Below are 274365 nucleotides of genomic sequence, written 5' to 3' on the forward strand. Positions count from 1 at the left end.
GAAAGAAAGAAAGAAAGAAAGAAAGAAAGAAAGAAAGAAAGAAAGAAGCCAGTTTCTCAACATTTCCCAGACTTCCAGCTTAGCTTCCTAGAGACTCCAGGGAATTTCCCCTTGGGTGACATTGAGACTTTTCTCTTGGTTGAATTGAGACAGCTTGCTGCCAGTGGGAGAAGTCATTCACTCTCAGTATTTTCTTCTATATTCTAATTTTTATAAATTCTCTGATTTCTTTTTTGCTATCTCTTTGGATAAATGTTTACTTGCTATTCATTATTTGTAATGGCCTTGTGTAATTAGCATTCGTCAGGAAGGAGTGAAATCTGTGAGTATAAGCTTTTTGTTTACCCCTTATCTTTTAAGGGATAATGACCAAGAAAGTGAGTTGACCCTAAAAAAAAAATGTTCCTCTAGACTATCAATATTTAGATGGGCAGATAGATATAATTCTAGTACCGTACACTTCTCTTTTTCAGAGGATATCAGAACAGCCAGTCTTGTGCATTCTTCTCCAGCTCTCTTCCAGGTAACAATCAATGTCTCCCTTGAAGATGAGAAGGCAAGATAAAAAAAAAAACCTATCAATGCTTTCTGTGAGATACGTTTAGACAACTCACATGGATGTATATAACCTACATGGGCAGAAACCACAGCTTACACATTGATGTGGGGAACTCTTAGTAGATTGGCAATTTGCAACTTATGGTCTTGGTTGCCTGGGGCATTGAGTGGTTCCTTGACTGGCCCATAGTGGCACAATTATTAGTAAATGTTAGAGACAGGACTTACAATGTAGTAGATTCTATCTAATAAATCATATTGTGTGGTACAATGGAAACAGCATTGGCTCTGGAGCTGGAGACACTGAGTTCAAACCCTATCTCTGATGTTTCCTAACTATAACTTTGGGCATAACCTCCTTAACTCCTGAAAGTTTAGTTCTCAGCTTTTCAGATTGTTATTTTTTAATGTAATATATATTGTATATACATTATTATATTATATTGTGTTATATTATATTATGTTATGTTATATTATATTTATTATATTACATGTTTCCTCTTCTCCTTTATGGTAGGAGTTGCTGGATTTTGTATGATTTTGACTGAGATTCCTTAGTAGTTGAATTCTTTCTTTTTTGAATGCTTACATAATTTTTCCTTGGACATATTGGCTATAGCATTCTAGGGACTGTTTCTTTCAGGAGATGACCATTGGATTCCTTCTATCTTCATTTTACCCTCAGCGTCTAATAGAACCAGACAGTTTTCATTTCATTTATGATTTTTCAACATACAGAATCTCATGGAATTTCATGGGTACTCATGGAATCTAATGATCCTTAAAGTCTCTTTTTTTCTTTCTTTCTTCTCTTTTCCAGGTCAGTTGTTTTGGATAGCAGATACCTTTGGTTTTCTTCTACTTATTCAATCTTCTACTTTTTCCTAATATTTCTTGTTGTCTTATAGAGTCAATGATTTCTGTTTGGTCTATTCTAATTTTCAAGAAGTCTGTTACTTGGGAAAGGTTTGCCATGGAAAATCATTTTTTTTTCCTTTGAGTCTCTGCTTGTGATTGTTACAGAGTTATTTTCTCCTTCTAGGTTGCATTTTGGGGAATCTTTATATTGACAATAATTTTCTTGGACTGGTTGATGTCTACTTTCATTTACTCTCTCCCAACTTTAATTTTTATGGGGGACTTTGTGCCATGGCTAAGCTATAACCCTTGTTGCATTTTTAGGCAAGGTAGACTACCTGATTGGTCTCGCCCTGAGTCACCTGAATTCCTGAGCTAATCTCCACATTCAGTTGTTAGGTGCTGCTGAATCTCTGAGGGTCAGAGCTCTGAATTTTCAGATGTCTGTGGTGTCTCAGGTCAGAGTTCCAGGGACCTCAGAGTCCTTAGGTGGCTGAGCTGTCCCTGTCTGAACAATGTTACACCACTGGTCACTGCTGCTCCCTGAAGGCTTCCAACTTTCTTGCAACCTTGGGGATTTCTAACCATCCTGGGGCGTTCTTGGGAGACAAGGGAGAGAAGTGGGTTCTTTTGCTGCCTCAGGACACAGAATTTGCCTGTTTCCTGTCTCTGGCCAGTCTCTGGTCAAAGTGGGAGTCCATGGACTTGTTTGTCTGCACGGTCAGCCCCCTTTCTCACTGCCCATGGGCTTCTGACATTTCGTGCAGTTTTAGGGTAGGAGAATTTATTTACTATTGGATTTTTCAGGTTTTACTTGAGCAGGTATCTGGGGACTATGCAGTCTGCCTCCAACATCTTGGCCAGAAATCTCTAGCTCTAAGAAATCACCACATTGCTTCTCTTAGAATCCTGGCTTCCTTCTAGCTCTTCTGCCTTCTATAAATAGTCTTTTAAAAAACCAGCTTTTACTGGTTGCTAGTTATCCTATGTATGTGTGTAAAGGCAGGTTAATCAAAGGATTCACACTGGTCAGTTAAATGGGTCCCTCACTTCTGACTAAGCTTGTTCTCCTGGACTTCAGGACCTCCAGGAACTCATTGTCCTGCTCAACATTAGCCAGCAGTGTGAGATAGCAAGCAGAAAAGTTAATGTGATTTTAGTGTCTAGAATACAAGAGATGAAAATCCTTCTGTATTCAGTCCTGGTTAGACCCAATGTGAATTCAAGTTGCCACATCTTAGGAAGGACATTGGTTGGGTAGGCTGGTGGGAGAACTTAAAACCATTACCTATAAAAACTGTTGGAGGGAATTTGGTCTAGAAAAGAAAAGACAGGATGAACACAATAGCTGTATTAGAAAATAGTTCATATTTGTATAGGGCTTTACTTTGGGAAGAGTTAGATTTGATTTTGCTTGGTTTCAGAAGTAGGGGAAGTTGGAGAGAGTCAAATTTCAATTTTATATAAGGTAAAACTTCCTAACAATTTGAACTGTATAAAACTAGAATGGACTGCTTCAGTTGTTAATTTGCACTTCAGTGGAAGTCTTTAGTGGATTCTAGGTGACAATTGTCAGGGATGTTGTGGAAGGTATCCCAGCTTGGGGAGCAGCTAAGTGGAATAGTGGATAGAGTGTCAGGCCTGGAGTCAGGAAAACTTATCTTTCTTAGCTCAAATCTGGCCACAGGCACTTACTAGGTGTGTGGCCCTGGGCAAGTCACTTAACCCTATTTTCCTCAGTTTCCTCATCTGTAAAATGAGCAGGAGAAGGAAATGGCAAACCACTCTTGTATCTTTGTCAATAAAACTCCAAATGGGGTAACAAAGAGTCAGACACAACTGTACAACAAAAAGAACGTCCTTACTTAGGTATAAGCAGAGCCTAGAGTCAGAAAAACTTTTGTTCAAATATGGCCTCAGACATTATCTGGGTGATCCTAGGCAAGCCACTTAACTTCTGTTTGCCTCAGTTTTCTCCTCTGCAAAATGAAGATAATCATAGCATCTACTTCCCAGGATGGTTGTGAATTGTAAAGTGCTTAGTACAATGCCTGGCACATACTAAACGTTATATAAATTTTAGCTATTAGTATTATTATAAGTTAGTTTAAGTGACTTCTGAAGTATTTCTGAGGTACTATAACTCTATAAGGAAAATATTGAAAAACATACAAAATGAGGCTAAGTGAAGAAGATAAATGATACTATGATATAATAATATAATATAGCATAATACAATACAATACAATATAATATAATATATAAACATTGACTATGACTCTATAAAAATTTACCAAAAAAACCCTTTCAAGCCTATGGATAAAAAAGAGATTGGAAAAGAGTACAGATTGCCAGTAGTTTCCAAATTTTATATAGTGACCCTCCACTTCAGAAATATTTATTGCTATGCCCACTATAATTCTATTTATCTGTAGCTAAAATATGGTAAGATTTTCATTTTCAAATTTTCATTATACAATCATAAGGCAAGTCTATTCATCATTCTTTTTTTTTCTTTTTTACAGAGCACCTACTATTTGCTAAGTGGTTTTTTATTAATTTATTTTTAGTTTTCAGCATTCACTTCCACAAGCTTTTGAGTTTTAAATTTTCTCCCCCTCCCTCCTTCCCCTCTTCCCTCCCCAAGATGGCATGCAATCTGATATAGGCTCCACATATACATTCCTATTAAACATATTTTCACATTAGCCATGTTGTAAAGAAGAATTAGAACCAATAGGAGGAACCACAAGAAAGAAGAAACAAAACAAAACAGAAGAAAAAAAGACCAAATAGTATGCTTTAATTTGCATTCAAACTCAATAGTTCTTTTTCTGGATGTGGATAGCATTTTTCATCATGAGACTTTTAGAGATGTCTTAGATCTTTGCATTGCTGAGAAGAGCTAAGTCTATCAAAGTTAGTCATCCCACAACGTGGCTGTTACTGTGTACTATGTTCTCCTGGTTCTGCTCACTTCACTCAACATCAGATCATACAAGTCATTCCAGGTTTTTCTGAAGTCTGCCTGTTCCTTATTTCATATAGCACAATAGTATTCCATTACATTCATATACCACAACTTGTTCAGCCATTCCCCAGTTGATGGGCATCCTCTCAATTTCCAGTTCTTTGCCACCACAAAAAGAGCTGCTACAAATATTTTTGTACATGTGTGTCCTTTTCACATCTTTATGATCTCTTTAGGATACAACCCTAGAAGTGCTATTGCTGGGTCAAAGGGCACCCACATTCTTATAGCCCTTTGGGCATAGTTCCAAGTTGCTCTCCAAAATGGTTGGATCAGTTCACAACTACAACAACAATGCATTAGGGTTCCAATTTTCCCACAGCTTCTCCAACATTTATCCTTTTCCTGTTTTGTCATGTTAGCCAACCTGATAGGTGTGATGTGGTACCTCAGAGTTGTTTTGATTTGCATTTCTCTAATTAATAGTGATTTAGAGCACTTTTTCATGTGACTATAGATAGCTTTAATTTCTTCATCTGAAAACTGCCCGTTCACATCCTTTGACCTATTAATTATACTTGCTTAAATAGTTTAAGACCAAATGTATCATGTTTGTTCATGGCAAATAGGTTCCTTATCCATTTATATTTAGAAATGTAGAGGTCTTTAAAATAACATGAAAATTATTTCTATAGACCACTCAAGTGATTAATAAAAAGTCTTTACTATTTTCTATTTCATTTGTAGAACAGGTATTTTTTAAATTGGAAAACATGTCAAATTTTTTTTTGTAAATTATTATCCATATCCCTATTTTTTTTATGAGTGCAGTCACTTTATATTTCTGGATCAGAGGGTGAATTTGAGGACATTGCACTGATTTATTTACATTCTTGACCTTTTCAAAAGTATCCACTAAAGCAGAAAACTGGAAAAAAAAATTTTTTTTACAAGTTTCTCTGATAAAGTCCTCATTTCTCAAATATATAGAGAATTGAGTCAAATTTATAAAAATATGACTTATTTGCCCATTTGCAAATGATCAAAGGACCAAAGAAGCAGATGAAGAAATCAAAACTATCTATGGTCATATGAAAAATGCTCTAAATCACTATTGATTGGAGAAATCCAAATTAAAACAGCTCTGAGGTACCACTTCACACCTATCAGATTGGCTAATATGACAGAAAAGGAAAATGACAAATGTTAGGAGATATTTGGAAAAATTGGGATGCTAATGCACTGTCAGTGGAATTGTGAACTGATCCAACTATTCTGGAGGACTAAGCCCAAATGGCTATAAAACTATGCATACCCTTTGATCCAGAAATAGCACTGCTGGGTCTGTATACCAAAGAGATTTTTTAAAAATGGAAAGGGAACTGTTTGTACAAAAATATTTATAGGGGTTCTTTTTGTGGTGGCAAAGAATTGAAAATTGAGGGAATGTCCATCATTTGGGGAATGGTTGAATTGTGGTATATGACTGTGATGGAATATTATTGTGTAATAAGAAATGATGAGCAGGATGTTTTCAGAAAAACCTGTGAAGACTTACATGAACTGATGCAAAATGAAATGAACTGAAACAGTAGTACATTGTACACAGTAACAGCAGTGTTACACCATGATCAACTATGACTTAGCTATTCTCAGTAATACATAGATCCAAAATGATTCCAAAGGATTTATGATGAAAAATGCTATCCACCTCCAGGGAAAGAATTGATGGAGTCTAAATGGAAATTGAAGCATAGTATTTTTGACTTTGTGTGTGTGTGTGTAGTTTTTTTTTTTTTTTTTGGTCTGTGTTTTCTTTCACAACACAATTAATATGGAAATGTGTTTTGTATGACTGCACATGTATAACCTATATCAAATTGCTTACTTTCTTAAGGAAGGAGAAAGGGAGAAGGAAGGAGAGAATTTGAAACTCAAAAAATTATGACTGGAAAAAATTATAGCTGGAGTCCTCCTGACTTCACCACCAGCCTTCTATCCACTGTGCCACCTTGATGCCCTATCAACACATATTATCAACAAATGTTAAAAACAAATATCTACCTAGTATTTGGGTTTTTTTTCCTTGCTTTTTTTTTTTTTTTGGTTAGGCAATAAGGGTTAAGTGACTTGCCCAGGGTCACATAGCTAGTAAGTGTCAAGTATCTGAGGTTGTATTTGAACTCAGGTCCTCCTGACTCTAAGGCCGGAGGTCTATCCACTGCACCACCTAGCTGCCCCTGTATTTGTATTTTAGGAAGAAATTTTTGTTATAAAATGAATTTACTTTGTCTCTATTATGAAAAGAAACAATTTCTTCTTTTAGCTCAAAAATTCCTCAAAGTTCTTTGACATGAGAAAGACAGGGTGCTTCACAATGACATGTGTTCTATTGACACATAATCACACAATTTTTCAAAAAGCTTTCCTTTAATGGACTAGATTTGTTTGTTTTATATAAGCATATTTACTTTTAAAACAACTTGAAAAACTGTCTATCATCTATCTTCTTACTAATATTTCTTTATATAAGTCATTGTCTCGGAAGCATCCAAATTGTATGAAGTGCCACATTTTTAGCCTGTGCTTCTTTTGTCCTAATATTGATTTGATTCCATCTGTGTGGGGTTCAGTAAAATTTGCCCTCATTGTAACATTTTCATGAAAAAAAAATCCATCAATTATGTTAAAAAAGTTTCTCTTGGTGTGACAGTGCCATTAATATGTTTCCAAAATATCAAGAAAACCTATCTTCCTAACATTTTCATTTCCAAATTCTCTCCCTCCTTCTATTTCTAGTATTTATAGCATTTTTTGTTGTGTTTTCAGTTCTGTCCAATTTTCCTTGGGGTTTTCTTGCTAAGATACTGGAGTGGTTTGCCATTTCCCTCTCTAGCTCATTGTACAGATGAGGAACTGAGGCAAACAGGGTTTAGTGATTTGCTCAGGGTGTGTCTGAGGCTGAATTTGAACTCAGGTCCTCCTAACTCCAGCACCAGCTTTCTAACCACTCTGCCACCTCACTGCCCTATTAACAGCATAGCATATATATGTCATCAAATGAGCATTTTAACTTTATCTGTTGATTTGTCTTCTCAAAATACAAAAAAGATTTTATGTTTTCAGGTAATTGATTTTGAAAATCCTTCAGATGTATTGGCAGTTCTGTTTATCATACTATCTATAAGTATAAATATTCAAATATGTTTTGTGTTAGATTCACTGAACTTCCTTTCAATCATATGGTATAATATTGGGCAAGTCACAACCCTCTTTTGCTTATCTGTAAAATAAATGAGAATGGGGTTGGCTAGACAACATCTGAGGTCCCTTCCATCCCCAAATCTATTATCCTGTATCAATAGTTGCAGGGAGCATCAACATTTATTCTGACTTCATACACTTAGTAATTATGCAGGTAATTTAATATTTCAGGCATGGTTTTTGAAAAAGTTTAGGTTTTTGGTATTAAAAGCATATAATCTGGCAAGATTCTTTTGTCTGATGAAAGTATGCTGCTCATACACTTTCATGAAATTATTAATTTGTTAGGTTTCACACTATCTCTAGCTAAAGCGTTTTTATAAAGTAAACAGTAGTATTTCCTCTAATTGATTATGAAGCTCAGTAATAAATATAGTACATCGTATTTTCTGGACTTTGGCATTTTACTTCGTGTTTCTGCACTTCTTAAACAAATAAACGGTTTCCAACTTATTATACTAGTTTATTGTATAGTCTTTGTACTAGTTTCAATAGTCCAAGACGATTTTCTCTATAAATCAGCTATATTTTTACCCTTTAGAAGGGGATATTATTTTACTTAAAATTAGAACAATAATAATTTAAGGCACTTAAGTTGTTTAATTGTTGAAAATTTCAAACGAACACAACTGTTCTTGAGTTACCTTGTTTTTCAAAGTGCAGATTTTCTTGGAAACCAGCTTGCTGTCTTATATTTACCAAAATAAATGACTTTGAGAAATTTAACCAGTAATGCAGCACATTTAATTTCCATAGAAAGACTGTTTAGGAAGTGGAGCCAAAAAAGTGGAGTAAAGGCAGGGACTTGCTTGAGCTCTCCCCAAACTCCTCCAAATGCCTTTTAAAGATGACTGTAAACAAATTTTAGAGCAGCAGAACCCACAAAAACACAGAGTGAAACAAATTTCCAGCCTAAGACAACCTGGAAGGTCGGTAGGAAAGGTCTGTTGCATCAGGGTGAGCACAGTCAAGCAAAGGCCACAGCAGTGCAGACCAGGCCCTAGCAAACCCAGAACAGGCCTCGGGGTGACTGAATTACTGGCAGCAGTGGCAGTTTCCAGACTTCTCAGTCCACAGATGCCAAAAACAACTTAGAAGGTCAGCAGGAAAGGTCTGTTGGACCTGGGTGAGAGAGGAGCACAGTCCAGCTCAGGCCACGCCAGCACAGCCCCAGCCCTGGCAAACCAGGCTTTGGGAGTGACTGAATCAGTAATGGCAGCAGCAGCAGCTGCTTCCGGAGCTCTCAGCCTACAGATGGTAAGGGGATAGGACAACTGGTCAGAAGGAATTTATAGGGGTCTCTTTGCTAGCACTGAGACAGGACTCTGTTGCTTTGCCCATACTTGGATCTGGGTCAAAGTCCTGCGTGGCAGTCCTAGGGTGAGGAGGAGCACTAGCATAGCAGAGCTTGTGGCAGCAGTAGAGAGGAGACCCTCCCCATGATTTCAGAGCAGAAAACAGTGCCTGTGGTCACTCACAGACCAGAGCACAGGCCAAGAGAAGAGTAAACCCCTCTCCTTAGATCATACTGATGGGGTAATGGGACCAGGACCCTGAATTTTCCTACCCATTTCAGCAGCCTAGATCACTGGGTCTTCCCCCCTTCCCCATCAAAGCCCACCTAGATACTCAATAGTCCTTTTAATAGTCCTTTCACTGTTGCTCCCCTGCCCCAGACCACTTAATTCCTTTGCCTGTGCATGTGGGCCACTCCAGGCTATTGACCATTTCTTAATTCCATCTAGACCCTTTTACTGTTGCCCCTGGCCCACCCCAAACTACTTACCACTCCTTAATCCCAACCAAATTTTCTTCAGTCTTTTTTATATGTAAGTATCAATCTCACCCCCATCAAGCTGCAAATTCACTAGGAATCTCAAATCTCTCTACTTTGACTGTAAGAAGGTTTGAGTGCTTGAATTCTTTCCAGGCAGACTTATGTTGTACCCTGACATTTTGGGGTTCCCAGCATAAATACCACCAAACCACATCAATACCACCTTGGAAGTACTGAAAACTTACAGGTCCCTAGAAATATCTCTGAAAACAACTGCACAAAGCCCCTGAAGCTTGGAAGAGTTCACCCTCCGTACTGGAAGCGGAGCCCTACCTTAACAAAGAGTTAAAAAGTCAAGTAATAAGATGGGAAAATAAGCAAACAACAGAAAAAAATTCTGACTATAGAAACTTACTTTGATGACAAGGAAGATCAAAATATATCCTCAGAAGAAGACAACAAATTCAAAGCTCCTACATCCAAAGCCTCCAAGAAAAATATGAATTGGTCTCAGGCCATGGAAGAGCTCAAAAAGGATTTTGAAAATCAAGTAAGAGAGGTAGAGGAAAAATTGAAAAGAGAAATGAGAGTAATGAAAGAAAATAATGAAAAATGACTCAAAAGCTTGGTAAAGAAAACCCCCAAAAATACTGAAGAAAGTAACACCCAGGTTGTGTGACCCAGGGCAAGTCATTTAACCCCATTGCCTAGAAAAAAAAAAGACTACACCAAATGGTAAAAGAGGTCCAAAAAGCCAATGAGGAGAAGAACTAAAAAACAGAATTGGTCAAATGGAAAAGAAGGTCCAAAAGCTCACTGAAGAAAATAATTCCTTAAAAATTAGAATGGAGCAAATGGAAGCTAATGACTTTATGAGAAATCAAGAAATCATTTTTAAAAAACCCCAAAAGAATGAAAAAATAGAAGGCAATGTGAAATATCTCATTGGAAAAAGAACTGACCTGGAAAATAGATCCAGGAGAGATAATTTAAAAATTATTGGGCTACCTGAAAGCCATGATCAAAAAAAGAGCCTAGACGTCATCTTTCTTTCTTTTTTTTTTAAATAATTAATTAATTTATTTTTACTTTTCAACAACCATTTCCATAAGATTTTGAGTTTTAAATTTTCTCCCCCTCCCCAAAACAGCATGCAATCTGATGCAGGCTTTACTTATACATTCATATTAAGCATATTTTCCATTAATCATGATGTAAAGAAAAATTAGAAATGATGGGAGGAACAACAGGAATGAACTAATAAAACAAAACAACAAAGGAAAAGGAGAGCAAATATTCTACCATCTACATTCAGACTTCATAGTTTTTTTTTTCTAGATGTGGATAGCATTTTCCATCAGGAATCTTTTGGAGTTCAGACATCATCTTTCAAGAAATCATCAAGGAAAACTACCCTGATATTCTAGAACCAAAGGGTAAAATAGAAATTGAAAGAATCCACCAATCACCTCCAGAAAGAGATCTCAAAATGAAAACTCTCAGGAATATTACAGCCAAATTCCAGAGTTCCCAGGTCAAGGGGAAAATATTTCAAGTGGCCAGAAAGAAACAATTCAAGTATCGCGGAGCCACAATCAGGATAATACAAGATTTAGCAGCTTCTACATTAAAGGATCAGAGGGCTTGGAATATGATATTCCTGAGGGCAAAGGAGCTAAGATTACAACCAAGAATCACCTACCCTTAAAACTGAGTATAATTCACAAGGGGAAAAAAATAGACATTCAATGAGATGGAGGAATTTCAAGCATTCTTGAGAAAAGACCAGAGCTTAATAGAAAATTTGAATTTCAAATACAATACTCAAGAGAAGTATGAAAAGGTAAACAGGAAAGAAGAATAATAAGGGACTTATTAAAGTTAAACTGTTTACATTCCTACATGGAAAGATGACATTTGTAACTCATAAGACCTTTCTCATTATTAGGGTAGTTAGAAGGAGTACATATAGACAGAGGGTGCAGATATGAGTTGAATATGAGGGGATATCTAAAAAATACAATTAAAGGGTGAGAAAGGAATGCATTGGGAGAAAGAGAAAGGGACAGGTAGAATGGGGGTAAATTATCTCACATAAAAGAGACAACAAAAAGTTCTTGCAGTGGAGGGGAAGAGGGGGAAGGTGAAAGGGAGTGAATGAACCTTACTCTCATTAGAACTGGCTCAAAAAGGGAATAACATACACACACCATTGGGTATAGAAATCTATCTTGCCCTACAATAAAGTAGGGGGGAAAGCTATAAGAGAAGGTGGGGTGATAGAAGGGAGGGCAGGTTGGGAGAGGAGGTAGTCAGAAGCAAAACACATTTGAAGAGGGATAGGGTGAAAGGAAAGAGAGAATAGAATAAATGGAGAGGGGAATAGGATGGAGGGAAATATAGTCAGTCTTTCACAACATGACTATTATCAAAGTGTTTTGCATCACTACACACATATAACCTATATCAAATTGCTTGCCTTCTCAGTGAGGGGGTATGGGGAGGGAGGAAGGGAGAGAATTTGAAACTCAAAGTTTTAAAAAATAATGTTAAAATTGTTTTTACAAGTAACTGAGGGGAAATAAAGTATTAAATTAAAAAAAAAGACGTGAGCTTGGAGTTCGCAAACTTCACCTTTGAGGAAGTGGTGAGATGTCATAATTTATCTGTATTATGAGCATGCCCTAGCTGTTGGTGATGGTGGCAAATCTCTCCTCCTAAGTCAAGACTCCACTGCTGACTCAAATTTGACTGAATTTGTGAATGCTGCATTAAATGTTCATGTTTCATTCACTCTCAGTTGAAGTGAATTTGCTATACCGGTCTTGCTACTTTTGACTTTGATTTGAACTTTGTTTTAATTGAAAAGAATGCATATGCATGCAGAAATTGTCCTAGAAAATATCCCAGAAATGACAATTGCTTTGCACGTTTTCTGAGTCTTGAACTTCACCTCCCCCCTGCCTCCAATTTTGTACTTCCCTACCTCACAGTTTGGAAAACTTTGGATTGTTGTTATTGTTATTATTTTGCCAAAGCTTGTAAAATTTTAGAAATGCAAATATTTCATAGTATATAATTTTGGTCCTTAATTTGTTTGTATGTAGTGTACAACATTTTTCTCGGTATTGCCCAAAGTTAAGAGATATTGTAGGGGATGTCATTCAGAAAAATGTATGAATGAAAGAAGATAATGAGAACAAGGAACAATAAATTAATGATCCAAATGTTGCACTGATATACATGAAATGTAAAAATAACCAGAGAAAGTCTTCTAACACATTGGTTATTGTTTTTGTTTGTTCTTTGTTGTTGAAGAGGACCAGTGACATCACAAGGGGCGATGTCTTAATTTGCACTTGGTTTGGATTTAAGTGAGGCAGAGCTAAGACAAAAGTCAAGACGAGTGGTGATAGTCTGGGATAAAGTAGAAGACCTTGGCATCTTTGATATCTGATCAAGCTCTAAGCACTGCTTCAGCCACCTTCATGGCCTTTGGAACAACTCATCTGCCCATTTTGCTAGAGGAAGTGTTTACATGCTTGGGGTAGACAGATATCCCCCTAAATCACCGATGGGTTTGAGGCCTGTCAGTTACCCTCAAACTGGTTTAGCCTATTTGCTGAGATGGTTTTACCAGGGTGTGGCCACTGTCCATGCTACAACTCCTTGGAGCCACAGGAGAGAGTTAGATGAAGGTGAACACCAGAGATGGATGAGCAGCCCTGAAAAGGGAGAGGTAAGCCCTCACACCAGAGGTGCCAATCTTTCCTGAATACTCCATACTCCGCAATTACACTGGTCAGACTTAAATCAATACTATATCTTTCTCAGACATTCTTATCCTATGAATAGCTTTTGGATACATGCTTTATATCCTCATTTCTACTTCTTTGAGGCAGGTGTAGCTAACAGTCAAAAAGCCTTTTCAAATCCTGACAGCTTAGATCCTAAAGAGACCCAAAGGACCAACATAAAAGTTAGCATATGAGGTCAGATGTTATAGCCCCATAGGTACTAATTCATGATTCTATAATATCCACAATATGGACGGTTTTATCAGTGGCTATGGAGACTTTATTAAGCACTACATTTAAATATAATAATTACTACTGTTAAATATTCCATTTGTAGTATATGTACGTATACAAAAAAGCCAAATAAGCTATTTAGCTTATTGAGTTTTAATTACTAAAATAGTGATGAGAAAATGAGAAAATGCAAAAGCTTCTCTCTCTGTAGATAAATGTCAGAGATAGCACCAAATTGTAGAGTACCTAGAAATATATCATTGTGCAAATAGCAGAAGGAAAAGGAGACGTTAACTTTTTTGCTTGGGCAACCAAATTTTTGAGATACTATCTTGCTTCCAAGTACCAGGTGATAATATTATAATGCATTTTTTGAGGTTTCATCTCTCTAATAATTTGCATTATGATTTTAATTAGTAACAATAAACAAATACAAACTAATACTTCAATTATGGACCAGGGGTCTTGTTTTTCTCATTTTCTCAATGAGGGTAGGGGGAAGTGAGAGGGAGAGAAGGTAGGTCTTCGTGAAAATGGAATGTAACCCCTGTCCCAAAGCCCTTGGTATGGTACTGTCTCCTTATTAGCGGAGATGAAGGTTTTACCCTGAATGTGAGGCAGAAAGGAGTTGATGAGAAGCAGAGAGTTCCAGTTCTCAGTAGTCTCCCCTTTGGGATGGGTCAAGAGAGTCCAGTCAACTTGGAAACAGACTATAAAAGATGACAACCACATTTCAGGTTTCTGAAGAAAAAGACTCTGGGAAGATGTGAGAGGAGAAGGCAGTTTCCATCATGTCTCTATTCCCAGATTTCCACTCTAGAAACTTCAGGGAGTTTTCCCTTGTGTGAAATCCAGGACACTCTTTGTTGAGCTGATTACCTTAATCCCAATGGGAGAGCTCCTTCATTTTGTTGTCTGGTATATACTCTCATGTGTATAACTTCTCTGTTTTGTTACTGATTTGGATAAATGGGTTTCTTTGCTACTTGCTATGTGTATTCATTGTATATTTGATGGAATTGATATATTCATTGATATTTGGTGGAAAAAGGGTCATACCTTGGATATAGAGTTTGGAGTTCACCCCCCCCCCCCGCAAATGACAAAGCAAACAAAAGTTAATTTGAATCCACAGCTAGTGACTGAGGTCGGATTTGAACTTAGGTCCTCCTGACTTCAGGGCTGGTGCTCTATCCACTGCGCCACCTAGCTGACCCAAGTTGTTTTTACCTTTGTCTTGCCATTGGACTTCAATGACTCTGGAAGAGAGTAAGGCCGATGACTTTGTGTAACTCTACCTCACTTTATCCAATTCAAGGACAAGTTAAGACATCACCCCATGATATCATTGGTACTCGTTGAAAACAAAGGATGAACAACAATATAGGCAAGATGGTTCTAGTACATGAGGATTTAATAAATGAGGAGCAATTTCGCTAGCTGGGGCAGCTAGATGGTGCAGTGGATAGAGCACTGGGCCTGGAGTCAGGAAGACTCGTTTGTCTTCCTGAGTTCAGATCTGGCCCAAGACACCTATTAGCTGTGTGACCCTGAGTCACTTAACCCTGTTTGTCCCAGTTTCCTCATCTGTAAAATGAGCTGGAGAAGGAAATGGCAAACCACTCCAGTATCTTTGTTAAGAAAACCCCAAATGGAGTTGCAAAGAGTTGGACGCAACTGAATAACAAGAGAGTTTACAAAGTTGATATGCAAGAAGAAGCCAAAAATATTCTTGAGAACATAAACTCTGGGCAGAAAAAGAGATCCCAATGTTTAAGTACTGAATTTTAATTGGCTGCTTAAAGAATTTTCTTCCCCATGACTTTTATCCATTGTCATCATTCGGTTCAGTAAATAAACCTTTATACACATTGAACGTGCACTCTTATATGGAAGACATCTTTTGGGGAACAAAAAGATGAGAAACAATTTAGCCTGTGCCCTACAGGTGTGTACAATTTATTAGGAGGGATATGACATGTGCACAAATAACTATAATCCTTAGATATAAGTGCCCAGGTGAGAAGAGAATGACATTAGAAATTTGATAATAATTTTTATTGCTATCTTTAGTTTTTACATAGCTTCCTATGTCCTTTCACTTCGAGGAAGCCAAACTACATAACAAAGAACTCTTTTTAAAAAGAAAAAAAAGGAAATAGAAAAAGAAGAGGAAAAAAAATCAGTAAAACCAAACAATATATTGAAAAATAAAATCTCACAATGTGCAAAGATCCACACTTGCGGACCCCTACACCTTTGCAAAGGAGTATCTCTTATTCTGGAGGTCAGTTTGTTCTTTGTAATTTTGCAGCATTTATTTTTGATTTGTGATCCCTATTACTGTAAAGGACACCACTATTCTCCCAGTCCTAAGGCATCAACCTGGACTCCTCACTGTCTCTCATGCCCCACATGCAAGGTTTGCTGATTTCACCTTTGCAACATCTTGAATTTGCTCCCTTCTTTCCTCTGACATCGCCACCACTCTAGTGCAAGCGCTCATCACCTCAAGCCTGGATTATTGCAATAGCCCACTGGTGGGTCTACCTGCCTCAAGTCCCTCCCCACTCTGATTCATTCTCCTTTCAGTCAGTAAAATGATTTTTCTAAAGCGAAGGTCCAACCATATCATCCCCTAAACTCCAGTAGCTTCCTATTGCCTCCAAGATCAAATACAAAATTTTCTGGAGTTCAAAGCTCTATATAATTTAACACTTCCCAATTACTTTTCTAGTCTTCTTACACATTACACCCCACTAGGTATTCTTCAGTGATGCTGTTCCTTGCTGTTCCCCAAATAAGATTTTCCATCACTTGGCTTCCAGACATTTTCTCTGGTTGACTCCCACGCCTGGAATGCTCCTCTCTCCTCTGCTCCTATAGGTTTCCTTTAAGTCCCAAATAAAATCCCACCTTCTACAGGAAGGCTTTCCCAACCCTTCTTAATTCTAGTGCCTACTCTCTATTGATTATTTCCTAGTTATCTTGTATATAGCTTGTTTGTTTGTATTTGTTTGCCTGTCATCATGATCCCAGGAAACCTCTTCACCAGTAAACTCACCATCCTAGGAAATTACATCAGTTTTGGTATTCACACCTTTTCAAGTACCTTCAGTATTCTCTGTTTCTCTGATTGGAGAGCAGGAGGGTGGAGTAAAGAACTCCTCTTCCCAAAGTTTCCATTTTACTTTCCATTTCCTACCAGCTTCACTCCTTGGCTTCTTGAATCCACCAGTCAAACCTTCTTTCCCACCCTTCCTCCCATCCTGCTTTTCAGTTTTCTTTCATGGATGCCTTCTCCCATTAGATTGTAAAATCCTTGAGGGTAGAGACTGTCTTTGTTATTTTTAATCCCAGCACTTAGCACAGACTTTGGCACTTGTTGGTGCTTAATAAATGTTTATTGCTTGACCATCTTTAGGGACAAGGACTGTTTTTTGCTTTTTTTGAATCCCCAGGTCCTGGAACATAGTGTTTAAAAAATGCTTATTGGCTGACCTTTCATTTTGTTCATTCATATCGACTCTTCCTGATCCCATTTGATGTTTTCTTGGCAAAGAGGCTGAAGTGGTTTGCCATTTCCTTTTCTAGTTCGTTTTATAGATGAGGAAACTGAGGCATACAGGGTTAAGTGACTTGCTCAGGGTCACACAGTTAGTAAGTATCTGAGGCCAAATTTGAACTCAAGAAGACATTTTCCTGACTCCAGGCCCAGTGCTTTATCCAGTGTGCCACCTAGCTGTCTGGTTCTTTCATTTATGTTGCTGTTAACATGTTTATTGTTTCCTTGGTTGTGCTTACTTCTCTATACATCAGTTCATATGAATCTTATCAGTCTTTTCTGTAACTATTCCATTTGTTACATTCATGTATCACTAGAGTCATTCCCCAATTGATGGCATTTGCTTTGTTTGGAGGAATTACTTCTACCTTGTGGGATAAGGGTCATGGAGGAGGTGTCACTTGAAATACACATTAAAGGAAGAGAAGGATTTCAATAGGTAGAGAGAGATGTGGGCAGTACCTACTCCATATAGGGAAACAATATAGTGAACTATAGAATCATGATCACTAGTTCATTTTGGCTGGAAGGTTGTTTATGAAAAGGGTTATATCACAGAACGAGCTTGGGAAGGTATAGAGCTAAATTATAGAAGACCTTAAGCATCAGGCTAAGGAGTTTGTATTATTTTGTAAATAATGGGGTGCCCTCAAAGGTTTTGAGAACAGGAGGGATGTCATCAGAACTACACATTAGGAATATTATTTTGGTTGTGAAGTATTGGATAAAACTGAGCAGAGGAAGACCAAAAGAAGAAAGTTAGTTGAGTTTATTTCATCTTCTAGGTGAAATTCTTGACCTCTCATTCCTCCAGATAAAATTTCATCATTATTTTTTCTTGTTCTACAAAGTAATCCTTTGGCAATTTGACTGTATGGGACTAAATAAATTAATTTAGGTAGTACTGTCATGTAAGATTTTTTTTTTTTCTCCTCAGGAGGTGGAGGTACAGAAAATAAATGCTTGTTAATTGAAAAAAAAATTTTTTTAAAGTATTTCAGTAGTTTAGGTGAAAGGTAATTAGAGTCTGAATGAGGTACTGGCAATGTTAGCTGAAAGGAGAGCAGAATTTGGAGAAGTAATGCTGAAGTATGAAAATGGTAGATTGTAGGGGCTGAGGGAGAAGGAGCAATAATAGATATGGAAACCAGGGTGACTGACATCCAACTGGTGGGGAAATTGGTGGATTAGTATGAGGTTCAGGTTTTTTGCGGAAAGATGTGAAATGATTAGAGTGTGCTATTGGCTGGACGTTTAGGTAGAGACATTGCCGGTGGTCTGAAATTTGGGACTGGAGCTTGGTTAGGTCTGGTGATGCAGATTCGGGACTCATCCAAATAGAGGTGACAAAGGAAGCCGTGGGAGTGAATGAGTTTGCCAAGGGAGAAAGAAGGCTGAAGATGCTCCTTGAGGAGGATAAGAACATCGATTTAAAGCTAGACAAGAGCGTGGGTGAGGCAGTTAACTTTCTTGAACTTCAGTCTGTCCATGTGTAAAATGATGATGATGAAGAAAATAGTAATAATATTAATACTAATAATATGACATAGTGGAGACTTGCAGTCAGGAGATCTGGGTTCAAGTTCTGGTCCTGACATTTATTAGCTGTGTGAATATGTGACTCTTTCTGTACCTCAGGTAATTCTTTAAGACCATTTATTTAAAAAAATAGATTTTTATTAATATCTCATGCTTTTATAATACCTGGCTTTCCCCCATGTCCCTATATCCCACTATCCCTAGAGAGTTATCCCTTATAACACATATTTTTTTTTAAAGGGAAAAGACAAAAACCTTGCAAAACTGATTAACACAATGAAAAAAATCTGATGTTACATCAATGTTCCACATCTATGTATCCCAACTTCTGCAAAGGAATGTGTGGTGAGGGAAGTATCCTTTTTTGTTTTTTAATCTCTTCTTTGGAGTCAGTTTTGATTAATTTGTGGTTGTTCTTTCACTTATATTATTGCAGTCATTATGTATATATTTTTTTCTGGCTCTGAAGTCTTCACTTTGCACCAGTCCATCGAAGTCTCTTCATGCTTGTCTGTATTCATCATGTATCAGCAGAGTAACATGCCATTGCATTCATATACCACAATTTGACTAGTCATTTCCCAACTAAAGGGCATCTACTTTGTTTCCAGTTTTTTGTTGCAAAGGAAAAACACTGTTATAAATATTTTGATGTGTGCATGTAGCTTTTCGTTTTTTTGTCAATGACCTTCCTTGGTGTTCATGCCTAGCAATGGAATCCCTGGGTTATCCTTAATGTAATATTTGCCACCTACCTATATGATGGGGTTGCTGTAAAGAAGGCACTTATTCGTGTAAGTAAATATGAGTTATTATAATCAGAAAAGGTGAAAGATGAGGAGCAGATGAGGCAGAAGAACCGAGAGAGACCAATGTCAATACAGAGTCAATACAATAGGAGCCAGTGGTCAACAGGTCAACTGTGTCACCTATTGAAAGAGAGGTTAAGGAGGATGAGGAATGAGAAAAGGTCATTGGGTTTGGCTGTTTGTTGGTTATTAGTGGCCTTGGAGAGAGAGGTTTCAGTAGAGTGGTGGGGAGAGAAGCCAAATTATATTCTTTCTAAAAGAAGAAAAGAAATAGTTATTTTGAGGAGACAATAGGGTAAGGAATGAAGGTGTTCTTTTGTTTTTGAGGTTTTGGGACAACTGAACATGGTTGTTAAGTAAGAAAAGGAGTCAAAACAGAAGAGTTTGAAATTGAATGAAAGAGAGAGAATTAATAAAGTATTGATAAGGGTCCAGGAGGAAATGGATGGGAGGGGAAGGGATCATGGGCACAGACTAACATTGCCAAGGAAAAGTATTACTTTATCCTATTAGGCAACTAACTAACCAGTGTACTGAATAAACAGAGAAAAAATATTTTTGTTATGCCTTGTCTTCTAAGAGTATATTGAGTTGGTTAATTTGCCCAAGATAAGCGTCCAGAAATTTGAGGAAGGGGTCAGTGCATTACTAGTAGGGAAACAGAGGTGGGTGTAATCAGCATAAAATGGTCAAATTGTGAAATCATACTGGTTAAGTGGGAGTGTAATGTAGTAATGATATGTTGCATATACCCAGCGCCTTTGGTCTAGGAACCTCAAAGTATTTTGCAAACATTAATTATGCATCACAATACCTGTGAGGGGCAGGTGATTTTTTTTTATCCCCATTTTATTGGGGCAAGGGAGGAAGGTTAGATCACGCTGTTATGACAACTGCTGCCCCATCTGGAACTGGACTCTGCAATCCAGCCCAGTTTCTCGCACACCCCTCCCCCATCCAACCCTCCCACTGGTCCTTTTCAGAGGTGAGCACATGGCTGTGACTCAATCCGGTGGCACTAAGGGATGAGGGTACAACTGGGCGGGTTGGCCCTGCTAGCCAGTGAGCTCTAAGTGGCCATCAGATCCAGTGGCACGGCCTGCAGCTCTCCTCGCACCTCCTTTCCGGATGACCTCATTGCGGCCAGCAAAGGCGGGCACTTGGGGATGCATGGAATTGTTTGGAATGGAGGTGGCGCGCAGGCCGTGGGGGACAGGCGTGGGAGCAGGCCGCGGGGCACGCTCTGCGGCTCTCTGCACGCAGGTGGCGGGGACGTCCGTCGGGGCACCCTGCTGAGCCGGAGCTCAATCTGGCCTTTTTTTTTCCTTTTTTCTTCTTTTTTCCTAAGCACACCACCTGGTAGGACACACGGGCGGGCTCAATTTTCCCACTTTGACGTTTTCGCGCCGCGCGCTTCCCGCGCTCTCGGCTCTCTCCCAGGCAGACTCAGACACACCAACACATGCAAGCACGCACACCGAGTCCTCCGCGGGAGCCCAGCGCGGGGGCGGAGCAGAACTGGCGGGAGCGAGGGAGGGAGCGAGCCAAAGGCGCGAAAAAGCCGCGCAGGCGCGCCCGGCTCCCCGAGGCGGAGCGCGCGGGGGTGAAACTGACACTTTGGGCCAGTCTCTATGGGGCCGCTCGTGGCCGCACGTCACCGCGTTGCCGGCACGTCACGCCGGCTTGACGCTCCCAGTACAAAGTGTAAGTTTCAATTTTTTTTTATCCCCCCTTTGGCCAACTCTCCCAATATTGTGGGGAGGAGTGGGAGTGAAGTTGGGGGGGGAGGGGGGGATCGGGGGAAAGCGAGTCCGGCCCCCGAGCTGCCGGGATCTACTCCCCTCCCCCGTGATCTCTCCCCTGCTTGGGTGCGCGGGGGCTGCAGCGGCGGGGCCGCGAGCTGCCCCGCTCCCCATCTCCACCTTCCCCCCACCTCCAACCCGCCTTCCCCCCCGCGGCGCGGGCGCCAGGACCCGGGCGAGCCAGGTGTGGGGCACGGAGCCGGCCTCGCGGGCTGGGGGCGCTTGTGCACGTCCACGCGGGGCCCTTGATGGGGGGGGCTTGCAGCCTGGGATGGGGGTTGGGGTGCAAGGATGCAGCTAGGTTTGGAGCCACATGCGGAAGGATGGCGGGGGGTCCTTCTGGAGCCCGGGAAGGATGGAGCTGGGGGATGGTGGAGGTCAGCTGGAGACTTGAATGTGTGGGGGGTTAGTTGGAGAGTTAGTGCCGGCCGGGGATGGGGGGGGCGGTCAGGGAGCGGAGGCTGGCCAGCAGGGCCAGCCGCGGGGGATGGGGAACCCGTGCGGCCGGTCTGGTCCCCTGGGCGGGCCCCCCTCTGCCCTGCCCCCCGCCTTGCCTCGCCTGTGTGTGGGCGCCGTGCACACAGCTTGGTGTCTCCTCGGGTCTCTTTTCCTGGTGCTGTGTGTGTGTGTGTGTGTGTGTGTGTGTGTGTGTGTGTGTGTATGTGTTGCACATGTGCAGTGGGTAAACCTTGCCTTCCCCCCCTTTCCCATCCTCATACCCCCCACCCCCCCACCCCACGCTGCTGCTCCTCTTCATTGTAGCCGCTGCTGTTGGTGGTGGGCTCCGGGGCTCCGCTGCGCTCCTGGCCTGGCTTGGGGGGGAGGGCACGGAGGGGAGGAAGACGCCTTCAGGTGAATTGACCCCCGGCTTGAGATGTGGGGTTCCAGGGAGGAGGGGGAAGACGAGAAGGGGCCAGCGTGGCCCGAGGTTCTGGGGTGCTCACCCCTTTTTTCTGCCTTTGCAGAAGGGGAAGGGTCCCTGGGATGGGACGTAGGAAGGTGGGGGGGAATCCCCAGCTGGTGGCGGGGTGGTAGGCCGCTTTCCAGCCCCCCCCATCACCCCATCAGCATCGCTGTGCCTCCTTTGGGGAGCGGGGTCCGACGGGGGAGGGTCAGGATGGCGCCTGTTGCCAGGGTGGTGCCCGGGTCTGGAGAGGAGGGCTGGGGAGGGGGGGAGGCACAGGCCGGCGAGGCCGGGCAGGCGGGCGGGCGGGCGGCTGAGCTGCAGCTGCAGCTGCTGCTTGTGTCTGTCCATGGGGCCTGGGACGCGCCACCAGCTCCCTGAGCCCCAACGGCCTGGAGCTGCTCCGGCCTGCTCCAGCCAGCTCCCTGCGGGACACCCCGGGAGGGTAGGGGGCTGGGGGCAGCCCCTCCACCAGCCTGGGTGCTGAAATAGCGCAGTAGGGTGGAGAGCTCACTGCCGAGTTCCGGTGCTGGGGGTGGGGGGTGGGGGGAGCTCTCCCTCCTTGGGCTGCAGTTCCCGAGGCCTAGTGACAGGTCAGGAAGATCTAGATCCCAGATAGACATGGAGCTTGTGGAGTGGATCCTGGACTGGGTCCTGCTTTGTGGCCTGGAGCAGTTACTTTAACCCTAGAGCTCCCTTGGAGAAACACACCTGTCAGAGTTAACAGCATGCTCAGGGCTGGGCCAGTGGAGCTGGCAACTGTGACTAGAATAGGGGCAATGTCCCCCCAATCCTCCCTTCCACCTTTCAGTGTTGTTTTTTTTTGGAGAGGGGGCTAGAGGAATTACATATCTATCTTGTGCATTTTTGTGCTGGCAGTATAAAGATGGATTGAGCCCATTCTGGATGCATATGTATGGGATATAGGTTGGCATGTATGTGCATGGGTAAGGGTTAGAGGGTTTACTTTTATCCATCATATCCTCTCCTGGGAGGGGTCTTATGTGCATCATAATCTTGTTCTGGATATCTGTAGAAATGGTTATATTTATTACACTGTGTCAGTAGTTTGGAGTGGGGTAAGCTTGAGGTATTTATTGTTAGTAGTTTAGGGGAATAAGAGTTTGTATATGCTGTTTGTATAAGACGCTAACATTTGTCTGTTACATGTCATTAGTCCCCTAAATTATTTTTAAAAGAAGTAGCCCAGTTGCTTTTGTAGATTCCTTTCAGGATTGAATACTTGTATGCATAGGGAAGGGGGAGGAGGTTCCTGATATCCCAAAGTGCATTTTGCTTTGGAGGGAGTGCATTGACTTTTCAGGGAGAAATGTATCAGTTTAGACTTAAGATACAATGTTTTGCCGACCATTATCTTTCACTAAATTGTGTCTTCTTTTGCCCTTTTATTTACTAGAAGATTATTGTTTCTTCTCTGGAGAGTGAACATCTAAAGAATTGATTTCAAGGATCTGGTAACATGGCAAAAGATGTAAGTATATTTGCTTAATGTTAAATATAAATATAATGTTAATGCTTAGCTTTTTGGTCTTAAGTAAAAAAATGATGATTAATTTTATATGGTCGTGTTAACTTATTTTAGGTTGACAATAGGTAAATTACATCAGCTTGTTTTTAAGACTTTCAAAACATGAGGAAAACATGCCTGAGTCTTAGGGATCTTGACAACTACATACAGGCATGTTTCCGCATTTGTGCTTATTGCTCTAATATACTCTTAATGATAACTTTAAGTGGTGTTTAAATGTCATTATTTTCACTTTATGACTTAAGATTTTTGGGCCCTGTTAAATCTGTTAATTGGAATTCTTTCTTTCCAGCAAGAGACAGGTAACTGTAATGACTGACAATTTGGGGGATTTATATCAAGTGTAAATATCGTTGAAAATTTTTAGAAAGACTGCTTTATTAGTTTGATACAAAACTGAGTAAATTAAACACTTTAATCAATAGAAATTAGGCTAGTAAGATAGCATTTTTAAGGTTTGATCCTCACCACAATCCTCTGAGGTACTACTGATATCCCCAATTTACAGTTATGTATGTCGGCTCTGAGAGGTTAACATGGTCACATAGGTAGTAGGAATTGGACTTGGGATTGGAAGCCAAATCTTACTGCCTCCCAAGTTCATCACCATCCTCTAGCCAAAATTCCTCTGTTTTACATAGTATAAAGTGTTATATTCTCATTTTTTTTACCTTATTTTCTCCTCCTGAGGGATGAATTTGGATAGAGAGCTGGCCTTTGAGCCAGGAAGACTTGGGTTCAAGTCCTGACACTGACATACATAGGCTGGGTGGTCCTGGGTAAGTCAGGCAACCTCTCTGGGTTTGAGACACCTTTTTATGACTGTCAGTTTCCAAGAAAATGCCAACCTGCATCAATGAAGGGAGTTTCCTTCTTCAGTAGTTCCCTTGATTAATGAGCTGGGACTTGTTCCTATCCTACTCTTTCCACCTAACTTGCCCCTGCAAGTGAAAGGCATTGTGTTTATTGAATCTTATATTCATGGAAGAAAGGATGCCAGATGTTTATCTCGATTCCATTTTTATCATGAAACATATTTTTGTACATTGTTTCTCTATCCTACTACTTGGTCTCATAAATCATTGGATCACAGATCTGGAAGTAGAAGGGACCAAATAGTCATCTAGTTCAGTCCTCATTTTATAGATGAGGAAACTGAGGCGGTAAGTGATTTGTCCAAGGTCACATAGATAGTACACTTCACTAATGTCCTCTGACTCCATAGTGGGTACTTTGCCCTCTACTTGGCACATGAATATATTTTCAGTCCTAAAAATGGCTGTTTCATTAATCACTTCATCATCATAAATATTTTTATCACACATGGTCCATGGTGTTATAGTTGGTGTCTGGGCAAAGACTTTATACAGTTAGAACACAGTCTGAAGCTGGTTATAATATAGCTTATGTGCCCCTGCATTGTGTCATTGGATAAGTTTTCTCCCCCGCAACGTAACAAATGTAAAAATATTCAAAATAGTTATACTTTGTGGCAGAGTTTTTAATTATCCCCAATATTTTGATTTATTAAAAGTACTTTAATAAAGAAATATTTGATTACCTACAGAGTACACAGAACCATGACTGAGCATTGTGGGATATTGAAAGATATACATTTCCCTGACCTTGAGAAACTTACATACAAGTTGGGATAAGACATGTGCAGGATACCAAAGAAATATCCCGTGTGATCTAGATATGTATTAACTAATTTATTCCTTTTCTTACCCTTGATAAAGTCTTTCAAGGATGCCAGTTATAAACTACACTAAACTAACAAATTCACGTTGTAAATCATTTGGAATTTTCAGAGACAAAAGGCTCTTGATCAAAGCCATCTTTACGTAAAAGCTCCTTTCCTCTTTGGTTAAAGGGAAAAAAAGTCTCATTTTCTAAAATTCTTCTCTTCTAAAGCTTCTCTTTATCCAGTTGCTGTCTCAGGTACAGATGAGGCACGTAAGTTTTGGCAGTGCCCGGCTCTCTCATATCTGAGGCACTGTGGTGTATTGGGAAGTACTGGATGTGGGTCAATGCACTGCTTACCTGTGTGACCTTAAGTCATTTTTATGTTTCTGGGCCTCAACTTCCCTCATTTGGAAAATGAATGTGTCAGACTAATTGGTCTCTTAAGTTGCTTTCAGCTCTAAATTCTATGATCCCTATGAACAAAGTAAAAATTCCCAGCAAGGAATCCTAACCTGTGTAATTCAGTTGGGAATGTGAATATCCTAGTTATGGCATCATGGCATCGGCCTTCTTTACCCGTCTCTGCATTTTTAAAGTTGCCTCAATAGAGGGAACACAGGTGGTTTTTTTTTTTTTTTGTATAGTGTGTGTTTTCCAGATATGTGTAAAGAACTATCTTCAGATGCATATCACTAAAAAAAAAAACCAACTTTTTTCAGGCTGTAGATACAGTGCAATTCAGTTCATTTAGTACAACAGCAGAATAATGAGTAGTGGCTTTTTAGGACTGTAGTCTAGAATTGCCATATTCTTCACTACTCTCTTGCTTAGATCCATTTCATCACCATTAAATGCATTAAAAAAAAAAAAACTGTGCTAGAAGAAGTTTCCCTTACTGAGCACCTGCTGTGGGTAAGGTACTAGACATGAGGCACTGCAAGGGATAGAAAGATGAATTTGATGAGGTCTTGGTTCTCAAGGAGTTCACATTCTAGTAGGGAAGATAATATATACAAATTACTATTGCCTTTTGTCGTTATTAGCACCATGAAAACACAGGAAGCCAAATGATGTTATAGAAGGCCTGGAGGAAAACTCTGCTCGGACTTAAACTTAAGCTTGGAGAGTTGCTGACCATTTGATTTGAGTTTTTAGCATTTGGTTAAATGACATTATGGAGATATTTTGTGAGGTTCCAGTGAAGTTGGTTTAAACATACTCGTGACATTATTGTACGAGAATGTGGGTTGAGGCACCATTATATATGCAGTTATCACATTTTACCTTGTACAGCTATAATCTGAGTAAGAGGTACTAAGTGCCATAAGATGTAAGGGGAATTTTTTTGTTATAAGTTATGGTTTGTTGGAAGGGAGTTGGGGATGAGGAGGAAAAGTGTTTATAGGGGGAAATTTAGATGACTTAAAAACAAAAAATACCAACAAAAATTTTTTTAAAAAGGCTTACAGTAAGGAAGAGGTAGTACCTAGTTTGTGGAATTTAAAGAAGACTTACTTAATGGGTGACATTTGAACTAGTCCTCAAGATCGGCAGACTTTTAATAGGTGGATGTGGGTGAGAAAGGACATTACAGGTGTAGGGGATAATGCACGCAAAAACATGGAAGAACCGATAAGCATGAGATATGTTTGGGGAACAGCTAATGGTCCACTTGCCTGGAGTATAGCAGAGTAATGTGAGAGGTTGGAAAGGATGAGTTGAGGCCAGAACATCAGGTCACTTGCATGCCAACCTAAGGAGTTTAGTTTTTTCAGTAGGCATCAGAGGGTGACATGGATGGATAAGTGTAGGGTAGAGATTGGAGGAAGGAAGATCAAATAAGAGGCTATTAGAACAGTCCAGGTGAGAAGAAATAATAGTGTGAATTTAAAAGAAGTGAAGGATGCAGACCATAGTGTGGATTCAATAGAATTTGCGTACTGATTAGATGTAGTCTTCCAGCTCCAGGAAGAAGTTAAAGAGAATTCTGGGTAAATGGGGACATAGTTCAGCTATTAATAGAAATGGGGAAAGAGAGAAGAACTGGGTTTGGGAGGAAGATGGCAAGTTCAGTGTTCATAGGGATGATTTTGAGGTGCTAGTGGGACATCCAAGTAGAGATGTCCAACAGGCTATTGGAAATGCACAGGTCTAGAACTCAGGATAATCGGGGATAGTGTTGGGCATTGCATGTGTAGAAGCAGTAATTGAAGTCACCTGAGATGGCATGAGATCTCCAAGGCAAAGAATATAAAGAAAATAAGAGAAGTGGCACAGGGACTGAGCTTTGAGCAGCACCTCCAGTTGGAGGTCAGGAGCATCCTAGGTGATCATAGATCTCGAGCTGAAAGGGGCTTCAGAGGCTGTTGGGTCTTCAGACCTCACACTTTACAGATAAGGAAACTGAGGCAGGCGCTGCTCAGGGTCACCGGGCTAGTAAGAGTCAGAGACAGTATAAATCTCAGGTCTCTGACTCAAACTCAGCCTGCTCTGTTTACATATCGTGCTGTTTGGTGAGGTGAAGATTTCAAATTAACTGATCAGCAGATGTTTTAAGTGCCTAGAGTGTGCCAAGGAGTAGAGCTAGGCACCATAATTCAGAGACCAAGAATAGGCATGGAATAGATGACTTGGTCTTTGCTCACAGTCATCCCATGAGTTTGTTAAATTATACATCTGTATGTAAACTATCTGCCTAAATTATACATGTGTCTTAATTTCATTTATTTATGCTGTTCCCTGTGTCATTATTAGAGGTAGTTGACTACTCTAAGGATTGAAATTACTTTTAAAAAGGTTTTTTAGATACCAAGGACCTTCTATGGCTATAGTTCACCATTTAATGTGTTCAAAGGTTCCTATAGTAGTTTGCCATGAGGAAAGATGTCTGTGGCAGCTATGAGATTTCAAAAGTGAAAGCCCTGTCCTGCCCATAGCAGATAGAGAAATGCTATTGTAACTACCGTTATAAACTGGTTAGAGTCTAATGGTCTTTATTGTGAAGGCATCTATTTCCTTACTGTTAGTGATAGATTCCAAAATGTCAGGAAGATTACGTGCTTGAGCTTTTGAAATGGTGAATGCAAAGGATCTTAAATGAAAGGTGAAGCACATGTTCCCTCAGTGCTTTATAACATTTATGTTTTTGCCAAGAAATGGTGAAAAGGTAGTGATTTGAAATGAAAGCATTAGCTCTTTTTCTTTCCTGGGCCACCTCCTGCCGGTTTGTGACGTTTCTTTCTAGGAGGTAAGGAAGTTAAGCAATTGTGATGATAGCCTATGTGAGGTGCTGTTCTGTGCTCAGTGTCACTGCCCCATAATTGTGAAAGCTGTTTCTGTGAGGACAGTTTTGTATCCTGTGTGACTAAGAAAATCCCCAAATGGCATTTATGGCAGTATTTGAGAGTTGGATAGCAGCACAGTAAATGTAACATCAAGCTGAAATTTTTGGATTATAATATGATGAGACTAAGTATGTATAAATAGAAGACTACTGAATATATTTTTTAAAATGTGTATGTATGTATATATATATTGTTGTTGTTCAGTTGTTTCAGTAATGTCTGACTCTTCCTAGCCCCATCTGGGGTTTTCTTGGCAAAGATACTGGAATGGTTTGCCATCTCCTTCTCCATCTCATTTTACAGATGAAGAAATTGAGGCAAATAAGGTTAAGTGACTTGGCCAGGGTCACACAGCTAGTAAGTGTCAAGTATTTGGTCTGAGGCCGCATTTGAACTCAGGTCCTCCTGACTTCAGGGCCGTTGCTCTATCCACTGGGTAACCTAGCTGCCCCCTGAGGCCAGATTTGAATTCAGGAAGATGAGTCTTCATGACTGAAGGCCCAGCATTCTATCCACTGTACCATTTAGCTGCCCTAAAAAAAATATATAAATATATATATATATATATATAATATAAATCTAAATATAATTATATATAATATATAAAAATGTATTTACTTACAAAGCAGTAGTGAGTTTCCTATTACTGAAGGTGATCAAGCAGAGACTGGATGTTTATTTGTTAGGAATATCGTAGACATTCCATCATTGATTGGGAGGTTGTATTAAATGACCTGTAAGGTCTCTTGCAACTCATAAAGTTCTAATTTTGGTAATAGCCTTAAAATGTTACTGATTCTTGAAATTCCCCTGTGATCCCAAATTTGCTTGGGGAAATATGTATATATGTGTTTTTTATTTAATTGAGACTTTCAAATGTAAGATGTTTCTAATGTGAAATACAGCTTTTATACTTGAATAAAATCATCAATTAAATATGAAGATAATTTTGATACTTTTGTTTAAAGGGCTGTATCTTCTCATTACCATCATAGTCATATAGAGCATGAATAGGTAAGAGTTTTTAGGTTATAGTAGTTTTAGTTTTTAGGGCTTCAAAATTATATTTTTGCTGACCATCATTTTAATTAAATTTTTGAATTTATTTGGAAAATCTGTTGAATTATCTGCCAGTATGCTTTTGATTTCTTAACTGAAAATAGTTTATGCTCTAGAAAGCTTCTGGTCAGGTCACCTCTGGAATAATAGGTTTAGTATTTAGGGCACTTTGTTTTCGGAAGAATGTTGAAACACTGAAAAGTAACCAAGATGGTGAGGAATGGAGAGGTGGGAAGCTTTAGACAAGATAGCTACCTGCAGGTATTTGAAGAGATGTTGGACTTGTCCTGCTTGGCCCTAGTATCGTAGGTATAACAGAGACACAGATTGAGGCTTGATGTAAGAAAACACTTCCTATCAGTTGAGGTTGTCTGAAAGCAGAATGGCCTGCTCTTGTCTGTAGGTAGTAGGTTCCCTCTCTCCATAGGCTTTTAAGTGAAGGTAGGATGATCCCTTGTTGGAGGTGGTAGAGGAACTTCCTGTGCAGGTATGTGTCAGACTGGATGGCTACTGACTTCCCTTCCAACACTGATTCTGAGACTCTGGATTCTTACAGCTTTGAATTTGATTGATGCCCAACACTTTGCAGGACCTCAAAACTTTTGACAGTTACATTTTGACCTTTGAAGTTTTAAACTTTCATTGTGTGTTATCCTAATTTTCCATTTGATAGTTTTGCAAATTTAATTCCCTTCCCATGGATTTAAAAAAAAAAAAGGCCAACAGAAAAAAAAAAAGCGTATGGTAGAGAAATACTGCAAGGAGTTATCACAATCTGTTGGATCCCAGACCTGATCTCTGGGCACTCCTTTTAGTTTCTAAGAACCCTACTAAGAACTCTCCTATTTGGAGAGCATTCATGGGGTCACCATCATGGTATTTATGTGGAGAGCCATCATGGGGGTCACCATCTTGGGATCACAATCATGCTATTTGGAGAGCATTCATGGGGTCACCATCATGGTATTTATGCGGAGAGTCATCGTGGGGTCGCCGACTTGGGATCACGATCATGCTATTTGGAGAGCATTCATGGGGTCACCATCATGGTATTTATGCGGAGAGTCATCATGGGGTCGCCGTCTTGGGATCACGATCATGCTATTTGGAGAGCATTCATGGGGTCACCATCATGGTATTTATGTGGAGAGCATTCATGGGGTCACCATCATGGTATTTATGCGGAGAGCCATCCTGGGGTTGCCATCTTGGGATCACGATCATGCTATTTGGAGAGCATTCATGGGATCACCATCATGGTATTTATGTGGAGAGCCATCATGGGGTCGCCATCTTGGGATCATGATCATGCTATTTGGAGAGCATTCATGGGGTCACCATCATGGTATTTATGCGGAGAGCCATCATGGGGTCACCATCTTGGGATCACGATCATGCTATTTGGAGAGCATTCATGGGGTTACCATCATGGTATTTATGCAGAGAGCCATCATGGGGGTCACTATCATGGTATTTTTGTGGAGAGCCATCAAGTACTTCCCCTAAGTACTTGAGTCTAGCTGTTGTGGTCCGGCAAGTAATGAAACTTCTTTTCTGCTTAACCAAGACATAATTTGATTATGATTTTATTTAGACTGTTAATGATAGAAGTAACAGAAGATAAAACTCAACAGAAGTTAGAGAAAAGTTTCAAAAGGCATAGAGCAATTTGTCAATAATGTTGGAAATTCTCACAGCTCTCTCCCTCCTCTCCTTTTCATTCTCCCCCTACCTTGTCCCACATAACTAGAGTTTGGGTGACTAAAAACACTGAGAATCATTCAGATAAGAGGTGAGCCTAAAAGTTTTTCTAATTTGTGCACTGAAGACAAAAATAAAAATGGATATAGTCCCTGCCCCTAAGGGGCTTGTATATTACAGACAGAGCAATTTCATGAAGGAGAGAGCATTGACAAGTGAGGGGAATAAGGAAAGACATCCCATCCAAAGTGGGACCTGAGCTGATCCTTGAAGGAAGCCAGGGATTCTAAGGGACACAGATGAAGAGAGGTAGAGACATGGAAACAGGAGGTGGCATGTTGAATTTGAGGAATAGGTAGTAGGTCAGTTTAATTAGAAAAAAGAATGTGTAAAGGAAAGTAATACAAAATAAAGCTGGATTGATAGATGGAAGCCAGATTGCAAAAGGCTTTAAATACTAGTCTCAGGAATTTATACTATGTCCAAGGAGACACTCAAGTTTTCTGAGATGGGGAATTGATATGGTCCTACCTGTGTCCTAGAAGCATTAGTTTGGCAGCTGTGTGAAGGATGGACTTGAAAGAGGAGACACTGGATACCAGTTAGGAGACCATTACAATATTGGACAAGAGGTGATGGGATTTCTGATCAGATCATGCATGGATTGGAGCCGTTGGCTAGGCAAGACTTGAAAAGGAAGTAAGGGAGAGTTAACAGGCAAGGTTACTGAAGTAACTGGTAAGTAAGTTGGCACTACTGCCTTTAAGTTCTGGAGACAGATGAGTCCTGACTATATAGTTTGGGAGTCGTCTATATAGAGATGATAAATGAACCCATGAACCCTCAAGAGCTGAAGAATACACCAAGACAGGTGGCAGAAAATGAGAACAGAAGAAGGTTCCAGTAGAACCTTGGGAGGTAACCTACATTTAATGGATGAGAGGGACCAGACACCTAGGAAAACCAGGAGAGAGCTATTACGGAAACCGGAAGAAGAGAGAAGATTAGGATGGATAGATAGTCCAAAGTACTGGGGATACAAATAAGAAAAGACAGTCCTTGTCCTCAAGGAGCTTACAGTCTAATGGGGGAAGACAGCTCACAAAAGGAAGCTGAAAAGGGGGATAGAAGTGCCAAAGGGTACCTGGCACAAGGGCATGAGGAAGATGATGATGATATTGAAACCAAACAGAGTAGCTGGTGGCAAATGAAGAGAGATGGCTGGGATTTTGAGCCTTCTGTAATTGGAGACTATGGGAGGAGTTTTTTGCTCTGCCCTTTTGCCCTGCAATTAGAGACACCAAAGCAACTGAAGGTATTGATGAGGTGGGACTAGCAAAGCTAAAGCAAGCTTTACAATGTAGTTTCCTGGTGATGGGTTTATCCTGGGCAGGCCATGATGAAGGTAGAAAATGAAAGGAGAAGGAGGTAGTTGGCCTGTCAAAATGTTGACATTTCCTATGGCCAGAGGACAGTAGTGAGCCTAGGAACAAAAATCATGGTAGCAATGAGAGAAATTGGGAGCATGTATAGGGAGAGCCAAACCTTAAGAATTTCAGTGATACCTGTAGATTCAGCTGAAATCACAGTGATTGACACAGAAAGCAGGTGAGCTGCCAGAGGAGATCTGAGCTAGATGTAAGCCAATTCCTCAGGCCCTGGGGGGATGTGGCATTATGGCAGCAGTGGACTGATCACTCCTCAAAGGGGAGGGAACTTGGAGGTTCTTGGAAATCAAAGACTGTGTCTAGAGTTTGTGTCTGGAAGTTGTCTCCTCGCTGTCCTGAGGAGGTTCTTTATAAATGGTTGGAAGTAGTGGAATTTGAGCAGCTAGGCCAAGGCATGAGAGCTACACACAGATACAGGCAGAAGTTGTAAAGCATGATCATGCAGGTCGTGAAGCGTGAACAGCTAGAAAGTGTGGGCATTCTTAGGAAGATCTGAGTTCAGTCAAATCCAGTATGCCATGCAAGGGGAATACATGGTTGTATATAATAGTCAACAGATGTTAAAAAAAAAAAGATCTTTTTAGTGTACTTCAGAGGAAATTTTGTAAACGTAAGCTCAATGTAATGTGTTAGCATCCTGGATAATTCTTTGGTGTGCTTATTCACCCATTGGTGCTGGTGGCTTTTCCTTGGAAACTGTGGAGTCCTGAGGAGAAAGCAAATTAGACTAGATCAACAAAAGAGTTGTGTCAAATCACTTTTGAACAAAGATGGCAATATCATGTGAGACTTTTCCTGGGATGTGGGGAGGTTTTTAACCTTATGAATTGGACATTTGTGCCACTATGAGAGGAGGGTCCCCTTTGCCTTATTTTTGGTAATCTTTAGACGACTGTGCAAATCTTTAATGGGGAGGGGATGGGGGAATAGATTTAAATTTTTTTCCTCATAGCTATTAAAAGACTCTCCAAAATTAGTTTTTGGTTTGTGTATGTTAAAGGGAAGAATTAAGTAAAGTTTGCAAGTCAAAAGCTCATGGTCTCAGCGCAGGAAATAAAAGAGAGAGATACTCACATCACCAAAGCTTTAGTGGTACCAGGAGATGTTGAAATCAGAGCATCTGTCACAGAAGTAAGTAAAGGAGCTGCTGAAGTGGGATTCTTAGTTGTTAGTGAGATTATCAGCAATGTGGAGGTACCGTGGTAAGGAAGTTCCTCATGAGGAATTTACCACATTGATGAAAACAGGTTTAGTTAAAAAAAGAAGAGTAGGAAAAGTATGATATTTTCAAGTTGAGAAACTGAGAATGGTCCATCCCTAAATGTTGAAAACACATCAGACTGTTAGATCCTTCCCCAAAGACTCCATTCTGTTTACCTACTAGTTTTTTCTTTGGGTGTGGCTCCTATTTCTTTCCTTTCCTCGCCTGGTATGACAGGTGTTTTTCTCCCCTTCCTAGGTGATCAGATTTCTTTCAGAGAAATTTAAGCATCTTCAGGCTTCTTACTGTCTTTCCCCCTATGTTCTTGTTATCAATTGTCAACTTCTGTTTTTCAGAATGCCCTGGTTACCCTGATCTGTTTTTGCAAAAAATGGGATTTTTCCTGTATAATCAACTTTTGATTATCAGACACAACCTAAATTTAATCCAAACTAATCTTCCTGACAAGTCTTGTCATGTAACTCCTTTGTTCAAAAAGCTTTAGTCCTATCACATTGTCTTTTGTTGAAGTGTAAGCTGCTTCCTTTGGCATTCAAAGCCCTCAATGATATGATGCCATTCCACCTTTATAGCCTTATTCCGTACTAACCTCCTTCACATATTTTCTATTCCTCTAAACCAGATGTCCAGCTGTTTCCTGATCTCCTCCTGACCTCTGTATATTTGTGTATGCCACTCCCCATGGCTGGAAGGGATTCTTTCACTTCTCAGCTTGTTGAAATCCCTTCTTTCCTGCATGGCCCAGCTCAGGTATCACTTTCTTCATTAAACCCCCTGAGTTCCCAGTTAGGTGACTGCTTTCTCCTTAGTCTCTCTGCTCTTGATCTGACCTCTCCTTAATACTTTCTCTGGAGTCAGAAGAACCTGTTAGAGCCTATCTCTGGTGATTATGGCCTGCATGACCTTGGCCAGATCACTCAGTCTCCCTGAGCCTCAGTTTTCTCATCTGTCCAGTGAAAGTTTAGACCTAGCTCTAGGTCTTAATGATCCAATGGCCCTTTCTACTGATCTCACTGTAACTTGTTTTTTTATTTCTGTGTAGTTTTTTCCCCCATCTTTCCCACTCTCCCGTGGTGTAACTTTCTTGAGAGGGGCAGGAAATGTATTAGATTTTCACCTTTATATCTTCAGTGCCTACCTAGCATGGTACATTGTATATGCTCAGTGCTTAATGCATGTTTGTTGAAATGAAGGTTGGCTTCTTTTTGTCTTTAGCATAGTACTGGCTTGCTCTTTCTCTATTTACCAGTGTATCCAGGAAGAATATAAACTCATTTTAATAAGAATTTAAGCAAAGCATAATTAGAAGGTAAATCTGGAAAAGAGTTAAAGAATTTTGAAATAAAATACAAACCCATTATTGATAATTTTTTTAAAAAAGTCCAAATTCCTTCATTTTATTTTTTAGACAAGTGTTTTAAAAATTAATCTGCCCCTCCCAGTAACCTCTCCCATTAAATTAATCATAATAACTAGTATTTATGTAGTGCCTACTACTATATACCAGGTATTGTGCTAAGCACTTTACAGATATAATTTTGATTCATCCTCACAACAATCCTGGGAGGTAGATGCTATTATTATCCCTATTTTACAACTGAGGAAACTGAGTCAAACCAGAGGTTAAATCACTTGCATAGGATCACACAGCTAATAAGTAACTCAGGCTGGATTTCATTTCAAGTCTTCCTGACTGCAGTCCGGTTCTCAGTCCATTGTGCCACCCTCTGTTTGTATTTACATAGTCCAGCAAAACAAATTCCCACATTAGCCATGTCTGAAAATGTATGTCTCTTTCTGCATTTAAGTTCATCACCCCTCGGTCAGGAGGTGAGTGTCATGTTTGTTTGTAATTCTTTTGGACTTGTGGCTTATCAGATTTAAAAGGCTTTCAAAGTTATTTTTTGCTGTCATATTGTTATATAAATTGTTCCTCTAGTTCTACTCACCTTGCTCTGCATGAGTTCATCAGGGTCTTCTCAGCTTCCTCTGAAAATGCCTATTTAATTATATCTTTTGGCATAATAATATTCCATTATACTGGTATGCCACAATTTGTTTAGCCATTATTCAATAGAGGAATTTTTTCCCCTTTTTCTTTGATCTCTTTGGGATATAAATCTAGTTGCAATAGTAGTAGTAGTAGTAGTAGTAGTAGTCATAGTAGAAGTAGTAGTAGTAGTAGTAATAGTAGATAACAACTGGGTCAAAGGGTATGCATACTTTGGTAACTTTCTGAGCACTATCCCAAATTGTTTTTGAGAATAGCTAGATCTGTTCATAACTCTTCCAACAGTGTATCAGTTTACCTGTTCTTCTATAGCCCCTCCAACATTTGTTATTTTCTTCTTTTGTCACTTTGCCAGGTACGAAGTAGAATATTCAATTAGCTTTGACTCTCATTTCTCTAATAATTAATGATTTAGGGTTTTTTTAATATGGTTGTTAATAACTTGGATTTCTTCCTTTGAAAACTACCTCTTCTTATCCTTTGACTATTTATCTTTTGGGAAATGGCTCTTAGTCTAAATATTAAAATCAGTTTCTTAGTTGGAAATGAGACTTTTATCAGAGAAAATCATTGAAAATATTTTTCTCAGTTAACTATTTCCCTTCTAATTTTTACTACATTAGATTTGTATGTGCAGAAACTCTTTAATTTTATGTAATCAGAATTGGCCATTTTGTCTTTTACAATCCTATCACTTATTTAGTCATTCATTCTTCACCTAGGTTAGAAAAATAATTTGCTTATGATTTTTTAAAAATATCAAAGTCATGTATACATTTGGAGCTTATTTTGGTATATGGTTGGAGGTGTTGATCTAAACCTAATTTCAGTCAGTCTGCTGTCCAGTTTTCCCAGCAGTTTTTGTCAGATGTGAATCCTTCTCCCAATAAATGCAGTCTTTGCATTTATCAAATACTATACTACTATTTGTGTGATTCTGTATGTTGTGTACCTTATCTGTTAAAAGGATCAACTTCTTTTTCAACCCTCTATTGACAAAAATTAATCCTATAATTGCCTATAGATCCAATTCTCATATATGAGTAATGAAAACTTGTGTCCGTCTATGTTATGTATGACTATCCTGAGGTCTCAAGGAGAAGGTTTGAAATGATAAATCTGCCTTGTTAGTGAAAAAAATTAGTGGATTTAGAGTCAGAGGACCTGGGTTTGACCCAGGTCACTCAGGTCTCAGTTTCCTTCTGTAAAATAAGATGGTTGGATTAGAAGGTTTCTGTGTTCCTTTCTGGCTCTAATAAGTCTAAAAGGGATAAGTCCAGTTTGCTATGTAAAGAGCAACCCACGTGATAAAGATATTTTAGAAAGCAGTAATCCCTACACTTAAGGGTATTAATGCCCTCTCACATCTGGGAAAAAAAAAAAACAAAACCTTTCTCCAAGTTACTCCAAGTTCTTTTCTTCCTATAGGCCCTAGCTCAGGAAAGCTTGTATTTGATTTAGACTCTGCTCTTGACACCAGTAGTTGTCCTCATTGTAGTAGTTGTAGTAGTAGATTATGAACAATCACAAATTCTCAGTAATTTGATACTTGTGAATTTGTGAACTTGTAAATCTAAATTTTTAAAAAGCAAATTTATTTACCCATGTATTAAAATAAAAGAATCATACTGCTGCTGAAGTAATTTTAAAAATTATTGAGTCCAAACACTCCATTTTATTGATGAGGAAATAGGCCCAGAGAAATGGAGGGTCCTATTCAGGGTCATAGAGCAAATAAGATCTGAGTCTGGGCATACCCCCAGCTCTCCTGACTGCAGATCCCCTGGCTGGGACAAGATAGAAATACCACTGCTTTTATAAATCATTGTTGCTGTCTTTTGTTTTTATGTTACCTTCATTCCCAACATGGCCTTCCTCCTTTCAGCCATGCCTGAAATGATGGACTTCTCCTTTCTTTCCAGCACAAAAAGTGCTGCTGCAAACATTTTGATATTTATTGTATCTTCTTCCCTCAAAACTTCTTTGGGTTATATCTCTAGTAGTGAATTCTGTCTGTAAAAGAGTACGGGTATTTAGTCACTTAATTAAAGAAATTCCAAATTGCTTTCCAATTTACACCTCTACTATTAATGCATTGGTGTACCTATTAGAGCAGGTATTTTTGACCTTGGTTTTGTAACACCTTTCTCAAGATGTGTTGTGAAATTAAAAACAAAATCTGAAAGCAAAATTGATCTTAATTTTTAAAATAGATTTTAAATAATATCTTAGGAAGGGCTGTCATGAAACCTAACCATGATTACTATAACTATAAAGGGACTTGACATTACTTGTCTGTGTACTTGCCTATTGGCAATGGTATATTATTAGGAAGAGGAGAAAGCCATATGAACTTCCTTATTCTGTGTGGCTTTGATCTCCCCATCCATTAACATGTAGTAACATCTCTGAAAATATTTCCTTCTGAGATACAGAGCTACATCTTGGTGTCTTATGTTGCTTGTAGAATCTCCTAACCTTGCTGTTGGCAGCCTGTGGTGTGCATAGAGATTTTGCTTTGGCCGCATTCAGGAGTTGTAGGTAATATTTAGTAGAGAGGTGGTAACAACTAGACTTGGATTGTAACCTGTGATTTGTAGGCTGGTGGCATGTCTCTGTTGCCGCATTTGCTGACTCTTGGTTGTGTCTCTCCTTCTGCCATCTATGAATTCTCTGAGACAGGTTAGAATTCACCTTGCAAAAGAGACCCCAGAGAAAGAGCCTTAGAATTTCTGACCTGGAAGGAATCTTGGAGATCACTTAGTTTGATAGGTGAGGAGTTAATGAGTGACAGAAGCAGGAGAGTATACATAGTTCCTAATAATCTGTTCCAGTGTCTTAAGAATACTTATTGTCAGGAAATTTTACTTTCCTCTAACCCAAGGTCGTTTGATGCGTTTGGCCTTTGTGGTAAAGCACTTAGAAGTTTATCAGAGTGATTCTCCCCATCCTGCTCTGCTGATTAGTGGAAGGGAGTGTAGTTTTCCTTACTCTGCTAGCAACATCCTGCTTCAGGTCTAACATTTAACCCAATGATTGTATGACATTCAAGCCGACATATTTGCTGTAAGGTTAATGAACGTCATGCTAGCATTGATCCAATCTAAAATCCTTCATGTTGCATATAAGCTTGTATTATAATTTTTTGGTTGTGGTGTTCTGCTAAATTGACCACACAGACAGCTTAGATTTGAGAAGAAAGCAACTTGAGGTGTTGGTGAAGTTTTCTCACTGTGTGCTTTTGACCAAGTTTAGAGAGCCTTATCACCTGGTGGTCACAGAGTGATAGATGTTTTGGCCACAAAAAACTCATAATTACCTACTAAAGTATAGAGGGATTGTGATCTGCTTTAATGGTGGTACTTACACCAGCAAAATCATGGATCCCTGAGGTGTCTTTGACTAAATTTTAGTTAAATTAAGAAAAGCCTGCACATGTTAGGAACTGTTCCCTGAATAAGAAGAATGTACCATATATTAAGAACTTTTTTAGGGGATATTGTAAAGCACAATGCAGCTGTTGTTTCTTAAATTATTTAGTGACAGAAATAATATCTGGTATTTTACCAGGTAGCAACTGCTTATGTTTGGCAGATTGATGGAATATAGATAAAGCATGGGAGGTCCCCTGTGGAGAAGGGTGAAAGCTCACAGCCCAGTATGGAAGTGTGCAAGTGTCATTGAAGTTCTGTGTTATCTTTGGGAGTCCAAAGTGAAGGATGTGTTTCCTAGAAGAATGTATTGTGATAGTCAATATAATCCCTCAAACATGGAGGGTTGGTAAGTGTTCTGAATTAGTGATTTAACATTTCTTTGTAAATCATTCCTGAATTTTAAGACAGTTTACTAGTCTGTTAGCCTGCTCTCAGAATTTTCTCCAACATTATTTGTTTTCTGCATCACCACACCAGCGCCTCCTGTGAGCACCTCATCCTTCCTTAGGATAGGAAGGTGTAAGACTATCCCTGTAGCTTTCCTTGGGGGACAAACCTGGAAAAAAAAGTAAAAGTAAAAAAAGTAAAAAAAAATAAAGTAAAACTTAACAATTTTGCCAAGTTCATAGCTTGGTTGCTGCCAGACCTTGGTGCTTTACAGTTTTGCCTGACAGCTTCAGAATACAAAAACTTACTTGATTTTTTCCCACTGTTAATATTAATAAGAACAATTTAAAGTAATGACTGTATCTAAGAGAAAGTAACTGTGATCAAAAGATGAGAAGTGGTGGTGTAAGGGCTGTTTGGTTTAGTCAAGTTAAAACATAGTCAATTCATAATGAGGAAAGAGATATTGTATTCAATACAACAATCTACACTTTCTCATGTGTTATGTACATCTGTGAAACTGTTCTGCCTTAGTTATATTCAGGGTTTGATGAAGAGGGGATATTAGGTTAATTTTTTTATTGATACACTTTTCTTTGGCTCCATCACTGATTTCTCAGGAAACAATTCCCTCCGTACTACTTCTCCAAAAAAAGTTATGCAAAATCCTGCACTAAAGTAGTTGGGCCTGGCAATATATGCTCCTTTCAGTTTTTGTAGTTGTAATTTGTTAAAATTTAATAATATGGAATCAACATTGCTATTTTTCTCTGATCTGAGTTTTACTGATTTTTAATGTTGCCTTTTTGCAGTTTGGCTTCTCCCATTACTCAACCAAGACTAATCTTTCCTAGTTGTCAGCATACTCCTAATTGCCAAATCCAGTGCTCTTTTTTCACTCCTCATCCTTCTCGATCTCTCTGCTGCACTGGACACTGGGCTTTTTCCTCCTGTTTGTATAGCACTCTTTCCTCTCGGCCCTCTTTCTGCCTATTTGAATGCACCTTATCATTCATATTTGCTATTTCAGCAGCCATAGTATGCTCCCTAACTGTGGGTATTCCCAAAGTTTCTGTCCTGGGCCCCTTATCTCTTCTATCTCTACACCCTTTCTCTTGTTGTGACCTCCACAGATCCTTCAGGTTTAACTAAATCTTTTCTCTACAGACTACTCACAGACCTATATATCCAGTACTAGTCTTTCTCCTGAGCCTCAGACCCACAATCACCAAGTGTCTTGGACGTTTCAAACTGGATGTCTTAGAGACATCTCAAATTCAGTATATTCAAAACTGAACTCAGTATCTTTCTCCCAGTCTTCTAGACGTCCCTATTTCTGTTGAAGACACCGTCATCTTTTCAGTCTTCCAGGTTCATAACCTCAGCATTTTCCTCCATCCTTACTCTACTTTGCCCCTATACATATAATCAATCAACAGATTTTTGCTGTTTTTATCTCCATCACTGACACCTGTCCCTTTTCTACTCATGTAGCCAACACCTTAGTTTTCTTAATTATTCTCCCTGTCTTCAGTTTCTTCCCATTGTGGATAAGGCACTAGATTTGGAGTCAGGAAGACCTGGGTTCGTGTCCTCCCTCAGATCCTAGGCCTCTGGTTCTAGGCAGGTCTCTGTCCCTCAGGTGCCTCAGGGAGGGTCCTGGACTCTCTGGCCTCTGAAGGCCCTTTCAACTCCAAATTGATGATCCACCTTGCACACAGATTTCATATTTTTCTTAGGCACAGATCTGACCATGTTACTTCCCCGTTTCATAAACTGCAGTGGCTCCCTATTGCCTTAGGATAAAATAAAAATTCCTCAGTTTGACATTTAAAGCCCTTTACACCAGAGTCCTAAACTATCCTCTCAGAACCGTTATGCATTATTCCCAACAATCCTGCCCAGCTGGTCTTCTCTCTGTTCCTTACCCATGGCACTCCATCTCCTGTCTCTGTCCCTTTGCTTTGGCTCTCCTTCCCTGGGATGTATTTCCTATTTACATCCACCTCGTAGGATCCCTTTCTTTTAGACACAGTTCATCTGTCACTTTTAAAAAAAAAGTTTTTTTTAATTCTGATCTTAAACCAATAAAATGAGAATTTGCATATATATAATAGAAAAAAGATTACATGGGAAACTATGAATATTATGTATTGATTGATTTTCTTTGAAATTATATAATAAATTCAACTTGTAAATTTCAACAGGCTGTCCTGCTTGTGCCTTTCTAATGGACTTACCTGATCCCCCACCTGTTGGCAGCCTCCTTTTGTGTGTGTGTGTGTGTGTGTGTGTGTGTGTGTGTATGCTTATGTGTGCACAAGTTACCTCTGTCTATAGAATGGAAGCTCCTTGAGAGCAGGGGTCATTTCATTCTTTGTATCTGAATCCCAAAGGTCTAGCACACTACCTGGCTCATACAGTAACAGATACTTAATAAATACTTGTTGGTATATTGGTCAACTAATATTAACCACTACTTGTTGCTAGATGGGGCAGTGGATAGAGTGCTGGACATGTTGTTAGGAAGACTGTATTCAGATCTGGCCTTAGACACCATCGGTGTGACCCTGGGTGAGTCACTTAACTCTGTTTGCCTCAGTTTTCTCATCTGTAAAATGAGCTGGAGAAGGAAATGGCAAACCACTTCATTATATTTGGGGAATTGCTCTCTTAATTGTGTTGATTTTTGTAGAGGTTTTAGATGTCAGGTTTTTAGCAGAAATGTGTGACGTCAGAACTCTGATCAACACCATAGCCAGTCATGATTTTAGAAGGCTGATGATGAAGTGTGCCTACTGTCCCTCTGCAGAGGTGGTGGACTACAGGTGCAGAATGATGCATACATTTTCGGACACAGCCAATGTGTGGATGTTTTGCTTGACGATATTCATCTGTCACAAGGGCAGACTTCTATTGGCAAAGGGAACTGTGAGTTAATGGGCAGTGACAAAAACAAATATACAAAAAGAAAAGAGCACCAACAAAATATTTTTTAAAATAGAGAAAAAGACTTCAGAAAGGGACACAGAACCAATTCTGTTACTACTTTATTAAATTGTACATAGACTTTTGAAACAAACTGCATGGAACAAGATTGCGGCAGTGAGAGTGCGGTGGATAGAGCACTGAATCTGGAACCAAGAAGTTCAAATCTGCATCTGATACTTCCTTGCTATGTGACCCTGAGCCGGTCATTTAAAATGTCTGCCTCAGTTTTCTCATCTGTAAAATGGTGATCATAATAGCTCCTCCCTCTCAGGGTTGTTGTGAGGATAAGATGAGATGATATTTCTAAAGCACTTTGGTAACTTAAAGGGCTATAGAAATACTATTATTGTTATTACTTCTATTTCTTAAAGTGCAGAAGTATTCTGTTATTCCTTCACCATGCTTTGTTCAGCTGTTCCCCAGTTCATGGACACCCCCTGAGTGTCTCTTTCTTGATGTGTGTTTAGAGCACCATATAAAATATTATAAAGGCAATGGAGTTTGGCAGAAAGAGCCACTCGACTTAGAATTCCGCAAACTCTTCCCGTTCCAGCCCCTCTCATTACAGATGAGGAAATTGAAGTCCATGGCGCTCCAGTGACTTGCCCGAAGTTACACAGTTTAAATAAATATCAGAAGCAGGATTTGAAACTAGGTCCTCTGACTGTACAACCAATACACTTTATCTAATTTACCATGTTGCTTATAAATGCAGGCTGTTTAAATGATCAGTGTTGAAGTTGTCTATTTAGATGTTTTTTAGGTGGCCTAGCACATTTTAACATATACTAAAATTCACAACAGGATAGTGAGAGGGAAAACAGGAGGTTTAAATCCCTTTATTTTGTCTTTATAGAAAAATTCAGATGTAAACAGATGAGTGAGTCCACGGTGTGATAAGAACTAGATAGCAGTTCCAGATACCAAGAGTATCTAGAGAACATCTTCTGGATGTGATTATATACTTAAGGAAATGATAAATGTCGTTGCTGAGTCACCTAATTTTGAGACTTGGTATGTAACAGAAGATTAACAAAAATAATATATTACCCCTCCACATTTATTTATTAAATATCTACTGTGTTCACAACACTATGCTGACTGCAAGAAGAGATTTAAAGAAAAAAAAGTCTGCTCTTTTGGAGCCTACAATCTAGCATTAAAAAAAAGGTTGACTTATATTTACTGAGATTACTCTCCTGGTACCTTCCTAAAAGGAGCAGTCAGCACTGGCTGACAACCAAAGCAAGGGGGAGGGCCTTAGCTTAAGGACTCTCAGGGCTACAGAGACTATGCTGGGAGCAGCCCCCCTTCTCCTCCTTCCCCTACCAGATAATGATACTGCTAGACCGTGAGAAGGAAAAGGGGGCGGGGCGGGGAGAGCCAAGACAAGAATTGGGATGGTTATCATTTTAGGATGCTGCACCAGGCCTAGAGATAAGATGACTGAGGGAGCCTTTCTTAATCTCAAAGGTTACTCAGATCACTGAACTTTATGTCTCCTAATGTGAGATGACTGGCAAAGTAGTACAGCCTCAAGGGTCTGTGTGCCAGCAGAGAGAGGGCCAGGATTCCGCTAAGTGACTGGAATACAGAAAGAGGCTGAACCACCAAAGATTTTGAGAGGAAAAAGCGGTTTTCTTAACAAATAAAAGAAAAAGGAAAGTGAACCAGTGTCTGAAGTACAGAATAATGTAGACTCCTGAGTCAAGAATAAGAAGAAATTTCAGGATAGTTCAAAAGATAAATCCATAAAAGAAGAAATTAGGAATGAGTATAGATTATTACTTAGACCTTTTAGTGCAGAATTTAAAACTCAATTACATGAGAAAAACAAATGAATCCATGATGGAGAATATCTCTGAAGAAAGAAGTGAAGATTAGACACATTTGGAACACAAAAATTATGAAGCAGAGAAACATCTGGTAGAAGAGAAGTAAAAGGCAACAGTGTTAAAAGAATCCGTGGATCCAGTATAAGCTAAAGTGATTGATCTTGAATTCAGGATGAGAAGAGACAACTTAATGATTATAGATTTCCCAGAATAATAATGGCAACAACATTTACATAGCATTTGCAGTAACTATCCTAAACACTTTCCAATTACTAATCTCATTTGATCCTAACAATCCTGGGAGTTACATGTTATTATTATCCCCATTTTCCAGATGAGGAAACTGTAGCAAATAAGTTAAGTGACTTGACCAGGGTCAAATAGCTAGTAAGTGTCTGAGGCTGGATTTGAACTCAGCTCTTCCTGACTCCAGGCCCAGCACTTAATCCACTGGGCCACCTAGCTGCCCCTGAGAGAACATGACAAATTCAAAAACATGGATATCATTGTGTAGAAAATAATGAGAAAATTGCCCCAAACTTCCAAGTAAAAACAAGAATCAACAGATTCGATGCTTTAACTGGGGGGGAGGGAAGGGGGCATCCACACTTCAGCCTTTGTGATACATAATGGTTAAATTTAATGATGTCAATGAAAAACATTTTCTAGAAAGCTAGCAGAAAAACTTTTACATTAAAGGAGAGGGAATTCAAACAATACAAGATTATTTTGAATCCACAAGAAATCATAAAAGGATTGTGCAAAGTAAAGGAGTTCAGACTGCAACTCAGAATGGCATACCCTGCAAACCTGAACCTAATCATTATTGAATAAAGAAGTCCATAGTTCACCAAAGCAGGCGTTTGAGATAGTTCTGTGAAGTGTGTGTGTGTGTGTGTGTGTGTGTGTGTGTGTGTGTGTGATATTATCCTGACTGGGTGAGTTATGTATTTGTTGTGGGATCTCAGGTGGGTCCCTTTATGCTTTCCTGATTGACTCTTCATCCCATTTCCTTCATCTTCTTTTCCAGACCTCTTTTCAAACCACTCACATAAAAAAATTGAGGTTATCTGTTCTGAACTCCTTTTTCCAGATTGTGCATGCCAAATCATTTCAGCATTGCTGCAGTTTCAGAGGAAGAGATGGTCCTTATCTTTTCTTAAATAACAGATTTAACTGATTTATTTTTACACCACCAAGATTTACCCCTGAATCCTCACCCTTTCCTATCTTAGAGCTTACATCAAAGAGTTTTTAAAAAGGAGAGGAAACAAATCAGCAAAAGCAGCCAATACGGTGAAACAACTTGACGTTCTATGCGATCTTCCATACCTGTGGACCTTCTCACCCTTGTAAAAGAGTGGAGGGATATGTATTTAATTCTTTCATTCTGATTGCTTGCAGTGTTTTCTTTGACCTGGAAGATCTGGATTTTGTCTTCTATTTCTGGAAATTTCCATCTTGGGATTCTTTCAGGAGGTGACCAGCTGATTCTTTCTATTTCTACTTTGCACCTGGTTCTAAGAGATTTGAGCAGTTTTCTTATTAAGATTTCTTGAAATATGATTGTCTAGACTCTTATCTTTGGTCATTGTGTTCACTGATTCTTACATTTTTTCTTTTCGACTTGTTTTCTAGGTCAGTTGTTTTTGCTATGAGAACTTGTCAGCCTTTTGACTTTGTTTTAATATTTCTTGTTGCCTCATGAAATCATTGGTTTCTGTTTGGTCCATTCAAATTTTCAGGAGTTTGTTAATTGGGCTTTTACCGCTTTCTGGTAGTATTGACTGTTTTATTGTTCTAGGGCAGAGGTGGGGAACCTGTGACCTGCTAGGTCCTCGAATGGAGCCTTTTGACTGAGTCCAAGCTTTACAGAGCAAATCCTTTTATTCAGGGGATTTGTTCTGTGAAGTTTGGATTCAGTCAAAGGGCGGCACCTGAGGACCTAGAAGACCACAAGTGGCCTCGAGGCTGCAGGTTCCCCACCCTGTTCTAGGTCATCAGGGACAGGCTGGGGACCTGCAAGTTGTCCCAAAGGAAGCCGATCCAGGGCAAAGTTTGATTGCTGCCCCCATGCTCTGAGCAAGAGTAGATTGCTGCTGGATTCAGTTCCTATCAGCTAGTTGGGAAGCTCTGTTGGTTTGGAGTGACCGAATTGTAGGCTCTCCTTTGGTCTGGGATTCCTTCTCTGGTTATTCTTCTCTAGGTTGGGCTAGATGCTGGAAGTGAGGTCCTGCTCAGTATCGGGAATGAGCCACGTTGCTGCTGCTGCGGTTGCTGCTGTTAGCTTCTGAGCTTTCCCCTTTATCCATACACAGGCCCTAGTAGTAAACTTCACCCCTTCTACTTGGGCCCTTGATCTTATCTTTTTTTTGTCTCTTGGGGGAGCTTGCCTGTTAAATTATATCTCTCCCTTATTTTCAGCTGGGTGGCCAGTGGATAGAGCACTGGGCCTCAAGTCAGGGAGTCATATCTTCTGAGTTCAAATCTGGCCTCAGACACTAACTAGCTGTGTGACCCTGGGCAAGTCACTTAACCCTGTTTGCCTCAGTTTCCTCATCTATAAAATGAGCTGGAGAAGGAAATGGCAAACCACTATGGTATCTTTGCTTAGCAAACCTCAAATGGGGTCATGACTAAAAAATGATAGAAACATCAGTTTTCAGTCTCTCCTTCCTTATCCATTGGCAGCTTTACTGCTATTGCCAGATACATCCCCCCCATGCTTTAAAAAACACCCAAAACCCCAGCCTTCCACTTGACCATATTAAGCTACCATTTTACATTTCTCCTCTTTTGCAGCTTAATTCTTTTCACATTAAATTTTCTTTATTATGAACTTAACCATCATATAAAAAAGAACAAAAAATAGGATTGTCTGTGAAACCACAATCTTGTTATGTGCAGTTTGTTTCAAAAGTGTATGTAAATTTAACAAAATAGTGTCAGAATTGGCTTGTGTCCTTTTCTGAAGTCTTTTTCTTCTATTTAAAATGTTTTATTGGTGTTCTTTTTTCGTGTGTCTGTCACTGCCCATTAACTCACCATTCCATTCCATTCCTTAGAAGCCTTCTGTTGTAACAAATCAATTTAGTCAAGCAAAATGTCCACACATTGGCCGTGTAGTCCACCACCTCTGCTGAGGGGCAGCAGGCTCGCTTCATCGTCAGCTTTCTGAAGTCATGACTGGTCATGGTGTTGGTCAGAGTTCTAATGTCTTTCAAAGTTGTTTATCTTTATTGTTATTATTGTATCAGTCGTTTTCCTGGTTTTGCTTCTTTTATTTTCTGCATTGGTACGTACAAGTCTTCTCAAGTTTTTCTAAATACTTCTTAATCATCATTTCTTGCAGGGCAGAAAAATACCAGTATATTCACATACTGTAATTCAACTATTTCCCATTTTTATGGAAATCCACTTTATTAGATCAGTGGATCATATTAGGTGATGAAGGCTTAGAGCCAATTGGACTTAGTGGCATAGTGTTCATTAAGTCCACGGACACCAATTATTGTTAGAAAGATTATCTACTTCAAAAACCAAAAGAGCAAGAACTGGAAAACATATTGGCAGATTATATTCTAGACCAGCGTCTTATATGATAATACTATAAATAAGTTCCTAACTGATATATGACCTAAAAGTGAAAGGTGTTTATTATAAACCTATTAGAGGAGAATGGAAGGATTTATTTTTCATAACTATGGTTAATGGGATAATTCTTCCCCCCCCCACTTAATAATATTTTATTTTTTCCAATTACATGCAAAGATAGTTTTCACATTCACTTTTATAAGATTTTGAGTTCCAAATTTTTTTCTCCTCCCTCCTCAAGATGGCATGCAATCTGATAAAGGCTATACATGTACAGTCCTATTAAACATATTTCCACATTAGTCGTGTTGTGATAGAAGAATCAGAACAAAAGGAAAAAACCATGAACGAGAAAAAAAAGAGAAAGAAAATAGCATGCTTTGATCTACATTCAGACTCCATAGTTCTTTCTCTGGATGTGGACAGCATTTTCTATCATGAATTAAAGGAGTAAGATGTATTTTGTCATTTTGTTTTTGGAGGCAATTGGGGCTAAGTGACTTGCCCAGGGTCACACAGCTAGTAAGTATCTGAGGTCAGATTTGAACTCAGGTCCTCGATTCCTGGGCCAGTGTTCTATCCATTATGCCCCCCAGCTGCTCCTAATGGGATAATTCTTAACTGAGTGTGGAATAGAGGTGATCCTAGAAAACAATGGATACTTTTGATTATTTTATGTTGAAAACCTTTTGCACAAGCAACCAGAATTGGAAGAAAAACCGTTCACTTTAGATAGTGAGCTTCTTGAGGTACAGGGTCTGTCTTTTGCTTCTTCTTGTGTCCTCAGCTCTTAACACAGTGCTTGGCATGTAGTAGGTGCTTATTAAATACTTATTGATTGACCAACTGTTAAAAACTTCATGTCAGAGGTCTCTCTTAAAGTATTGCTATACAAGATATAAATAGGGAATTGATAGGAACATGTAATAACAATATCCATCCTCCAAAAGATCAGTGACCAGAGGATAGGAACAGGCAATTTTCTAATGACGCGAAGGCTCTCAAGAGCCCCATGTTGAAGAGCTGACTCAGTGCTTTGCCTCTCTGACGTAGCCTAGAGGTTCTTCTTTATTTCTTGCTTTGGCAGGAGTAAGAACATTCAAATATAAATGAATGTGATTAGTGTCAAGAAAAACTCTTCTGCGTGGCTGAGCAAGGCAGAATATTTTTATTATTTTGAAAAAATTAAATCCAGCAAGAATGGTTTAAAATGAGCTGGAATGAGGTAAAAAGTTAATCGGTCTAAACAGTACTTGAAGATTACATGAGAATAGGAACCCCAAGGAGCCCAAGCCTGTTTTTGGACTACTCTGAGAAAGTAAACTATTAACAGATAATTGATTACAGCGAGTTGAGTAGGCACTTTTTGATCTTCCTTAGCACGTAGTAGGTACTTAATAAATGGTTGCTGATTTGATAGCAAGGTTTTACTGGGAGGTAGTGTTAAGCTTATAGTTCCCCTGTAAGGGACCTCAGAGGACATCTCATTTAACCTTGTTTTTCACTGAGGAAGACCAAGCCCAAAGAGGTTATGACTTGTTCACAAGGCAGTAAGAGGTAGAAGTAGGGTTCAAACCCACATCCTCTAACTCCGCATCCAGGCTTCTCTTCATTGCCCCAGTCTTCTAATGCCAAGCTCCAGATCCTCCTGTAGGTCCCTTTTTTGTGATTATAGAGCACAAGGGTCATTGTTTTGAAAATCAGGGACCAGTTATAGGTTAGAATATCAACTTCCCATTAAAGTGAGAGCAAATTCATTTTCCTGTTAGTTGTAGATCTTTTTATCTTGGTCAATGGGTAAAACATATTTGTCACTTAAATTTAAGTTTTATTTCAGCACAGAATTTAGCTGTCTTATTTAACGTTTTACTGCCCTTGTAGGCAGGGGGTTAACATTGCAATAGGAAAGACATATCAAAAGAACCTGAAAAGTTGGGGTGGAGGGGTATGGAGACAAAGGTACCCGAAGTACATCCTGGAGAGCAAGGAGATGTGGTTGGCCAGGGTACCGGCCTTATAGGGAGGTTCTGGGAGGTTGACACTACAGGGATGGAAGAAGGGTTCATTTAATGTGTCAGTTGCAAGACTGGAGTGAGGATTCAGGATGAAGGGCTGGGTCATGGTAGAAGTGGTCCTCAGGGAGGGAACCAAAGGAAGGGTGACCTGTGGAGCAGGAAGGGTGTATTCTATACCTACCTGATGCACTCATACATAAATCTATTTTATTCCTGTGTGTATGTCACAGGATTTAGGGTTGTGGTGATATTGAAGTCACATTGCTTCATGTGTCAATCAGCTGATCTGTGGTTTTAATATCACTTCTCATCCACCCCGTAGTGACTGCCCTCTGATAAGTATTATCTTCGCTATGGCAGAAAGTAAGTTTTTTGAGAGCAGAAACTTGTATTTAGATCTTCAGCATTCAGCACAGCATCTGGTTTGAGGGAAGGAAGGGCTTCAGAAATTTTCCTTCTCAGATCATAAACAATAAGTAAATTCCGTTTGCTGTCCCAAGAGATTCCACCTCACAAGCCAAATTCCATTGATTTTAATTAAAACAAGGTACTCTTACAGTTAATATCAATACCAGAAGGTAGGGAATTGTTTACAAATTCCATGCATAATATAGGGTGTCTGAGACATAGTAGGCGCTTAATAAATACTTAAATGATTAAATGATTGTCCATCAATAACTATCCATGGCCCAGAACAACTGTGCCATGGATAATAATTGCCCCGACTAATCTATCAAACCCAACATAAATCTGAATAGGACAATATGATTATAGATTTAGAGCTGAGAGGAATGTTGGAGGCCATTTAATCCAACTGCCTGCCTCATTATATAGAGGAGGAAATTGATACCCAGAGAAGAGAGAGATTTACCCAAGTCCCACAGGCAGTAAATGTCAGTTGGGATTGGAGCCTCACACCCTCCGGCTCCAGGCCCAGTGGTTTTTTCCATTCTACCCTGTTGCCTAACCTGAAGTGTCCAATTAGAAGTTTATTCCCTGGTTCTAGCTTTTGCAGATTCATAATAGGATGCCAACATTTGTGAAAGGAAGCCTGAAAAGAACTAGAAATCTCTTCAATTCCTTGAAGAGGGATTGGCTTTTTAGAAGTATTTTCCTGTCCTAAACAATTTCTAACAGGTAGAAGCTTTTCTTATGAATCTTTTTTTTTTCTAAACTTTGATCTTCCTGTTTAGTTTTCTGAATCTCCAATTGCTTGCAAATGTCTTGCAATTAAGACTGATTCTTTTGTAAGTTATTGTATTTTTCATCTGTGCCTATAATTTTTTTTACTTTTAACATAATCCTGTTAATTTTGTAACCCTAAATTCTTTTGCTTCTAAATTATGTTTTATATGTTTTGACGGTATTGATAGTTCTAAATTTCTTTTTTCCTTACCTAATTCCTTTCGATTATTTAGATAATAACAGCTAGATCTGTACATCATTTTTTAAATTTGGCAAATCATTGAATTAGGCAAAATAGGTTTTTTTTAGTCTGACTTCTGTGGCAGTTGAAACTCACAAAAGTGGAATATTCGTCTTCCAAAATATTTCCTCTTTCATTTGTATAGTAAAAGCTAAAGGCAATAGCTCCTAGGAGGAAGGAGGTAATTTAAATAACTTTTATCAGTAATTTATCTTGAATATACTTTATTTCAAGATAATACAGTAAGACACTTTCGAATTTTTAATCTCTTCTCATTTAAAAATGAATCTCATGTTTTTCTATATGCATATCCATATATTTGTATATATCTGGATAAGAGAAAAACCAAATTCTTGCTAGCGTTTATACTCATTAACAAATCTAAATGATAATTCAGTAACAAAATTCAGCATCTGGTAGACTCTTAGTGCTAACTTAATTGTTTTTAAAAAAATTTCCTTAAGTTTCTCTAGCAGATTATTTCTTGCCTGTCTCTCTCTCTCTCTCTCTCTCTCTCTCTCTCTCTCTCACAAAATGTCTTTTACAAAATTCCTAGAATAATCTTGGGTGTAAAAATAACACTCTTCAAAACTTCTGGAATTGAGAGGACAAACAAATGTAGTACAAAATAATTTTACTATTTTACATTATTAATGGGTGACAAAGGAACCACCACATTTGGACCTTGATACCATTGGCATTATATCATGTGCTTTGTAAAAAAGTACAATAGATCTACAGTCCGTGAAGCTGGGTTTGAAGTGTCACTGCCCCAGTGATTGTAGGCAATTCACTTTATTTCTCTGGGTATCAGTTTCCTCATCTATAAAATGAAGGTGTTGGATAAAAAAAAGTCAGGAAGACTGACTAATACCAAAGCATAGAGGAAATAAGTGCTGGAGGTTTCATAATGTTGAAAACCACTGATGTACTGCTTTACAAGATATCCTGGAGTAGTCCAAAAGAATAGAAAAAGAAATCATACAAGAAATATTTCAAAGAGGATATTGACTAAGAACAAAAATACCCTTTTCACCTTTTTTTTAAAAATTAATTTATTTTGAATTATCAACAATCACTTCTATAAGCTTTTGAGTTTAAAATTTTTCTCCCCCTCCCCTTTTCACCTTTGTAAAATCTTTTTGAGAATGAACTATTTACTTATTGACGATCCTTAATAAAGATGAGAAGTAAAAAAATCGAGGCTTTTACACAAAATCCTCTATAGCAGACCACTTCTTAAAAGTCATACAATTGGCTGTGTGGAGAATACTTGACTATTGTGTTTGCTGATTAACACTCCCCCACCTACCTACCCAACCCCCCCCCCCCCCCCCCCCAACCCCCCCCCCCCCCCAAAAAAACCCCCAATGAACAAAAAATAAACCTTGAATAAAACATAGCTTGTCTTACTGCTAGGAATCACTCAGATGTTAAGCTCACACAAGATTCTTTAATGCAGAGAAAACCTATTCAGCAATCCTCTCATTGGTATTCTCACTGGTGTTTGCCAAAGGTGACCTTCTAATGGAGATATTCTCTACAGTGTCCACGTGAAGGAGAGATTCTTGTAAGATAAACCCTTAAGATACTCTAGTTTGCTTTGTTATGTTTTTGGAGGTAATTGGAGTTGTGACTCACCCAGGGCCACGTAGTTAGTAAGTGTCAGAGGGTGGATTTGAACTCAGGTCCTCCTGACCTCATGGCCAGTGCTGGATCCACCAAGCCACCTCGCTGCATCCCAGTGAAGCCTAGAAAGGTAAATTTCTTTGAGCAATTAGAAGGGTTGTTATATAGTGCCAACAGATTCCCTTCAGATCTTGAGCTCTTCAAAAGGCAAAAACAGAGGACCTGGTAGGTGGAGAGGTTCTGTTCTGTAGGTTTTAAGAGAAAGAAATGCACCAGTGTAGAAGGCCGGGAGGCGGAACTTGCACAGCGAAAGGGATGGGAGGAATGGGCATCAGAGGAACCCCACTCTTACCGGAACCTGACGGACGAGGGTTAAGTGCAGCGCCAGAGTGGAGTGTGGGAATACATCCAGCTCAGTGGGGAAACAAGGGAGAACGTGGAGGGAGTCAGTAAAGGAAAGAATAGTTTCTGATGCTGAAATGAAGATTAAAAGGAGAGAAGAAGAAAGGACTAGATTTTAAGGGGGTTCTCATCAACTGGGGAAGATACCGAGCAGATCATATTGTATAAATGTAATGGAATATTATTGCATCAGGAAGAAACTACAGAAGAGGAAATTTCAGAGACTCCTGGGTGATATAAACCAGTATGAATATTTGTTTTTTGGGGAGGGAGGTTGAGCTCAGAATTTTAAAAAAAGGAACAGCCCCAGGGTGAGAATTGATACCTGACTGAGCTCCCTTGGTGTACCAGTATTTTGTCTGCATGTCTCTTGGTCTTTATCACTCCCTACCTTTCCTTACACTTATCTGTATACACATCTCTCTTCTTAAATAGAAAAGGAACTCATTGAGGTCAGGAACTGAGCTACCTCTATCTTTGCCTCTACAATGCCTTGTGTGCTTTCGCAAATGTTTGTTGAATTTGTTGAATAAATGACTTGGAAAGAGTTTTCAGAGTTCATGGAACAACTTGGATTGTAATGTAACTTAGGTCTTAACTTCAGTATGCTGAATTTTTAAAAAATAATTTTTGTTGACATTTTTTTTCTTTCCATCACCTATATTTTCCTTTATGTCCTTCCTCACCCCTCCCTCAATCATTCCTTATACAAAGAAGAGAAAAAAAATCAGTAGAACCAATCAACACATGGAAAAAGTCTGATGCTGTATGCCGCGTTTCGTGTCTGCAGACCCCTGCCTCTGCAGAAGAGGGGAGGAAGGAGGTGTTTCCTCCTATCTTTTTTGAGAGCAAAGCTTAATCATTGTAGTTTTGCACCAGTCAGTTTAGATTGTTTTGTCTTGGCTGTTCTTTGCATTTATATAGTTGTAATTCTTTTGTATATTGTTTTCCTGACTTTAGTTAAATTCAGTTTTTATTAGTTCATCTTTCCATGCTTATTTATAGTCATCGTGTTTGTAGCTCATTAGAGCATAGTAATATTCCATTATATTCACGTGCCACAATGTTTAGCCACTCCAACAGGTAGCCATCTCCAGTTGATAGGCATCTACTTGTTTCTTGTTCTATCACAAAAAAGTAATATTCTGAATTTTTAATGTTAGTATTTTCTACAACATATTTCTATAACATAATTTGGTTTATTTACCTTACTTTACCATAAGAGGGAGGAATTATAACTGGTTGAGGATCCATGGGGTTGTTCTATCTTATGAAGGAAAGAAGCATATTAAGTATTAAGTATTTACTATGTGCCAGACCTTGCGCTGTGCCTTGGGCACGTGTGGGGAGATGAACTCAGGCGGTGAGAGAAATCCTTGGGTGAAACAGCAGCTTCAGCAAAGTTTTGCAGTTCAGAAAGTCGAGGTATACTTGGGGTGGAGTGGGGTGGGGGTAGAGAATAAATGCTGGCTGGCCTGGGGCTTTCCACAAACTGGAGGCCTCTGGAGGACCTCTTCAATAGGAGAAGAGACCAGGCCTAGTGGAGGGATATTTGGGGGTGAGAAGGCCTTAACTGTGGTTGGATGTTCCAGGGTAAAGAGGCCCCAGGCATTAAGGGGAATTACAGAATGAGATTGCAGCCCAGATCTGATTTTGAATTCCAGAAAGTTAGGAACAGACCTGGGAGGGGAATGATATAGCATGCACATTACTGATAATTACTGGAGGTTTTGTAAAACTTGTAATAGGAACTTTACATTTAAAAAACATCCTTGATTTAAAGTTGTATTTGAATATATAAGCATATTTTAAAAATGATAGTAGCATGACATTAAATAAGATGATCTATTACATGCACTTGGAATCCTGTAACATTTAGTATCAGTGGTATTGAAACTTGAACTAAAATAGGGAAGGAAATGGGGGAAGACTACTTTTAAAATTTAGCTGGATGTGTTCAAAGGAACAGACTTAATAGACCATAGAATAGTGGGGGACCTGCAGCTTCAAGGCCACATGTGGGCCTCTAGGTCCTCAAGTGCAGTCCTTTGACTGGATCTAAACTTCACAGAACAAATTTCCTTAATAAAAGGATTTGTTCTGTAAAACTTGGAGTCAGTCAAAAGGCCTCACCGGAGGACCTAGAAGGCCACATGTGGCTTTGAGGCCAGGTTCCCCACCCTTGGATAACCTAGTACATTTGAAGAATTGTTGAGTGTTACTGCAGAATCGTTAGCTATTAGTTTTTGAGAATTAGAAGATTAGAAAGGATCAAATAGAAGCTTGTCTTTGAAAAGGGGTAAGGGATAGAGGATAACTCTGAGAATATTTTTCTTTTACTTTTTTTACATTTTTTGGGAGGAAGGGGCAACCATGTCCCTTATGCCCCTTCATCCTTCCTTGGAAAAAAGAAAAACAAAATCCTTCTAATAAATATTCATAGTCAAGCAAAACAAATTCTCATAATGGTTGGGTCAGAAAATGTATCTTTCATTCTGAATCTTGAGTCCCTGGGGATTTTTGATCTAGTCATTCTCAGTTTGAGAAAGGACTGACTACCATCTTACTTGCTAGTTTCATCAAGCTATAGGCAATAATATTAACTACATTATTAAAAGATATGCATGTCCTGAAAGCTTAATGTTTTCTCTCAATATCATCCTTCTAGCTGTGTCATCTAAGAGTCCTTTTCCAGGCTACCATTATTTAGTATTTGTATTAATGCCTCAGACCATGGAAATTTACTTAAAGATGTTAATTTGGGTGAGGTTGTAAGTACTTCATAGGAAAGAAATAGAACACTTGGTGTTCTATTGACTTGTGATGGTGAAAATGAAGTCTTCTTTTGAAAAGCAGAGTGAACTTCAGGGGGAGATGAATACAAAACATTACATGAGAAGAAAATGGTGTATGTATCCAAGGTATATGTAAGTGGCAAAGTGGGTAGAGTGCTAACCTCAAAGCCAAGAAGGCCTGGGTTCAAGTCCTGTCCTAGTCACATAGGCTTTTTGACTGTGAACAACCTCTTAGTGTTAGAGGAAGCTCTTTTGAGACTATAAAATTACAGAGAAGGTGCTAACTTGCTTTTGTAGCCAGTTTTCTCATCTGGGAGTTCCCTTGCTATTACAGGCCCAGTCCTTATATCCTATTTAAAAAAAAAAAAGAAAGATGAGATATGACTGGCTAAATCCAAATGGAACAATAAAAGACTCGAGAAGTGTGTAGCACAGTTGACCGCAGGCTGGATGTGAGTCAGCTATATTGTACTCTTTAAAAAAAAAAAAAGCCAAGTTGATATTAGGATGTTTTAAACAGGAAGTTGACATTAGTCTGGAATTAATTTCCTATACTTAGACTTGGTTAGGTCCTTAATAGAATATTATGTGGGTCTAGGCTTAAATATTTTAAGTAGAATTTGGAAAAAATAATAGAAGAGCAACCCCGCTCCCCCCCCCACCTTTTTTTTTAAACAAACATGGAAAACATGGACAAGGAGGATAAATTTGAGGTTTGGGATTTATATCGGAACCACATTTTAAAATGATCCTCAGGCTCAAGCTATAGGATTACCTCATCAATGATGCTGCCTTTATGTTGAGATTCTTTGGATATTTCAATAAAATATACTGCACAGGGTCTGGGAAAAACATAACTTCTCTTCAGCTCCGTTCTATGTCATAATACTGTCAGTAAGGCAATAAATAGAATTGAGAGCCTCCTATGTGCCAGGCCCTCTACTAAGTTCTGGAGATGCAAAAAGAGGCAAAAAACAGTACCTGACCTCAAGGAGTTCCAGTCTAACGGGGGAGAGAACAAGCAAACAGATATGTACAAACAAACTACATACAGGATAAATAGAAAATAATTAAGAGAGAAAAGGCACTAGAATTAAGGGGGGGGGAAGGCTTCCTGTAGAAGATGGGATCTTAGGTGAACTTGGAGGAAGCCAGTAGGCAGAGATGAGAGAATGCATTCCAGAGATAATGCCTGGAGCTGAGATATGGAATTTTTTGAGAAACAGTCAGTAGGCCTGTGTCACTGGATTGAAGAATATGTGGAGGGGAGTAAGGTGTAAGACTGGAAAGGTAGGAGGCTAGGTTATAAAGGGCTTTGAATACCAAGCAGAGGAATTTATATTTGTTCCTGGAGGTGACAGGGAGCCACTGGAATTTTTTGAGTAGCAGGGGTGATATGTTTGGACCTTGTTTTCAAAAAATCACTTTAGTGGTTTAATGGAGAACAGACTGGAGTGGGGAGAGACTTAAGGCGGGCAGACTCCCCAGCAGCTTATTGCAGTAATCAGAGTGAGGTGTTGAGGGCCCCTCTAGAGTTGTGGCAGTGTCAGAGGAGAGAATGGGGTGTATGAACGTATTTGAGAGATGTTGTAAAAGGTGAAATCATCACCTTGTCAACAGCTTGGATATGGGGGGTGAGAGATAGTGAGGAGTTGAGGATGACTTCTATGTTGCAAGTTTGAGATACTGTGAAGGTGGTGGTGTTCTCTACAGTAATGGAGGGTGGTGTCTAGCGGGGAAGATAATGAGTTCTATTTTGGAAGTACCCGAGTTTAAGATGTCTGAAAGGCAGCTAGAGATGTAGGAGGCCTGCAGAATTTTGGGCAGGACTGGTAGATTTGAGAACCGTCAGTTTAGAAATGTTAATTAAATCTGAGGGAGGTGATGAGGTCACCAAGTGAAGTGGTATTTAGAGAGAAGCAAAGCCAATCCAGTCCAGAGCCTTGTGGGACACCTATAGTTAACAGAGTGTGATCCAGATGAGGATCCAGCAAAGGTGACAGACAAGTGGTTAGATGGGTAGCAGGAAAACCAGGTGTCCCAAAAACCTAGAGAAAAGATGGTATCATGTAGGGGAAGGTGATCGATAGTTTTGACAAAGTCAGAGGCTGCAGAGAGGTTGAGGAGAATGAGAATTGAGAAAAGACCACTGGATTTGGCAACTAAGAGATCACTGGAAACTCCAGAGAGCGCAGTTTCAGCACAAAGATAAACGTCAGGAGGCAGATTGAAAGAGATTAAGAAGAGAATGAGAGGAGAGAAAGTGGAGGCGACTATTGCAGATGGCTTTCTCATGGAGTTTAGCCACAAAGGGCAGAAGAGAGACAGACGGGATGATAGTGAAAATGGATGGATCAAGTAGGGGTTCTGCAGTAGGGAAGGAGCTAATAGGGAGAGAGAGAAGATAAATGAGTGGGGAATGACAGAGGGGGCAATCTGTGGGAGGAGATGGGATGGAATGGGATCACTTGAACATGTAGAGGGGATAGATAGCCTTGGTTAGGAGTAAGACCACTTCATCATGTGAAACAGGAGTAAAAGGAAGAGAGAGCAGCAGAAGGCACTTGAGTGATGGGAGAGGAGGAAAAGGGGAGAAGAGGGATCTCTTAGTGAATGGCCTTAATGTTTTCTTTAAACTATGAGGCAAAGTTCTCAGCTGAGAGGGTGGGGGAAGGGGAAGCCATGGGAGGTTTGAGGAGGAATGAGAAGCTTTGAAAGAGGCTCTGTGGAGAGTGGTATAGTGAGTTGATGAGGGAGGTAAAGTAAGATTGTCTAGTAGCAGTGAAGACCCAGTTGTGAGATTGTGTAACAAAAATTTGTAGTGGATTCAATCGAATGGTTGCATGATTTTCCCCCTTTCATTCAGCAGCACATCTATAGGAATGAAGACTGCCAAAGGTGGGAATGATTCAAGACTGGGGGTATGGGGTGGAGATTCAAGAGATGGTGTAGAGTTCATTGAATTGGTTCACCAGGAGGTCAAGATGGAGAAAAGAGGAGAGAATAGTTAATGTAGAGAAGATGGCCTGGGAGAGTAGTGAGGGGTCAAGGGACTGAAGATCACCATGTAGAGGAAAAGTAGGGCTTGCTAAGGGAAAGCCAGTAGTTTGTGGTTGATTAAGAGGATTTCGGAATTCTTGAACATGAAAATGGTACAAGATCATGAGTGTGATATGATTATGACTGAGGTGGAGTGGAGTAGTGGGTCATGAGAAGTAAGTAGTTTGAGAAACTGAGTGGTCACTGTGTTTGACGGTCCAAGAAAGATATGTTTGGTTATAATTTATTTAGCTGGAAGAGGTTGAGAGTGATTATCTGTAAGCTTATGAAGAGTTATTATGAGAGAGCATACATCCATTCTTATCTCTTCTAAAGGACAGAATAAGAAGTATATTTAAATTATGAGAAATTTAATTTAGACATAGGAAGAACTTGGCAGGAGGTGGTAAAACACCAAAGCATACTACTGAGGCAAGTTGTGCCAATCTTTTTGGATATTTAAGGACTGTTAAAGCATGTAGTCATGCTTGGACGCATGTAGGGGTTAGATTTGTTGATCTCTGAAAAACAATTTCTGTTTTTTATTTTTATCATTCTAATTGAGGCCTAAGTAGTCCAATAACAATGATCTGCTTTCACTGACAAACTAATGAATTTTTGGCCAAGCAGCTACTTAGCACAGCCATTCTGGAAATCACTTTGAAAGTAAGTAAATAAAGTGATTCATGTCTACATCCTTTGACCCAGAGCTTATATAACCCCGGAGGTCATTGACCAAAAGAAAATGTCAATATATGCCAGAATATTTATAGCAGTACTTCTTGTGGTGACAAAGAACTGTAAAGAAAGATGCCCTTTGATTGGGGAATGGCCAAGTTGTGGTATATGAATCTAATGAAATATTACTGTGCTGGGACATGATGACAAACATGATAAATATAGAGAAGCATGGAGAGACATACATGAACTGATACAAAATGAAGTAAGCAAAGCCAGGAAAACAAAATACACAATGACTACATCAATGCAAATGGAAAGAACAACTACAAAGTAAATATAAATTTTTCACAATTATGAAGTTTGACTCTGAAGAAGTCACCTCCTTTTTACTTATCTCCTTGGCATAATTGGGGGCAAGTGTCTATGTGTGATCCATGAGTATGGGGAACATTTATATATAATGTCAGATTAAAAAAAATTATTGGTCGATCCTCCCTTATTAACCTCTGAAAGCCCAGAAAATATTGCCCTAGGAAAAACCCTGAAACAGCTGAACCAGAAGAAAGATGGGGTACAGCAGTCCAGTAGCTCAGGTAGCTTGAGGGATTAATGGGAAAGGCCCCTCTTGCCCTGGGGAAAGGGGAGCAATACAGAATGGGAGGCGTCCCAGCAAGCTAGCGGAAAGCCCCACCTCAGCTTACCAGGAGATCCTGAAACCCATGTGGTGGAGCAGGCAAACACCAACACCAGATCCCCCGAGTGCCTCAGTGAGGGCAGGAGAACCGATGGAAACCAGTGTGGAAAACCACCAGGTGCCTCGGCATTCTACAGCGACCTGGTCTCCCAGTACCTCAACAAAACTCTGAGAAGCAGCGCTCCAAGGGGCCCCAGGCGGATAAGCATCCTGCAACATCCATCTGAAAAGAGCTGAAGAAAATAAAGGGAAGACAAGGTCTGGGTGAGCAGGAATCTCCAGGGGCCACACTACCCAATCCTACCCCTAGAGTTCCAGTGTTGCTGATTCCAGCCTAACACCAGGAAAGCTGCCAGAACCCTACAGCCTCCAACTGCCAGTATCGGAAGTCCCAGCACACAAAGTCAGTGACCAGGCCTTAGGCTCCCAACACAAGAAGCTTGGGTCAGTGCCCTCTGCTCCCCAGCAGGAGAGCTCAGTCTCTTTAAAGGCCAGGAAATAAGCAATCACCATGAGCAAAAAGAAACATGCGATAGATTCTTATTATGGAAACAGTGAAGATCAAGGCAGAAATTCTGAAGAGGACACCATTGTCAACAAACCTACATCTGGAAAATCAAAAGGGATTATGAACTGGTCTGAAGCCCAAAAAGCCTTCTTAGAAGCGTTCAAGAAGGATTTTAAAAGTCAAATTAGAGAGGTAGAAGAAAAAATGGGAAAAGAAATGAGAAGTATGCAAGAGAGAGTCAATAGCTTGGAAAAGGAAAGACAAAAATTAACTGTAGAAAACAAATCCTTAAAAAATACAATTGGTCAACTGGAAAAAAAAAGTATACTGAAGAAAACAGGTCTCTAAAAAATACAGTTGGCCAACTGGAAAAAAAAAAGTATACTGAAGAAAACAAGTCTCTAAAAAATACAGTTGGCCAAGTGGAAAAAAAGTACACTAAAGAAAACAAGTCCCTAAAAAATACAATTGGCCAAATGGGGAAGGAGGTACAAAATCTAATTGAATAAAACAGTTTGTTAAAAATTAGAATTGGGCAAATGAAAGCTAATGATTGTATGAGAGAGCAAGAATCAGTCAAACAGAAACAAAAGGATGAAAAAAATAATGAAAACATAAATACCTCATTGGTAAAACAACTGACCTGGAAAATTGATCCAGGAGAGACAATTTAAAAATTATTGGTCTACCTGAAAATCATGATGAAAAAAAGAGCCTGGACAGTATCTTTCAGGAAATCATAAAGGAAAACTGCTCTGAGGTCCTAGAGCCAGAGGGTAAAATAGCCATTGAAAGAACCCACAGATCACCTCCTGAAAAAGATTGCAAATCGAAAATGTCAAGGAATATAGTAGCCAAATTCCAAAATTACCAGGTCAAAGAAAAAATGCTGCAAGCAGCCAGAAAGAAAAATTAAAATATCATGGAACCACAGTCAGGATTACACAGGACCTTGCAGCTTCTACATTAAAAGACTGTAGCAGGTGGAGTATGATATTCCATAAGGCAAAGGAGCTTGGTGTTGTAATACGAAGGATCAACTATCCAGCAAAAATGAGCATGATCCTTCAGGGGAGGAGATGGATATTCATTGAAATAGAGGACTTCCAAACCTTCCTGATAAAAAGACCAGAGCTCAACAGAAAATTTGATCTTCAAATACAAGACTCAGGAGAGACATAAAGAGGTAAAAGGGTCAGAAAGAAACAACATGTTATTAATAAGGGCAAACTGTTTACATCCCTACAAGGGAAGATGACATTTGTAACTCTTGAGAACTGTATTGTTATTACACCACGTTAAAGGAGTATACATAGAGGGGGTGGATATAAGTTGACTTTGATGTAATGATAAAAAAAATCTAATCAAGTGCTAAGTAAGTAGATCTAACTAAGAAAATGTACTGAGAGAAAAGGAAAAGAAGAGACAGACGAAGGTAAATTACATCACAGGAAAAGGCACAAAAACCTTTTATAGCAGAGGGAAAGAAGGGAGGGAGATGAGCATTGTTTGAACCTTACTCTCATCAGATTTGGCTCAAGAAGGGAACAACATGATCTGTTAGGTATAGAAATCCGGCTCATCCTTTAGGCAGTAGGAGGGAAAAGAGGAAAGAAAAGGGAGGGGGCATAGAAGGGAGGGAAGAAGTAGTAGTGGTAAAAGGGAAGAAAAGGGAAGGGGCTAACAAGGGAGGCGAGACTGAGGAAGGCATGGTCAAAAGCAAACACTAGTGAGGAGGGAAAAGGAGAAAGGAGAAAGAAAAGCATAAATGGGGGTGGGGGGGTGGGGGGGAGGATGGAGAAAAAGACACAGTAATCATAACACTGAATATGAATGGGATGAAATCGAAGCATACTATTTGCTATTTTTTTTCTAATGTGTTTTGTTTCCTCTTTCTGGTGTTTCCTTCTATTGGTTCTAATTCTTACTTACAACATCACTAATGTGAAAATATGTTTAATAGGAATGTATATGTATATATATAGCCTATATCAGATTGCACGCCATCTTGGGAAGGGAGGTGAGGAGGGAGGAGGAGAAAAATTTAAAACTCAAAAGCTTATGGAAATGATTGTTGATAAATGAAAATAAATTAATTAAAAAATGTATTGGTCTCTTCATTTCTAGAAGTAAATTACTTTTTAATAACAGATTCTTTTCCCCTCTAGATTTCTTTAGAGTTTTTATTTTCTGTCCCTCCTGCTGCCCCTACTCCCCTACTGGACAGTGAGGGAGAAGAAAAGAAGATATTGGTAAATATTCCACAATTGATCATGTCTATAATGCCATTGTCAGTGTACCAATTCACCAATTTCTCATTCTACATTTTGAACCCATCCAAGCTCTGGCAGGAGGTGGTTATGGTGTTTTCATCTTTAGTCTTGTGGACTCCTGATTTGGCATTACATTGATCAATTATAAAATCTTTCAAAGTAATTTTTCTCTATATAATTGTCATTCTCCTAGTTCTGTTCATTCTGTATCTGTTCATGATGTTTTCTCAGTTTGCTCTGAAACTGACCTTATGATGTTCTATTATATTTGAATGTCATAGTTTGTTTAGCCATTCCATGATAGGAGGACAGTCCCTTAAGCTTCCAGTTTTTAGCTACTACAAAAAGAGCTGTTACAAATATTTTTATATCTATTGGACCACTTCTGAGGTATTGATTGATCATTGTTGCTGATTTTTTTTCTTTTTTGAAAAATAACAACGGATAGTTCTTTGTGGGGAGGAAAGGAGATAAAGGAAGAAATCTAGGTCATATGAAAACAAAAGATATTAATAAATAAAATCTATTAAAAAAAGGAAAATGATCTATTTTACAGGCTTCTTAACTGGTAGAGTCACCTATGCTACCTTTTAAAGAAATATTTTTCTTTCTTCATGGATTTACTATAATTTTTTTTACTTGAATTTAACAGACAATAACAAAGAACAGGAAAAGAATTATCAGTTCAATAAACATTTATATGTGTGTGTGTGTGTGTGTGTGTGTGTGTGTGTGTATAAATATATATAAATTTTTTTGGTGATGCAGTTGGGGTTAAGTTTCTTGCCTAGGGTCATACAGCTAGTAAGTATCATGTGACTGAGACCAGATTTGAACTCAGGTCCTCCTGACTCCAGGGTGGGTGCTCTATCCACTGTACCACCTGGCTGCCCCTCAATAAATATTTATTAAGTGCCTCCTATGTGCCAGGCACTGTGCTATTTGCTTGGGATACAAATAAGTAAAAAAGAAAGACAGTCCCTGTCACTAAGGAACTTAAAATCTGATGGGAGAAGACAAGACAAAAAGCTGGAAAGGCAGGGGGACACCCTGGGGTATCCTGTGAAGGGGAAACCAAGCAGAACTATAGATGGGAATTGGAATATCTGAAATTGTTGACTTATCTCTCTTCCTTTTCCTTTTGTATTCCTTGAAAAATGAAAAGAACAGCTACACTAGGTGCCTTCACTTCCCTTCTCACTTTCTTCTTAGCCCTCTGTAGTCTGGTTTCCAACACCATTGTTCAACTGAAACTTCTCTCTTTAAAGTTGCCGGTGATCTCTTAATTGCCAAATCCACTGACCCCTTCTCAGTCCTCTTCCTTCTTGACGTTTCTGCAGCCTGTCAGATCACCCTCTTCCTTATCTTCTCTTGGATTTCAGCACAGTGTTCTCTTCTGGATCACCTCCTGACTGTCTCCTCTTTCTGTTTCCTTTGCTGTGTCCTAATCCAGGTCATGCTCACTAACCATGGGTGTCCCTTTGCCTTCCCTGCCTTCCTTCAAGTCTCAGCTAAAGTCCCTCCTGCAAAAAGCCTTCATTTCCCAAGTCGTCTTAATCTTAATCAGAGGGTCTGCCCTCTAAGACTATTCCCAACTTATACTGTCTATGACTGGTTCGTAGGTAGTTTTTTTTTTTCATGTTGTCTCTCCCAGTAGACTCTGAGCTCTGTGAGAGCTGGGACTGTTTTTTTGCCTTTCTTTGTATCCCTGGCAGTTAGCACAGTGCTTAGAACATAATAGGCAGTTAATAAATGCCTGTTGACTGACTTGAAGCATATGCTGAAGTTAAGAATGTAGTAATAAAAGTGACCTGCTTGTCCTCACTCTCTTAGGAACTTCATTTTCTTCTTCTCTGTGCATTTTTTAAACACGTTGATTTTTCATTGATACCTTTCCCTTTCTTTTCTTTTTTCATCGGTCTTAGTACCCACCACCTTCCCCACGTCCTCTGAAGCGCTCCCTTGTAACTAATAAATGTAGTGAAGCAAAACAAATAAGCCCATTGACTGTCTATTAATGTATGTGTACTTTTTGTGTCTCCAGCCCATTGTTTCTCTGCCAAGAGGTGGGAAGCATGCTTCATTCTTCTGAAGTCTTGATTGGTTACTGATTAGCGTTTTGAAGTCTTTTAGATTTGCTTTCCTTTACGTTATTGTGGTCCTCTGATGTAATCTCCTGCTTATGCTTATTTCATTTTGTGTTCACGTCGTACAATTCTTCCCACGGTTCTCATTTGTTATTTTTCACAGTGAAGTAATATTCTATGATATTCCTGTAGCCCAGTGTCTTCAGCCATTCCCTAGTTGTTGGGCAGTGACTTTATTTCCAGTAATTTGATACTACAAAAAATACTGCTATAAATATTTCTGTGTATATGGATTTTTTTCCTCTAGTTTTTACCAGTGCTGTCTCTGGGTCAAAGAATATAATCAGTTCAGTAACTTTTGCGATATGGTTAGCGCTGCTCTTTAAATGATGTCACTTACAATATAAATGTAGCAGATTGTGTAGTTTTGATTTGACAATTTGATAATCATTGGGACGTCGTAGGATTGTAGGATTTAATGTTGGAAGTGACCTTTAGCAATTATTTACTTTGTTTTTAGAGATTTACATTTATTAGTTTTACAGATGAGGAAGCTGAGTACCAGAGATGCTAAGTGACTTGCCCAATTTAGTCATATCTTAGACATTTGAACTAGTCTTGCCTAACCCAAAATAGGATCAGTGAAACCGAGGTTTTTGAAAAAGCTTTTTTTTTTTTTAAAAATTGTCGAGAATCGTTGCAGCTTCATCTAAATCTAATTCTTCCAATGACAACTTTCTATTCAGGACTTTTTGACAGATCTGTCCTATGCGGATCTGAAAGAATTAAACTAGATGAAGCGTTTTCAAAAACCTCACATTTACTGAACTTATTTTTGGTCAGGCAATACTAGTTCAAATGGTATTGTTTGACTCTTTATGCTGTTTTAGAGAAAATCTAATTTCAGAGAATTGTTTCTGTTTTTCAGATTATCTACCCTGTCGAACAAAAAAATCTAACAAACAGAGAGCAATCCTGGACAATCCTATTTTTGAAGTATTTTTAAATTCCCTTTATGGGAGAGTTTATATTTCCTTTGTGGTTATGACACTCATTATGTTATGTCATCATTTCTATGCCAGTAATACTCTCTGTAGTTTAATTTAAAGTACTTTATTTAAGATATGGTAGTTTAAAAGAAATACAAGATATTAGTGATGTTGTAAGTAAGAATTAGAAACAATAGGAGAAACCACCAAAAAGAGGAAACAAAACACAATAGAAGGAAAAAATTGCAAGTAGTGTGCTTTGATCTGTATTCAGACTCCATAGTTCTTTCTTTAGATGTGGATAGCATTTTCCATCATGAGGCCTTTGGAGATGTTCTAGATCCTTGTATTGCTGAAAAGGATTAAGTCTATCAATATTAGTCATTGCACAATGTGGCTGTTACTGTGTACAATGTTCTCCTGGTTTTACTTACTTCACTCAGCATCAGATCATACAAGTCATTCCAGGTTTTTCTGAAGTCTGCCTGTTCATCATTTCATATAGCACAATAGTATTCCATTGCATTCATATACCACAACTTGTTTAGCCATTCCCCAATTGATGGGCGTCCTCTCGATTTCCAATTCTTTGCCACTACAAAGAGAGCTTCTATAAATATTTGTGTACATGTGGGTCCTTTTCCCATTTGTATGATCTCTTTGGGATACAGCCCTAGAAGTGCTATTGCTGGGTCAAAGGGTATGCACATTTTTATAGCTCTTTGGGCATATTTCCAAATTGCTTTCCAAAATGGGTGGATCTTTTCACAACTCCACCAGCAATGCATTAGTGTTCCAATTTTCCCACATCTTCTCCAACATTTATATTTTCCTTTTTTGTCATGTTGGCCAATCTGGTAGGTGTGATGTGGTACCTCAGAGTTGTTCTGATTTGCATTTCTCTAATCAATAGTGATTTATAGCATTTTTTCATATGACTGTAGACGGCTTTAATTTCTTCATCTGAAAACTGTCTGTTCATATCCTTTGACTGTTTATCAATTGGGGAATGCATTCTCATAAATTTGACTTAATTCTCTATATATTTTAGAAATGAGGCCCTTATCAGAGACACTGGTTATAAAAATTCTTTTCCATTTTTCTACTTTCCTTCTAATCTTAGTTGCATTGGCTTTGTTTGTGCAAAAACTTTTCAATTTAATGTAATCAAAGTTATCCATTTTGCATTTCATAATGTTCTCTATCTCCTGTTTGGTCATGAGTTCTTCTGTTCTCCATAAATCTGATAGGTAAACTGTTCCTTGCTCTCCCAATTTGCTTACAGTATCAGCCTTTCTATTTAAATCATGAACCCATTTTGACTTTATTTTGGTATGTGGGTGAGATTTTGGTCTATGCCTAGTTTCTGTCATACTCTTTTCCAGTTTTCCCAGCAGTTTTTGTCAAAGAGTGAGTTCTTATCCCAGAAACTAGGGTCTTTGGGTTTATCAAATAATAGATTACTATAGTCATTGATTACTGTGTCTTGCATACTTAACCTCTGTTTAATAGGAATGCATATGTGTAGCCTATATCAGATTGTGTGCCATCTTGGAGAGGGAGGGGGAGAAAAATTTAAAACTCAAAAGCTTATGGAAGTGATTATTGATAAATCAAAATAAATTAAGTAAAAAAAAAACAAGATAGTGAAAAAACTCTATAGAATTATTTACCTTTTAGATAAATGGTCTATTTTACATGCCTTGTAGTATAATTGAAAATTGGGACAAGTTAGTTCAGTTTGTGTTTCCTTTATGTGTAATGCTTGGCCCAATACTTAAAAAAAAAAAAGTTATTCAATTCCATTATAATTGTTCCTGGCTTTTAGATGTGATATCTTCTTAGAAAATCCATCTCATTGTTACACTTTGGAAGGCTGTTGGACATTTCTCTTTGTCATTGGCAGAATCTTAAGAAAAGGTCAAAGAAGTGAAAAATAGCATATGCCAGTGAACCAGTGAAAAACTGGTGTTACTTGTGTTCACATGATTTATATTACTTATGGAGGTAATATTTTGATTCCAGGATGGTTTCTTACTGCTACCTTTAGGACTGTACATTCCCATTATATACTATAAAAGCAACTTTACATTTAAAAACCATTCTGACATAAATTGTGTTTATATACTTAGGGGAATACTACAAGATGTTATTAGTCAGCTAGGTCAAACATAATTATCTGCTGCATAATTTCTTTTAATAGATAATAAATCTAGATAGAAATTACTTGTGTATTCCCAGCTATTTTGGATTGTTTGGTTGTCTACATGATAGTGAAGACACAGGATGGAATAAAGTTTCTGATCCCACAAGACAGTAGGAGAGAAGAAGTTGAAAAAGGCTAAGAGTTTGGAGTTCAGAATGTGTAAGGCAAGACCATTTCACAATCCTTTTTTGCCAGTGCTTGCATCAAAGCATTAACTGAAGATTGCTTGTTGATGGCCACATCCTCCAAAGAAGGTGCCTCACTGCAAGACGGGAAGCACCTAAAAGCTTTTTTTCAGGAGCTCCTAAGGGCAGCAGAAGTGGACCTGGTAGTGATGGAGTAGATTCTCTGCTCTCTAGGGAGATTAGCAATGGGAGTAGATAGAAGAGTTAACAAAGATTGAAATGTTTCATTCTTAGTAAGTATTGAGAGTGGAGTAGCTTCTGGGGCCTGCAAGGATTTTGCTGTCTTTGTTTTTCTTCTGGGACTATCATCAGATTTGCATGTAAGAAATATAAATAAATTGGTCTCCCTTTAAGAAGCAAAGGGCTAAATTAACCTTCCTGGTTTATCAGTAAATAATACAACAAAACCAACAGTGATTAAAGAGGCAGAAACGAGTCCGAAGTGGTGTTAAGAGAATGGATGGTGTGAAAATGTAGCTTAAGTCTAAGAGAAAAGAAAGAAACAATAGTTGAAATGTTGTGATAGGTCTGAGGTTTCAATCTTGGGAGGAGGAATCTGGATTTTAAGAAGAAAAAGAAGTTGCCTGTGCTTCAGGATCATAATGAGAATCTAATGGTGCCAGCAGTATGAACAACATCTGTTACTGGTTACAGGAAGAAGAAATGTATGATGGTAACCAGTGAGTCCTACTGTAGAGTACAAAGGTAGCATAGGTGTTCACTGTTGCCATGACCAATCAGGAAGTATGTTATCTTCCTAGGACTCATATCTAGGATACAAGGCTAAGAGTTTGGAGTTTTTGGAATGTTTGGAGCCAGTCTATCTCACACCTAGATTTTGCATTTGCTTGTGTATCAAAGCATTAGCAGGAAGTTATTAATTGATGACCATTTTACCCAAGAAGACAGCTCTAGAGCAAGATAGGAAGCTTCTAAAATCAGACCTGATAATCAATATATACTCTTGGTGATACATGTGGAAACAAATGAGAGCTCAAAGAGGAGCATTGAAGTCTTATTATGAAATCTTAGGTAGGCAGCTGAAGAATTTGGTGGGCATAAGTGGCTCATTTTACTTGCCACTGCCAATTAAAAGTAGGAGGAAGACATGGGATGCAAAACATTACCTAAGAGATGGGATTTGGTTTTGTGGACCATAGCCTAATTAAGATACAAGAATAAACAGGCTTTTGGCAAGGGATGCAGTACACTTAATGAGGATGGGAAGAGTTTACTTGGCTAGAGATTTGCTAATCTGTTCTTGAAGGCTTTAAATTGAAAAGGGAGGTTGAGAGAGTTGCCAAAACCAACAATAAAAAAGAACAATAGTAATTTACAGGAGAAAGTAACTGTACAGTGGAAAAATAACAGTAGAATAGATCCCGGATGTTAATTAATGAGCAGTGTAAGTAGGCTATCATCATGCATTTATTAAGTATCCTATGTTCCAGGTACCATGTTAAGCACTGGAAATATGAAGAAAGTCAAAAGACAGTCCTTGCCCACAAGGAGTGTATATTCTAATGAGGGAGATAGTGTGTAAATAACTGAGTACATACAAGATGTATACAGAATAAATGAAAGGTAATTTGGGAAGGGAAAGTAATAGCAGCTGGTGGGCTGAGGAGAGTTCTCTTGCAGAAGTTTGGATTCGAACTGAGTATTGAAGGAAGCAGGGAAGCTGAGTGGTGAAGGTAAGGGGCAGAGCGTTCCTAATGTTTGGGATGATGAATGCAAAGGAATGGAGACAGGTAGAGTGTTGTGTGCAAGTAGGCACAGTTAGCTAGATTGTGGGGAAGAGTAAAGTATAAGAAGACTCAGAAGGTAGGGAAGGGTTGGAGATAAGAGTTTTAAATGCCAAACAGAAGAGTCTAGAGGTAACTGGGAGCTGCTGGAGGGTATTGAGTAAGGGGCTAATCTGTACAGGCCTTCACTTTAGGAAAAAGTCATCTTGGAAGCTGAGTGAAAAAGAGATAGTGTGGAAGAGATTTGAGGCTAGGATATCAGTCCAGATGAGAGATGATGAGTATCTGAAGGAGGGTTGTGGCTGTGCGTGTGAACAAAGAAGGGGATGGACATGAGCAACATTGTGAAGGTAGAAATGGTAAGATTTGGCAATAGATTGGTTACATGGAATGAATTTCACAGAGGAGTTGAGGATGACAACAATGTTTTGAGCTTAGATGACTGGGAAGATGGTGAAGCTTTTCATACTTAGAGAGAAGCTGGGAAGAGGGGATGGTTTTGGGAGAAAGATTGAGTTCTATTTTGGATATAATGAGTTTGAGATGGCTATGAGACATACGATTTGAGATGTCTGAAAGGCAATTGGTAATGTGTGAGTAACTTAGTAGAGAGACTTGGGCTGGGTATATAGCCTTGGGAATCATTAGCATAGAGATGATAATTGAATTCATGGGAGCTGATGAGAGGCCATCAAGTGAAAGAATATTAAGTATGGGTAATAAATAAAGTGAGTTAGAAAGACAGCAAATAGGATCTCATTGGTATTGCCAAGATAGGGTAAGGTGTAACTTGTGAGTGGTCTATGATAATGTAAGACTCCTTAATGTTCAAAAGGAACAGATTAAATAAATGGTGTGGAGTGGTGAGTGGTCTGCAGACTGGGAGGGGAAATATGGTGGAGATTTAATGGGTGATTAAAGGAAGGAGAAAAAGAGATAATGTAGTTAAAAAGATGTAAGGGGGTAAAAAAAACCCCGAGGGATATAGATTTATAAATAAATAAATAAACAAACAAACAAAAAACACTAGACTGGGAAACTGAGGGTATGGTTTCCTGTCTTGGCTCTGCCTCTAATTACCAGTTTGATCTTGGGAAAGTCCCTTAAGCTTTTGAACTTTAATTTACTCCTCTGTAAAACTGGTCAAGGAAAGTTAGACAAGAGGATTTTTAGGGTCCCGCCCAGCTTTAAATATTTGTGTAATGCTCTGGACTATATACTTTAGACAACTTGCCCAGAAATGTGAATTGGGTTAAAAGTTTCTGAATTGGTATATAGTAATTGGCAAAGCTAGCTTCATGGCAGGACATAGTTGTAATAGGTGGCATGAGCTACCTAGATATTTACTGTCTTTGTTAAAAGCAGAGCAGCTGAAAATCAGCGGGTAAGCTCTGAATTAGGATTCAGAGAATCTGGTTTCAAATTGTGTTTCAAAAATTGCATTGGACAATAGAATCAGGTTCCAAAGAGACCTTGACAAGGTAAAATAAATAACATTAAATTTAATAGAGGTGAATGTAATGTCCTGCATTTGGATGTTGAAAAATCAGTTTCACAAGTATAGTAAGATAAAGTAGCTAGACAGCAGTTTTTATGAAAAAGATCACTTTAATGAGCTGAAAGCTCAGTATGACTCAACAATGGGATATGGCAACAACAACAAAAAAAATGCCAACTCAGTCTTGGGCTGAAATGAGAGGCATTCTGCATACATACAGTGAAAGAGATAATAGTCTCACTGTACTTTGTCCTTGTCAGCCTACTTCTTTAATGCTGTTCTGGGTGCCATGTTTTAGAAAAAGCATTTCAAAAAATGGAACATGTAAAGAGAAGCAATGGACAGGATGATGAATTTTGTAGAAGAGAGTTCAAGACCTTTTAAGAACTGGTTGGGAATGTTTAATGTGGAGAAGTGAGGGTAGAGATAGAATTCATATCTTTAAGTGAAGGTCTGTTGTAGGGAAGACAGATTAGAAATGTTACAGAGGGCCGAGCAAGGAACAATGAGTACAAATAGAGATAGATGCTTAAGCTGCTTCTACAAAAAACTTCCTAGCAACTGGAATACACAAAATTGAATGAGTTAGGCCAGTAGAGGGTGGTACCACTAACTTATTTTGGTTGAAGGTGCTACTGTCTTTCTGGTCTTCTGAGAGTTCATAACATTATCTTGACTCTTTCACTCTTCCTGTACTTAGCCAATCTTACTGTTTTTACCATCGTTCACTTAAGTAATCTTCCTAATGGGGCCTGACCGTAACACCTACCCCCACCCCCTAGAAGCTAGTCTGTTACTTCCAGGATCAAATATAAAACACTTTGTTTGGCTTTTAAAGCCCTTCCCAATCTGGCCCTTTCAGTCTTTCCAGTCTTCTTAATACCAAATTCTTTACATACTCTTATGATCCAGCGTCACTGGCCTTATTATGTGGCTTCTCACACAGGACGCTCCATCTCTGCACTTTTCACTGCCTCTCACTCATGCCTGGCATACTTTCCTCACCCTTACCTCCTGGCTTCCCTGGCTTCCTTCAAGGCTCATCAGGTAAAATCCCATTTTCTACAAGAGATGTTTTTTCCCCCCCCAGTAGTTCCACTTCATTCTTCAGCCCCCTCAATACAGACTTCTAGTGCAGTCCTTTAGAAATTACTTCTCATTTATATTGTATCTTAAATGTACATAGTTACTTGAACATTGTATCCCCCTTAGAATGTATGCTTCTTGAGGATGATGATCTGTTTTTGCCTTTGTATTCTCAGTGCATGGCACATAGGAAGTATTTAAATGCTTATGGTTGATGATGATGATGGTGCTCTACCCAAGGAGGTCTGACAGTATATGCAACTTGAACTGTACATAATCTCCTGTGTCTCTAATGAAAGGAGAGAATTCCATTTTCTTATCTCTTCATCAGGGCCAAGTTGATCATTGTAATTAAACAGTTTTCACTTTCTTTTTCATTTACATTATTGTAGTCATTGTGTATGTGTATATATAATTTTAGTCAATCTGATAGGTGTAAGATGGTAAGCTCAGAGTTGTTTTCATTTGCATTGCTCTAATCAATAGTGATTCAGAACATTTTTTTCATATGACTTTTGATAGCTTTGATCTCTTCTGAAAACTGCCTGTTAATATCCTTTGACCATTTATCAATTGGGGAATGGTTCTTATTTTTTTTATAAATTTGGCTCAGTTCCCTATATATTTAGGAAATGAAGTCTTTATCTGAGAAACATGCTCTAAAATTTCCCCCCAGTTTCCTGTTTTCCTCCTGATCTTGTCTGTATTAATTTTGTTTCTGCAAAAGCTTTTGAATTTCATGTAATCAAAATTATCCATTTTGCTTTCTGTGATTCTCTCTATCTCTTGTTTGGTCATAAACTTATCCCTTATTCATAGATCTGATATACATTTTTCTAGGCTCCCCTAATTATTATATCACTCTTTGTGTTTGAATCATTGGTATGTGATGTGAGATGTTGGTCTATGACTAGTTTCTGACAACCTGCTCTCCAATTTTCCCAGCAGTTTTTGTCACATGGTGAGTTGTTGGCCCCAAAACTTGGATCTTTGGGTTTATCAAGTACTAGTGGTCATTTACTACTATATATTGTGTACCTAATCTAGTCTACTGATCCACCATTCTGTTTCTTAGCCAATGTCATATTGTTTTAATGATTACCATTCTGTAATTTAGTTTGAAATCTTGTATAGCTAACCACCTTCCTTCACCTTTTTTTTTATTGAATCCTTTGATATTCCTGACCTTTTGTTCTTCTAGATGAATTTTGTTGTTATTTTTTGTAGTTCCATAAAATATTTCTTTGGTATTTTGATTGGTATGGCACTGAGTTATTAATTAACTTAGGAGAATTGTCATTTTTATTATATTGACTCAGCCTGCCCATGAGCAATGAATATCTCTCCAATAGTTTAGATATGTCTTTATTTGTGTGAAAAATGTTTTGTAATTATTTTTGTGTAGTCCCTGGGTTTGTCTTGGCAGATAGACTCCCAAGTATTTTATATTGCCCTCAGTTATTTTAAATGAAGTTTCTCTTTCTGTCTCTTTCTGCTGGGTTTTGTTGGTAGTATATAGAAATGCTGATGATTTACGTGCGTTTATTTTATATCCTGCAATTTTGCTGAAGTTGCTAATTGTTTCAACTTTTTCTTAGTTAATTGTTTAGAGTTCTCTAAGTGTACCATCTTATCATTGGCAAAGAGTGATAGTTTTGTTTCCTTACCTCATTGCCTATTTGTATTTGTTCAGTTTCTTTTTCTTATTGTATTATCACAGCTAGCATTTCTAATGCTATATTGAAAAATAATGGTGATAATAGACATCTTTGCTTCACTCCTGATCTTATTGAAAAGGCTTCAAGTTTATCCCCATTAAAGATAGTGCTTGCTCTTGGTTTTAGATAGATACTACTTATCATTTTAAGGAAAACACCATTTATTCCTGTGCTTTCTAGTGTTTCTGACAGGAATGGATATTGTATTTTGTCAAAAACTTTTTCTGTATCAGAATAATCATGTGATTTTTTTTTTGTTTCTGTCATTAATATGGTCCATTATGCTGATAGTTTTCCTAATATTGAACCAGCCCTGAATTCCTGGTATGAATTTAGGCTGGCCATAGTATATGATCTTTGTGCATATTGCTAAAATCTCCTTCCTAGCAATTTATTTAAAACTTTTCCATCAATATTCATTAGGGAAATTAGTCTGTTATTTTCTTTTTCTGTTTTTACTATCTCTGGTGTAGGTATTAAGATCATATTTGCTTCATATTTCCAGGATTCTTTTTTTAACCTATTTTTTTCAAAGGGTTTGTGCAATATTGGAATTAAAAAAAAATTTGATAGAATTCACATGTAAATCCATTGGTCCTAGGTTTTTCCCCCCCTCAGGGAAGTAATTTATGACTTTTTCATGATCTTTTTCTAAAATAAGGTTATATAAATATTCTGTGTCATGTTCTGGGCAATTTACATTTTTATAAATATCCATTTCATTAAGATTATTAGTTTTACTGGCATAGAGTTGGGCATAATAGCTACTAATAATTGCTTTTATCTCATCATCAGTGCTTGTTAGTTGATCTTTTTTATTTTTCATACTGGTAATTTGATTTTCTTTTTTTTTTTTAATCAAATTAGTCATGTTTATTTTATTTCTCCCCCCACCCCAGCATCCAGTTTTATTTATTAGATCTGTTCTTAAAACTTTAAATTTTGCTAATCTCTTTTATTTTTGGAATTTATATTTTGGTGTTCAATTTGGGGTTTTGAATTTCTTGATTTTCTTAATTTTTAGCTGCATGTCCAGTTCATGCATCTGCATTTTTCTTTTTTAGTGATGTAAGCGTTTAGCTACCGCTTTGGCTTCATTTCACAAATTTTTGTATATTGTCTCGTTTTCCTTATTTTTAATGAAATTATTTTTTCTGTAATATATTCTTTGACTCAATCATAATTTAGGACTAGGTTATTTAGTTGCCAATTAAATTTTAATCTATGCTTCAAAGGCCATTTGTTGAATGTAATTTTTATTGCATTATAGTCAGAAAAAGATGCACTTAATCTTTCTGCTTTTCTGCATTTGTTTGTGAAAGTTTTATGCCTTAATACACAGTCAGTTTTTGTGAAAGTGCCATGCACAGCTTTGAAATAGGTATACTCAGGAGTAGCTAGGTGGCGCAGTGGATAGAGCACCGGCCATGGATTCAGGAGGACCTGAGTTCAAATCCGGCCTTAGACACATAACATTTACTAGCTGTGTGACCCTGGGCAAGTCACTTAACCCCATTGCCTAGCCAAAAAAAAAAAAAAAAAGAGAGAGAGAAGAAATAGGTATACTCCTTCTATTTCCATTCAGTATTCTCTAGAGGTCTATAATATATAACTTTTATAAAATTCTATTCATCTCCTTAGCTTCTTTTTTATTTTCTAGTTAGATTTATCTGTGTTGGAGAAGGATAAATTGTTGTCCCTCTCTTAGTTTTACTGTCTGTTTCCTGCTGTAACTTAATTTTTCCTTTAAGAATTTGAGTGCTTTGCTGTTTGGTACATGCATGTTAAATATTGATATTAATTCATTGTCTATGATATCTTTTGGCAAAATATAGTTTTTCTGTTTGTCTTTTTTAATTAGATCTATTCTTGCTTTTACTTTTTTTGAAATATTGTCACCTCTGTCCTTTTAAAATTTCAGCTGAAGCTTAATAGATTCTGCTCCAGCGCCTTATTTTAAGTGTGTGTATCTTTTCTGTTTCAAGAGTGCTTCTTGTAAATAATATGTTGTTGGATTCTGGTTTCTAATCCATACCGCTATCCTCTTCCATTTTTTGGATGAGCTCATTTCAGTCCCCTTCACAGTTATGATTGTTAACTGTGTGTTTCCCTTCATCTAATTTTCTTATACTTTTCCTTCTCTTTTTACCCTCCCTCCTTTCTAAGAGTCTCTTTTGCTTTTGACCACTGTCTCCCTTGATCTACCCTCCCTCTGACCTCTCTTTCTGACTTTTACGTGTTGAATTTCTGCCCAGCTTTTAAAGCCCAATTTAAGTACTGCCTCCTTAATGAAGCCTTCCCTAATTTTTCTTTCCTTTTACCAAAGCCTTTGTTTTGTACCCCTCTAATTTAACTTGTTTTTGTATTATTTCTCTATTATTTCAAATTCTTTTTATATCTGTTAGAATTCTTACTCTTTGTTTTTATAAGTCATATCCCCTACTGATTGCGATATTGACCATCTGGTGATGTTCATGTGTGGGGTCACCTTTTGGGTTGTTGAAAAAGAGTGTTTGCTATGACCAACAAATTATCTCTTTGTAGCCACAGGTAGAGAAACTCTATACAGTCAGTTAAATCAGGATCTGGAGTGTGGCTCAAATCATGAGGTTCTTATTGCAAAATTCAGATTTAAATTCGGTATGAGCTAAATAACATCCCTTATGAATGTGAAACAGAAGTGATGAGCAGATTTAAGGGATTGAATTTGGTAAATAGAATGCCTCAAGGACCATGGACAGAGGTTTGCAATATTATTCAGGAGATAGGAAAAAAAAAGCAAAATGGCTTTCTGATGAGGCCTATACAGATAGCTGAGGAAAGAAGGAAAGGGAAAAGGAAAGGAGACAGGAAAGATATTCTCAAGTGAATACAGAATTCCAGAGAATAGCAAGGAGAGATAAGAAAGTTTTCATAAATGATCAATACAAAGAAATAGAAGAAAACGATACAATGACAAAGACAAGAAATCTCTTCAAGAACAAATGTTTCATGAAAAAAATGGGCATGATAAAAGATAAAAATGGTAGGGACTTAACAGAATAGAAGAGATTGAGAAGAGGTGGTAGAAATACATAGAAAAACTGTATAAAAAAGATCTTAACATGACTGATAATGGGGATGGTGTAGTTACTGATCTAGAGCCAGACATCCTGGAGAATGAAGTCAGGTGGGCCTTAGGAAGTATTGCTTACAGTAAGGCTAGTGGAGATGATGGAATTCCTGCTGAGCTATTTAAAATCCTAAAAGATGATGTTGTTATAGGGCTGCAGTCAATATGCCAGCAAATTTAGAAAACTCACCAGCAGCTACTGGATTGGAAAAAAATCAGTTTACGTCTCAATCTAAAGAAGGGCAATGACAAAGAATGTTCAGGTTACTGAACATCTGCACTCATTTCACACACCAACTAGGTTATACATAAAATTCTGCAATCTAGGCCTCAGTAATATGTTAACCAAGAATTACTATAAGGAGCAGGCTGATTTTCAAAGGGGCAGAGGAACTAGAGATCAAATTGCAAACATTTGCTGGGTTATGGAGAAAGCAAGGGAGTTCCAGAAAAAAACAAAAAAAATCTACACTAAAGCCTTTGCCTGTGTGGATCACAACAAAATGCGGCAAGTCTCCAAAGAGTTGGGACTACCAGATCATCTTACTTGTCTCCTGAGGAACTGATATGCAGGCCAAGAAGCAATAGTTAGAACTGAATATGGAACAACTGATTGGTTTAAGATTGGAAAAGGAGTATGGAAGGCTGTGTATTGCCACCTTATTTAACTTATAAGCAGAGTACATTATGTGAAATGCCAGGCTGGACAAATTAAAAGCTAGAATCAGTGTTGCTAGGAGAAACAGCAACCATCTCAGATATTCAGATGATACCACTCTGATGGCAGACAGTGAAGAAGAATTCAGAAGCCTCTTGATGACAGTGAAAGAGGAGAGTGTAAAAGATGACTTCAAGGTTTTACATCAAAAAACAAAAAACTAAGATCATGGCATCTGGGCCCATCACTTCCTGGTCAAGAGGGAGAAGAAATGAAAGCAGTGTCAGATTTAATGTTCTTGGGCTCAAAGATCACTACAGATGGTGACTGCAGCCATGAAATTAAAATACACTTACTTCTTGGAAGGAAAGCTATGGCCAGCATACTGGACAGCATCTGGACAGCATACTACACAGAGACATCACCTTGCCCACAAAGGTTTGTATAGTCAAAGCCATGGGTTTTCCAGAAGCAATGTATGGCTGTGAGTTGGACTGCAAGGAAAGCTGAGAGCCACAGAATTGATGCTTTCTAATTGTGGTGCTGGAGAAGACTTTTGAGAATCGCTTGGACAACGAGGCACTCAAACCAGTCAATACTTAAACAAATTTTTTCAGACTGTTCACTGCAAGGTCAAATACTGAATCTGAATCTTAGATACTTTGGTCACATAATAAGAAGACAGTACTCATTGGAAAAGACCCTACTGTTGGGAAGGATTGAAGGCAAAAGGAGAAAGGGACTGCAGAGGATGAGATGGATAGATAGTGTCATGGAAACAGTGAACATGAGCTTGGACAAACCGAGAGATAGTGGAGGATAAAGGGCCTGGCATGCTATGGTCCACGGGGTCACAGGAAGTCAGATACAATTGAGTGACTGAACAACCAAAATCCCCTCACTAGTATATAAACTCAATGAGAACAAGTATCAGGTCTTGTCTCAATTTGTCATTTCAAATCTCTAGCAACTTGCTATGTATACAGTAGATAATAAATATTTGTTGAATTTGAACATAAATATATTGCTTATTCCTTAAACTAATTTGAAATTCACTTTAGTTGGTTAATAAAAGCCACATTCTTTTTTTTTTTTTTTTTGGTCTATGCAATGGGGTTAAGTGACTTGCCCAAGGTCTCACACAGCTGGTGTTATGTATCTGAGGTTGGATTTGAACTCAGGTCCTCCTGACTCCAGGGCTGGTACTCTAACCACTGCGCCACCTAGCTGCCCCTTAAAAGCTACATTCTTAAAAGCTATAATTTTCAGGTGGTATTATTTTGTTATTGATGACGTTCAGCAAGCTGTATCCTCCTTAGTGCCAGCATAATTCTGGGGATATAGTAGGCTTCCAATAAATATCCATTGATTTTTTTTTTTTACTTTGAGTTTTCTGATGAGTTATATGAATTTAAGAAAATTTGTGCAAAACAGTGATTCAGTGAAGTTCTTTGAAAATCAAATTACTATGTTGAATTTTAATGTTTTTATATTTGTGTTAGTTTAGTAAGATTTCATATCCATTAACTTTATAGCTTTTGTAGATAATAAATATGCACTTTATCTTCTTTTATAGGCCGGCCTAATTGAAGCAAATGGAGAGCTAAAGGTTTTTATAGACCAAAACCTCAGTCCTGGAAAAGGTAAGAAGCTCATTTTGAAAATAATTTACATTAAAAATTCATTTATTAAATAACCTTTAAACTTCTTTTAGAGTTTTATACCTATAGTAATTGAAATTAATTTAATTTTTATGTAATGATGTATTTTATGTAATGCTTATTCATAACTCTCCCTTTTATCATTGTTTTACATAATAGGAATGCAGATTCATTGACCATTTTGTGTTTATCAAGTAGTTGATCTTTATTTCTTGTGTTTTAATGATTAGTAGTGTTCAGTAAATCATCCTGTGCTGAAGAGCATTGAGCCATTTTCCCTTTACTTACCCAATGTTTAGATGGAAATGCTAGCCTTACCCCAATATCGATTTTTCACCAAGACCAAGACTAAAGCTGCGCCACCTTGGAATTGTCACTGGCCCCATCAAAATAGGATAGTGTATCACTCAGTACATTCAATATTGGAATTCCCTATTTTTCCCTGCTTAAGAGCTTAATGACTCCCTAATGTTGTAAACCAATGTAGTTTAATCATTTTTGTTTGCAGGTCCATATTGATTCTGGAATTTTGATAAATAATTTCTGAAAATTACTTTTTTAGTGAAGGTTCATATGTAATAGTGTAATATGAAGAATGCTGCACTTGGAGTCAGGGGAGATTTGAGTTAAAATTTTGACTCAAATATTTAACAATTGTGTAACTCTAGGGAAATCACTTAATTTTTGAGTCCCTTTGCTCATTTGTAAAGTGACAGTAATGATACTTGCATTATCTTATTAACAAGGTTGTTGTGAGGAAATGTTTTGTGAACTTCATAATTCCGTATAAATATAGTTTTTATATTATTAAAGAAAACTAGTTTGAAATTACCTGTTAATAGTATTTGTCTTACTGATTTCCAATTTACTGGCAAAAAGAACTAGCCAAGGCACCTCTCCAAAATCAACAGCACAATGTGCCTTTTGAATATTATCTCATTTTAATCTTACTACAACCCTGTGAAGTAGCTGCTATTATTGTAGTTGAAGAAACTGAGGTACTCACATACATCCTTACTGCTTAAAGGATGTGATGTTTCATTCATTTTTGTATCTATACTGTTGTAAGTTTTAACTCTTTCAAACTTTAATCTTTTTGAGTTTCTGGCACTGAAGATATTTATTACCTGATGACCTCCTTACTGGTGATGAGCCTCTCCCAGCTTACTTAGTTGGTCCTCAGATGAATGACATAGTTTATTGCTGAGTGTACATGGAAGACTTTAAATCTTGTTAGAACATAGTAGTGCTTATGCTGGCATTTCCTTCAAAAACTCAGTTACCTCCACGATTTGTTGAGACATCAGAGAAAGATTTTAGTGGATTTCTTTCCATTGTGACTAGCCTGTCTAAATGATCTCCCTTTAGACTGAATTCCTTGAGAGTAGGGGATTTTGTTTGCCTGTCTTTGTATCTTCAGCATTCAGCACAATGTCTGGCACATAGTAGAAGCTAGCTATAAATACTTTATTCCTACAATCTAACACTTTGTTAATTTGATGGGTGTGAAGTGAATTATCAGGTGTGTTTTAATTTGTATTTTTCTTTTTAGTGGTATGGAATATTTTTTCATGTGGTTGTTGATACAGTATGTTTCTTTTGAAAACTTTTGTATCCTTTCACTCCTTATTTATTGGGGACTGGTTCTTTGACCTTATGTTAGTTTCTGTATGACATTTTTATCACATATTTGATGTAAATATTTTCCCCCAAATTTTAAAAATCTTCTGCCTTTATTAATTTTAGAAAGATTTATTACACCTCATTTGTTAAAAACTAGAGAATTGAATTGGGGACAAAAATGGCTTATTTTTTTCCTCTGATTTTGACAGAATCATTGAGCAAAATGAGTATTTGCATATATGAAATAGAAAGGAAAAAAAGAATTGTATGTGAAACTGAATTTCTTATTATGTACAACTTGCTTTTCCTTTTAAGTATAATAAATTTACCATGTAACTTTCAAAGTGGTCCTGCTTGTCTGTGTTTCCTTCTGACCTTCCTTCTATTCTCTTAGGTGCATTTAAAGAAATACTTCTATGTCCTTCTAAAAAAAAAATGGCAACCCTGTTTTTAGCTCTCATGTTCCCAAATTAAGAGAAAAAGAAAAACCAAAACTCTTGACAAATCAAGATCTTTTCCTTGTTACTTGCCTCCCCTTTTAATTTTAACTGCATTAATTTTGTTTGTGTAAAAAACTTTAATTTTATGATTCTTTATTTTCTACATTTTGTATACCTAATCACTTCCACTGATCAATCTCTCAGTTTCTTAACCACTGCAAAGTGGTATTGATGATACAGCTTTGTACTTTGAGATCTAGTCCTGTTAGTAGCTACATATGTAGCTGCAAGACTTTTGTTCCTCTAGATAATTTCATTATTTTTTCTAGCTTTTTGAGATAAACCTTTGGCAATTTGACAATGCTCTATACCAGCAAATTAATTTAGGCACTATTATCATCTTTATTGTATTGGCCCATTTCATCCATGAGCAATTAATATTTCTCCGGAGGCAGCAAGGTGATGCTTTGGTTAGAGTGTTGGGCCTGGAGTCAGGAAGAACTGAGGTCAAATCCAACCTTAGACACTTACTGGCCGTGTGATCCTGGGAAAGTCACTTAACTCTGTTTGGCTTTGGTTTCTTCAATAATAAAATGGGGATGATAATAATAGCACCTACCTCATATGGTTGTTGTGAAGACATTATGAGATAATATTTGTAAAGCACTTAGCCTAATTCCTGGCCCATGCTAGGCACTTAATAACTACTTATAATCACTTCTCCCTTTCTAGTTATTTAGGTATGCTTTATTTCTGCAAAGAGTGATTTGTAGTTGTATTCTTATAGTTCTAGTGTGTTTGGTAGGTGGACTCTCAAACATTTTATAAATTATCTTTATTAGAAATCTCTATTTTTCCCTCCTGTATTTTGTTGGTAATATACAGAAATGCTTTTTGATTTATGTGAGTTTATTTTACATTCTGTAACTTTGCTAAAGTTACTGTTTCAGTTAATTTTTAGTTAACTCCGGGTTCTCTAGAGAGACCATCATATAATCTCCAAAAAGTAGTAAGAAGAGGAAAAGATAGATTATTTTTGCATTTAGCTGGAACCACCTGTATTTACCTGACTATTTTCTGTCTCAGTGTATGTATGAAATGTTAATTTTGTGATTATTTCCTGGATGTAGTAGAATTCTATACCGCAAGTTTCATCTGTTGCCAAATGCCAATAATATAAAATGTCTATTTTGAACGTATTTTTATATTTGAAAGATTTTCATGAGCATGTTCTCTACCCACATTTCTTAAAATTTTTTGATGAACATAATGACATAGGATGGTGTAGTGGATATATAATAAGTCCTGAAGTCAGAAAACATACATTAAATTTTCTAGTTTGTTATTCACTTTCACTTTTATCTTGAGCTAATCTCTTAATATCTCTGAGCCTTTCATATAATCTGGAAAATTCTTGTCCTAGCTGCTACATCACAAGATTGTTGTAAAGATCAGATGGGATAAGAATGTGAAAGTACTTGTCATATTTATGGTGCTATGTGGGTGTCATGTCATGGTATGGGAACTCCCTTTGTTATTACAGGAAATAAATTATCCAGCTGTAATTTGGTAACTCAGTCTTAGAGAGTTGCCTCAGCCCAAGAGAAGATAGTGTCTGAGGCTTGACTTGAACCCAGGTTTTCCTGACTCAGAGTCCAGTATTTTATCCACTTATGCCCCCACCTTTCATTATCAATAATGATAACAAACTGGCAATTTTCTTTTTTTCTTTTTCTTTCAGTATATTTTTATTTGTTTTGTTAAATACTTTTCATCATTTTTGAAAAATTTGACTTCCAGATGCTCCCCCTCCTTCTCACCATCTCCCCTCCTTGAGAAGGCAAGCAATTTGTTACAGTTTATACATGTGAAGTGATGCAGAACATATTTCTATTTTAGCCAAATTACAAAAGAAAATGCAGACCCAAAAAAGAGGAAAAAAATAAAAAAAAAATACATGCTTCTGTCTGCATTCAGAGATGAACTGGTAATTTTCAAAAGATATTTTTGTTGAAGAGTTAGGAGAAGAAGACAAGTTGAGTTAGGGGTGGGGCTGGGCAATTCTCAGGACACAATTTATCTTTAATGTTAATTGCGTATTATGCGAGAGTCTTGAAATGAACACCGTGGACCAGTGATGCTACCAACTCTGATTCTAGAGCCATATAACAGTCACTTGTGAAGGAAAATTAGCTCCCTGACTACTATAAATCCTTTGGAAGTCTAGGAGAGTCTAGTCTAATTCAGAAATGAACCATCTTTTTTTAATTTTAAAGTTTTATTTTTCTACTCCTTCATTTCTGAATATATCCCTCCTCTCTTTCCTTTCCAGTGAGCCATCGTTTGCGACAAAAGAATAAAAAAGAAAGTTATATATTGAACAGGTAGCTAGTTACTTTAAAATAAGTGTTTTTGTGTTATTGGATCATTAGCTATTATTTTTGTGACTGAAGGCCCTGCCAGAATCCAAAAATACTCTGTTTTGCAGTTTCAGCAGCGGTAAGAATATTCCTCCTTCTTAGAACTGCCAGGGTTGAGTGCTGTCATCTTAGAGCCTTCTTTTTGATCAGACCTGTAAACTCTGGTCAGTCTGCTCTGTGAACATGTTGAGTCCCCAAAATTTCATGCCTTTGCATCATTCCATTCCTCATTCCTGAAATGCCCTCCCCCAATTGGCCTGTAAAGTCAGTTCCTCCACGAAGCCTTCCTTCCTTAATGCTGATCCCGCAAGATCCCTTCGCTCTTTACACATCTTTGTTACTCTAATGGCAGTGTAGTGCACAGAGGGCAGGACTTGGAGTCAGGAAGACCTGAGATCAAGGCCATCCTCAGACATTTACTAGCTGTGTGACCCTAAGCAAGTCACTTACCCCTGTTTGCCTTAGTTTCCTCATCTGTAAAATGGGGGTCATAATGTCACTTATCTCTCAGGGTTGTTGTGAGGATCAAAGGAGATAATAATTCTAAAAGTGTTTTGCCTGGCATATAGTAAGTGCTATATAAATGTTAGTTATTACTACTACTATTATTATTATGTTATTGTATATTATATCTAAGTATTAGTGACTTATTCTAATTCTTGACCGTAAGGTTCCTGATGACAGAATGGTTGTTCAAGTCATTTCATTGGTATCTGAGTCTTCCTAACCCCATTTGGGGTTTTCTTGGCAAAGATACTGGAATAGTTTTCCATTTCCTTCTTCAGCTGTTTTATAGATGAGGAAACTGAGGAAAGCAGGGTTAAGTGACTTGCTTAGGGTCACACAGCTAGTAAGTATCTGAGGCCAGATTTAAACTCAGGAAGAGTCTTCCTGACTCCAGGCCCAGCATTCTACCTGCTATGCCATCTAGCTGCTGCCTTGATGGCAAAGACTATGTCTTATTAATTTCTTGAATTCTTCATCTTCCAGCATAGTGCTCTGCATACAATAAATGTTATTTGTTGTTGGGATGTGTGTGTGTGTGTGTGTGTGTGTGTATGCGCGCAAGTTTAATTGGTGTTTGTAGGATCTGGAACTTGGTTGTGCCTGTGTTTTTTTTTTTTATTTAATGAGATTGAACTTCTTTTGAAATGTTTTTGTTTTTTTTTTTTGCAAAATATACCCCTATATATACACTTTTTTTAGTTCTTTTGATATTCAACTGGTATGGGGTGATGTCCTAGAATATTTGCATTAGTTCTGTGTAAATTTTAGATTTTTTTTAAAAACTACAAATATCTTAATCTGTTTTGGGGGAATTCTGGTTTTTTCCTAGAGTATAAGTGTGTGTGTGTGTGTGTGTGTGTGTGTGTGTGTGTGTGCGTGTGTGTGATTGAACTCATTTATCTTGTTATCAATATTTTTTTCATTTGTTTAATGGGTGCAATGGAAATAAATATATTATTTCATTTTCTTTTATTTTTATTACAGACATTTAGAAATATTTAATTGCTTGATCTGTCTGGAATTTATTGTGGTATGTGTTCGGAAATGATCTATTTTTTCTCCCTATATTGCTCTCTGGCTTTTTTGGTGGTGTCTAAATAATTATTTTCCTAGCTACTTGCCACATTAATCAACGAATTATCATTTCACTGTATGTGTGTATATATATGTATGTGTGTGTGTAATCAATACACATATATGCTTCTGATCTCTGTTCTCTTGTAGTTTGTTTTTCTGGTTTTGCTCAGTTATGTATAATTTTGATTACCACTTTTTTATCATTATTGTTACAAAGTCTGGGAGATCAAGTCGTACCTCAAGTAAAGAGCTAACCCCTGTGCATTAATGAGGATCACAGGCAAATGGAAGCAATCTTAGGGATTATCTAGTGCTGCCCCTTCATTCTACAAAAGAGGAAATCAAGTCCTAGAGAGATGAAGTGACTTGAGGTTGAATAGCAGCATATCTGGTATTTGATCACAGGTCTTCAGACTCCCACCTTCAGGTTAAAAAATAAAGGACCATTGATAGTTTTACCTGCTTATTTTTCTTATCCCAAACCAGACAACCAAAAACCCTATTATTTTCTTCATTCTCTAAAGAAGCAATTTTCGTGACATTTGTAAACGAGTTTAAGAACTGCTTGCAGTTTTTACTGGTTTGGTACATGCCCTTGAATTTCTGTCTGTGAACATTTAGTTTCTTTCTGATTATTTAGTCCTTTATTTCTATCAGTGTAATTTTGTAATTATTGCTGTAGAATCGTGGGATTTAGGAGTAGCGGGAGCCTTCGAGACCATCAAGTCCAGCTCCTTCATTTTGCAAATAAGGAAATCAGGCCTAGAGTGACTTGTTCAAAGCTGAACAGTCAATTAGCCAAAAGTTAATATTTTTGTTGTTATACGTTTGGGAAAAAAAATTCTGGCTACAGAGACTTAGATAAGCCTTCTTATACTAGGGTCGTTCCCATGTTTGCTTGAATACCTTTGCTGTGGTTTATGACCTCCCAAAATACCTATTGCACTTTGGTATAGTTTTTATTATGATAGGAAGTCATTCCTTACATCAAGCCTAAATTTGTCTCTTTGGGACTTCCACCTATTGTTCCCAGTTTGGCCCTGTGGGCCCAAATAGAGTGTGTCTAATCTGTCCTCCAGATGACAGCCCTTCAGATACCTGAGGACATCTGTCATGTCCTCCCCCTTAAGTCTTTCCTTCTTGAGGTGAAACATCCCCAGTTTACTTAATTGGTTTTCATATGGCGTGATCTTGGGGCCCTTTCCGTCTCGGACTCTGCCTCTCTCTCTATGTTGTTTAAGGTCACATCATTTCTTGGATGTCATTTCACAGCATAGACTTGGTTAGAGCTTGAATGGATCAAGGATCCATAGAAATATTGAACCCAATGGTGTGGGCACATTTGTACCAACTCTTCTGTGGCCTGTCAAAATCATTCTCTGGGTTCTATAGTTGAGATTGGGATGAAACCCTTGAGGAGCTTCTTTTACAGCTGTTTCTGCCTATCAAGAAAGATTAGAAAATTCTTTCCTATTATTCTACCATAGTCATTGCAACTGACAATTTTCAGTCATGAAAGGGTAATTTTTTTGCCTTTTAAACATGCCTTAATTTTTACTTAAGGTTTGACGAAGCAACATGATACGATGGAAGAAGTACTGTGACCCTGGAGTCAAAGGAATTGGTTCAACTTTTGCCCCTAACTCCTGTTGTGACCCCTTTTGGGGTTTTCTTGGCAAAGATACTGGAGTAGTTTGCCATTTCCTTCTCCAGCTTTTTTTTTTTTTTTTTTTTTTTTTTTTTTTTTTTGCTTTTTGGTGAGGCAATCTGGGTTAAATGACTTGTCCAGGGTCACACAGCTAGTAAGTGTCTGTGTTCGTATTTGAACTCAGGTCCTCCTGACTCCAAGGCCGGAGCTCTATCCATTGCGCCACCTAGCTGCCCCTCCAGCTCATTTTACACATAAGAAAATGAGGGTTCAGATTTGAACTCAAAAGATTGTGCCACCTAACTGCCCACCCTAACACTTAAACCGGTCTAACCATTGGCAAGCTGCTTAAATTCCATGGGTTTCATTTTCCTTATCCAAAAAACAAGGGGATTGGACTGAGTTGGTGGTCCTTCCACCACATATGTGGAAACCTTCCAACTATGATCCTGTAATCTGACTCTGAGGATGAGGAGGAAGTTCCCAGAGCTAACTGGATGGAGACAAAATAAACCTTAAAGGTTATTAAGTATTAAGAAAATGCCCATGGTATGAACCTGACCCATTGTTTTAGAGGAAAGACACTGACAAAGCATTGCATTAGTATTTTGTTTTGTTTTTTCAATCATAAATGAGAGTTATATTTTATTGAAGACTAGGTCAGCATCTGTTGAGATGGTCATGCTGTTTTTTCTTGTTGATATTTCCCTTGAATTCCTTATATAAATCCTACGTGGTCAGCATGAAAATTATTTTAAAATGTGTTGCAGTACTGTATTTGGTACTATTTTCTTTAGTATTTTGGTGCATGTATTTATTCATGATTTCAGGCTGCAATTTTTTTTTTTGGGGCAGTTGGGGTTAAGTGACTTGCCCAGGGTCACACAGCTAGTGAGAGTCAAGTGGTTGGGCTGAGGCCGGATTTGAACTCAGGTCCTCCTGACTTCAGGGCCAGTTCTCTATCCACTGTGCCACCTAGCTGGCCGATTTTTCTTTTTTTTAACGTGGTCTTTACTAGGCTTTTAAAATCAAAACCATATCAGCTAATAAATTAACAAATGCTTATTAAATACTTAATCTATGTCCCTATTTGCTCCATAAAAAATTGGGTAGAAAGCGTCCATACAAGTACATTGAATACACCGAGGCCACTAGATAGGGGCTTCCTCTTTTTTCTCTTCATTTTACAATTCCTTGATAGCCTCAATTTCAATTTGTGGCCCTTCAACAAATATGTATCATCCAAATCAACACTTTGACCGTGTCAGAGAATGCACATCTCACTGAATCTTTAGTTCATTATTTCTCTGTAGTGAAAAAATTTGGAACTCAAAATCTTATGGAAATGAATGTTGAAAACTAAGAATAAATGAATACATTAAGAAAAAAAAGAAGCAGGGACAGAAGATGGAGATTCATGTGTGAGGAACTCCAAATAGAACAGTATGACTAGATCATAGGGTGAGTGATGGGTAGATTAGTGTAATAAGACTGAGAAAGTAGGAGAGGAGCAGGGTTGGAGAGCTTTAAAAACCAAAACAGAAGAGTTTATAATTGATCCTGGAAGTAATGGGAGTCATTGGCATTTACTGAGTAGAGGGTAAGGTTTGACAGAGTGTTTAAGAAAATGGCTTTGGCAGCCTGATGGAGGATAAATTGGCCTTGGAAAAGACTTGAGGTAGGGGGACCAATTAGTTGGGAATCTGGCTAACTTGGGGCAGCTACTAGGCCTAGAGTCAGGAAGACCTGAGTTCAAAACTGCTTAAGACACTTACTAGCTGTATGACTTGGGCAAGTCTCTTAACCCTGTTTGCCTCAGTTTCCTCATCTGTACAATGAGTTGGAGAAGGAAATGGAAAATCACTCCAGTATCTTTGCCAAGAAAACCCCAAATGGGATCACAAAGAGTTGAACAAAACTGAAGTGACTTAACAACAAAAAGTTTCAAACATTGAGTGCTAAAAGGTGGTTAAGTGAAGAAATGTGAGAATTCTTCAACATGAGGCGGCGGAACACTTGTAGGGGCTGTCTGTCAAGGGTTGACCATTTTTGCAAGGAAGAGGGGAAGAGTAGGTCATGGTGAGAGAGTAGATTAATGGAACTGAGAAGTTTGGATATTTAACTGAACATCGACATATATGTTGAAGTCCCTCTGGTATCAAGGAAGTATTGAGGGTGAACTTTCTTCCTTGTTCTCCTTTGTATATGGATATGTTTAGATTTGTTGGTTATTGTTAAATTTACAATGAAAAAAAGAAAATTAAAGAGAGTTGGCCTTTCTCCTGTCCAAGGGAAACCCTGATACATGCAGCCTAGATTTCATACCCTCCTGGCTTTTTCCTCATATTACTAGGTTATTCTTATTCCCTACTTGTCCTCCACCTTCCAATCCACTGATTCTTTCTCGTATGTCAACAAATATCCCTGTCTCCACCACCCTTGAAAAATTCTTACTAGATCCTACCATCCCAAGTAGCTATCAACTTACATCTCTTCCCTTTCTAAGCCAAACACCTTTAAACAGCTGTCTTTTCTCTACTGTACTCCGAATGCCTTCATTCCCTCTGTTCATCCTCTCTTCTCAACCTTCTAGTCTGACTTCTGCTACGCTTGATACTCCAATGTGGGGCAGTAGCTGTGTGACACTGGGCAAGTCATTTAAATTTTCTGTGCCTCAGTTTCCCTCATCATGAAAATGAAAGTAGTAATGACACCTACCTCATGGTGTTATTGGGAAGAACAAAGACCAAGCATTAAAAGAAATGACTTTGCAAAAATTAAAGCACTATATACATGTTATAATAATAATAGTGATAATTATTATTCCTTCTCATTTATCCTCTAGGATAATTCCTTTTACCAAGGGCTTTGACTATGATTGTACTTTTGCCTTAATAGTTTTCTGATTGAGCTTTCTACATTCATCAGCCAGCTGTTAGTGGTCACTTACTAATTTCCATCCACCACCTTAAGTCCTGGCGATAAAAGGATGAAACAGAAATGTTCCCTGTCCTTAAGGAGCTTCAGTTCTACCAGGGGCAAAATAGCAAGTAATTCTTTGCTTCTTTGAATTCTTATTCATTGTTTCTTTTAAAAAAAAATTATTCATTGTTTCTTAACAATGAAATAATATTCTTTTGCATTCTTGTACAGCAGTTTGTTTAATCATCACCTAGTAAAGAAAGGGGAATCTTTTGAAACCCAGAGGATGCTATAAAGATCCTGGTATAAATGGGATCTTTCTTTTCCTTCTTGGACCTTCTGGGGTATGTGTCTAGCAGTGACAACCCTTGCCCACAGATTTATTTTTTATCTCATTGTCCTTGAGAAGCTGGAGAATACAAAGGTTTTCTTCTAGCCGTTTTGCTTTCTCTTTCAGCAGGAAGACTAGCTTTCATTTTGTACACCTCTTACAAACTTTTTTATTGATACTGTTTTTTATATTGCTTTCATTTCGCAGTATGTCACTCCTCCCCACCATGGGAGCCATCCCTCATAAAAAGGAATAAAAAAAGAAAGAGAAAAAAGAAACCAGCCCACACATCAATCAATTCTGACAGTATATGCTGTTCTACCTTCATAGTCCCCCACCTCTGCAAAGGAAGGGAGGGGGGGCGTTGCTTTCTCATTCTGCTGGGCCAGGCTCCACAACAACGACAACGACGACGACAATGATGATGATGATGATTATGATTACATAGTGCTCAGTTTCCATTTTTGTTGTCTCTTCTGTTTACTTTGCTGTAGTAATTTTGCATATTTTCCTGGTTCTGCTCACTTTGACTTTGCATGTGTGTGTTTCTCTAATCCCCTTTGGGGGGCCCTGTTTTCTCTGTCTACCCCCTACATACAAATAAAATGTATGTATATATACATATATAGAAATAAGTATACATATATAATCTTTGCATGTCTTCCTGTATTCTTCATAGTCATCATTTCTCAACTATGTAGTAATGTTTCATTATGTTTATGGATCACGATTTATTTAGCTTAAATGATGATCATTTACTTTATTTCCTGTTTTTTGTAATACAAAAAGTGCTGCTAGAAATATTTTGATACAGCTGGGTACTTTCTATTTTTGATTCCTTACCTAACAGTAGCATGTTTAGAACAAAGGGCCTTGGGCATTTTAGTATCTTCTTGGCCTGTCATGGCCCAGTAGATATATAGAGAACTGGCCCCAGAGCCAAAGGATCTGAATTCAAGTCCTGCCTCTGACTGATCCATAGTAGATGTTTGACCCTGGTCAAGTTACTTATTAATCTCTTAGTGAGGTTACAACTTTCTAAATCTATAGGTTGCAGCAAAAGTGCCAATTTGCATTTGTAGGCAGTTTCCTAACCTGGAAATTCCTTAGACCAGTGAAATCACAATCCAGTACCTATACCTATTTTAACCCCATCACGCTAGGCATGTTGATCAAGCGCTGTGATCATTTCACTCCTTCCCTGTCAGACCAGTATTCTTTTCCCAGACACTCTCTCCAGTTCTAGAGCCCTAATCAATCACTTATTGCCATTACTACCGGAAAGAGTCTATCAGTCTATATCTCTGTGGCTGCACTCCCCATCACTATATTCTTTTAAACTAAATATCCCTCCATGGCCACTAGCTTCCATATGGGTAGTCACCCTCTATGAGAATGTAAGCATTTTGAGGGCAGGAACTGTTACTACTTTTCCCAAAAAATCTCTCATTTTTATCTCCATTACTTAGCACAGTCCTTGATGAATAAGAGTGCTGAACAAAATGCATTTTCTTTCATTCATAGTTCCAACTTGTTCCAACACAATAATATCCATTGGACCAATTCTCAGCTCCATTGATAATCAATTAACATTCCATACTTTTCTGTAGCCCCTCCAGTACTGTTACTTCAATTTTTGGAAGTTTGCTAATTTGCAGGGCATAAGGTATGGCTTCAGAGTTTTGATTTGCATTTTCTCTTATTAGTTGTTTGTAGCAATATTTTATGCTTGTTCTTTTGATCACTTCTTTTCTTTTGATCACTTGTTTGCTGGGGAATAGCTTTTGGTGTTAAATATTTGTGTTAGCTCCTTATATCTCTTGGAAATCAGACCCTTATCAGAAATATTTGAGACAAAAATTCCACCCCTCTCCCATTAGCTACTTTCCTTCTTATCTTAGTTTCATTGATTTTTGTTGATACAAAAGCTTTTAAAATTACCTCTAGTAGATATTATTTTTTCTTAAGTGATTGCATTTATCTTCTCCCTGTCCATAACTGAAATGTACCTGAGACTTTTGAAATTTTGAAAGTCTTGAAAATTAAAAAAAAATTTTTTTTTTATGGTGTGATCTTTAATATTCACTTCACATATTCATTTTGACCTTATTGTGGTATGTGATATAATATGTCTATCTAAACTTAATTTCTGTTAAGCCCTTTTACAGTTTTCCCAGAAGTTCCTATCAAGTAGGTAGTTCTTCCTCAAGTAATTTATATTTTGGTGGTTTATCAGGCACTGGGTTATTGAATTCAGTTGTTTCTGATCCATCCTTTCCTACTTTGTTCTACTGATGTACTTTCCTCTTTTTTAATCATGTTTATCTGTTTTTGAATTTGCATTGTCAGAATCATAAATAGCTCCTTCTTTTTGTCCTTAGCCCCTCGACAGTGTTTATTGATGGATTAGTCTCTAGGTTATTGGAATGTTTTTCCACACTTGCTGAAGCTGAGACCATATAATTAGAATCAGAAGGGACCGTTCTCTATCAAGTCTAATCCGTTTCCCCCAAAATCCACTTTCGAGCATACCTAAATGTCATCTCCCAAAGCAGAGTAGCCTTTGATCTACCAAGTACTTTTTTTCTTCCAAATATTTTTTCCAATTACATGTAAAAAGTTCTTAACATTTTTTTTTTAAATTTTGAGTTATAAATTCTCTCCCTCCCCTCTCCTCTTTTGAGAAGGCTAGCAATTTGATATAGTTTATACATGTGCAGTCAGGCAAAGCATATTTCCGTATTAGTCATGTTGTAAAAGAAAACACAGCCAAAAAAACAAACAAGAAAAATAAAGTTAAAACAGTAAGCTTCAATCTGCATTCAGACTTGATCAGTTCTTTCTGTGGAGGGGCGTAGCATTTTTCATCATTAGTCCTTTGTCTTAGATCATTGTTACTGAGGAGAGCTAAGTAATTCACATCTGATCATCTTACAATATTGCTGTCACTCTGTACAATGTTCTCCTGGTTGTGCTCACTTTACTTTGCATCAGTTCATGTAAGTTTTTCCAGGTTTTTCTGAAAGCATCCTGCTCCTCATTGCTTAGAACACAGTAAGATTCCATCACAGTCATATACCACAACTCAGCCATTCCCCAAGTGATAACATCCTCTCAATTTCCACTTTTGATATAATTCTAATTAGGAAACCTAAATCTTTCTCCTTTGCAACTTCCATCCACTGCTCTTAGTTCTACCTTCTGTGGCCAAGCAAAGCAGGTCTGATTCCCACTCAATTCCTGCCTGCTGTCTTCAGGTACTATGCTAAATGCTTTGGATACAAATAAAAAACAAAGCAGGACAGACCTGACCTCAAGGATCTTACCATTTAATTGGAGAAGGCAACAGACAGAAAGAAAATGGAAAGTAGGGGAGCAGCTAGGTGGCTCAGTGGATAGAGCACCGGCCCTGGATTCAGGGGGACCTGAGTTCAAATCCGACCTCCGACACATAGCACTTACTAGCTGTGTGACCCTGGGCAAGTCACTTAACCCCATTGCCTAGCCAAAAAAAAAAAAAAAAAAAAAAGATGGAAAGTAGGGGGAGAGGATACACCAAGGCATACATGGTGCTGGGACATCCTGTTCTGTGGAGTTGAAACCCAGCAAAGCAGTAGAGTGGAATGAGCAGGGAGTCCAATTTCTGCCCCTCCTAAAGGAAGGCTTTGGGAGGAGTTTGGTACTCTGCCCTCCAGCCTTCCAATCAGAAGGGAGAGGAGGCTAAAGGAGGTGGCATAAGTCCATTCTCAGTTCCTTATGATCAGACATCAGTCTGTTTCTCTCATTTATGTAATATCAGTGTCTCATATGTGCAGGACACAGTGATGATCTGGCATAGATTTTTAGGTAAGACATCCTCCTTTCTTTTTAGATTCTTAGGTAAGACATTGTCCCTTCTTTCATGGAGCTTTTTTTCCTAATGGGATTAAGAGTGGGGGGCTGGGTAAGACTAATTCAGATAAGTTTAATTAAAAGAATATCACATGGTAAGTACACAAGAGAGTTACAGACCAAATATGAGAACTGAGGGGGAAGTTAATGGTAAGCATTCTGAAGACCGGGACTACTTTTTAACTGTCTTATCTTTCAAACAGTGCTGTTCACATTGATATTTAATATAAATTTTTTATCGGGTTGGATTGGCTTGGTCCTGATAGCTGCCTTTTCCTTTTTTCATTCTGTAGATAAGAATTTACCTAGATTTCAGCAAAGCTCTTGAAATGCTAATTTTCACCCTAGGCAGAGAAATTAACAAGTTCACTTTCATGATTCTCTTGTGGGAAAGGAAAGTATTTGAGCCAGATGATTTATAAAGTTGGTGGATTTGGAATTGCTTCAGTGGCTGGACCCAAGAAGTTATGCATTCACGGTCAGCTTAGATGGTCTGCAGAAGGGTGTCTCAGGTTCCTGTGCTGTTGCACACTTTTATTAGTCACTTGGAAAAAGAAAGTGATGACATGTTTATTAAATAAATATACAAAGGACCCAAAGCTGGGAAAGAGAGCTAGCATACTGAATAACAATCAAGATCCATAAAGGAGACCATGGGTGGGGAGTATTGGACTTTTTGAAATAGGAAGATCTAGCTTCAGATGGGAGCTTTTGACACACCTCTTAGCCTATCTGTAAAGAAGATCTGAGGACAGCTGGGTGGTGCAGTGGATAGAGTTCAGGGATTTGGGTCAGGAAGACTCATCTTCCTGGTACAAATCTGGTCTCAGATTCTTACTAGCTGTGTGACCCTGGGCAAGTCACTTAACTCTCTTTGCCTCTGTTCCTCATCTGTAAAATGAGCTGGAGAAGGAAATGACAAAACAGTCTAGGATTTTTGCCCCCCCCCCAAAAAACCCCAAATGGGGTCATGAAGAGTCAGACACAACTGAAAACAGAGCAAAAACAACAATAATTCAATTAACCTGTATAGCAAAGGTTGTTGTATGTCTAAAATTAGGTAACATAAGTAAAGTGCTTTGTAAGACTTAAAGTATTACACAATAATGTAATTTTTGTGTAAAAACAAAACATTATAATATTTTAAATCGGCTATTTCTGATTTACCTAGTTATAAAAATAGTTCAGAAATATAATAATCTTTAAGATACCACTTATCCTTATACCTTAAGATACCACTTTTAAGGAGAAGGTTTAAGAATTAAAAAAAAAAGCTTTAATAAATAAGCCTTAAGCTCATTTTGTGTTGTTGTCTAATCATTTTTTAGTTGTGTCTGACTCTTCATAGCCCCATTTGGGATTTTCTTGGCAAAGGTACTGAGTGGTTTGCCATTTTCTTCTCCAGCTCACTTTATAGAGGAGGAAACTGAAGCAACCAGGGTTAAGTGACTTGCCCAGGATCACACAGCTAGTAAGTGTCTGAGACCAGACTTGAACTCAACCCAGCACTCTATCCACTTTGCCACCTGATGGTCCAAAGTAGTTGCCATTAGCAAAATTCAAGTACTAGTGTTAGTTATTAGACAAGGTAAAGAATGGCAGTTTTAGTTTGAAAGATACAGCTTATTAATATTGGCATTTTCTATAACCACCATATATTCAGTAACATTTGTTTCTGGCATTTGCATTCGTAGTTTAAACTATGCTTTGAAAGCATTTAGCCTCCCTTTCCCCCAATTAAATGGCAGTCATCAGTACATAAACTAATATACCGCAGCCCAATGTTGAGACTAAGAAAATCATAGCTTTTGTATAAACATTTCATTGAGGGGGAAAGACATTTCATCATTGTTAATTTCTCAACTTTTTATCTTTTCAATACATACATATATATATAAATTTGTATGTATTGTTACTAAAACTGGCTCTTCAATTAAGAGTCTTGGGGACAGCTAGGTGGCATAGTGGATAGAGCACCAGCCCTGAAGTCAGGAGGACCTGAGTTCAAATCCGGCCTCAGACCAAACACTTAACACTAGCTCTGTGACCCTGGGCAAGTCACTTAACCCCAATTGCCTTAAAAAAAAAAGTCTTTCACAGTTTGTCCTTTTGTTTGTGTTACCATTGCTGCTGCCCTATTTCAGACTCATGTTATTTTCAATTTATTGCGGTAGCCTGTTTTCCCTGCCTCCATTTTCTTTCGTCTCTAAGGCACTATTATATATTGCTGTCAGATCACTCTTCATAAAACACTGCTTTCATCATGCCACTCTCCTTTCAAAAACCTTTAGTACCTCCCCACTACTTACAGGAATGTATTTAGGTACACAAGAAGTAATATTGGATTTGGAAAAAGAGGACCTGGGTTCAAATCCTAGTTCTGCAGCTTGCTACCTGTATTACTTTGACCACATTCAAAAGGAAGGGGATTGAACAAAATTATCTCTGGCACCTCTCCCTGCTCATAATCTATGATCCTATGATACTTGACCCAGCATTCAGGGTCCTTTCTACAATCTAGCACTAATGTATTTTTACAGCTTTATCTCTCACTATTCTTCTTTGTAAACTTCCCATTCCAGGAAAAAATGAATTACTTTCTGTCCTCCAAATGTGCTTTGTGCTAACCCATCCGAATCTTTTCACATGCCATATCCTTTCTCTTGTAATGTCTTACTTATCCTTTTCTGCCCACTTAAATTCTAACCCATCCGAGACCTGGCTCAGATCCCATTTTCTGGGAAGCTTTCCCTGAGTGTCGCCCAGAAAGAAATGATTTCTTGAAAAGTGAAGAATGAAAAATAATGCTGTTGGGGACTCTGAGAGACTCACTGAAAAGTTATATTTGATGTTAAAAATACTTAAAATTTAAATAGTTACTGATCAAATTTAGTTGGTTGTATTAATGCTCAATATTAAGTTTGTGATGAAAATCAATAAAAACAAGTAATCGTTCCTTTCTTGGAGCTCCTGTTGCCATCTGTACCATTCAACTCATCATTTAGTATTCTTTGTTTTTTTAAAATGCATTATCACCGTCTCCAGTGTGAAAACTTCTCGAGGACATAAACTGTTGTAATTCATTGAGTCATTGCTTTCCATAAAAGTTGTTTGATTAGATATCATTGTATTCTGTCTGCACCCTGGTTCTACATAGGAGAGTTTGGGGGTTTTTAACACTCCTTTCTCTTTCGTTTTCCACCATTAGAAGTTTCCTTTATTATCTTACTTCTTTCCCTTCAGTTCCAATGCACTCCTAACAGATTTGGATCTGGAAACCTTTAAAAAGTACATTATAGGTACCTTTTAGGATTGTTGTTAATGAGGTCTTGAGGATTGTGTCACTGGACTGTGTCAGTGGTCCCTTAATTGCCCTCCCTGGTCAAGTCTCTCCCCACTCAGCTGACTAAGTAATTTTCCTTAAGTACAGATCTGTAAACTCTAGTGACCTCCTATTTCCTTTCAGGTAGGAGTTCTTAACCTGGAGTCCTTGGGTCCTTTAAAGGATGTCTGTGTACTTGTTAGATAAGAAAACAATTACATTTTTATTTAAAAGGTAGCATTTACTTCAGTTATGAATTTTAAAAACATTCTTTAGAGAAGAGGTTCACCGGCTTCACCGGACTGTCACAGGGATCCATGGTACCAACAAGGTTAAGCAGCCATGCTGTAGGATAGAATGCAGGCTCCTCTGTGGCTTCTGAAGCCCTCCGCAAGCTAGCCTCCATCCTTCCATTGACTGTCGGGCCAAACTGACCTCCGTTCACTGCACCAATGCCTGGTGTCTGGCCCATAGTAGGCTCTGATTAAATTCTTGTTGATGGATTGATGGACAGCAGGCCAATTAGTAGGCTTAACTTCACTAACTAAAAAGGTGGTTTTACTCTGTAGTCTTTGGGAATGCATTAAAATTGCGGGGGACATTTTTTAGCTCGTTTCAAATAAAAAATATCAAGATGGCTTCTGCAAGATGACCTGTCCTGGGAGAAGTGGAAATGCCAGGGGATGTCCCAGTGCCCATCAGGAAGAAGAGAGGATGCCAACAGGGAGGGAGCAGGGCAGCCCAGAGGAGGAAGCAGGCGGCCTCAAGCCCCGCCTAGGTGCTGCCTGGTCACATGGTCTCAGGCCCTGCCTGCCTTCCTGCTTCCCTTTAGGCTCTGTCTCTGTTTATTATAAACTCTGTCCAGGAGATTGGGATTACTTCTTTTCCGAGGGACCAGCCAGTTTTGAATCAAGGAGGTTCTGTTCTCCTAACTCTAGAAAACTTCCTTTTGAAGTCAGGCATCATGATTCATTTTGACAGGCCATCCTGGCTGGAGCTAAGTGGGCACAAGGGTGAGTCCTGGAGGGCTCCCATTCCCAAGACTCTCCAGGGTGCATGGATGTCCCTTGGTACTGCCATGGAGAGCCAAACCCCTGGCCTCCCCAAGCCGCCATTACTAACTGCCACTTGGGGAGGTTCATTTTGGAAGAAGGTTCTCGCTGTTGTTCTAGTTCAGAATTGGCCCCATCACTGGGAAAAGAAACCCAAAGCCTTTGGTTTTTTTTTTGCTTTGCTTTTGCTTTTGCTTTGCCTTCTGGCCTCCAGATTTTGGATGTGATGTTCTCTATCTTAGAGAGCTGTGGGCAGTTTTATGTGCTAGTCAAGGGACTGAGGCGATTTAGAAGCTTATATTATGGCTGCTTTTGTCTGCCCACCTTCCTGACCTAAGCAGGGACAATTCATAAACCCTGCTTTTGCTTAGCTTAACTTAAAAAATAGTTTTGTTGATGATGCCTTTTAATTTTATATCTTTTATTTCCAAATATCCCTCTTTCTAGTGAACCTTGTGTGTCTGTGTTTAAAAATTCGCCAGCAGACCTCTCTCATCGACCATGTCTTACAGTGAATGGAATATTCCACACCCTTCGTCTCCCACCTTTCCAGTGTTGAGGGAGAAGTGTATTGTGTTCTATCTCTTGGGGCCAAGCTCAGTCATTCTATTTATTTGTACAGCATTCAGTTTTGTTTTATTGTTCTTTTCATTTATATTGTATATTGTTCTCCTACTTCTGCTTTCTTTGGTCTGCATCAGTTTATATAATTCTTTGATTGTAATATAATTTCTATATAATTATTCTGAATTTGTCATTCATTTTTCCATATAGAATAATAGTACTTTATTACATTCATATACCGCAAATTAGTTATTCCAGTCAGTGAACACTCACTTTATTTTCAATTGTTTGCTACTAGAAAAGAGTACTGCTATGAATATCTTAGTAGATACAGGACCTTTCTTTTTTCCCTTAGTTTATATGCCATATATCCTCTTAATGTATATGCCTACTTCTGAGATACACAGTTAGCAATGGGATGTCTAGGTCAAAGGGTATAGAGACATTTAAGTCACTTTTTTTGCATAGCTCCAAATTATTTGGTAGTATAGTTGGATTGACTCAAAGAGATTGACCAATTGCTTATTAGTATATTGTTTACTTTAAATCTTGCAAGGCCTAAAATCTTAATCTCTTGCCACAGTCTTCCTTCTGTGTAATACAACTCATAAAAAGGCCCTGAAGACATGAACGGGAAAGCGTTTTCCTAGATATACTGCTTAACTTTAAGAAGGGTTGGTTCAGTTTAACTTAGCATGCAATTATTAAGTTCTTATAGTGCTAGGCATATCAAGACTAAACCTAAGCAGGTCCTGTTCTTGAGGAGTTTACATTCTACTGAAACAAAAATTTTTAGGGTGGAGGCCACTTTATTTCTTCACACAGGCAGCAGTGAATACAAGTTGGGCATCCGCCGTATTAATGGCTTTTCTCTAGGTTGGCTTCATTGTGCATTTTTTATCATAATGATAAAATTATTGTACTCTAAATCTTTAATGATGAGGTTGTGGTTGTAACAAAGGTAGGCCAAGTAGACCTTAAGTAAAGACTGCTTTTCAACTGCATTGCTTTACTGGGGAGACTGTGTAGTAGAAGTGAGAGAGGAACATGCTGCCATTCTGTTGCAGTGTAGCTCAGAGGAGGAGGAGGCATATAATATTTTAAGATATTACCATTAATTTGGTCCTTAGCTTTTAGATTAATCTGGATTCCTCGATTTTGAGCAAAGGTCTGAGACTTTAAGGAAGGTCTGTTACCAGTAGGTGGCACAGTTACAGTAACCTCTGAATGAGAAAACTACTTGGGTAAGGCATTTGAGCATTGCCTCCGTTTATAATCCATTTATTTTGTGACAAAAAATAATTAGTGCAGCCTTGGGATTAAAGGTGTTTTGTGAAGAATTTCTTTTTGAGATTTCTAGGTAAATCATCCCCTTTTAGTGATGCAACATGCATGTATTTCACTCTGGAGCTAATTTGTGTTTGGGAGTTATGCTTTCCTTTCATGGCTTTTTTTTTTTGGGTGGAGAGTAATATTTGTAGAACTGCAAAGGGATAAAGTTGTTATGTTTGGAGTGGAAAGGTTTGGAATAGGATTCAATATTTCCTTTGAATAAAATGAAATTCTTTACTCAATGCCAACATATTTTCAGAGAAAATTACTTTTTTGGTTTTAAAAACTTCATCCTGCGTTAATACCTCACACAAGCATCACTTGCAAATGTAGTTGTCTAACATAGCTGTGCAGTTCCCTGCCAGATGACCACTTTAGCCACAGAAGGTAAGGCTTGCTTGAGGAAAGAATATTGAAGGTTCTCTTCCTGTTGATCCTAAATCTTTTTTGCTAAAGCTATATAATCCAGGGTACCAGTCATGCATTAAGAATTGAGGTTCTTTCTTTGTAGGACAGTGAAATAATCACAAGATAGGTTTATGATGGAACATGTAAGCCAGACTTTGCTTTTATGTTTTCCCTTAGAAACAAGGAATTATAGACATAAGACATTTTTAGGTTTTAAAAGAAAACGGTGTAGCATTAACATCTCATGGAAAATTTTGCTTAAGTGGTTATGCTTAGGAAAAAAATGAGTATTTTAATGAGCCTGATGATCAGCATGAGTACATATAATATTTATAGATTTTGTCAAAATTATTATTTTTAGAAACAAAATTTTAAAAAATCTTTTTAAAAAAGAAAAGTTTTTTTTAAAACTTCAGTCCTTTATGTTCATTTGCAGTTGTTTATGTTTTTGTTCTCAAGTCAATCAGCAAGCATTTGTAAAGCATAAGAATGTTCTATGCACTGGGAATATAAAGCCAAAAATGAAACAATCTCACATTTCAAGATGTTTACATTATATTGAAGAAGACAACATGAACTTTTACATGCTTGCAGAATTGAATATATGTACATATATAATACATATGTAAAACAAAATAAATGCAAGGTAGTTAAATACAAAGTCATTAGGGAGGGAACTTCCAATTTCAGAGGTTATAGAATATCAGAGATGAAAAAGAACTTCAGAGACTATTTGAGTCCAATCTAATCTAAGTCCAAACAATACCTAAAAAGAAATTCCTCCCACAACATATCCAACAAGTAGATACCCAGTCTTTATTTGAATACGTCCAGTTAGGGAGAGCCCACTCTCTCCGAAGCAGTTGCCCATTCACCTTTTGGATGACTCTCATCGTTATTTGCATTTTTGGAACTACCACTCATTGCTTTTCATTCTCCTTCTTTCAGTCATCAACAGGCATTTGTTAAGTCCTACTACGTGCCTGACAAGTGGAACAAGTTTAATCCCTCTTTTATGGGATGATCTTTCAGATCCTTGAAGACAATTACCATTTACTTAAGGCTTTTCTTCTTTAGGCCAAAGCATCCTCAGTTCTTTCCTTATATGGCATGGTCTTGAAGTTCTTCACCGTGTGTTGATGTTTTTTTTCTACGTGTTCTTAGCTTAGTATTATCTTCCTAAAATGTGGTATCCAGAAACAGAAATGATATTCCATTTCTGTGCTTTCCACGACATAATACAGTGGGACCATCATCTTCCTAGGCCTCTCTTAATGTAGTCTGGCATGGCAATAGTCTTCTTGCCTCTTCTATTACACTGCTAACTCGTATTAGCTTTCAGTCTTTTGAAATCTTTATCATCTTTTTTGGGCGAACTGTTGTCTTGTCAATACCTCCCCCATCTTAGACCTGTGAACTGGATTTTTTTTGAATTTAAGGGAAACGCTTTTATTTAAGCCTATCAGATTTCATCTTAGTGGCTTCGTTGAGCCTTCTTGAACCCTAATGCTTTCATCCACTGTGTTAGCTAACCTTCCTAGCTATGTGTCATTAAAAAATTTGATTAGCATGACATTTATACTTTTGCTCAAGTCATTGATAAACATGTTTGATGGCACTGTACCTGCAAGCCATTCCAGGAAAGATTTCCTTCCAAATGAACATTGAGCCATTGATGACTATTTTTTAATGTCTGGTCATCTAATTTGGATAAGAGGGCTCAGAAGAAAGCCTGTAGGAATGCCCTACAGTTAGGGGGCTATTCTGAGATGAGCCTGTTTGATACTAGAACAAAATAAAGACACTCAGTTTAATATTCTACAGTTTAAAAAATGAAAAAAGGAAATTCATTAGGGATACAGAGAGTTGATTCAACTGATTCTTTTCTGCTTGAGTTGCCTGTGGTATTCAGCCCCGCAAACATCAGGCTTCCCTCCTCTGGAGTTCATTGTGGCTGTTTTGTACTAAAGTAAGCAGAAAGTGATGTCAATGACCAGCTTGAGCCAATCAAGTATCTAAGATGCTTCCAATACCTTTATGACAAGGAAAAAACTAGCCTAATTTACATGGAGGGAAGGGTTGCTGGGATATTTCTCTTACCATAGAAACCGAAATCATTTGCTCCAGTGAAAGAGATTGATAAAGAGTTTTTAGGCAGGTATAAATGTAGTGGACAAAGAGAATATCTGGGGGCAGTGCCTGTCTACCTGTGACAACAGTGTGAAGAGAGGTCAAGAACAATAACTAACAAAACACTGTTGGATTTAACAATTAAGAGATTATTTCTAATCCTGGAAAGAACAGTTTCTTGTGAGTGGTGGGTTTAGAAGTCAAGTTTCCAAGGGATCGAAAAGTGAGAGGAAGGTGAAAAGGTGAAGAAAATGAAGGCTTTTCTTAGGAGTTTTCTAGGAAAGAGAGGAAAGAGGAGGTGAGTAATTAGAAATAATAACAGCTTTAAGCGAAGGTTTTTAAAGATTGGAGAGATCTGGACATATTTGGAAGCAAGAGGAAGAATGAAAATTTTTTTTTTCCCTTTTCTCTTTGTTTCACTCTGTTCCTCCCTTCTTGTGTGTATGTAATAATACATGTTTGTATACTGGAGATAGGAAGAGATGGAATCAGGGATGCAAGTAGAGAAGTTGACCTTTAAAAGAAAGGCCACCTCTTCCACTGAGACTGAGAACAAAGGAGAGAATGGGGCTTATGTAGAGTGATTTTTGAGATAGAAAATAAAAGAGAAGAGGGAACTTGGGGTGAGGGTTATCTTTCATTTTCTTGGTAAAATAGATGGGGAGATCTTACAGTGAAAGCAAAAGTGTCATCTCGGAAGCCTGAGAAAAGAGGTTTGGAATAGCTATTTGAGGAATGCCATAGACTGTCCATAAGGAAAGAAAAATGGGATTGCCATAGCATTGAGGGCCCAGAAGAGACTGTAAGTGGACCCAGTCAGCACAATTGCATGACTTTTGTTAATGGCATTCAACTGTTTATATAAATCTTCCCAGCTTTCTCTGAAAGCATCCCTTCCATCATTCTTAGGATACAAAAATATTCCATTATATTTATATACCATAATTTGTTCAGCCATTGATGGGTGGACCCCTTTAGTTTCTAATTCTCTGATCTGATGAAAAATGCTGTTAGGAATATTTTTATACATGTGGGCCCTTTTCTTCTCTGATCTTTTTGAAGTATAGGCCTAGTAATGGTATTCCTGGGTCAAAAGGATGTGTGTGTGTGTGTGTGTGTGTGTGTGTGTGTGTGTCTGTGTGTGTGTGTGTCTGTGTGTGAGTGTGTATAATGTTAGTGACTTTGGGCATAGTTCCAAATTGCTTTCCAGAATAGTTACACCAATTCACAACCCTAGTAAGTGCCCCAGTGTTCTTTCCTTTTTGTCAATCTGGTAGGTGTGAGATACAACCTCAGAGACGTTTTAATTTGCATTTCTCTAATTACTGGGGGTTTGGGCATTTTAAAATGATTTGTTGATTGCTTGAGTTTCTTAATTTGAAAGAGGCCTATTCACCTCCCTTAGCCATTTGTCTGTTGGGGAGTGGCTAGCATTCTTGCTTATTTCAATTTATTTCTTGTATATTTTAGATAGCAGGTTTTTATCAGAGATTCTTGCTCCAAAGATTTATCAGTTAACTGTTTCTCTGCTTATTTTAACTAAATTGCTTTTGTTTGTGTGAAAACTTTTCAATTTTATGTAATCAAAAAAAGCCATTTTATCTTATGATCCTTTCTATCTCTTATCTGATCATGAACTCTTACCCTATCTATAGTTGGAAAAAGTATTTTCTTCCTTGCTTTTCTAATTTATGATATGAGTTTTTATATCTGAGCTACAAATATATCCATTTGTAGCTTATTGTTGTGTAGGATGTATGAGATGTTGGTTGAAATCTTATTTTTGCAAGATGGCTTTCCAATTTTCCTAAAAGTTTTTGGCAAATAGTGAGCCTTTACCATGATAGCTGAGTTTATTGAACATTATATGATTATGTTTATTCTTTAACGTTCCATTGATTGACTTCTATTTTTTAACCAGAGTGAAATAGTTTTGACTATTACTTCTTTACTATGTAGTTTGAGATTTGATATTTTAGGCCCTTTTCCTTCCCACTTTTTCATTTTTTACCCTAGAGATTCTTGACCTCTTCTTCCTCGAGATGAATTTTGCTATTATTATTAAAAACTCTCTGAAGTAATTCTTTGGTAGCTTGACTGATGTAAAACTTGATAAGCATTTCTGTAAAGAGAGTATTTGATTAACTTTTCCTTTAAACATTTAGATGCCATGTCATTTGATGAATCTATATTAAATATTTATATTGATTATAATGCCTCTAAGTATACAGCAGTTTCCCTATTTTTTATTTTTTTAACTTAAAAAATTATTTTTATTTTGTTAGGTATTTCACACTTACATGTAAAAAAGTTTAACACTCATTTTTTAAAAATTTTGAGTTTTAAATTCTTTCTCTCCTTCCCTCCTCTATGAAAAGGAAAACAATTTGATATGGATTATACATGTAAATTCATGCAAAACACTTGCATACTAGCAGTGTTACAAAAGAAAACAATAAAAATAAAGTGAAAAAAGTATACTTCATTCTGCATTGATAATTCATCAGTTCTGTCTCTGGAAATAGCATCTTTCATCATGTGTCCTTTGGAAATGTCTTGGATCATTGTTTTGATCAGAGTAGCTAAGTGTTTAACAGTTGAACATCCTTACAATGTTGCTGTTACTACATACAATATTGATATAACTGTTCTCCTGGTTCTGTTTGTTTAACTTTGCATTAGTTCATAAGCCTTCCCCGGTTTTTCTGAAACCACCCTGCTCATCCTTTCTTATAGCGCAATAGTATTCCATCAAATCTTATACTACAATGTTCAACCATTCCCCTAATCAATGGGTATCCCCACAATTTTCAATTCTTTGCCACCACAAAAAGAACTGCTATAAATATTTTTGTATAAATAAGTCCTTTTCCCTTTCTTCTAGTGTCTTTGGGATAGAGACCTAGTAATGACATTGTTGAGTCAAAGAGTATGCACAGTTTTATAGCTTTTTGAGCATAGTTCTAAATTGTTCCCTAGAATGGTTGGACTAGTTCACAATTGCATGAGCAGTGAATTAGTGTTTTAATTTTTCTACCTCTCCTCCAGCATTTGTCATTTTCCTTTTCTATCATGTTAGCCAATCTGATAGCTTTGAGGTAGTGTCTCAGAGTTGTTTTAATTTGTATTTCTCTAATCAGTAGTGATTTAGAGCATTTTTTAAAGTGGCTGTTGATGGCTATGATTTCTTCTTCTGAAAATTGTTCATATCCTTTGATCATTTATCAACTGGGGAATAGCTCTTATTTTTATAAATTTGGCTCAGTTCCTTATATATTTGAGAAATGAGGCCTCTGTCAGAGAACTTGCTTTAAATTCTTTTCCTCCAGTTTCCTCGTTTCCTTCTAATTTTGACTACATTAATTGTGTTTGTGCAAAAACTTTTTAATTTCATGTGATCAGAATTATCTTAAATTTTACTTTCCATAGTTCTCTCTTGTTTAGTCATAAACTTATCCCATATTGTAGATCTGACAGATGCTTCCTTAATTTACTTATGATATAACCCTTTATGTCTAAATCATTTATCTCATTTATCCATTTTGACCGTATCTTGATATGTGTTGTAAGAGGTGGGTTTGTTAGGTCTGTGCCTAGTTTCTGCTAAACTGCTTTCCAATTTTCCCAGCTGTTTTTGTCAATTGGTGAGTCCTTACCCCCAAAACTTGCCTCTTTGGGTTTATCAAACACTAGATTACTATGGTCATTTACGTACTGTGTATTGTGTGTACCTAACCTGTTTTTCTGATCCACCACTCTATTTCTTAGCTAATATCAGATTGTTTGATGATTACCACTTTGTAATATAGTTTGAAATCTGAAACTGCTAGGCCATCTATTTCCTTAATCTTTTTTTTTCATTGATCCCCTTTATATTCTTGACCTTTTGTTCTTCCAGATAAATTTTGTTACTATTTTTTCTAGCTTTATAAAATAATTGTTTGGTAGTTTTGTTTGATATAACATGGAATAAGTAAATAAGTAGAATTGTCATTTTTTATTATATTGGCCTGGCCTACCCATAAGCAATGAATATTTCTCCAGTTGTTTAGATCTGTCTTTACTTGTGTGAAAAGAGTTTTGTAATTATATTTATGTGATCCCTGGATTTGTCTTGACAGATAGACTCCTAAGTATTTTATATTGTCTATAATTATTTTAAATGGAGTTTCTCTTTCTATCTCTTCCTGCTGGGTTTTGTTGGTATTATATAGAAATGCTGATGATTTATGTAGTTTTATTTTATATCCTACAACTTTGCTGAAGTTGTTAATTATTTCAACTAGGTTTTTAGTTGATTTTCTAGAGTTTTTTAAGTATACCATCATATCATCTGCAAAGAGTTATAGTTTTACTTCCTCATTGCCAATTTTTATTCTTTCAATTTTTTTACTTGTCCTATTGATACAGCTAACAATTCTAGTACAATATTGATAATAGTGATATTAGTCATCCTTGCTTCCCTGATCTTATTGGGAAGGTTTCAAGTGTATGTCCTTGTTACAGAAAATCTTGCTCTTGGTTTTAGATAAATACTACTGATCATTTTAAGGATGACTCCATTGATTTCTGTTTTTTAGTGTTTTTGAGAGTACTGGATGTTGTAGTTTGTCAAAGGATTTTTTTGCATCTGTTGAGATAATTTGTTGATTTTTGTTGTTTTCCTTATTGATGTGGTCAGTTATAGTGATAGTTTTCCTAATATTGAACCAGCTGTACATTCCTGGTATAAATACAGCCTAGTCATAGTGAATGATCTTTGTGACATGTTACTGTAATCTCCTTGCTAGAATTTTATTTACATTTTTTATTTAAATTTTTTGCATCTATATTCATTTGGAAAATTGGTATATATAGTTTTTTTTTCTGTTTTTGCTCTTCTTGGTTTAGATATCAGCACCATATTTGTGTCACAAGAGGAATTTCGTAGGATTTCTTTACCTATTTTTTTTTTCAAATAGTTTATATAGTATGGAGATTAATTGTTCCTTAAAAATTTGGTAGAATTTACTTAAAAATCCATCTGGTCCTAGGGAATTTTTATTAGGTAGCTAATTGATGGCTTATTCAATTTCTTTTTCTAAGCATTATTTAAGTATTTTGTTTTCTCTTCTGTTAGTCCAGGCAATTTGTATTTTTGTAAATATCCATTTCACTTAGATTATCAAAACTGGTATATCATTGAACAAAATAAGTCTTGATAATTGGTTGATTTCATCTCTATTAGTGGGACATTCACCCTCATTTCTGATACTATTAATTTGGTTTTTTTTTGAATCAAATTAACTAATGGTTTATCTATTTTATTGTTTCTTTTCCATAAAACTAACTACTAGTTTTATTTATTAGTTTAATGGTTTTCTTGTATTCAGTTTTATAATCTCTCCTTTGATTATCAGGATTTCCATTTTGATGTTTAATTGGGAATTTTAAATTTGTTCTTTTTCTAGTTTTTAAAATTCATGGACAATTCATTGATCTACTCTTTCTTTCTTTTATTGTTGTAAGCATTTAGAGATATAAAATTTCCCCCACGTAGTGCTTTGATTGCATCCCAGAAATTTTGGAATGTCTCATCGTTGTCATTCTCTTTAATGAAATAATTGTTTCTGTGATTTGTTCTTTGACCCATTCATTCTTTGGGATTAGATTATTTAGTTTCCAATTAACTTTTAATCTATGCTTCCACAGTCCATTATTAAGTATAATTTTTATTGTGTTATGGTCAGAAAAGGATGTATTTAATATTTCTGCTTTTCTGAATTTGGTTGTAATGTTTTTGTGCCCTCATACATGGTTAATTTTTGTGAAGGTGTCATGTATAGCTGAGAAAAATGAATACTCCTTTTTGTTTCCATTCAGTTTTCCCTAGAAGTCTAACTTATCTAGCTTTTCTAAGGTTCTATTCATCTTCTTGACTTTTTTCTTATTTGTTTTATGCTTAGAATTATCTAACTCTGAGAGGGAAAAGTTGAAGTCTCCAATTAGTATGGTTTTACTCTCTATTTTTGCCTGTGATTCATTTAACTTTTCCTTTAAGAATTTCAGTGTTACGCTATATGGTGTATTTATGTTTAGTACTAATATTGCTTCAGTATCTATGGTTTCCTTTTAGCAAGACAAAGTTTCCCTGCTTATCCCTTTTAACTAAATCTATTTTTACCTTTCCTTTGTCTGAGATGATGATTGCTACTCGTGTCTTTGTAACTTTAGCTGAAGCATAATAGATTCAGCTCCAGCTCCTTATTTTAACTCTTGTGAATGTCTCTGTTTCAAGTGTGTTTCTTGTAAACAGTACATTGTTGGATTCTGATTTATTATCCATTCTGCTTTCTACTTCCTCATTTTATAGGTGAGTTCATCCTATTCACATTCACAATTATGATTACTAACTGTGCTTTTCCCTCCATCCTATTTTCTTCTATTTAACCTTTATTTTTATCCTATCCCTGCTCTAAAATCCACTGCTTTCTTTTATCACACTCCTTTCTCCCCTTATCTCCATCTTCTCCTATTTCCCTCCTCAGTAAGATAGATGTTTATTACTAATTGAGTATGTATATATATTTTCCTTTGAGCTAGTTTAGATAGGAATGAGATTCAAGCATTGATTCCCCTCCATTTCCCTATTTATTATAAAAGCTTTTCCTTGTGAAATAATTTTTTTTATGTGAAATAATTTCCCCTGTTCTTCTTTTCCCTTCTCTCTTCTCCTAGGGGATCCCTCTTTCTCACCTAACATTTTTTTTCATCCCCCCAACATAATCAACTCACTCCTGCACCCTCTTTCTGTGTAGAATCTGACTACTCTGATAATGATAAAGTTCTTAGAAGATACATGTATCATCTTCCCATATAGAAAGGTAAACAGGGGCAGCTAGGTGGCGCAGTAGGTAGAGCACTGGCCCTGGAGTCAAGAGGACCTGAGTTCCAATCCAGCCTCAGACACTTGACACTTACTAGCTGTGTGACCTTGGGCAAGTCACTTAATCCCATTGCCTACAAAAAAAGAAAAAAATAGAAAGGTAAACAGTTTTACCTTATTAAGGCTCTTGTGATATCTCTTTCATATTTACCTCTTTATGCTTCTCTTGAGTCTTTTATTTGAAAGTCAGACTTCCCATTTAGCTCTGATCTTTTCCTCAAGAATAATTGAAAGTCTTTTATTTCATTAAATATCCATTTTTACCCATTTTTCCCCTTTGAAGGATTGCATTTAGTTTTGCTAGGCAGATTATTCTTGGTTTTAATACCAGTTCTTTTGCCTTCTAGAATATCATAGTTGATTCAAGCCCATCACTCCTTTAATGTGGCAGCTGCTAAATCTTGTGTGATTTTAACTGTGGTCTCATGGTATTTGAATGGTTTTCTTTCTGGCTGCTTGAAGTATTTTTTCTTTGACCTGGGAGCTTTGGAATTTGGCTATAATATTCCTGGGAGTATTCATTTTGGGATCACTTTCAGGTGGTGATTGGTGGATTCTTTCAATATGTATTTTACCCTCTGATTTGAGGCTATCTGGGCAGTTTTGGGGGGGTGAGGGAACAATTTCTTGAAATATACAGTTGAGGCTCTTTCTTTGATATGACTTCCAGGTAATCTAGTAATTCTCAAATTATCTCTCCTCGATCTGTGTTCCAGGTCAGTTATTTTTCCAGTGAGACAGTTCACTTTTTCTTCTATTTTTTTCATTCTTTTGATTTTTTTTTATTGTTTCATGATACTTTATGGAGTAATTAGCTTCTACTTGACCAATTCAAATTTTTAAAGAATTATTTTCTTCAGGAACCTTTTCTACCTCTTTTTCCATTTGACCAATTCTGCTTTTTAAGGAGTTATTTTTCATGAGTGAATTTTAGTACCCCTTTTTCCATTTGGTTAATTCTGTTTTTAAAGTGTTATTTTCTTCAGCATTTTTTTGTGCTTTTTTTTTATCGTTGTTGTCTGGCCATTTTGTCATTTGTGTCTGACCCTCTGTGACTGCGTTTGGAGTTTTCTTGGCAAAGATACTGGAGTTGTTTATCTTTGAGCTTTGCTTATAACTTTTTTTGACTTAATTGTCGCCTGAGTTTGTGTCTTCATCTTCTCTGTCACCATAATGGCTTTTTATGGTTAGGTTCTCTTTTTTTGTTTGCTCCTTTTCTCACCTTATTTCTTGATTTGGAACTTTATGTTAGACTTGGGCTCTGTTCCTGGTATAGGGCGTGGTAGGGCACTGTCTCAAGCTTCAGGCTTTTTTGCATTGTTTTCCAAGCTAGCTGTGGGACTTTGGAGGTTTTCTGTGTTTCCAAGGTGGTGTAATTTGAGGAGAAGTGTGGTCTGCGCTGTCCTGGTCTGAACACTGGTCCTTTCCCAAGAAAGGTCCCTGATCCCCTAGGATTATAATTATATGCTACTCCTGATCCCTTGGGGCCAAAAGTGATACCGCACCTCAGTATTCCTTCCACTCCCTCCTGACTAAAAGTGCTCTTCCCTGACCTTGAACCATGACCTGGAAGTGGACGTAGATAATGGAGTCACTAAACATTTGCCCCTCGGGGCTTCCACTTTCTCTTGAAAGTGCTTCTTCCTGCTCTTGAACTGTGACCCAGAAATAGGTATATGGAATTTTTTCTAAAGAAGTTTGGCAATGTAATTGCCAAACAGTGCCTGGTCCTATGTCTGGTGCTAGCATAGGAAGCCCCTGGGATCTCTTTCTGCCCAATTGCCAGGTCCCCTTACCATCTTTGGCTTGAAAGATCCTGAAGCTGCTGCTGCTTCTTTGGCCATCACGGAGTTCCACCACTGGGGTTTTATCCAGTGGGCTCAGGGCCAGCCTCCACCCTTATGTCACAGATCTCTCTTTCCAACCTCTTATGTTGTCTTGGGCTGAGATGGATGATTTCTCACTCTGACTTTTTGTTCACTGTGCTACTCCAGAATGCTAATTGTGGTGTTGTTTTAAAGTTGTTCGGAGGGGAATGTTGGGAGATCCTGACTGAGTGCTTTTCTATTCCTCCATCTTGACTCTGCCCCCAGAAGTCCACTGTTTATCTTTTTAAATCAAATATGTTTTTATTATTGCGTCTGAGATCATCTGTTTTTGAGTTACTGAAGTATTACAGATTTTACTTCAACTCTTTATTTTTATTTTGTGGGTCCTTTTTTAAGTGTTTCTTATAAAAAGCATATTGTTGGATTTCTCTTTTCTAATTCATTCTTCTACTCTTCTTTATGATATGGGTGATTTTATGCTTTTTATGTTCACATTTCTGATGATTAATTCTGTATTTTCTTTCATTCCATCCTTGTATATTTTTCTTTTTGCCACATATCTCTTTACAAAGAAAAGGCTGTTGAGAGAAAATTGTGCTCAGCACTAATGCTGTATGTTTGATGTCATACTCTCTCTCCCCTTTCCTCCCCTTCCCTCCTCTTTGCTCCAGTAACCTTTTTTTCTTTTCCCTTCCCTCTCTCTTTGTTCATCACAAGTTCTTAACCTTGTTTTCCTTTCCTTTTGTTAATCATTCTATGCTCCATCCCCAAAGATAGAATTTGTTTTGCTTAATACTAATTCTTTCCTCTTACTTCCCCTTTTCCCCAGGCCTTGTTTGGCCTGATTCCCTGTTGTTTATTTTATTTCTGTACCAAAGTGTGTGTGTGTGTGTGTGTGTGTGTGTGTCTGTCTGTCTTTTTCAGTCCTTTGTGCTTTTCAGATGAAAGTGAGGTTCATTTGTAGCTTCCTCCCCTCACCCCTACATATTTTAATAGTCTTGTCATGAACCTTTGCTTTCAGAGTATAAACAGTGTGATTAGCTGATTAAATGGACTGAGGGGGAACTTAGAATTATGAAGAGATAAGAAGCTGAGAAGCTGACAATACTGTGATTGTATTTTTTAAATTGAAATAATAGTACAAAAGTTCTGATTTTATTTTCCCCAACTTTGGGTTGAGGTACATTTTCTGATATATTGGTTGTAATTGGCATGTACTTGGGTAAGGATGCTTAAGCTGTTTTTAAAAATAACATAGACTCTAAGTCTAAAAGCCAGCAACAAGATATTTTATTGAAAATATGGTGCTGTTTGTCACAGCAGATGCCAACAGTGATATATTGTATTTTTTCAAACTGAAGATGCTACTCTTTACCTTGTGTAACTAACCCTTTTTGCTTTTTGTTTTTGTTTTTTGTTAATGTTAATTATATTAATAAGCCTTTTGTGAATTGAATGACATATGAAAAAATTGATTCTTCTCCCAAAAAATATCTAACGGAAAATAAATCATTATGTTTCTGAACTATTCTTGCAATGAGGTAATCAGGAATGCCTGGGTTGAAATGTTTAATTTTGTTTTATTGTGTATTACTTGTATTAAGATAACATTATAATAGAAATTCATGTGAGAAGAGTCTACTGAGACCATCTGGTCCATGGATGGGGAACCTGATCTAGTCTAACCTCCTTCACTTAACATTTGGAAATTGTAATTTAAAATTTTATTCAGTTTTTATTGAAAGCTAAGCTCCAAAATAACTTTTGAAAAAGAGTCCCCAGTTGTATCATGCACATAAATGAACATTATTTAACAGATTCAGAGCAAACATTAAAAAGGCCAGTCAGGCAGTAGTAAGAAGGATGTTATAATCACATCTCTTGATACTAAAAAGGTTTTGTTTTCATTTTAGATTTAATTGTTAAGACAAAGGTAACGCTTCTTTGTGACTTTTTTTGTCTGTTTGTTTGTATCCTAGGAGTTGTTTCATTAGTAGCCGTTCATCCTTCTACAGTTAGCGCTGTTGGGAAGCAGCTCTTGCCCAAAACTTTTGGACAGTCCAATGTTAACATCACCCAGCAAGTGGTAAGGAGTTCTTTGGTGGAGGGTGGAGTGTTCCTTTGGCACATATGTCAGATTCATTACAGATAAATCAATGTGAGCATTGGTCTTCGTACTGGTGAATTTGCCGTGTACAGCAATATCTCATTGAGAGACATGACCCCTTTTATCTTTATAGGATTCAGTCTAATGATTCTCTCAAATCTAGACTGTCAAGACTTCGATTCTTTGAAAAAAAGTTGGTATTTTTATTTGTTGGCTTTCCCTCTAAGAGATCTTAGCAGCAGCGGTAATGTTTTCTGTTTCTGTGCTGCTTCATAGTTCTTAAAGTACTTTGACACCTTGTCTGCTTGAATGCCCACAGTGGCTCCACAAGGGAGTTAGGCCAAATATTGTTATTTATACTTGAGGGATGCAGATTCAGAGACAGAAAGAGGATAAGGGACTTTCCTAGAGTTTGGGGACTACAAAGGACAACTTGTCTTTATACTGTTCTGCACTTTCCTCTATTAACTTTTCCAGCATCTACTCTACTATTTCCAAACCTTTTATAAGTTCCTTTTTAAGTTTCCAAAAGGAATCTTTTGGTCTCTGATAATTTCCTGCTTTTGAATTAATGAATATTTGTTGTGCATTTATAATATATTATATGGTTTATTTTGCACATTCAAAGCACATACTAATTAATTTTTTTGAGATTAGGAGGAAAACCTTACTGTAGATCAAAGTTGATATGATATTGATATTCACAATATTGGATCAGATCAGAATTCTTTGAACAAGTGATAAATACTAAATGAGAATTTCAAGTAGAAGCAGGAAACTTTTTTCAGTCTGTGGATTATGGAAAATTATAGAAGGTATGGAGATGTAGAAATAGAGGAAGAAACAGGTCTTTTAGAGTCCAATGAAGAGTTGATACAGGCTTGAGCAGTCAGATGGAATGTGAGTAGTTTCAAGTTGTGGATGACATTGGAAAGCAATAATTCTGATCAAAGTGTCAGAGGGGAAGATTATTTTTGCCTTTTGCTAAGTGATTATAAAGGAAATGGAATTATAATATTGTCAAGGGAAAAGCAATAGCTTTTGGAAAATATCTGCTCATTTTACTAATTACTATTTTTCTTAGTAATAAGCTGTTTTTGCCAAATGACATAACTACACACTTTTGTTTCACTGATTTCTTTTTGTTTTCTATCACATTCAGCTTCTGTCCTTTTGTCTTTTCTACCACTTTTAACAGATTATAAGTAGTCTATTCCATAATTAAATGGGCCTACAATACTTTTTTCTCGAGTCTGTTTTGTAAACATCTTGTTTATGTAACCTTGTGCTGTTTTGCTTTCAATAAAATCATGATACACCTGCTCCATTTCTATATCCTTTTTCAAAAAAATCTCTATCTATAGGGACAGCTAGGTGGTGCAGTGGATAGAGCACTGACCCTGGAGTCAGGAGGACCTGATTTCAAATGTGGCCTCACACACATAACACTTACTAACTGTGTGACCCTGGGCAAGTCACTTAACCCCATTACCTAACCAAAAACAAAAACAAAAACAAAAATCTCTATCTATAGTTCTTTCCATGCTGTTTTTGGTCTAACTCTTATTCCAATAGCTTCATTAGGTGCCAATTATAGAGTTTCCATACTATTGTTTCTTTCATACTTCCTTGTCTAGAATAACTTTACAGCTTGTGTAATAGAACTCCTCTTTGTATCTCTAGCTATCTGTTTTATGCCCACCATGTCCACAGACTGCTTAGAGCTTTCAAAACATACGTATTTTGTTATTTCCATTTTATCCTGAAAATTTATGACTTTGTGCTTTTTCAGGTATAGACTGAACATTTATTTACAGTTTTCTCATATTAGCCTAAATTGCAGTTTGGATTTATCTGTAAGGTAACGAGTCAGAGTTTAATTTGTTATTTTCATTAAGGTTTTCATTCCTTCAGGAGTTCTATTAAGTTTGTCAATATAAATAAGTTGAAATATTTTCATTGATGAAAGGATCCTTTCTGTCAGATAATTTTTTTGTGTGTGTATGTGAGACAGTTGGGATTAAGTGACATGCCCAGAGTCACATAGCTAGTGAGTGTTATGTGTCTGAGACCGTATTTGAACTCAGGTCCTCCTGACTCCAGGGCCTGTGCTCTATTTACTGTGCCACCTAGCTGCCCCCTGTCAGATAATTTTAAGTTTAGCATTTTAAAGTTTCTTACAACTCATGGATTTAAAAACAAACAGGAAAAAAAACCCCAATAAATTTCACTAAGACTTTTAATGCTAAAAACCCAGAGATTTATTGATTTCCTGGTCAAAAATGAGCCAGTGAACCCTTATCTTTAACAGGAGCTAGTGAGCTAGTGTCTTTAATTTCCATTAAGAGTAATCATTCCTTGTGTTGATTTACATAGGAAGCCAGTATTTGACAATGAATTAGATCACCCTTGTGGTGTTCTCTTTGGCTCAATATTGACAAGCTTGAACTATTATACTTTCTGTACTTAGTAGAGTGCCTGGGACATAGTAGGCGCTTAATAAATGTTTGTTGAATGGGAATTTAATTGGATCTCTTGGGAACTGATAATATTAGGGAATCCATAAAATAACTACTTAAATTTTTGCTTTCTTCTCAAGTCCCACAGTCATTACTGGCTCCACAAGATGTTACTTCCTCCCCACTCGGTTATTAGTGATTCAGGAATGCACAGAGAAAACCTACTGTACTCAGAAGCCACTATTTTTGAGCTTGCTCTAAATTATTTGCTCTTCATATAACCTTAGGATGCTATGATTTCTTTTCATATATTGCCCTTAGCCATACCCTGAAATGAAATGATGGTATTATTTTCCAACTTCATAAATTCCATCATTATAACTATTCTCTTTCTCTCACATTTTGCCCTCTACTTTTTCGCCTATTACTTTCACTCTCTCCCTCTCCTCTTTTGATTTTCCTTGAAATACTCTGATTATCTAAAATACTCCAATAATTATTGTAACTAAAGAAAAGTGAAAATGTAAAGATTAAAGATAAAAGATACAATTTTAAACCACCATATACCTACATTAGGGTGTTTTAATCAAATATATAGAATACTGCAAGTCTACTTCTCCTATCTGGAACCCAGCCAAGAAGGAGTTAAGCAAACAAAATGTCTGCACAGCCCAAAGAGAGGTTACACTAAAACCAGAACCCAGATATTCTGACTCCCTCCAGCTCTTTCCACTAGATCAGAGAAATAGCCAATTAAAAGGGGGGGGGGAGTGCTTTTATGTCCAGGTTGAGAGAAATAATTACTGCCTGGTAAATGATGGACAATAGAGGAAACCTATAAAAAGTAGCCACAAATATGTGAAGATCTCCATAGTAGTCTGGGGTTGATGCAAAGGAAAATCACTCCTAATCAGTATAAAGCTTCCAACATAGCAGAATAATTGACTTTCATAAAAATCACTGAGTAACCAAGAAAAGGTTAGATTTTGTTAAAGGCAGGAAGTATGTAATATATCTTAAGAAGATTACCTTCTAGAATAGCCAAATTATTATAAAAATGTTTTGATGCTTTAAGGGATAAGCCCTTAGGTATTTGGAAAACAAGGCTTCTGAACATTTTTTGGTGCCTTGGATCACCTTGTTAATCTGGTGAAGCCTATTGTCCTCTTCTTAGAATAATGTTTTAAATGCATAAAATAAAATAAATAGAATTACAAAGGAAACCAAGTTGAAATTTAGTTGTCAAAATATTTTTAAATGTAAAATGCTTAGCACAGTACCTGGCATTAGTAAATGCATGTTCACTGCTACTTTCATTATTGTTATTATTAAAAATAATAATAATTTAAAAATGATCCTACCTCCCCCTGCCCCCTAGTCTTAAATCTATCCATGGACCCCTATTCTAGAATAAGTCATTCCCTGATGATCCTATTAGGCTAAAAGTTTACTGTTTGTTTTTCTAGGGTCTGGTGTTTTATTATCTCAAATGATAAGTTTTGAGGAGACCAAGATTGTATAAGATCAGGGATGGTATTTTGTTCCAGCTTTTGTTTTACAACATGGGTGCTTAAAATGTCCGTACAGTGAATTAATTTTGTTTAGGTTCAACACTGTATGCATATGTTTAGGGTTGTTGGCCTTTTTAAAAAACTGGGAATGCTATATAAAACAATGCAAAGTAAGGACAGTTCAGTAGAGTTGAGCTTTTGTAATAGTCAAGCTATATTTTCCCAAAAATGTCTGCCTAGAAATAAATATTAATTTTTACTTGTAAATATGCATATTTCCATTCTATATTGCAGTATAATTCAAAAGGTATATTAAGTTAATATCCAGAATTTCAAATGGAACATTATGAATTAGTGTTAAACTAAGAAGGCTAATGAAAACAAGACCCCCTTGCCCCTGAATTCAAAATGTATTGATACACTGTTTATGAGAGATAGTTGTTTTCTAAGCCCAAAAAAGATACTTTGATTCAGGTTACAAAATTTATATTTAAAGTTTAGTGTTTAGATGAAATGAATGTTGCCTGTGTGTGTGCTGAATAACTAACAAGAACTGCAAGGGTGTCATTAGGAGGGAGGGTCTTTAGATTACTTCCTTATGAAAGTGTTTGGTCATTTTGGTAATGAAATGAAATGAAAAAATAATGTGACTTTAGCATAAAATTAGACTTTAACAGCTCAGGGATAACTCCATAAACATATATTATTGAAAATTTTAAATACTCTTTAAAGGAAAGCAACTTTTTCTCCTTTCATGGACCATAACTTGATATGTGAACCATTAACATTGAATGAGGTCACCTGGACTTAAGGAAGATAATAAAAAAAGCTCCTCTGTCAGCTATTAATGGTGTCATATTAGGTAATGCATTTATCCAGTTAAGAAGGGGAACAAAAGGGGATAGCAAGCTTAAAATAACCCAAGATATTATCTATGGTGAATCTTTTCAATAATATATTCTTTCTTGGGTTTGTTTTTTTTTTTTTAGACCTTCAATAACTTTAATACGTTTTGCTCAAGTTTTTCAATACATTGACTACAGTTTATAGCTGTATGATTAAACTTAGCTGTGGATAGAATTTGAGCGTTTATTCAGAAATATTTGAGAATAATGCAGTAAAGTTGGAAGGAACATGTAATACAGTAAAGGGTAAAATTTTAACTGTACATGTTATGGGATGTGCTTTTTGTTACATCTTAATATTGAGGCACTAATTGATGTGTAACTTCGGAGTTATCAAAGGACGTAAAGTTACTTGTTCATTGAATAGTAATTTATTTGGCATTATGTTTAAGGGCACAGTGGGAAGATTATGGGGAGAGAGAGAGAGAGAGAGAGAGAGAGAGAGAGTGTGTGTGTATGAGGAAATTTTGACCTCAGTCGATACTTTTAAGCCATTGGTTTTTGTTTGCTGACTTCATTGGGGGTCTCAATATATGAAAATGGAGTGCATATTTGAACCTGACAATGTGATTATGTATTTTAGATAATAGTATAATTTAATCTTTTGTCAGCCTGGTTAATTGTCCTTCTCTCATTTCCTTGTCAACCTCAGTGTCTGCTCTTCTTTTCCTGTCTCTCAATTTAGCATTCTCCCAAGTTCCATTGCTGTCCTCTCATGACTTGAGCTATTGACCTCTGCACAGATGGATGGTGCTCAGATCTATTGTTAGCCTTGCCCTGAGTTCCCAGCTTGCATTTCTTATTGCCTGTAGGATATTTCAACCTATATCACTATAGTACCTTAAATTCTGCATGCCTAAAATTGAATGTCATTTCCCTCCAAAAACGGATTCCTTCTAAATACCTATTTCTAACAACATCACCATTTTTCTTCTAGTCACCCCACTTGAAATGTTTAGTCATCTTTGATTCTTCAGTCGCTTGCCCTTTACCTAATCATTTAACAAGTCTTGTTTGAGTGGTTCCTTCCATCCCATCTTACCTGTTGTCTTTATTTCCATTGCTACAATTCCAGTTTAGTTTATCTTGTATGGGCTGTGACTAACTAGGACTGTGCAGTGGTGAAATGAACACTGAATTTCAAGTTAGAAGGCCTGGCATTGAATCTGGGCTGACACTTTGTGCCCTTGTGACCTTGATCAAGTTACCCCTCCAGGCTTCGGTGTCCTCATCTGTAAAATGAAGGAATTGAATTAGATGATGAAAGGTCCTTTGTAGTAATAAGACCACTAAGAGGTACAGTTGGTAGATTATTGGACTTGGGGTCAGGAAGACCTCAGGTTGGATCTTGCTTCAGATACTTAGTAGCAGCAGGACCTTGGCAAAGTCACTTAATTGCTTCCTCATCTGTGAAATGTCAATTAGAGTGCCACCTCACAAAGTTGTTGTGAGGATCAAATGAAATAACATTTGTAAAGTGCTTTGCAAATCTTAAAGTACTAGATCAGTGTTAGCTGTAATCATTATTATTAAATCCTTTGGTCTTCCTACCTCGAGCTTAATCTTTAATAGTTCCTGGTAGCGTACTGACTAAAATCCTTTGTTTACTTTCAGCCTGCCTTTCAAGCCTTGCCTCTCTGTGCTTCATTTCACAAGTTTTATGCTTCTTCCAGATTTACTGAAATCCTAACAATACTTTAAGGCCTAGCTCAAACACTGTCTCTTTATCACTTGGTTTGTATTGCATTTATTTGTGTGCATACTTTATTCCAGTCTTTTAAATCAGGGGTCTTTAAGTTGTGGTCTTCTGGGCCAAATCTCACTCTTTAGACTGAAGAATGGTATTTATATTTTTTAAATACAATAGAATTTTATTTAAAAATGCAAAAAGCATTCTTTACTTTATTCTTATAAGACCAGCTGGCAAGAGTATGCTAACCTCTAGTCTAGATTATAAACTACTTGAGGCAAGGAATGTACCTTCTTTATCTTTGTTCTCAGTGCCTAGAACTAATTCCTTGAACATAACGTAACATATACATAATCAGTGTATATAAAACTATTTTGAACTGGTTTGCATCACTCCCTACCTTACAAGGACACTACAAGAAACTCTGAAGTTGATAATACATGACCATGGGGGTCCTAAGCTATCAGTTTATTCATGATTAATAGACGTTACCTAATTGATGGAGGTTGATCCATCATGTCCATGCACATATCCATGCATAGTTGTCTTTTTGTACTTTATTTCTGAGAGAATTTTCAGTTTACCTGGTTTTTTTTTTAATATTGTTAAATCTATTGAAGTATTCTAATCACTTCTCCTACCTCATCCCACCTCCACACATACTGTAATTAAGTCAGTGTATTGTAGGCACTAATTTACTAATTCTCCCCCCAGCAATTGACTGTCCCCCTTAAAAAAAAACCAAACTTTTAATTTATTATTTTATTCACCTGTGACTTGTGTGTTATTTTGGTTTTGGTTTGTTTAGACTTTTGGCTTATTGATGGTTTTTGTTTAAAGTGGTGAAGGAGTTAAGACAAAAGAAGGAAAAATAAAAAGTTGTTTTTTAGATGGGTTTGTATTATTGCTTAAGAGTCAGCCGTGAGTGCTTGATTGTTCTAGGCAGTTCCTTAGTTGATTAAATTAAGTAGCTCTAGATGATTAGTAAATTTAAAAAAATGACATCTTCATAACATGGGAGATTTCTAATTCTATTTTGAATTGTCTCTTTTAACTGTAGGTAATTGGCACACCTCAGAGATCTGCCGCGCCAAATACAATCCTTGTAGGAAGTCCACATACGCCTAACACACATTTTGTATCACAGAACCAGGCTTCAGACTCCTCACCTTGGTCGGCGGGGTGAGCAATATTCCTCTCAAATTATTCGAAGTTTAAAGAATTTCTTAGGATTTTAATCATAAATTTCTGTCTTGGCTAAATGAGCTATGTAGTCTTGCAACCAAACCAAATATATTAGGGCTTCAGTTTAGATTTATTTTTCAGAGATCTTATTACTTTAAGATATTGGAAAAATTAGGCCATGTGAAAAAATTTCAAACCATTCCCAGAATAGATATATAATCAAGAACACACTTTTACTTTAGCATCTGAGAAATCAGATTATAGGGAAAGCAGTCCAATGGCTCCAGCTTCATGAATGTTGTAGTTACACCAAAAAATTTTGGTTCAAGTTGAGGAATTGAGATGTCTTCAGTGAAACTGGGGTAACTTTGAAACTCTTCATTGTCTATACTAGAAAATGACACCTGAGGAAGTTCAGTATCAATTCAATGACTGTAAACCTTTTAGAAGGGGATAAAGATATCCTGTTATATAACACACTTCTATTTTTAACTTTAGCTATACTCTTCCTGAAATAGCTTTTCCACTTTAAGCAAAAGGTCGCTTAAATAGATTTTTAAGTAGAATTGTCTTATGATCACAGTTTCATATGTCTTCCCTACAAAAACGTGTGCATCCCTGCGGTTCAGGCTTATTTGGAGATGGAAACCCAAGTGATTATATTTTATTGCTATGCCTACTTAAAAAAATCCAAAACCTCTTTTCCTAATTTGACATAAAACACTAGAAATTTTCTTTAATGGTTGTGAATCTTATTTATTTATTTTTACAAGGTAGATCCTAATTGTGCATCTTACCTTGTAGAAAGACATCACTCTATTGATGACATTTATGGTTGTTATGCTCCTTATTTGAGTTTATGTGTTCTTTCTAGAAATTTTGTTCAAAAACGTAGAACTTTTATATTGAATAATGCCTTCAAAAAGCTTACTATGTGGTATACAGCTTTTACCGTTCAAGATTTCTCACAGTATTTTAACAATATAAAGGTATGAATGTGAGATTGGGCTTCTTGGAATTTTCTGCCTTTTAAAAAAAAAAATTCTCAAATTCCCCTGGCAGATCAAATAGTTTTCTGCCTTGAGATAATGAAGTATGATTCAAGTTGCAGCCTTCTGATATGATTCTCTTGCTTTGGTTGCACTTGTGTCTTGTAAATGTAGTGATTTCATTTTTTAGATAAGGATAGATTTTAGTTGAAGGTTGATTTAGGTAATATTATTTTACTTTGTATTTTTAAGGAAGCGCAATAGAAAAGGAGAAAAGAATGGCAAGGGATTAAGACATTTTTCAATGAAGGTTTGTGAGAAGGTACAGAGGAAAGGAACCACTTCATATAATGAAGTGGCAGATGAATTGGTCGCAGAATTCAGTGCTGCTGATAACCACATTTTACCAAATGAATCAGTAAGTATGATGTAGATGGGTTCGTATTTTCTAAGGATCCTGAAAGCTTCCCTTTGGGACTTTTGAAGAGTGTTTTCTTTCAAGGGTTGTCAAGCTAATTATAATCAAGGCTTTGGGAGAGATCAATAACATTAAGTTAATGTATTGACACTATCAGGCTTACTCTTTTGGGAATTTGGTTTTTTTCTTACCTATGGGCAGGGGGAGGGGTATAATGAACTATTTTTAGCAGTCCACTGTATAAAACAAAGTCTTTCTCACCTTCTTTTGAATTTGCTTGTCTTCTGCCTTACGTCTTTAAACACCAATTGTATGAAGCTTTCTGTTTTCTTTCTCTAATGTATAATGTCTTTAGCAGGCTTATGACCAGAAGAATATAAGACGAAGAGTCTATGATGCCTTAAATGTCTTAATGGCCATGAATATTATCTCAAAGGAGAAGAAGGAAATAAAATGGATTGGTCTACCAACCAACTCAGCTCAAGAATGTCAGAATTTAGAGGTATGAATGAGGAAAAACTACTTTTCCCCTTACTTACTAATTTTAATTGGATTTAAGCTTACTTATACATAATAGTTGAAAGGATAAAAATCTGATAGGTATTTTTATATTTTCATTGATGTTATCTAAAACACTTATTAGTCACTTCTTATCAGTTAGCTCAGCCTGCTGTGTGAAACACATTACACAGACAGCATTCCTACCGGGATGTTGTTTTGTAGAATTTTTTGTTCTGTGACTAGGCTGATGGAGGGATATCCTTGTTTCCTTTTTTACCTACCTTCCCCATCCACTTATCAATTCAGCTGTCTATCCTTCCATGCCTAATGATAACACATGTGTATAGATTATATAATTAAAGAGCTCAGTAACTGAGCCATCAGTAATTGTGATGTTTAATTGAAAATGCAAATAATTTCTGAATTATTTGGAGCAAAAACCATTTTTGAAGGAGCATAATGGTGCTTGTGCTCTAATATAATCCTCGCTAATTAGAGTCTATATGACTCAGCCTTTGAAGCTGCCTGCCTGGTTCTTCACTCTCCTCTGTTCTCTACAATTCTGGAGGAGAGAAAATCTTCCTCCTTGCCCCACCCCCAGATAGTTTTCGGTTTCTGTGAGTAATTATTGTACTTAACTAGAACCAGTGTCCTCTCTAGCTTCCAGTAGATATTGGTTATCCTTTATAGTGAGTATGCCAAGGCTTCAGCTTTGTTCTTGGGAAAATAACTGGAGAGTTTGCAGTGTTGGCTGTTTTCCTAAATGGGCCTACATTTGTTAAGGGTAATAGAATCAGGTACAATATTAAAATTACTGCTTCTGCATTAAGGCATTAAATAATGGTGGTGAAGGACAGAGAGACATGCTTTCTCATCTTTAACCCTTTTAAAGAGAGTTTCCCTTCATTGTTTACATAGCTGTGAGGCTTTGAGAGCCAACTCAACTGTATGAATCCAAATCTAAAGTAGTAATACTATGGCTGTGGGCAGGGTAGACCTAATGACATCAAGTTTATCTGAATTTTAATGAGGATAGTTTGCCTGCTATTTTAGAAATAATTGTTAACTTTACCAGGAATTTATTACTTCAACGTAACAAGAAAGTGAATCTTTTCCTATTTTCCCTCTCCATTGTACACATCTACAGAAATAGCATCTCTTAATTTGAGAGTTCTTTTTATTTAATGAATATAGGAATACCCATAGACTAAAGTCTGACACTTAGTTGCTTTGTGACCCTAGGAAATAAATTCTCTGAGCCTAAGTTTGCTCATCTCTAAAATGAAAGAGCTGGACTAGATGGGATCTAAGGTTCCTCCAGTTCTAAATCTATGCTCCTATAATATATGACATCTTAAAACAAATTAAAAATTAAATATCCTTATACATCATTAAAACAAATTATAATCATAAGTTATGTGAATGTGGACAGTATTAAAGGGAAATTGAAATTCAACTCCAAAAAAATTTGACAGGTATATTTAGAGGCTGAATGAAAGATCATAGAAACGTACATCAGAAAGTGCCTGCAGTCAAGAATTTTATTTTTTCAACGGTAGAATTGGTGTTGGTTTATTTTAAAAAATTGTTATGTTAAATTGCTTTGGAATCCCGAAATTGGTTCCATCTATAACTTCTTGGGATGATTCTTTGAGATAATTTTTGTGTGTGTCTTATTTCTAAAGGTAGAGAGGCAGAGAAGACTTGAAAGAATAAAACAAAAGCAGTCTCAACTTCAAGAACTTATTCTACAGGTAATGAAATTCTTCTCTGTGTGTGGGCAACAATTCCTGTTCCCTTTATTCATTTAATCTTTCAGAATAACAAAATACACTGTAGCTTTAAGTAATAAATAATTAAATTTTGTATAGTCAGAGAGGCAGTGTGATGTAGTACTAAAGAGGGGGAGACGTGGTTTGTGCTTAGTTCCAATTACTTTCTGTGTGACCGGGGGCAGACCGCTTAACTCCTGAGCCTCCTTTTTTAGTTTTGTAGAAAAAGGATAATAATGCTATCTCAAGTAGATTGCTGCCACTGTCATTCCCACTCTCTTGCCTTCAAGCTCCTTCCTTGCTATGTCTGCTCCATCCTTAAAAAATGATACTCTCACTTGATCTTACTGTTTCTGCTAGTCATCATCCTAGAGCTATCCTACCCTTCATGGCTAAACTCCTTGCGAAAGATGTGGAAATGTCATTGTAGATCCTTCCATTTCCCTCAACTCGAATTCAGTTGTAAACCCTCTACATTTTTCTTTCCGACACCATCATCTGACTGAAACTTCACTCTCCAAAGTTGCCAGTGATCTCTTGATTTCCAAATCTCCTGGCCTTTTCTCAATCCTTATCCTTCTTGACCTCTCTGAGGCATTTGACATTATCAGTCACTTCCTCTGGATGCTCTCCCCTCCCTTGGTTTTCATGACATCTTTCCTGGTTCTCCTCCTGTCTGTCTGATGGTTCTTTTTCAGTCTACTTTGCTGGTTCTTCATCTGTGTCACACCCACTCACCATGGGTGACCTCAAAACTCTGTCTCTGAGCCTTCAATTGATAATCTATCTCAATTGATAATCTCATATGCTCCTGTAGGTTCCTTTATTATCTCTGTGCAGATGATTCCTAAACCTATGTTAACTAGCCTTAGTCTCTTGACTTCCAGTTCTCCATCACAAACTGCCTTTTGGACATGTGGCACTAGGTGTCCTGTAGGCAGCTTGGACTCACCATATCCAAAGCAGAACCCGTTATCTTTCTGTCCTCACCCTGTCCTCTTTCAAACTTCCCTACTGTCAAGAGTACAGCTGCCCTCCTAGTCACACAGGCTGGCAACCATGGCGTCATCCTCTCTCTGCTCCTCACTTAGTATATCCATTATATTGCCAAACTCTGTCCCTCCTTAGAATCTCTCTCAAAGGCTTCCCCTTCGTTCCGTACACACACAGCTGCCACCCTAGTTCAGGTCCTCATCTCTTCTCACTGGGACTATCATAATAGCCATCTAGTTGGTCTCCTTGTCCTTAGATCTCTCTCCACTATAGTCCACGCTTATTTTTCCAGAGTATAGATCTGGCTTTATCACCCACTGCTCACTGAGCTCCAGTAGTTCCCTGTTATTTCTAGGATCATATATAAACTCCTTCATGTGGCATTCAAAGCTCTTCAGAACCTGACCTTTTCCTACCTTTCCTCTCTTGAACATGTTCCTGTCCTCCGCACACTCAGCAATCCAGTGACACTGGTCTGCCTGAAGTATCTCAAAGCCGACACTGTTTCCTGTCTCTGGGTCTTTGCACTAACTGTTCCCCTGTGCTTTGGTTTACTCTGCCCTCTCACTTCCACCACTTCATTTCCCTGGCTTCTCTCAAGACTTGGCTCAAGTCCTATCTGTTAGAGGAGGCCTTTTGGCTTCTAATTCCTTCCCCCTTGAGTACTTCTTGTATCTTCCTTGTTGATTTCATATCATTTCCCCCATTAAAATGTAAGCTGGTTGGGGGGAGGGGCTGTCTTTTTTGCTTTTCTTTGTTTCCCCAGCACTTAAAATGATGCATGGGACATTATAAGTACATAATAAATGCTCATTCACTTGACTTGACTTACCTCACAGGCTTGTTGTAGAAAAAAAAAGCCCTTAAGGAACTGTAAAGCACTGTATAACTGCAAGATACTTTTATTCATAATGTTAATTGATGTGTCAAACACTGATTATTTCAGTGCTTAATGTATTGTTTATAAGAGGAGACCCTTCAATTCATCTACATTTGGAATTTTGAATATTGAGGCACCTATTATGTATGATGTAAGGAAATAAAAATGAACAAAACACATTTCCTGACATTTAAAAGTTTATTATGTAGTTGGGAAGATTAAATAAGTATGGAAATAACTGTAATATGAATCCATATATGACAAGTGCCATAAAGAGAGGTGCAACTGGGCAGAGCCAAGATGGTGAAGTAAAAGCAAAAACTTGCTTGAGCTCTCCCTCACACCCCTCTAAGTACCTGTAAAAAATGGCTCTAAACACATTCAAGAGCAGCAGAACCCACAAAGAGACAGAATGAAACAAATTTCCAGCCGAAGACAACCTGGATGGTTGACGGGAAAGGTCTATTGCCCTGGGCTGGGAGAGGCATGCAGTCCAGTGTGAGCTGTGCCAGCACAGACCAGGCCTCAGGGGACTGAATCACTGGCAGCTGTGGCGGTTTCCAGACTTCTCAACCCACAAACGCCAAAGACAACTTAGAAGGTCAGTGGGAAAGATCTGTCAGACCTCAGTGAAAGAGGAATATGGTCCAACCCTGGCCCCGGGTAGCAGCAGCTGCTTTCAGAGCTCTCAGCCCACAGATAGTAAGGGGAGTGAACAACTGATCAGAAGGATATTACAGGGATCTCTTTGCTAGCACTGAGGGAGGATTCTATTGCTTTGCTGATACTTGGGATCTGGCAATCTTGGGACAAGGAAGAGCACTGGCATAGCACAACTTATGGCAGCAGTGGAGAGGGAACCCTCCTCCAGTTCTAGGGCAGAAAAGAGTGCTTGTGGTTACTCACTGACCAGAGCACAGGCCAGGAGGGGAGTAAACACCTTTCCTTAGATCATACCACCTTAGAAGAACTGAAAACTTATAGTTCCCTAGAAGTATCTCTGAAAACAGCTGCACAAAACCCTTGAAGCTTGGGACAGTACATCCTCCACACTGGAAGCAGAGCCCTGTCTTAATAAAGAGTTAAAAAGTCAAGTAATTGTCTGGGAACATGAGCAAATAGCAGAAAAAAACTCAGACTACAGAATCTTATTTTGGTGACAGGAAAGATCAAAACATACAACCAGAAGAAGGCAACAAAGTCAAAGCTCCTACATCCAAAACCTCCAAGAAAAATACGAATTAGTCTCAAGCCATGGAAGAGCTCAAAAAGGATTTTGAAAATCAAGTAAGAGAAGTAGAGGAAAAATTGGGCAGAGAAATGTGCGTGATGCAAGAAAATCATGAAAAACGAGTCAACAACTTGCTAAAGGAGACCCAAAAAATACTGAGGAAAATAACACCTTAAAAAATAGACTAATCCAAATGGCAAAAGACGGCCAAAAAGCCAATGAGGAGAAGAATGCCTTGAAAAGCAGAATTGGCCAAATGGAAAAGGAGGTCCAAAAGCTCACTGAAGAAAATAATTCCTTAAAAATTAGAATGGAGCAAATGGAAGCCAATGACTCTATGAGAAATCAAGAAATTATAAAACAAAACCAAAAGGATGAAAAAATAGAAGACAATGTGAAATATTTCATTGGAAAAATAACTGACCTGGAAAATAGATCCAAGAGAGATAATTTAAAAATTATTGGACTACCTGAAAGCCATGATCAAAAAAAGAACCTAGACATCATCTCTTTCAAGAAATTATCAAGAAAAACTGCACTGATATTCTAGAACCAGAGGGTAAAATAGAAATGCAAAGAATCAATGATCACCGCCTTGAAGGAGATCCCAAAAGGAAAACTGCCAGGAATATTATAGCCAAATTCCAAAGTTCCTAGGTCATGGAGAAAAGACTATAAGTAGCTAGAAAGAAACAATTCAAGTGTTGTGGAAACACAATTGGAATAACACAAGATTTAGCAACTGCTACATTAAGGGATTGGAGGGCTTGGAATATGATATTCTGGAGGTCAAAGGAGCTAGGATTAAAACCAAGAATCCCTACCCAGCAAAAATGAGTGTAATCAATGAGGGGGGAAATTGACATTCAATGACATAGAGGAATTTAATCCATTCTTGAGAAACTAGAGCTAAACAGAAATATTGACTTTCAAATAAAAGACTCAAGAGAAGCATGAAAAGGAAACAAGAAAGAGAAATCATAAAGGACTTATTAAAGTTGAACTATTTACATTTTTATAAGTAAAGATGATATTTATAACTCATGAGACCTTTCTCATGGGTAACTGGAGGAAATATATATAGACAGAAGGCACAGGGTGAGTTGAATATGAAGGGATGATATCTCAAAAATAAAATTAAAGGATGAGAGAGGAATGTACTAGGAGGAGAAAGGGGTAGGTAGAATCAGGGAGGAAGTAATCAGAAGCAAACCCTTTTGAGGAGGGACAGGGTCAAAGGAGAGAAGAGAATAAATGGGGGGGTGGGATAGGATGGAGGGAAATATAGTTAGTCTTTCACAACATGACTATTATGGAAATGTTTTACATGACTACATATGTATAACCTATATAGAAATGCTTGCCTTCTCAATGAAGGTGGATGGGGAGGGAGGAAGGGAGAGAATTTGGAACTCATAGTTTTAAAAACGAATGTTAAATATTGTTTTTACATGCAACTGGGAAATAAAATGCACAGGCAATGGGGTATAGAAAGCTGTCTTACCCTACAGGAAAATAGAAGGGGAAGGGGATAAAAGAAGGGGGAGAGTGATAGAAGATTGGAGGAAGGGGTAATCAGAATGCACGTCATCATGGGGTGGAGGGAGGGGAGAGATGGGGAGAAAATGTGGAACTCAAAATCTTGTGGAAGTGGATGTTGAAAACTAAAAATAAATAAATTGAAATGTAAGAATAAAATAAAATATATGATCCTTGATATCAAGGGGAAAAAATAAATAAATTGCTGGTTAGTGAAGGAAAAAAAAGAGAGAAAGAAGTATGACCATGCTATAGTAGTGACTATTCTGTTGGGTGGAGAATTAAGGAAAACTTTGTGGAAGAGAGATTACTTTTGATCTAAGTCTTAAAAGATCACTAAAATTTTAATAGATATAAAAGATAATAAGTGCATTTGAGTGGAGAACCTTTTGAGCACAGTTCTACAGGTGGGAAAGTGCTAGATGTGTTTGGGGAATTGTGAATAGTTTGACTGAATTATAAGGAAGTCATAGTATAAGGCATTTAGACAATATGTGAAATTAAAAGATTTGTATGGCCAGAACTGTGTATTATCCCTTGTTAATGGTAGTAGAACTTCATCTTTATATAAAATGTCAATATTTACAATACAATGACCTATATTGTTTCATTTGATCTTCGAGGCAACTTTGTAAGTTATCTACCATAGCATTTTATATATGTGGAAACCAGCTCAATAAGGTTGAATTTCTTGCCCGTAATAACATGGCTAGTAAGTATTGGAGGTGGGAGTTTGTGATGCAGGTGTCTTCTGACACAGTACTGTGCTCTTTGTAGTGTACCATGATTTAGAAAATTAACCTGTTAATTAATATGGATTGGGGAAAGATTAGAGTCATGGAAACCAGAAATAAGCTGTTGGGTTTATCTAGAGGGAAAGTAATGAATGCCTAAACTTAGGTGGTAACAGTTGGATTAGATTGCCTAGACATTTGGAGAGGTAGAAGCTATAAGCCCTGACAACTGGTTGAATATAAGAACCAAGGAGGAGTTGAAGGTGACATTATAAAGAATAGGGAAGGCATGAAATAAGCTAGTTTTGAGGAGCAAGATATGTTGTGGACATGCTGGGTTTTGGGGTGATGTTAGTATAACCAGAAGGAGGTATCTCTTAGGTCTTTGGAAATATGGAGTCAGAACCTTGAAAAAAGAAGACTGGGTTACAGAAGGAGATTTGAGTGTATCTGCCATCATGGAAGTAATGTAGAGGCTACAGTCTCCATTATTGTCCACAATGTGACATGTGTGCACTAATAAAACTTAAGTCTTATCACTGAGGGGAGATGGTACTCTCCCTGTCTTCCCCCCTTGACAAATAATTATTATTAGGAATATTGTGTTCATTTCCGAGAGTCACATTTTAGGAAGGGTTTTTGACAAATTACTATGCTTCCAAAAGAGGGTTAACAGGATGATAAAAAGACTTAAAGTCATACTCTGTAAAGATATGTTAGAAGAGCTGGGAATGTTTGTGAGAAGAGAAGACTTGAGATTGGTGAGGTTATTATTATTAACATGTGTCTTTAGGTTTTTGAAGGTTTGTTAAACAGCATCTGAGCATTGGAAGGAACCTTTGTAGATTTTTTTTTTAAGCCAGGAAAAGAGATGATGCAGGGAGGTGTGATTGATAGCTATCTTAAAGTATTTACTGGTCCTGGATCAGGGAGCAGACTAGTTTGGCTGGCCTCGGGTGACCAGAGAAGGAGCAGAGGGTGAAATGTGCAGAGAAGCAGATTTTAGCTCAGTTTATAGGTTTGGTTTCTTAATAAATGGAGGAGGTATGGCATAGTGAACAGAGTGCTGGACTTGGAGACAAGAATATCTGGGTGTAAATCCCACATTATATACTTTTTCTTCCATAAATATGGGGTTGATACTTGCATTTATATTGCAGGCTTGTTGCAAGGCTCAAATGAGATCATATCTATAAAGTGTCCTGCAAAACTTAAAACATTACATAGATACGGACAGCTGTTAGGATTAGAGCTGGGAGGTAGTGAGCTCCCTGATGTTAGAAGGAATGCCTATTCAGGCATTAGCTGGTGTACATAGACATGGAGGGTCCTTTCTAACTCTGGGACTGTTTGATTTTAAAAAGAGAAGACAAAGAAGGAATGGCTATGAGAGAAATAAGAAGGTAGTTAAGGTCCAAGATTTCAGGAAATACTCAGTAAAGAAGGAGGAGAAAGAAGAGGAAATGGTAATGGTAGTTTGAGAGATAGAGAGAAGAATGGAGAGTGACCACCTGTGCATTTTAATATTTTCCTTTGTATTTTCAGGGAAAAGGTGTCATGTTCTGTTTGAAACATTAGCGTTCTACTGTGGTAGTACTTTATCTTTGCATATAATCTCTTAGGTTTATTTTCCTGATTAGACTTTATTTTTTTTCTTAATATATGATCTAACCAATACTACCCAATCTTTTTAAATTAATGATCCATTAGGCATCTGGTTCATTCATTCCTATTAGGTAAGGTATTAAAACTGAGATCTGCACTCACTGAAAGTGTCTTTCATAGTCAGCTTAGCATCCTAATTGAAGGATAGATTATGAGGCCCTTTGAATGTTACAGTTTGTGGGTGACATGTTAATTACATCAAGACCCCCCCAAAAATTTTTAGAGCCTCTTAATATGAAATTCATACTCACCCAAAAGAGTATGGCCTAATCATTCATGTAAGAAAATGCAAGTGTTGCAAGAATGTCTGTTTTCAAACTATGGCATGCAGTTTGATAGTCGACCATTAAACTTCATGTATTATTATGGATACTGTGGGCAGACACTGCAAATGGACTGTTGTGAGTCAGGTCCAAGAGGGGGAGAGTAGGACAAGAAAATAGAAAGTTATAGGGCTTCTTTTGTGATCTGACTTCTCACTGAAATGAAGGCCCATATTTTCAGTACCAGAATTCTACTGTCGACACTGTGTGCCTGCAAGTCATGAACATTATAATCTCCAAAGAATTAAAATTATGCGTCCCTCCAAGGGTGAGGGAGAGGCTCATGGTGGTTGTGGGCCAGCTGCCAAACATAACAAATACAGAATCATCAAGCAGAACTGTAATGAAGAATAGCGTCAAAGAAATGTACGAACGAAAAAGAAGATGGACTTTTCATGCGTCAAGACTGAGGGATAACAGTTGGACAGCCTGACCAGCTCCTGTGCTTCTTCTTGTGCTTTATCCTTGTCATGTGAGGAAACAGCCAGAACCACCCCCTGCGCAATGAGTGGATACCCTGTGGTGAACTTAGGAGGGAGAAGGAATGAGCTTCACGTAGGCAGGCACGGATGGGCTACAGCATGTGTCATGGGAGGGATCACTCACATTAATTAGAAACTAAGATTATAGCCCCTTGAAGACGTTAGATTCCATTTATCTGGGATGTTTTAGATGTGAGCTTGCTTAGTGTTGTTTCTGGGCTAGACTCTTTCAAACTTTAGAATTTTAGGACCTTGCAATTAACTAATGTTTACAGTGAAAGTTTTTCTCCCCCAGTCACATGTTGGTATGGTTGGGGTGGGTGAGGGGTAAAGTAATGGAATGGGTCGTGACATTTAAAAATAGATTTAAAAAACATTTTTTTGTATGGACTCTTTTTTTTTTTTTAGTTTAAATGATATGATGAGTAATCTGCATATTAGGGCACTCCTTAAATTCATATCACTCCTTAGAGAGTATTTGATTTTCAATGGGTTTTCTTTATGAAGACTGTAAAGTTTTCTGAATGCTAAAGAGGTGACATGAATTAATCATTGTAATCAGGAGATTTCTGATGTCTTCTCTAAAAGAGGTTGAGTCAAGCCCCTCTTCCTGACTACAATGCAAGAGATTTAGGTTCTAGTCCCAGCTCTGAGGCTTGTCAGTTGTATGACCTTGGGTGAATTGACTCACTTCTCTGGCCTTCACCTTCTGCATATGTGAAATAAAAAGGTTGACTTGTATGGGCTCTAAGATACCTGCCAGCTCCGACCTAAGATGTTTTACCTCACAGTGATGTGAGCGTGAAGAGTTCTGGAGGAAGGTATTATATTTCTGGGTGAGGCCAAGATATATTTAGTATCAAAAGTGAGTGAGTAACGTGGTGAGTCTATAAGTTGGTATATTTTATTTCAGCAAATTGCCTTCAAGAATTTGGTGCAGAGAAATCGTCAAACAGAACAGCAAGCCAGCCGCCCACCACCTTCCAACTCTGTCATCCACCTCCCCTTTATCATTGTGAACACCAGCAAGAAGACAGTGATCGACTGCAGTATTTCTAACGACAAGTAGGTTGTTCATGGAAAAGAGAAGTTTTCCATCCGCCCTTTTGCTTCAGCTGTGAGTTTCAAATAAAAAATGAAGAAATCCCATAGTTGGTTTTGTTAAAGACAAAATATCTATACATCACCTCCTTCAGTTAATTTTAGTTAGGGATGGGATTAGGGACCAGACCTGTGTTATCTCTGATATGAGGAACTCATTGATGGTGCAGATAGTCAGCCCCTTCTCCATGGCTTGCCCAGGGTCACAGAGCCTGGCTGTGGCAGCAGCAGCAGGAGTTGATCTCAGGTCTTCTTGGCTTCCAAACTGTCTATATGGCTCTGCTTCTACGAATTTTTGTTAGTAAATACAACTTAATGACATCTCACTTTTTATTATTAAAGCATAAAATTTGCTTTTCTTTTTGCCTGCAGGTTACTTATTTCAAAGAAAAAAAATATAAAAATTCTATCAATTTAAAAATATGAGAGGAAGCAATAGTATGGTGAACGGTGGGCAGGCTTCTAAGTTGGAGGAGCTGTGTTCAAGTACAACTTCTTATATGTACTGGCTTAGTCATCCTGGGCAAGTCACTTAACCAACTCTGTAAAACTATTTCGGGGAGAAAACTTGCTCATCTTCATTGATTTAGGGAGTTTTCCTCACTGGGAGACCCGAGATCCCTGACCCAATATTTTTAAGTATTAAAGACATAATTCTGGTTTTGGGGGGAGGAGAGAGTATTTCATCAAACTTAAGGAAGCGGGGGTGATTATTAGCCTATCAGTTTTCAGAGAGAGCTTATATTGGAGAATGGGAGAAGTTGAGGATGTAAGTTTTAGGGCTGTGTGTTATACTTCTAGCTCCTAGGCAGCAGATTCTGTGCCTCATGGATACCAGCCTACTTCTCTCATTGCTGGCTTTGCTTCGCTTTTGAGAGCAGTCGTCCTCTCAGGCATGTGTGGTGTGTGTTCATCAACAGGATATCTTCATAATCTTCTTGATGTTTTAATAATGAAATCTTCCCTTTCAGATTTGAGTATCTATTTAATTTCGACAACACATTTGAAATCCACGATGACATAGAAGTATTAAAGCGAATGGGGATGGCTTGTGGGCTAGAATCTGGAAGCTGTTCTGCAGAAGACCTAAAAATGGCAAGAAGTTTGGTACCTAAAGCTCTGGAACCATATGTGACAGGTCAGTGAGACAGTATTTAATTGCCATGATGCTGTTCACATTTGACAGTGTGCAAAGACATACTTTGAACAGACTTTAAAGTTGATTATCCCTCTTCTGGTAAAAATGTTACACCTTTCCTTTCTGAAGGATTCCAGATACAAAACACCCAGGGATAATAAGGAATGAAAAGACTGGGCATAAAAATCAGATACTAGGGGCTGTTGAGATTTGTAAGTCATAGGGAGCTCAAATGCAATGAGCAGGTGGCAGAAATGCGATTCTCTTATTTTAGCATCATTTCAATCCCATGCACCCAGTAAAAAGCAACATGTTAGTCTGGTGACTATTTGGTTGAGTATGTTAGCATATAGTAGCTTGAAGAGAGAGGGGTTTATGATTAAAATCTCTTTCTGAGAAGTTTGACATGTTGTCCTTGAAAGTGTGGGTTGAATGTGTTATATTACAATACGGATTGGAGAATCCTGGTAGAATTGTGAAGGATGTCTCTCTCCCTACCATATCACATAATACCATTTAAAAGCCCCAAGTTTAGAAAACTCAGCAATGACATCAAGAAGATAAGTGAAAGAACCTGGTAATAAGTAAAAGAACAGATTATTTTTACAAAAGAAATTGCTCCTGGAGACCAATTAGCCAGCATCATGTCCTGGACCTTTTTCCTACCTTTCACTTTCTTGTCCCTCCCTAACTAATCCTGTGTTGATATCCCATTGGAAATTCCAGTCCTGGGGGGCTTGAAGTCTTTGAATCTGAATAGCCCTGAGTCTGGAGAAGTTGGAAAGGAAATGGTCACGGAGGATTGTGGAGTCTGGGAGAAAATGGAGGAACCAGAAATTCCATGGTGAAGAAAATTGATTAGTGTAGCACAGGAGTGGAAAAAAAGAAAAGCGGTTAGTAGGAAGGGTCACAAGGGAGTAGAAGAGAGCACACACTTCAGAGGCTTCCCAGAAGTACGCCTTCGAGAGGCATCCTGTGGGACCTTTTCTCCACTCCACATCTCCCTTGACACCTTCACAACCAGCTCGTGTGGTGAGAGGGATTTCATTTTCAGAAAGGATGATGGAAAATGGAAGAGTGGGACTGGGAAAGGTAGAGAATAAGTAGTGAGCATTCAGAGTTTCTTTGCATTGGCGTCTTAGCTGACCATTCTCAGCCAGACTTCATGAACCTGTGAAAAGAGCTGGTTTGAAAGCATGAGGGCACAGGAATATTAGACCTGTGAGGGGAGATGATTAATAACCAACACATTTTCAGCAAGAATGCCATAAAAAAAGTCAGCAGAATCATTGTAATCATTGTTCAAGAGGTAATTGAGGGGGAGAAATGAGTAAATGTTTGAAGAAAAGAGCCCTCTGAGTGAATGAGTATTTTGTAATAAGAAATTGAATCACAGTCATTTGAGGAAGGTGAAGAAAGCTCAACAAATTCTTCAAGGCCCTTCTTAAATAACAGTGAAGCAACTCCAAGAATGTCTAGAATGGTTCAAAAGAGCAATCTGAAAAGAAAGTGTACATATGAAAGAATTAAGATCAGAAAAACAAAGTGACAAGTGGAACACAAAAATGAAGCTCTGGAAGGAAAAAAATGATAGAGTAGAATTTTAAAAAGAAAAACAACCATACTGGAAACATGAGAGCTCTATAAAACAAGAATACTGAACTTGAAAATAGGTTCTGTTTGATTTAAACAAAAAAAAAAAACTTGACATGCTGAGAGGGAGAAAGCAAAAAGAGTATTAATAGATAATCTAAGTAGTAAAAAAGCATAATAGGAAAAATCAGGAGGAAAGGTAGGGGAAGTGAATTATTTTTTTGTGAGAAAAAAATCCTATGCCTTGGATAACCAGTATTATAGGTGGTAAGATAGTACAAAGACATTTCTCCTAAATAGAGAAAGGAGAGAGTGAAACAAAGGACCAAGATAATGACTGGTCAGCACTAGAGGGGAGAGGGAGATTAGAATTTTTCAGTTCCTCCCTCTGCCTTTGGGAAATATCATTGAGGTGCAAAATACAGAGGGAAAAGTAGGATTTAGGTATAGCCAGCAGAAAGGAAATGATCTGGCATCATCATGGAGCAACCCGAAGGAAGAAGGAGGAAGGAAGCAGATAAGAGACTTGCAGTGGACTTTGTGCAGGAAGCTTGGATACTTGAGAAGATAGCTACTACAAGACTGAGTGATGCATTTCAGTTCTTACTCCCACTGTCAAAGAGAAGGGCGTTGGATGTCCAGGGAGGATAGAACTGAGAGAAGGCAGAACTGAGCTTGCTAGGTTAAAAGAGAGATAATGAGGAAAACAACAAAGACAGGATGACCCCTGTATGCCTATCTATTTGCATATTCATGTCAAGTAGTTAATGGAAGATAATACAAAGTTAATAGCCATGAAGACTACACAGACAACTCTAAATGTGAAAAGTTAACTTCTTCAGTAACAAAGAAATGGATAAGAAAAAAAAATCCAAATAATTTGTTGCCTACAAGAAAGATAATTAAAATACAGTTACATGGAGAAAAACAAATACAGGGGATGGAACAAAACCTGTTCTATTTTAGGAAACTCTTAGAAAAGGAAGCCCCAATTCTGCTGTCAGATATGACAACAATAAACATTGATCAAGTCCAGATAGACAGAGAGACTGTTATGTTTAAAGGCACCATAGATGTTGGGAAATGAACAGGATTAAATGTATATGCATCAAATAGCATGGCAATTAAATTCCTAAAAAAAGATAAGTAAATAGTAAAAAGACAATGAAAGTAACAGTAATAGTTTAGTATTCCTCTAAGAGTAAGATAAATTGAACAGGAAGATAAGGAAAATATAGAAGTGAATAATTTGTTAAACTAGATTTACTTGACCTGTGATGACTTGTGAATGGATATGTTAAATATGCATATTTTTCAGTGTATACAAGGCAACTTTATAAAAGTTGATCATATACCAGGGCATAATGGAGTAATAAAGTAGACATCTTACACGACCCTGATTTAGAGAAAGATGTCACCAGTCCTTAAATGATTTGCCAAAAAGGGGAAAAATCTTGAGACAGATGTATTTATGATTGAACATTTTTGGCTATTTAAAAAGTCATTAATACCTGTGCCACCAAAAAATTCTCCAAAATAGGAACAGAATATACATTACCAAACTTTTAAAAAATAAAATTTACTGATATGTCACCTACATTATCCATGGTATCCCTAACCCCCACTCTCAGCAGAGAGCCATCTCTTATTAAGAAAAAAAGTTCAGCAAAAAGTGAAACAACATAATAAAAAAGTCTGTTATTATCAATGCTCCACACCCTTGAAGGCTTCCACCTTGCCCCAGCTTCTGCAAAGTAGCCAGGAGAGATTTCATTTCATATAACTTTGTAGGGACCAAACTTGGTCATTATAATTTTGCAGCGTTCAGTTTTAACCAGTTGTTGTTGCTGTTGTTTTTATTAACATCGTTGGATAGAGACAGAAATGGTACTGTTGCCCGAAGAGCAGAAAAAAGTAGAAGACAACTGTACATTAGTCTTAGTAAAGAACATTGATGTAAAATTTTAAATAAAATCCTTAGCAAATCATTCAGTATGTTCACGCTGGATTCATACCACGGATGCGAGGATGGTTTGACATTAGGAAAATGTAATATCATTAATCATTTAAACCATATGTAAGAAAAACTCTATCATTACTTTTGTAGATACAAGAGAAGCTTTTGACAAATACTTCACTCATTTATTTGAAAAAGACTAAAACAAATAGGCTCTTTTACATGACATAATTCTAGAAATGCTAGCTGTAGTAGCAAGAAAACAAAATCCGCTATACAAAAAAAAAATCCACTATCTTCCTGTTCAATTTATCTTACTCTTAGAGGAATACTAAACTATTACTGTTACTTTCATTGTCTTTTTACGATTTACTTATCTTTTTTTAGGAATTTAATTGCTATGCTATTTGATGCATATACATTTAATCCTGTTCATTTCCCAACATCTATGGTGCCTTTAAACATAACAGTCTCTCTCTGTCTATCTGGACTGATCAATGTTTATTGTTGTCGTATCTGACAGCAGAATTGGGGCTTCCTTTTCTAAGCATAAGCAATGAATCTATCTTCCTTTATAGAAGTCTCCTCTTATTTCTGTAGAGTATTTTACATCTCATTGAACTTAGATTGAGAACAGGAGGGGAACATCAGAAGCTAACTAGTCCAATCTTTTCATTTTACAAATGAAGAAATTGAGGCCTGAGGAGGTTTAAGTAATTTTTCCAAAGTCTCACAGGTAATAATTATTAGAAGCAAAATTGTACCTAAGTCTCCTGACACTAGAACTTCTTTCTGTATATAACACTGTTGTAGTTACGTAACTCTGATGCAAGCTTTGATAGGTTAACTCTTAAACTATTAAAATATTAATATAATTAAGATTATATTAATATTATTAATAGTATCTTCAACTATTAAAACTTAAATATTAAATAGGTTAATACTTGGTGCATTTTACATTTTTTTCAGTGAAATTTCTCATCAACATTTCTTGTTTTTGTTAGCATTGTACAAAAATGCTGATGATTACCTTGGATTTATTTTATATTTGCTACCCTTATATATCTATTAATCACTCTTATCAATCTCTCTGCTGATTCTTTAGGATTTTCTAATCATACCATCATGGTGCCCACAAACAGAAATAGTTTTGCCTCTTAGAAAAGGAAGTGGATAATGACTATGTCATTATAATAAAAATGATTATTTCCTGAATTAATTTGAGATTTATTGCTATACCAATCAGATTACCAAGGAGATATTTTCTTGGAACTAGACAAAAGTGATAAAATTCATTTAAAAAAAAAAAGTTCTAGAATCTTACGGAAAATGAGAATATGTGCAAATGAAATGGGTATTGTGTTGCCATACCTTCAATAATGTTATAAATCAGTAATAATCAAATCTATTTGGTACTGGTTTACAAAAAGAAAAATAGAACGGTGGAACAGACACGATAAGTAAGAAAAAGGGGCAAATGAAAACAGTAGGTCTTGGGTTGGATAAACCTGAGAACATCAATTATTGGGGGGAAGGACTCAATTTGATAAGAACTGTTGTGAAAACTAGACTTGAGTTTAGCAGAAATTAGATTTATCCCATTATCTTGCAACGTCTTTTACAATGAGATCAAATTGTCTATGTGACCTGAAATATAAAAGGGCATATTATTAAGAAGTAAGAAGGGAATGAAATAAGGTACCCCTCACAGCTGTGTCTAGGGAAAGAATTAAACAGGGGACAGAGGCATAAAATAGGAAGAGGATAATCCTGAGTATACAATTAAAAAGACTTTGCACAAACAAAAGAATTGCTTCTGTGGAATTAGAAGAGTAAAGTGGGCAAAATATTTGCCTTGGGTATTTATTCAAGTCTGATACTCCACATATACGGGAAATTGTACCAAGTGGCATTCCACAGTTAATGATCAAAGGATTTGAATAATTTTCAAAAGAATTACCAACCCTAAATGGCCATTTGAAAATATGTTCCAAATTATTAGTAATAATAACAAAATAAACAACTTTGATCTTTGGCTTCCACCAAGCAGATTGGCAAAGATGAGAACATTATTGGAGGGGTTTTTGGAGGTGAGGCACACTTACCTACTGTTCGTGGACTTGCAGAATGAGCCAACTATTCTCTTAATTTGTGATCATGGAAATAGAGTATCTAAACTGTCCCCACTGAGCAGTCCCACTACTCAGCACATGCCCCACGGAGATCAAAGACAAAAACAGTGCTAAAGTAAAGATCTGGTACATGTGCCAGAATGTCCCTAACATCACTGTTGGTGGTAGCAAATGGTGGTACCTATGAGCAGCGAGTACTCTTTGGTGTGTGAGTGCTGAAAGTACTAATGAATATAAATGAATATAATGAAATACTTCATCCATAAATTAATTCAAAGAAATATGGGGAGGTTTGTACAAACCTGTACAGGACAAAATAACAAAACCAGGAGGAGAGTATACACAGTGACTACGACAATGTAAATGAACAGATTACTTGAAAAAATCTGAATTCAAATCAGAAGAAGAGATAATGAAATATACTTCTTGTTTCATGGCGGAGAGGTCAGGGTCTGTCAGGATGTAATAGCGTATACATATGGAATGTTTTTGTTTCATTGTTTTTCTGTCACTTGGGGAGGTTTTAGTAGAGAGGGAAGAATGGGAAATAACTGATATGAAGGCAAGCCATCAATAAAACATTTTTTAAAAGACATGAACTGGCAAAAAAAAAAAAAAAGATGAAGAATATGAGTGGGCTAGAAAGGATTGACCTTAAAGAATTAGTTTATTGCTTGCAGTTGGGCAGAAGTTGACCAAACCATCCTAGAGAAAGCAAGATCTATTTCCAAAAAAATCAAATAACTTAACAGTGTTCTTTCTCTCTGACTTCCTGGCTTATTTACATTCCTCATGCTGCAGTTATTTTAAACCTGTTTCCTTCTGTTCTGTTCTTCGTGGATATTAGGAACAGTTGATCACTGTCATTGTATGAAAGCTATCATTAAGCTTCCACTCTTAGCCTTTTCTTCTTTTTTTGTGAATAACCTCGATTTCCTTTGCCTTTTCACATTTCTTGTTTGTTTTTTGTCTTAATTAAATGACTTATTTTCTTTCTGTTTTTCAGAAATGGCTCAGGGATCAATCAGCAGTGTATATGTCACATCATCATCAGGTTCGACTTCAAGTGGCACAAGGTTTTCTGCCAGGTGAAACTAGTTTATAGAATTAATACAGAAGAGCATATCTTTTTTAAAAACTGTATTTTATTTTTTGTTTTCAACATGGCTGAGTACTTGTAAGCACATAACTGATATACTGGTTGGAGATGAGTGGTTTGTTCATCTGTGCTACATCAACAAATTAGATTTCTGCCTCTGTAAGTTATCCTGCTGTCTAACTTGCCTATGTGAGTTTTTTCTTTACTTACATTACTTTCTTTTCCTAACAAATTTACCTCAAGTTGTGTTTTATCACATTGGACTCATTGAATTTAGAACTTTGCTTTTTGTGATAATAATTATTCACATTTATATGGGTTACCATGACCAAAAAGTCTATCACCAAGTGTTCAGACTATTGGTGATGTACCATTCTCTACTTAGCTAGGCTGGTCCTTGGAAAACAGACTACGTCTATTGCTGGGGCCATACTGGAAATGTTTTTAGCGTGATAGAATCTTCCAAACCTGATGCTTTGCTCACATAGCCTTCAAGAAATTGGGATTATCTCCATACCATGACAAAGCATCTGAGAAGAACTTGGTGGAAGACATTCTCAATGTAAATGAAAACAGAAGAAAGAAAGAAATTCCACCCTAACTGGAAATCCGTGTACAAAAAGGAGTTGGAGAAATGGGTTTGATCATGTATCTAAAGGCAGTAAGAAACATTACCTTGTATGGAATATCATGTATTACAGTATTAATAAGTATTTACAAAAAAAAAAGATTACCGTAGAAGTAATTGTGTACATCCCTCAGATAAGGGATGAAGAAATAGAATGAATGAATGAATGAATGAATGAATGAAGAATGAAGAAGTAGAAAGATTCTTTAAAGAACTCAGTAAGACCCTCCTTTAATAAGGATTATTAATAATTAAATCAACATATTCTCTGACTTCAGCACAAAGGCAGGAAAAGTGAGGATGGGGAAAAATATATGGGAAAGCATAATTTAGGAAGAAGGAATGAGAGAGGCTGAAGACATAAATTAAACTGAAGCCTCATACCTTTATATCATGAACACTTTACTTGAGAAAATAATTGGTTGATGTTAGACATGGTGAGCACCAATTAACATCACAAAAATAAAATAAAATCAATATTTTAGCAGAACAGAAGACTTGTTATTGATATTGAAGTTATCCCCGATCGAAGAGTCAAACTATTGACTCGGCACAGCTAAAGTTGGAATGAGTAAAAACCAAGAAGAAGGAATGATAATGAGAAAAAGATACGCTATTAAATTGAAATAATTGAATCCTGGCAATCAAAAATGGCTAAAATGACATCAGAAACAGAAATGAATAAATACTGAGAATAATAGTTTTACATAGGCATTTAACTAATGTCAATTTATTGCCACAGCAAAGAGAGCTACTGAGCTATACGCTAACCCCCATTTATATAAATCTTTGTGATGGTCATCTGAACATGACTCAAGGGCATCATAGATGGAGGTTTTAATAGGGAACAAATGGACTTTCATAGTTAAATTCAGTAGTGGCCTGTACCATATTATTTTACAATTAACTCAAAAATGCAGAAAATATAAGCTCCATTGTGTTTATTATTGATTACATCTTTGCTTCTCTTTCCCCCACTCCCCCCTTCACCCCCACAAAGTCTTTTAGTGCCTGGCACATAGTAGGCACTCAGTAAATTCTTCTTGATTTGATTTTGTTATAACAAAGCACTATTATATGGACCTTTTTTCAACACAGTATGTGGCATCCATACATTAAAGTCATTCCATATTCGTTGAAAGATGTAACAGAAATAAGTCTGTTCAAAAGATCCCCTGGTGATAATATCAATAGAAGCATAAAATAGGGAACTTTGTGCTCCCCAGAAGTATGTGCCACTGTGATAGATGAGATCTAGGACAGAGTACAAGCTGAACTGGGATTCTCTGTGGATGATGACTTCTACATGTTCCTTCTGGTGAATGGCATTGTGCTGATTGCTTCAAGCTCTAGAATATTCCCTCCTGGAAAAATTTTGTAATTATTCAGAAGAATTTGGGTTGACCATCCACACAGGAAAAACCTGTGGGTGAAGAATGTCCATTGTCTAGATTACAACTTGCATTTGATGGACTCCCTGTAAAGTTTGTCTGTCAATATATACATCTGTGACAGATCATACATATGGATGAGTTAAGCCCTAATTAGAATGAGGGAAGGGAAGTAGACTGGATTGTTTGTAAGTAATTGCAGAGTTCTTGTAATGGCCCCAAAGCAAACGCTCATATTTTCCATACTGCCAGCAATAATATATGGAACACAAGAGGTTCTAAAAGAGTATCACAAAGAAAAGAGACAAGAGGCACAGTGTGCTTAGGGTGTCAGATTTTTGCTACTATCTCCTCTCAGATCATCTCTATGGGGGCAGCCCAGGAGCATAAGCCCAAGAGCCCCAAGAATGGCAATAGCCCTCACCACCTCCCCACTCACCCACCTCATACATCTCCCAGACCACAGGCCCTACATCTAGCCCAGCCCCTCCAACCATCATCCAGAGAATCAACTCTTGTGGAGATGTGAACTAGTAACTACTTCTGCAGGGGCCATCGCCATTGCCTTGTCAGTGGATATAGCTACTGAAGACCCAGCAAAGAAGTTGTTACCACCAAAGTCCATGGCTCATCATAAGAAATGTTATTTTAACCATGGGAATGACATTAAAGGTGTCCCACCATCTGCTTTGCTACTGTACCCTAAGAACCACTGAACCTGTCCTCCTGATTCGCAGCTAAAACCTCCTAGAATATGGGTGTGTCATCTCTTCCTATTAAAATGTGAGCTTCTTGAGAGCAAGGACTGTCTAACTTTTCCATTTGTATTCATAGGGATTTGCACACAGGAATTGCTTGAGTTCTTTTCCATTCATTTCATTCATCTGTATCAAGTTCTTTGGAGATGATGTTCCATGATTCATAGCTATCTATCATTACTTGAAAAATATTTATGTTTAAAAGATAGATCTTTGCACCAGAAAAGAGCTTGGTGTCCCTGAAGCCAATGCAATTTCACAAATGCAGTCTAACCTATCTTTCCCCATTTGATTCTGGGTTCCAGCTCATTGTCTATCTGTGGATAGCTGTATGATAAAGAGTATCATTGATGGATCAGCTCAATGGACTACCTATTCAGCTATACATCACAGTTTAGACCAGGGGTGGGGAACCTTCAGCCTCAAGGCCACATGTGGCCCTCTAGGTCCTCAAGTGCAGCCATTGGACAGAATCCAAACTTCACAGAACAAATCAGTGAAAGGGCCACACTTGAAGACCTAGAGGGCCACATGTGGCCTCGAGGCCGGAAGTTCCCCACCCCTGGTCTAGACTGTGTGCATTCTTCCACCACCTTCTGTGAATTACAGGCTGAACTATTGTGAGTGATTGTGGATCTCATTGAGAGATTTCAATGCTTAATGTATCCAGCACAAAAACATCCACTACAGGAATATCGGGTGGACTTTTCTATAGGGAAAATCTGTGTTCTGTTTGGACTCTGTGTAGCACACATACTTCGTGACAGTGGTGAACACCTTGATTGAGTCTACACTTACTTGTTTTATGGCTTCCTTGATAATTGGAGGATCATTGAACAGAGTTATCTCTTGTTACATATGTCAAAGAGTCTGGTATGATCTTAACATCTACACAAGGTGTACCTTGTTAGAAGGAAGTCTCTAAAAACATGACACATTTAGATATGTGGACTCTTGAGAAGTAGGGAAAAAAGTAATGGCATCTGATTATCACCGTTTCTTTGAGATACTTAATTTCTATAAAACAGTTGCCTCAATAAGAAGACCAAAACAGCCCTGAGAACCACCACAGTCTGTAAATGTATTTGATTTTCTGGCTAAGTGGACAAACATGGATAACATAGATAACACTAATTTTGAGTATAAGACTGTTTACATAACACGTTGGGGGAGGATTGCTGAAGATAGTGGGAGGTGTCACATCTCAGAGCAATAGATTATAAAACAAGCAAATAGAATTTTGTATGAAAACCAATTAAGCAAATCCAACCTGATAGAGCTTAAGCTATAAAGCATGATGACACAAAATTGAGTGGATTTGTCATCCTTTATGTAATGATCTTTTCTCTTCTTGGTCACTGGAACCATCAAGACATAAGAAGTTAGAAGGAGCAGCTTGACCAGACCAAGTACACACAGAAGAAGCCTGTTTTTGTCAGTGACACACTTTTAAAGGGATTCAGGCATCAACTTTCAAGCTATCCCAAGGATTGGGAAAAAATGAAAAGAGGAGAGAAAACACCTAGACAGTATTATTAGAAAAAAAAAGGCAACAAGAAAGTATCAAGTACTAACCCATATACCTATTTTTCTTTCATCTGCATGATCTATACATAAACTGAAGGTATCCTTAAGGATCCCTTATGAAGAGAGCCCGCAGGCTTTTACAGTTTTCTTCAGCATCTACATCACTAGTCACATAATTTCTTTATTGCTGGAGTCACACAATTACCTGAAAAGTATGAAGAACTTCCTTCTCCACATTTTTTTATTATTAAAATCATTTAACTTGGTTAATTGAAATGTAGCCTGCAAAACTAAAACAAGCTATCCTTTATGTGTACAAGATGATACAATTCCTTGATTCATTTTGTACAAAGAGTAGTGGGACTAGATACAACTCCTGCATGATCTACTTGCTTCTTCTCTGACCATGGGCGAGTCACTTAACTTCTCAGCCTCAGTTTCTTCATCCATAAAGTGAAATTGAAAATAACAGCACCTAACTCACTGGGTTGTTGTGAGAGTCAAATAGGACAGAGATGTATGTCAAGTACTTTGCCAAACTTTAAAGTGCTATGTGAATGTTATCTGTTATAACTATCAGGATCAAGGAAAGCATGTCATGGAGGATGTCCTGCATAAAGTTGGAATGAAAGAAGGGTTGGGTACTCTAGCTCTTGTTCATAGACACTGTGAACATAATGCTTCCGGAATCTTACTGAGGCCTTCCCCAGTAAAAAGATTCATAGCCGATTAAAACGTTTTAGCATGAAATAGAGGGCAAGAAAAAAAAATAAATGGACAGAGGAATCCCATCTTATGATATGCAGTTGGGTGGAAGCCCACTGAGTTGTTTGAGTACATCTGTCTTAAATAGGGACTGTACATGACTTAGGTGAAGAATTGAATAAAAGCAGATAAGCAATTTTATACTTGGGATGATTATGCAGTGTTTTCAACATTCCCAAAGACAATCCTAAACATCTCCATGACCCACAAAATATTTTTTTAAACACCACCATTCTCCTGATGAATATGACTGTCAGTCATGGTCCACTATGATCACTGGTAAATCAAAATCTTATTTGACTGAAAGGACATGGGAGAAAGAGCACATGATAGTTTTACATTCCACTATACTTTCTCATATTGCCAACTCTAACTTGTGTGCAAGAAGTGGCTTCACAGCCATTATCAAGCAGATTATTAGAGACTGGCTAGCACTGTAGGAATGAGCGGTGGACAGCCCAACACTTGCAGTGGTATCTACAAAATATATAAAGATTAGAAGCTCTCCCTTGTATCAGGGAAATCCTCTATAGGAGATTTATAGAAGGATGTGGACAAGAATCTGACAGAATGACAGGTTGTAAATATATTGCAATTTGTACCATTAGAGAAGTTATCTACCACATGACACTACTGATTCGTCATTGTATCAGGCAAGCATTAGAAATGATGATAAGGTACTTTGACAGATCTGTAGCTGTTCTTTCTCATGTCATGTTTAGGACGGTGGTCTTATAGATAAAGAAGCGCATTGGAAGTCAAAAAAGCTTGCTTTGAATGCTTGACTTTGCGCTTATGATTATCATCACTACTAACTAAAATTTGCTAAGGATTTAGCATCTTCTGCAGTATGCACAAAGTGCCACATACTCGTATTTTGGGACCTGCTGAATTCCTGCCCTTGTTAAAGTTTCTGGGTTTTTTTGAATACTAATCGACAAGTGTTCACAGACATCTTTGGGTAGCTTGCCAGAATGGCTGGAGGGTACCAGAGATGTCTCAATATTGCTGGTTAGCTGCTTTGGGCATAACGACTCACAAGTTCTTGACCGTTTTGGGCCTATGGATCTTCTCGTTCTGGGATATCTTCCTGGTTTCAACCTGAACCAAGTAGATTAGAATCCCAGAAATGTTCCAGAAACAGTCCCATCTGGGGAGATCTTACTGATAGGAAGGTGTGTAGCTCTCAAGTAGACATAGAGTAGCATCTCCTATTTAGCCCATTACATACATCATGAGAAATTCTGCACCTGTGCAGGGAGCTTAGGTCCTGTGGCAGCTAAGTGTTTCAGAAGTTAGAGTGCTAGAATTGGAATCAGGAAAACTGCCTCAGCCACTTACTTGTGACCCTGAACAAGTCTCGTAATACAGGTTATTGGTGGATGTCAAATTGTCTGAAATGTTGATTTGTAGCAAGTATATATTTTTTAAACCATTACACAAATTGGCCCATCATTTGTGCTCCTTGTGGGAAGGTGTCACTTAGATGCTATCACTATTGTGATTACTATGTAGCCTTGAATAAGTCACGAATCTTTGGAGAGCTTGTTTCCTAGCCTGTCACCATATTCTTCATGGGAATACTGTGAAGACAAATATGCCACTGTTAAGTGAAAGTTCCCTGAGGGGAAAAGATTCTGTGTCAATGGCGATTGATCTATGTGTTTACACTTCTACGTCTAAACCTTAAAAACTTACACTATGAATGCGTTGCTGCCCTTCTTAAGCCCTTTAAGTTAAAAAAAAAAAAATTTCGCCTTGGGGACTACAATGACAGCTGTTATTTTTCACTCTGCAGTGATTTTACCAATGGTACAGATGGAATGTTGGCAACAAGTTCCAATGGCTCTCAGTATAGTGGCTCCCGAGTTGAAACTCCAGTATCTTATGTTGGGGAAGACGACGACGATGACGATGACTTTAATGAAAATGACGATGAAGACTGATTTCTTGGCGTGTAGACGTTTCCCTCCCTTCAAATTCAGCTTCAGGAATAAATTGTTCTAGGGAAGAGAACTTTTTTTAAAAATGTGGATTTTTATTTTTATTTTTGATCCTACCCCTAAGGAAATATGGGTAAGCTGTTGAATTTAGAGAGTGCGGCTCTGATAAGCAAGCAAGGATTGTTTTTCGTAGGATTTTTAAAATGTGGTGTGAATGTGTGTTTTGATACCAGTGTGCTAATGCAGATCCTTTATTTACTCGGTAGGATTTTGTGTTTTGTTTTCTAATATTTTTTACTTGAAGGAATGTCCATTTTGCCCCATAACAATTCTTGCTGAATTTGTTGAAGAAATTGTACTTCATCCACATCAATGAAAATAAAAGGCTATCCTTTTGTGGAAAATGGTTCACTGAATGGCCATTTATTTGAAGAGTGTTTTGAAGTGGTGCCACTAATTGATGGATAGCAAATGATACGTTTTTATTTTGCTAAATCATGCAATGTCCAAAGAACCAAACAAAAAAAAAGTTTTACTTTTTTAAACATTAAGCATCATAAATGTTATGAATTTATTTCCCTTAAATTATATTTACTGTTGTAATTCCATCAAGTTTATATAATTTTCCTCTATATGTTGGTATGTATGGATTAAAAAGGTTTAAAAAAAAAAGTTTTTGTTTGGCAAAAGTTTACTGCCATGCTGGTGCAGCTATATAAAATATCTTGAAGGTTTGGAATGATTTATTGCTTATGTAAAATTTGCCTGATTTCTTACAGGCAGACTTTGGAAACTTTTTATTATATAGTTGTTTACATACTATAAGTCTATCATTTAAAGACATGTACAGAAACAAATGTTTGTATTTGTTTCGTAAGCATCTTCCTGTAATCTATTATAAAGTTGAAATTAAATATAGAAAATGTTTTAACAGTTTTTTAACTCAAAATTTGTCAATCATTTTTAATAGTTCATTTTTTTATTAAAAAAAGCATTTCAGGCAGGCGGTGTAGTCTCTTTTTAAATTTATTCACAAAGCAAAATTAACTGCACAAATGCTGTCAGCTGCCTGTTCAAAGACAATAGTCTTTTTATTGAAACACAAATAAACTTTTCTGTAATATTTTATGGAATTTAAAGAGACTTTAATTGTTTGACTTGTTTAACTTGGCACTGTTAGTTTTTATTAATAAAACGCGCATGGGCATTTTAAACAAGCTCTGTGTTTTTCTAATTCAGGATTATTCTGTCTAGAATTTTTTTTGGTCTGGCTTTGCTTTAAAAATTGAGTGAAATTGAATTGCCAGGACCTAAAAGATATACCCTGGTGATGAACTTTGTGATGCTCTTAATTCCCAACATTGCCCTATGTTGCATTTATGAGGGGTTTTATTTCTTGACCTTCCATGCTGATTATACCTGGCTACAGTATTCACCTGCATGGAGGTGGCAGGGCCAGAAGAACCAGTGTTCTCCTGGCTAATTTATGGAAGACTGAAGGAAATAGATAATAATGTATATAACGTAAAAGATGGCTTTATTTTCCAGCAGACAGTAACTTTTACAGTGCCCTAATAATTGGGACAGGTTTTCATCTTACCCTCATGACAATAGGTAATTGAAAGTGACTTATATGAGTAACCCCATACATCTCGGTCTCTATACCCCTAATTTGCTATATATTGATTTTGAGTTAAGTAACATCATAACATTGGATTTTTTTTTTTAAGGTTTTTGACCATTAGAAAAAATGACCCTTTATTGAGGAGAAAGTGAAAATTACGGCCATTTACTTAATCTTGATATCCTTTAATAAATGAAATAGGTTAATGAAATTCAGAAGGGAAGAAAGTCTTAAAAATTACCCATGTAAATAAATGTACAGTCAACGTTTGATCATTCAAGATAAATATATCATATGTAAAAACCTTATAAACTCATTTTAAGGGAATGAACAGGGCATGATGAAACTCAAATCAATTAATCTAATCAACTAATTCCAGTACAGTGTTTGGATATAATTAGAAGTTGGAATAATTAATTCAATGAACTTTACATTTGTTTAGCCACACTATTCCATTCCCCTCTTGCTATACATGATTAAGACTTAACTGTTAGATAGAAGCATACTTCTGATACCATATGCTTTTCTTCTCTCATCAAAAGACCTCATTTTTCAAACATCTTTATATCCAGTAACATAGTGGAATCAACCATTCAAGAATGTACTTTAAATACAAAGGAAATATCAGTGACACCTTTTACTTTACATTTCAGAAATTGATTAGAAAACATAACTATTATGGCTAATGTATTAACCAGCTCTTCATTATTTATGCTACTGGAAGGGAAAAGAGGAGTGGAAAATTCAAAACATGTAATCTAAAAATTTTCATTTGACTTTGAAATATAGTCAAAGGCTTGCATAAACACTGCTTAAACAGTCTTTCATTCACAACCCAGATATCAGTCACATGGAATTCTGTGTCTCTTGAGCTTTAGCTCAATGGCAGTAATGGAGAATACAAAAGGGCACTGTGGAAATTCCCCTCCTGCACCTTTGTGAATTGTTTATCTACAACCAAAATAGTCCCTTACATTGAAGTTAGAACCTTTAGTCATTGGGTATTTGCAACTATATAAAGCCCTTAAATTTTAGGGATGATCTAACCAGTGTGTTTATAATACGGTGTTTTGTAAAGTTGGACTGAGGATTTTACCTAGATATAATATTTTTATTCCTACATCATTTTTATCGATGAGTGAATGGAGGCTCACATATTAATTAAATGGTTTATGGGTTGACAATATTAATGCTAAATATTTGGGGCGAGTTTTCATTGTCATGGAAAATTGGCAGGGCTTACCGCCGAAATAGAACATAGGGTTAAATTATTGAATATGTAGATCAGTCTGAATCACAATTTATGGTTTTTAACTTGTCACTTCATATGAGATTTGTAATTCCTTCTTAGTTGTTTGTTTCTGATTATTGTTTCTCTAGTTTTTCCCCAAGTACCTGATAATAAGTCAAGATAGTGGTGATCCTTCCTGAAAGAGTCTATGTGGTCTGTTCAGAGGAATCTTAGCTCAGAATTCCAGTTCAACTGCTTACTTCTTCTTCTGTGACCTTGGCCGAGTCTTGACTAATCTGTGCATCTACCAGACTGTGGCAGTTGTACGTATGCTGTCCCTATCATAGACTACCAGGTGCTTTGCCTGAAGAAAAGGCTTGTGGTGGAAAGAGTGGAGATCGGTGGACATAATAGCTATCTTCAAGTGTTGGAAGGGCTGTCTTCTGGGAAACGTAGTAATAAAACTTCTCTTGCTTGATCCAAGATAAGAACTCCAGGAATAAATGGGTATAAGTTACGGTGAGGTGTTTTAGCCTAATAGAAGGAAATACCTACTAACACTAAAAGCAATCCAAAAGCGAGAGACAGGGAAAGATCATTGAATTGGAGACCTCTAGAATAGTGACGTCAAAATCAAATTGAAACTAATCTGTACACAATGATCCCTGCAAGCTGCCTATTGACCTAGTTTTGAAATGTGATATTTCCATGTTTTATTGTATTTTTATTTATTTTGTTAGATATTTTCCAATTACATTTTAATCTGGTTCAGGCTGCACTTGAGTGTTGATGGCCACACTTTTAATACCTCTGCTCCGCAGGATTGGATTCTTATCCCGATTCTACTCGTAAAATGAGGAGGTTGGCTCAGTGACGTCCAAGTATTCTTTCAACTCAAAAACTATGATTCTATGAAACAGGTCATCGATAGCGCTTAAACACTGCATTTCTTACTGAGCTTTAAGTATCGGCTTGGCAACAGATGGTATAACCCTCATACAAGAGATGCTCATCACCAGACGGTTTGCATGATAAATATTTTCACTCCCAGCAGCTCACAGAGACAGCCTATAAGGGTGAGGAGAGTTACAACTAGGAATAGAGGACAGAGAACCAACATCAGTGTCATGATGGATCCTGCAGGTGTTTGGTTTTGCAAATTTGCTGTCATGGATTAAGTGCTCAGGGTCTGGGAACCATTCTTTACTAAAAGCCATATTATTCTTTAAGTTAATGTGTCTGTGTACAAAGGTGTAGATAATGAATTTTTAGTGGTTAATATTTATATTTTGTAATTCTCCTCCAAAATCATTTATCATGGAAACTTAAACAAGTACATCAAATTGAAAATTGAATATTCACATCATTTCCTTTTTTTAACCCAGAAAATAATCCAAATGAAACTTGTAGATGTCCAGTTAAAGAAAACTATGTTCTTGTTACTATAAGAATAACTTGGACATATCTCTTAATATTTCTTACCATTACTAAAAGCAAGAGTACAGAACGTCTGTTATCGTAAGCCATTATTTTATGACACATGATTAATAGCTTTTACATTAATCGGATAATCATTAACAACAGAAAAACACATGGAATTATACTAAGGAATGTGACTACTGAGATAAAGATGTCAGTCATAATGTCCTTCACTAAATGGTTTCCCAGTAAGGGTTGCTGTAATAGACGAGCAAGTCTTTACTGTAGCCACAAAGCTTTGCTAATGGAGCCATGGAAGTATGGATGTCATAGGAAATACCCGATGGTTTTCACCCAGTTGCCTCTCTGAAATTATCAAGTTGACTTCAGCATTGGTATTGAGAGAGAAAAAAAAATTGAAGTTGATTTCATATGGGATTTTGCAAATCAGTAGAAAACAAGCAACAGTTCATAATTTTCTAAATGTTGAACAGCTTTCTTGAAAGTCTTCACCTGGAGTACAAACAGTGCTTGTTTCACTTCTGGATTTTAAGTTTGAACTCCACTTTGCCTTCATATGGATCATGAGGATTGTCAAAACTTACATTCTCTGCAATGATTTTACACACTATGATAACTTCTTTGTTCTTGGGAATGTTGAGGAATTTGGCCGCTACTAGTGGGTTGCTGTAGTGGGGCTGGAAGGGAAGCATAAGATGGAAATTACTTTTAGGTTTCCTGAAATTGTTTTTGGTTTTGTTTATTTAAGCAACAAATTTAAGGAAAGTGAATGTGAAACATGATTTTAGTGGAGTTGGTATTGGAAGCAATCACTGTCTGGGAAATCATGTCATGTTCCCCTACAAAACTGAGTGCTGGAGAGAGAAGGCTGTGCTTCAGACATCTAACCCTTCTCAGGGTTATTTTAGCAGCATTTACTATTTACTATGTACTGTGGAGAAGTGCATGCGGGAACCAATTAGATATAGTCTATTTGAGATAAGTATACTTAAAGCAAGAGTAAGAAAGTGGGCAACTGGGGTTTCTAAAACTTCATTATCCCCTTTTGATTAAAAGAAAAAGAATAGATCATATCTTTCCATAACCAAGGAAAGGAATGATTTAGGATGTCATGGGATGATTGGTAGGGAAGCATTGGGTTCCCTTATAGGCAAAGATTAACATCAAATAATGCCTTTCATTTTTCTACATGTATTTTTTTTTACCTGACATCAGAGTGCACATCAGCAGTTAATAGTTCACTTCCTCAAATATTTATTAACCACCAATTATTTACCAAACACTGTGTCTAAGTACTGGGAAGAGATATCATAAGTTAAAAAGATTCCTGTGGTGAGGAGGTTCTAATCTATTCTGGATAGAATGACATATATAATAAGAAATAGTACATTATATAAGTATACCAGAGATCCCTGCCCTTGAGGAGCTTACAATTTAGTATGGAGGAAATGATATATGAAAAAAGGGTGGGAAATGGGAAAGGTTACCATACCTTGGGATATTTTATAGAGGATGTGGCATTTGAATTGGACTATAAAGAGTAAGTGGGAATTTGAGAGATAAAGAGAAGGGAAGAACATTTTAAATATGGAGGACAATTAGAAGTGGCCAGAGGCATCTGCACTGTGGGGTATTGAGGTATTAGTTTTGTCACAGAGTAATCCAGCTTGGCTAGAGCATAAAATGGTGAGGAATATGAAACAATGCTAGAAAGATAAAAAAATACTAGATTGGGGACAGAAAGAAGTTTAAATTTGATTCATTAAGGAATAGGGAGCTGCTAAATTTGTCCAAAAAATCCCATAAGATTTGTGACTAAGGAAAGTCTACCATTGTTCTGAAGTCAGGGTTAGAGACGGTGAAGGCAAGATGAAAACCTAGTGAGGTGGCTATGGCAACAGTCTGGATGTGTGACGAGGAGGGCCTTACTGGGAGAGTGGTACTGGTAATAGAAAGGACAGAGTAGATGTCAGGGATATTTCAGAAGTAGAATTAATAGGGTATGGTTACCAAATGTGAGGATGAGAATATAACCAAATAACACCAAATTTTCAGACCTGGGAAACTGGTAAGTAAGTAGTAGCCATTTCCCAAGAAGTACATTTGGGGAGGCAAAGCTCAGTTGTGGACATATTGGGTGTGCTGCAGTGGAGGGATGGAACATCTAAGCAAATATCTCATAAGCCCCTGGAGACTCAGGTCACAGGTGTTGATCGGGGCTTAAGGATATAGATTTGGAGACTGTATGCATAGATTTTTAAGGCCAAAAAATTGAGATTTCAAAGGGAGAGTACTGCAAGCATGTAGGGACTCAAGCATAAAACTCAAGGAAATCCATCTTAAGATGGCAAGGAGTCAGTGGACAAGATACTGGTTAGAGAGAGTAGAACCAAGAGTGTGTTATATGGATCTGAAGCCATAAGAGGAGAGTATGAAGAAGGAAGTGGTGTTATGATAAGTTCATTAGAGCCCAGAGAGCAATTTCAATGAATAATAGTAGGTGCAAAAGCCAGATTTGACAAGGAAATGTTTTTGTAATGAAGCCATCCAGGGTAGGCAACTTTTTCAGTAGTTGATAGGAAAGGGGATAGGGTAGATGAGAGTTGAAAATGCACCTTGCCCCCTTCTTTTCAGAGGTGGGAGTATTGGTTGTAGACCAGAATATTGTGTGTATTGTCAGACTATTGATATGTTAAATAAATTTTGCTGAATCACCTATTTTTTCTTTTTCTTTTTCTTTTTTTTGTTTGCTAGGGATGGCCTGTTGAGTGAGAGAAAGGGAGAAGATATAGTCAGAAATGAAGGTGATGTAAATACAAGATTGAAATTTTTTAAGAAGTCAGGGGAAGGCATTTTTAGCATCACATTGACCCAAACATATTTGCAGACAAATGGGGAGGACCCAGAGATTGAAGATATACAAGAGGGAGGAAATTAATGCTTGAAACAAAGTGCAGAAGAAGATAGGAAAGGGTGGGATCAAGGGCCCAGTTAAGGAATTAGTGTTAGTTTAGATATAGTGATGCCTCTTCCTCTGTGGCTGGAGAGGAGGAGAGAGTTGATACTGCTGTGAAGTTTTAAGGAGTGAAGGGTTGTTAGAGAAGCCTCGATCTTTTCAGTGAAGTAAGAGACTAAGTCATAACTATGGAGGCACAATTGAAGACTTGATAAAAGAAAAGTTTTGTAGCATTCATTGGAAAATGTCAAGAATAAGACATCGAGTTGCTATATGTCATCAATGTAATACCTTCCTTAATGAACACAGATCCTTAACAAACCTATGTAGCCTTAGTGGCCTGAAGCCAGAGACTTGCCGATGGCCTCACAGCTAGTAAATGCTAGGTGTGATTCTGATTGAAGCCTTTCTTACTCCAGGGCCAAGGCTCTATCAGCTGTGTCAGCTAAGAATCCGATGATGTCAGGGTAATAGAAAAGAATAAATTGAAAAATATACCTGTGCTTTTTTCCCGTAATAAGGGAAGTAGTGTAGACTAAAAGTACCATTGGATGGGTAGTAGTCCACTTCTAGAGGTTTGAAGTCTTTGTGGTCCTTTTCCTAAGAGTAAGAAATAAAGTTTTAATCCAATTACTTTGGATAGTGGCAAGTTGCTTATTTATCAGGTTTAGCTTATCAGATAAGTGATACTAGAAATATTGAGCCATTCCTGTAAACTATTTAATCTTTATAATCAACTTGTCCTGTGGAATTTAACTGTAATAGTGCTGAGTGTATGTACATTCCTGAATAAATTGATTGAAGAGAACTTATATTTTATCATCCTGAGGTACAGACAAGCCAAAATGTGTTCATAAGCACAGAAATTTCATGTTTTTCCACATTTAGGAGTAAGAACTAAATATGTTTTGTTGCTACATGAGAGATCAAGGTGCAACAAAATTTCCTTTTCACACCTTTTTCAGAATTCATCAGTAACTACCTGATTTATTTTTGTTTTTGCTTTTGTTAACAGGACCAACAAATTGTCCAGTATTGGATCTTCAATTTGGAGGGAAAAAAAAGATAAAAGATATTTATATGAAATATGTACTGAAATTTAGAAGCTCTGTAACTGGGCATTTTTTCGATTACTTTGTTTTCAAGTAATATACAAATTGGATAGGTATATTTAAACTGTTAACATAAAAACCCAATTTTTAGTTTAACAAGGAATATTCCAAGTTTTTTAAAAAGCTGGCAGATAAAGCTCTAATGGAAGTAAATATGAATATATTATTGACCCTCTTAATATGATGTTCTGTATACTTACTGATGTTAAGTTGCTAATGTGTGGTAATTATTGATGATGTGAATTCAACTAAACTTCATTTTCATAATCATTCAACAAAAGTTAAGCACTATCTGGCAAGAATTATACCAAGCTTAGTATCGTAACATTAATGTTATGTTAATGATAATGTTATAATTATATGATACTACACAATTATGTTGTTACATAATAACAATATTATATATTAATATTAACAGCATATTAATTCAGCAGAAGTGGAATAATACCTACTCTCAAGGGGCTTACATTCTAAACTACAGAGACAACATGAACATATAAGTATATACAAAATGAATTATGATATCGTTTTAGGAGGAAGTAAAACTACCTTGGTTCTTCATCAGAATTATCACCAAGCATTTTGCGTATTTCTCTCTGAGTGATGCTGTACTGGATACATTTGCTAAGCGAGGTAACAATAGCCAGTTTCTGCCCTCATCATTCATAGATTTTTTTTTTCTTTTATTGACCTACCTTGAAACTATATATTGTTAGGCTTTTTAAAATTGCTGTATTAAGCAAAAGGATAGTCACAGGAAATGTGAAGTTGTTATCACGAATTTCATTCTCTTAACAGCATAAAACTGTTAAGAAAACTAATTTATAGTAGTTCCTTTTTTTTTTAAATTGCTTTTTGTCTGAAAAACATGACTTAGATTGTAGAATCTCAACATTGGAAGACGCCTCAGAAGTCTTCTTGTCCAAACCTAACCTATATATCTCCTAGCAATTGGTCATACAACCTTTGCTTGAAGACCTTTAGTGATGTGGTACACAGCAGGTATCTAATAAATGCTTATTGAATTGAAATATAGAATACCTTACTTCTTGAGGCACCTTGTCCCTCCTTTTATGGGTAATGAAACAGGCCCAGAAAGGGTAAATCACTTACTCAAGGTCAAACAGGGTAGTAAGTGACAGCCTTACAATTTGAATCCAGGACCTCTAAGTCTTAATTCAGTGATCTTGCTACTACACTGTATTGCCTCTTAGTTTTAAATAGCTTTAATTATTCAGAAGTTTCTCCCTCACATCTCTTTAGAACACTCACTTGCTGCTCTCATCGTTCTGCAGTCTAGAGCCAATCAAAACAACGCTCATCCCTCTTGCACAAGACATCCTAATAAATAGTTGACAATAGCTATCTACATCCTGTCTACCCCCCCAAGCCTTGCCTTCTCTAGGTAAAGCATCCTTTATTAAGGTTGTTGTTTTATTAATCAACAAAAATCTGCTTTTTCTCCCACTTCCCCAGTCCCCAATTGAGAAAACAAAACCCCTGTTACCAACATATATAGTCAAGCAAAACAAGGTTCTGTAATTGGTTGTATCTTAATACACACACACACACGCGCCTCAATTTACACCCTTACGTCCTTCACCTCTCCATCAGGAGTTGGGTAGCATGTTTCATCATGAGTCCTCTGGAATCATGGTTGGTAATTACGCTGATCAGAGTTCCTAAGTCTTTCAAAAAAGTTTTTTGTCTTTATGATATTGTTTTCATTGTATAAATTGTTCTCCTGTTCTGCTAACTTCATTTTGTATCATTATATAGATCTTCCCAGATTTTCTCCAGAACTGTTGCTTTCATCATTTCATACAGCACAATAGTATTCTCTGACATTCATACATCATAACTTGTTCAGCTATCCCCCAATTGATACGCACCTCATCAGTTTCCAATCCTTTGCCCACACAAAAAGGGAAGCTTTAAATATTTTTGTACATTTTTAGAATTTGTTTTGCTTAGGACTAATCCCTCCCCATGTAAAGCGTCCTTAGTTATTTTAACCCATCCTCATGGCAGAGGTTCCAGTCCTCTCACTACCCTTGCCGTCCTCCAATTTGCCAACATCTTTCCTAAAATATGGTGTCCAGATGTGAACATACATTTATCCTCATGTGGTCTGTCTAGGGCTGTCAACTGTCTTGTTTTCAACACTGTTTTGATTAATGTAACCATTGGTCTCATTATTTTCATATTATTCCTCTAGTTATACTGTTCACTCATCGAGCTTGCATTTTATATTCAGTATATCATCAATCAGAAAGAATGTATTAAATATCTACTGTTTGCCAGGTATTGTGCTAGATACTGATTATTGTAGAATAGTTCTGGAATAGGAAAAAGGTCAGACTTACCAGAAATGTGCAGTCCACCCTCGGAGCAGTATTGTTGTTGCTAGGGAGAAAATTGACTATCTGGGGAAGAAAAAGACATTTCTGTTAAACACACTGAAAATAAGCTACTTATTTTTTTCTTAATTTATTATTTTTATTTCTTCATGTAAGTTTTTTTAAAAAGTTAATCTTCTTCACTATCCCTTTCCTCATTGAGCATCAAATTGTAAAAAACAGACAAAAAAGATTTTTAAAATCCCTGAGTGGATAGCTGAATAACACAGCAAAACAAATTCTCACATTAGCCATGTCCAAAAGCATTTATCTCTTGCATTTTAAGTTCATTTCCTTTCTGTTTAGAGGTGAGTAGTGTGTTTCATTTTCATCATTATGGACATGTGTTTCATATTTGCATCGATCACAGTTCTAAAGTCTTTCAAAGCTGTTTTTATCTATAGTGTTATCATTTGTAGATTCTTCTACTTCTGCTGTGTTTACTTTGTGCAGCTAGGTGGCACAGTGTATAGAGTGCTGGGTGTGGAGTCAAGAAAACCCATCTTCCTGGGCAAGTCACTTAACCCTGTTTGCCTCAGTTTCCTCATCTGTAAAATGAGCTGGAGAAGGAAATGGCAAACCACTTCAGTATGTTTACCAAGAAAACCCCAAATGGGGTCGTGACGAGTTGGACACGACTGAAACGACTGAACAACAGCCCATAAAGGTCTTTCCAGTTTGCTTTGAAATTGTCCATTTCATCATTTCTTATGGCACAATAACACTCCATTACATTCACTGTACTATGATTGTTTAGCCTTTCACCAATAGGAAGATACCCTCCTTACCCCCCTTAATTTCCAATTTTTGACTGCCGTCAGAAGAGATGCTATAAGTATTTTTGTACATATAGATCCTTCTTTTCTTTCTTTGATTTCTTCAAGGTAGAGGCCTGGTGGCGGTATAGCTGGGTCACAAGGTATACATGGTAAGGTTTTTTTACTGTGCATCCAGAAAATGAATGTGGCCATTTCTGCATTTGTATGAAAGAAATGCCTGTTTTAAAAGTCATTTTACTTATAAGGGGGAAAAACCCCTGTAAATTGGCTCCCTGAAGAGACTTTAAATACATAATATTTACATATTTGGGTGTTTTGTGTTGGAATTGTTGAGTTTCACCAACTTATTTACCTATGGTTTGTGAAGGGTAATCTTGTTTTGTTTTTAAATTCTGAACTTCACAAAGACCATAGCAATGATTAATCTAATTAACTCCACTTCTGTTGAATGATTTGTTTCCAGATAACGAATTAAGGAATAATTCCCAAACCGACCTTCAATGGTTAATGGACTATGTACTTAGCCAGGTATTGCTGGTCCTTAAAAACTATGAACATAAATCCCAACTCTCCCTTCCCTGCACACACTTCCAGAGCAGTAGCTCTGGCCAAAGCAGCCAACTCACCATCTCTTGACGACATAGATTTTCCTACACCTTTGCTTTTCCTCATTCCCCAAATTCTCCTCATTCCACCTCTCAATCCAAAATTCCACATATCAGAACTCTAATAATCCTTCAGGGCCCAGCTCAAATTCTTAGCTTTCATGAAGCCTTTCTTGATCACCCCAGGAGGAAATAACCCATCTCTTCTTTGGCCTGTATTGCCCATCCCACTTATACACATTTAATCTTCCCATCAGGAGGCCTTGTGTGTGTGTAGCAGGGAGGACTCTGGACTGGAAGTCATGAGCTTGGACAAGCCTCTTAGCTTGCAAGTTTTATCATATCCTGACATAATCAAAGAATATCAAATGTTAGTGCTGGAAGGGCCTTTAGATTATTGAGACCAATTTTCTCTTGATGGACCTGGGTGTTGTTTTTTTGCTTTTTTCTTTGTAAAAATGAGTTGGATTTGGTAATTTTCCAAGGTCTTTTCCAGCTCCAAAAATCTCAGCTTTTTTGATTCTGCAGACCTTTGCATCATTATTCATATGCATTATATTCCCAATTAGATCTTAAATTTCTGAAAGGAAAGAGAAATGTTGAACTTGGAATCAGGTGACTGGGTTCAAATCTTAGCTCTTAACACGTGTAAAATACTTAATTTCATGTAGCCTCAGTTTTCTCAGCTTTAAATGGGAGTACATAATTTATGCACCACTTTCTACCCCTCTGGATTGTTAGGAGGAAAGTGACTTAAAAACCCTAAAGCACAATTTAAATGTGCTCTCCAGCCTCAATTTCTTTATAAACTTGAGAGGGTCTGAACCAAAGATCTCTAAAATCCCTTCAACCCATAACATTTGATTGTCTATAATTGTTGTTTTTCAGTCATTTTCAGTCATGTCCAAATCGTGACCCCTTTTGGGATTTTCTTGGCAAAGATACTGGAATGGTTTGCCATTTCCTTCTTCCCTTCATTTTATAGTTGGGGAAACTGAAGCAAACAGGGTTAAGTGACTTGCCCATAATCACATAGCTATGTCTGAGGGCAGATTTGAACTCAGGAAGATGAGTCTTCCTGACTCCAGGCCCAGTGCTTTACCCACTGCTGCCTGTTATTATGTCTTATAAAACTTATTTGTCTCCCCCACAATATCCCATAAATTTGATGAGTGTATAATAGTAACGTCACATATTTATGTATGTGTTATATCTATATAAACACAAGTGAGGTAAGGACATATATACCTTTTAAACTTTCTGTGATAGTATTTTGTGGAATGATTTTATAAGGGTGTGAACATATTTTTTCTTTATGAAATCATGATTCTGAGAAGTTTTCTATTTGTAGTATCCAACACTGTTGACCACAGAGCCATGCACAAAGTATGGGCACAGGATTCCCATTGGTTGATTTTGTTTTCACTCATAGCAAAGGGATGAAAAAGCAATGTGGGAGGCAGGATCTTCCTGAACTGAATATGCTTTAACTTGAGGAGAGGTTAAGTACAAGGATTCCCATCATTCCATGAACTACCTCTGTCTAAAGGAAGAAATTATATTTGGAGTTGAGTCTTAATACTCATGATTAGCACCAGCCTTTTGGAAACCTTGATACTTACCCTATTCATTTTAATGATGAAACATGGTTTTCCTTCCTCAAATCCAAAGTTATGATCTGTCAGGCCTGAGCAGTTCTGAAGCATATCTGCTGTGAACTTGCAGGAAAACTTGGTGTGGTTTGGAGCATGAAATTCCTTCTGAATGAAGTACTGCCCAGATGAGCAGTTTATATTTTCCTCTTGTGCCTCTGGAGAGTAAGCTGTAGTGGGATGACAGTTTGGCAAACAATGAATTTCACCAGCCTTGCACTGGTAGAATGAACTGCCTTGCTTATTTGTGTGTCACCATCCTCTCAAATTACTACTCTTGTTTAGAAGTTCTTGTCTTAGCTCACTCACTGAGGCGGAAGGATTTTCAATCAGAATGACATTAAATTTCACACGATGTTAAATTGCCCTTGGGAACCTCACAACAGAAATTTCCTTTAAAAAAAAAGTTTTGTTTGATGAAGAGTTCCACATACCTGTGAGGTCACAGGTCCAGACCCAAAAGGCAAGGAAAGATCAAATCCCTTTAAAGACAAGTCAAGTCATAATGGAATATGACTTGTATCTCACTAAATCTATTCTTCTCAGCTGCCCGAAGAGCTTCCAATTCTGTTGTTCCGTTTAGCCTCAGGTCCTGAGAGGTTGGGTGAGCCCCCCATTCATGAGTAGAGGGATTTGCCCAAAGTCACAAGGTAAGTCATTGAAAGATCTGGGACATCAATACAGGCCTATGTGTAGACACAGACATAGACAGCTGTGTCTACACGTGCAAAGCAAATGAAGCATTATCTGCATAATCCAGGCCAAAAAATCCCCCCAATTATTGCCTGACATATCCTGGTTATTAGGATGATTTCAGGGAGAAAAATTAAATGCCTCAATGTTTTACATGGATATGTGAAGTCAGGATCTAGAGAGATAAGGTGGTAGGGAGGATAAAGTACCAGACTTGGACCCCAGAGACTTGGGTTTGAATTCCTCCTCAGGTAATTATGGGCTTTGTGTTAGTGAGCAAATCATTTATCTTCTCAACCTCTGTTTTCCTCATCTATAAAGTGGGGTTAATAATGCATGTGATGTAAATTTGGCTTCTTCATTATTTTCCCTCTTGGAAAGTCAAAGTCAAACAAAAAAAAAAAGTTTTTTACTTTACCTGACAAAAACGTATGAAGTGTCTGTGTAAGATCTTTCCAGGAAGTATTATCAGAAACATTGTAGAAGATTTGTAGACCTCTTTCACCATAAACATCTGGCCTTAATGTCACCCCTGAGGGGGAAAAGAAAATGCTCAACATTTCTTCTTTGTACGTTTACACCAGTATAACAGGGAGAGATAGGGAGCTGTGGCATACTTATCCTCCTGATGAGGAGACATCACATGGGTTGCTTTGTCTCAAAGTTAGGCAATGACCATCCCCGGAAGCTGGGATAAAAACCTTAGCACCTCCAGGCTTCCTCTCTTTAAATGTTTCAGCAGATTTAATTAGATTTAAAGACAGTTTGTTTGAATGTGGCTGCAACCAAATTGAAATGCATTGTTTAATTCTTAAAAGCACAATGTAAATGTGAGATGTTATGTATCATGTGACTCAGTGTCATCCCTTGGGAGCTAGGTGGCACAGGGTGCTACATTTGGAGTCAGAAAGCCCTGAGTTCAAGTACAAATTTTGATTCAGATACTTACCAGCTGTGTGACCCTGGGTGAGTCACATCTCTGTGCCTCAGTTTCCTCATCTGTAAAATGGGAGTTAAATTGTACCCACTTCTCAGGGTTCTTGTGAGGAACAAATAAGACAATATGTGAAGTGTTTTACATTATCTTAAAGCAGCATATAAATGCTAGCGGTTATTAGCATCAAGGTCATCATTTAATATCACAGTGACCCGTAGGTGTATGACGTAATTAGAGATTATGAAGATGGGCTGGTTGGAACATTATGATAGATAAATACAACTTTAAATATATGTACAGCTGTTCCGGGCCAGAGGTATGCTCATCCTTTACAAAGCAACTGTGAGAGAGGCCTTTACATATGGTAAAATCTTCACAACTGTTTATTGAATCAAGTTGGCCACACCTCATTTTTCTTTCCTGCTGCCTCTGGAGTGAAAATTTCTCCAAACCCTGGTCCCCACTTCTTATCTTAATCTACCACAGATTAGTAATGGGATTTGCAAGAGTAGGAGAGGTGGCATTTAGGGAGGAGGGAATTCCTCATAATTCACTAATCAGTCACTCCTAAGTGATACCAGTTTTTGTTGTTCAGACATTTCAGTCATGTCTAACTCTTGGTGACCCCATTTGGGGATTTCTTGGCAAAGATGCTGGAGTGTTTTGCCATTTCCTTCTCCAGCTCATTTTACAGATGAGGAAATTGAGGCCAATAGGGTTAAGTGACTTGCCCAGGGTCACACAGCTGGCAAGTATATGAGGCCAGATGAGTTGTCCTCACTCCAGGCCAAGCACTCCATCTACTGGGCTGCCCCCTAAGTGACAGACATAGTAGACTTAAATCCAGGCAGATCTGACTTAGAATCCTACTTGTGACCCTGGGATAGTTATTTACTCATTATTATTCCTAATAAATGCAAGAAGCATTTCTTTTTTTTTTTGTGCTTTCTAATTTTATTTTATTAATTTTTTTTGATTTATCAATAATCACTTCCATATGCTTTTGAGTTTAAAACTTTTCTCCCCCTTCTTCCCCACCACCCTCCCCAAGACGGCACACAATCTGATACAGGCTATATGTTTACATTCATATTAAACATATTTTCACATTAGTGATATTGTAAGTAAAAATTAAAATCAATAGGAGGAACCATCAGAAAGAGGAAACAAAACTCAACAAAAGAGAAAAAAAATAACAATTTGGCTTCCATGGTTCTTTCTTTGGGTGTGGATAGCATTTTCCATCACAAGACCTCTGGAGATGTCTTAGATCCTTGTATTGCCAGGAAGGGTTAAGTTTATCAATATTAGTCATCACACAATGTGGCTGTTATTGTGTACAACGTTCTCTTGGTTCTGCTCACTTCACTCAGCATCAGACCATACAAGTCTTTCCATGTTTTTCTGAAGTCAGCCTGTTCATCATTTCTTGTAGTGCGATAGTATTCCATCACATTCATATACCACAACTTGCTCAGCCATTCCCCAATTGAGGGGCATCCTCTCAATTTCCAATTCTTTGCCACCACAAAAAGAGCTGCTATGAATATTTTTGTACATGTAGGTCCTTCTCCCATTTGTGTGACCTCTTTGGGATATAGCCCTAGAAGTGCTATTGCTAGGTCAAAGGGTATGCACATTTTTATAGCCTTTTGGGCATAGTTCCAAATTGCTCGCCAAAATAGTTGGATCATTTCACAACTCCACCAACAATGCATTAGTGTTCCAGTTTTCCCACATCTCCAACATTTATCATTTTCTTGTTTTGTCATGTTGGCCATTCTTATAGGTGTGATGTAGTACCTCAGAGTTGTTTTGATTTGCATTTCTCTAATCAATAGTGATTTAGAGCATTTTTTCATGACTATAGATGGCTTTAATTTCTTCATCTGAGAACTGTCTGTTCATATCCTTTGACCACTTATCAATTGGGGAATGGCTTGTATTCTTATAAATTTGACTTAATTCTCTATATATTTTAGAAATGAGGCCTTATCAGAGAGATTGGTTGTAAAAATTCTTTCCCAATTTTCTACCTTCCTTCTAATCTTAGTTGCATTGGCTTTGTTTGTGCAAAAACTTTTCAATTTAATGTAATCAAAATGATCCATTTTGCATTTCATAATGTTCTCTATCTCCTGTTTGGTCATGAATTCTTCTGTTCTCCATAGATCTGACAGGTAAACTATTCCTTGCTCTCTCAGTTTGCTTATAGTATCAGCCTTTATATCTAAATCATGAACCCATTTTGACTTTATTTTGGTATATGGTGTGAGATTTTGGTCTATGCCTAGTTTCTGCCATACTCTTTTCCAGTTTTCCCAGCAGTTTTTTTTTCAAAGAGTGGGTTCTTATCCCAGAAGCTGGGGTCTTTGGGATTATCAAATAATATATTACTATAGTCATTGACTACTGTGTCTTGCATACTTAACCTATTCCATTGATCCACCACTCTATTTCTTAGCCAGTACCAAGCAGTTTTGATGATTGCTGCTTTATAATACAATTTAAGATCTGGAATGGCTAGGCCACCTCAAGAAGCATTTCTTAAGCATCTACTATGTGCCAAGTACTGTGATAGGTATAGGTGAATACAATTGCAAAAACAAAACAGTCCTGGCTGTCAGTAATAAAAATGACAAATATTTATATGGCGCTTTAATGTTTGCAAAATGTTTTGTGTATAGTATCTTATAATCCTGTGGGGTAGGTGCAATCATTATCTCTGTTTTACAGATAATGTCTGTGCCTCAGTTTCCTCATCTGCAAAATGGAGGCAGTTCTAAATCTGTCATCCTATTAATTGCCCTGAGTCACATAGTAAGTGTCTGAGGCAACAATTAAACCAAGTCTAACTGGCTTTACACCCAACACTATTTGCCATACCATGCTGCTTGCTTGCATCCCTTGCTAGCTTATATTATGTTGAAGCAAAGCAAAATGGACACAGATAAATATTAGGTGGCACCGTTGATAGAGCGCCAGGCCTGGAGTCAGGAAGAGTTCAAATCTGCCTCAGATACATATTAGCTGTATGACCCTGGGCAAGTCACTTAACCTGGCTCGCCTCAGTTCTCTCATCTGTAAAATGAACTGGAGAATGAAATGGCAAATCATTCTGGCGTCTTTGCCAAGAAAACCCCACGTGGGGTCATAAAGAGCCAGACATGACTGAAATGACTGAACAACAACAACAACAAAATACAAAACAGAGACAACATAAATACAAAGTAATTTAAAATGGTGAGAGGAAGTACCAAGCTCTAGGAAAATCAGAAATGACCCCTTTTAGGAGGTCACACTTCCAGTGCTCCCATTGGCTGTATCCTAGCTGACATCTGGTCCCTAGCCCCTTGCCCCAAGATCCTTCTCAATTCCTCTACACCCCCTAGAATCCTACTGCAGATTTTAATTATTGTCTGTGACCCTCTAAAGTTTGAGCTGCTGATAAAAACCTCTCGATGCTAGACGTTTTAACAAGAAACACCCATGGGGGTTTCAGTTCTATGTGAACATCTTATTGCTCACAACAATTAGGACCAAGTTTTTCTTGCCCTGTATCAGTCAACAAATGCTTGGTATGCTTTGACCTCCCAGATTCCTCCCTTCCCTTTGGCAATAAACCTAGGTAATGGAAGGAATATTGGCCTGGTTCCTGAGACACGGGTTTTCCCAGTTTTGTTTTTACATTGGATAATAACAATAACAACATTAGTAACTAGCATTTACGATTTAAGTGCTTTAAGATTTGCAAAGTGCCTTCTGTACATAACTTTATCTTTATTGTTCCTAACAACAGCTCTGGGAAGTAGGTATTATTGTTATCCTGATTTTCCAGGTGAAGAAATTGAAGAACAGAGTTAATTAAGTAACTTGCCCAGGGTCACAGCTAAGAATTGTCTGAGGCAGGATTTGAACTTAGATCTGCCTAGGTCCACTATACTACCCAGAAGCCCAATGGATAAATTTCTGTTTTGTTTTTTTTTAGTTTCCTCCTTTGTAAAAAAAAGTGATGGTATGTAGCCCTCTCCCACCATAAAAGGGATTGTGAAAATAAATTAAATGATAGATTTTTAAGGTGTTTTAAGTTGAGATGAAACAGGCCATTTTGATGACATGAAGTCAGAGAAATGCAAATGAAAAATAATTGAGGTTTCACCTTATAGTCATCAAAATTGGCCAAGATGGGACTAGTTAATGTTGGAGGAACTATGTTGATATGTTGTTGATAGAGCCATGGGTCAGTCCAAACATTCTGAGAAACAATTTTGTGTGTGTGTGTGTGTGTAGTGGGAGGGGAGAGAAGTGACTTAATACGTTGATCTTTTTTCAGTAGCCTTTTCTATTAATGTGTCCCCACTGTCCAGTCTCTTCTTTCTCCAATTCATCTGTCACATCACAGCCAAAACAAATCTTCTAAAGCCCAAACCCGGCAATACCTTTCCATTGCCTCTGTAATAAAATAGAAATTCCTTAGTCCCACATCTAAAGCCCTTCACAGTGTGGTTCCAGGCTGCCTTTCCAGATTTACCTCCCTTTACTTACCTTCACTTAGAACATGTTCTAATGAAACAGATTGACTTGTCCTTCCTGGGTTCAGTATCCGTCTCTCACCTCTCTGGACTCCTCTGCCCTCCTGGTGCCTGAAATAAACTCCTGCCTCACCTCTGCCTTTTAGAATCTCATTTCTTTCAAGACTCAACTGATGTGTGGCCTCCTAATGGTCATCCTTTCATTATTCTCTTAATTTTTATTATTCTTTTCCTCAAATAATCATGTGCATATTGAAATGTTGTATTCACCCCCACCCACATCCTAGTATAATTTAAAGTCTTTGATAATAACAGGAACTTTCACCCCCTTATTATCCCTAGCTCATAACACAGGACATTACACATAGTAGGTACTTAATAAATACTTGTAGCTATTAAGGTGGAGAGGAATTTCATTCTGCTTGTGGAAGGAATTCCCCTCACACCAACATGGTCACAGATTGTGTGATCAAAGGACCACAGGTCTAGAGCTGAAAGAGATCTTCAGAGGCTCTCTAATTCAACCCCCTCATTTTACAGGGAGGGAGATGAAGCAATTTACCCAAGGGCACACAAGTTGTAAGCATCAGAGGTCAGATTCTTGAAACATTAGACTGTGAAAGGGCTAATTGGTGATAAAAAAGTAGAACAAAATTTGCAAATGATTTTTCCATTGAATCAAGTTCCAGTACCCATGTGACCTTAACCTAGTTACCTCCCTTCTCTGGGCCCATCTCCTCATCTGGAAAATGAAATCATTGAAACAAGTCATGTCCAAGAACACTTTCATCTCTACATCCTATGACCCTGTGAGAACCAAGCAAAAGGCTGTGAAAAAATTGAGGAGGGAGGGGTAGGTCACTTTGGATTGGTGGGATGAGAAGGCTGTTTTGTGCATAGTCTAGATGTGTCAGTTTTGTTAATTAGGTGGCTACTCACTTGCTTTTCAAGTGAGGTTTCCTGCTGTTTAACAGCTATTTGATAACTGCCATATTCATAGCTAACATGGGGTGGATTTAGAGTTGAAAGAGACTTTGGAGTCAGGAAAGACAGCCTTAGAGAACGTCTTGTACATCCCCCTCCTTTTATAAATGAGGAGACTGAGGTCCAGAGTTGTATGAGGTGTTGTGCTATTTGTGGGAGATGAAGATGAAAGTGAGCACAATGCCTGCCATGAGTTTATAAAAAAAAAAGTGGGGTTTGGGAGGAGGGGTGTAGAATGAGAAGATGTAACAGCTACATAAGCGTGATACAAAATAGAAGGTCACAGGCGCAAAGGAGGAGCAGCAAGTAGACATGGAAAGAATATTGGATGTTGAGTTGGAGGACCTGGGTTCAAATACCGTCTCTGCTGCTTACTATTGGTTTGGCCTAGTTCTCCAACTGAGTCTCAGTTTCCTTATCTGTAAAATAAAAGCATTGGGCTAGGTAATCTCTTAGGGCACTTCTAGCAGCAGAGCTGATGAGAGCCAAGCAGAGTGTGAGGACACATCTGAGGAGAGCTCAGAGGATGCTATACCTACGACTGCAAAAGACCCCAAAAACTGTCTAGTCCAATTTTCCCTAATTTTACAGATAAAGAACTAAGACCCAGAGAGATTGGCTTGTCCGATGTCACACCATTAATGAGTAGCAGAGCCAAGAGCTGAACCTCTGACTTCAAATCCAATGCCCTTTCCACTAACTGGAGGGGTCACCTTCAGGGGTGAGGGTGTGTGTGTGGAGTGGGGTCGTGTTCAGGGAGGGTTTTTTATGCATAGTTCAGTTATCTCTATGATAAGTCTACAGATTTAATAATAATAGCATTTACATAGTGCTTTAAAGTTTGCAAAGAGCTTTACAAATATTAACTCATTTTATCTTCATGAGATAAAAGGAGGTAGGTGCTATTATTATTCTCATTTTTCAGATAACAAAACTGAGGCAAAGAAGCTAAATGACTTGCCAAAGGTCATAGCTAATAAGGGTTTGAAGCTGGATTTGAACTCGTGTCTTTCCAATTACAGGTCCAGCACTCTATCTATTGCACCACTTAGCTGCACAAATAAGATACAGTACACTATAATATAATATGATAGAATATACGATATGATATAATAGGGTGTGATATAATATAGTGAAATGTATATATAATATACAATATAATGCTACTTTTATGAGGTCAAAAATAGTTCTGTGGCATAACAGAAATAGTGTTGTACTATTTAAGTCAGGAGCCCTGAGTCCTAGCCCCACTCTGCTTTTAACTAGCTGTAACCAGTTGCCATTTCTGGAAAGGACTACCTCTGGTGCTTACTGTGCGACTTTGAGCAAGTCACTTAACCTCCCAGGTCTCAGTTTCCTCACCTGTAAAATGATGGCAAAGTCTCTTTCAACTTTGAAGTCTCTTTCAACTCTCTAAGTACAGTCGTCTGTCATTTAATTGTGCTGGACCTTAGTTTTCTCATCAGAAAAATGAGAAAATTGGTTCAAGTGGTCTCCAAAATCTGTTCCAACTCTAACAATTCTAGGATTCTCTGTCTCTGTTAACTCTGAATTTGTGGTACCAAGTGAAGCAGCTCCATGCTGGGGCGGAGGCAGCGCCAAAGGTGAGCAACTCATAAAATGTGCCTAACTACTGCCTCTCTACTGTAGTGCAACTGGATCCTGGGATGTCCTGGATCCAGGATAAGTCATTGTGAATCCCGGGTTGGTTGACTGTGCTATTAAAATAGGATGGGATTCCAGTGTCCAAAATTAGAGCTTCTATACAAAATTATTGTTTTTTAAAAAAGCATATTTTCTAGAAAATTATAATGACCAAACTTATCCCCAAGGAAGTAGTGGGGGACTATGAATGTGAAATATTGTGTACGATGTCACATACGTTGGTCTACTTTGGTAAACTGTTGTATTCTCATTTTTATTTTTTTGTTAAAAGGTTTACTTTCTGGAAGCAGAAGGTAGAAGAACTTATTGGAAAATGTAGATGGTGTAAAAACAAATACGTCAATAAAATTTATTTTTAAGAAGATCATATTTGAACCTGCCTTGGCAGCCACATTCATATTTGTGCAGATTAAAATATATGGTACTTTGAAAGAACATTTTTTAAAAAGAGTATAAGTACAACTAAAGACAAGAAAGGAGTGAAGGAGAATGGAGTATCCTAGGGAGCTTCCCTTACCACTGTGTCCAATATTTTATTGATGATTTGATGAAGGCATAAATATTATAATATGCAGGTGCTACAATGCTGATAATTTACGCAACAAATGAAAGAATCAGGATCCAAAAAAATTTTAATGAAAAATGAGTTAAATCTAACCTCATTAAATGGATTGATTGAAGAAGAAAAAAAGTACAAGTAAATCAAGAACCAAATTATGATGTGAGGTTATCCTGCTTATCATGTATATTTTTTATCATATTTGTGATTTTGTTGGCCTAAGGAACTCCCAGTGAAGAAGCTCCTTCCAATGCAAATCAGCAGCTGCTTTGCAGCCTATAATCACAGAGAATTCCTGGGCTGAGAAGTCAAATGATTGGCCCAGGACCATATAGTCCCTATATCAAAGGTAGGACTTGACCTAGGTGTCACAGAGTGCTGGGCTTGGGACCTGAGTTCAAATCCAGCCCCAGGCACTTACTATCTATGTCATCATCAGCAAGTCACTTCATCTCTGTCTGCCTCAGTTTCTTCATCTGAAAAATGGAGATAATAATAGTACCTACCTCCCAGGGTTATGAAGATAAAATGAGATGTTTGTAAAGAGCTATATATAAATGCTAGCTATTATTATTCCTGACTCTGAGGCTGGCTCTAACTGGCATCCAAATAGAAATAAATAAATTAATAATCTATACCTTTTTTTCTTTTTTTTTTGGACTGGACCTGTTTGTTGATATAAAAAACTCTTTGGCACTGTAGTTCAGCATCTGTTTTGTATCTTATACTCAAGAGATCTGCCTGGAGCACTGTGAGTTTAAGTCAAGTACCCACGGTCACTCAGTCAGTATATGTCAGAGGAGGGGCTTGAACCCAGGTCCAAGGCCAGCTCTCCATGATGCCAAGCTACCTGTCACACACACACAAACACACACACACACACACATATTCAAATTCATACATTAAAATTCCGTGTCCACATGCTTATGTGGGGCACTTTTTAATGGAAGTCATACAGAGATAAGATTTAATTCCCAGAAGTCCTCAGCAATAAACAAGGTTAATAGCTGTTATTGCCAGTTGATCTCCTCTTTTCTAACTTCCTTTTGTATTTATACTCTCTGTCTTATTCTCTTGTTGCTTTTCTGGCATTATTGTTTTCTACCCAGCTAGCTCATAAGCTCTTGGAAGATATGAGGCATACAGACTTTCTGTTTCCCTTGCTATGCCCAATCTGCTTTTTTTTTTTTCTTTCATCCAACCCTGTTTGAAATGTAAGCAAGAAGAGATGAGAGACTAGGAACTGCAGGAGTTGAACTAGTGGTGCTGGGCACATAGGTGGTATATTATAAATATGTGATTGACAAATTAATTGATATTCTGGACCTAACTGGATCTGATTGTTTTTTTCTAAGGAGGAAAACTCTAGAGCTAAACCCTGCTTTCACCATCAGCTTTGCCATAGGGGCAAACATCTGAGGAATTCAGACATCAGTGTAAATCGTATATTTTTGATATTGAGTTGAACAAGTCAAAGCATCATATTTACCTGGTGACTTTAATTGATCTTGGTAGTCTGGTGTGTATGGATCTATTGTCCACATTAAAGTGTAGATGGCAAGAGCAAACAACCCACTCATCACCACATAGAAAGCCACATAGTAGAGACTAATCCACACTGTGAAAAGAAAAAAAATAAGGTTAAAAGTAGCCAGACCTATTAATTTGGTCTCTGTTGCTTTGCTAGGCAAGCTATGGAATTAGCCAGGTAAATGTGCTAAAATCAGCACAGTTAAAAAATGTTTTAGGCTTTATAATGATCTTTCTCCATAACAACCCTAGGAGTGGTTAATTCAATAACTCCATTTTACAGGTGAGGAGATGAAGGCTAAACTGACAGACATTTAGCTAGTAGAGACAGGATATGAATCCAACTCTCTTTCCACAACAATGCATTTCCTGCCTACTCTTAAGGAGTGTCCTTGAATTTCTTGTACGTTAACTCAGTGACAACTCAAGGGGAGCATAATTTAAAGGAAGGTCAAGGTAACATCTACAAATCTGACAACGGGATTTTGCTCCCGGGCAGACTAGTTAGGTATCTACTCAGCAGCCTTTGGGGTAATCTGAAATTTTTGTACTTTTCCAGGGGAGAGGACAAGAATGGTAGGTGCATACCACTCTGGAAACTTTGGCATCCTGGAAATTTGCCCAACCTACTTTATGGATTTCATCCAACCCTGCTTAAAGTGTGAACAAGAAGGTCTGATGAGCACCCTGAAACTTCAAAAGAGGAAATAATATGTGAGGATTTGGTTTTCCTGTTTTTTAAAATATTCAGATGAGTAAGTTTGGGAGTGTTTGTTTTGTTTGTGTTTTTCATTTGGTTTGTGACTTAATCCTGTTTATTTCATTACTTGGGATGGTTGTCCCCATATCTTAAAATTTTCAAACAAATAAAAAAAATTGTGTTAAAGCAGATATTCCTTTTATTTTTCCAAATAATTAAAGCTTTGTGTGGTAGAACATGACTTTCTGTTTGTTATGATTTTCTAGATAAGGTAATAAAAGGACTCCAAGCTTTTCTTTCCTTCATAAATTGCCATGTGACTGGGCGTGGGCACCAGTCAGTGACTCAGTCTCTCCAATGGCCCAGAGCAGCATTAAAGGCCAGAAGCCAAATGAATAAAAGTGTGGGAGGAGGCAAAAGGAGTAGGACAAATGAGCAGCAAAACAAAACACCTTGTATTTAAAGCCTGTGTTTTATTCTAGTTCTACTCCCCTAACTGGCTGGTCAACTCCAGTTATGTTTAGACCTCAATTTTCTCATCTGTGATGTGAGGATCAAAATAGTGACCTGTCTCAGATTATACCATTTGTCACAGAAATGTTGACCAATGATCATAACAACACCACCATTCAGTTTGATGCAACAAACACTTATTAAAAACCTAGCCAGGCCCTATGCTGGTTAGCCACACAGAGACAAAAACAAAACTGTCCCTGCATTCTAGGAATTTATATCTAAAATATTGTAATTACTTTGTCCTTCAGATTTCTGTGGAAAGGTAGACTTTTCATATCTTCCTCAAGTAAGAATGTAATCTTCTTGAGGGCAATGGGTCATTTTTGTCTTTCTATGCTAATGTCTTGCACATAGTAGGCAATTTAATAAATGCTTGTTGATTGATTGATTTCACTCTGACCTTTGGCCTTGTGACCCAAACCCTATGTTGACTTTTTGAGCCCAGGAATGTTACTTTCAATTTATTTGTCAGACTGTTACAATTTTTTATGAAACAGATGTTGACCTATCTCCAGGGACATCTCTCTCAGTTCATTTACAACACGGGACTAGGAAAAGGAGAGAATTCTGATTAAGTGAGAGTTAATATCAATTCATAATTATGATGGATAAAGGTTAAATGATTCCTCAGATCATAAGGTCATAGATTTAGATCTGGAAAGGATGTTACAGAAAGAACATTTATTGTATAGATGACGAACTGAGGCCCAGAAAAATTAAGTCACTTGCCCAAGGTCATATAGGAAGTATGTGGCAAATTTGAACCATGTTCCTTTGCTTCCAAATCTAACTGTCTTTCCATTGTATTCTGATAGCTAGTGGTAACAAAACTAGCTTGGGTCTCCTGACTTCCAGGGCACAGGATTTTGCACCAGGGTGCTTTCTTTTGCTATGTAATGAGGTCTACGTGGTATGCTAGGCGTAACAATAACATTGTAGAGAGAAACAACTTTGAAAGACAAACCATGATTTCAGAGCACCAATGATAAAGCAATGCTCCTGGACAGGTGATGGACTGACAGGGCAGAATAAGGTATACATTTTCAGTCAAAACCAATGTAGGAATTTGTTTTGCTTGACTATCCACATTTGTTATAATGGTTTTCTTTTTTCTCCCTCCCCCACCCCAGTTGGAAGGGGTGAAGAAAAAGGGATTATGGAAAAGGTAGCAGAAAGGAGGGGCAGCTAGGTGATGCAGAAGATAGAACTCCATGTCTAGAGTCAGGAAGAACTGAGTTCAAATGTGGCCTCAGACACTTACTAGTTGTATGACCCTGGACAAGTCACTTAACCCTGTTTGTCTCAGTCCCTCATCTGTAAAACAAGCTGGCAAACAAGTGGCAAACGACTTCAGTATCTTTGCCAAGAAAACTCCATATGGGGTCAGGAAGAGTCATATATAACTGAAATGACTAAACATCAAAAAGCAGAAAAGAAGGGAGAGAAGAGAAAGAAGAAAAAAGAGAGAGAAAAATGACTAACATTTTTTTAAAAATGCACAGAAGAGACAGGAAGGAAAGCCAGACAGTCACAGACAAGCAGAACAGTTTTGGAAGTTACATGCTGTCTATAACCTATATCTGATTGCTTGCTGTCTTGGGGAGGGGGGAAGGGGTGGAAAGAGGGAAGGGGAAGGAGGGGGAAAAATTTGGAACTCAAAATTTTACAAAAATGAATGTTGAAAACTATCTTTATATATAATTGGAAAAAGATAAAATACTATTAAGAAAAAAGGTATATGCTGAATTTATTATGTATTTAAAAAGAAAAGCAAACTCTACATAAGCGATTCATAGCTTCGCATATACTCCTCCTTTACGATACATGTAGAAATGGCCATTTTATTGGATATTTGTTAAGTTTAGAAAAAAAATTTGAGATTCTCTAAAAATAATTATTTAAAGGGGAGAGGGAGAAATGTGATCAACAGGTGGGTCCCCAAACAGCTTATGGACTAGACTTGTGATGTCATTAGTATAACTAACATCTGAACAAGGAAACTCCCTTCACCAATGGAGGAGATGCAATTTATAGTTTTAATTTCCTGGAGCACTGAGAAATTAAGTAACTTTCTCAGTAACACTGCTAGTGTATGTCAGAGATGGCATTGGAACCCAGGTCTTCCTGGTTCTAGGATCTTCTGGCTATCCATTATGCCAAGCTATAGTAATTGTCTCTCTAAATTACACCAGGAGATAAGACCCTATTCTCTTCAAACTAGAGGATCTGTATCTTGTATCCAAAGAAACAGTTGTTTTCAGTTGTTTTTCAGTCATATCTGACTATCCCTGACCCCATTTGGGGTTTTTTTGACAAAGATACTGGAGTGGTTTGGCATTTCTTTCTCTAGCTCATTTTGCAGATGGGGAAACTGAGGTAAAGCATGTTAAATGATGTGCCCAGGGTCACCTAGGTAGTAAACATCTGAGGTCAGATTTGAGCTCAGGTTTTTCCTGACTCCAAACACTCTACCTAACCGCCCAAATAAACATAAGGAAATGCTTTAATCAAAAGTTTACTTGTCTGGGGATAGAAAAGTCTTTCCCCCTTCATGTAATAATGTTTTCTTTTTCACTCAAACAATGGAAAGAATGCTAGGTTTGAAGACGAGGAAATTCTAGCTCTAAGTACAATCTGTGCCACCTTAAACAAGTCACTTCACTTTTCTAGGCCTCAGTTGCCTTATCTGTAAAATGAGGGGGTTGAACTAAGTGTCCTTCTAGGCCCCCTTCTGAGTTCTGTGCCAGGTCCTGAGTTAGGCAATGGGGACACAAACAAAATTTAAATTGAGTTTTGCTTGGCTACAGATTTGCGAGTCTATCCTCAGTCTATTTCAGCCTAAGAACGTTTCCACCAGATCCATTCAGGCTGGGCCTGCATGCAGAGCAGTCGGACAGTCCCAGACCAGCAGCTGGATATGTTTAGGTTGCCAGGACATTTCAGTGGGAGTGCCTGACACCTTGAGGCCTCCATGGGTAGATGGAGGGCGGCTGATCAGTTTACCCCCCATCTTCAGGAGCCGACTGGTGGTGGCTCTGCCTCTGAGGGTGGAGACACAGCTTGGTCTTTCTGTGTAGCCAAGCAGCTGTCTCCAGGGGCTGACCTCAGATCACATCACCCGGGGAACTAATCTGCAAGTGGCTGCCAGCTCGTTTAGATGAGCTCAACCCTTCTTTAAATAACAACTCGGGTCAAGAGATAATTCTCTTTTCTCCTCTCTCCTTTCCTCCCCCCTCCATCCTCATGAGAGGATGTGGGGTGAAAGGAGGCTAATGGCTCATTGTGCAAAGGTCACCTTATGTCAGTAAGCTGAGGGAAAATGAAATGATTTTTAAATAAAGGGAGAAACAAATCCCAGATGTTTGTGGCAGAAATGTCTCTGCCTGATTCCACCTTCTAACTGGGATGTGAAGAGATTCTGAGGGGTTTTGTTTAGCATGGTGCCATTTGTATAGGAGGAAGTAAAAGCCTGCCAAATTGTTGAATTGAAATTAGGAACCTCATGCTTAAATTGTAATTATTATGTGGTCCAAATTCTGTTGCTTAAAGGCAGTAGGGGAGCAGGGGTGGAGAGCCTGGGGCCTCAAGGCCACATGTGGCCCTCTAGGTCCTCAGGTGCGGGCCTTTGACTAAATCCAAACCTCACTCAACAAATCTTCTTAATAAAAGGATTTGTTCTGTAAAACTTGGACTCAGTCAAAAGGCCACACCTGAGGACCTAGAAGGCCACATGTGGCCTCAAGGCCGCAGATTCTCAACCCCTGGAATGGATTGGAAGCTAGAAATAGTGCATTTTGGCTATGTGACCCTGGGCAAATCACTTAACTTCTCACTGGCCTGGCACCCCTGCAAAACTCTACGTTGCAGGGGCAGCTAGGTGGTACAGTGGATAGAGAACCGATCCTAGAGTCAGGAGGACCTGAGTTCAAATCCGGCCTCAGACACATAACACTTACTAGCTGTGTGACCCTGGGCAAGTCACTTAACCCTAATTGCCTTAAAAAAAAAAGGCAAAACTCTTAAGTTGCAGAGAAGCTGTTGGCTCATCCAGGAATTTACTGATACCAGTGGAATCGCTGGTCCAATTTGTATGTCTCCAAATCTTGCCATAAGGCCTTCGAGTTAGACTTGTAGTATGAAGACACATGGAGAGGTCGCATAAATGTATAACAGGACAGATATTGTTAGACCTACCTCTCACTCCGTTCCAATTTTTACCCTGTCCAAGGGCAATCCCAAGGATTTGTAAAAAAAGCTTCTAGGGAATGAGGGAGAGGGAAGAATAAAGACCGATACTGAGCTTTGTATTAAGGAGGAACAGTGGGTTTGGGAGATGATGAGTTCAGTTTTCAATGTGTTTCAATGTGTTGAGAGAGCTGGTAGTATTATGCAATAGGCAATTAGAAATGTGATGAGAGAGAGAGAGAGAGGGAGAGGTCAGGACTATTGACACAGATTTGGGATCCTTCTACAGAGGCATAATAGAATAGTTGAAATTATAAAAGTGGATGATGTCACAATGTAGGAAGAGACAAAAAGAGGACTGAGGATCCCATTGGTGGACATGGAGGAAGAAGGGAACTTTGTGAGAGGCAGAAGGATCAGCTGTGGGGGAATTAAGTCAAGAAAATAAGTAAAATGTCATAGAAGTCAATGAAGATGAGCATGTTCACAAGAGAGGGGGTAGTTAATAATATTACTGGTAGAGTTTCCTCATTCGATAGTTCCTGATACCAGTGGAATCATAGTAGAATAATAATCCCAAAAGGCTGTTAAAAGATCAAGGAGGATGGGAACTCAGAACTAGCTGGTGGATTTGTCCCTTTGGAGGTCATTTGAGAGCACAGTTTCAGCATAGTAGTGGGGGTGGTGGGGTAGAAGCCACATCCTAAGGAGCCCAGCAGTGAAAGGAGATGGGGGACCCGACTGTGTTCACAGGCAAAAAGAAAGGAGCCAACCGAGAGGGCAGATGCAGCATTATTCAAGAGAGAGACTAATTATTTTCTACCTTATCTCCTTCCGTATTGTTAAGGTATCATGGTGCAGTGGTAAGAGCACTAGACTGGGAGTCAGAGGGTCTGAGTTTGAATCATGGCTTCTACCACTTTCTGTGGGACTGTGAACAAGCTATTCAACCTCTCTGGGCCTCTGTTTCCTCACCTGTAAAAGGAAGCTTGCGCAGCTTTTGTTAGACTATTCCTTTCTCTTCCTCACCCATGCACAGAATGCCTCCATGAACCCCTCTGGTCTTTATGGAGAAAACCTGCTGCCAATTGCACATACCCCACTTAGACAAGGTCCTTCCCAACATCTGCCCTGTGTCTGGATTCCAGCAATAGTGACGAAATTCTTCCATCCGTTGACTGCAGGTCTTTTTTTCTTGTAAAGCTGCCATTTTCCCCAACCTGAGGAGTTCCCCACTCTGTGATAATTAATGCTCCAAGAGTCAGGAAAGAAAAGCCCTTTCTTTGATTTATATAGTCTCCTTTTCTGGAGGTCAAAGGAATTGTGGGTAATTTTATTCCAAAGAAAGCACCCAAAGAAGGTTATCACCCCTGCCTCAGCTATCACCATGGACAAACATTGGTGACTGGGGACTGCATTCCTGCAGGCAGTTAGAAGGCTCACCTGCTATCTCCTGTCCTTTGCCACTCTCCTCAATTCCTCCTTCAATGTGTGTGGTTATATAGTCAGTGCTGCCCACCTACTGTTTGTCATGCCCTTGGCCATCCTGATCACTTCAATGGTTTCCAGAATGACTCAAGAAAAGTCGTTTTTTTTCTTTGACTGATGGGACCATCTGTGGCCCAGGCTTTACTCACTTCTATTCATTGGCTGGATTTAGACAAAAAGTAGTTCTTTTTTTTTCCTGCAACTGCCATAAAATCAAGTCCAAAAAGACAGACGTCATTTAGGTTACACTCTCGTGTAGCACTTTGTGTGTAGGATATATGTTCCATTTTGTATTATATTGTGTGTGCACCATATTCAGTCCTACCTAGAGCAAAAGCTCTAGGAGGGCAGGGGCTGTGTCTTATTTACCTTTGTCTTCCCCCACATCTAGCACAATATTCTGCCCCTATCTCATAAGCAATTCACAAATGTTTGTTGACTTGAACATAATTGTGTAATATTATATTTGTGACCCTGTGAGATGTGGAAATCCTCCAGGGCTTTTTGCCACTTACAGCAAAAAACTTTTCCTGATTACCTAGTTATTAGTGTCTCCCTCTATGACTGTGTATTTTGTGGGATATATATGCTGTATTTACTTATCTGTGAACATGTATCCCCATGGTAGAATGTCCAGTGTTCATCTTTCATTTTGCCAGATTTTTGTATACCTGTACATGAACACATTGTCTCGCCTGATAGAATATAAGATCCTTGAGGGCAGGGACTGTCTCACTTTTGTCTTTGCCTCCCCCACTGTCTGGCATAGCACCTGACACATAGTAATCAATAAATGCATGATGATCATTTGATATCTTTTTTTCGCCTCCAGCATTATGGTGATGATGACTTGTATAACCAGGGTGAGCTGGTTTTATGCCTTTTCTATGGACCACACGTCCTTGGTCTTCTGCAGTCTATTTGTAAACAGATGACCAGGATCAACATTATATAGGTCTTCTGCCTGGTTGCAGAAGGAGATTTGATTCAATTCATTATGTTATTTAGTCATCCAGTTGTGACTGGTTGGTCACTCTTTATGACCCCATTTGAAGTTTTCCTGGGAAAGATACTGGAGTGCTTTGCCATTTCTTTCTCCAGCTCATTTTATAGATGATTAAACTGAAGCAAACAGGGTGAAGTGACTTGCCCAGGGTCACACAGCTAGTAAGTATCTGAGGCCAGATTTGAATTCAGGTCCTCCTGACTCCAGGCCCAGCACTCTATCCACTGTGCCACCCAACTGTCCCCAACATTTATTAAGCACCCATTATGAACAAGGCACCATTTTAGGTGCTGGGCTACAAAAACACAAAATAAAGAGTTCCTGCTCTCAAGAAGCTTAATTCTAGTATGAGGAGAATTGAGGCCAAAACATTAAAAACTGTGGTGTCCTCAAAAGGAGGTGTACCTGAAGTGAGTCTTGAAGGAAGCCAGGGATTATTACTATTATTATGATTATGATTATGATTATTAAGAGAGGAGTGAATGAATTGTAGGTACCTGGGAGCAGTTTGTGTGAATGCATGCTCTGTGAGATGGAGTAATGAGTCCAGGGAATGGCTAATAATCCAGTTTAGCTGGAATATAAAGTTTATGAAGGGAAGCAGATAAAATAAGGTTGGAAAAGGTAAATGGGGGCCAGATTATGGAAAGTGTTCATATTTTATCCTACAAGCAATGTGGCATGACATGACTGTGCTTTAGGAAGGTTATTTTGGCATCTCTGTGTACAGTGGGTTGGAAGGGTAGAGATTAGAAGCAGAGAGACCAATTAAGAAACTGATGCAATAGCCCAAGAGAGAGATGATGCAGGTGACAGTGGCTATATGAGTGGAGAGAAGGGGGCAGATGAAGTAATATGGTGGAGATAGAATTGAGAACATTTAACAGCCAGTCAAATATGGGAGTAGAGGATTTTTGATGGTGGGTCACACTTAACTCTGGGTGACTCTAAGGTTATGAACGTAGGATCCTGGAAGTTACAAGAGTTACAAGAAAAACAATCAGTTCTAGTTCACACATTCTGTTCTCAAGATCCCCTTGGAAGATCCAGAAGGCAATTGATAACGTATGAGTTCAGTAGAGAGATTAAGACTGGCTATATAAATTTGGAAGTCATATGCACAGAAGCAATGCCTGAATTTATGGGAGCTGAAGAGAGCTGTAAGAAAGAGAATGTAGAGAGACAAGAGGAGAGGGACCAAGACAGAGCCTTGGAGAACATCCCCACTAAGGGGGAAGGAAACGGTTGATGGTTTAGCCAAGGAGATTGAGAGAGAGCATTCAGAAGGTAAGGAAGAGAACCAGGAGAAGAAGTGTCCTGGAAGTGAATGAAAGTATCTAGGAAGAAGGCTATGGGCAAGAGCATCAAAAGCCACAGAGAGATCAAGGAGGACAAGGATTGAGAAAAGCTCATGAGATTTAGTAGTTAAGGGATCACAGGTAACTTTGTAGAGACCAGTTTCAGTTGAGTGGTGGAGTCAGAAACCAAACCGTAAAGGATGGAAAATGGGTAGGTGATGAGAAAGGGGACACTTTAAGTAGATAGGATTTTTTTTTCTCCAGGGGTTTGGAAGTGAAGGGGGAAGAGAGAAATAAGATGTCAGCTTGAGGGGATGGCAAGGCCAAGAAGTTTTTTAAGGTTAGAGTAAACCTGGACATTAGGGAGTGGGAAGGGAAGAAAGAGACAGAGAGAGAAAGGGACAGAGACAGAGATACAGAGACTGAAGAGTGAGAGAATGAAAAATGACATACACGGAGTGAGAGAGAAAGACAGAGAGAGAGACAGGGACAGAGATAGAGACAGAAACAGAGACAGAGAGAGAGAAAGAGAGAGACAGACAGACAGAGACAGAGAGAGACAGAAACAGAGACAGAGAGAGAGAGAGAGAAAGAGGTGGGGTGGGGGTGGGGAAGATGTGATCAAATGTAGTGAGACTGGCCATTGTTAGAAGACCTATCTCTTTTCAGAAATGAGTGAAGGAAGAACGGATGAGGTTTTTGAGGTATGCAATAGGATGGAATACTGGCAGATGGCTTCTATTTTCTCGGCAAAATAGGAGGCAAAGACATCTGCTGGGGGGGGGATGGAGGAAGCATTGGGGACTGGAGAGAAGAAAAAGTTTGGAACAGCTGCTGAGAGGAGTTGGATAGGAAGCAACTCAAGAATCAAAGTTTTGTTTGCTGAGTTATTTCCTCTTGAGTTATGTGCAGTAATGGCATATAAAGGTAGGTAAGTCAAACTCCCTTTGAAACAATTGGAATTTTGAAAATATAAGGAAGTTTTATATCATTTATTCTCACTATTTCCACATCTTCCTTTGATTTATCTATAGAGTGATTAATCTGGAAAGAGAGATCCTACAAATCTTCAGGGGTTATCATTTATTTTCATTTGGGAGATTTAATATTTAACAGCATGTTAAAATAAATGCTTTAAAGCTTAAAGGGAATTGAGCTGATAGAATCACAGATGAATAGGTGAGGAAGGACCCTCAGAGGGCATCTAGTCTAACTCCCTCTCTTTTGTAGATGTAGACACTGAAGCGCAGGTAAGTTAAGTGACTTGTCAAGGTCACACAGGTACTAAGTCTGTAAGCAGTATTTGAACTCTAAGCAGTGTGTCATTTTTTATTCTCTCACTCTGAGTGCACCAGCACTATTTCCACTGCAGAGTGGTGATCTTTTAATTTCCCAACGTGTCAAAACAGCCATTCACTTTCCCCAGGTATTATTTTTATGCTCTTGACCTTTGTTAGGGATCACTATATACACAGCGGAGAAGGGGAAAGCCTTGAACCCTGATAATACCAATCCCAGGGTCAAGGAATTCAGCATTTTAATGCTGATGACATTAATTAGTTGTTGTGTGGCCAAGTGTAAGCTACATAGCCTTTGTCTGTTGTCTCATATGCGTAGACATCACATGCTCATGAAATTGAACATTGCCTGTATTTGATACCAGAGAGGAGACTCTAAGGGCCCCAGAAGCCCAGTACACTGATGGGTGAAGAACAAGGGCCGTTCCCATTCTCTGACTCTATGGCTAGGTTGGTTTCCATCAATGGGAGCCTACTTCCAAAGAAGTCATCCTGAAAAGCAAATGCCAACATCCTTCTGTTTCTCCTAGCAGAAAGATCCTCCTTAAATCTTTTCTGTTCTAAATAAAGCATCTCCAGATTCTTCAATGAATATGTTATGGTTTAGAATCCCTTTACCATATTATTTCTTTAATATCTAGGCCATGTTGCCCTAAACAGGTGCCCAAGGCTGGTTACTCCAAATGAGGCCTGACTGAAACAGATTTCAGCCGGACTGCCTGTCTATCACCTCTCTTCCTTTGAATGTCAGATTGCTATTTTTACTTCAGATTATGAGGCGACCCATTCCAGCCATCCTGTGCCAGACCTATGATGGCAACTCCTCAGTTTTAATGATCCGTCTTTATTAGAGTGACCCACGAGCAACCAAATCAATGCCGGTTCCACACTGAGGAAAAAGGTGTTGGCCTCCAGCCTCAATGTCACCCCTTTCTTCTTGGCTCTCCAGGGTCTACTTATTAACTCAGCCTTTAGAATCCTAGATGTGCACACCGTGAGTGCTGATCGCTGTTCAGTGTTATCAAAATGACCTTGTTTCTTTCAGGAGTCTTCTATGAAAGGAGAGGGAGAGAAGAAATGATGACTTTGAAACGTGTGCTATCTCCTCCCTGTTTCTCTAGCCTATGCAGAGCAAGAGTTAGCCTGCCAGATAAAGGGTCTTTTTGTGTTTAGTGAACTTTATAATAATCTGGTTTCTTGGTAATGAAACTTTTGAGACCTCCTTTTCCTTTCCCTGCGGGTATCAGCCCTTTCCAACTGTAGGTGTTTGCAAACTCCCCCTGCTTTAGATCAGAAGATCAACAAATCAAAGCCCCTCATTTTGCGGTGAGGAAACTGAGGTATAGCGAAGTTAAGTGACTTGCCCAGTGTCACACAGCTTTTAGGTATGTGAGGCAGGATTTGAACTCAGGTCTTCCTTGACTCCAAGTCTAGCATTATTTCTAGGCCAGTTCACAGATCATTTCCAAATACAGGATTTCATTTTGTTGGAAAAGGCTCTAACATTTCAATGTTGGGATGAAATGTTGTGCACTTGTAAGTCATGAACAATTAACAAAAGGAGATTTGCTTTGACCTACTGTAGCCAGGATATGCAGAAAGGATGCAATGGCACTGGGCTTCTCCCCTCCATAGGGAAAATTGGTCATCCAGGCAGTATATAGTGAAGGACATGGTGACTCATCCTGACTGCACATGTATGGGACTTTTTATACCCTTAAGTTTGTCAGGGAAACATGGAAACTCTTCGTCTCTTTTTAGGGAAAACTAATCTCTGTCACAGGGCAGCTAAGTGGTGCAGTGGATAAAGGGCTGGGCCTGAAGTTAGGAAGACTCCTCTTCCTGAGTTCAAATCTAGCCTCAGACACATACTAGCTGTGTGACCCTGGGCAACTTATTTAATCCTGTTTGCCTCAATTTCCTCATCTGTAAAATGAGCTGGAGAAGGAAATGGCAAACCATTCTAGTATCTTTGCCAAGAAAACCCCAAATGGGATCATAAATAGTTGGACATCCCTGAAAAACAATTGAACAACAACAAATCTCTGTCACAGGAAGAAAGAAGGAAGGTTGGGCCTAACCTACCCAGGTGGGAAAACATTTGGAGATTTTAGTTTGATCGCACATTTAATCTTCATCACAACCTTGAAAGTTAGAAAGAGCATATTTTATTATTCCCATTTTACAGATGAGAGAATGGAGGCTCGGAAGTCAGTTAATAAATGGCAGAGCCAGGACTAGAAACTAGATTGCCTGACTCCAGTGGTCTTTCCATTATACCACACTTCCAATAATAATAATAGCTGATATCTAAACAAAACTTCAAAGTTTGCAAAATACTTGACATCTGTTCTCTCATTTGATCTAGACAAAGGCTCTGTGAGGGAGGTGCTACAGTGATTATTATTCCCATTTTACAGATGAGAAGATTGAGGCTTAGAGAGGTTTGTCCTTACTCTTGGCTAGTGTCACAGGCTTTGTTTGGATCCAGGACTCCCCTGTCTCCAAATCCTATGACCCTTTCTGCTAAACCACACCGCCTCAGCAGCCTCTTGAGGAGAAACGTAAGAAATCAAAGGAACTTTCATCTCTAATTATGGTGAAGGGTTCTGATTAAAGGTTTAGTGCTAATTAAAACAAGTGACTAAACTGAGTTGGGGGAGGGGGTGTCTTAAATGCATTTATATTATTCATGCTACTATGCCAGCCAACTCATGCATAATTAGAGCTTTGACATTATTTTATGATGAATTATATCTTCTCTTCATTTGTATTCCTAACCTAAGTTAGTTGAGAGGTTTAATGCATAGATCATTGGACTTGGAATCAAGTTCCTGAGTTCCTGAGTTCAACCTGAGTCCAAGTCATGCCACAAACACCTACCAGCTATGTGATACTGGCCAAGTCGCTTAACTCCTGTGCCTCAGTTTCCCCATCTGTAAAACAAGGGGTTTGAACTTAACCTTTAAGGGCCCTTTCAGCTCCCAAACTATGATCCTAATCCTATGATCCTAAGTCAGAAGGACTTTGCAGTATATCAGGTTTCAGGGTGAGGTTATATAATCAGGGCTTATTTTCACTCTTTCACTTTTGAAAAGGTTAGAAAGAAATGTACATTCAAGTTGTTGTTCAGTCATTTCCAGTTGTGTATGACTCTTTGTGACCCCATTTGGGGTTTTCTTTGCAAAGATACTGGAATGGTTTGCTATTTCCTTCTCTAGTTTATTTTACATACGAGGAAACTGAGGCAAACAGGTTTAAGTGACTTGCCCAGGGTCACACAGTTAGTAAGGGTCTGTGGCCAGATTTGAACTCAGGAAGATGAATTTTTCTGACTCCAGGACTGGCACTCAATCTATTGCAACACCTTGTTCACCAGATTCAAGTTAGTAAGTAGTTATTATAAAATGGTCTTCCTGCTATCTCTACCTGTTCAAATCCTTTTCTTTTAAGTCCCAGGTCAAATGTCATCATCTCTTCCACGAAACCTTCTTTGATTTCCCCAGCTTCCAGTAATCTTTGCTTTTTCCATTTTTTTCTTACTATGCTGTTTAGACCTTTTCTATACATTCATCATGCATGAATGCACAAAACATATGTGATTTCATTAATATAAGGAATTCCCTAATTAGGAACTCTTTCCACCTCAAAAAATTGCATCTCATCTGGGATTTGGTCTGAATGTCCTAGAAAGTTGCTTGAGACCCAAGAGCTGACATTGATATAACACTTAACAGTTTACAAAGCATTTTACATCCATTATTTGATGTATTGTCATACGGTGCTACTTTTAAATTCATATCATCTCCCAACCCTACCCTGGATTCTCTCTATTCTTTCTAACTCTCCAGCCCATTCCTTTCTTCTACAGACTTCCTATTTCTGAAATAATCTGTCAAGCCACGATCTCATCTCCAAACTGATATCCTCTAGAAAGAGTTTTCTATCTGCCTACCCAACACAATAAGGACAAACTGCCACACTGGTGATATTTACTAAAAAAAGGGGAGAAAAGAAATAAAAGTGCGTTTCCTTACCAGTTCTCCAGAAGACAAGAGTATTCATTATCAATAACCAGAATTTAACTTCTTTTAGTGAGAGTGTCATCTATGTCATCATCATATGTGGTCTTTCAACACTAGTGTTATTAAGAATAATTTTGTATAAATGAGGCCTTTCTTTTTTACTTTGATCTCCTTGGGGCACTTACCAAGTAGTGACGGTGGGCTAAGCAGTGTGAACAGCTTAGTGACTTTTGTCAGATAATTCCCAATTGTTTTACAGTTTGGTTGTACCAATTCACAGCTACCCTAATTCTATATTCATGTGCCCGTTCTCCTATAGACCCTCCAACACTATTTCCAATTAAAAAAAAATCATCTACAAAATTCTTTCCTTACAACATCCATGAAAATATTATTACCCCCATTTTATAGATCATAAGATAAGAGATTTATTGCTGCAAGGGATCTTGGGCTTCTAATCCAACCCTTTCATCTTACAGATGAGGAAACTGAGGCTCAGTAGTTCAGTGACTTGTCTGAGGTCACATAGTAAGCAATGGGCTCAGGATTCAGTTATGGGTCTCCTCATTCTCAGGTATTAACAACTCAAATATTGCTCTTGCCACTATCAATAAACATTTATAAAGTGCCTACTCTGTGCCAGGCACAGTGCTAAAAGCTGGAGCATAATGCTCTGCTTTTAAATTCAAGATATTTCCAGGAAGTGGTTTTATATATTTAAAAAATGTTTTTTTTTCTCAAGCCTTCTTAGCACTCTTTTTTCTTCTCACTTGCTTCTTTCTCGTAAAAGTAAAATGCAGAAATAAAAATCCAGTTAGACGTAGGTTCTGATTAGTTACGTTAATACCTCATTAATTGGATTTTCATGCATGGAAGTATTTAATCTTCTGTGTTTATTTAACGCCCCTCCTCCGAAAGAATTCAAGGCTCTGGCTAAAGAAGTTGCAAATATGCTAACATTCTTTCAATGCTGGAACAGCTAGGTAGGGAGTCCAACTGTGTTTGTCCAAATAGAATTGGAGGGACCAATTGGTAATTTCTGGATATTTAGTATCTCTTAAGTGGCCGTGGAGGGAGTGTTACCCAAAGTATGCAGAATTTTCTAGGCAACAAAATAAGTACGATCTCAAAGAGAGGGAAGTGAGAATAATTATCTGTCTAATCAGATAAGAAGGTTACAAGAGGTGATGACTCAGGAGGATTATCTTTTTTTGTTTCCGGTTCATCACATCTAATTCAACCTCCACCTATATCTGGGGATCCTGGGATTAGTATTGGTGCTGATCTTGCACATTACCCAGGACTCTGGGGAACTGTTTGCTTTTTGCATTGCTTCTCCCTTGATCATTGCACTGGACAGGACATCTCCCTTGTCCCTGTGAGGGCAGGAGGGTGCCACAGGCCAAGGGCAACAGGTCAATCCCAGAAAACCAGTTCTCAGGATCCTGGTGGACTCTTACAATTCAGCTTTAACTCATGACTTCTCATGCCTGAACCCAGAGACTGAAGAGCCCGAGGGATGGATTTTGGATCATTGGAGACCGTTGTGGCCAATTCTGCCTTCATAGCTGCCCGGGGCAGTTTCGATGCAAGTGGTAGTTCCCATTTATCCCGGGACAAGAAGTACCTTTCGAAGCTCAAACTACCTCCTCTCTCCAAATGTGAATCCCTACGGGACACTCTTAACTTAGAATTTGAAAACATTTGCTCTGAGCAGCCTATTGGCAAGCGCCTCTTTCAGCAGTTCCTAAAAAATGATGAGCGATATGTCCCTGCTGTCGAGTTATGGAGGGACATCGAGGACTACGATACGGCGGATAATGATTTTCGCCTTCAAAAAGCCCAGGCCATCCTTGCCGACTACCTGGACCCCAAGGCCAAGCTTTTCTGCAGCTTCCTGGAGGAGGGGATGGTTGAGAAGGTCAAGGAGAAACACTCAAGCATCCCCAATGGACTCTTCCGACCTCTTCTTCAGGCAACCCTGTGCTACCTGAGTGAGGCTCCCTTCCAAGAGTACCTGGAGAGCTTGTATTTCTTGAGATTCCTGCAGTGGAAGTGGCTGGAAGCCCAGCCCATCGGGGAAGACTGGTTTTTGGACTTCAGGGTCCTGGGAAAAGGGGGTTTTGGGGAGGTGTCAGGTTGCCAGATGAAAGCCACAGGCAAGATGTACGCCTGTAAAAAACTGAATAAGAAGAGGCTGAAGAAAAGAAAAGGGTATCAAGTAAGCAGCAGCAAATAGGTCCCAGCAAGTCCAAAGTAAATGCTTTTGAGATTCCCAAAGTGGGGCAGAGGTGGGAGGTGGCAAGGTTGTGGGTAAGGGGGCATGGTGGTACATTAATTAGGATGTAAAATTTGGTCACTCTCTCTTTATAGCTCTAATACAGAGTAGAGGTGGCTTGCATTGGCTTGCATTTTGGGGATAGAAAATCCTGACTTGGAGTAGTAGCCAAACTGTCCATGGCTAGTGTTCTGGTCAATCTAATGAGAAGCAACCATGATGTAGTGAATAGAAAGATGGCCTTTGAGTCAGAACAACCTGGATTCAAGTCTCACAGCTGACACATCCTGGCTGTGTGACCATAGGCAAACCATTTAACCTTAGTGCTCAAAACAACAAAGATGCCGTTCTACACTGGAAGAGGGAGTCTTCCCACCTGGGAGCTCCCTATGCACATGAAATCACAGGTCCAGACCAAAAAAATATGTTATATCATTAAAATGAGGTGCTACAGGAGCTGAGTTTTGATGTTTTATGACGCTGAAAGCTAGATCACTGAAGGAGGAGAATGGATCAAATGACCTCTTGACACCTCTTCCAGTCCAGTGATTATATGGTTTACCTCCTCCCGTTCTTGTAATTAATATCAGTTGTTTTAAAAGTAGACCGGATATTCTCAGACCCTGGTTTGTAGCCGACCCATAAGATGTATTGATATAGACGTGATCTTATATTTTTTTAAACCGCTACCACTGAAATGTAACTGTAGGAGTGCCTCATTCTTCCAGCAGCCTCAGCCTGGCTTTTGGAAATACACTCAGCACAACAGTAACTTACTTTGTGCTCTAAAAAGAGTGGCACAACTTTACTTTTGGGGCTAGGGATACAGCTGGGACCTGTAATTTCATCGGAATAGGGAAATCGTGGGTGAGGAAACTCCCTCAAACAACACAGATTCGCCCTTTTTCTGCAATTTAAAATGTATTTGCCTAGAGCATTGAAGGATTAAGTGATTTGCCCAGTCACAAAACCAGTGTACGTCAGAGGTAGGACTTGAATCCAGGTTTATCCTGGCTAGAAGGCCAGCCTTATATCCACTATACCACATCTGCCTCTTAGGGATTTCAGTGCCAAACATATATTAATTTGACCAAATATGCAGTTAGACCTCCTCATAATATTGGTAGTAGAGGCTAACACTAACCTTCACTTTATAGGAAATGCACATTGTATCCTAAATGAAATAAAAAAATGAAGTTACTCCATGTCATGGTGGGGTCCTACTGCATGGGGTCCACTGCAGCTTCACTTATGCCAGTGTTTCATTTGAGAAAATCTGTGTAAATTGCTTGAAAATGACTCGGAAACACATTTATTGGCCTTCCCACATTCCTGACCAAGTGAGGTGCTCTGTTTTCCTCCAAAGGTTGCTCAAGGCAACTAGTACTAACACTTCATTGTAACTTCATTACAAATGAAGGAAATTTGTAAGTGGGGACAGTCTGAGAATGGTTTAAAGAAAGAAACAAACAAATAGCATGCAACTCGATAGTGTAGTGGGGACAATCTATGATGGGAAGAAAGATAGAAACCAATACTATTTGGTGAGTCGTGACAGTCTGTAACTGGAAGGAAAGAAAGGAAGAAAGAAAGAAAGAAAGAAAGAAAGAAAGAAAGAAAGAAAGAAAGAAAGAAAGAAAGAAAGAAAGAAAGAAAGGAAGAAAGAGGAAGGAAGGAAGGAAGGAAAGAAGGAAGGAAGAAAAAGAAAGGAAAGAAGGAAGGGAGGGAGAGAACAAAAAGAAAGAATGAAAGAAAGGAAGGAAAGAAGAAAGAAAGGAAGGAAGGAAGAAATGAAAGAAAGGAAGGAAGCTAGGAAAGAAGAATGAGAAAGGAAGAAAGGAAGGAAAGAAGGAAGGAAGAAAGAGAAAGAATTAGCACACAACTAGATGGTGTCTTCACATTATGCTTGGTATGGCTGTATCTCTGATCAATTGATCTGAGTTGAAGAGGTTAAAGACAAAAATATTAAATCAATCCAGGGGAACATGAGTTCCAAGAAAAAGCCTGTAGAATTCTGATGATGGAATCTTAGAAAGGTAGTAAATATTCCTTTTGCCTGTTCAAGAGAGGTAGTTTGGCATAATGGAAAGAGAGCCGGCTTTGAAACCAGGAAGACTTGGATTCAAGTGTTGCCTCTTCCACATACTGTCTATGTGATGCTGGGTGACACCTGACCTCTCAGTGTGCTGAATCTAGGCAACTTGCCAAGACTATGAGTTGTAGAGTAGATGCTGACCTATATTGGTAAAGACAGTTTCTTCACATGGGAATTCCTTATGCCAATGAAATCCTAGGGCCAGTCCATCTCCTAATACTTATCATAATACTTTCTTCTTCCAGATCAATAAATTAACTAGATATGGGTAAAAATTAAGTAAAATTTACATTTTTCCCCAGTGTAGGCTTACTTACAAACCTTTCTGATGCCAGGCTTTCTTTCTCTTTCCCCCAAGAAATTATATCCTCTTTCTAGTTGCAAATCCAAGGTTAACAGAACAAATTTTTAAAGACACATTTAAATAGAAAGTAAAAAGGTTTTAAAATAAATATATTAAATGATTTGGGAGGACACTGACCAGTTGCTCTCCATCTCTGCAGAGGCCTGAACAAGAGGAAATGGGCTGACATTGCAGCAAGAGAAAGCTCGGTTAGACATAAGGAAGAACTGCTTGACTGTAAGGGGATTAAACACTGCAACAGGCCTATCAAGGGAGGTTGTGGAATTGTCATCTCTGGCTGTCTTTTACAAACAAAATGCAGCACCTTCTAACCTGGCTACTTTAGACATTAATTTGCCTGGAAGCAAGTGATTAGATGAGGTGACCCCTTTGTACCTTTGTGATTTTATGAGGAATCAGTTTTTCCATCTGTGAAATGGGGCTAGTATGTGTTGGTGAAGGTCTTTGAGATTGTTTTTTTGATAACTAAAGGCTAATTGTTTTTGATCATTGTCACTGTTTCTCCTGTTTAGATTACAGAAATATTGATATGCATGGAGAGAATCCCTTGGAGGGAGGGGTGGTACAGAATATATAAGTATTATTTTATTGAATTTGGGAATTTGTGGGGAATGCATTTTTTTCAGCCTAAAATGTGTTAACTTATTCAGAATTTTGCTTTCTAGGGCGCTATGGTAGAGAAGAGGATCCTAGCGAAGGTCCATAGCAGGTTTATAGTTTCTTTGGCCTATGCATTTGAAACCAAAACTGACCTCTGTTTGGTGATGACAATAATGAATGGAGGAGACTTAAGGTAAATTGAACCCTTGATCCAAAGTGGGAAGTAGGGTAGGGTTGGGATGGGCCAAAGTGATATAACAGTATCCTTTTGTGAGAAGTGGTCTTAGTTAGGATGGTCTTAGTAAGATGCAAATCAGACCTAGGATATAGTAGACAACTGTCTCCATGGTGTGATTTGACATAGGCAGGAAGCCATAGGAATGGGGTAGAGGGAATTCCCAACGACAGTACAGGTTGGTACCTTTTCTGTAACTTTGAGTCTTAAAGAGATGCCTAGAATAGTGAGAGATTTGTCCAGGGTCAAACATCCAGGATGTGTTGGAGGTAGATTAGTTCTTCCTGGTTTTCTAACAACAATACCACCTTTCCTCTAGCTAAAAAGGACCAACAAAAGTATCTCTTACATTGTCTTTCTGTTTTGCCTGGAATTTTGCTATAAGAAGATTCTTTTCTTAGGTTCTCAGCTAGCATCAATACCCCTAGGAAAGAGATTATACTTACATGATTTATATTTTAGCATTTTTTCCCCAGGAGAAGGATTTGAGGATATGTGAGTACTGGGTTGTTTGGGGAGGGGGGGTGGAGAAGGAGGACGATGAGTATTATAGAGGAGTAAGGACACTAAAGATAAACTTTGCTAACTTCATAATTATTCTTCAGATTGGAGCCTTGAAAGCTATTAGTAGGCTAGAGGTAACAAGTATATTGTTATTGTTGTTGTTCAGTTGTTTCAGTCATGTCCAACTCTTTGTGACCCAATTTGGGGTTTTCTTGGCAAAGATGCTGAAGTGATTTGCCATTTCCTTCTTCAGATCATTTTACATGTGAGGAAACTGAGGAAAACAGGGTGAAATGACTTTCCTAGGGTCACCCAGTTAGTAAGTGTCTGAGGCCAGAATTGAACTCAGGTCGTCTTGACTTCAGGCCTGGAACTCTATCTGCTGTGCCACCTAGCTATTGTTTTGGGAAAAGCAAGAAAGAAAGACACACACACACACACACACACACACACACACACAGAGCAATAGACAGAGACAGAGATAAAGACAGAGACAGAGACAGAGACAGAGAGAGGTGGAGAGAGACAGAGTTTAGAATAGCACAAGAATAAAAACTTGGTGATTTGTAACACAAAGTGTTGCTAATAAATGGCAATGGAAGAAGTAAAATGAATGGGGCTGAATGATTATTGTTCTAGCTTAGGGAGGGGAAAGGAACAAGCATTTATTGAGCTTACTCTGTTCTAGGCATTGTGCTAAGCAATTTACAAACATGATATCATTCTATACTCATTTTACAGTTGAGGAAGCTGAGGCAGGTGGAGGTTAAATGACTTGCTCAGGGTCACACTGGTATTAAGTGTCTGAGTTGGGATTTGAACTCGCATCTTTCTGACTCCAGGCCAAATGCTTTGTCTACTTCATCTCCTAGCTACTTTAGTGCCACTTAATTCCTATGTTGGTTTAGAAAATCACTCAATTTCTCTGGCCATGAGGTTCTTCATGTGCAAAATGAGGAATGATGGACGAGATGACCTCAAAAGTCTGTTATGACTCTACCTTCTGTGATTCTGACAAGTTCAACCAACCAATGCTCCTTAGTATTTCTGCTTAAAGGCTGGGGGGAAGCTGAAATGAGGTCTTGGGGTTATCTATAGCTTTCATTCAATTTGTCTGTGTTCTTCATTTCCCTAGGCAACTGAAAATTGGGATAAAAACTGAACAAAATGTTTCTTAGAGATATCCAACGGTGAGGTGTATTTTCCCCTAAATGTAGCAACCATCCTATGATGACAATTTTGTTTTCTATTTAAATTGTGGACATGCAGTATACTCACTAGCTATGTAACCCTGGGCATGTCACTTAGCCTATCTAGGCCTCAGTTTCTTCATCTGTAAAATGGGGGTAATAATAGCATCTACTTCACAGAGTTGTTATGAGGATCAAATGAGATAATCTCTCGCAAAGCACTTTGTGAACCTCATATAATGTCAGCTATTAATATGATTATAGATAGGCCCCAGGAAGTACCCACTTCTTCCATGGTATTCTGCTCTGCCAGGTATCACATTTACAATGTCGATGAGGAGAATCCTGGTTTTGAGGAAGCAAGAGCCGTCTTTTACATTGCCCAGATCATCTGTGGCATGGAACACCTCCACCAGAAGAGAATTGTGTATAGGGATCTCAAACCAGAGAATGTCCTGTTGGATAATGACGGTAAGTGTTACCTGCCCTGTGTAACCAACCAGTCTGTCTATTACCATTTGCTCTTCAATGTGTTATCTTCAGATTTGGGATGATCAGTCATCAAAATGATTGATCCAGGGAAGGGAGGCCTCTGTTCCAATCTGCTTACTCAATATTTTGAATTTGTGTGTCCAGCTGACCCACAGAATCTTTAGGAGGAGTGGGCTGGTGTTTTGGCACACTTAAAGAGTATCGATGTGCACCTTAAGTTTGATTTGAAGTCCAGGCTTTCATCTTGAAACAAAATGGCCACCATTAACAATTTTTCAAGGGGCATCTCATCCATCGTTTTTACCAAACTTGAGTGAAACTGGTAAGACAGGTTACAGAGGTTTGATTTAACTGTGTGAAGCCTGCAATTCATAGAATCACTTGTTTGGTCATTTCAGTCATATCCGACTCTTTGTGACCCCATTTGGGGTTTTCTTGACAGAGATATTGGAATGGTTTGCCATTTCCTTCTCCAGCTCATTCTACCAGACAGGAAAATGAAGCAAATAGAGTTAAGTGACTTACCCAAGGTCACACTGCTAGTAAGTACTTGAGGCCAGGTTTGAACTCAAGAAGCATCTTCCTGACTCTAGACCTGGTACTCTATCCTCTGTGCCACCCAGCTGCCTTATATAGAATCACTAGTGAATATTTATGATTTAAGGGTCAAATTCCTAGCAAATGTTTTTACTTTCTGCCTATGATGTGCTGTTAAATATATATTTAAATAAATTATATCAATATATAAAAATATATTTAGTATAAATAAAAATATAAATTATAAATATGATTTATAATTGTATTATAGCTGCCAGTACCTCCCCTTTACAAATACCTTACATCTATTTTATATTTATAGATGCATTTTAATTATGTATATATCCTACTTGAATGCAAACTCCTTGAAGACAGAGGACTTTTTGCCTTTTTTTCATCCCCAGCCTTTAGTACAATGCCCGACACATAAAAAGCACTTATTGATGACTAATTAGTGTATCTTTATTGATTGATTAAAACTCATGTCAGAGAGCTCTTAAAATGCAGTCCTAAACATGTACAGAATGGGCTTTTGACTTGCTTTTAACTGATTTCCCTTTGCAGTTATGACACATTTTGTTCTATACAGGTGGAAACTGTTTCATTTATTGTCTTGGTATCAGCAATCAGTATCAGGGTCAAGACGCTTAATAAACATTTATTGAATTGAATAAGTACTAATAAGCCACATAATTAAATCCATATGAAATTCAGGAATGGTGCAAATATTTGGCTTTGGGGAGAAATTATCTTTGCAAATTCTAATTGATTGTGGAGGACTGTTGGACATGGCTAAGGTTTTGCCAATGGAGAGGAGTGAAAGAGGTTGTTTCTGAGTTGTCTGTGACCTTAGCCTACTGATTGCCTTCCTGGGAGGGGTGTGTACAGAACTCTGCATTGTGACTCCAGCAAGGTGCTGGGTATGCCTGCTTCCTTTATTATGTTTGTCCTCATCTGACCACTTCTGATGTTTGCTTTTCAGGGAACGTCCGGATTTCTGATCTTGGCCTTGCTGTGGAACTGAAGGAAGGACAGACAAAGACAAAAGGTTATGCGGGCACCCCAGGTAAACACCTGTAGGGGCATAGAGTGGTGGAGAAAGACAGAGATGCTGCTCAGTCAAGTCATGCCTTAGGAGAAACCAAGAGCTTCTTAAGGAGGGGAGGATGTCACTTTGTTTGGTCAATATAGAAATGGTAGCTTTCTTAAAGAAGCAAGGCTGGACCTCCCCGAATCAGGTTGTAAGATTGTAGTTTTAGGCCTGGAATGAATGAATGAAAATGCATTTATTAAGTGCTTCTTCTGTGCCAAGCACTGGGCTAAGTACTGGGGATACCAAAAATTGGGGGACCCAGCATTTGTAAGAGAGTTCAGCAATCCAATGCAAGATCTCTGTTGCTGGGTGTGTCTTACTGCCTTGCTGCCCCATAGGTTTGGAAGGGACATTTGAGGCTAACTAGACCACCCCTTCAATTACGGATAAGGAACTGAAGTCCTGAAGGGTGGTGATTTGCTCAAGGTCACAGTGAGAATGAGTCATTTAAGAGGGGTAGGGGATGAAATGCAGCACTTCTTTGGGACGTTGGAGGAGCGGTGGACATGTGGTTGTAGGAAGGTGACTGGTGGCTCTCCTGCCAATCCTAATCTTTCCAGCACTCATCATTTCACTGATCCCACTGTTTCCTCTAATTAGAATAATAATAGACATTTATATAGCACTTGAAAGTTTGAAAAGCACTTTACATATGTAATGCCATTTGATCTTTATAACAACCCTGATAGGGTCCATGATAAATCCATATTTTACAGATGAGGAAATTGAGGCTGAGAGAGGTTAAATGACTTGTCCTGGGTCACATAGCTAGTAAATAACCTGAGGCAGGATTTATACTCATATCTTCTTGATTCCAATTCAGTGCTCTATCCATTATGTCATCCAGCATAAATAATCTGTAATTGCTTTGCTGATGCCTTATTACCTAAGAGACTCCATATCCTTCCTTATATGGTAATCAGCAAACATTTATTTGGCACCTATTATAGGCAAGGCATTGGTGATAGGCACTTGGCATACAAAGACCCAAATCAGAAAGACCCTGCCATCTGTGAGACTTTCTTCCGGTAACATTTTGAAGATGAGAGCCTGGAATCTGGCACTTGACTCCCTGGTTATATTTTCTTGAAAACATAGTGGTTTGGGCCAGTTGTTTATCCAAAGCTTTTGTATTGAGAAGGGTGCTTGAACATTGTGGCTATGTCTTTAAGTGTGCTTCCTTTAAGTGGGAAGGAAGTCAATGTAATTGAAAGCAATGAGTTGGTCTTCCTCCCTGACACCGTTCACCTTATCGTGCTGTTAGGTGGTTGTACAAAACCCTTCAATAATTACAAAATGCAGTAAAGCCCTTTAGAACCTGCCTTGTCATAGCATGATTTTGGTTATATTAAGATATATGAGACGCTAGGTGGCGTAGTAGATAGAGCACCAGACTTGGAGTCAGGAGGACCTGAGTTCAAATCCGGCCTCAGACACATAATACTTCCTAGCTGTATGACTCTTGGCAAGTCACTTAACCCCAATTGCCACACCAAAAAAAAAAAAAAAAAAAGATACATGAAAAGACAACTAGGTGGCACAGTGAATAGATAGAACACTGGGCTTGGAATCAGAAAACTCATCTTCACGAGTTCAAATACAACCTCAGACTACTAGCTGTGTGACCTAGGCAAGTCACTTAACCCTCTTGGCCTCAGTTTCCTCATCTGTAAAGTCAGTTGGAGAAGGAAATGGCAAACCATTCCAGTATCTTTGCTAAGAGAACCCCAAATGGACATGACTGGAACGACTAAACAACAACAAAAGATATATGAGATTTTGTATGATTATATGATCTCTCTTATCACCTGAGAAGATATAATCTGGAGCTTGTTCATCATTCATTGAATTCAATAATAAAAAAAAAAGGCAGTTCTGAGGATGGGATCGGAGTGAGGCTGTCATGATGGCTTGGTTTACATTTCCGTTTTACCCTGATCTCAGTTTGTTAGATAGGTCCTGACTCTTGCTTGATTCTTCACATAGCTCACCCAGACACTAGGTGCAACTCAACATTTTTTTTCTCTTCCATAACTAGATATGATCCTATAGGACTTGAGTCATGCATTTTATGAGACTCAAAACACAAATGGTTTTATGATCTCATCCACGTGGAAGTCCCCTCCAAAAATGCAACCCATTAAATTCTTTATATCATGTGTGATTGACTCTTGTTCATGCCTTCACAAAAGTTCATTAAAGGGGGCCCACCCAATATTGCTGATAGGTTCTTCCTTGCTTTTTCATAAAATCATGAAACCACTCTGGCCTCATGATCATCTTGGCTTCTTCCTTTTTTTTTTAATTATACATCTTTCTGATGACCTCTTTTATTCCAATGTTTATAGAATCATAGCTTGAGAGATGGAAGGGACTATGTAGTCCAGAGTAGTCAGAGGCTAAGTAGTTCAACTCCCCATTTTACAGACGAATAAACTGAGACCCAGGGAGGTAAAGCAACTTGCCTGAGGTCATATATATAGTAAGTGTCAAAGGTGGAATTTGAACTGAGATTTTCTGAGTCAGTGTGCTCTGTACTGTACCATTCTCTTCTTTGCAGTCCCTTATTTGGAATATGTTACAGCCACCATATGCCTCTCCATTGCCCTCTGAGTGATACTGAATTTTAATTCTTGAGACTGTAGCGTTCTATGACTTGAGTCCATACACCAATTGGAATATTGGTATCAAAAAAGCCTTGTTTTAGGGAGAAGGTTAGGGGGTTATTAAAGAACCTTTCAATTCCCCAAAGGCAACCCAGTCCACTCTCTTCCTTTTATTTAAAATATCTGAAGATAGGGATAGGAATAAGGAAAGGCACTGGACCTGTGATTTCTTTGTCATAAGGAATTCTCAACTAAAGCTCTCTGTGAATGTAGGTCAGCACCTTCTCTACAACGAATAGTGTCAGAGAATTGCCTAAATCAGTGGTGTCCAACTCAAATAAAAATTAGCACCACTAAACCATACATAAGGATCCCTGCAAGCTGCATTTGACTTAGAAAACCACATACACTTATATATTCCTTTTTTTTGGTGTTACTACATCAACACCTTATAATCATAACCTGACCTAAAACACTCAGAGGTCAAATGACTTGCCCAGGGTTGCACAGCTAATATGTGTTAGAGGTAGGACTTGAACCTAGGTCGTCCTTGGCTTGATGGCTTCCTATCCAGGTCTAAGCCTTGTGGATCCTCAATATGGGATGATAATCTATATTGTTTCAGAAAGGAAATATAAACAATTGCTTGACACCAAAATGTTACAGAGTTTAATCATATTTTAATTTAAATACAATTTAATAAAAACTGAATCAAATCCAAATGTTGAGATGGCATTTGAGCCCCTTCATTTTGACGGTGAATACAATACATTTTGCTCATCGCATTGATAGGCATGCCCACTAGAGGGCCCCCCTGTCATTGCCATGAAGAGAAGCACTAATGTTTTCATTTGCATAAATGCTGCATATTTCACAGTCAGTTAGAATGTCAGAGCTGGAAGGGGCTTCAGAGATCATCTTCTCCAATTCTGTCATTTTATAGTCGGGGAAGCCAAATGTGTGGTCCCTGGCAAGTCACTTCACTTCTCAGCCTCAGTTTCCTTATCTGTAATAAGAGAACTTACCTCCCAGCCTGTTGTGAAAATCAAATGAGAAAACATGGATAAAGACTTTTAAACCTTAAAGCACTGCATAAGTTCTAGTTTTGTTATTGTTGTTATTGTTAAGATTAGAATGGAATGGGAACAATTCTTCATGTGAAATACCAAATTAGTATACTATACATACTTCTCATGCTAATGACATATATTTAGAATTTCATTATGTTTCAGTCCAAGGTTGTTTGTCATGGAAAATCATCAGGGCTGAGGAAAATCATCTTTGCGGACTCTCAACATTTTTTATATTGGTGAAATTTGGTTCAAATGAATATCACTGACAACCTTGTAAAAGAAAAAAAAGATTTCAAAAAAGGACTACATGAAGTGGTGTGTGGAAATAAGTTGTAACCAGGGGGGCAGTCTTCCCCCTCTCTTTTTATGCTGATTAAATAACTCTTATTTCCATCCTCTTCCCTCTCCCCCACCCTTTCTTAAAGCACCAGTTATCTAGAGTGCTTCCTTTCCTTCTAGAGTATTGGCATTGTATGTAGGCTCCTTAGGGAGCAGTTGCATGGTTCCTCCAAAGCATGAGGCCCTGGACTAGGGCCTGGAATTGCTTCCATTATTGATTATCCTTTTATGGACATAAAAAGAAAATAAGCAAGGGGAAGTCATTTCTTAAGCCAAACATAGGACAAACTAACTTTCTTTTGCCTTTCTTTGTATCCCCAGTGGTTGGCACAGTGCCTGGCACATCTGCGCTTAAGAAATGTTTATTGACTGACTATTAACTATATCTTCTTCAATCACAGATTCTGAATGCATCCCAGCTGATATGCAGAGAGGAGGAAATTTCCTTTTTTCCAGTGGATTCTGGTGTGATATTTCTGTCATTTCTCCATTAGGGTTACATGTATACAGAGGCAGAGAAATGAGAATTCGCATCATATCCTGGACTGTGCTTGGTTTCATTAAAGCATCATTTCCATGATTGCAAGTCTCAGGATAAGTGCTTCCAGCTAGTACAGCTGCAATCTCTGGATTTGGCATTCAGCTGGGGCTAATGTCTTTGCAGGTTTCATGGCGCCAGAATTACTTCGGAGTGAGGAATATGATTTCTCCGTGGACTACTTTGCCTTGGGGGTTACATTATACGAGATGATTGCAGCCAGAGGACCCTTTCGAGCCAGAGGAGAAAAGGTATTAGAATCTGCTCTCCTGGCAAGGTGCACCTATGATTACACTGATGGCCATTTGGTACTGAATCTTTTTTATAATGGTGGTAATGGAGGATGAGAGTGAAGTGAGGATTTTATGTCAGGCAAAGAGATACCTCCATGTATTCTGGGATTGCAACTTTGGCTTTCAAGGACTTATTTCTTTTTTTATTTTTTATTTTTAATTGAAACTCTCTATTCTCCCCCTCCCACTTGCCCTATCATTAAAAAAAGAAAGAAAAAACCCTTGTAGCAAATATGCAAAGTCAAGCAAAACAAATTCCTGGATTGGCCACGTCCAAGAAATATGTCTCAATCTGAGTTCACTCTCTGTCAGGAAGTGGGGAGCATACTTCATCACTGGTCCTCAGGAATCATGGTTGGTCATGGCATTGACCAGAGTTCTGAAGTCTTCAAAGTTATTTGTCTTTATGATGGTGTTGTTAGTGTATCAATTATTCTATGATATTGTTATTCCTGGGCCTGGAGTCAGAAAGACTCATCTTCATCAGTTCAAATCTGGCCTCAGACACATACTAGCTGTGTGACCCTGGGCAAGTCACCTAACCCTGTTTGCCTCAGTTCTTCATCTATAAAATAAGCTGGAGAAGGAAATGGCAAACCATTCTAATATCTTAGTCTAGAAAACCCCAAATGGGGTCACAGAGAGTCAGACATGACTGAAAAACAACTTAAAAATTTTTACTGTATAAATTATTCTCCTGCCTCTGCTTACTTTATACTGTATCAATTCACATAAGTCTTCTCTGATTTTTCTGAAACTGTGTCAGGGGCTTGCTTCTTTGTGTTAGTGTTCACTCTTGATTGAGTGATATCTCTAAAGCAGGCTAATAAGTATCTGAGGCAAGATTTAAACCCATGTCTCAGAATAGTTCTTAGAGCAACAAACAACTTCCCATATTTCAGACAAAGCATCTGCAGATAACTTACACATCCTTGTATTTCTCTAAGTTTCAGTAAACTTAACCCTGAACTCCATTTACACTTCTATCAGCACCTCAATCCCACTAAATTTTCACTGGTTTGTCCAAACCTGAGACCACCTTCAGCTACTTAATTTTATTAATTACCATCCGAGACCATGGAACAGAATTTAAACTATATTTATTTCTTATGATTTCCCCTCATTCTTCAAAGAGCTCCCTAACTTCTACTTTTGGGCAACATCTATGGAGGATTTGGGACTGGATTTTGAAAGATGGGTAAATAGGTATAGAGGAATAGGAGGTAAAGCCAGATTTTCACCATAAGAGGTTTCTCCAGGTCTATCAGGTGAAGAATCAGAGAAGAAAGCCTTGAATTAATGATTGAATCCTTGTGACTTTGGGGGCTGTGATTCTAGGGCCCTTTCTCCTTTTCTTGTGACTCAGCCTCTTTGATCTTATAGCGCACAGTTCATAAACTGAAAAATAAGACTTCCTTGAACTGGAGCTACTACCAACCAGAAAGAAACTCCACAAATTTTACAACGAGGACCTAAATCTCTGGTCAGAGAAGTAACACAAGTCAAATCAACTCTTTCCCTTAGTAAAGTCAAAGAAACAAATCTTACTCCTCAGACCACCAAAGTAAAATACTGGCAGTTTATAACTACTAAGGAAATAACTAATTTTCTTCCAGGTTGCAGAACTAAAAGGACAGTTAGTTTTAGCAATCATGTAATATTTCCACTGGACAAATTTCAGGTCCTTTCTTAAGAGCGGTTTTAAAAGATTCAGAACTGGAAAACACCTCAGACACTTCCTGGTTTCTAACCCCCTCATTTGACAGATAAGGATACTGAGGCCCAAGTAGGTGAAGCCACTTACCCCAAGTCACACAGGTGATAAGTGCAGAGCAGTAATTCAAGCTTGGGTTATCTGACTCCAAATTCAGCAAGCATTCTTTCCACTACCCTGTGCTGCCTTCCCTCCATCCTTTCCTTAGAGCAGGTTTTGGTGGGATAGATGTAGGTACGATAGTTCAAGCATACTAGGCATCTAAATAGATTGGAGTAAGGCCCCCCAAATTCAACAGCTTTAGAATTTTGCTTATGGTTGGCTACTAGTAACTTGTATCTGTCTGTAGAGTTTAACCTGCTCCAGTGTTTTCTCCTCTTAGGTTGAAAATAAAGAGCTCAAACAGAGAATTATTTCTGAGTCTGTAAAGTACACAGAGAAATTCAGCAAGGCCAGCAAGGACTTCTGTGAAGCCCTTCTTGAAAAAGATCCAGGGAAGCGTGCTGGATTCAAAAATGGCAACTGTGATGAGCTCCGAGTCAATGTCCTCTTCAAGGATATCAACTGGAGGCAGCTAGAAGCTGGTACTGTAACAAGGGTTTAGTGTATCCATACTTGAAAAAAAATAGTAACAATAGTTGACTTGTGTCTAGCACTCTAAGGTATGCAAAGAGCTTTACAGATGTCTCATCTGTAAAGATCTGTCATTATTGATGTACTTAACAAGCAATTATTATTAAGACATTGTTCATAATTATTAATAATACATTAATTATTAATAATGAACAGTTATTGATAATTTATAATCATTAAGACATTATTAATCTATCATTATTCATGTATTTAACAAGCAATTTATTGTGTCTGTTATTAGCCAGGCACTGTGCTAAACACTGAAGGTACAAATACTTAAAAAATATAACATGCCCTCAAAGAGCTTCTCTGGCATGTTGGGAGAGATAATATATAGACAACATAGACAATTAATAAATAATTAAATACTGGGCATCCCAAAAGTCTTAGTGCAATTACACACACACACAACACACACACATCCCAGCTTAATAACTTTCATATAACTTTTAATAGCTTAAAAATGTATGAAGACTTAGGAATACCCTGTATAAAACATATGTAGTTGTTGTTATTGTTCTTGTTCAGTCATTTTCAGTCTTGTCCAACCCATTTGGGGTTTTCTTGGCAAAGATACTGCAGTGGTTTGCCATTTCCTTCTCCAATTCATTTTACAGATGAGGAAACTGAGGCAAAGGAGATGAAGTGACTTGCACAGTGACTTATATCTAGTAAATGTCTGAAGCTGAATTTGAGTTCAGGTCTAAGTGACTAAAGTCTCTGAGGTGTCTTCTGGTTCTAAATCTATTAAAACCCACTTTTAAGAAAGGACCTGAAATTTGTCCAATGGAGATATTAAATGATTGATAAATTTGTATAAATAATAAATAAATAAATTTGAATTCAGATCTAAAGCCTGGCATGTAGTCTAGTGTATAAGATGTGCACAAATAAGTAGGACACAAGGCAGAATATGAAAGGTACTAGTCAGTTAGGGAGCTAAGCCCTGAGGGAAAAAAATAAGCAAAAAGGACAGTCCCTGCCCTCAAGGAACTTCCATTCTAATGGAGGATAAGGGAAGATAAAATATAAAAGGAAACTGAAGAGTAGGAATGAAGGGTGAGGAAGAAGGTACCCAGCTTGACTTGGAGCATGGTAGAAAGTCTGGAGTTCACCCTGGTGAGAACTGAAGACATGGCTAGCCTGCAAGCCCTCCTTAAATATAGGTTCTGGGAGGAACCATCTAATCAGAGGGAGGGGCTAGAAGCAGGAGATACTTTCCAGGTGTGAATTCCACAGCTGGAGTCTTTCTTCACCTTCTCAGAATGAATGGCTGTCTGGAGGCATGGTAGAGAATTCCAGTGTGTAGCCTGGTGAGAAATAAAGACTTTTGAATAGTACAGACTCTAAGTGGTATAATACTTCTAAAAATTGACACCCAGATTGGATGATCAGGGAAGTCTTCAAGGAAGAGGAGGCATTTGAATTGAGGGATATGAAAGATGAATGGATTTAGAGGGTAGGGTATTTGAGGTAAATCGCCAGCATGAGCAAATATGCAAAAATGGGAAAAAGAACATCAGTCTGAGTAGACTAGAGGTTTTATATAGTGGGAGATAAGCCTGAAAAGATAAAATTTCAAACTCTGGAAGGCCTTGAATGCCAAACTGAGGAGTTTAGGGAGCCATTGAAGGTTCATGGTTAGGGGACCTATGTGATTAAAGCTGGACTCAGAAAGGATAATCTGGAAGTGGTGTGTAGCATGGCTGGTAGTGGCAAAAGATGGAATGTAGTGAGTCCAGTTAAGGATTTATCACACTTGTCAGGGCAAGAGGTGATGAGAACATGATTGTCCGTATGCATTCACTTATATTTTAGAATCTGAGGGTGTGGTTGGCAGCTTTGCCATACTCCCAATTTAATCTTGCAAACTACATAAAGAATTTTCAAATTGCATTGAGCAACTGGGACATAGGTGGTGCAGTGGATAGAGTACCAGACCTGGAATCAGGAAGACTTATTTTGAGTTCAAATCTGGCCTCAGACATACACTAGCTGTGTGACCCTGGGTAAATCACTTAACCTTCTTTGCCTCAGTTTCCTCATCTGTAAAATGAACTGGAGAAGGAAATGGCAAACCACTGCAGTGGTCTTTGCCAAGACAACCCCAAATGGGGTCATGACGAGTTGGTCACAACTGACTCAACAACAACATTAAATAACTACAATATACCATAGGTTATACCTGTAATTCTGGGCCACACAAAGAAGCATGAGATATAGTCCCTGTACTCAGAGAGTTTCTGATCTAGGTGGACATGCTTCACTTTCTCTACTAGACACTAGGCAATGTCTCTAGTCAAAACAACAACAACAACTATTGTTATTATTGGTATTATTTGGAACTCAATATAATTTTTAGTTTATTTCTCCCTTGCTTAACTGGCTATTTCTTTACTTAATCTATCTTGGCCCATCTATTGTTTCTTATTTTTTTTTCTTCCAACAGGTATGCTGATACCTCCTTTTATCCCTGACTCTAGAACTGTCTATGCAAAGAACATCCAGGATGTTGGTGCCTTTTCCACTGTTAAAGGGATTGTCTTTGACAGAACAGATACTGAGTTCTTTCAGGAATTTGCAACTGGAAATTGTCCCATACCCTGGCAGGAAGAGATGATTGAAATGGGTATTTTTGGGGACCTGAATGTGTGGCGTGCTGATGGCCAGATGCCCGATGACATGAAAGGGATAGCTGTGGAAGAGCCATCCTCATCAGCCAAGTCAGGAATGTGTCTGATCTCCTAGAGAAAAGCCCATCAAAGGCCTGAGAATCTTTTTCCATAGGAAGCATAACACTGGGAGACCAGGCCAAGAAAGGGAGAAAAGACCAGTCTACTTAGTAAAACCAAATAATAATGATTTTAAAATCTGGAAATCTCAACTGTACTCAGATAGCAGTCCATCTAATCGATGATTAAGATCTCATTACCCTGTTAAGCAAGTAGGCTTTGCCTGCTATAGGCTGCCCCTAGTATAACAGATTGCTTCCTTAGCAGTATAGCTAATCACTCAGTAGCTTTTCTATCTGGAATAAAGAAAAGGAAAGGAGTGCATGCTGAAGGGTGGCCATGTTGGACTGAAGTATAGTAACTTTCTAATCTATAAGTTTCTTTTGACCTCATACTGAGTCAGAATAGACAAGAAAGAATTACCAGCAAAGCCATTACTAGCAACTCTGGTGTCTGGGGTGAGAGACCTTGGAAACAAGGTCTTCTGAAATATCACACCATGGGGAGAAAACAGAGACCCTGAGCTGCTGCTGGGGTGGCAACTCAGGATGTGGGGAAAAGTATAAGTGATCATGCTATGATTGTAGGAGCTGTGATTTGGAGCTAGCAAAGGAGCAGAAGATATGTGAAGACCCCCATTGTTAGGGGGAGGAGAAAACACGCTATTCTAGATATACAACATCCTGGGGCAAAGCCTTTCTTGTCCCACCCTAGTTATGGGTCTGTCTCTCCAAGAGGAATGGTATAAACCTCTTAGAATGTATCTTGGATAGAAATGCAATCTGATGGTTGGGGGACAATTTTTGGTAATCATGGAAAGGTTTGGAAAGAACATCTAGATGTTTCGTTACTAGCATGTTATCAGTATCTATAGCAGAACAGACTTGCTGATTGAACTCTGAGGGGCATTTATGCTCTTTGTCTATGGATCCTTTGCAATGAGAAACTTGGTGTGCTTTTTGTAGACTGACTGGTGCTGCTGTTCATTGGGATTGTCCGGAGGAAGAGTTTTTCATCAAAATCCCCCAAATCTGCAGTTCTTATAATAAAGATTTAATAACTTAGCCCCAGTCAGAAGACTCAGAGAGCACTGGCTGGGGGCCATTTCTCCCACTAATCCCTATGCTCCATGCCTTACTTGTATTGGACATGGCTATTTGCACTTTTTGTCTCTGGTAGGATTCCAAAGTACTTTAGCATTTTATCTTTATGGTTTAAATTCCTATATCATCAGCCCCTGAAATGTGTCTACTTCTTAGTTAAGAGGGTGATTTTGATTTCCTCAGAAGTCTTATGATTTGAGGGAAATAGAAAGTTGCTTACAGCTCAAGTTCTTGACTAGTGGAAGGGGAAAGAATATGATCAGTTATATTGCCTCTCTGTTGGAAATACTCCCAAGTCAAGAAGACTAGCCACACTTTCCTTCCTGTTGTGAATCCCAGTAGGCCAGGGAAAGGCGGCATGGACTGAAGACTGACTGCTGGATGACAATAGACTTGTGAGGGAGCCTTTCACTCATGATTTTCAGAAGATCAGGGAGCTGTCTTTCTGGAAGGATTGAAATCTGGTTTTGCCTGTTACTGGTTAGAGGTTGTTTTAGATGTCTTCTGAAAAGCAATTTAGGAATATGTCATGAAAGATACTAAACTGAACAAACCCTTGATCCAGTGATACTAGACCTACACTCCAAAGAGATCAGAGAAAGAGGGGAAAAAAAAAAACCTCTTTTGTATAACAGTATTTATAGTATCTCTTCATATGATGGCAAAGAACTGGAAACTAAGGGGGTGCCCATCAATTAGCGAAGTGAAGAACAAATTATGGTATATGAATGTGCCATAAGAAATGTTGAAAGGGACTGTTTCAGAGAAACCTGGAAAGACTTGAATGAACTTATGTAGAATGAAGTGAGCAGACCTAGGAGAAAAATTTGTACAATACCAACATGATAATGACAGACAAATATGAAACACTTAAGAGCTATGATCAATGCAATGACCAACCATAATTACAGGGAACCAAAGATGTATACATGCTACCCACCTCCTGACAGAGAAGTGGTGGACTTAGACTGCACAGTGAGACACATATTATTGGACCTGGCCAATATGGCAATTTGTTTTGCTTGACTATGCATATCTGTTTCAAGGGTCTTATTTTGCTTTTTCTTTTTTTCCAAGGGGAGAGATGATGGAAGGGAGAGAAAATAAATACTTGATAACTGAAAAAATGAAATAAAAATAGATATCATGTGGCTGTACATGTACATCTCATTCAGCCACTTGTTGCCACCACAACCATCTCAAACCAGTACAGCTGACAATCCTGCTCGTACATACACCAGATCTCTCTCTCTCTCTCTCTCTCTCTCTCTCTCTCTCTCTCTCTCTCTCTCTCTCTCTCTCTCTCTCTCTTTCTCTCTCTCTCTCTCTCTCTCTTTCTCTCTCCTCTTTTCTTCTGTTTTCTCTCCTTTCCTCCCTGTTTTTCACACACACACACACACACACACACACACACACACACATACAATCATTACCCCTCTCCCACCCCATCTAAGCACAAGAAAACAAGGAGTTGGATCCATGGCATGCGACATTTGCAAGTCTGCCAACCTCTCTGATTGATTTCCTGAGGACCCTGCTACCTCTAGTTCAGGTTGTACACAATTGGAATTTGCACATTGTTGGACTTTGGTCAAAGCCATCGAAAGAAAGGCTACCTAATCCCTTAAATAGCCATCGCTTAGTGCAGCAGCTGTTTTGAAGGAAACAGCAATATTATCCTTTGAAAATTAGTGTATGTATCTTAACAGTGAGACCTTGTGCGAGTGAATATGTCATTCTAGAGCTAAAATTGTATACATAATGACTTTTATCATGAAAGGCATCTTGAAACCACTGAAATAAACAATATTGAAAATACCTTCCTTAATTCTATTCCTATTTTTGTTATTTCTATCTTTGTCTAATATGTTTTTGGTTAGCAAGTTGAAAGAGGAAGAGGAGAAGGATTTGTCTTAGCTATAAAAATTTTACGTCTATTAGAACAATAACTTCTCTCTATTTTATAGTCTCAGAGGGTGGCCTGGATTGCACTGAAAAGTCACTTTAGTTAGTCAGCAAGCATTAATTCAGACCTTACTATGTGTCAGGCATTGTGCTAAATGTGGGAGATATAAATATAAGCAAAAAGAAAGACAGACCCTGCCTTCAATGAGCTTACATTCTAACACGGAAGACAACATTTTCTAAAACAGAGTTGAAAAGCTGGAGTAAGGGTGGGGGAGGGAAGATGCTGGAGTAGAAGGTAAGCATGCTGGTGAAGTCTGAGTAATGAAGATTGGTTGGTCCAGGCCCTTCCTCAAAATGGAGGTTCTGGGAGTAACTCACCAATGGGAGAAGGCAGCTGAGGTAAGCCAAATATCTTACCTACTGTCACACAGTATGTGGTAGACACACTGGGTTTGAACCCAGGTCTTCTGGACTGAGGGCTGCTTCCTATTTCCTACATCCCACTGCTTCTTTCTTTCCTTTAGTGCGGGATAAGATGATTTCCCTTATGAGTCCTTTTTAGATGAGCTCTATATAGCCTACATATCACCAAATCTTCGATCTTAGAGTTAGAAGGGACTTTCAGAAGACATGTTATCCGATGTGTACCTGCTTAAGAATTACCTCTCTGACGTCCCTGATAAATGACCATCCAGTCATTTCCTGAAAACATCTCTAGTCTTTAGGTATCTAGATAGCTAGGAAAACCTGATTCCATCCAAGACAGGCTGTGCCATGTTTAGATGGCCCTGATTGTTAAGTAGTTCGTTTTTTCTTACATGGAATCTAAATCTGCCTTTCTCTAACTTTCATCTATTGTTTCTAGTTCTGTCTTCTAAAACCAAGCAGAACAAGTCTGATCTTGCTATATAACAGTCCTTCAACTATTTGAAGGTGGGTGTCATGCCCTGCCAAGTCTTCTCTTCTGCAGACTAAATATCCTCTTTTCTCTCAACTGATTCTCAAAATGGTGTGATTCTAAGGTCCTTTGGCATCCTGAATGCTCTCCAGCTTATCAATGGCTTTCCTAAAATGTGGTACCCAGAACTGCAAACATTGCTTCAGATGTGGTAGGACCAGGGCAGTCTAACCTCTAACAATATTTAAAGAATCAACTCATCAATAGGGATTTAAGTGCTCACTGTGTGCAGGGCAGCTAGGTGGTACAGTGATAGAGCACTGGGCTGGGAGTCAGGAAGACTCATCTTCATGAGTTCAAATCTGGCCTCAAACACTCACTAGCCTTGTACGACCTTAGGCAAGTCACTTAACCCTCTTTGCCTCAGTTTCCTCATCTGTAAAATGAGCTGGAGAAGGAAATAGCAAACCACTCTAGTACCTTTGCAACACCAAATGAGTTACAAAAAGTTGGACATGACTGAAAAATGACTGAACAACAAGATGTGTGGGACATTGCTCTAAGCACTAGGGATACAAAGAGAAAGGAAGCTGTTCCTGCTCTCAAGGAGCAAACATTCTAGTGGGCTAGAAAAAAGTTGTATACATAGGTACCTACAAGATGCATATGGAGTGCAGCATTATTATAGTGTATAAATAGGCTCTGGAGTCAGAGGACCTAGGTTCAAATCCTACCTCTGATGATTACTACCTGTGTGACCTTGGGTAAGTCATTTAATCTCCCTGAGCCTCAGTTTCCTCATTTCTGAAAAGAGGAAGTTGGGCTAGATTGCCTTTGAGAGGCTTTCCAACTCCAAATCTGTGATCCTCTGATACAGTATTCTTAGGATTCATGAAAAAAAAATAGTCAAAATTATAGTTAGGAATTAGAATTAAAAATTATATATATACATATATATATGTGTTCTTCTGTAATCTGTAAAACTTCCTGTATTACTGAATTTTTTTTTAGTAATTTTTCAGTCATGTCTGACTCTTCGTGACCCCATTTAGGGTTTTCTTGGCAAAGATAATAGTGTGGTTTGCCATTTCCTTTTCCAGTTCATTTTATAGATGAGGAAACTGAGGTCAACAGGGTTAAAGTGACTTGCTCAGGATCACACAACTAGTAAGTTTCAAGTGTCTGAGGCTGGGTTTGAACCCAGGTCCTCCTGACTCCAAGGCCAGAGCTCTATCTACTGTGCCACCTAGCTGCTCCCTCATCTTTGTATCTCCTGCACCTAGTATAGTGCCTTAGACATAGAAGCTAATTAATAAAGTCTTGCTGAATAAATGAATGAATGAATGGATAGGAAATCCCCAAGCACAGTAGAATATTGTGAAGAGAGGCCATATGGCATAATAAATGTTAAGAGTGGTGGTTTGGGGAGTTAGTAGACCTGAATTCAAGTCCCAGCTTTGACGCCACCAGATATACAATCCTAGACAAATTCCTTAGCTTCTCTTTGCCTCAGATCTTAGTTTCTAAAATGGTGACAATAATATGTATGCTGTTGACACCACTGGGTTATTGTGAAGAAAGCGATGTATAAGCCTGAATTGTTGTTGCTGCCCAAAACACTGACCCTCACAATCTCTTTTCCTAGAAATCACAGACTTCGGCATTAACAAATTTGGTTTATTGGAAAGAGTCTAGGCCAGGGGTGGGTTACCTGTGGCCTCGAGGCCACATGTGGCCTTCTAGGCCCTTGGCTGCAGCCTTTTGATTGAGCCCAAATTTTACAGAACAAATCCTTTTATTAAGGGGATTTGTTCTGTGAAGTATGGATTCAGTCAAAGGGCCACACTTGAGGACCTAGAAGACCACATGTAGCCTTGGGGCCACAGGTTCCCCACCCCTGGTCTAAGCTCTGGAGTCACTTGCCACCTCTGATGCCTGTTACTTGTGTAAAAAATGTAAATCAGAGCCTTCCTTTTGGTTTGAGCTAAGATGTCTCACTACCATCAGGAGAGCTCATTCACTGTATTTTTCTGGTATATTTTAATCTGCATAATTTCTCTAATTTCTGTTTACTATTTGCTTAGATAGACAAGTTTACTTATTATTCACTATTTGTGATAGTCTTTTGGGTAACCAGCTTTTGGTAGGAAGGAGTCAAACTGGCAAGTGTATGCTAATGAGGAAACAGCTTATTGTTCTGAATCAAAATCATGTCCCTAGATCATCAATAATTAGGGAACATATAGATATAGTTCTAGTCCAATATCCCTCTCATAGACTGGAAGACCGAGCACCCAGCCTAAGTGGCCCTTCTCTTAATCTCCTCAAGACAGGAATTATAGTCTCCCTTGGAAATGGGTGGGCAAGATTCCAGAGATATGTATCAATATCTCCCATGAGCTTCATTTAGGCAACTTAGAGGGATACACATAACCTTAGTTCAAATCCCACATCAGACACTTATTAGCTACATGGCACTGAGAAAGTCACTTAACCTTTCTCAGTCTTGTCATCTGTAAAATGAGAAAGATAAATAACACCTCTCTTTACAGAGTTGTTCTGAGGATCAAATGATAACATGTATTTTGTAAACCTTAAGGTGCTTTGTAAATTCTAGCTGTTATTATTGTTACAGATAACAATACAAAAGAGTATGAGAGTTAAAATGGCAGAAAAGAAATGAAAACCTTTGTACCCCACTTCCTTTACTGCTGATTTTGACTTTCTCCAGGTTTACTTCCACAAGAATCTGAGGGGAGGGAGATTGGGATGTCCTCAGTAAGATGTTAATTTTTCTGGTCTACTAACTGTTATTAGAAAGCTTGCAGGTTGAATGATTTTTTTCATACTTGAATGGAATTCAGATTGGATATTGTAGGTCATGCTGGCTGAGAATGTTAATGATTGAACAGTCTAAGAACACTCAAGGGCAAGAAAGCAAATTTGGGATGTGTAAGGCAATCTAGATGTCATCTGACTGAGGAGTAATGTCCCAAATTTGGAGTGAGAAGAGAATCCTTCAAAAAGACCCTGTCCTACCAGGGTGGCAAACTATTTTACTCATGTCTTTTAGAAAATGCAACTGAAAAGAAGCAAAAAACAGTCAATCTCACTTTGCTAAAAATTAGTCAGGCAGTTAGAGGTAGCTTTGTAGTATAGTGGATAGAGTGTTGGACCTGAAACCAAAATATACTCAAGTTATTGCCTCAAACTGTGGGCAAATCATTTAACTTCTGTCTGCCTCAGTTTCCTCATCTGTAAAATAGGGATAATAATGACATCTGACTCCCAGGGTTGTTGTAAGGATAAAATCAGATAATCCTTATAGAACATTTTCAAACCTTCTAGCACTATATGAATGTTAGCTATTGTTTTTAACAATAATACTCAAAATTGAAATCTTTTAAATTATTCTAGAAATGGAGAAAAATGGAATTCAATCAAGAATGTACTATACTTGTTTGAATATCTTCTTAAAATTTTTTAGGTCCCTCCTCTGCTCCAAAAGGATTGGGTGAGGGGTTCTTAATATGGGGTCCACAGACTCCTCCCAAAGAGCTTGTGAATAGATTTTAGGGTGTCTGCAAACCTGGATGGGAAAAAAATGACATCTTTATTTTCGCTAACTCTCTAGCTGAAATTTAACATTTTCTTCAGTTATTTAAAAATATTCTGAGAAGGGGTCTATATACTTCACCAGATAGCCAAGGGGGCCCATGACATAAAAAAAAAGATGGAAGAACCTCTGTTTATGAAATGGGGGGGAGACACCTGAGTCAGGAAGAACAGGAGTGCATTAGGAAGGTAAAGAAAAAGCAGGAATAAGGAACACTTCCATGTGTACTACCATTTCTTCTTTACCTGTCAAATGAACTTCTCTCATTGCTGACTCAGGGGTCTTTCCCCTTTTCTAACCTTGTGGAGCAGAATATCCCTTGTTCCATATAGGTAAGATCTCCTTTTCTGAGGATGCTTACTTAAAGGCAGGAAGGTCACTGGGATGGATGGGTGGACTGGTTCATTGAAATGAATTTAATAAAGTCCTGCTTGAAGGCAAGAACATGGGATTAATGACCTGAGAAAGCTCAATAAATGTGAATTAGGGACTAACCTTTCAAGGTTTCTTTCAGATCTTTTCTCCTGTCTTCTGAGGGAGCTGGAAGTCCTAAGACAGGAATCCTGGTCCAAGAAATGTCTGAAAGACTATAGTGTCACTGGGGATTGCAGTGCATTATGGGAAAAGCCAAACGAATTGAAAGAAGAGAAGTGATGAACACCTGGGTAGGAGACAAGGTTTGAAAAGCTTGGAAAGAGGTCTACCATTGACTTGGGAGGAGAACACATTTCACTGGTTTTTTTTGGGGGGGGGGGGGAGGGAGTTATGCTTTTTTTTGGAAGGATGGATGGTAGTCTTATAGCTAGACCTTAGTGGCCATCTAGTCCCACCCCCCTAATTTCATATTTGAGGAAACTGAGGCCCAGGGAAGTTGAAAGATTTGCCTCAAATCAAACAAATAGTAAACATCTGAAATATAATTTGAATTCAGATCCTCTTACTCAAGACTTAATGAGTTTTCCACTGGATCATAATGCCTCCAGTATTTTTTCCAGAGAGCTATAGGAAGACTTCTATGATTTCATCAAAACTCCTGGCATGGGACCTCCCTCTACCAAACTAGACCAAAATCCATCTATATTTTGACAGATAAGTCCTTAGGGCTCTGAGGTATACAGAAGTTAAATGATTGATCCAGGGCCACATATCTAGCAATTGTGAGCGGTGAGATCTATAGCCAAGACTTTCTGACTCCAAGCGCAGCATACTTTGCTGAGGGTTGGACTGCTTGGTCTCTAAGGTTCCTTCCAGATCTAAATGCGACCTTGCGATCTTATGAAGGTCACGGTGCACAGAGATAATACCTGAGACTCCAACAACATCATCCTCGGAATATGGAAGAAAAGAGGCCTGTCCAAGGCATTTTGACAATGCTAAAAACAACAGAGAAATGAGCCAAGCCTGAGTCTATAGGCTAGTACTTTAGGGCACTCAGAGCTCCCAGAATGGATCTGATGTAGCACCAAATTTGAGGAGAAAGGAAAATAATATTTTGAAACTGATGTTGCACACAACTGGGTGTGATGTACTTGTCTCTTTACCCTGGAATTTACAAATTTACAAAACTGAACTGGAAGACATAAGAAGGTCTCAGAAATCACAGATAGTGTTTAAGAGGTGGTTTGGTAGAGGATTCATGCCAGGGAACTGTGGGAGGAAAGACTGCAAAGGTAATTTATGACTAGATTGTAGAAAGACTAAAAAGCTAAGAGGTGGGACTTTAATCCTTCCGAGTAAATCAGAGCCCTGAGGGAGAAAAGAGACAGTTATATCACTCTTAGGAGTAGAAGAGGCTGATAGGCAGTGGCACAGGAAGGTAGCAGCACTCCCAATAACCCTAGCAACAGCCCCAACATGTCTCTCATTTTGAGGTTGTCTATGGGCCAAAGATAAGACCAGGGTGACCTAGAACCTCTGGGCTGGTGCTTCTTACACAGATCTGAGGTTATAGAGCTGATTGTCTTAAAAGGAAAATGAGTAAGAGAATTCACTGAGTCTTTCTTTTTTTTTTCCAGCGAGGCAATTGGGGTTAAGTGACCTGCCCAGGGTCACACAGCTAGTGCATATCATGTGTCTGAAGCCGGATTTGAACTCCGGTCCTCCTGACTCCAGGGCCGGTGCTCTATCCACTGCTCCACCTAGCTGGTCCTGAGTCTTTTTCATGTCAGAGCAATACAGTTCCAGGAGGCTGGTTTGCTTTCATTTCCCCTGGTACTGGTGTGTTCCTGGAGAAAGAGTGTGAACTGTGCTGATAGCTGCTTGAGGTCTTGAGAACAGAGCACGATGCAAACTGTAATGCCTCTGGCTTAGGCCAATAAGACTGATAACACCCTTTGAGCTCTCGTATTCTCTTGGGTGTGTTTGTATCAGAATCAGAGGCAATTGGGGATCCTTGGACCTTGATAGTAACAGGAGCACTGTTAATTTTATTTGTTCTCCACGTCCTCCTCCCACAGTTTCTATGGAATGTCTGATTCAGTTCAATACAACAAACATTTATTAAGCAATTAATAAACAAGAATTTTAGTGACTATTATGTGCTAGGAACTGTGCTGGATCCTGGGGGTTAAAATTAAAAAATGAAAGTCTCTGACCTTAAATTACTTGTATTTTATTGGGGGGGGGGTTGAGGAGACAATATATACCTATATAAATATGAATAAAATAAATACCAGGTAATTTTAGTTGGGGGTGGGGAAATAGGAAAAGGGATAGCAAGTGGCACAGATAGTCTTGGAGTCAAGAAGACCTGAGTTGAAATCTGACCTCAGACACTTACTCGCTGTGTGACCCAGAGTGCGTCACTTAACCTGCCTGCCTCAGTTTTCTCATCTGCAAAATGGAGATGATAATAGTACCTACCCCCCAGGGTTCCTGTGAGGCTAAAACAAGATAATATTTGTGAAGCACTTGACACATAGTAGATGCTAAACAAATGCTATGTGGAGGATGAGTTTTGGAGAGAGGAGAAATTTGAGGCAAGCTACCAATTAGGATGCTGTTGCAATAGTCTAGGCAAGAAGTTATGAGGTGATAAGGGCCTGAACAAAGAGAAAGGAAAAAGATTCAAGAGATGCTATGGAGGTAGAACCAACAAGCCTTGCTATAGACTGCATAGGTGGAGTGAGGCAGATCAAGCGGTAGAAAATGACTCTGAGGTTGTAAACCTGAAAGATTTTGTTGTTTATTTGTTTCAGGCATGTCCAACTCTTTGTGACCCCATTTGGGGTTTTCTTGGCAAAGATACTGAAGTGGTTTGCCGTTTCCTTCTCCAGCTTACTTGACAGATAAGGAAACTGAGGCAAACAGGGTTAAGTGACTTGCCAAGGGGCACATGGCTAGTAAGTGTCTGAGGACAGATTTGAATTCACAAAGATTAGTCTTCCTGACTTCAGGCCCAGCCTTCCATCCACTGCACCACCTAGCTGCCCTTAGGAAGGATCATACTCAGCTAGCCAGCTGAATACAAGACTCTCATGGTGGTTTTCTGTGGGTTGGCTGAACATTTGCCAAGACCTGCAAAGAGTTTCAGTTAGTGAGGAGAAGAGTACCCATCCTGGTGATAATGGCAACTCCAGCAGGGCCTCTGGTAGTACTGCCTCTACCCAATACATCTTAGGAGCAGACTTCCTAGGTGAGAGAGAGCTGGTGTTTTAAGACCCACACCCTAATTTTTGGTTAGGGTAGCTTCTATTCTTGGAGGAGTATCAGGGTAGGAGAGAACACCTTGAATTGGACAATTCCTGTGGCAGAGGGAAGCTGGTTTCTGAGGTACTACCAGTCTTTTAAAAGTTGAATTCCTGGCAATTGTAGGGTACTCTCACAGAAAACAGGATGCTACAGTTTCAACTTTAGCCATACATCACTGGAAGAAAACTCTGACCCCTAAATGCTATTTTAGCCTGGGAGGAGGTACGGTCAGTCCATAAGCATTTATTAGGGGTCTACTAGTATTAAGGACAGTATTTGAGAAGAGACTATGTGAGAAGCTTCATGAGTAGTTAGCAGTACACCCATCTCAAGATATCCTGGGAGGTTTATATCAATAAAAGATTTTCTGGAAGTCAGAGTGAATTCAGGGCTCAGAAGAGTGGATGGTTCTGATAGGCAAGAAAAACAGAACGCATGAAAGAAGTGGCCAATGATCAAGGACAAAATTCTCAGGGCTGGCAATATGTGGCATACCAACGGCTATCTTCAGAACTCATGGAGATGAGGGAATTTTGACTTTCTTTTTGCCTGGTCAGTCACAGTTGTGTCCTTCATAATATTTTCTGATCCCTTTCATATTCTCACAGATGTGCCTGTGTCAGAAGCCATCAGACCCTGACATGAGAAATGCTTTTTGCATAGGCCAAGGTCCATCCCTTGACCCCAACTTGACATCATCCATTTTGTTCACTTGCATGAGCTGATTGGTTGTGTGTCTCCTAGTGATGGGTTATTGTTGTTATTGTTGTTGTTGTTGAGTCATTTCAGTTGTGTCCAACTCTTTGTCACCCCATTTGGACTTTTCTTGGCAAAGATACTGCAATGGTTTTCCAATTCCTTCTCCAGATCATTTTGCAAATGAGGAAAGTGAGGCAAACAGGGTTAAGTGACTTTCCCAGGGTCACACAGTTAATAAGTGCCTGAGGCCAGATTTGAACTCAGAAAGATGAGTCTTCTTGATTCTAAACCCAGTGCTCTATCCCCTGTGCCACCTAGCTGTCCCACTGGTGATGAAAAAGGTGTTTAAATACCAAAGGAACCCAATACAGCAAGCATTGGGCCTGAATTTCCATCTTTTGTTTTATCCTTTCTGAAGATCAAGAGTTCTTTGAGTTGTCCCACTCCTTTAAGATGTCTGGCAGCCATAGACAATGGCTTATGTGAAACATTTTAAATATCTGCTGTATGAATATTTTTTACATAGTAAACTTAAAAACGTAGAGGCAAAGTGATTGATAATAATTATTAAAACCTCCCTTCTCCTCCAAGGTATTTTGTCTGATTAATAGCTTTTGAGGTGCTCAGCATTTTGGGGCATGACATAATGTCCTAAAATGGTTGTTTGTAGATATCACTCTTACACTCTAGGCTTTTTTCAGAATTATTCATCCTGAAAGTGATAATTACATCAGTATGGGAGAACCAATTATCCCCAGATTGACTCTTCAAGCAATTAATAATTATTTAAATGAGGCGTGATTCTCCTTGACAGTAGGTTTTTTTTTTAATTCCTCAGTTGGAAAATGAACTTGGAACAGAGCAAAGTTGGTACACTTATTGGTCAGAACTCACTGGAGATTTCTTACATGGTCATAGTTGCACTCTGTCTGTGCCCCTATGCATTATCAGGGTAGAGATGCCTCAGAAATGTCGTATTTCAGAGCTGATCTTTTAAAAATTTCCCACCTTTAAGCCATCTTGAAAAGTTGAACTGTTTTGGAGTAGGCCATCCTGTTAAGGTAAGTACATCCTTCGGCGTGTTGTTCTGAAAGTTACTTGAAGCAGGAAGGAGATTGTTGTGCTTTGCGCCCCCCCCCCAAAAAAAAATCTAATGTCCAAACTTACACCTAAAAGAATTTTTGAGTGGCTGATGTTATAGATATTTTGCTATGATCCAGGCTTTCACGCCATTTCCTGGACTGTTTTTAATGACATATTATCTGGTACCATCACCTCTACCTACACCAGTAATCTCACTTAAATTCTACCGATTTCTTATAATGAAGTAATATACAAGTATGTAGAGTCAAAGTAGGAAACTCCCTCCTATAACACAAATCACAACCTATCTGTGCTTAGATAAACTTAAGAAGGATGCTTGAGACACAGATATGTTAAAAGACTTGACTAGTAAAAGTCTGAGGTGTGACTTAAATCCAGGTCTTTTAACTCTAATTCATTATGCCATAAAGCTTCTAATGAAGTAATAACTAAAAATTGCCACTTGACTAAGCCCAAGACCTCACAAGTTTAATGATCTTTAAACAACTGTCGCTGAAAATATACATATAGATCATGGAAGGACTGTCCTGTACTGAATGAGGAACAGCAGGTTTAGATGCACAATCCTACAGCATACTTGTCTGTAGTCAAGAAGCCAGAGACTTGGAGTTCTTCTTTAGCCATATATTATTAGCCCAAAGAGAAGGTCTTTGGAATGAATACTGTTCAGGCTCTAGACATTTCATTGAATTAGAATGGTATCACTATTGTTGAGGAGTTTCAGGAGCCAAGAGTCAACAGATGAATCATTGATCATTTTTAATAAAGGGAGAGGGTTTTTTTTTTTTTTTAGGCAATTGGGGTTAAGTGACTTGCTCAGGGTCACACAGCTAGTAAGTGTCAAGTGTTTGGTCTGAGGCCGGATTTGAACTCAGGTCCTCCTGACTTCAGGGCCGGTGCTCTATCCACTGCACCACCTAGCTGCCTCCTGGTTGGTTTGGTTTTTTTTTTTTTTTGTATTCTGGAAATGAGAAATCTCAAGCATGTACTTATATTTCTAACTCAAAGGTTCTCATTAGCAACTTGGAGGGCAACAGTAATAAAAGTTTCATCTGCTAGTCCTTCTCCCTTATCCTCAAATACTGTATATTTATTTATATATGTTATAATGTGTATTTGTTGTCTCCCTTTAAAATGCAAGCTCCTGGAAATCAGGGGCTGTTGGATATCTTTGTGTTCCCAGTGCCTGGCACACAATAGGCATTTAATAAATGTTTGTTGATTGATAGCCATGCTTCAAGATTTTTCAGTTGAAAATTATGCCTTTTGAAAGTTTGAGACTCAAAGACTCCAAACAATTTTTCAACTTCCTTGCATTTCTAGCATAAATAATGGTGAGTAAGAAGGAAAATGTCTGATTATTTTAGAACAAAACTCTATCTCAAAGTCCACATCATTCCATACGTGAAATGCTGGGTCTTTCAAAACCATAACAGGACATCTAGGTGGCACAGTGGATAGAGCACTAGCCCTGGAGTCAGGAGGACCTGAGTTCAAATTTGGCCTCAGACACTTGATACTTACTAGCTGTCTGACCCTGGACAAGTCACTTAACGCTGATTGCCTTACCCCCCCCCTCCCCCAAAAAAAGTTCAAAACTATATTAGGGAAGAAATTTTTCATTAAAAAAATAATAACAAGAATTTAAGGGATTAAGGGATTAAGGGATAACACTTGATCTTCTTATCTCAAGAGGTTGTTTAATGAATGAAAAACAATAATAAAACATTTAATACATTCCAGACTCTGGGCTAAGCTGGGGATACAAATACAAAAAGCAAGACAGTCCCTGTCCTCAAAGGGTTTATATTCTAATGGAAGAAGACAATGTTGTTGTTTGTCCTATCTTCTGAAAGAGGACTATGACGTATGACGTTAGGGAGGCGATGCCATGACATACAAGCGAATTGGATTTAAGCAAGGGAGGGCTGTGCAAAGTCACCAGCCTCACTTTGCAGTGACGAGGCAAGGGTGTTTTGTTTAGTAGAGTCACAGGGTTGGTAACTGGAGTCATAAGACCATTGATTGACATATCCTTTCCAGGGATGGCAGTGCTGTTCTCAGAGCTAGAGATGGAATGAGGGAGAGAGGGTAGGTGTGGTGGCCTGGCATGAATGTGGGACTAGATTGGGTTAGAAACCTGGTTAGGAGCTGGAGTGCCAGATGAGAGATGGAGGTTGGAGTAGAAGAACGTGGTGGCATGGAAAATGCTATATAAGTCTTTAAAAGTACAATTAAAAATGTAAGCTACTATTGTTCATTGCCATCATCTGGGATCTTGGGATGCCTCAAACCTCACTGAGCCATGGGTTCTCCAATTTAAGTTTATTGCCTCACTGTCCCAACTCAGGTCCTATTACTAATGTGTTTGTATTATAAATAAACTTTGTTGACTTGTGTGTTAGTGTCTCCGATTCCCTGTGAAGAGCTTTACATGATAATGTCTGCCTCCTGCTGATCTGTCATTAAACAGTCATCACAATTCTCTTTTTGGGCATCCTGCAATAAGAGAATCAATAAAATGTGTTCTGTTTCAAGGGGAATGAGACAATGGAATCAATGAAGATATTAGGCTGAAAAGACAATAAAAACACTGTCTGGAATTCTCATGTTGAAATGAAAGGATTGCTTGAAGGAACTGAGAAAGTTTAGCCTGGAAGAGACAAGAGTTAGAGGGGACATATTCACTGTCTTCAAGTTGGTGAAGGTTTGTCATGTGAGAGAGGCATTAGATTTGTTCTGTTAGAGCCCAGGGGACAATACTAGGAGCAATGGGTAGAAGTTGTAGAGAAGTAGTTTTGGGTTCAATTTAAGGGAAAACTTCCTGTTCAGAAGTGTAATCATCTGCTTCATGGAGTAGTGGGTTTGCTATCTTGGGAGATCTCTTCAGCCATGTTGTAGAGGGGATTTCTATTCAGATACGGGTTAGACGAAGTGGTTACTGAGGTTCCTTTCAAAAGAAATTCTGTGAGGCTGAATATTTTTGACTAGATGACTTCTGAGGGATTTTCTGATTCTGAGTTCCTGTGAATGTGTGACTAATGGGACTAAAATTGGAAAAAATGGAGTAATGCACAAAAGGACTAAAATCATCCCAAAGATCATTTGCTAAAGATAGAAACTTTTATATAAATGAGCTCTAACTAAAATATTCTTATCAACTACCATAGAAGATAGGCAGGCCAAGATAATTGCTAAGATACCCAGCTCTAAGCACAAATTCCAGAAGGAAAAAGCCTTTGGTTTTCCCTTGTCTCATTCCAGATCTTATAGGTTCCCTAATGGTCCTTGAGCAAAACTTTGGGGGAGTGGGATCCTGAGCAAAGAGAATAGCCATTTAACAAATTATTACTTGAAGCCACTGCTCATTTAAAAAAATTTACATTTAAATTTTAGTAATCTTATAGTTTTTTTGTACTAGTTACATGCTCTGTATTTAACTAACAGTAATGTAAGAATTCTCACCATATAAAAACTAAGACTTGCACCTAATACCACAGGCTTTATGCAGCACGCAGTTGTCATGGGTAATTTCTCAAATGTCTGCTACTGCAGAGATGCCCCCAATGAAATGACTTTTGAAAGGCGTCAATGGACTCATGGACCCATTTATAACAATAAAATCTTCATTCTTATAAAAGATAAAAACAGATCTTTGGGGAACTTGGAAGCTTGGAATCATCCAACCAGACACAACTGGCCTCAAATTTAGGAATTTGTTGATAGTAGAAAGGGAAAGACACCTTGAAGTAAAGTCATTTACATTTTTTGATTATTTTTGTTGTTGTTTTTTGAGGCAATCAGGGTTGCAGGGGGAGAGCTGGTTCGAAGTCGGTAAGAATACCAAGGCCAGAGTCCTTTCACGCAGAGCTTTATTGTCATAAAAGCAAATGAAACCAAGCAGCTCAGGATACTGGTTGGCTGGGTGAAAGGGGAATGGGGACTTGCTTACATCAGAGCTGAAGGGGGAGTAACATACGGAAGTTTGCTATGGCATAATCTTTGCGCTATGCAAGCAAAAAAATAGACTTGGGCCTGTACTGTACTGGGTCTTTTGGGTGGTTATCTTGAAATATACTTTTAATCTCTAGAGTCTCTTTATTACCATATTCATAAGATGTAAATGAAGACTTTTGACATCACATAAGTTACCATCAGGCGTTGAAGAGTCTTATTGTGCTTGTATGGTCTTGGGAAAGTCCTTTGACCACAAGGTCGCTGGTGATAGGGTGGGCTATGGAGTGGTAAGGTTGCCTATTCAGCATATGAGGGAAGTAGTTGTCTGCTCAGCATATAGGGCTAAGAATATAGGGGAAAGGGTTGCCTAATCAGGATGTAGAGAAAGGATGAGGCTTCACTGTTCTGGGGTAAAAATAGGACTTTGCTGTTCCTACTCCAAGGGTTAAATGGTTTGCCCAGGATCACATAGCTAATGAGTATCTCAGGCTGGATTTGAACTCAGGTCCATTCTGACTCCAGAGCCAGTGCTCTATCCACTGTACCACCTAGCTGCCCCCAAGTCACTTACATTTTACCTGGTGAAAATAGAAATAAAAATGAAAATGTCTACTGATTTCAGAGGTACCTGAAAGCCTATACAAATGTGGGCTATTATTCCATTTTGATTTTAAATTGACTTGTTGTCTCCCTAATGGATATTTGCATTTTAAGCCTTATGTCTTATTGAGAAATGATACTTCATCCATTTATAGAAACATCAAGACATTCATAGCGGGCAGGAAGATTGTTTGCAGGTGGAAGGACTTGCTTTCCCTGGAGCCATACCATGCCACCTACAGGTAAAACTTGCTTGACCTTCTCTTAGCAAGACTGAGCTATTTAGCCAGGAATTAATTCCTGCCTTGATCTCTTAAGGAGGCGCTGAACTGGAAGAGGGTAATTGAAGAGCCTGAGAAACAGAAGAGAATTGAGTTATAAATAGCTCTCTTAGCCCCGTAGCTGGAGAATGGTTTTCAAGGGGTCATGACCTAAGGTTTGTGGGTGGGCTATGCATTTCTGTGCATCAAAGAAATTCTCAGAAGAATTACAGAGGCTGTGAGAATCAGCTGGAGCACTCTGATCTCAGGCTTAGCTCAGGAAAGTTGGCCAGGCCTAACAATAGCCCTGATTCATTTGCCTCCTAGGATAATGGACTCATTTTTCAAGGGATGTCTCTTGGTAGGACTCTGAGAGGTCACCTATGGCATGATCGCCAAAGAGGTAGCATGACTTTGCTTTCTTTGGAAAGGGTTGGTATCTGTGGTCTTCTTGGTCAGAGGTGCCAGACACCAATTTCACTCTACTTTACAATGTTGACTAGAACCTATCTAGGGAGGAATGCATTAGCTCAGTCAAGCCAAAGAGAAAGAGAAAATAGACTCACAAAATTAAAGTGGTACTCTATTAAAAAAAAACAACACAACACTTTCAATGTATGTAAATATAATGCCTTATTAATAAAGAAGAGCTGTTTTATTCTCTCCCTTGTGTAAACACATCAAAGCAAACCTTGACATTTACTTTCGTGTCAGAGGGAGAGTCAGGTTTATTAAAGAACAGAGTAAATTATCATAGCCTTTCCTGATAACATTTGGGGACTTGGTATCTTGCTATAGTGGAAACCCATGCTCAGAGGTTCTGCACGTCCAGCTCTGGTTTATCTGTACTGCTTTTGAGTTTGAGAGGAGATAGACATTGAGACAGAACCACACTGGTAAGGGAGACATGGAAAGACCAAATTGAGAAGAAGAGGCAGACTGTAATACTGGTTTAGTGCTCAAAACCATATTTGTATTATAGAAGAGTTTGGAAGAATCTCTTATTTTTCCATTTTTTCCCCCCAAACAGTATTTGTAATATTAAAATTAATTGTTCTTTGGATAAAATTTGATCAAATTTACTTGTAAATTCTTCTGGTCCTGCAGTTTTTTTTTCCTTTGGAAGTTCATTTATGGCTCATTCAATTTCTTCTGATATTAGATTATTTAAATAATCTATTTATTCTATTGTTAACCTTGGGATTTTGTATTTTTGTAAGTATTCATTCTATCTAAGTGATCTGTCTAGTTGCCATGTAATTGGGCAAGATACTTTCTGAAGTCTTTCAGTCATGATTTTTTTTCATTTTTGATATGAACAATTTAATTTTCCTCTCATTTTAAAATAAAATTAGCTGCCTATTTTTGTTTCCTCCTTAAAAAAAAAACAACAAACCAGCTCCCAATTTCATTCAACAATTCTTTTTTTTCTTTCAACTTGTTCTCTTTGATTTTCAGAATTTATATTTAGTTGTTTAGTTGAGGTTTTTTGATCTGTTGCTTTTTCTAGGTTTTTTTTTTTAGTTGCACGACCAATTTTTTGATCTATTCTTCTCTTTTGTTGATGAAGAGGTACAAATTAGAGATACAAATAAATAAGAGATATTAAAATTTTGTTAATTTAAAGATCTAAATTTTCTCATATGGACTGCTTTCTCTGTATCTCATAAGTTTTGGTATGTTATCTCATTGTTGTCCTTTTATCTGATTAAATTTTTTATTGATTTGTTCTTTTAGCCACCAACTCTTTCAAATTGTTATTTAGTTTCTAATTAATTTTTATTTTTTTCTTCAAATTGAATAAAATTTTATTGTATTGCAATCTGTAAGTGATATGCTTGGTATTTCTGATTTTCTGCTTTTTTGGTAAGATTTTTAATACCTCAACACAGCCAATTTTTCAAAGATGTTATGTTCCTAACCAGTAATCGCCAGAGCTTTAACATTTCTAAAGCTCTATTTCCCTAATTTATTTATTTATTGTTTATATTTTTATTATATTTGTCTAGGTCTTAAAAGTCTTAAAAAAAAAGAGGTTCCTATTTTAATATTTTTGGTCTATTTCTTCTTGTCTCTCATTTTGCTTTCCCTTTAAGTATTTAGATACTATGTCATCCAGTATCTATATGTATTGATATTAGTTCATCATCTATGCTACCTTTCAGCACAATACAGCATAGTACTTCTTTGGCTTCTCTGTCATACCCACATGTCAGTTAACTACTCCTTCCTTTCAGCTACCACCCACTTTTCAGCTTTTTTTGTGTTTTCCATTGTGTTTTCCCATTAGATAGTAAGCTCCTTGAAGGCAGGGGCTGTCTTTGTATTTGTATCTTTAGCACTTAGCACAGTACTTGGCACATAACAAGAGATTAATAAATGTCTATTGACTATTGACATTTATTTCTTTTAATCATATATTCTTGTTATTGCCTTGACTAAGATCATGATTGCAACCCTAATTTTTTGAGTTCACCTGAAGCATAATAGAGCCTGCTCTAGTCCTTCATTTTAAGTTTATGTGTATATTTATGTTTCAGTTGTGTTTTTTGTAAATACTATATTGTTAAATTCTGCTTTCTATTCCACTCTACTATGCTCTTTCTTTTCACGGGTCAGTTCATGCCATTCATAGTTATGATTACTAATTGTATATTCCTTCCATCTTGTCTTCTTCTACTTTGTCCTCTCTTTGCCCCCTCCCCCGTTTTCAGAAATAAAATGTGGTAAAAGAGAAAATTGCTTAACAGTTGTGATGCATAAATTAAATGATCTATTTCTGCTCCATTGCTCCTCTTTTCTTCTCCTTGCCTTAACTTTTTACTCATTCTTGCTTTTCTTTTACTTCTCCCTTCAAACTCCCTCTCTAACATTGGGGTTTGTTTTGATTATCACTAGTTCTTTACCTATCCTGTTCTTCCTCTTAAAACAACCTCTCCTTTAACCCACATATTTCTCTATTGAATTAAATGTATATTATATTCTCTCTCTCTCTCTCTCTCTCATTCATTTGTTTGGTCCAGATGAAAGTAAGATTTATCAGATGCCTGTTTCCCTTATTCCTTTCTCCATATATGAATACTTTTTATCTCATGTGCCTCTATTATGTGAGCTGAGTTCCCTCCTCTTCTTCCTTTCCTTCCCAGTGTAGCTCCTTTTCACTCCTATTTGTCTTCTCCTAAGACTATCAACACAGAACAAAGCCTCCTCTAGACCTTTTGTCTGTCTTATTTAATTTTTTCCAGTGACTCTTGAACACACAAGAGTTCTGAAGATACATTGGTGGCTTGTCCCTCTATTATCTTATAAATAATTCATCCCCACATAATCCCATTCCAGTTAATCAAATGTGTGAAACCATCTGTTTCTTTTGATTCTCATATTTCCATTTCAAAATGGAAACTTTGCCCTTTTCGTCAGAAATTCTTGGAAATCTTCTACTTCATCAAAGATTTAGTTTCCCCCCATAGGTTTGTATTTCATTTGTCCAATAGGTTATACTTTTATCATCTGCCTTTTGGAATATTGTATTCTAAGCTCTCCTGTTCTTTATAGTAGCAGTTGCCAAGTCCTGACTGTGGCTCCTTGACACTTGCATTCTTTTTTTTTGGATGCTTTTTTTTCTTTCTTGGGAGTTTTCATTTTGAAATTTCTTTCAGGAGGTAGATCTCTTCTACTTTCACTTTGTTGCATGATTCTAATAGGTTAGGGCAGTTTTCATTTCTGATTTATTGAAATATGGCATTGATCTTTTTATTTTGTTATGATTTTGAGACAGTTTGATGATTCTTGCTCTGTTTTTTTTAGGACAGTTGTTTTTGATATTATATTCCTTACATTGTTTTTCACTATTTATATTCTGTTTTTTAATATTTCTTATCTCATTGGCACATTCTAATTCTCAGGGTATTAACTTCTTAGGTAACTACTATCTATTTTAAATTGTTAATTCTTTTTATCATTTTTCTCTAGATAGTCCATTTTTATCTCTTATTTAATTTCTTTCAGGTATGCTGCAATTATTATTACTATTATTATTATTATTTTTTGGTTAGGCAATGGGGTTAAGTGACTTGCCCAGGGTCACACAGCTAGTAAGTGTCAAGTGTCTGAGGCCAGATTTGAACTCAGGTCCTCCTGACCCCAGGGCTGGTGCTCTGTCCACTACACCACCTAGATGCCCCATTGCTTCAATTCTTTATGAGCAGAACTAAGGCTGTGCTTCAAAATGTGGAGTTACTCTCTTCTTACAAATTTGTTCCTTGGACATCTTAGTCCAAGGTACTTCATTATGTTTATTCATATCTCCAGCCTCAGTTTTGGGGTTGGGGGTTTGTTCTTGGGTTAAACTCTATTCCCACACTACTGAATGGTGTGGGCAGGTCTTGCTTGGTCCGGAATGTGTTGGTGAAGACTAGGTCCCACCCTCTGCAGGAGCTGCCTGTCCTCGTTTCCTGCTGCGGTTCTGGGCTGCCTGAATGCGGGTTTGAGCTTGGGCTGTCTGGATATTGTTCCCTGTCTTACTCATTGCTTGGCCTGCATTCCAAGTTGTGCTGTCTGCCGCTCAGAGCAGTTCTTCTGCTGAGAATCTGGGATTAACTGGAGTGTGAGGTGGGGCTGCTCTGAACTGTACTTTCCTACTATCCCGGCTTGTCTCTATTCAGTGTTTCTACAGGATTTTGGTAGTCTTTTTGTGTAATTTTGGTTCGGAAGGAGGATTTCATAATTGATGCCCTTTGATTTTTTTTATTATTGTTCTGCTGCTTCTCCCCACCCTCCCCGATCTTTAGAGAATTGTGCAGCTCAATAAGCTTCTTAAATAAATCCAGCCAGAGGTCATAATGACGGCTAGGTGGCGCAGTGGGGAAGCTAAATGGCACTACAGTGTGCCAGGCTTGGAGTAAGGAAGACTCATCTTCCTGAGTTCAAATCTGGCCTCAGACCTAGCTGTGTGACCCTAGGCAAGTCACTTAATCCTGTTTGTTTCAGTTTCTTCTTCTGTAAAATGATCTGGAGCAGGAAATGGCAAACCACTCCAGTATCTTTGCCAAGAAAATCCCACATGAGGTCAGAAAGACTCAGACATGAATGAAAATGACTGAACAATAGTAATAACAGAGGTCATAAAAGATAGGAGATTCCAGGAGTAACCATGTGTAATTTTTACACTATAATACATATGTACAAATAATGAATTCTTTTAGGAAGAAAAAAAATCATGGACAGAATTACTAGCCAATAAAAGTCATCAAGAGAATATTCATAACTGTCAACTCATATTTTCTGTTTTGTCATCTCAATTCTTTATAAGAATGATCTGCACATATCAATCAACCAACATACATTTATTAAGCACTTTCTGAGTTGAAGCTACTGTGCCAGGCTCTGGGAATACAGAGGCGAATAATGAAAACCTCCCTATTGTTGAGGAGCTTACATTCTATTGGATTGAGATACCATGCACATGTATAAATATTTTCAAAAAATACAAAATAAGTATAAGGTAGTGAAATACAACATAGTTGGGGAGGAAGGCCCTCATAGCTGTGCCTTGAAGGAAGTAAGTGATTTTATGAAATGGGGGTTGTTGTGAAGGAGTCCATATATTCCAGGCATCAGGGGCAGTCAGTACCAGGCACTAAGACGAGAAATGGAGTGTTATGAGTGAGAGAGAAGACCTGTTTGGTTGGGTAGTGGAGCACAGAAGGAGTTACATACAATGACACTAGGAAAATAAATTAAAATCAGGTTGTAAAGGGCTTTAAAAGACAGAGGATTGTATTTTATCGTAGAGGCACCAGTGAGCCACTGGAATTGATTGAGTAAGGGAGTAACATAGTCAGATATTTGTTTAAGGAAAAGCAGTTTGACGGCTGTGTGAAAGATGGATCAGAGAGAGAAAAGAAATGAGGCAGTCAGATCTCTCCAGGTCTGAGTTGAGTACCCTTAATGAAAACGTAAGAAAGAAATTGGCAGGCTCTCACAAATGATATTCTGTAGGAGACCACATTTTTAGAACCACAAAATTGACTGAAAGATACAAAGTTTTCAATATCTTCTTGAATATTTTAGTCATTCATTATTTTTAAATAAATAACACCATAGAGCAAACATTGCCTAAAAAGACTCTCCTTCAATATTTGTGTTTTGTATTTGTGTGTGACTTTTTACAAGTCATATGATATCTCTGGGCCTCAATTTCCTTATCTGTAAATGAGAGAATTAGACACGATCCTAAGATCATGTGTCCCAAGTGTCAGAGACAGGATTTGAACCCGGTTCCAGGACTATCTATTATACAGTGCTGACACCTCTCATGCATTCTGTCAAAATAATACAAAAATTCTGGATAGATATAACAAGAGCCAACTTTGTTCAGCAATTCTCTGATTATCATCACTACTAAGTGAGTCATAAAATAAGTAGACATATACTCTTGAAAGATATTTTGGATTTTCTTGAAGGATTTTCTATGTAGAGGCCAAATGGAAAGAGATTCCTCCTAAGTGCTCTTGGTAGATAATGCTGTACTGCTTATGTCAAATCCTGTAATACTACAGAGCTTCCTCGGTAAGATATATGACCACTCAGAAGAGGTCCTATTAACAATCCACAAAAGGAAAAACCAAATGGATGAAGAATGCTTATTCTAGACTATGACATATAATTGGCTCGGCAGCCTAATGAGTTGTAATTGAGTACAGTAATTAAAGATAGATGGTGAGTTGTACACAGAACTGAATAGGAGGAAGTGAAAGTTGAATTATATTTGGTAAAAAACTATATAGCATTTTCAATGAACCTAAATTGTTCCTTGACACACAAATCTATCTTTTAAATACCTTTGTTCTTCTGGCAATGCTAAGTGGCTACAAATCTTGGAATGCCACAACCTTTGAAAAATCAAGAGTGTGTGTGATGCAAAGGGTGTTGAGGACTGATAATGGGCATAAATAAACTGCAGCATATGACTAATGATGGCTTGCATACAAGAAGAAGCATGTAAGATATAATTCAATAAATGTATGATTGGAAAAGGAGGTGAGTCAGTCTGTAACCAGAGTAAGGCATCACAGAAAGATAGCCTGACTTTTGCCTACAGTGGTCAACCCATGCATTTGCTGAAAGACCAAGAGGAAAGCGTCAAGCATGTTGGGTAGACCAGAGGTTCCCAAACTTATTTGGCTTATGACCCTCATTTAAAAAAAATTACTCAGCACCCCCCTGGAAATCTATTTTCTTTTAACCCTTTCACTTTTTTTTGGAAATTTGTGTCATTTCAAAAAATATAATTTTTTAAAATGATGCATTTTAAATTTAATGATTTATTGTAAATTTGTGAGTTTTTTCTTGCATTGAAATTTTGATGATGCAATATTGTGTCATGTAACTGTATAGTATTGTATTGTAAACAAGTCATTACATGAACATATTCCTGCTGATGCATGCTGGACTTCCTGCCAATGCATGATATACTCGCTTGCCAACACTTGCTTATTAAGCCTGTTGGCAGACTTGACCACCAATTGGTTATAACCTGCATTTTGTGTGTTTATTTGGAAAATAATGTAATCACTATGACTTTAACTCTGTTACACAATAGATGAAACATGTATGAATGGTTTTTCAAAATTTTCTTCTCTGCTCTTCTTTCCTTATGCTTCTACTGCCCTGTTATTTTTATTCAATGCTCCCCCCCCAATTGCACCCTAGTCTACCATCACCCCCCTGGATCATTCCAGTACCCCCGAGGGGTGGTACCACCCACTTTGGGAACCTCTGAGACACTTCTCTGGAGGATCTGTGGATGGAAGATGCAGACAAGAATTGTACAGAGTGAGAAGGCATGGATGGCCTATAAGCTGCACCAATAGAAGTAATTAATACCTGTGTTTATATGTTCGTGACTCCACTGGAATATGCAAGTATGGACATAACTTACATAATCTTTCTCTAAGCAGATAAAAGTTTTGTTTGTTTGTTTTTACAAATATTACTGTTTCTACCTAACATGGTCACTAGTAAGAACAAGGGCAGTATTTCTTTTCTTTCCCGTTTTGATTTCTCTCTCTTTTCCCAGGAAGTTCTGTATATTTTCCAGTAACTCTGTTAGTCTCTGAAGTAGACAACAACTTTTGGAATCTTTAATTTCTGTGAAAGTGGAAGTACATAGTAGGTGTAGTTGAGTTATATATTCATATGCCACTCTCTGACATAGAAATTATCTAAATCATGCAAATTAGGACAGCAAATTTTATTCTTTTCATGCTAACACGACAATCAATCAGCAAGCATTTATCGAGTGCATGTTCTGTGCCAGGCACTAAGTGATGTGGGTACAAATATAAAAGTGAGACAGTCCTTACCGTCAAAGAGCTTTCAGTCTACTGGTGGGATACAACACAGATGGCGGCCAGCAAATGGAGTTTTAGTCTAGGGGCAGTCAAAAGGATTGTGAGGAAAGCCACAGAGCAGAAGAATGTCATGCCATTTCTAGTAGCAATGGTATGATTAATTATGTTTTCCAAATAAAAGGTGAAAAGCTTAGCAGTGAGGATGTTGAGGGGGACATGAGAGGTGACAGGGCAAGATGCCCTATCTAGATGGATGCTATCTTGTTATATGTCTGGATGTGATAAAATATGGTCTGGGTGTCAAAAGTCAGCTAGACAGAAGGGACCCAAGCATGGGTTAATGTATTTATCCTCTAATCTAGGCAGGTCCACTAGGAGCTAAAGGGATTAACTTACTTGAGTGAGGAAGCAGATTCTTTGGAGGTTCCTAATCTGAGTAAGAAGAAGGAAAATGGCAAGATGAATGTCTTGATGCCCTAGAAGGGGCCTAGTTGGGATAAATTATGGGATGTGGATTTGGGACCAGTTAGGATTGACTCGTTCTCTAATTCAGGCCACTCCGCCCTGGGAAAGCCTCCAAACTGAGTGCATGATTGATGGGTGGGGAAAGATCTCTGGAGGTCTGGGTGTAGATGGCTGCTGTTCCTAATGGAAAGGGTTGGGGAGTAGCAGAGTAGATGACAATCCACAATTAAAAATGATTTCGGTATTAACTTCTGTGTTTATTTCATAGTGAAGCCAAAAGATTAGTGAAAGCAAGAGATGAATGAATGAAAAAGCATTTATTATATGTCACATGCTATGCTAAGTGCTGGGTGTACAAATACAAAAACGGTGGGAATCAAACAAGGGCAAAAACAAAGTTCTTGCTCTCAGGAAGCTCACATTCTACTGAAGGAAGACAGCATGTGTAGTAGAATGGTAGCCAGAGAGAGGTGTTTTGGTATGGGCAGTCAGAGGGATGGTGAGTGGCTTCATAAGGCAATTGGTTTGGCATGTCTTTCATAAGATTGATAGTGTTGATTTGATTACTGTTCATAAAGCAGGACAAGTGGAAAGTATTGGAGGGGAGGGAAACAGGCAAAGGAGGAGTACATATGATAGAATGACAAGAAGATGAAATGAAAGCAACAGTCCTTGTTTTGCAGTTAGAATGTTTTTGGTACAAGAGGCCTGCTCTACCACACCTGTGGCCCCTACCCCCTCCCTACTTTTTTCTGTCTCCAGGACATGGTTCAAAGTGTTCCCCATTAATTTCTTGCAGTTACCATTACTCTTCTTGGCCAGGTTCTCCCCAATCACTGTGTCCCACCAGAAGAGGACAGAAATTTTTCTTTTCTCTCTTGTCCTATTCTGGGAAAATAGTTCACAGCTCTACTTTAGGTGTTTGTGAGGGTTTTGCTGCTCTTCATAAAGGGACATAAAGATGATCAAGCAAGAGGCATTTAAAGTTGTTGCTTAGTCATTTTCAGTTGTGTCTGACTCTTTGTGACCCCATTTAGGGTTTTCTTGGCAAAGATATGGAGTGGTTTACCAATTCCTTCTCCAGCTCATTCTGCAGATGAGGAAACTGAGGCAAACAGGGTTAAGTGACTTGTCCAGGGTCACACAGTTAGTGTCTGAGGCCAGATTTGAACTCATGAAGATAAGTCTTCCTAACTCTAGGACTAGCACTCTATTCACTGCTCCACATAGCTATCCACTACTCCCAGGGTACTGCAGAGTACCAGATACATTGAAGTTACTTAGTATTTACTGATGGATAAATCGTACACTTCCCCAAAGCTTGGGCTTCCAATGACATGATATCTATGATAAATGAGTTTCTTTAATCCCTGTATTTTTTTTCACCCATTAATCTAAAAGCTTAGGACTTTGAACATGGGTTCTGTAAAACATGTGGATAAGTAGTACATTCCACTAGAGAAATCAGACATTTTGAGTTGTACCCTGTGCAAGGAAGATGAATGCTTTTGATGAACAATTATGGAGACATTATGTGGGAGTCTTCACTATACATGCTATGTTCAAATTGGTCTTGGCCTTTATTCCTATAATTACCAAAGATAACAAAATTCACTGATGGGCCTTATAATTTTCTTGTAGAGACATGAAACATTAGCATGGGGAAACAGCACAAATGACTACCAGATATTGGCTGAGAAGTTCAAAGCTAGAGTCACCTTTTGATATTTAAGCAATGTGAGAGCCAGTAATATACTGTGGGCTGAATAAGGGTTTCCTATTAAGGTAGGATGGAGAGCCATTTTCTCTCAGGTTGTTTAGCGTATCATTGGCAGGATGCAGTATAGGAAAAAAAATTTTTTTTGGCTTGTCTCCTATCTTCAGAATGTCTGTATGGTTTTCTTCTGAGGGGCCTTCTTTCCCCTTTTATCAGTGTGTATTTTGTCTCTCACAATCTGTGCGGGGAACACTGAATTTCTCCTGGTGGCCTACAAGATCCTTTACTGGACCAGTGCATGAGCATAGTAGAATTAGTACTCTGTTCTGTACAGGGTTAAATACTAGCATTCATGGCAGTCATCATGAAAGGATCATGAGACAGGATTCAGGTACCAGTGCAGCCATGAATTAAGGCAGAAGTGTCAACGTCTTCTGTAAAATTCCCCTCCATGTGGCTAGAACCAGGTTAAAATACTACCGGTAATTGTTTAATCAAATGAATAAAAATACAATACAACATAGATAATGTTAGTAGGGATTGATCTCTATTTGAGTTTGACACCACCGAGTTAAGGGACCAGGCAGAAGGTCATTGATAAGTGATGATGACTTCCCTGGGTTCTTTGCTTCTTAAACTTACACCAATCACTAATTCTTTGAGGTGTGGTCAAATTGGAGGTGGACAGCTAGATGGTGCAGTGGATAGAGTGCTGGGTCTAGGCTCAGGAAGACCAGAATTCAAATCCATCCTCAAACACTTACTAGCTATGTGATTTTGTGCAAATCACTTAAACCTCTGCTTGCCTTAGTTTCCTCAGCTGTAAAATAGAGATAATTATAGTACCTGCCTCCAGGGTTATTATGAGGATCAAATGAGATATTTGTAAAGCAATTAGCACAATACCTGGCACATAATAACCATTACATAAATGTTAGCTATTATTGATAAGATCACTGAGATAATGTAGAACAGGGAGAAGGGGACCCAAGACAGAACCTGGAGTTATACACATATACATGGGGAAAGGACATGGATGATGAACTAGGGATATTTCAGTTCAATCAAATCTCACCTCAGACACCTACCAGCTGAGTGATCCCGGACAATTCATTTAGGCTCTTTGTGCCTCAGTTTACTCATCTGTAAAATGGCCTCTAAGGTACCTTCCAGTTTTAAATCTATATAACAATGATAATATGGACCTGCAAAATAGGCAGAGAATGATCAGTCAGTTAGGAAGAGAACCATGACAAATAGTGGCTTGAAAACTCAAGGAGAGATTATTTAGGAGGAAGGGGTGATTAAGTACAAAAAAGGTCAAGAAAGATGAGGATCAAGAAAAGGCCTTTGGATTTAGCAATAGGGAGATTATTGCTGAGTTTGGATGGAGTGAGCTCAAAAGCATTGAGACCCTGTGCCTTAAAGGCAATAAATGAGTATGTGATGTGAAAGGGGTACTCAGCAGGTGCAGGAAGCATAGCAGAGCTAGATAACCAGAGCAGGAGAGCATACTTGTACCTGGTCCAGGAAGGAAAGTTAAGACAAGGAATCTGGGTGAAGGACCAGGCAGGCCAGTTTTTTTTTTTTGGTTTGTTTCTTTGTTTTTGGCAAGGCAATTGGGGTTAAGTGACTTGCCCAACGTCACACAGCTAGTGAGTGTTATGTGTCTGAGGCTGGATTTGAACTCAGGTCCTCCTGACTTCAAGGCCGGTGCTCTATCCACTGCTCCACAAGCTGCCCTGTGGTGGGCCCGTTTTGAGAGTGACATTCAGCAATTTGATTCTGCTGAGATGCTAACCTCATGTATACTGACCTTAGAGCTACCCTATCAATTTTTCCTTTCTTAGACTTTGTTAGATGCTGTATCAAAAGCAGAAAGTTGGATGTACTGTACCTTGACCTCAACATAGTGATGCCATTTTGGTCTTCAAGAACAGATAACAACAACTATCAAAAGCAAGTTGTAGTTATAGCACAACACTGTTTTTGTGAACTACAAGAGTTCTACAAACAGCATCAAATAGCAAAAACACTACATAAAGGACCTGAAGTGTGACTATTTTGAAGTAATTTTTCAGGAATATTGTTGAACTTTTGATGACAAAATGTAATATAGGATACACGGTTATATTTTCAATTGAAATTCCTATTCTATGTTTTATAACATGAATATACCCTCTATCAGTTTCACATTCATCTCATAATCCTTCCTGATTCTATTTATTTATTTACTCATTTATTGTTTGACTTGCTTTTGTAAAGTAACTTGTTTGAGGATTATAATTGGAGTTGTTTTCAAACTTTTGGAACTTAGAAATAAACACTCAATATGGTGTTATTATAGAGTTTATTTGTGTGGCTGGGAGAAGCTTGAGTCTTTGAGAATGGTATCAGAAACTTGAGCCCTGGTTTAGCCTCTCAATGAATTGAGATTCCACAGTAACTTTCTGTATCATGTCTCTATGGAGGCAGCTACATGGTGCTGTGGATAGAGTGTTGGACTGACTTGGGTTCAGATATGGCCTCAGACACTAGCTGTGTGACCTGGGCAAATCATTTAACTTCTGACTCCATTTCCTCATCTGCAAAATGAAAACAGGGTTGTTGAAATAAAATAAGATAATATTATGTAAAGTACATTGAAACATTAAAGCTCTATATAAATCTATGAAGATGATGATAATGATGATGGCTATTTTAACCTTTTCTTAGAATAGTTGATGAGTTATAGAAGTAGGACCAGAGGTCTCCTATCTCTGGGAAAAGCAGCCTCATACATCCAAAGCTGCTCTCCTCAGTCCTTCACTCTCTATGGCTCCCTGGCTCCTGGTGGGGTCATGAGTGCGTGTGTGTTGCCATGACCATAGTCACAACTTCTTACCATGGTAGCCTGGGTCCCCACTTCTCCTCCTGTGGGTAATATATATCAATGGTGGAAGTCTACAAAGATGGCATCCAATAGAATGTCACTGAGGGTTGTGGTGAACTGTGTATACTTATAGCACTTTCATTCCTGTATAGTTCTATAGGGAATAAGGAATGTAGCATGGAAAGTGGAAAAAGTGCTGACTCTCCAGTCATAAGATCCAGGTTCAAATCCCACCTCTGACATTTATTTCATGTATGACCTTTGAATGGTTTCTTAACCTCCCTGGGCCTCAATTTCCTCATCTGTAAAATGAGTCAATTAGATTAGATGAAACTCTAAGGTCCCTTCACTGATACTAATGCTATTTGTTAATATGGTAAATCAATGGTACTAATGCTATTCAGTCCCTGGGCCAGGTGAGGTATTATTTACAGGTGAGGTAAACAGTTGCCTACAATACAGGGTCTAAGGAGTACTGGGAAAACCCCCTAACTCCAAAATATCTTCACCTAAGCAATATCTTCACATAACCTCCACTGTGTGAATGAATGAATGAAAGAATGAAGAAACTTTAGAGTGTCTTGAATTTGCAATGCTCTGATTATTTCTGCATCGGAGCATTTGATACAGTTCCTAGTCAACGGGGAGCAGTTAAGAGTTCTCCAGTTCATCCCAGTAAAGTGGTAGGACATATGTTTCTCAGTAAAAGCTAGTACATGTATGCACCTTCATGAAAGATACCTTCCATTATATGGACTAAGGTCTCCATTCTAGAATTTCATCAAGTGGATGGGGGTATGTGGTTGTTGCTTTTATTTTCTCCTTGTTTCAGTTGAGTCTGACTCTTTGTGACCCCATTTGGGTTTTCTTGGCAAAGATACTGGTTTGCCATTTCCTTCTCCAGCTCATTTTACAGGGGAGGAAATTGAGGCAAACAGGGTGAAGTGACTTGCCCAGGGTCACACAGCTAATAAGTATCTGAGGCCAGATTAGAACTTAGGTCTTCCTGACTTCAGACCTGGTGTTCTATCCACTGCACCACCTACTTGCCCCTGGGTATGTGGTAGGACAACAGTTTATTGATAGCTTCTTACCCTGTCACATCTTCCTGCCCCCTACTCCGAACCTGATTGGCCCCAGCTTTCTTGATACAAGTTTTGGTATAGGGGCATAAAAGGTCCCAACCTTATATAGTTGCTACCTCTCAGACTTGATGGGTGCCTGATACTATAGAAGTTACTATACCCTGATTATCCCAACCCATACACTGGACCCTTCCTGATCCCTCAGTTAGTACTAGTCTTTCCTTCTTGAAATGACATCATATTACTTTGTACACGCTTATATGAACTTCTATACATGTTGCATCCCCAGTAGAATATCAGCTCCTGAATGTCAGGGGGTATTTCATTTTTGTCTTTGTCTTCCCTTCCTAGCACCTATTACAGTGTCTTTTACAGTATAGGCTTAATACTTCATAAACATTTATTGAATTGTATTTTCAGAATGGGAAGGAAGCTACATCTTCAGCTTTCTCTGCCTCCCTTCTGTCTGTCCCTAGTTTCATCCCTTACTTCAGCATATAATATGGTCTTCTTCAAGAACGAAGGGCAAACAACAACACCAACATCAAGTGGCCCAGTCAGAGGAGCTCTTAATAAAGAATTATTTGGGGGGGGTGAGGGGGCAGGGGAACGAGGAAAAAAAGTTCATTTTAAAAATCATCAAAACTTTTTATCTCGTCATTTTTGGCAAGATAGTTATTTAAAATGTTACCTTCTGCCAATATGTGTTTCAATCTTCTCCCCCTTCTCATGTCAACAAAAGACATCCCCCCCAAATATTTCTTTGGATTACTAAAATTGTTGCTACCTCCATAAGCACTTGGCAAAAATGACTCCATCTACAGCATCACTGAAAGGTTGTTCATTACGTGATGCCTGGTTACCTTTTATCTTGTAGGTTTTTGTGCTGGTCAGGGAAAAGAAACCATTCACTTCTTGGAGTGTTTAAATGTATAAATGGGCCAAAATTGAGCATCAAAAGAAAGACATTACAGACATCATTTCCTCTAACAGGAAAGAGAACAATTTTCCCCTAGGAAAGCTGAAAGCATGAAATTTCAAAAAAAGAAAAAGAAATGGCCACTTGGACTGATTTTTGTTTTGTTTTGTTTTGTTTTTAGCCCATCCCCAAATGAACAGAACAAAGATTAATTTGATTTTTAAATAAACAAAACACCAATCTCTCTATTTAAGGGTGGGAGGTGGGAAACGTGGGGGACTTTTATCCAAGCTGTTCATTTTCAAGGTAAGTGATTGGAAGGTGTGGGTTCAGGTATCAGTTTTTATAAGCAAAAGCAGATGAGTTAAGTTTGGGGTTCAATGAAAATGCCAATAAAACCATTCTAAGCTGGGCAAACAGCTCAATGGTCTTCGTTTATTTCTTTGTTTCTACCGCGGCTTCTGGGAAGAGTAAAAGGCCATCCTATCTCCCTTTTCTTTTGTACTTCAGTGTTTCATCTGAGCCTCAGACGTCATTTCAAAACAACAACAAAGCCAGATCCAGTTTCCTAAACTGCAAAAGGTCATGATTCTCCTCTTTCAATACGGTAATGAAAAGAGGCTGATGGACAAAGCCTTCACTCCCAGTGCACATGAGTGGGCTATGGTTCCCATACATTTTAGAATCATCTGTTTGGTCAAACCATTGTTCTTTACCAACCAGTTGCCAAAGTCAAATGCAGAGTGTAAAGTTCCTATTGTCCCTGGGGATTGGGCTCCAGAAAATGAATTTTTTATTTTTTATACTTTACATTAATCAGTAGCCAAGATGCTTTGCCTTTCAAATTTGAGATGCGGAGGCCATGAGCTTACCTTTCTGCTAATATTCATTAGAGAAGTCTGGGAGATCATGATTACAAATGTCTTTTAGCAATGCTCTTTGAGTGCCATAGTGTGTGGATTTTTTTTAATTCATGCGGCTCAGAAACTCTTTCCTACCTCCCCCCTTCCCCATCTCTCCATTTCCTTAATTGCAATATCTACATTATTTATCTGCCAGACTTAATTTCATTGGTTATTTGGTTACAAGCTGGGGTCATATTTTACCATCAGAACCACACCAAGTGTTCTGAGTCTGAGAACTAGTCTTTATAGGGGATTTGTATTTAAGGGAATTCTCTCCCTCCCCTACTGAGGGGCAGGGTACTTGGGAATGGACAAAAAAGAGCAGGTTAGGCATGTACCTGGACAAGTTAACCATTCTTTCTTATAGAATTATTTAAATTAATGGATTTCCACTGGTAAGCTCCCCTTTCTTAGAAAGGCCTGTTATCTCCTTCAGTACTTCATGGGATTGGTAATTTCAGAATGCTTCCACCATCCAAGCTTTGTCAACATGGCAGCCACAACCTCTGTGACCTTGACCAAATCCTTTAACTTATAACCCACTTGAAACTTTTCTAATCTACAGAATGAGTGGGTTAGATATACGTTGCATAATTATAAATCTTAGAACTTCAAAATCTCAGTAATGTCAAAGTTGTGGGTGACCCAAAGGGCAATGGAAACAAGTGTGTATACACACATACATGTACAAATACACATACACATATATGTATATACACATACATATGAATATACACATACACATGCATGTATATATTTGTGTATGTATGTATATACTTACTTACACCAAGATTTGAGAACACTGTGGAAGCTTGTTCTGATCCTCATGGTTGAAGCTAAATGGGCAGGATGTTGGCTCCAGGGTCCCAAAAAGTGTGCTGTGCTTTGTTCCTTCCCCAGCACTGAAACAGCTTGCAACTTGAGCCACCCAGAAGTTAACTCTTATGTGTTAACCTGTCTTATACCCAATGCTGATACTGATAGGGGGTTATGCGTGATTGTGTGTCCCTCCAAGTACTCTCTTTCATCTTCTAAGTCTATTCTTTTTTATTTGTTATATTTTTAACTTATGGAATAAAAGAAGCATTTCCATAACATAGTACAATAAAAAAGATAATTGCACATGAAACTGGAAATCTGTTATGCACAACCTGCTATTCCTTTTAAATATATCATAAAGTCATCATGTAAATTTCTCTTTTTTTCCTTTTTTTCTTTCTCGCCCCACCCAGAGATGGCTACCATTAGACACAAATGGGTCTATATGTGTGTGTGTGTGTGTGTGTGTGTGTGTGTGTTGTGATTTTCTGTTTGTGGAGGCTATCTGGAGAGCTTGGAAATTTCTGACTTGCTCCACCATCTTTCCAGAATGAAAAGTTTCTAAGTATGTTATTTATATCTATGTAAGCATATGTATACATATATATATACACATACATATACACATATACATATACATATATAAAATTTATCTATACATGCTTCTATTTATAGGTTCTTTCTCTGGATGCAGATAGTATCTTTCTTCATATATCCTTTATTTTTAATTTCTCAAAACTTAGACACTTAAAGTTGTTCTTAAAACAATATTGTGTTACTGCATACAAAGCTCTCTGGGTTCTGCTCACTTCGCTCTTCACTATTTCCTGCAAGTCTTTCTATGCCTTTCTAAGATCATTGAGCTCATCATTTCTTATAGCACAGTAGTATTCCATCACAACCATATACCACAACCTGTGCAAACATGCCCTAATCCATGGGGATCCCTGCAATTTCCAGTTCTTTACCACCACAAAGAGACCTGCTATAAACATCCCATTCACATTCAAAGTTATAATTATTATTTGTGAATTTTCTTACATCTTATTTTTACTCACTCTTTTCTTTCTTAGAATCTCTTTTTACACTCTTCCTGTTACCTTATCTTCTCTCCCCACCTTCCCACTTCCCATCTCACCCACCCCTCCAAAAGTCCCTCCCACCCGCTGCCCCCACCCTCCCAATTCCCAATCCACATACTCCTCTAAAAGTCCCTCCCTCACTCTGTCCCCCAGTCTTTTCACCTCTCTACGTGTTCAGAAGACTTCTACACCCTTCCAGATGGACATGAGGCCTCCGGTCCTCCTTACTGTTATTTTCTGAATTCTGTCAGAGGGCTCACTCTCAATGACCCCTCTCCTGCCCTAAGCCCCAGCCAGGGTCCCCAGCCACGCTGTCCTGAAAATGTTCTTGTCCCTGTGGTACTAGTACCCCATCCTTACCAGGTGTGTGCTCACTCCTCCTTTCCCCCAGCCACAGCTGAAGATCACTTCTGGTCAGTGCCACTAGGCCTGACTTCTGAAAGTAGTGGGTGTCCTTCAACCTTCCCCTACTCAGCATCTGCTGCTCCTCAGATGAAAGTTTGTGAGGTAGAAGTTCAGGAGTTGAAATTTCTCGTGGCAGTGAGTGAGGTGAAAGTTGAGGTGAAATTTGTTGAGGCCTAGTCTGCTTCAGACAGAGCTGGCCCAGGGCCTGCTGTTTGTGAATTCAATGGAGTTGGCCTGGAGGGTCTACACTTCACTCAGGCCAAACCTCATCCCCTAGAGGCTCTGTCTCTTCTGAGGTTCTCTCAGGTTGTCTCAGGAGGACAATTGCTTTACCCCTATATTTTTGTTGCTCTGCATTTATTTCGTGGTGATTCTCTATCTGTTTGTGGAGGAGATCTGGAGAGCCTGGAAATATCTGACCTGCTCCGCCATCTTCCCAGAATGAAAAGTTTCTAAGTCTGTTCCAGGCAAGTATTTGATGTTTCCTTCCTCTGTCTGAGTCAATGTTAGTGTAATGATAAAGGACCAAAATAACCCCTTTATAGACATGAAATGTATTCAGTAACCATAAAATGCTATCTATTTGCAATTCAATTGCCATTAATATCACTTATTAATAATCAAAATAATTATTTCTGCTGGGAAAATTTTAGACATTGTGGCAGATTCAAAGAAGAGATATTTTTGGGCAGATGGCCCTTCTTGCTGTTGTTCAAACTACACCATTTAGGTAACCATTTACTGCATCTTTATACAAGATTAACCCTAGGACAGATAAGTGGTGCAGTACGTCCTGGAGTCAGGAAGATCTGAGTTCAGATCCCACCTTAGATACTTATTAGCTAGGTGACCCTGGGCAAATCACTTAACCCTATTTGCCTCAGTTTCCTCATCTGTAAAATGAGCTGGAGAAGGAAATGGCAAACCACTCCAGTATCTAACCCCAAATGGCATCATAGTTGGCCACGACTGAAACAACTGAACAACAGCAAAACCCTGAGAAATATTTTTATTTATATGGTAAATCTTATGTATGATGTGAATGGATCAACAAGCATTTATTAAGTGCCTACTATGTACCAGAAGGAAGTGCTAGGTGCTACAATGCAAATACAAATATAATCCTTGCCTTCAGGGAGTTTAAATTCACCCACCTGATGGCTATAGTGGGGAGATTAGTGTTGTGTCATCACTCGGCATTGAAGCTACTGGTGATTGTAATAATGGCAAACCAAGAGCCATTTTAAAATATGAAAAATTCCAAAATTTTTATAGAGTCTTAATAAATAAATAAATAAAAATCCTTAATAAAAGAACTTGTTTAAAATTTGGACTCAGTCAAAAGGCCACACCCAAGGACCTAGAAGGCCACATGTGGCTTCAAGGCCACAAGTTCTCCACCCCTGATATAGATTGTCAGCAAATACTTGGAACTTCTTTCTCTATTATTTTCCTTATGGCAGCTAGTTTTCTTTGAGGCAGCTAGTTGACGCAATGGTTAGAGAAATTGGGCTTGGACCGAGGAAGACTAGAGTTCAAATGTGAACTTAGACACTTACTAGCTGTGTAACCCTTGGCAAGTCACTTAATCTCAGTCTGACTCAGTTTCCTCAACTGTAAAATGGGGATAATAATAGTGCCTGCCTCCCAGTGTTGGATCAAATGAGATAATATTGTAAAACGCTTAGTACAGTGCCTACCTCATAAAAACCACTTAATAAATGCTTATTCCCTTCCCTTTCCCTTCCCCTCACGGATTATCAACAAATATTTGAGAAATATGAGTAGTATTATTTGCCTCGTATTTTATTTGAGGCTTTTGAACAAAATTGGTTACCTGGCATTCATGATTTTACCCATTGATGCATTTTCCCCCACTCTAAGGAGTAAGGACCTCATCTCACTTTAAAACAATACTGAAAAACAACACATAATTTAAAAAAGAAATTATTAATATTATATTATATTATTAAGAGCCCCCCCCTCTTTTGCAAAGAAGGGGAAAAGGTACATTATCTTATCTGTTCTTTGTGGCCAAATTTGATTATTATAATTTCAAAGCATTGGTTTAAGAAAAAGGGAAAGAGAGAGAGAGAGAGAGAGAGAGAGAGAGAGAGAGAGAGTTCCTGGTTCTGCTAAACTTCTCTTTGCATCAATTCATATAATCCTTTCCCATGCTTATTTTTATTCTCCATATTCATTGTTTTCTTATAACAGCAATTTTCTATCACATTCATGTACTACAATATACTTAGTCATTCTGCAATCAGTGGACATTTAATTTGTTTCCAGTTCTTTGCTGCTACAAAAAGGGAAGCCAACATTCTTATTCATAATATGCCTGCATTTGATCTGCACACATGTGGTCTTGTTAATCTGCATCCCACTCAGGAGCTACTTTTCTTTTTAACCACTCTGTATAATTTCTAAAGGTATTCAGGGAAGGTCCATAGACATCCAACCATCTTTGAAATGCAAAAGAGTTCCTATAAGGCTATAGATGTTTCCCAATTTAGGCCACAGGCGTGTTTCTAAGAAGGGGTGAATAAGTTGAACTATCGTGAGATGAATGAAATGTTAAAGGTAGTTTAGCATTTAGAAGAATTCTATAGTGAATTTTAGAAACTTTTTGTGAAGTTCTTCCCCTTCCCTTTTTCCCTTTGGCAGATTGAAAATTGTGTGTATGTAAAGAGAACACTCATGTCTTAATTTACCAGTTTTGTACACAGTTGAATATAACTTACTTGAGAGCAGGAACTATTTGGCCTTTTTTTTTGTTTCTATATCCCAAGCACCTAACACAGTGCCCTGAACATAGTAGGCCCTTAATGTTTGTAGAAATGAATTATAAGACTAGATTTTCTTTTTTTTTAGACATGTAATATAATTTTATTGAATGGATGAAACTCTAGGGTCCTTCCATATCTAATATTGTCATTATAGGGCCATACGTTGGATTAGTAATGGAAAATAGGCTAATTATCAGCATTACTAAAAAAATGGAAATAAAATTTACACATTACTCTTACTTCTAAAGAAGCTAAAGGAATTAGTTATGTTGTTAACACAATTAATTAACTCTGGTAAAGAATTGTATGTTTCGAATATCACTTGAATGCTAGTATGTTCATTTTAACAGATAATTTTAACACCTACAGATGTCTCTAAGTTACTTTGAATTTTCAAATACCATAGTAACATTATAACCATTATTTTTCCCACTTAATAGTATTTTTTCCAATAACATGTAAAGATATTTGTCAACATTCACTTTTATAAGATTTTGAGTTCCAAATTTTTCTCCCTTTCTCTTTCACTCCCCAAGACAGCAAGCAATCTGATATAGGTTATACATGTACAATCATATTAACCATAATTCCATGTCAGTCATGTTATGAAAGAAGAATCAGAACAAAAGGAAAAAACCACGAGAAAGAAAAAAAACAATAGAAAAAGTGAAAATAGTATACTTCGATCTGCATTCAGACTCCATAGTTCTTTCTCTGGATGTGGATAGCATTTTCCATCATGAGTCTGTTGGAATTGTCTTGGATCATTGTATTGCTGGGAAAAACTAAGTCTATCATATTTGATCATCACATAATGTTGCTGTTATTGTGTACAATGTTCTCCTGGTTCTGCTTATTTCACTCAGCATCAGTTCATGTAAATCTTTCCAGGTTTTTCTGAAATCTGCTTGCTAACAATTTCTTATAGCACAATAGTATTCTGTTTCATTCATATACCACAACTTGTTCAGCTATTCCCCAATTGATGGGCATACCCTCAATTTCCATTCTTTGCCACCACAAAAAGAACTCATATATATATATATGCATATATATGTATATATATGCATATATATATGTATATATATATATTTGTACATGTGAGTCCTTCTCCCTTTTTTGTAATCTCTTTGAGATACAGAGCTAGTAGTAGTATTGCTGGACCAAAGGGTGCACATGATTGCCCTTTGGGCATAGTTCCAAATTGCTCTCCAGAATGGTTGGATAAGTTCACAACTCCACCAACAATGCCTTAGTGTCCCAGTTATCCTACATCTTCTCCAACATTTATCATTTTCCTTTTCTGTCACAGTAGTCATTGATTTTCATATATGGAAAATCTTCCTGTTTTGGAAATTCTGAATTTTTAAATTCTTGGAGTCCTGGGACTCATCCTTCCTGGCAGAGCTGGGCAGATAGGTGTAGAGTACTTACTGGTATGCTGTAATGGCCATAGCAGCTATGGATGAAGAAGGAAGAGGGAGCTAGGGTTTAGGGTTAAAAAAAAAGGAAAATAGGGGGAGAGAAACAGGAGGGACAGAAATAAGTCAATTCAGAGCTAGTTACCAAAACTGCATGCTATCTATTAAGAAGACTCTATGGTTGATGATGTCTTTGCAAAAACACTAATTTACTGCATTTTTATCTCGACATTCATAGGAGGAACAACCATCAATATCAACAAATCAGGAAAATTGGGGCTACCTCGTTTACCCAAATCTAGAGAACAAAAGCACAATAAATTTGACTAGAGACTATAATTCTTCACATTTTTGAATCTTTCCATTTTTCTTTTTCTCTTTGTCAAAGTAATGCAGGAAAATCAGAGCTTTATGTTAATGACTATAACAATAATGATAACAATAATAAGAACTTGATCCAGCAAAAAATATTTATTAGGCACCCACTATCAGCAAGGCATCATGGGGGAATAAAAATAAATACAAGACAGTGCCTTTCCTTAAGGTCATTACAATTTGGTTATCCAGATAAATGCAGATGTTAAGACTTGTGAAAGGATACCAATGGAAGATTTGGAATTATAATACAATTTGGTCATCTGATGACTAAAAAGTAGTTCCTTTCCACATAGAAATAAAAACTAAAGTCATCCTCTTCATAGAACATTGAATTAGAAGTTTATTGACACATGCATATGAACTCTAAGAAGCAAAATAACATATAATACAGGTGTCTCCCAATTTTTAAATAAACTGTTTTCCAAAAATTTATTGGAAACCAGTTGTTTAGATTTTGTAATAGATGTTTGTCTGATATTTCAGGTGCATCATCTTCAGCCAAGAGGAATCACTAATGTGCCCACCACTAGTGACTTAGAGTTGAACCTTGAATAAAACTAACCATCATTTCCATTGACCATGAATCCTTATCTCCATTCCCTCCCTCCCCCATCCTACTCTGCTTTTGATTCCCTGGTTTTTTAATTGGGCTGGTCAATGCTGACCTTGCTTTTCAGTTCAACTTTTGGATTTGGTAGCTCTGTACTTTTGGACATAGCCTAAACTTTGAACCTGCCCCAGGTCACTATCTAATCTTCCTTAGTTTGTCAACTCCTTTCTCTGGTCTGACTTTGAACCATTCCTGTTTTATTCTTCAACTTCCAACCTTATTCATATGTTTATTTGTCTTCCATATTAGACCTGGACTGAGCGCTATACCTGCTCTAATCTGACTCATTGCTAGTGTCTCTGGTCTCCTACCTACCACCATGTGTGATCAAGCCACAAATAGCTACTTAACTCCTAATTTCATTAGATTATGGTATTATAGAACCAAACCTGTCTGTGGGGAAATGTATTTTGTGTTCTAGCTCAAAATACCAGGCACACACTGATGTTTTCCTTCTCCTCTGCCCCCAGACCTGACCAGAGATGTAGAGACTATTTCAGCTGGCATGGCACTCATGGTGATTCCCTCGGCATCTCATTGAGTGGGAGGCAAAGAGGGATGAAATCTAGCAGGGGAAGAAGTATTGGTGGTGTGGGCTTCCATAGGAACTTCAGTCAAGGAGGTGTAGGGCAAAGGTGGCAGCAGTAATACATCATTCAAAAGACGGGTATTCGTAAATCAAAGACTTGCTAGAACTGGAAGAGATCTTAAAGATCTCTAGCCCAACTCCCTCATTTTACAGATGATAAGATCAAGGCTCTATAAGGAATTTTTAAAAAAGGAAGTTAACCAAGGAAATAGTAGTAGTGATAATTATAATTGTAACTAATGTTTGTATAGTGCCTAAAGTTTGCAAAGCACTTTACATATATTATTGTATTCGATATGAAGTATAAATTGTATAGACATTTGTAAAGTGCTTAGCATAGTACCTGGCACATAGTAGGTCCTTCATAAATGCCTCTTTCCTTCCTTTTAAGTTTTGGTATCATCGTTCTCTCTCAATTCCATTTTTTTAAATGATTCAAATTCAAGGCTTGCTGATTTACCGGATTATAACAGGGGTGTGTAGAAAACATTAAGCTTTTAACAACAGAAAGTAAAATATCTTTGAGGAAAGCATTCTTCTGCTCCATTATTTTATTTCAGCTCTCTTTTATATGTTATTATTCCCCATTAGAATAAACTCCTTAAAGGCAGGGATTATCTTTTTGTGTATTTTCCAAATGTTTATGCTATATTTACATTTATATCCTACATATATGTATATATATATATATATATAATTTAATATTATATTTCAAGTGTTTAGCATGGTGCCTAGTACCTAAGTAAATGCTTGATAAATACTTTTATCTAATCTCTTGAGATGTTTAAGGTCTCCTTCCCATCATCCTAAGTTTCCTAGGCGAGTGTCTGATTCTATCCTTCCACCCGCCCCAGTGCAACTTTTCTCTGGCGTTTTGCCATATTGGTCATTATAACTTTGGGAATAGAGAAAGGACTTATTTGCTGTGTCTCACCAGTGAGACCATTCCTTTTCACCGATGTTGTTTATAACATGACCTTAGACAAGTCATGTAATCACTCTCCCACCTCAAACCCTCACCACTTATTCACATTCTGAGTTTCGATTAAGGACCATTTAGACTTCTTATTTCCCTTTTTTAGAGCAAAAAAAAAAAATGCAAAGATTCTGGTCCCAGTTCTGAAAAACTTCACTTTGTATGAAAAGTGAGGTCTTCCCAAATCAGGAGCTTTTGTTATGGTAGATAAACAAAGTAAGTGTAGAAATGTGGGCTAAGAAGACGGAGGGCAATGACCTTGTCTGTGATTAGTTTTGTTCTTGCTCAACTTCACGTGCATGCCGCTCAAAGAAGATTCTTTGTCACACAGCTTCCACATAGCTCCTATGGTAGTTAGTTGTCTGTCATTGTCGTTGTAGTCACTTTGTTCTTTTGGCGAAACCTACAAAATAGATTTTAGGGGCATGGAATTCTCATCAGAGGTTAACATGGTACTTATGAGGAATTTTCTAACTGTAAGTCAGATAATTGTCTGGAACTGTAGACTAAAAATTATCATCAAACACAGGAAGTCAAAAGAATAGACTGATCTTAGCTTGGGATAGTCTGATAGGCTTTTGTTAACCATTCTTAGCTAAATGTAGTAGATCTTAACCTCTGCTATGAAATAAAATCCTGTCAACTTGCCCTTGTCAAAGAAAGGTTTTCTAGTCACTGTACCTTAGTATATGGTAAGCTAAGGGCCCAGAAATAGTCCTAAAGAGCTGAAGCCCAAATGCTCATGTAAGAGAGAAGCTCGGTGAACATAAGATGACAAGAAAACATGAGGGGCAGAAGACAGCAACAAAATGATATCACCAGAAGATTTTAGCAGACTCTGGACTATCAGAGTAGGAGTTAGTTGCTTTGCTCCCTGTGTCCTATATGTATATGTCCATTATAGGCATCACCTGGCCACATGGGTTCTTGGAATATACTTCTTTATAAATGTTCTCTGGCTACATTTTACCCGTGTGTGTGTGTGTGTGTGTATGTGTGTGTGTGTATGTGCCTCTAATTGAATATGTGAATTGAGAAACCTGACTTTTGAAAAAGATGCTGGTTATATCAATCAATCAACAAGCATTTATTAAATACCTATTTAATATGCCAGGCAGCAATATTAGGCAAAATTATTAGCAATATTATACAAAGACAAAAATGTCCTTGACCTCAAGGAATATACATTCTATTGGGGAAACAACATTCACACATATATATAAACACAAAATATATACAAAAAAAATGAGGAGTGGGGGAAGGTATGGCAAGGGACCAGTTACAGTTTCCTTTCCTATTTCATCCTCCAAGGTACCAGAATTTTCTTTAGATCTGTTGCTGTGTATATATTCAGCCTTGATGATTTCTGTATAATACTTAGATCTAATATTATTACATAATACTCTTTGGCCTGTGAATCTTGTCTACCCCTTGAACTTGAAGAATATTGACCTTCAAGCCAACAGTCTGAGAAATAAGAGGGATGTGGTTGAGAATGTTCCTTTCTCTTCTCTTTCTCTCTCTGTTCTCTCTTTCTCGCTCTGTCTCTCCCTGTCACTCTCTCTGCCTGTGTCTTTGTCTCTGTCTCTCCTCTCCTCTCCTCTTTCTGCCTCTTTTTAAAAATCTGGATGTTTATATTTTGTTGCTGTTATTTATGTAACCCTCATAAGCTCTAAGTGCAGAGGAGGGGAGGGATCTCAGTCTCAATCACACTAACAGGTAAGATCCCATAGAGCAATGCTAGTAAGTTCTTCCCCTCAGAGTTCTAGGAGTAACCCTAAGGCATTATGGGACTTTTGCTAATGCTATCAGCTCAAGTCCCCATTCTGGTATGTTTTCTCCAGTTACAGTTAATATCTCTTTCATAAAATTGATTGGTCCAGTGATTAGTATCCTAATATCATTTAAACAACAATATACGTTATACTTTACAAAGAGATATATACTGAGAAGATATAGCAAGAACAGAATTGCACAAGCACATCTTCTCAAACCAGAAGTGCTCTTTCCTCCGTGTTGGGCCCCAGAGATGGTGAGCTCAAACTTAATGTGGTTGCTACAAACCTTTTGCCTAACCTAGTTCACTTATGAATGTGGCAGAGCTAATGGATAGAGGTACTAAATGGTGACTGAGTTGGGGAGGGCCACCTCCACCCAGAGGCTTAGAGCATTTTGTGTTCTTTACTGAATTGCAGCTGGGAAACACTGATTTGGCTAGTTAATGTCTTTTTCCACACAGACTCAGCTGTGCCTCAGTGGCCAACAAAAAGGTTCATCATGGACACAGAGTAAATGGACAGCAGTTATAGAATACCTATGTATACTATAAAATCCTCATGGGGTATTGTAAGAGGCAGAACAAGCCACATTGGCTCATAATGACTGCACTCTCATTGGCCAATCCCTTGTTACATTAAAAAAAAGTCACAGTGTGTATGTTATAATACAGATTCTGCTTTTTAAAATCTGCAGTGTTTTTGGGAAAAGCACATGAGAGGGAGGATTTAAAAAAGCAGTGGATAAAAGCAAAACAGACTTTTGAGGAGGGACAGGGGAGAGAGAAAGAGAGAAGTAACAGAAAAAAATAGGATGGAGAAAAATACACAGTTGGTAATCATAACTGTGAATGTGAATGGGATGAACTCACCTATAAAACAGAAATGGTTAGCAGAATGGAGGATTAAGAACCAGAATCCAACAATATATTGTTTACAAGAAACACACTTGAAACAGAAAGACACACACTCACACACACACAGATAAAATAGTGGCCAGAGCAGAATCTATTATGCTTCAGCTGAAGTAAAAAGGCAGGGTAGCAATCATGATCTCAGACAAAGCAAAAACAAAAAGAGACCTAATAAAAGGAGATAATTAGGGAGCATACATTTTGCTAAAATGCACCATAGGCAATGAAGTAAAATAAAAAAAAAAATTACAGCGAGTTCCTCTGATAAAAGCTTTATTTCTCAACTGCATAGGGAACTGAACCAAATTTAGATAAATAAGGACTATTCCCCCATCAAGGTCAAAGGATACAAACAGGCAGTTTCCAGAAGAAGAAATCAAAGCTATGTATAGTCATATGAAAAATGATCTAAATCATTTTTGATTAAAGAAATGCAAATTAAAACAACTCTGAGGTACCACCTCACACCCATCAGATTGGCTAACATGACAGAAAAGGAAAATGATACATGCTGGAGGGGACCTGGAAAAATAGGGACACTAAGGCACCATTGGTGGAGTTGTGAACTAATTCAACCATTCTGGAGAACAATGTAAAACCATGCCCAAAGGGGTAAAAACTATGCATATCCTTTGACTTAGCAATACCACTACTAGGTCTGTATCCCAAAGAGTTAAAAAAAATGAAGGAAAAATGACCTATATGTACCAAAGTATTTATAGAAGCTCTTTTTGTGGTGGCAAAGAATCAGAAATTGGGGAATGACCTATCAAATGTGGAATGGCTAAACAAGTTGTGGTATACAATAGTGATGGAATACTATCGTGCTATAAGAAATGATGAGCAGGATGGTTTCAGAAAATTCTGGGAAGACCTATATGAATTGATGCAAAGTGAAGTGAAAAGAACCAGGAGAATATTGTACACAGTAACAGCAATATTGTATGATGATCATCTGTGAATGACTTAATTATTCTGATCAATACAACGATCCAAGACAGCTCTGAAGGACTCATAATGAAAAATGCTATCTGCCCCAAAAGAGAGCTAATAAACTCAGTGCAAACTGAATTATAACTTTCTCACTTTATTTTTCATGGTTTTTTTTTTGGTGACATGGTTAATATGGAAATATGTTTTGCAAGATTTCACATGTATAATTGATATTATTTTGCTTTCCTTGTCAGTGGGTGGGGGAAGGTATAGAGGGAGAGAATTTGGAATTCAAAATTAAAAAAAAGAATGTTAAAAATGAGTAATAAATTTAATCTTTTTTTTTTAAAAAAGGAAAGCACATGAAATATAGAAGTCAGAGAGGAAATTAAGATGGTGCCACTGGGGCTTTTCTCTAGGGCTTCAAAATGTAGAGGATATTGACTTCATTCATATACCTTCAACAAGGTAGAAATAACCAAGCTTAGTACCTGGCTTGCAAGGATAATTAGTTAAAACAGAAAGCTAACAGATGTTGCCCTTCCTCCCCAAAGCAGCTCTTTCCCACTTGACCTTGTCCTGGTCCAGCGCCACCCCATTCTGCTCTCTATGCTTTTGTGAAGGCTTCCTCAGTAGCATCTCAAGTTGTCACATCTCTTTAATGTTTCAGGACCTTTGTCAAACCCCAAGAGGGGAGGGGCAGTGTCCGTTTTTCTCTCACTGCCACACCTCAACTATATTTGTTTTTTAAGTTGAAATGAGAGTGCATTCATGCTGCTTGCCCCGGGCACATTTATGTGGAATTGCTAATTATGGCTCCTGTGAATGTAAGTATAATGTAGGATAAAGAACAGTGGACCAAAAACCAGGACCTTTGAATTCTAGGACATATTGTGGAACCTACTCTAATTGGTGCCAGTGACAGCAGATTGTTAAATTTTCAGTGTGAGCATTTATACCTCAGCAAGCAATCACTATAAATCCAGACTTGATTTGCTGTTTTGTTGATTGTCTAGACTTAAGAAAATGTAAATGCACATTAAACTTAGAAGTGTATGTGCATACTTCTTTTGGGGGGGGGAAACCTCTCCCATAAATGTTGTTAAACAATTACCAGCACACTCCTATTAATAGCAGACTTCCTACCACCAAAGAATTGCTTCCTCTTGCTGGGCATTATTTTTCTTATCTGCAAAATGAGGGCATCTGATTAGTCCCTGCTCATTCTAATAGTCTATGTGGCTAATTGTGATTACACTTTAAGCTGACCTGTCTTCTCTGCATGGAATCCTTTGCATTCAAATCCTGATTCAATATAGCCTCTATTTTTCATTTCTTTTTATGCCTTGATTTTCACAGAGTTTTATCCATGTGATCAGGGGTCAGTGTTTTTCAATGTGCAGAGTTGTTCTTAGATCTGATTTACTGGTATACATCATTGCTTTTAATGATGGAACAACAGATAGTATAGACAGAGGGAAATAATATTTATTTAATCCCAAATGCAACTCTAGTTAATGGTTTCTAGGAAGGTGGTTCTTTTAGGAAGTGGATTGTCCTCTCCCCTCTTCCATCTCTCTGGGATACTTGCATTGGGGTTATCAAAGATGCATCATTGATCACAACTAGACTGGTAATACCAGATATTGGCTAACCCTCTTCATGTGTGTCTAAGAACTGGTCTCTCAAGGGAAGCTGATATTCCAAAATAGAAATGCTGAGAGGCATGTCTGGACAGCAATTGACTTCCTAAGATGTCAATGATGATGTTGCTGACAGAGTGAATTTGATCCTTGGGAATTGCAGGAATCCAATTACTCCCAGTTTTGTAAAGCACCTATGTAGAATGAGCTGGAAGCATTCACCTGCCTTCTCCTTCAGTCAGTCAGCCCTGTGCTGGAAGCGCTTTTCATCTCCATCATGAGCTACTCTGTGGGTAGCAGGCTATGCTAAATGGACCTTGTGGCCCATTCTGACTAAATGCTAAGAAAACACAGTGCTAATTTCTGCAATGGGATGGGATGTTAGACTGGATCATATATTTTTAGAATTGGAAGAAAACTTAGAGATCCTGCAGTTCAACCCTCTCATTTTCCAAATGATGAAGCCGAGATCCAGAAGGTGAAGTCACCTTATATGATATCTAGAGGCAGACTGGTACTGTACAAAGAGGGCTGGATTTGGAACCAACAGTTTTGGATTTAAAAACTGGCTCTACCATTTACTAACTGTAAGCCCTTGGGCAAGTGACTTCACCTTCTGGATCTCAGCTTCAGCATTTGGAAAATGGGAGGGTTGATTTCTACCCTGAGATTCTATTATTCTGTAAATCTAGTTGGGATCCATGGGTTTTACTTGGTTTGGAAAAGAGAAATACTGCTCTCAATTTCTGAGTCAATATTAATGTCTTTATCAACATACTACATGAAAGTGCCTCTTTAAGGCATTTAAAATGACATTAAATTTTGGATTCTAGAAAAAACAATCTTATTGCCACTACAAGTGAGTGAACAAGCACCAAATAAGCACTGATTAAATCTGTTGCTGTTGTTCAGTCATGTCTGACTCTCTCTGACCCCATTGGAAGTTTTCTTGGAAGAGATACTGGAGTGGCTTGCCATTTCCTTTTCCAGCTCATTTTACAAATGAGTAAACTGAGGCAAACAGGGTTAAGTGACTTGCCTAGAGTCACACAGCTGGTAAATGTCTGAGGCTGGATTTGAACTCAGGAAGTTGAGTCTTCTTAATTCCATGCCTGGTACTCTATTCACTGGTGCCATCTAGCTGCCCCCCCAAATTGGCCAATTGTTTTTCCGTCATGTCTGACATGATTTGGGGATCTCCTGGCAAAGATACCAGAGTGGTTTGTCATTTTCTTCTCCAGCTCATTTTACAGATGAGGAAACTGAGGCAAATGGGATTAAGTGACTTGCCCAGGGTCACACAACTAGTAAGAGTCTGAGGCCATATTTGAATTCAGGAAAATGAGTCTTCTTGACTCCAGGCCCACAATCTGTCCACTGCGCCACCTAGCTGTTGTCCCGATTAAATATGATGCTATATATTTGACATTCTGTTTCTCTCTTTCCTTCTGTCCTGGTAAGAAACAATTCTTACCAATATTTATCTTCAGTGAAACTATGACTCATGTTATCCTTTTTGATTCTTTCCTTTGAAGGATTCTGGAATTCTATCTTGCTTTGATTTCCTCGTACCTCTAGCTGCTTTTTCTACAACTTCTTTTGCTCAGCTTTTCTAGGAGCTTATATGACTTATATGATCATCTTTGCAACTGGCTCAAATCTACATTTTAATGTTCTCCCTCACTGGACCATTCCCCAAGAAGATTTTAGCTGTTTCCTATAGGAGTGCTACTGAACACATGATAGAACTTTGTGTTGTCTCTTTCTTCTGCTCTCTGTATCACCTGATCTCACCTCCTTCCACTCATTTAACCCCTCATCCACTTGGTTGTTATTGTTGTTGTGTTGTTTCAGTCGTGTCTGACTCTTCATGACCCCATTTGGGGGTCTAGTAAAGATACTAGAGTAGTTTGTCATCTTCTTCTCCAGCTCATTTTACAGATGAGGAAACTGAGGCCAACAGGGTTAAGTGACTTGCCCAAGGTCACTTAGCTAGTAAGTGTCTGAGGCCAGATTGGAACTCAGGAAGATGAGTCTTCCTGACTCCAGGCTTGGTACTCTATACACTGCATCTCTAGCTGCTCATTCTCACCCACTTTATCTCCCACTAATTCTTTGTGGGTTTTTTTTTTAAATTGTTTTGGAGGCAATGGGAGTTAAGTGACTTGCCCAGGGTCACACTGCTAGTAAGTGTCCGAGGCTGGATTTGAACTCAGGTCCTCCTGATTCTGGTGCTCTAACCACTGCCCCCCACTAATTCTTTAACTTTTTTGGTGAGATGGGAACAGGCCCCCAACTTACCACTGGGCTATATGCCAAGATTTTATTTGTAACTTAACTGTTTGAAACAGAAATGCTATTATAAATGATAATTAAGTTCCCAGGCCAGTCTACAAAAAACTAAACAACCTACCAAACAGTACTATCAATTAACAGCATTTTTTTTTGTCCAGACCAGTGATTTCATTTGTGTATGAAACACTTCAAAAGGAAACTACTTTTTCCATCGCAGATGATAATTTGCTTTGCAATTTATAGGCTTAGAGAGTCAACCTGGGTATTGAGATGTTAAATGACTCGTCCAAGGTAACTCAGCCTGTATGAATCAAAGGCAGGTTGTGAACCCAAGTCTTCTGACTCTCATTGTATCCGCTAAGCCAGGGCTTCTTAAACTTTTTCCACTTGCAACCCTTTTTCCCCTTTAGGCAGCGTTTGTTGGCATTGCTTGGCCTGAGGGCATGCACGGTGCAAAATACGCATGCTTTGTGTTCAGAGCCAAGGCTGCAGTGAAGTTGTGGGATGCAACACCAGCAAGCGCTGCCAGAAATACCTCAGATTCATTACATGTTTGATTTTTAAATAATTTTTTGGTTGTTGCACATTCAGAAATCTTTTACTGTTGCCAAATTTTTCACAACCCCGTAATTTAAGAAGTGCTGCTCTAAGCTATGCTTCCTGTCAATAGCATACTAATATGCATAATGCTATTTAATTTAATTTAACAAGCTTTTATCGAGTGCCTAGGATATGCAAGAAAGGGCAGCAGGTGGTGCAGTGGATAGAGTACCCGGCCTGGAGTCAGGAAGAATCTTTCTGAGTTCAAATTTGGCCTCAGTCACTTAACTGTGTGACCCTGGGCAAGTCACTTAACTCTGTCTGCCTCATTTCTTCATCTGTAAATTGATCTGGAGAAGGAAATGGCAAATCACATCAGTGTCTTTGCCAAGAAAACCGATATGGGGTCGCAAAGAGTCAGACATGACCGAATAACAGAGCAGCAACAGCAACAAAGTATATGCAAGACATTGGAGATACAAAGACAAAATTTAGATAATCCTTTCCCTCAAGGAATTTATATTTTATTAAGAACTATGCTATAATCAAGCAAACAAGCAAGCATTTATTAAGCTCCTGTGACAGTTGCTGTTCTATGTGATGGGGACTCAGAGATAAAAATGAAATGGTTTCTGCCCTTCAGATGCTTATATTCTAGTTGTGATAATACTATTTTAGTAACATCATAGGTTACTAAAATCTACTGTAAATTCATCTATCAGTCACACTACCATTGATAACATCAACTCTATGGGAAGTGTGTTCTGCCATATGAGGTAAGGAGGCAAGAAGCCAATGTGGTTGATTGTGGTTCTACATTGCAGACATTGACCACCTGGTAATCACAAATGGGGAATGCCTCTTCCTCTCCTTGGGGTTCAGCGGAGCCTCTTTCTTCCCCACTGAAGGTTACAGGTTGTTTGCTTGTACAAATGTTGTGAAACTGAGGAATGACTATGCTGGGTGTGTTTGTGTGCATTTATAATGCTGGAGGGCACTGTGATATACCAGAAAGAACCTTTAACTTAGATTCAGGAGACCTAGGTTCAAGCCTCTGTGTGACTCTGGGAAAGTCTTCATACATTAAAAGACAGAGTTGGATTAGGTTCTAGGTCATTTTAGTCAGAGTGGGACTAGGTTCTAGGGTCCTTTCTAGCTTTAAACTTTATGATCTGTCAATGTGTGATTATGGTTGTTCATATGTGATATTTTGCGGCTGAACAGTCCCAAGTCCTGTCAAATTATATCTTATTGGCAATGACCTATCCTGCCCAGGAAGGAAGGAAATATGTGTTTATTAAGTATAGTGCTAGATACTGTGCTAAGCCTTTTACAAAGATTATTTCACCTGATCCTTACAATAACTCTGGGAGGTAGGTGCTGTTATTACCCCCATTTTATAGTTGAGAAAATTGAGGCAAACAGAGTCGAAGTGACTTGACCAGGGTCACACAACTATTAAATTGTCTAAGACTAAATTTGAACTCAATTCTTCCTGACTCCAGGCCCAGCATTCTGTCTAGTTAGTTAGTCAGTCAGTCAATAAGCATTTATTAAGTGTCTACTACATGCCAGACATTGTGCTAAGCCTTTCACAAAGATTATTTCATTTGATCCTTAACAACTCTGGGAGGTAGGTGCTATTATTGTCTCCATTTTATAGCTGAGAAAATTGAGGCACACAGAGATGAAATGACTTGACTTAGACCAGTGTCTAAGACCAAATTCGAACTCAAGGCTTCCTGACGCCAGGCCCAGTACCCTATTCAGTTAGTCAACAAGCATGTATTAAGCATCTGCTATTTGCCAGGCCTTGTGCTAAGTAATGCCTGATGACCTTCCATTGGGCTACCAAGCTGCCTGGCTCTGATTATGTCTGTGGGAGTGGATTCTCAATCACTGCAGTAAGATCAGATGATTAGACATCCAATTTTTCCTTTAGCAAGGGTCAGAACAGACATGATGGCCAATTGGCGCTGATTCCTTTGACTGAAAATGATCCCTGCCAATTCACATTTCTCATGGCATTTTACCTGGCCCTCTCCTTTACACTTCCAGTCTGCTTTATACCACTTTGCCATTATTTGCGTCCATATCTTATCTCCCTTTAATATTGAAAATTCCTTCGTGGCAGGGATTGTGTTTATTCCATATTTGTATTCCCAGGCATAGCACAGTGCCTTCCTTGCTTACAGTAGGCACTTAATAAATATCTGTTGACATTGAATTGAATTACTGGGTCTGGGCTGGGGAACCCATAGGTGCCATGGAATGGGGCCTAGTCCTGGGTCCAGGTATTTTTTTTATTTTTTCTTTATTTATGATTTTTTTTTTTTTGGTGAAGCAGTTGGGATTGAGTGACTTGCCCAGGGTCACACAGCTAGGAAGTGTTAAGTGAGGCTGGATTCGAACTCAGGTTCTCCTAATTCCAGGGCCTGTGCTCTATCCACTGCACCACCTGGCTGCCCCTAGGTATTTGTTCATATAAGAAAGTCCTAGAGGCTCAGTATGACTGCAACACTTTCTCAGAGGACCTAAAAACTGGTTTAGTCCATTATCCTAGAACAGTTTGAAACATCAGAAGCTTTAAGAATAAAGATTTCTAGAACTACTCTATCTTTCTCTACCCCATCCCTTTCCAGAGTATCCTCTGAGTCAGTGGAACTGGCCCTAGTGGAAAAAAAAAGATGTCCAGTGATAGTCCTCAAAAATCTGCTTTGTTACATAACTCTCTACTATAATTTTTAGTCCATAGTGATCCCAGTGATCCCCTAATGCCTCCCGTGGTATTGGAGAGTATCTGATAGCCAGTTTGAGCTTAATATGTATTCTTTCTCTCTTCTCCTCCCTCCATTTTCGAGAACAGTGGCTTCCCCAGTCCCAGATAGCTACTGCCCTCTTTTCTCTCCTTTCTCCAGTTGGTGTTGGCTTCTCCTTGGCAACATTGTGGTGGGGGCAGGAGTAGAGTCAGGCCCATTGATGAGGGTACATTCTCTAAGCCTGTGAACATTGGCTTAGAGATTGTTCTGTGGCAAATGGGAACCTACATGTCACAGATGGGCAGATCAGTATGTTTGAGAACTAGAATGCAAATTCGGCATGTCTCTTCATTTCTCTTCAATACTGGAAAAGAGCTCTATTTTCTGTTTCATAAATATAAATGTTCATAATGTCTCTCCATTCTGTGTAGTGGAAAGTACTACATTCTCATCTCTACCTCCTGGAATCCCTGGTTTCCTTCCAGACAAAGTTAACATATCATCTTCTAAATGAAGCCTTCCTTGACCCCCTCCCAGTCATTCGTATTGTCCCTTTCAAGACTACCCAAATATTTATTTCATAATATTTCATCATATTGGTAATTTGTGCTGTGAATAAAACCAGAGACAAGAGGAAGTTGAATTGAATGAGAGTAAGTCTCACAAAGTTCTCTTTGCAGTTGTTTGAGTTGGTTTTATGGTATATCCAAAGGCAACAAGAAATATAATTTTACAGGACACCAGGTCATCTTGTATTGCAGCGATGGGCATTTGCACAAAGGCCACCATGAAGAAGATTGTGGTTTTTGTGCCATTTTGTGCTATTACAGAGAATGAGGAGAAGAATTCTTGAATAAGTTGCGACCCTTTAAATAAAATCAACATATACTTCGATAAACAGGGTGAAAAGGTTAACATAGGGAAGGATGGTGAAAGATATGTTGGAAAATATGAATCAAGGGTAAGAAACAAGAAAGGACTGTTAGCCTATACAGAATTCCCACACCAATATATCCTGAATTCCTCTCCCCCCCATTTTTTTAATGAACATTTTTTTTCTCTCTATCCCTACTAACCATTAAAAAAGAAGAAAAAAGGAAAAGGAAACCTTTTAACAAATTATACACCAGCAAGCAAAACAAATTACTGTATTGGATTGTACTGTAATACTGTATCGTATAATTTCAAGAAAAGAAATTGGGAGGCATTAGACATGGTGAGCACTAAGTAGCATTGAAAAAAAATATAACAGCTTGTATTTTGACAGAAAATAACTGGGCACAGAATTGAAATTATTTCCAAATCAGGTATCTATGTACAGTCAGACTACTGACTTTAGTTAAACTAATGATTAAAATCAGTATCAAATGAGAAGAAAAATTGAAATGAAAATTGAGCTATGACATACAGTTGAATCAGCTCCAACCTAACTTATTTAAGTGGGATATTGAAGGTGAAACTTGGAATTGGATAAAAGAACAGACATCAACATAGTTAACCTTCTATAATATCCTAAGGAAGTTTAGCCAATGTTTATCAGTTGCCACAATAAAGACTCCACTCAACTAGCAAATATTTGCACTCCCTGCCAAGTGGAGAAATATGGTAGCTAAGAGAAATAATAGGATACAAACTTGTTTATAAGATCTGAAAAGGGATGATAGTGGAAGATTATGATAAATATTACCTCATAAAACAGTGAGATGCAGTGAAGGGAAAAATAAGTTTACGGAAAGCTGAGTGAAAGATACATCTAAGCCAAACCAGATTGAAGTCATGTGAAGATTAACCTAGAAAGAAGATGTTTTTGAGTTCATGTTGCCATTGGGGTGGAAGTTCAGCTGTCATCTCCTCATTATGTTCACTCATTTGACCTTCAGAATGCAGAAGCAAAAATGTCTCATTCCTTAATGGTTTCAAATGAAAATTGTCATTAAAAATAGGCACAACTCAAGAGGAGAGACTAGAGAAGGACTAATCTGGGTTTATAGAGAACTTCTGGCACAATTATGCACATAATTTTTTTGTATCAGGTTCATCACTCTTGATAAGAAATAAATGCCACTTCCTTACAATTTTGGAAATTGCCAGTTAAGGTGCAGATGTTTAAAAAGATTACTTTTTTAAAGAATTTGTTCCTTTTCTGTTAGTTTCATAAATTGATTTCAGTAATAAATATGTATGGGATATATAAAAATTACTATCATTTCCATATCCATTTGCATAATAATTGGTTATAGTGTAAGAGACAGTGTCCATCATGAATCAAGTTACTGCTTTGAAGACCTGGGTTCAAATCCTGTCTTGAATACTAGCTATGTTTCCTTAAGAAGTAAAGTCACTTAGCTTCTGAATTTGTTTCCTCCTGTATAAAAGAAAGATAAAGAGAGCACCAACCCTCCAGTTTATTGTGGGGATTAAATAAGATAATACATAATATGATTTGCAACCCTTCAGCACTTCATAATCACAAGCCGTCTCAACCAGTTTGTGCTGATCAAAGGCATAGTTAGAAGTAACTGATAGGGGCAGCTAGGTGGTGGAGTGGATACAGCACCAGAGAAGGGCTATACTGGAGAATACATAAGTTTGGGGACAATTAGGAATTGATTCTCAATATATCTGAAAGATGGGAATATAAGAAACATCTGGAAAAAATCTTGGACCATATTTTATATATCCATCTATATCTATACACACATATATGTATAGACAAACACAAATGTATGTATGTATGTATATACAATACACACATATGTATAAACACACACAGTGTATATATATGTATATACACACATATATGCATACATATATATATCCATATACATATGCATAGACATACATATAGGTAGATATGTAGATATACACCGTTGTACTAAGTGGAGATCAAAGCTTTGTAGATAGATGATGTTGTTTGAAGCCTGGTTGAGAAAGGCATGATTGGTAACTGAAACATGGGAGGGGGAGAATTTCTTTCAGCATGAAAACTTTCTGATTCTTCTTTTTCATATGACCAGGACAAAGAAGGACTTAAGTTAGTTTAGATCAGGGGTTCTTAACACTTTTTGTCATAGATCCCTTCTCAGAATGATGTTTTTAAATGCATAAAATAAATTAAGAGGATTCCCAAGGAAACTAATTATATTGAAAAGCAGTTATCAAAATATTTTAAGAAATATATCTCACAGTCTTTAACAACCCTTGGTCTAGATAGTAAAAGAAGGCTCCCTAACACCTCGGCTATTATATAGGATGAAAAAATTAAAAGAACCACTTGAATTCTTTATCAGTTTCCTTCTACCCCTTAACTAGATATAGTTCTTCCTTGCTCAAAGAATGTCCTGCTCTCTAAGAAGAGATGCTTTCTCCCAACAATTAGAGAGAATTTCCCTTAAAAGACTGACGAAAACTCAGCGTTTCATTGGATGTTTCAGCTGCCTGATGTATTTTTGCTGGAGGGAAATGAAATTCCTAGAATACTGTTTAACATGCTACTCTAGTTAATATTTTTATTAATCATTTACATTTCTAGCATGTTATTTACAAAATTATTTCCTCAAAACTTTCCTGTAGGGTAGGTACTCACTCAATCAAAAAGCATTTAAGCACTTACTACGTGCCAGGCATTGTGCAAATACAAAAGCCAGATGGTCCCTGATCTCAAAAACTTTACATCCTATTCTCATTTTCAAAAGATGGATATTGATGCAGTGAAGACAAATGAGTTGCTTAGAATCACACATCTAAGTAAGTGTACAAACTGGAAATGAAATTCAAGTTTTCTAACTCCAAGAGGAATACCCTTTCTCATACTGCCTAGACAAAATGGGAGTTCTCACCTCTATTTATATTTTTAAAAATTATTCATAAATTGCTTTAAAGTTTGCAAAGCGCATAATTTCATTTATTCCTCACAACCACCTTTTAAGATCGGTACCCATGATGTTCAACTTTTCATGACACCTTGTGGGGTTTTCTTGGCAGAGGTACTGGAGTCGTTTGCCATTTCCTTTTCATTTTACAGATGAGGAAACTGAGGCAAATAGGGTAAGTGGCTGAGGCCAGTTTTGAACTCATGAAGAGGAGTCTTCCTGACTCCAGGCCCAGCACTCTTATCCACTGCCACCTAGATGCCTTGAGGTGGCATTGTTATCCCCACTTTGTAGCTGAAGAAGTTGAGGCTCTGGGAGAATAAGTTATTTGCCCACAGTTATAGAGATAGTGTATGTCACAGGCAAGAATAATAGCTAGTAGGCCATGCTACCTTTCATAGTCTTTTACTGTGGCTGCCATACACTTCCCATTTCCTCTTTTCTTTTCCCATCTCCCTTCCTTTTCCTTTTCCCCCAGCAAATCACCCAGTGATTTTACTCTGGGAGATGCTGGCTTTCACACGGCCCTCCATGAACGACCATGGCCTGGTTCTCTGGGAGGGCCAGAGGGTCTCAGTGTGGCTGGCACTGAGTGCTTGACAAGCGGTGGCAAGTTATGGGAGCGCTGGTCTGGCTCATTCCGCGTGGTGAGTGTAATCCTGGGAATTAAGTTCAGAGTCACCACAGCCATCAGAGAAAACTTACTCCCTTCTTTTCTTAGGCTCTCCCTGGATCCCAAACAGATTCGGAGGGGAGCAGAACAGGGCTCCCTTTCGGGGGTGGGGGTGGGGAGAGCTGAATGAATGGGAGGGGAAGTGGGTGTGAAGTAGAGGATGGTTAGGAAGTGGTAAAATCCCCTCGCTGGGACCACACTACAGACTCACGTTTCCTTCCTTCCCTTGCCTTCCCTCCTCCCTAGGGTTTTCTGCAGCAGCAGCTGCGAGAGGTGGGGAGGGGGGGGAGGGGAAGGGAAGGGAAGCGAGCCGGGGGACTGAGCAGAGGATAAATGCAGCAGCAGAAAGCAGCGGAGGCGAAACGGCGGCGCCCTGGGGGCGAGCGGTGAGAGCCCTCCCTCCCAGCCTCGGGAGGGAGTTAGTCCCGGGCAGCCACAGGTCCCGGCAGCCCAGCTCTGGAGAGTCGCTCCAGGGCAAGCTGATCACTCGGCTCCGGAGCCAGAGCACCCTGAACCACACGCTGGGGCTCCGGGCGCCCCTGGAGCCCAGGAGGGCAGGTGGAGGATGCAGTCTCCTCCTCCTCCGGTGCCTGGTCCTTTGGCTCTGCTGGACGCTGCAGGTAAACCCAGCATCGGTGTTCTGCCTCCTCCCCGCCCCGCTCCCGGGATGTCCAGGGGCCACCGCTCTTAGAGCATCTTTTGACTCTTCACTTTAATTGGGAATCAGTGGCACTCTGGGCTCCTACGGGATGGGATGAAGGTACCGGGGTAGGGGTAGGCGCAAGGGCCAAGGGGATGCTTTACTAACCAAATCCTTTATCTTTTGCGAAGAGTGCTTAAGCTTAGGGAAGCCCTTTACAGTAGGGAGCTCACAAGAAATGTTCGGAGTTAACTCTTGGGATGCATTTCTTCGAGGCTCATAGGTTCCTGCCTGTGCTTTCCTAGTTCTTTTTCTGGTTTTATGACTGGAACTTCAAAAACAAGACTCCTCTGCTTCTATCCTCATAGACTGCTTCAGCGGTTTTGACATTTTTTGATCTGCGAACCCTTTTACCCTCTTAAAATTATTGAGCCCCCCCACCCTCGCCCCAGCTTTTATGTGGGTTATAATCTGTCGATACTTTCTGTATTAGCAATTTAAACAGTATTATTATGAAAACAGTTTTGACTTCGAAGACCTCCTGAAAGAATTTCGGGGGCCCTCTTGTTCCTTGGGAAACACTTTGAGAACCACTGGCCTACTTCTTACTTACTTTCCCAAAGTGAAACTCTGTAAGGTGGGGTATTTTTTCAATATCTCAAAACCCTGTTAGTATCCCTAGACTGTTAATCCAGGGTTTACTTGGGGAAAGTAAGTTACCAGGTAACTGTTTCCTGTTGGTTCCAGAGACCAGGGAGCTTCCTTTTTCCTTTACAAATCCGTTGTAGAATGCATCACCTCCTCTCCTAACCACATTATCCAGACCACACACTTTCCCCTCATGGGTTGCATTTCTCTCTTCATTTGTGCAAATGATCATCAGGTATGCTGGGGCCTAGGGCATAACCTAAAAGCAGGAAGCTTTTTGTGTCTTAAGGAGTTTAGCCAGGAGGGTTTTAAACCTGTCTGGGATGTTTGGGAAATGCACAAATAATACTTGGGTGTGTTTTCCTCGAGGCAAGAGAGAATGAAACAGCACATTAAGCAGCAAAAAATCATTGCTTGGTAAATGCTGGAACAGAGGAAATGATTTCTTGCCCAGCCCTGTTAAAATTTGCCATTTTAAACAGCATATTCAAGTTCTTAATCAAAGGAGAGCCAGGTGGGAAAGTACATTGCAAATACATTTTCTTTGGTGTAGAAAGTCTGGATTATGGTTTAGAATTTTAAAAGTCAAGGAAGCTAATTTTTCAAGAAGTATCAATCCTTTGTTCCCAGCTTTTTAAGCAAAATATTAAAATGTTAAATGTTTGCATGTATAGTCATTTATATACTTATTGTCATAGTAACATTAGCTATATTAATGCATCGGGACAAAATGGTTGTTGTTGGTTAACAAGAGAAAACAACTTTTAATATAGTTTTTCTAAAATGAAGCCAATTACTAGTCCTCATTTAACTTCTCTAAACTTCAATTTTCTTGGCATTAAAATGGGGATAGCTGTCTGACAGGGCTGTGGGAGAACCAGAGGAGATACTGTGGGTAAAAGGGCTTTGTAAGCTGTAAAGTGCCATGCAGTAATTAGCTACTATTATTAGCCAGGATACCAAGACTTTTTAAATCGTGCTAGCAACCTAAAGTTTTTAACATGGAAAAATTCATATGAGAAAAAAAAATCCAGAGCATATTTTGCTAGACATGAGCTGTTATTTTGCCTGGGTGAGACCATGGTTATCCAGGAAGTAAATGACTAAATTAACTTTCCTCTTATTCCTGGAGAAGCTTAGGTTCTGATAGTTCTGAAACTTTCACCCCATGACAGTTCAGAATGCCCTTATGAAATCACCTTCCCATGCTCCAGATCATCCTTCTATTAAGTTAAGAAAGTGAGTCTTTAAAAAAGGGAGAGTGATGGGAACAATTTGTCTTTCTTTCAATTATTTTAGAAATGATCAGTGTTTCAAGAGAGTTATGGCCTGTCCAGGGTTGGGACTAGATAGGAAAGAAAGCTGATGGCTAAAATAGAAAGGAGCAAATATACTGGTAAGCAAGGTAAGGCACATTCAGGTGCAGAGAGTTAGGAAGAAAGGTGATGATCTTGTATTAATGGTCAATGTCAGAACTCCCCCCCCCCCCAATATTCAGTTTGAAAAACATTGGCTAAGTATGAGTCCTGCCTTTGTTTTATGGTAGTTCAATCTAATCCTTTGTGGCAACAAGCATGAAAGGTGGAATTGAATAGAATTTTAATTTTACTGTCTTGGTGGTATTATCTTAAGAATGTAATAATATATATTGTATATAATGTAATCATATATCCAAGAATATAATAATATGCCTGTGACACAGGTCTCCAAAGTTGTACAGTATCAGACTTATATTATCTAGTTAATTCTAGGCTGTTTTCCCCAATTCTCAATCACTTTCCTATCACCAAATGAAAATTCATGTCTTATAATTATTGAGCTTTCCTGCTTTCTATTCCTGAGCTGATATAGGATTATAGATTTTAAACTGAAAGGAGTCATAAAGATGATCCAGCATAACCCTTATATTTGGCAGAAGAGGAAACTAAAGTCCATGCAGAGAAATGACTTGCCAAGATCACATAGGTGACCTTAGTAGAACCAGAATTTGAACCCAGATCCTGTTGATTACATTCATATTCAGCATTCTTTCTACTTACCACACTGTGCTGTCTCCCTCTCTCAAGTGTTTTCATTTTTATAGACAAATTATTTCCTCTGTTTAAAAAATGAAGTAATGTGTGTGTGTGTGTGAGTGTGTGTGTGTGTGTGTGTTCATCTCTGTTGTTCCTGGAGTCAAAATATTACAATTTGTATTATTTAGGATCAGATTCTTAAAATTATTCTTCCTTCACCTGTTCTCTATGAATTATACAGCCCTTACATTAACCTTAGAATCTTGATCAGAGCAGCTGGCAAAAATGGTACATCCTGGATTTCTTTATATAGGAATGTTAAAGAAAACAGTCATGCTAAGGAAGAAATAGTAATGGCAAAACAATAGTCAGATCAATATATAAGAACCTTAAAAATTTTCCAAAAACAGTGGAGAGGAGTCCTTATCATTATAATCAGTGACTACCAAGTCTGTAAATTATTTACTATTTTGCAGAGGTGGAACAGACTCTGAAATTATAGTGGTATTACATAATATGACTTACTTAGGTCAACCATTCATCAAGGAAATTTTCTTTAAAGTCCAACCACAGTATTAATTGTGTATTTTAAGAAATAGGAATGCTCATGGGGTTCCATTACCATAACTTCACTACATTGGGAGGAGGCTAGATTGATATAAGTGACTTTCCTATGGTTTGAAACCAGGTATTTGTGACTAGTTAATTGGATTCAGCACACTGGCTATGCCATAATTTCATCAGAATGAAAAAGAAAATGGAAAGAAATTGCCAAAATAATGTCTGTCTTTCAGACATTTAGTTTCATTCAAGTTGGAAGCCTATCTTAATTTCGTATTGTCAACATAGCACATTTTATAATCAAATGACTGTAAAGGGAACTGATGAAAAAATAGGCAAGGAAGAATTGCAATAAAAGACAGGAAAAGGGTAAAGAGCCTGATTGGCATTGTTATGATATACTTAAAAGGGTAAAGAACAGAGGTGATGAGGAAGACCATCTACTATGTACCATCTGCTAAGGACTACTTGCTTGTTGGGGAGTAGTGGTAGACCGGGTGACTTTAAAGTGTTATTAAATGGGAGAATACATGTAATAGGCTTGGCAAATCTTAAATTGCTAGATAAATGCTAGCTATTATTATTAGTAATGATGATAATAAATAATTAAAATAAGGGGAGTGGAAGTGTAGGTAGTACACAACTGGGCATTTTTATATGCTGACATCTTAAATCTATCATAACTAATTTGTGAACCATACAAGAAAGTCAATCTTATTATTTTACAATGACATCTCTTGTTTGATTCCTCTCCCTTTTCCCCCCTGCCAGTAGTTTTACTTGGTTTAATTAGCTAAGTTATTTACCTTGCTTGCTCAGAATGAATTCTGGCTTTCTAAAAATCATATATTCACTCAAAGGAGAAAGCAATCAATCGGTAAGCACAGGCCAAGTATTGTGCCTGAGGATAAAAAGATAAAAATGAAACAGTCCCTGCTTTCAAGGAGTTTATATTCTACAAAGAGAGAAAACTTGTACATATGTAAGTATATACAAAGTAAAGAAAATGTCTTTTTCTTTTTCTTTTCTTTTCTTTTCTTTTTTTTAATTGATGGGTGAATCACCAGCAGCCAGGAGGGTGAAGAAAGGCCTCCTGCAGCAGGGGGTACTTGAGCTGAGCTTTGAAGAAAACTGGGGATTCAAGGGGGTGGAAGTGAGAAGGGCGGGTATTCCAGGCATGTCATACCTTGTTTTCAAACAAAGGGATAAAGAAGATGGAGTGTAAAGGTCAGTTTGAGTGGGACCGGAAAGTGTAAGGGAAGGAGTGATGCAAACCTAGAAAGTAGGCTGCAGCCAGCTTGTGAAGGACTTTAGAGGCTAAATAAATTTGATCTTAGTGGTAATAGGAAGTCACTGGAATTTATTAAGGAGAAGATTGGCAAGGTTGGAGCTGTGCTTTAGGAATATCACTATAGCAGCTGTGTGGAAGATGGTATGGAAAGAGGACAAGCTTGAGACAGTGAGACCAATTTCTAGGCTATTGGTTAGGTGATGGAAATGAACTAAGGTGGTGACCATGTGAGTTAGAGAAGGGAATGGAGGGGAAAAATATTGTGGAGGTAGAGCTGATAAGACTTGTTATGTGGAATATGGGAGAAAGAGTTTGTGCATGGTGGGACTAGAAGGAAGGTGGTACCTTCAAGAGAAATAGGCAAATTAGAAAGAGAGCTAGGGTTGGGAGTAACAGGTAACATTCTAAACATTAAGTTAGAAAGTAGCAATCAGAAGAAAATGGTCTTTAAGTTGCTTTAGGGAAAGCTACTAGGTTTGCAATAAGTTGAAACAAATGAATAATTTGTTAGTTTGTGGAATTTACTTTCAGGGGTCTTCCTAATTTTGATCCCAAAGTCCAAGCACTAGTAATTCTGGACATATAAATAATGTTTTCCACACATACCCACACCCACACACACACCTCTACCATTAGTGTGGTGCAGACTGAATCTGAGGTTTGGAGTTTGCATAATGTCCTGTGTGGCTATCTTCTGAAAAAGAAACAAGTATTTATTAAGGACCTACAGAGACAGTGCTAAGAACTTTGCAAATATTATCTCATTTGATTCTCACAACAATTTTGGGAGGTAGGTGCTATTATTATCCCCATTTTACAGTTCAGGAAACTAAGGCAGACAGAAGTTAAGTGATCTACCCAGGGTCATACAGCTAGAATGTATGACTCCAGGCCTGACTATGGTTGATACTTAATAAATGATTATTGAATAACAGAATGGTGTAAATATTCCAGTAGGACCTGAATCCTGGGGATCACATGAAAGGAATGTGATGCAACTGAATGGTAGCAAGAAAGGAATAATGCAGTTTAGAACCCTCCATATAAAGGTCCAGTAAAGAAACACACATGCAGTTGTTGCCCCATCCAACCTTTTAAAGGACATGTGGTCCCAGGAGGAACATAGCACAAAAAGATAAGAGTTGACTTATATGGTGTTTGTGTTCAGTAATTTTTAGTCATGTCTCACTCTTCATGACCCAATTTGGGATTTTCTTGGCAAAGATATTGGAGTGTTTTGCCATTTCTTTCTCCAGCTCATTTTGCTGATGAGGAAACTGAGGCAAACACGGTTAAGTGACTTGCCCAAAGTCACAAAGCTAGTTAAGTGTCTGATGCCAGATTTGAACTCAGGAAGATGAACCTTCTTGACTCCAGGCCCAGCACCCTATCTGCTTCGCCACCTAGCTGTCCTTATATGGTACCATGGGCCAAATTCCATTATGACAATCACTCTTTCATTGTTCAGGAAT

General features: G+C 38.2%; 4 protein-coding genes across 8 annotated transcripts in view; 3 read left to right on the plus strand and 1 right to left on the minus strand.

Moving 5' to 3' along the window:
* The first annotated feature begins 20992 nt into the window (after positions 1-20992).
* LOC114046348 (transcription factor Dp-1) lies at positions 20993-150987 on the plus strand. Of its 4 annotated transcripts, none has more exons than XM_027866652.1 (12): positions 20993-21076; positions 23496-23570; positions 80662-80728; positions 115147-115253; positions 122900-123021; positions 124266-124431; positions 124787-124933; positions 126618-126686; positions 135465-135616; positions 136624-136790; positions 143479-143560; positions 150439-150987. In XM_027866652.1, the coding sequence occupies exons 2-12, from the start codon at positions 23559-23561 to the stop codon at positions 150584-150586; spliced, it is 1239 nt and encodes a 412-aa protein (XP_027722453.1). In that variant the 5' UTR covers positions 20993-21076; positions 23496-23558; the 3' UTR covers positions 150587-150987. The 4 variants fall into 4 exon arrangements, with proteins under 4 accessions (XP_027722453.1, XP_027722456.1, XP_027722454.1 ...); XM_027866655.1 differs by having other exon boundaries at positions 124790-124933; XM_027866653.1 differs by lacking the exon at positions 20993-21076 and adding an exon at positions 21283-21358.
* A 4406-nt stretch (positions 150988-155393) lies between these two features.
* LOC114046347 (potassium-transporting ATPase subunit beta-like) lies at positions 155394-181892 on the minus strand. The gene is made up of 7 exons (XM_027866651.1): positions 181781-181892; positions 175241-175369; positions 165493-165606; positions 164352-164551; positions 161313-161372; positions 158333-158434; positions 155394-155555 (listed from the first exon to the last, which is right to left on the minus strand). Exons 1-7 carry the CDS (start codon positions 181890-181892, stop codon positions 155394-155396), a joined length of 879 nt encoding a protein of 292 aa, XP_027722452.1.
* A 9424-nt stretch (positions 181893-191316) lies between these two features.
* LOC114046097 (rhodopsin kinase) lies at positions 191317-209129 on the plus strand. The gene is made up of 7 exons (XM_027866349.1): positions 191317-192018; positions 195200-195327; positions 197377-197534; positions 199075-199158; positions 203868-203992; positions 206131-206332; positions 208831-209129. Exons 1-7 carry the CDS (start codon positions 191317-191319, stop codon positions 209127-209129), a joined length of 1698 nt encoding a protein of 565 aa, XP_027722150.1.
* A 58434-nt stretch (positions 209130-267563) lies between these two features.
* Positions 267564-274365, plus strand: part of LOC114046242 (transmembrane protein 255B-like) — a 134328-nt gene continuing 127526 nt past the window's right edge. Inside the window, exon 1 of one of the 2 annotated variants that reach the window (XM_027866501.1) lies at positions 267564-267712. In XM_027866501.1, the coding sequence (XP_027722302.1) occupies positions 267682-267712 (31 nt within the window). In that variant the 5' untranslated portion in view covers positions 267564-267681. Of the gene's footprint in view, positions 267713-268047; positions 268359-274365 lie in introns of those variants that run through there. The other variant, XM_027866500.1, reaches the window with a different exon arrangement.

This window comes from Vombatus ursinus, unplaced genomic scaffold (genome assembly GCF_900497805.2).
Source record: "Vombatus ursinus unplaced genomic scaffold, bare-nosed wombat genome assembly UNPS02014781.1, whole genome shotgun sequence".
Lineage (NCBI taxonomy): Eukaryota > Metazoa > Chordata > Mammalia > Diprotodontia > Vombatidae > Vombatus > Vombatus ursinus.

Coding starts and splice junctions, on each gene's coding strand:
- LOC114046348 (XM_027866652.1), top strand. Junction 123,022..124,265: donor TCCTCACCTTGGTCGGCGGG/GTGAGCAATATT, acceptor TGTATTTTTAAG/GAAGCGCAATAGAAAAGGAG. Junction 135,617..136,623: donor TGCAGTATTTCTAACGACAA/GTAGGTTGTTCA, acceptor CTTCCCTTTCAG/ATTTGAGTATCTATTTAATT.
- LOC114046347 (XM_027866651.1), bottom strand. CDS start 181,892: ATGGCAGCTTTACAAGAAAAAAAGACCTGCAGTCAACGGATGGAAGAA. Junction 164,552..165,492: donor ACTTCATACGTTTTTGTCAG/GTAAAGTAAAAA, acceptor ATCCCACTACAG/CTTACTCTCCAGAGGCACAA. Junction 155,556..158,332: donor ATTACGGGAAAAAAGCACAG/GTATATTTTTCA, acceptor CTTCCCTTCCAG/CCCCACTACAGCAACCCACT.
- LOC114046097 (XM_027866349.1), top strand. CDS start 191,317: ATGGATTTTGGATCATTGGAGACCGTTGTGGCCAATTCTGCCTTCATA. Junction 192,019..195,199: donor AGAAAAGAAAAGGGTATCAA/GTAAGCAGCAGC, acceptor TTTGCTTTCTAG/GGCGCTATGGTAGAGAAGAG. Junction 199,159..203,867: donor AGGTTATGCGGGCACCCCAG/GTAAACACCTGT, acceptor ATGTCTTTGCAG/GTTTCATGGCGCCAGAATTA.